Raw genomic sequence first — 288,358 nt, 5'->3', positions numbered from 1 at the left:
AAATCTGCCGCCGGGGCAGAGCCCCAGTGCTTGTGGATACGCAGATTTCTCAAAGCCAGTCCAGCCCTACAGGATCACAAATGCTATCTCGCAGCACCCAGGACTCTACACTGTAAACAAACGCCGGGGCTGCTCTGGCCCAGGGAAATTTGAAAACAATCGCTTCACGTCTGCCATTCAACTCAGCCTCCTTGCGCTCACGATTCCAGACTGCCAGCGGCGACGGCAGCTGGGCAACGCCTCAACCGAGCTTGGTCCTTTCCCTTGGTCCCACCCCCCTGCTCAGCGCGGATTGGTGGCGGGGAGAAACTCCGGCGCTGATTGGGCAGCGGCGGAGTCGCTCAAGGAGACAGTAAGTTCGGGTGCCCCAGAGTGCTAAATTTATCTTCAGACGAGCTACCGCGCCCGCCGCGAATTGGATCTCTATGGAGGTGGCATAGGCGATATCCCTGACCTGAGAGCATCGCCCGGCCCCCCGAATCTTTCTTCCCTCTGTTTTGTTTTTCATTTCTCCCCTTCCTCCCTTCCCTCCTCTCCCCTCCAGTCAGCGACGACTGGCTCTTGACCCCGTTCAGGCCTCGGTGAAGGTGAGGACCAGAGCCGCCGCGGCGGCTGAGTGGTGCGCTCTGAAATGGCCGCTGCCGTGAGCTTCGTAAAATGGCGGCCGCGGGCTCTGCTGGGGACCGCGGCGCTGCTCCGCAGCCCAGCCGCACCCGAGACCCTTCTCTCCATCACTGATGGAGATGAAGGAGAAAGATAGCGGCGGGTGCTGAGACGTTTTCCTGTGGTTGTTAGCTGAGGCGACCGCCCGGGGACGCGAGAGCAGTTCCGTAGGCGAGGGTGGACGCCCACAGGAAGCCAGCCCCCCAGCTGTGGTGGGCAACGCGCTCCTGTGACAAGGGGCAGCCGAGGGATAGGTGGCCGGGCCGCCCATCGAGGTGACCGTTGAAAAAAGCACTTAGGTGCTGGACGGGGTGTCCGTACCCACCTCCTGCCTCGTCTTATGAATGGACTGCACTCCTACCCAGCCCTCCTGCCCCACGGGTATTGTTCAGAGCAGGAACCGCCTGAGGGTGGGGGGTTGAATGGAGGGTGCTACCTGTCACCTTAGCCGAAGAGACAAAAGATGAGGGTTCCCCCCGCCCCTTTTCAGGGAGTCGAATAGAAACTTTACTCTAGGGAGTCCAGTCTCTTTGTCCTCGAGAGATTCGGGGAAGCACCTCTAAAAAGGTGGAACTGAGGCCCTCCGAACAAAGCGTTTTCACTCCGTCGTGTCCTTCTCTGATAGCAGGGGAGAGGGATCCTAAATTTTGAGGTCACCCAGGGGCTCCATGAAGTTCTCGGCAGCTAAAGCGCATTCAGGACTGTGAAAGGACAGTCTACTCTTTGCTCCCAGTAATGAAGATGTAGGGCTTTCTCCTGCTGCCAGTTTGAGACCCTCGACTTTCTGGCAGTTGTAACCCATTGTAATTCATTTCTCTCTGCACCATCCAACTCCTGGTAACAGATTTTTTTAGTGCTTGAGAGATTAACAGTGTTCGGGGACACACAAGCAGTGACTAGGCACGTGGGCTCTGCAGTCGAACTTTCTGAGTTCTGTTCTCAGTTCTTCACAGATGTATTAACTTAGCAGGTGACTTAGCCTCTCTGTATCTATTTGTTCATCCCTAAAGGGGGGTTATTAATAATAGTCCCTGACTCTCAGGTTTGTTTTGAGGATTAAGTGACCTAATCTAGGAAGGATTTAGCAGTTACTGGCACATAGTAAACAGTGATCACTCAATAAACATTAGTAAGTTAAGGAGCTTGGTTATTGAGACAAGAGTGGTTGTAACAAAAAGGCATAGTTCATGTAACCCTTCCATGTATAATTCCATTTTAGATTACTTTCAGTGCTTAGTTTTAGAGACACTAGGTGTGACTGTACTTTAAAAAGTTAGGTTTCGTTTCTGAGAGTTTTTAATGTTTTTCTTTGAAGTCAGTGGATGGGGGAGCATTTCAAAATAATGAAATTACCAGGGTATTAAACAGGACGAAAATATTAACATTTTTACTATGTTAGGCATCTTCTATTTCAGTCTAAGATCTGCATGGCAGTGAAGAATCATTTGCACTGCCTGGCTCTAAAATAAATTGTAAAGAATGGTCATCTTAGAGGTGTATAGTTCGTTCTCCTTTTGTAGTGTCTAATTTTATTTTTTCTCATTCTAGGCTTTTGGTTACTCCCCTTCCACCCTATCCCTTAATTTTATTTTTTTTGAAGCGTCTGCGTTTCAAGCTGCCAAGGTGGAGAGAGTGATTGCAGAAGGGAGTGCTCCTCATTTCAGGTATCTTACCCTCTAGCTGTTACTGAGAAAACCATTTTGATTCAGGATCTAATATGAGAATCCAAAGGTTACTCTGAGCCAAATCATAAAGTTTAAATCAAACTTTAAATCAAACTAGCTATATTTAGCTAGACACTAAATTTGAATGCCTTAACTTATAAGGCTGGTATTCATCAGAGGTCCTAAAGTTTGCATTACCCTTCCATTTAATTATGCTTTTAAAAAACTATTATATGAGGAATAAACCTATTTAAATGAGAGTTTTCTTTAGGTCTTCATTAAGCCTTCATCTAAAGAATAATGGGATGTAGAGTAATCAGTAAAATATATGCATTATTTTGAATGAGTCTTATTTTGGATAATATAAATATTTATGTAATTTAAGTCCAGAGAAATAGTAGCTAACTTTTGGTTTACAGTTTATTTTTCAATGTTAACACACAGTGTTTAGATACAACAGAATTCTGTGTCTTGCAAAACTTTGAACTGTTTGTGTTTTTGACATAGCTGATCAGAATAATTACTAGCCCTGAAAGGAGCCTTAAGATGTATGACGGTGTCAACAATGAATGTATCTAATGGCAGTAGGCATCAGAAAGCTAGAAGAGATTCCAAGATACTGTATATCATGAAAGGGGATGATAAATTATGGCCCCACGCTGTCTGTTTTTATAAATAGAGATTTATTGGAACACAACTTGCCCATTCTTTAACGTTTTGTCTATGGCTGCTGCCATGCTACAACTACAAAGCTGAGTAGTTGCAACAGAGACCATACGGCCCATCAGGTAAAAAACATTTACCGTATGGCACTTTACAGGAGAAATTTGCCAACCCTGCCATGGGACCTCAAGGTCCCTTCCTTAAAAATGCATTTATCAACTCATTATTTCTTAGTCCAATGGTTCCCAAACTGTGTTTTATAGAAGATTAATGTTAAGTTAATAAGCGTTGTGAGAAAAAGATCAATGCTAACAATAGTTTCTTCTTTTAGAATTTATTTTAAAATGTAAGTTTAAGACTACTAAACTCATTTCTATAGCTTTTATTTTTATGTGATAATCTACCTTTAAGAAAAGGTGTGCCATACCTGAGAGCACCAGGAAGTCGAATGAGAGATCACCTGATACACGAACGTGTGATGTTCCATCTGCGCGTTGATGCATAGGCAGCACTTACAAATTAACTGATGTGTTGCTATATATCATCTCTTTGATGGTTGCTCATCTTCTATGTATCCTGTCTTATAATTTCAACACATTTGTGATACTCAATGTTTATTCTAAATTAACCATGTTTTGTACCACAAATTCATTGCCTATGGATCTGTTGCTGAAACAAGGAAGTCTTAAACAAGAAGTAGAATCTTTTTGTTATCAAATTGTGTCTGAATCAAATGATCAAAAGGTTGGAATATTACAGAGTGAAGATGAGCAGTTGCAGCCTGCAGTTTCTAAAAATTCAGAAGGTGAGCTTTCCAGGGTCAAATTTATGTCCAATTCCAACAAAATAACAACATTTAGTAAGAAACCAAAAAGAAGAAAATATGATGAAAGTTATTTATCTTTTGGATTTACTTACTTTGGAAATAGAGATGCACCTCATGCCCAGTGTGTATTATGTAAGAAAATTTTATCAAATAGCTCTTTGGCCCCTAGTAAGCTTCGAAGACATTTGGAAACTAAACATGCTGCATACAAAGACAAAGACATAAGCTTTTTCAAGCAACATCTTGATTCACCTGAAAATAATAAACCGCCAGCACCTAAAATTGTCAATACAGATAATGAAAGTGCTACAGAAGCATCATACAATGTAAGTTACCATATAGCTCTGAGTGGAGAGGCTCATACTATTGGAGAATTGCTTATCAAGCCTTGTGCAAAAGATGTGGTGATGCGGATGTTTGACGAACAGTATAGTAAAAAAATAGATGCAGTACAACTATCAAACAGTACTGTTGCACGTCGAATTAAGGATCTAGCTGCTGACATTGAAGAAGAGCTTGTTTGTAGACTGAAAATTTGTGATGGGTTTTCACTGCAACTAGATGAATCAGCTGATGTTTCAGGACTTGCTGTGCTGCTTGTGTTTGTTCGTTACAGGTTTAATAAGTCTATTGAGGAAGACCTACTCTTATGTGAGTCTTTGCAAAGTAATGCCACTGGTGAAGAAATTTTCAACTGCATTAACAGTTTTATGCAGAAACATGAAATTGAATGGGAAAAATGTGTTGATGTTTGTAGTGATGCTTCCAGGGCAATGGACGGGAAAATTGCTGAGGCTGTCACCTTGATAAAATACGTGGCTCCCGAAAGCTCCAGTAGTCACTGCCTGTTATATAGACATGCACTAGCAGTTAAAACAATGCCTGCATCTCTGAAAAATGTGCTAGATCAGGCCGTACAAATCATCAATTATATTAAAGCTCGACCACATCAATCCAGACTACTAAAAATTTTGTGTGAAGAAATGGGTGCCCAGCACACAGCACTTCTTCTAAATACAGAGGTGAGGTGGCTTTCCCGAGGTAAAGTTCTTGTAAGACTTTTTGAGCTTCGTCGTGAACTGTTGGTTTTCATGGATTCTGCTTTTCGACTGTCTGATTGTTTAACAAATTCATCTTGGCTGCTAAGACTTGCATATCTTGCAGATATTTTTACTAAATTAAATGAGGTTAATCTGTCAATGCAAGGAAAAAATGTGACAGTGTTCACAGTATTTGATAAAATGTCATCATTGTTAAGAAAATTGGAATTTTGGGCCTCATCTGTCGAAGAAGAAAACTTTGATTGTTTTCCTACACTCAGTGACTTTTTGACTGAAATTAATTCTACAGTTGATAAAGATATTTGCAGTGCCATAGTGCAGCACCTAAGGGGTTTGCGCTCTACTCTGTTAAAATATTTTCCTGTAACAAATGACAATAATGCTTGGGTTAGAAATCCATTTACAGTAACTGTTAAACCAGCCTCATTAGTAGCACGGGACTATGAGAGCCTGATTGATTTAACATCTGATTCTCAAGTGAAACAAAATTTCAGTGAACTTTCACTAAATGATTTTTGGAGTAGCCTAATTCAAGAGTACCCAAGTGTTGCAAGGCGTGCAGTTCGTGTACTTCTTCCTTTTGCTACAATGCACCTGTGTGAGACAGGATTTTCATATTATGCTGCAACAAAAACGAAATACAGGAAAAGACTCGATGCTGCACCTCACATGCGGATCCGACTTAGCAACATTACACCTAATATTAAGCGGATATGTGACAAAAAGACACAAAAACACTGTTCTCATTAAAATTGGAGGGTTTTGCATGCCTCTTGATAACCAAATATAAGATGAAAATAAAAGATGATTTACTTCACTGATGATATCTTGGGGTTTAAAAAAAAATGATTCCAATTTTTTATACCTCTTAGATTTTAAGAAAGGTAAAGAATCAAAAATTTAAACCTGTACTACTGTTGGTATTTCTTCACGTAATTTCAAAGGGTTCCATGGTCATGACTGTGGGAAATATTGATTCACAAGGAAAAGTCCCAGTTTCTTAGCATGACATATCTTTTCAGGATCTAATCACTACCAGTGTTTCTAAGCATGCCACCCTGTAACCCTCCAATCACAGGGACCTTCTTGCCTAAACATATCACTGTTTTATGCTTTCAGGTCTCAAAAAACCATTCCTTCTCCTTGCTTCCTGACAGACTCCTATTTGCTTTTCAACCCTTTGACTTAATTTATCTTCAGTACTTTCATTCTCTAAGTCTTTCTATTTGGCCCTATTTTTTGTGTATGTCTCAGCTGTGAACTGCTTGGTGGTCTCATAATTTCCAGTGTTATTGGACTGAGCTGTTGTTATATGATCTTATCCAGCTCTATGTCTCCATTATCTGGCAGAAGACCTTACTAAAGTAGATGCTAAATAAAGGAAAAAATGTTGGTGAAGGTGACCCGACAAAAAATGGAAGAGGGCATGGTAGCTTATATTTGTATGCTATCGTGTATAGAATGCTACTCTTTGTGGTTTGGGCTCAGTTATTCCATTACCTAGAATTTAGTGTGGCCATTAGGCAGAAGTTACTGGGGAATGTCAGAGCTTTGATTGGAGCTGAACTGTTGGGGAGGTGGAGGGAGTGTGAAGAACATTTTCAGATTTTCTTTGTTTCTCAGTTCGTGTACAGATTATTGCCAATTCCGTATACTATAGTCTAAATTAACAAGGCTTTACTGTACTTGAAGATGATAGGACTTGAAACCCCGATCAGTGTATTCTTAGAATACTATGAAAGATTTCCTTTTTTTTTTTTTAAGATGTTGGGGGTAGGAGTTTATTAATTAATTAATTTATTTATGCTGTGTTGGGTCTTCGTTTCTGTGTGAGGGCTTTCTCTAGTTGTGGCAAGCGGGCGCCCCTCTTCATCGCGGTGCACGGGCCTCTCACTATCGCGGCCTCTCTTGTTGCGGAGCACAGGCTCCAGATGCGCAGGCTCAGTAGTTGTGGCTCACGGGCCCAGTTGCTCCGCGGCATGTGGGATCCTCCAAGACCAGGGCTCGAACCCGTGTTCCCTGCATTAGCAGGCAGATTCTCAACCACTGCGCCACCAGGGAAGCCCACTATGAAAGATTTCTGGCTGACATTCCTGCCTCTAGTCTTCTCTTCCATGTCACGTCACCCAACACAGTTCACCAACTCAGGGTTAAATATTTTTTGTGTTATTCCTATAGTCAAGACCTACCATATTACTACTAGATAGACATTATTTATTTAATCTCACTTATTCAAACCCACTCCCCATTTTGGGGAAGAGGAGAACCTCCCCTCCCTAAGTCAGAATGTGATAGAATGATGAGGCTTAGGTACCTGCTCCACTACTTAATTAGCTTTTTTTTTTTTTTTTTGTGGGGGGGCGATGCTGAGCAGCTTGTGGGATTTTAGTTCCCCGACGACCAGGGGTTGAACCCAGGCCCTCGGCAGTGAGTGCTCGGAGTCCTAACCACTGGACCACCAGGGAATTCCCTAACTAGCTCTTTAACTTTGGTCAATTTGAGCCTTTCTGAACCTATTATCTCATTTGTAAAATTGTAATTATGCTTCTTTAAAGAGTTATTAAGATAAAATGAGTATGTATATAAATCTAACAGTGGGTAGTCAGGAATAGATAAGTGACTTACATTAGTTCCTTGCCATATCCAGCCATGTTCCAGTCAAGCTTCACTCCACACTCACACTTCCAGTCTGAGTTTTTATTCTATGTGGAGACCTAACAGGCTATATAGGACCTGACCTAATATGAGGCAGCAAGATTAAGTATTTTTAGCCCAGGCTTTTTCTCCTTTGTCACATTAAGCACCTATTTACCTGTCAGTTACTCTGCTAGATGCTTGTATGTTATCAGTAATCTTAAAACAATCCTATGGGATTAGGTAATTTCTGAATTTACCCAAGGTCACACAAGTAGCAGAACTTAGTTTAAATTGGTCTTTTCTGACAGTACTTTTGCCTTCATTGCATTTCAAACTTTTCTAAGAGCATCAAAAAATGACTTGGGAGTATAGTTAAAACTCCTAACTAAGATATGGGCATTTCTTTGAAATCTGTGCTTTCTTGTCTAAATTCATCCAAAATAGCCATCTACTTCAAAGCATGACTGCTTGTTTTAGTATAAAAATATGTAACATAGGGATTAAATTGCTATCGAGTAAAATTAATTCTCCAAAAAGATTCATGATAATTATACATGCAGTGCTTTTTGTCAGCTGATCCCAGAATTAAAGGTACGCTATTTCGAGAAGTATGTACAATGCCATGATGTGTCCATTTGGCTGGTGCCTCGAATGTGGTAACGAGACTCCCTGTGTGATTGCTGAACCTGAGCCTCTGCTTAGGTCATCTGTCCAGGATGTAAGCCTCTTGAGATATAAGACCTCTCGCTTTCTAGTCCTTTACCCCTAACCACCTTCTCTGAGAGTCTGCTTTTCTGCATTTAAACCCAAATCTATTGACTGAGACACTGCTAACTGCTACTAGTAATGCCAGCACTACTCAACTTGGTTCTTGATATCAACTACTGACCTGTTCTATAACCTATCAGGACTAACCTATGGGTACCACGTGCGGCTAGTGAGAACAGACTTTTGTACCTAAAGGTAGGTCTTGTACCTGCTGGATGATGGGCACGTCTAGTTCCAGACAGCAACTTCTTTATTACCCTAACCCACTGTAGTCACCATGACTGAATCCCAAAAGAGGAGATTCTTTTCTTTTATGTTTAAACTCCACCTACCCTTAAATAAAACCAAAGCAAAGTAAATCTTGAGCACTCAGATTCCCTTTATTTTGTACCTCCAAAAACCTTTGGTTACCATTCTGCCAGTACTCCCTAAGGCTCCAAATACTAGAGGCTCTATCTAGAAGTAGAGGGAAGGCTGACAAACCCCGTCACACAAAAGAGAAAACTCTAAAGGAAGAAATGGGTGGCGTTCTACTTAATATTGCAAGAGATATTTGGGGGCTAAATAACATGGCAACCTCAAGTGACAGCTACCCTTCTTGCCTGCATGAAACGGTGGAGTCCTGTAATGTATCCAATCCAAAAGGGCTCTCCCACTTTTTTTTTTTTTTGCCTGTTTCTGTAATTAATTTAGTTGGCTCCCCATTCTCCTTAAATAAAAATACGAACCACAAATGTTTCTTGTATTATCAAGGCTCTCACATGTAATTTATAGAAACCCAAATCAAACTTACTCAAGTCAGAAAGTTTTACTTATTGGGCAGTGTTTGCAGTAGCCTCAGGGATGATTGGATCTTTGTTTAGATGATATTATCAGGAATCTCTTTTCATCACTTTGGGGTTTTTTTGTTTTATTGAGGTATAACCAATATACAATACTTTATGTACATTATCCCACTTTTACACTTTTAATCCCTATAATTCAAGTACAGTTGATCCTTGAACAACACAGGTTTGAACTGCATGGGTCCACTTATACCCAGATTTTTTTCAGTAGTAAATTATACAATGCTTACATGGCCCATGGTTAGTTAAATCCGCGGATAGGGAGGGGTGACTATAAGTTATGCACAGATTTTCAACTTCGCGTAGGGTTGGCACCCCTGACCCCCATGTTGTTCAAGGGTCAAGTGTAATTGAAATTGCCTTGATTTCTTTTTTTTTGTCTTTTAAAAAAAATTTTATTGAAGTATAGTTGATTCACAGTGTTGTGTTAATTTGTGCTGTACAGCAAAGTGATTCTGTTATATATATTCCTTTTCATATTTTCCAATATGGTTTGTCACCAGATATTGAATATAGTTCCATGTGCTATACAATAGGACCTTGTTGTTTATCCATCCTATATATAATAGTTTGCATCTGCTAATTCCAAACTCTCAGTCCTTCCCTCCCCCAGCCCCCTTCGGCCTGTCTTGATTTCTTAATGAGGATTGTTTCCTATGTAAATCTTGCCCTAGTACCACACATATATAAATACACAAATTGTAATCTCTTGTAGTTTAGACTTCTTTGGGATCATTCATAGATTTAGCAAATTTCTAATAATACTGTAAGTGCTCAGTGAATTGAATTCCCTAACTTAAAAGGTAAGGTATTAAGGTGAAATATAATTCATTCTATAACATTATGAAAATTAGCTTTAAAATTCTTGGCTTCAACTTAAACAGATAAGGCAGTAACTATTCTTTGTCTTTCAAAGACTTCAAAAGCAGCATTTTTTTTTTTTTTTACTCTGTACAAGGTTTTCTTTTTTGTTTTTAATTGTAGGAAAATATACATTACACAAAATTTACCATTTTAACCACTTTTAAGTATACAGTGGCATTAAGGACCATCACCATCATCCGTCCCCAGAACTTTTTCATCTTCCTATACTGAAACTGTCCCCATTAAACATTAACCCCCCATTCTCCTCCCCTAGTCCCTGGCACTTATTATTCGCATTTTCTGTCTCTGAATTTGGCTACTCTAGGGACCTCATAGTGGAATCATACAGTATTTGTCCTTTTCAGTCTGGCTTATTTCACACAGCTATAAATAGGTTCATCTACGCTGTAGCATGTGCCAAAATTTCCTCTTTTTAAGGCTGAATAGTTTTCGTGTGTGTGTGTGTGTGTATGCACATTTTGTTTATCCAGTCATCCATCAATGGACACTTGGGTTATATCTCTCTTTGGCTACTGTGAATAATACTGCTGTGAACATGGGAGCACAAATATCTTTTTGACTCCCCAAAGCAGCATTTATTAATAAGCCCCCCGTTTCCTTAAAAATGCAGTTTTACTCTCCAAAATATAATTCACCTACAACTCTTGAAAGAATCCAACAGCTCTGTAAATCTAGGTGCCTCTGGAGCTTATGCATGTTATTTACTTTCATTTGTTAAAGTTGGTAATAACTGCACTGCTAATTAGTTACAATGGAAAGAATTCTGAAGCAGCTATCAAGAGACTTGTGTTCTTCAACTTATTAATTGCCTTAGATAAGTTCATCCTTCTTTCTTGGCCTTAGTTTCTTCGCTTACCAAATGAAAGGGGTTGAACTAGAATGAGCTCTAACGTTCTTGTCAAATAAGTTAAAAATTTTAACCTAAATAAAGATTAGGGTGATGATGGTAAGATGTGCTCAGTTTTTCAGAATATGTGGATTTTTCCCTTGGAAGCCAAGCCTTTTTTTTTTTCTTTATTGAAATATAGTTGATTTACAATGTATCAATTTTTGCTCTATAGCAAAATGACTCAGTTATACATATATATACATTCTTTTCCAAATTCTTTTCTATTATGGTTTATCACAGGATCTTGAATATAGTTCCCTGTGCTAGACAGTAGGACATGGTTAAGACAAGCTTATTTTTTTTTTTTTTGGCTGTGCCTCGTGGCTTGCAGGATCTTAGTTCCCCAACCAGGGATCGAACCTGTGCCCCCTGTGATGGAAACACGGAGTCCTAACCACAGGACCACCAGGGAATTCCCATAAGCCAAGCTTTTTACATTAGTCTTTTACCATAATATTTTCCAACAACCAAATGATAAAATTTATAAATTGCCCCATCGTGGATACTTACTGGATGAAAGGAATGAAGTGCTTTTTTGGAAGGGAAATGTACATTGGAAAAACTAAAATATGTTTGGTTATGACTATGTTGGAATCTAGTATAGTTGAAGGCATAACTCAAGCGTCAGGCAGGTTACAGTGGAAATTATTGACTAATCCCCAGCATCTATTTTCCTCTCCCAAGTTGTACCCTGATTTTCTTTCAGGTATCTGCTTTCCCCCTACATAATCCATATACTTAAGTAAAAGCTGATCTGTCTCCAGCTTCAGGAGTGGACTTGTTTTGTCTAAGATAGTATTTTGACCCCAATTCACACAGGAAACAGATTTTACAATATAATCTAGGTGTGGGCATGTGTGCGCACCAAAGTTTCATAGAACAGTACTAATCCTTTGTATGTGCAATGTAATCCCAAATATATTTAACTTTTTAAATGATGAAAACTCAAAGATTAATTTCATGACCCATTCTTCGGTCCTCATCCACTGTTTGAAAAACACCAGTGAATGTAATGCCATTGCCCTTACAAAAATTGTTCAAGGAACCTGGCTGTAAGCCTGTTAAGGCATAGTATTGCTCTGGCCACAGTAATTGGCCCAGGAGTAGCATGTGACCCAATACAGGCAAGTGAAAAGCAAGAGCAGTATTACAGGGGCTTTGACAAAAGTTGCTTCCTCACTCTTAATGAAGAGATAAATATCCTGTGTACTTGGGAGGCCTGGAATTGCTGCAACTCTTTAGCTACCAGCATGGGGATAAAGCCAATACATAGGGGTGGGGGGCACAACCAAAAATTAGAAATTAAACCAGAGCCCTGACTGAACCAAACTTGATCAGATTCCTGCCTTTAATTTTTTTGTTGCCTAGGCCAATAAAACTATTGTTTAAGACCCTTTACGTTGGGTTTTCTATTACCATAGACAAAATCACCTTAACTAATACAGTGGTCTAAAGGGAAAGCAATATAAAACTAGAATCTACTGGTAAACTTAGCTGCAATGATGAGTCCCAGCCCAAACTGAGATAGTCTGATCTCTGGTTATTCTGCCATCTACCATAGTGCTAGCACTCAAAACTCTGCCACTGGCAATATTTTATAGACCAGAAACTAAACCAGCACATGTATTGACATTATTAGATATTATCAAAAATGCCATTTCTCTTCGTGGGACAACTTGGTAATAAATGGATTTTACGTATTAGTTTAGGCTGGCCTAGTTATGAATTGGGTGTGTAATTCAAATTAGAAATTAACCTTGAAAACAAATCTGCTATTCATTTTTCCGTTAACTTGTTGAAGACCCTGATAAATGTGATGGGATTTAAAAATTTTTTGACGTTTAATAAGTCATATGCTTTGTAGGGGAAATGATCAGCCAGAAATAATTTGAGTAGTCCTCTATCTTCAAAGCTGTTTTCTGTCAAAGTTGTAAACAAGTTCCCTACAAGATTATTTTAACTTCTCAGAAGAGTTATGTGTTGACAAGGCAAAATCTGTTACATCGCAGTTCACAAGGCTTTCTTGACAAATACCTTTGAGCAAAATAAACCCTTCCCCAAACAAGCTGGGACTTCAGATGTAAGGTGGTGATCTAAATGCCTGCATTTGACTCTTACCTTCCTAAAAGTCCACAGACATGCTGAAAGAAATATCAAAGTTAGACTGAATCCACAGCAACCCTAAGAAAAGGGAGTGAAGGTGTCATTACTCTCAAAGAATTTACATTCTAGTGGGAAAGACAAACTATTGAGTGCTATTAAGTAAATAGGTTAATGAAGGAGAATTAACTGAGTTAATCTGGGATAGTCTCTTTGAGAAAGTGACATTTCAGCCAAAACCTGAGTGATAAGAGGGAGCCAGTCAGATGAAGACTGGGGAAAGAATACTCCAGATGGAGAGAAGGCAAGTGCAAACACCCATATACAGAAAGAGCTTGGTGTGTTTGAGGAATAGGAAGATGAAACGTCTGGAGTGATGCACACACGTCACTGTGCGTGTGGTAAAAATTGTCAAAGAGGTAGGAAGAAACCAAATTATTTAGTGTATTAGAGGCCAGTATAAGGAGTTTGGATTTTATTTCAAGTACAATGGGAAGGCATTGTGGTTCTCAAAGGGGAGAAGGGGGTGGGGATTAGGATACCATCTCCAAGGGATATTTGTAAATGTGTGAGGGCATTGAGGACTATACCTGGGGTATTTTAAATCCATTAGTACATAATAATCCACCCTTTCTTTTGAAGAGCTCAGAGTTTGGATGACACTGGGACCTTCATATACTTCTGAGAAGACCCAGAACCTTAGAGACCCCACTTTGGAAAATGTCCATGTTAATTGAAAGAGTCTCCATCTCCACTCTTAAAAGGAGGGAACATATATTGGGCCTCTTTTTATCCCATAAAGCACCATGCTATACTCCTTATGGCACTGTTTTGTGGCACAAACTTGACAACTATCTAAATTTGAGGGCATGCAAAATATAATGGTGATTATCTTTTGATTATTTTTACTCATAAGGAAATATAGTGCATTAATCAAAGGCTTATGATGTATAAAAATACCCAGATTTGGCTTTCATTATATTTTTATTGAATGAAGGGATGAATGTTGAGTCTCCAAGCCTTATCTGGTAACTCTTCAAGTTGGCTGCTAAATCATGTTCTTGTTGGTGTCGTAACTCTGTCCTATCCTTCCCCTGTCCCTCAAGGAAGAGGATCCCAGAATTCTTAGAGGGCAGAGAAGCAAAAGAGGCTCACTCATCCTTAGGAATTTCACTGTTGGAACTATTTGTTAACTTAATTTTTAATGATTTCAAGAGTTCATATAAAGTAGCCCCTACCTCTCTTCCCAAAATAATGTAAAGAGAACTCTGGTCTGAATGGTACAGCATTGGGGTTGGCCTGGGATGACAGAGTAGGATTTTAGTCCAGGGCTTTTCTCCATGTTACTAAAATAATATTTTAAAAGTCACTCTGGATATCCATTTCTAGAGCACTTCATGGGTCTTAGGCAATTAATTCTGAGGTAGGTTATATAACCATGTTACAGCTATGGAAGAATTAAGTGCCTAACACGTATGAAGTACTTTGGGTTTAGAGAGGGGCTTTAAAATGCAAAATGTTATTTTTACTATTCTACATGTATAAATGAAAAATAAAAAGTCATGGTATATTGTCAATCGTCAAATACTTCTGGAGTCTTTAAAAGGCTCCCAGATACACTCAGAAACATTCATACACCATTTTCTTTCTCAACGAAGCACCTATTTCAAGAGGCAGCAGTGAGAATCGCTCTAGAATACATCCACCTTAACAGCAACTCACTTTTCACGTAGCCTTCCCAGCTTTTAAATATACATATGGTGGATCAAAGCACCATGAATCAATCAGATAGCTGTCATCAGGAACTAAGCCAACATAACATCCCTTTCCAGGAAGGCTTTGGAAACAGTTTTCTTTCTGACAGTCAAACTGGGTACTTGTCCTAGAAAACAAGCTACTCTCAAGGCTTCAGTGTCCAGTCAGATACAATAGAGAGCTCTAGTCTGTTATGGGCTTGAAGTTCTGAGTCTTAACTGATTTCACAGTATATTGACTACCAATTAGGATAGTCTCAGTGTTCCTGCAAGCATCAGATAAGTCTGTCACTCCTTAAATTGTGCAACACCAATAAACTGTACCTATTCTATTTTTGCTTAATTTTGTATTCAAGGAAAAAAGCAGACTTTCATCAACTAAACTTTATGCCAAAACATGAGAAATGAATAGAACTTATGAAACAAAGCCCTGAAGTTCAAGACACAAACTCTTATGAAAATCAATGAAGAATTGTTTGGTGTAGGTATGGAGGATTTATCTGGTACTTAGCCAATCAAATACTGAAACACACAACCATGCCTCTGCTTTGTATTACATCACTGCTAGTGAAATTTACTCAAATCAGGACAAAGTTGATGATAAAGGAAACGTTGCATTTCCAAGTCATAAAATATTAAAAACACTACTCCAAAATAAACATAGGAAAGATTTAACTAATGAAACATTTTAATTTTCATTTCCATTTGCATAAAGAGGAATGTAAACTCCATGGGGGCAGAGACATTGACTTTCTTATCTACCTCTGTATTTTCAGGACCTAGAATAATGTCTGACACCTAATAGTTGTTCGTTAAGTGTTAAATGTTGACATGGTAATGATGGGGAAAGGCTAGGTTTGAATCTCAGCTCTGACACTTTCTAGTTGTAGAACCTTGGACGAGTCACTTAAATTCTCTTGAAGCTCAGTTTCTTCCTCTGTAAAAGAGGAATAATATTTTAGTCTCTGTTTTTCTAATATGTGTTTTTTACAACACCGCCAAGCAGTTTTCCAATTCTCAGCAGACACTGACTGAGGAGTCTTACAATTTAATTCAATTCTGACACTGTTAACCTGGAGATAGTGTCAGATCCTACAGGTTAAGGGCTCAGTCCAACAAGAGTTCCCACCAACCCTCCTTCAGACACCAATAGCAAGTACACGTTAAATTGGAGGTTCCCGTGACCCCCTCTTCCTGTTCAATTTACTAGAGTGGCTGACAGAACTCAGAGAAACCTTTACTCAAATTTACTGGTTTGTTATAAAAGTCTATAACTCAGGAACAGCCAAATGGAAGAGATGCATAGGGTAAGTAAGGTATATAGAGGAGGGAGTGCGGAGTTTCCAAGCTCACCCGCGCACGCTCTCCCCCTAGCAGGCCACTCTCCCCACATGCCCACGTGCTCACCAACCCAGGAGCTCAACTCCTGTGGTTCAAGAGTTTCTATAGAGCTTAATCTGTAGCCCTCCCCGACCTTACCCTTCCCAGATGTCAGTGGGTGGGTGTGAAAGTTCCAACCCTCCAATCACTTAGTCTTTCTGGTGACCAGCCCCATCCCGCAGTTATCTAGGAGCCCCACCCTAAGTCACCTCATTAGCATAAACTCAAGAGTGCTCAAAAGAGACTCCTACTGAAAGACAAAAGGCACTCCGATCACTCATGAAACTCAAGAGTTTTCTTTGGATGGCTCTGTGCCAGAAACCCAGGACTAAGACCACATACATTTCTTATTACACCACAGTTTTACTTATATCCCTGCTCTGAGAGTGAAATAAGATATGTATCAAAAGTCACTGTAAAACTCTATAGCATTATTAAAAACCATTATTCTAATGCTATAACCAACAATGCTATAACAAAACATTGCCTGGTAGAGATCCTTACATCTGGCATCATGTGTGTGTGTATATATATATACACACACACACGATGCCAGATGCTTTTTATTCATTTTTTAATTATATCTCTGTGAGGTATGACATCAGTATTATCTGTTGAATAACAATTTATTGGCTGTAAAAAACGTATTTCCTCACAGTTTCTGTAGGTCAGGAATCCAGGCGCAGTTTAGCTCCATACTCTGCTTCAGCGTCTCCCACGGCTGCAGTGAAGGTATTGGCCAGGGCTACAGTCATTTCAAGGCTCCACTGGGGAAGGAGCCACTTCCAAGCTCACTCCTGTTGCCAAGATTCAGTTTTTCACAGGCTGCTGGGCTGAGTGGGAGGCTGCCCTGAGCTCCATGACGCGTGGACCTCTCTATAGTGCTGCTTACAACATGCCAGCTGGCATCATCGAAGTGAGCAAGTGAGAAAGTGCCAGTAACACAGCAGTCACAGACTTTTATAACCTAATTTTGGAAGTGTTATTCCATCACTTTTCTTGTGTTCTATTCATTAAAGCAAGTCACTAGTGAACCAGGATACAGGCTTTCACCAGCCACCGAATCTGCTGGCACCTTGATCTTGGACTTCCCAGCCTCCAGAAGAACTGTGAGAAATAAATTTCTGTTGATTATTATAAATAAATAAATAAATAATTTTTTAAAAATGCAAGTTACTAGATCCAGCCCATATTCAAGAGGAGAGAATATTACACAAAGGCATGAATACCAGGAGGGAAAGATCACCTTGAGCCATTTTAGAAGGCTGCCTTCTACAGGCTCAGTGTTCAGGTTGCTTATCTAGTTTCACAAAGGTAATAAGTAGCAAACCTGAGATTCCAAATCACATCTGCCTGATTACGAAGCCCACAGGGTTTCCATCTACTACTCTTCTCCCAATGAATACATAGGAATAATTACACGGTTAGCATAAACTTGTATAAAAATGATTCTAAAGTGTTAAAAATCTGTTCTCTAGGATAGAAAAAGTCATCTCCATCCTAATTGTTCTTCCTGGGATTTTTCATCCTAATCATTTTTGTCATAGCTAGGACAAGTTAAACTTTTTTTCATTTGTGCTCCATGGTACCATAAACTCCAAATTAGTGATATAAGAATTTCCATTATTTAAAAAAAACTGCAAAGTGTAAGTTACCTCTCAGCAATACTATCTAAGGAAAATAATCTTGTGGATACGCTAGTGTTACTAATAGACCTTTGGAGAGAGTATCTTTCAATTGTTAATTTATTCAGAGAGTCATGGGAAAGGACATAGACGTTTGTAAATAACAATAAAGGTGTATACAAGGAGCTCTTAAGTTCAGAAAAGAAATATGGTTAAAGAAGTACGATTCAAAGAGGAAAAAACAGTTTGAGTCTTGAAACATGAAAAACATGAATCTGAGTTTGCCAGGTGACCAGGACACAGAGTTATTTGAAAAAAAAAACAAAAAACCATGGCCTAGGATTATAAACAGATTTGGAACTTGGGGGATTCCCTGAAAGTTAGAGGGCGGATGGGATCAGAATGGCAGAGCAAGAGTCAGACTTCAATCTCAGAGGCAAATGATTCCCTGAAAGTCAGAGGGCGGATGGGATCAGAATGGCAGAGCAAGAGTCAGACTTCAATCTCAGAGGCAAATGATACAAGGAGTTGGGGGGTGGGCTGGGGGAAAGGCACAGTGTCCTAGAACAACCATAAAGGGTAACTGGGGAATGGAATTTGAAACCTCTGGTTGGGTTGGCTTCTCAGTCCATTCACTTTTTTAAGCTAAGGTTATCCTGAAATGGTATTTTACACTAAACTGTCACAGTGACTCTGGAAACTTGGGGCAGATAAGTCAGGCAGTACTTCAGGTGGCTACATCCAGGAAAGGAAACCTCATTTCACAAACAGAATATCAGCCACTGGTATGCACCGTCCAAGATTACATTTTATCCCTTCCTCACAATCATCAGAGCAAACTGATAAACTGAAACTACCTCAGGCACAGAGAACAAGGAATACCAAGGTGAGAACAAAATCAAGAACAACCAAATACCCAAGAAAGACTGATACCATGAAAGTGTGACACCAGTCAACAAACAAAAGAACTAACACCCAAGCAAGTAGTTATTAGAATAAACAGAGGATCTTGGAAACAATAATTGTTAATATTTATCTAGTGCATACTAGGTGTGGTATCAAGCATTGTTCTCATGTATTTTTTAAAAAATATTTGTCTGCGCCGGGTCTTAGTTGCAGCACACGGGATCTTCATTGTCAAGTGCGATATCTTCGTTGTGGCATATGGGATCTTTAGTTGTGGCATGTGAACTCTTAGTTGTGGCATGCGAACTCTTAGTTGTGGCATGTGGGATCTAGTTCCCTGACCAGGGATCAAACCCGGGCCCCCTGCATTGGGAGCGTGGAGTCTTAGCCACTGGACCACCAGGGAAGTCCCTCTCATGTATTTTTTTTAATTTAATATTTATATGGAGTATCCCCAGAAGAATGAGAGAGTATTGCACCTAACTTTCATGAAAAAGAGCTAGTTTTAAAGATGGTTGAAAAATTAAAAGACAGTCTAAACAGTAAATAGACTCTGATGAATAGCAAAATGAAAGAATAAGCTGAAGAATTATTTCAAAAGAACAAAGATATAAGGGCTTCCCTGGTGGTGCAGTGGTTGAGAGTCTGCCTGCCGATGCAGGGGACACGGGTTTGTGCCTTGGTCCGGGAAGATCCCACATGCCGCAAAGCGGCTGGGCCCGTGAGCCATGGCCGCTGAGCCTGCGCGTCCGGAGCCTGTGCTCCGCAACGGGAGAGGCCACAACAGTGAGAGGCCTGCGTACCGCAAAAAAAAAAAAAAAAAGAACAAAGATATGGGGGAGAGGTGATTTAAGAAACATGCAAGATAAATACAGAGATTTCAGTATCTCTCTCATAATTCCAAAGAAGAGGTAACAGAAAATTGTAGGGCAGCAATAACTAAAAAAATAATAATGAAAAGTTCCTGGTATGACTGGTGTAGTTTAGAAGAAATGTTTAATGCCATTTAATGTATTAAATAAATCAAACATTATGTAAGTGTGTCTTATTTTTGCCAGGTTGCACCTGAAATTTCATCACTTTATTATATGTATTTCTAAGTTATATATTCTATATGTTTTCTTGATAATTTGATTTAGCTTTTTATTTTGAAATAAATTTAGGCTTACCGAAAAGTTGCAAAAATGGTACAAATGCCTTTCGCCTAGCTTCCTATGTTAACATCTTATATAACCATTGTACAATTATAAAAATTAATAAATTAACATTAGTACAATGCAATTAAACAACAAATGTACTTTATATAAACCAGGAGAGAAAATAAGTCAGTGGGAATGATTAACATAAATAGATACATATAAAACAGAACAAAGGAGGTGGATTACTACTACATTCTCATTTCTACAACTGGTCTTGAGGTTCTGTTTACAACATCCTTCCATCATCATCTATTCCATACTCATTTTGCCAAACCATAGCTGGTTGAAATTTTCATATGATGTGGTGATCTTCATTCCTGAGGAATGAGTCCTTGGTGGTTCTGTTTGAATTGGATTGCTATAGTCTCCTATTGACTTTTACCACTGTATATGGTAATACTAGAAAGCGACCCAAAGCATCCCCTGGGTTTGAGACATTCTCATCCTTGCTCCCATTATGTCGTAGCAATCAGATTTCCCCTTGTTAGCAAGAATAAATCATCCCAGCCTATGCTGTAATCTCTTTCCCCCCCTATTATTTCAATGTCAAGAAGAACCCAAAATAATTAATTAGTAGTATAAAGTTCCAATTAAGTGGAACCATGATTGGGTTTTCTGGGGAGAATGTTCCTTCCCTGGGCCTTTAAATGGGCAAAGCTCAAAGTCGTGGGAATAGAAAACATTTTGTGAGTGGATTAGTAAGTAATAATAGTGGGAGTTGTCAATCTCACTCCTGGGCTCCCCAGCTCGCGTATTGTAGACAAGGGAGAAATAGCACTCTGTTGGTCGCTACTTCACAACACGTAATGCTGTGGGACAAGAGTTGGCAAACTTTTTCCTGTGAAAGGCCAGATAGTAAATATTCCAGGCTTTAGCTTTAAGGGCCACTTATGGGATCTGTCACATATTCTTTGATTTTGTTTACAACACTTAAAAAGTATAAAAGCTATTCTTAAAGGCTGTACAAAAACAGGGTGTGGGCCCGGTTTGGCCCTCCGACTGTAATTTGCTAATCTCTGCTATAGGACAGCAACCTAACTTTGCAAAGTGTCCCCCTCCCTTTTGGTGCTAGAACTGAGTCTTCCAAAGACCACTGAAGAGTTCTAAAGGCCAGCTGCCACTGGATGATGGGGATATACAGCAAAACCAGTGAGTCCTGTGTGCATAGTATTCTGGATCACCAGGGATTAACACCATTGTTCAATAATCCCTTAAGGTCAAGATTGTTCTCTCCTTCCCTCAACCCTCGTGCACAATTTTACTCTAGCAAATAGCCGTATATCCCTTTGGGGGAAGAGTAGGAGAAAGATCTACACATCATACTTTCTTTCTTTTTTTTGCGGTACGAGGGCCTCTCACTGTCGTGGCCTCCCCCGTTGCAAAGCACAGGCTCCTGACGTGCAGGCTCAGCGGCCATGGCTCACGGGCCTAGCCGCTCCACGGCATGTGGGATCTTCCCGGGCGGGGGCACGAACCCGTGTCCCCTGCATCGGCAGGCGGACTCTCAACCACTGCACCACCAGGGAAGCCCTACACATCATACTTTTGATGTTATGACAAAGTCCTTTCTCAGAGGTACCTAGCATACTCTGTATTCAGAGGCCTCTGGGTCTGTGAATTTCCCAGGACTAGGAGATGGGTGAGGGCTATTATTCTTATGGTGTCTCTAGTCAGGCCTCTATTTTCCCAACCTAGAGTTTTTCGATTACACAAATATTTAAGTCCTTAGGGAGCTACTCATCTATTTTGGTACCAGAAATTCTTTGATCAGTTAACCATCACCAAAGATCTCTGTAGATCGATGCTTTCAGTTACCACTCTGTTACTACTTTGTATTGTAAGCGTGCCCACTGTGTTTATGGTGGTTATGTTCTGCTATCTCACCTCTGCTATCTCAGGATCTCTTACCATCATTGAAAATAGAAAGTCCAAATGGCATTTCTCCGTTTTTTTTTTTTTTTTTTTTTTTTTTTTGGCTGCACCGGGTCTTAGATGTGGCACGTGGTATCTTAGTTGTGGCATGCGGGCTCTTAGTTGCGGCATGCATGCGGGATCTAGTTCCCCAGCCAGGGATCGAACCCGGGCCCCCTGCATTGGGAGCACAGAGTCTTACCAACTGGACCACCAGGCAAGTCTCTCAATGGCATTTCAATGGCAACATATGGAACATTTATCCCTAGAGGACAGCCATTACAGTAATATTCAGGGATGCTAATGCTGTTCTCACCAAAGTATTTCTTCACACTTCCAGTGAAGAGAATGTGTGCTCTAAGCTCTTTTGGGGATACAGGGGCTATGATCTAATACAAATAACAACCCTCTTCAACGTTGCTTTCTTCTCAAAACTTTGGAGCTTGTCTTCAACATTATATCAAGAAATTTATGGCAACCCAACTTTATTTAGTTTCAGTCACCGGTCGAGTCTAGTTTTTAATTAACCAACTAAGCATAACTAGAACCACTCCTAGATACCCAAACTAGTACTTTGACTCCAAAATCTCTGATAAGTGTTCTCAGATCAATAAATTCTTCTTTCCTTGGTCCTGAACCCTCATAATCTATTACACTACACATATTCCCCAGCTTTTTGCTAATGCAACTTAGCAAAATCTTGCCATTCTTCTTGCATGTAATCTTTCTCTTCCTAGATTTACTTTGTAATTGGTCCCCTAGAGCATGCTAGGTTCTGACTCCGTTTATAGGTTTGGAGTTAGAAGACACAGGGTAGAAAAGAAGGAGAATTGATATCCCTGTGCAAGATGAGGTCTACATTATCTATTACTGTAAACAAATTTCCTAAAATTTAGCAACTGAAAATTACAAGCATTTCAGACAGTTTCTATAGGTCAGGAAACTGGAAATGGCATAGCTAGATGGTTCTGTCTAAAGTTCTCATGAGGTTGGTGTCAAGATGTCAGATGAGGCCCGAGTTATCCGAAGGATCTTCTCTCAAGATGGCTCACTCACTACCTGGCAAGTTAGTGCTGGTTGTTGGCAGGAGACTTCAGTTCCTCACCATGTGGACTTCTCTGTAGTGCTGCGTGAGTGTCCTCATGACATAGCATCTAGCTTTCCCCATATCTAAGAGAGAACAAAGGGGAAAATGCAATATCTCTTATGACCTAGTCTCAGAAGTCACACACCATCATCTCTGCAATATCCTATAGGTTACAAGGTCAGCCTATTCATTGTAGGAGGAGACTGGTTACCATAAGGTCTCTATTGGGTTTCAAGGAAGGTAAGACCAGCCTCATCAGGGGAAGAAGGGAGCTGCCTCTGCAGGCAAGGGACTCTCAGTGGAGTTTGGCAACACAGGACACCATTTTTGGAATACTACACTTTTCTAGTCAGTACCCTAACTTCCACATCAGAGATCAAGTGAGGTTGTTAATTCTACCTCTGTCATAATTCAGCATTTTACTGAAAAACATTCTGCTTCTAATTTTTGGTGTGTTAGGCCTGTAGCTATAAGAGATAAGAGATGTTTTTAGGACAATCATAGAAAAACCCTGGTTTTCTAAACATGCCCTGAGCTAAAAATTTGAAATCTTGAGCCTATAATTTTCTTTAACTTTTCTAGCACAGTTAGAAGCAGCCTACACTGTCCCTGCCCTTGTATTCCTTGAATCTTCCATAATGGTCTAACGCAGCAGCCAGATGGTCCACCAAAGCCTTGCCTTTAATAGGCACTTCATTCCAGATGACCCAAGATGATAACTTTTTTTAAGCAAAAATGGAATATATTTTCTCATGTAACTGAAAAGTCAATGGATAGACCTGAATCCAGGGACTCAAATCATGTCAGTAAGAATCCATCCCTTGCCGTCTCTTGGCTCTGCCTTCCTCTGTTGTCTTTATTCCCAGAGAGACTCTCCATGCAATGGCAGAGATGGTCTCTGACTTACATTTTAGTAATTTAGCGATCCATAGTTGAATTTTTTTTTTGGCTGCACTGTGCAGCATGTGGGGTCTTAGTTCCTCGACCAGGATCGAACCTGCACCCCCTGCAGTGGAAGCTCGGAGTCTAAACCACCGGACCGCCAGGGTAGTCCCCATAGATGATACTTTAAATAGCTGTTTCTCCATTATGTGTCATGGACTAACAGTGTCCACTAATAGTAACCAGATCCTCACTGCCTTCAGATACATCCAGTTCATATAACTCTTCTCACATTCCCATTTTCTTGAAATTCAATTGTTTACAACTCTTCTTATTACTGCATCAGTCAGTGTTCAGTTGCATAATACAGAATCCAGTCTAGTACAGGCAAAAAGAGGTCTAAACAAGGAAATGAGTGCTTACAAAATCACTGAAAGGACTGGAGGGGCAAGCTCTAGGTCCAGCTCCTTGGAACAACTTCCAGCCCTCACAAGCACTCTGTTTCTGCTGTGGTTAGAAATGTTCCCACTGTCATTGCTGTAGGAGACAGCTGCCATTGATCATCACCACACAACTGTATTACCTTCGCCGTTGCCGCTGCTGCTGTTTTAGGAAATGTGCTAGCTCCAGAATCACACACATCGCCTCTGCCAAATCTGTACAAGCAAATTAGACCCGATGTATTTTTCCTCTCTCCTCACATGGCTCAGTTCTGTATTCATTTCTCACAAGATGCATCGAACAGAATCACATCTGGAGTCCTAACTGAAAAAGAGTCTGGGAAATGTCACATTAGCTGTCCAGCTTCATAGCATATTGTGTACATCAAATATTATTAATCTGTAGAATTGTTACTTGTGTCTACTATATTAGATTGAGAGTTCTTTAAGAATACAGATTAAATGTTATTCATATTTTGGATACCCAGCCTTCATCAGTGCCTCCCTTAAACATAATCTCACAATTAAATACTACTACTTTACAAAGTTTATGAAATATTTGCTAAGAACCTTTGTATGTCTGAGTAAAGACTTGTCCTTACACAATCCCTCTTTCAGGCAGAGTCTACTCATTGCCTCCACCTTTACCCCTTACTGAAACTGAAATTTTCTTCACATCATTTCCTCTCTTATCACACTTGGAATACAGCATGGTAAATGAAAGAGTCAAGGTTTTGGAGATCAGACAAATTTGTGTTTGAATTTTGGTTTGTTAACTTAATAACTCCACTTAAACTTAGCTATACAATGACAATAGTAATACTTACCTCACAGAATTGTCATAAGGATTAAGTGAGATAATGTAGTAAAGTACCTGGCATATAGTACACACTTCAGAAGTAGTATGTAATACTATTAAAATGTTTTCTCTTACCTCTTACATGTAACTCTGGAGTTGGAAGGAACATAAGAGTTATCTAGTCCATCTTCCTTATACCCAAGGATAAGCCCAAAGCTAAAGGAAGTGAAGTTTTATATCTGTCTCTACCTGTCCCACTCTTCACGGCTTGACTGGCTCATCTCTTATGTATTAACATAACTGTGTCTTAGATCCCTCATAGATACTTGTTTGAGTAGATTTTTATCTTCCCTTTGAGTGAGACTTAGTATGGAATTATCTTCCCCGTTCAGTTGGCCCAGAAATAGCTATCTAGTCCTGATCATTGGACATTGAGTCTCAAGGACAACTCACCCCATATGTCTCATTCTGAAAGGGAAGCTTTTATCTGGCATTCTGGAGTCCAAGACCTCCCTTCTAGATACCAGAATGTACAATTTGGATGCCAACTTTTTTTTTTTTTTTTTTTTTTTGGCGGTATGCGGGCCTCTCATTGTTGTGGCCTCTCCCGTTGCAGAGCACAGGCTCCGGACGCACAGGCCCAGTGGCCATGGCTCACGGGCTCAGCCACTCCGCGGCATGTGGGATCCTCCCGGACCAGGGCACGAACCCATGTCCCCTGCATTGGCAGGCGGACTCTCAACCACTATGCCACCAGGGAAGCCCGTGGATGCCAACTTTTTATCTCATCATAACTGTAGATCGGCCCCATTTTTAGATAGTGAATCTCCCCTATATTGCCGAACCTCCCTTTGCCATCAGCCAGGCTCAACGTGGTGGCAGGGTCTAATGCAGTGGTTTTCAACTGGGTGATTTTTTGCCTCCCAGGGGACATTTGGTAATGCCACAAGACATTCTTGGTTGTCATAGCTGGGGGGAATTTTGCTGCTGGATCTAGTGGGTACAGGCCCGGGATGCTGCTAAACATCCTATAATGCACAGGACAGCCTCCTACAACAAAGAATTATCTGACCCAAAATGTCAAGTGTCAAGGTTGATAAATCCTGGTCTGATTTTAGTCCCCAGTCTTATACCCTAAACCTTGTCTTGGAGTGTCATAGCTCACCAGGAAATTCTAAAATAGGACACCTTTATCATGGTGTCATCCCTTATCATTCCTGCCCATAGCAACTTCTATAAAGCTTTATTCATTTATAGTCTCCCAACAGCCTTCTTTTATTTCTTCTGTGTTTGTACATTGTCTCTCCAAACAGGCTATAAGCTCTTCAGGACAATAGTCCGATCTCCCAGTTTTAATTAATCCATTAAAAAAATTAAAGAGCCTGAATTCAGACCAAATTTTTCAGAATAATTCCACTCTCTGGACAAAGGTCCAGAAAGAAGAAGAGGGTCCTTATCTAATTGAAATATTTAACCCACTTAAAGTTAAGCAAATTGGCTTTATGGATCTCCATCTATTCCCACCCATTCATGAGAGTTCTTGGTTTTTATCTTGGCTTTTGATTTCTTTCCTCTGAGAACTTCTCTTCTGCTTATGCGTAATTGTTCCCTTCACTAATACCCATAGCAATTTGTACTTCCTCTTTTATAACATATCACATTTTAATTTTTTAGTGTCTTTCTTCACCAAAAGACTTTTAGATACATGAAGACAGAGACCATTTCTGCCTTCTTCTTATATCCATTGCAGCTTAGCACAATGTCTGACACATAGCAGGTAATTTCCCTTGTTGTTAGTGCATTTGACAATTTTGTTTTCAAAGTGAGTTTTATTAAGACACACTGTATTTCAAAAGGAAGTTCAATAAAGAAACTACAAAAAGGAAAATTCAAATTTAGAAAGTATAGCCTCCTGTTCTAACACAGGTTGATTGATGCCAAGGCTCATGAGATTTATACCACAGCCTACTTGAGGGTACCACTCACCTAGAGTGACTCCTAGGTGCCATTCACTTCTTTTGTCCCCTTCCTTCCTTGAAGTCTTAGACATGTAAGCCCCGGGGAAAATTGTACATGAATTGATAATGGGCTCCTTTTTGGATGAAGTGCTGCCCTTCTTTTTCACCTGATACCTATCAGCAGTTTATCTGTGCATCTACATGTAGATCCTGTGCATCTACATGCAGCAATTGGATCAAGGGTGAGTGGCAGTCCTCTTCAGTCAATGAGGAACAAAAATCATGCACTATTCTTTTTGTTTTGTTTTGTTTTGTTTTGTTTTGTTTTGTTTTGCAGTACGTAGGCCTCTCACTGTTGTGGCCTCTCCCGTTGTGGCCTCTCCCGTTGCGGAGCACAGGCTCCGGATGCACAGGCTCAGCAGCCATGGCTCATGGGCCCAGCCGCTCCGCCGCATGTGGGATCTTCCCGGACCAGGGCACCAACCCATGTCCCCTGCATCGGCAGGCAGACTCTCAACCACTGCGCCACCAGGGGAGCCCCCATGCACTATTCTTGTTTCTGCAGGGCCATTTCTTCCTAATTGTCTCCCTTGGAAAGATTGTTATGCTGCATAAAATTAAAAACTCCAAGTCAAGCTAAATTTCATATATCACCTCCCCTTCTAGTTTTTCCTATCATAAAGGATTGGTTTGAGAGAGAGTATTTTTTTTAAACATGTTCAATGTTACTTGTTAGTATTTATATTGTTCCTCTGATCAAAAGGGACAAGGCTTTTGGGGAGCAGAATTTGAGGGGTGGAGTTAAGGGGAAGCTTTAAAACTCCCTGAATTCAACATGCCGCCATCATGGCATGTAGTGGATTGGATTCATCAATTTCTGAGTCTTGGCCTTCTGGATCCATCTGCCCCTCCAGTTTGACCTGGGCTAGTTTTTGTCCTTGGCTTTTGATTCTCTCTCTCATTTTGCGATTTTGCAATTAGAGAGAGAGAGATTTCATTTTGCAATTTCTGCACAATACAAAGGTGCTCAGACAAGGAGTCAAGATCTTCTGAAGTCCACTGCTCCACTATACACTAACCAAGCTGTTGGTGTGAGTGAGGGTATTTGTCCCACTATATAAGCTAGTAGAAGAGGTCCTTCCTCATTCCCAGGGCTTAGTATCAGCCAACTCCTGATATCTATAGTAATTCCCCAGCCTAGTGGCACACTTCCTCTTCTTGGTTCTTAGGTCAGGAAGGTATCCAGCTCTGGTTTAATTTACCATGGAGTTACCCTGGGGCTCTTTCCTCATTGACCTGAGGCAGTATTTTTTTTTAATATTTATTTATTTATTTGGCTGCGTCGGGTCTTAGTTGTGGAATGCAGGATATTCGTTGCGGAATCTTTCATTGCAGCACTTGGGCTCTTCATTGCAGCATGCAGGCTTCTCTCTAGTTGTGGCACACGGGCTTAGTTGCCCTGTGGCATGTGGGATCTTAGTTCTCCAGCCAGGGATTGAACCCGAGTGCCCTGCATTGGAAGGCGGATTCTTAACCACTGGACCACCAGGGAAGTCCCGACCTGAGGCAGAATTAGGTGGTGGTATAGTTTAGGCTCTAGAACCCATACAGCCTAGTCTCAAATCCCGGTTCTGCCACATATTCATTTCTGTGTGCTTCAGCTTCCTTGTCTGTGAAAGAGAGAATAGTATCAATCACCTCCTAAAGTTGGGTGCACACTTAAAACATTTAGAACATACTTTGCAACACAGTAAGCCCTTAGTATTTGTTAACGATTATTACTTTAAATTGGCCCATGACCTTACTGGGGAGAGGTCCACGTTACTGCTACCAAACTAAAAATTCAGCAAACGTTTCTTGAATGACCACAGTGTGCCAGCCACTGGCCTAGGAAGAACATAGAGATGGAGCAGAAACTAATGCTGGCTTTGTTTCTCATGAGTTGCTTTTGGTCTATAGATGGTAACGATGGCAAAGGAATAGATAGTCATTCACGGTTGTCGCCATTGACTCTTGAATCCAAGAAAGAATGTTTACCCTTTGACTTCTAATATTATCCTACAATCTGTTTTCTCTGAGGAAACATAGATCATGTTCATAGATCATGATCTTCCTTGTCTCTCTCTTAAATTTGCCAGGGACTGTCAAAATTATATCTTTTCCTATTTTCCTATAATTAAATAAATAATACTCTATGTCTTTTCCCAATTCTTGGTTCTCCAAGTTTTCAGAAATCATAACTTTGGACATTGAAATGACTCTGGTCCTTTTTTTCCCCCCTCTGGTTTTGATTTTGTTGTTTGTTAGTATATGTGTGTTTGTCCTTTGGCTCTAGTGAGATGTGGAAAGGTGAGCTGTAATCAGAAAGGTATGAGTGAATTTACCATTGACTACATAGTATATACTTATTTAAGTCTCTTTCTTAGCAGTTGTTTCCCAAATCCAGCTGAATTTTATCTCTGGCTTGCAACCATAGTGAAAGAATGCAGAAAGGAGACAAAACTTTTAAAATGTTCTGTCCAGAAGATAACAAGAACTTTTCTAAAACAAAATATGAAGTTCTCATATAAATGATGCTTGAGAGAAAAAAAAAGATTAAAAAAAGATACAGTGAATTAACTAAAAGTAAAGAACAATCCTTTGTTCTGGTTTATCATTCTTCACCCAAAACCAAGACATTTTGTTGATTTGTATACTCTGATAGAGACTCTCTCTTCTAAGGGAGGCGAGGAGTCATGGACAGGTTCTGAGCTCAGTGGTGGGAATGTGAAATGGAGATGTGCAGTGCTCTGGGACAAAGATTAAAGTCCCTGAGACAGCACTGGGTAACTGTGGATCAGTGTTGGTTCACCATGATATCTTTGCTTTCAGTTTTGAGTTCCTTGGTGATTCACAAATGTTCTCTCTCTCCATCCTTTATCTAATCAGCCACAATAGATTGTAACTGTCAACCAGAGAACAGTGTATTTATAGCCAAGGAAAAGTAAGTATTTGGTGCAATAGCAACCAAAATTCATTTTGTTATGTATAGGTCTACCACACCATCTTCAAATTTCTTTCCCTTTTATTTTTTCTATTTTTTAATGTTTATTTATGTATTTATTTATATTTATTTATTTGGCTGTGCTGGGTCTTAGTTGTGGCACGCAGGATCTTCACTGCAGCATGCGGGACCTTTTATTTTATTTTATTATTTTATTTATTTATTTTTTTGCGGTACGCGGGCCTCTCACTGTTGTGGCCTCTCCCGTTGCGGAGCACAGGCTCCGGACGCGCAGGCTCAGCAGCCATGGCTCACGGGCCCAGCCGCTCTGTGGCATGTGGGATCTTCCCGAACCGAGGCACGAACCCGTGTCCCCCGCATCGGGAGGCGGACTCTCACCCACTGCGCCACCAGGGAAGCCCGCAGGACCTTTTAGTCGCGGCATGTGGGACTAGTTTCCTGACCAGGGATCGAACCTGGGCCCCCAGCACTGGGAGCACAGAGTCTTAGCCACTGGACCACTAGGGAAGTCCTTTCTTTCCCTTTTAGAATTGGCTCACTATTTTCTCTCTATAAAGCAAATCATTATTCAACCAATGAGAATATTATTATTTTTAGTAAGTCATTAATATTTCAATAGTTTTTTTTTTTGGCCGCGCCTAGTGGCATGCAGGATCTTATTTCCCCAACCAGGGATTGAACCCGCGCCCCCTACAGGGGAAGCACGGAGTCTTAACCACTGGACCACCAGGGAAGTCTCAATATTTCAATAATCTTTAGAAGCACACAAATCATCCTACCAAAATTACTGATAGAATGGCTACTACACTTTGGGCAATTTTTATGTAAGCCAGAGCAATCACATATAATGAATTTATAGTTTGGTGGGTAAAAATGAACACTCTTCTGTATTTTAATTCCCAGTTCAGGGACCATAGGAGGCAACCAAATTTAAAAGAAGGGAAGGGAAAGTACTTGGGCAGGGAACTGGGTATCCTGGTTTCTAGACCCTGTTTTGTGCAACTCAAGGGCAAGACCCTAAATATAGATCTCAGAGTACCTCAGTCGCATCATCTGTAGAATTGTGATACTACCTACCCTTTACCATCCCCCCTCAAAGATATCATGATCTGAAATGGGAAAGTGCTTTGGACTTCTCAGAAAAACAGTGCTGCAAAGCTTTGAAACATTATTACTCTCATTATGATTATTGTCATCATCCTCATACTTGATTCTTATCATTATTGATCCTTCTTTCATCAGAGAAACTCAAATAAGATTTATAAAGAGAAACATGGGGCTTCCCTGGTGGCCTAGTGGTTAATAATCCGCCTGCCAATGTAGGGGACACACGTTCAAGCCCTGGTCTGGGAAGATCCCACAGGGCGCGGGGCAACTAAGCCCAAGCGCCACAACTGCTGTGCCTGCACTCTAGAGCCTGCAAGCCACAACTACTGAGCCCACGTATCACAACTACTGAAGCCTGTGCGCCTAGAGCCTGTGCTTCACAACAAGAGAAGCCACCGCAATGAAAAGCCCACGCACTGCAACGAAGAGTAGCCCCCGCTTGCCACAACTAGAGAAAGCTCACGCACAGCAACGAAGACCCAACACAGCCAAAAATAAATAAATAAAATAAATTTATTTTAAAAAAGAAACATGTATTCATATAGCACATCTCTAGGAAAATTCAATAATTCCTATACACAAAATAAGTAACTAGCTTAAGTTTTCGAACAAGTTAGTAGATGATCCAGAATCATAATTTCACTCCAGTACATATAAATATATATACCAGTTCTCAGAGCAACAGCATAAATAACCCATCCCCTGGATTTTTAAACTCGCACCCTAGTAACTGAGTGTTTAAATGTCTTGCATACCTATACTTCCAATTTAAAAATTTGACCAGCTTTTAAAATTAATCAACTTTCCAAAGGTAGTGAGAGAATGAGATTAATTTCAGCTTCTCTTAAGAAGACAACTCAGCCTGACCACAATGTTTCCTAATTATAGAGAGAGAGGGAGAGGGAGAGACTCAGGGAAGAGCTGCAGTTTGAGTCCAAAGGCAATCTACTGGCAGAATTTCTTGTTTCAAGGAGATCAGTCTTTGTCCTATTAAGACTTTCAACTGATTGGGTGAGGCGTACCCACATTATGGAGAGTAATCTGCTTTACAAAGTCTACCAATTTAAATGTTAATCTCATCCAAAAAACACCTTCACAGAAACATCCAGAATGTTCAACCATATATCTGGGCGCTGTGGCCTTGGCAAGTTAAAGTAAAAAAATTAATCATCACAGCTGCTTTGATTATATTATTCAGACTCAGGTAAATGGTTTAGTGGCATTAAACAAGTACCATACATTATTTTAATTCTGAAAACTATATATTCTATTAAGAGATGAAGTATAAAGTAAAGAAAAACCACTGGAATAAAAGTTTAAAGAAAGTAGACATGCACAAGTCAGTTAGCTTCTCCAAATCTCAGTTTCCTCATTTGTGAAATGGAAATAAGAATATTTCTCCTGCAATGAAAACATTGTTTAAAGAGTAAACCTGAGCACTTTACAAATTATTATCAAGTGTATATAATCGATGCTCTGGACATGTGTACTTACTGCCCTCCAAAACATGATTAAATACTTGGTTTATGGCACTGAAGTATCTATTTCAGTTCCATAATTTACATTTTCAAGAACAATGATTCTTTAACTGCATTGTTTTAGCACACTCTTTGGTCACATTAGTTGTAAGATGTACTGTAAATAAGTATTGTCACTAATAAAAATTATATAAAGTACCAAAGTTTGCAAATTATTTTCTTATTTAATAAATTAGAGTGGATGCAATATTATCCCTATAATAGCTTTCTTAGTAAGTTGCATTCACATATGCTTTTTTTACTTTGGAAAGAAAGGAATACTAGGAATTGCACATGAAGACTATATCATCTAAGTTGCCACTACTAGTAATCTTTTTTTTTTTTTTTGGCCACGCCTCGAGGCTTGTGGGATCTTAGTTCCCCCACCAGGGATTGAACCCAGGCCACCACAGTGAAAGCACCGGGTCCTAACCACTGGAGAGCCAGGGAATTCCCAACTGCTAGTAATCTTGATCACCTGCCAGCAGTGTTTCTTGCAGATGAACATTACCCATTCCCTAAATTTATTTTTTCTAAAAAAATTATGAAATGCAGTGAACTGAAAGCATCAGTTATCCTCCTCTACTTAAGGCTCAGGTGTGTCTCTGGCCCATCTGATAAAGAAAATTTGCCCTGAAATGGGCCTCCCACTTCCAGCTTACAAGTCCTATACCCAAAGGTAATAAGAGGTATCCATATTGATGAAGTTCAATGAGAGCTATCTATCCATTTAAGAACTTTATAAACACTATGTTTGACTTAGAAAAAAAAACAGCAAAGGGAAAAATACTAACAGGCAGGATCTTGGTTTATTTCATTCTGTTGTCCTAACAATATGCATCATAAGCAAGATGATCACATGTCTTTACCTGGTATAGTCCTGGTTTATGCCCACTGTCCCAATGTAATTATTAATGGCACCCTTTCTTACCCAAAGCATAAAGTGCTTAGAATTGTTTATCGATGTCTACCCAACTTCTAGTACTGTAAAAGCATGCATTGTGTGCTCACTAAATATTCATTAAATGAATGAATGATGATCCAAATAAAGACTGACCTGTGAAATAGAAGTCCAAGAATTTAGCTTTGCACTAATATGTTATGAGCACTGAAGTGGGCTGAATGGTAGCCCCCAAAAGAAATGCCCATGTCCTAATCCCTCAAACTTGTGAATATTATCTTATATGGCAAAAATATAATCAAGGATCTCAAGAGGAGTTCATCCTGAATTATCTGAGTGCAATCACTTGCATCCTCATAAGAGAGAATCAGGGAGTTTTGTGACACACACACAGAGAAGAAGGCAATGCCAAGACAGAGCAGAGAGAAATGTAGTCATAACCCAAGGAATGCCAACAGCCACCAGAAGCTGGAAGAGGCAAGAGATGGATTCTCCTCTAGAGCCTCCATAGGAAGTACAGCCCTTCCAACACATTGATTTTGGACTTCAGACCTACAGAACTGTGAGAAAATTAATTTCTGTTGTTTTAAGCAACCTACTTTGGGACAATTTGTTATGGTAGCCATAAGAAACTAATGCAAGCACCTTTATACATTGCATGCAAAAGTGATAAAAAAAAAAAGGAATATCCCCATTATGGTTACTCATGTTGCTATAGGAGGGATCTTGGTGCACTTGGGAAAGTATGAGATTCTGCCACAAACGAACAATTATTTTGGAAAAGTAATTATTACCTCTTTTAATTTCCCTATCTGTAAAATTGGGGAAATGACACTTCCCTACTTACCCCACATGACTTGTACTGAGACTCAAATGAGAGAATGTATATTCTTGTCTTCAATAAATATTTATTGATGCCTATTATATGTCAGGAACTATTCTGCTATTATATGTCAGGAACAATTCTAAGTACTGTATCTAAAGTACAGTGAACATGACAGACAAGTTACCTGCTGTCATTGAGCTTACATCCTAATGCGGTAAGCAGATAATACACAAGAAAGAATGGAAAAAATCATTTCAGATAGTGATAAGGACTATGAAAAAAATAAGTGGAGTAATGTGATAGAGTGCCTGGAAGAGGAAACATTACATAGGGTGATCAGGGAAGGCTTTTCTACAAAGGTGACCATAAGCTCATAAACCTGAGACCCAAATTTTGAAAAAGAGCCAGCCATGTAAAAGACTAGAATAAGAAATTTGGGAGCAGTGAAAGTTGAAAAATAAGTAGTCATAGCCTTTGCATGTTTGAGGAGTAGAAAGCTTTGCATGAACTGGATATGTCTGAAGAATAGAAGAAAAAAGGCCAGTGTGACTAAAGCAGAGAGGTCAAGGAGGAATATGGTAGGAGACAAGGTCAGAGTGATAGTCAAGGGCTGGATCATGTAAGGCTTTGCAGGCCACAATGAGAGTTTGGATTTTACTGTGGATGTAATGTATATCCATGATCAAGGGCTTTAAGCATGAGTGGTGTTATCTGATTGACATTTTAAAAAGATGACAGCCTTGTGAGTAGAAAACGTAGTGGAGAGCGAGAGATGAAGTTGAGAGACCAGTTAGGGGGCTATTGAAGTAACCCAGACTAGAGATAAAGGTGGTTAGATTCAAGTGACAGCAAGGTAGATCAAGAGAAGTGGACCAACTTAAGATATATTTTGGAGATATAGCCAATAGAATTTCTGATGAATTAGATACAGGAGATGAGAGACAGAGGAATTAAGAATGATTCATAGGTTTTGGGCCTTAGCAACTGGCAGATGGTGATCAATGGAGGAAAAACTATTCTGAACATGTTAAATTTGAAATGCCTATTATATATCCAAGGGGAAATTTCAGTAGGCAATTTGATATATATCTATAGCTTGCATGGGGGGGGAATGAATCAGAGATGAAGATATGAATTTGGAAATCATCATCATATAAATGGTATTTACAGTCATAGGACAGATGACTTACCTAGGGAAAAAGTACTCAGAGGGAAGAGAAAGCCCAGAATAAATCCTTGGATACTTTAATATTTAGAGGTCAAGCAGAGGAGGAGAAGCCAGCAGAGACAGCTGAATTGGTGAAGGAGCCAATGAAGTAGGAGGAAATCCTGGAAAGTGTAAAGTCATGGAAGCCAAGAGAAAAAGGAATGAATAAATGTCAAAAAGATAATATGCACAAATATTTTCTCAGCTCCTGCTGTGTGCAAAGAACTCTATTTGAAGTCAAGAGAAGTGTTCCCCATTTCAATGGCCTTACAATTTTGGAAGGGAGATAAAAGTAAGCCCCATAAAAATACTGCAGTACATAGCCTTCTAACTGACCTCCCTATCTCCAGATTTGCCTTTCAGTCCATTCTACATAAGCCACAAGGTTAATTTCCCTAAAACGGCACTCTGATCATGTAAAACTGATCAACTTTTCTGGTTTAAACTAGAGGTCTGATCAGCTCAAGAACTTTCTTTGCCCATATAGTCAGTCCTAAATCATCATTCTGGCATTCAAGGAAGGATGGCCCCAGCCTCATCCCCTATTATTCCCTTTATGAAACCTTACAGCATTTTTTCTTGGTTGTTCAGTTTAGCATTGATTCTACCCTTTCCTGCCCTTGTATGTAATTGGTGTATATATTTTTTCTTCATCTAGATTGTGAGCTCTTTGAAAACAGAGATTAAGCCCAAGCTCCTTGCCTAGCTATTAGTAGATTAACTCATTAGCCTTATTTTTTTCTGCCAAGTAGAAAAAGACCACCAAATTTTGGTCATATGTTATAGAACATGGGTGTTATAATGGAGCAAAATTTGAGTACTGTAGAACTAGATTATGAATAACAAAAAATGGAGGAGGGATGTGTCCAGAAACAGGGAAGTAGTCTGAAACCAGATTACAAAGGGCCTTTTATGCCAAACTAAGGGGTCCTGATGTTATTCTCTTAGGGGAGACCTACTGAGGTTTTTGAGCAGGGTACTTAAATACTCATATTGGTGCTTCAGAAATGAAACAGTAAAGGGGATAAATAAGGATGGCCTCAAAATTGCAAGCAATGGAGCACTAGTGGGAATGAATTTTTGGAGGCAGCAATACCAGCCTAACTGGCTCTATGAGAGACCACTGGGTGTCTGGGAGTGGTGAAAAACAAGGCCAATAGAAGAGGTAGGGTAGGGCCAGCAGATGAAGGGTCTGAAAGCCAGGCAAAGGCATATGAAGTGGGATCCCTGGGTTCTAATGCCTGTTTCCCTACTTGGGCAAAGTCTTTTACTGTTTCCAGAGTCCAGTTTTCTTTTCCGAGGTTTTTTTCAGCTGTAAATGTCATCATTTCTATAATACTCTGAACTGCTACAGTGTTTCTCAAAACTTCACTGCACATTAGAGTTACTTGGAGAGCTTTAAAAGCTGTTGATGCTGGATCCGACTCTGAGAGATTCGGATTTATCTGGTCTTGGATGCAGCCAAGACATGGAGTTTTAAAAGGTTCCCCCAGGTGATTCTACTGTGCAGCCGAAGTTGAGATCAAACTGATGTAGAAAATAGTGAAGCACTAAGATTCTTTTAAGCATGGTAGTAATATGCTGGGGGGAAAAAAGTGTTTTAAGGAAGACTAATATGAGTATACAGCATAGAGGGGAAACACTATAGGAGAACAACCAGAATTTTTCAATAATTCAGGAGGAACAATTACTAAGACCTACATTAGCATGCAAGCAGTGACACTGTAGGAAAGCAGATGTATGTAGGAAGAAGATGATTTAGAGGGAAGTAACACTGGGACTCAATAATGAATTGAATGTTATACCTGATCAAAGTTTCTAGTATAGAAGAATAGTGCAATAGTCAAGTTTCTAGTATAGAAGAATAGTGGAATCCTTGGCAAAACTAAAATAGTTGTGAAGCAGTTGGATAATCAATATTATTGACAACAAAGTAACTGACATTAAGTAATTACTACATCAGGGACTATGCTATGGGCTTTACATATATTATCTCATTTAATCTTTACAACAACTCTGTAAATACAGTTATTCCCATTTTATAGATTCAGAAACTAAGAAGAGAGAGCAGTTAAACTTGCCCAAAGTCACACAGTAAGTGGTAGAGAAGATATTTGAACTAGCTGGTCTGCTCCTTTTCCTTGTAATAGGAAGATGGTCAGTTAATACTGAGTCTGTTTAATTTGAATAAATAACAAAAAAAAAAGAAAAATGGCTATAGAGGCCACACAGGAACATAAATGAGTGAATCAAGTCAGATTTCACTGTGGTGGAATGAAGAGAAAACATCTAGATGAGGCAGTCACTACTCAGCTATACTTGAATGTTGCCCTTTTGGAATTTCAGGCCCAGTATTGCCATATTTTAAGATTTTTCATGAAAAGATGGAAATCTAGATTTGTATGTAAAATCTCCTAAATTTTCAATGTCAACTAATTCAAATGTTTAAAACTACTGTATGGCCTAGACTAAATATGGCTGCAAGTTTGCATCTCTGATAAATAGGCTGTTAGAAACTCAGAATTGAAGACAGTAAGAGATCTGGGCTGGAGATGTATGATTGGGGGACCCTTAAGCACAGAGAAGATAATAACTAGCATTTGACATTATTAATTAAAATAATGCAAATTATAAGTTAACAAGTCAGTCAGTACTGTAAGAGCTTCACAATCTTTAGAAAACTGACATAAAATGTAAGTGTTAAAATGAGCAGATTGAAGTGGGTGTATTTAAAATTCAATTTTCTATAAACTAAAAGCTAAATTCCAGATGACTTGAATTTTCATACAACCATGATGTGATGGAAATATTTCAAAATGTGAATATCTGCGCCGCCCACTGATTGGAAGGTAATTGAAAGATTGTGTTTTATCCGTATTTCTACTTTATTGCTCTTAGCCCAATTTCTCACATACACTCATACCTGCAAAGCCCATAGCAGAGGGGGTTCACAATTAGCAAAAATTAAATAAAGCCTCTTTTATTTTTAATTATTGAGTTTCAAGTTCCTCAATTAAAAGACCATCCAGGTTTTAGGATTCAGTAAATACTCTCTTTGAAGTCTAACCTAGAGTAGTTTTTGAACACTATTCTTTCTATCATATTAATGTATTATCAATCATGAAGAATGTGAGCCAGTTATGTAAAAATATCACATATATATGAAAGCTTTTTTGCAAACTGTAAAGCCCTACAGAAATTATTTTAAAATATTATTCTGGTGTTATTTTTGAAGCTAAAAGGGTCCTAAAATTACAAAGTTGAACTTCTTGTATTTGAAACACAATTTTTACCTTTCCTAAAAATATAGTTTCCTTTAAAAAAAATTTTTTTTTACATGTAACTAACTCCAAGGGTGAAAATATCTTTTCCAGTTGTTAAAGTTCAAGTGAAATTGACTTGATAGCAATAATTTTAGAAAAATATAATAATGAGGGGGAATGATCAGCCTAATATACGGCAAAGAGCTAAAGATGCTGGAATTGTGTTAGAAACCTTCAGGGCCCACCACACCCTTCCACAATCAGGTGTAAATGTCCTAGGAAAAACTGGCACCTCGGTTGAAAATCGTATTGAGGACTAGGTACTTTCAACCCCAAAGCTGTTGACATGTCAAACAGGTTTGAATCCTTGGATATCCTGCCCTTTGTTGGACACTTTCTTTAAACGTCATCCACGTTAAAACACCCCCCCCCCCACACACACACAGTTTCTTCCTTTAGATTACACATTATATCAAGAACTATATTCAAGATGAAGATGGAGACATTTCTGTTAAGTATATGGAAATATGACTTCATTTTTGTATAGCTAAAATGTCGCATACGATGGAACACTTCATTTTACTGCAACTCTCCCTTAAAATATTAGCCAAGAAGTATAAATAGTTCAACCTGCCGGCTTTGAAAAGCCTAATCCTATTTGTTAGGATGGACCTTCTGTAAAATGGAAATATACGGCTGTCAGTCTTCAATGTGCTAAAAAAACAAACAAATCAGGAGCTGGCAATTAAAATCCTCCAGACTCCTGCTCTCCGCAAACACTTCTTCCAAAGAATTCTGGTATATTCTAGGTCTTCCTCCGTGACCGCTGGCAGGACATTCCTTTGGGAAAAGCTGCTTCTCTAGTGAGGTACAAAGACAATAAACCCCTTCCTTTCATCCCTTTCTCATTCACTCAGCAGGGGGTGGAATCAATAGGGAACTGAATGAAGCTCTTTTAACGCTTGGAGATGCATCGTCTTTTCTCCTGAACTCTACTCTCCCGGCTCCCCGACCTAAAGGCTGCCGAAGCCGAGCACCTGGAGACCAACGATTCCCGGCGCAGCACCGCGGGGGCGCCAGGCCTTAGCCCTACAGGCCCGTCCCAAGGAGGCCCAGCCTGAGAGGGGCAATCTCGGCTCCTCGGGGGCGCGAGGAAAAGCAGAGCTCGCACACGCCAAGGACAGGGTCGGGTGGAAGGGCGAGCTTCCTTCCCACATTCCCGGTGAGAAAACGAGGTAGAGGGGCTGGAGGCTGTAGATCTCGAGCATGGGATACGGACTCCAGGAACAAAGAGACAGGAGGAAGACAAGGCAGCCACACCAACGCAGACTCAAAGGGCTCTAGGACTTTACGCAAATGGACCGCAACCCGACGGTGCTCAGTTCCCCTTACGCCACTGGCTTGGCCTCAGAGCCTTCGCGAATATGGCTTTGCGCACTGCGGAGGGGCTGCGCCGCAACCGAGCTTGGCCCTGTGGCTCCTCCCCGCCACCCTGCGCTGATTGGCGGCAGGCAGAAGCCGGGCCGCTGATTGGGTGGCAAAGGAGCCATTCGGGGCGGCTCTGGTGGGTTCGGCTGCCCTAGAGTGATAAGTTCGGGTTCAGACACGCCTCAGCGCCAGCAGCGAGTCGGAGCTCTATGGAGGTGGCGGCGAGAACTGGGTGGTGGCTGCAGCAGGGACTCTTTTGAACTGAGAGTTTCAAGCCAGTCCCGACTCCTTCCTCCCCCTTCCCTCCCCCTTTTTTGTTTTCCGTTCCCCTCCCCCTCCCTTCCCCGTCCCCGACGACCGGATCCTGAGGAGGCAGCTGCAGGGGCAGCTGCTGAGTTCTCGGTGAAGGTGAGTGGAGCCGCTGCCGCTGCCGCCGCCGCCGAGTGAAGCGTTCTAAAATGGCCGCCGCCCCTGCCCGCTTCTTCTCGAGCGGTACAAAATGGCGGCCGCAGGCGGAGCCGGGCGGGGCGACCCCTTTCTAGCGTTTCCTCCGCGCTTCGGGCACCTGAAAATTCTTCCCCTTTGTTCTCCCTTCCCGTTGCTGACGGAGTAGAAGGAACCTGGCGGCCCCCGGACGTCTTTGTGGCTGTCGGCGGCCGTCCCCCGCGGAGCCGGAGCCCGGGCGCGGGTGTGCTCCGACGGGGAGAGCGTGGCGGGGCGGTGCGAGCTGGGGGGAGGGATGCGGGCCGGCGGGGAGGGCCCGGCCGTTGGCGCGGGACCAGCCGAGGCGGAGGAGTCCCAGAGCCCGGCCTCCCAGCGGGGAGAAGGTGCATGGGGCCCGGGGCCGGCGGGGAGCGGCCGGGCTGCCCTTGGTGGAGGAGCGAAGGGCCTGCCTGGCGAGCCTCGCCTGCGACGGGAGAGGGGAGGGAAGCGAGGGTTTTTGAGTTTTTGTCGGGTGGGGAGGGAGCAGCGAGGCGGCTGTCAGTTCCTCGGGGATTTATGGGTGGGAGGGGGCCGCTGGAGGCGGCGGGTGGGAAGGAGGCCGCCTTCCTGCCTGAGAACAAAGAGCCGGGCCGCGGGGGCGGCCTCCACTCCTCCCCGAGGCTTGCCCGCGGCGGCTTCGCGAGAGGCTGTCGGAAGCACTTCCCTAACTCGGGCCTGGGTGGGAGGAATCCACTGCTCTTTTGTTCCCAGGAAAGGAAAAAATGGGGCGGAGGTTCCTGCTGCCATGTTGTGGCCCCGGTCTTCTGACGGGCCCTGTGCGCCCAGTTAAGAGTGAACAGTGGGGAAAGCCGTCTTCAGTTACCCCTTATTCAGTGTAGTTCGTTGTTGAGGCAGTAAAAACTTACAACTGTTTTCCCAGGACGTGCCCGTCTTGTTAAGAGTTAGGTTGTCTATTACTGATCTCAGTGCTCAGCTGTAAAGGAGGTAGAATGTGGCTTTCTTAAGGATTGGTTCTTAGCATTTGAGAGGTTCTTACATTTCTATGTAGGCACTTCCTTGCGTCCTTGAACACGAGAATTTCCAGGTGGTAAACAAAATAAAATTTTATTGTCCATTTGTGTTTCGAGTACATTCTATTTTAGTCTTACGAGATCTGCAATGCAGTGTAAGGTCAATCAACTGCAGTGTCAGGCTCTGAAATAAATTGTAATTGAAGCGGGTTTACAGATTTGTATGATAGCGGTGTCTAATTTTGGTACTCTTTCTCATTCTAGGTTTTTCATTTCTCCCATCCCCTTCCCTCCCCACCCTATCCATTAATATTATTCTTTTGAAGATTCTTCGTTGTCAAGCCGCCAAAGTGGAGAGTGCGATTGCAGAAGGGGGTGCTTCTCGTTTCAGGTATGTGTAGATTTATTTTGGCAATTATTGTGACAAGTCTAATCACAAAACCAAAGGAATAACCACACCAAGTAATTCTGATTTAATTGTGATGCAGGTTTAATTTATAATGTGCCGTGTACATTTTTTTAAAACCCTAAAATTGTCATTGTTTTCTATTTGCTATCTGAAGAATAAATGTAATTAATTACTTGGGTTTCCATTGGGCCTAAGTTCAGTCTTCATCTGTGGTGTACTTAATGAAATGCAGAATAATTAAAGAGATCCTTTATCTGTTTTGAGTGAAATATACTTGGGGTATACTTTTTTTAAAAAAAAAAAATTTTCTGTTAAATAGTGCTTCTTCGGGCGGAGGAGGAAGTAGGGGTGCACCTCAGCACTATCCCAAGACTGCTGGCAACAGGTATAGTAAACATGTGAAAAGAATGACTTCTGTAAATAACAGATTTAGGTTAATGGTGTTTCTAATGCATTACAGCATAGTTAATAAGGCATCAGGAATCCTATCTTAATGGGTATGATTTCTGTTACATATCCTAAATTTAGAATATCAGTTCTTAATTATTTTTTAGCCAAACCATCTAATGTGAGTTGACGTTCTCAACTGCTATTTTATCCTGTTACACCCTGGATTATTTTCACTGATGTTGTTTCTGAAGCCAGCCATTATTGTCCATACTAAATTGTGGTAGTAAATCTGTATGGGTATAACATGGTCATGAGACATTAGAAGATGTTGGTTCTTGTGGTGTGTCTCCTGGACCAGCAACACTGGCATCACCTGGGAGCTTAGAAATGCAAATTATCGGGCCTTACCCCAGACCCACTAAAGCAGAAACTGGGGTGGGCCTAGGAATCGTTTAACAAGCCCTTCAGGTGATTCTGATATACAGTATTGTTTGAGAACCACTGGTTGTGAGTTGCTTAGTTGTAAGGGAAGTTGAGAAAAACCTAAACTTTTTTCTGTTTAGAAGGATTTCTGATCTGTATGACATTTGATATGTGAGTGGATGCTGTGTTTCAAGTTGTCTTAATCTTTATTTTCTTAATTTTTTACTAGCGAGTTCCTGGGGAAAACCCCAGGGCAAAACGCTCAGAAATGGATTCCTGCACGAAGCACTAGACGAGATGACAACTCCGCAGCAAACAACTCCGCAAATGAAAAAGAACGACATGATGCGATCTTCAGGAAAGTAAGAGGGTAAGTTTATCAGGGCTGTTTTGTCCTTTAAATAAAAGGAGGGAGGAAATGGATTAACTGTGTTTCTTTTGTGTGTATGCCGTATTACTTAGAAGGCAATGTTCATGCCCTAAGTCTATTTTAATGAATGCCAGTGTTGACAGTTTTAAGCTGAAAATTGGCACATCCATGTTTTGGGGCTCAGAGTTAGTTGCTTTCAGTCTTTGGGTTAAAATGCACAAGCGCGTTGTGCTGACATTTCCTATGCCTGCTGTGTACCCAGTGATGCACAGAACATAACGGTTTTAGCTCCTGGATCTAGCCTTGATATTAAGGAGGCTCTTGATCTAGGTTTTGAGGATGTGAGTTTCTTGTCCAACAGCTGGGGACCCCACAATTAGGTAGATATATTTTAAATAACAGGTTTATTTCAATTTTGGTTAGATAGGTTAAGAAGACTATGTCTTGATATTAAAGGGGAAAGTGATGGGGAAAAAATGAACATAATTTAAAGGCGATTTTTCAACTAAATAATTCCTTGTGTGTTGGCTGATACCTAGTCTGAATCCTCTTTTCCTAGCATACTAAATAAGCTTACTCCTGAGAAGTTTGACAAGCTATGCCTTGAGCTCCTCAATGTGGGTGTAGAGTCTAAACTCATCCTTAAAGGGGTCATACTGCTGGTAAGTTAAATGTTGGCTTAACCGAAAGGGAGAGGAAAAGATTTAACCCAGGTTGGGGTGTGTGTGTGTGGTGTTGTTGTTGTTTTTTACATTTGCATTATTGCTTAAAACTGAGGTGTGAGCTACACATTAGATGTATGTATCTCTGAACACTGGTGGTGTTTTTTTGTTTTTGGGGGGGTTTTTTGTTTTAGAAAATCACTAACTTTTTTTTTTTTTTTTTGAAAAGCACTAACTTTTAATGGTATCAGACTTAAGAAGTCATTTTAAATTGTATGTGTTGTGTTGCAGGGTTAATTGGGTTATTAGGCTATTAAGGGGGGGGTTTGCTTTGTTTTTCCTTATGTGAAAAATGCCATATTTTGGTTTTGGAAATGAGTTTTATGATAGTTGATGTGATTGTAGCATCTGTTTATAGTTTTTCCAAGATAATTTCAACTCCTGAGGGGGGAGGGTTTTGCTAGTATGAGATCTGTGTAATTAGACTTCTTTGGTACACTGCAACAGCTTACAAAATTTAAGTGCTTATATTTTTCCAGGCTGTGTACTAAAGCACTTTACATGCCTCACCTGATTTAGTGTACACAATAAGCCTTACAAAAGAGATGTTCTTATTCCCAGGTTATGGATGAGGCATAGAGAATTTGTCAGAAATTTGTGAGATTCAAGATCCTTAAGACTACAAGGAAGTATTAAGTTATAAAGAAAGGTTTTTTCAAAAGTTGTCATATTTAGTTTTAAAAAGTCATTTATTTTAGATTGTGGACAAAGCCCTAGAAGAGCCAAAGTATAGCTCACTGTATGCTCAGCTATGTCTGCGATTGGCAGAAGATGCACCAAACTTTGATGGCCCAGCAGCAGAGGGTCAGCCAGGACAGAAGCAAAGCACAGTAAGTGGTAGTGTTTGCTTGCTTATTTAAAGTTGATTGGAAAGTTTTCATTAGCAAGCCCTGACAAAAGCGTCTTTTGTTTCCAATAGACATTCAGACGCCTCCTAATTTCCAAATTACAAGATGAATTTGAAAACCGAACCAGAAATGTTGATGGTGAGGATTTGTTTGGTACTATGTAGTACTGTATATGTTCAACTTAATTCTGAATGTTGACTTTATTCTTAACTTATTTCAGTCTATGATAAGCGTGAAAATCCCCTCCTCCCCGAGGAGGAGGAACAGAGAGCCATTGCTAAGATCAAGATGTTGGGGAACATCAAATTCATTGGAGAACTTGGAAAGCTTGATCTTATTCATGAATCTATCCTTCATAAGTGCATCAAAACAGTAAGTATGAGCGGGAATGTAAGCTTACATTAATCACTGGGTACATCGTTATTTGGGGGAAATGGGTCAATTATAATTTATAACTTTGCCATGTGAGAGTGTTGGTAGGCTAGTTAAATATTTTAGATTGCCAGCAAAATTGTTATTTAAATGTTGTAAATATGGAAATACGCAGTATGTTTTGCAAGGTAGGGGTAGAACTGATTGCCTACCTATGTGTAAGTTGCTCAGTTTGGAGGGATGTCTTCAACAGAAACCAGATAAAGAGTTCTATACTAGACACTGTAGGAACTGTAGGAACTATGAGTTAATGCAGACTTAAGGGAAAGTGCTACATCTAAACAAAGAAAGATTTATTTTTATTTTTAAAATTATTTTATTTATTTATTTTTGGCTGTGTCGGGTCTTTGTTGCTGTGTGCGGGCTTTCTCTAGTTGGGGTGAGCAGGGGGCTACTCTTCATTGAGGTGCGCAGGCTTTTCATCGTGGTGGCTTCTCTTGTTGCGGAGCACAGGCTCTAGACACTTGGGCTTCAGTAGTTGTGGCTTTAGGGTTCTAGAGCGCAGGCTTGGTAGTTGTGGCGCACAGGCTTAGTTGCTCCGCGGCATATGGGATCTTCCCGGACCAGGGCTCGAACCCGTGTCCCCGGCATTGGCAGGCGGATTCTTAACCACTGCACCACCAAGGAAGCCCCCCAAGAAGGATTTATAAACATGTGACATTTGTTTCTTTTGGTAGCTTTTGGAAAAAAAGAAGAGAGTCCAACTCAAAGATATGGGAGAGGATTTGGAGTGCCTCTGTCAGATAATGAGGACAGTGGGACCTAGGTTAGACCATGAACGAGCCAAGGTATGTGTGTTGCTGACAGAAACAGTGTAAGCTTGTCTTGATATTTATTCAAATCAAACCTATTTTTGTGATACAGAGGATTGCCATTAGTCATTAACCTTGATAATACTTAGAAGCCTTAAATAGTATACATTTGCCTTCAGCGTTTTCTTCTGAGAGTACATATATTTTTTCTTTCAGTCCTTAATGGATCAGTACTTTGCCCGAATGTGCTCCTTGATGTTAAGTAAGGAATTGCCGGCGAGGATTCGTTTCCTGCTGCAGGTAAAACTGGTTTCTTTAGGTATGCTGACTTTCTGTTTAGGAATATTAAAATAATGCTTATTAAAACTCTTTATATTAAAGGATACCGTAGAGTTGAGAGAACACCATTGGGTTCCTCGCAAGGCTTTTCTTGACAATGGACCAAAGACGATCAATCAAATCCGTCAGGATGCAGTAAAAGTAAGTTTTGCTTTGTTTTTAATCAAGTGGGTTTTAAGTTTATAATAGCACTAAGACCTTCTTAAACTTTTTGAGACTGTCTCATCTTACCAGTAGAGCTTAATGTTTATGGTGTCTTATATGCCCTTTTAAGAGAAGAAGTTGTTTATAGAAATTATATAAATAGCACTCTTAATAGTCCAGGGAAGTATTTCTAGTTTTCCAATATAAGAAGTTTAGTTTTATGTAGAACAGTGTTCAGAAATAAGTGTTTATTCACTTTATTTCTGAAGGATCTAGGAGTGTTTATTCCTGCTCCTATGGCTCAAGGGATGAGAAGTGACTTCTTTCTGGAGGGACCGTTCATGCCACCCAGGATGAAAATGGATAGGGACCCACTTGGAGGACTTGCTGATATGTTTGGACAAATGCCAGGTGATTTTGAACAAAATAGTGGTTTGGTTACATTAAAAACTGAGTTTTAACATTTTAATAGTAAAGAGTTCTTCATGTCTATATTTTAAGGTAGCGGAATTGGTACTGGTCCAGGAGTTATCCAGGATAGATTTTCACCCACCATGGGGCGTCATCGTTCAAATCAACTCTTCAACGGCCATGGGGGACACATCCTGCCTCCCACACAATCGCAGTTTGGGGAGATGGGAGGCAAGTTTATGAAAAGCCAGGTAAGAAAACATTTAAGGATGTTTAGGCAACAGGTATTAAATCTTGGAATGTATATGAATAGATTTGCTTTTTTAAAAGGACAGATACTTCAGGTTTAGGAAACCTAAAAACACTGTTTTTCTAAACCAAGTTTTGACAGTTATTTCAAACTGGATAAAATGCTTACCCTTAAGATTAGTAAAGTATTAGTAAAGTCACATCGCTTTACGTAAGTTAGGTTAGATATTTATTCTTCCTGTTTCACCTTTTACTTTCTCTGGGCAAATTCAGTTAAGCTTTCCTATGGCTTGGCCTCATCCCTTTGGTACTTGATTACCATAATTTGTGGACCCCTTTTTATCTAGACTTTCTTTCTCTCTTTCTGAAATAGGGGCTAAGCCAGCTCTACCATAACCAGAGTCAGGGACTCTTATCCCAGCTGCAAGGACAGTCGAAGGATATGCCACCTCGGTTTTCTAAGAAAGGACAGCTTAATGCAGATGAGGTACATTTGCCTATGTTACTTATATACCATAGTTTGTCAATTCAGAAATCTATTGCCCGATGATTATAAAAAGACGCGTTATTAAGAGGACTTAATGCTGGAATTCTTTACCTTCTTTCTTTTCTGTACTACTTTTTCTTTTCTTTGGATGTCCAGCGTCCTGTGAGCGAAGATTATGAGATATGAGGGCAAATGTCTTAAAAGTCTTCAGTTAGAGCAAGAAAAATGGTTGCTGAGATTTTTATTGTGACTTCCCTACAAATAGAATGACTTAGAATAAAGTAAAATGTTTTCTAAACTCTTAATTAAATTTTTTGGTTTTTAATATTTTAGTGATGCTAATCCTTGGAGAATTCTGGTATAAGATTTATAACAGTATTTTATTTTTGTGTGCATCAGATCTTTAGTTTTCTTGCCAGAAATTAAACCTAATAACATGGAGTACCTGTTTAGTTATTTAAGATACTTAAATTTATGCCATAGATTCTATCATGCTTGTGTATGCTGAATTAACTTCAGGATGTTGGAGTGTTGCATTTAATATGTTAGCTAACTGCTTGTTAACTTGGATATCTGTTCTGATTTGTTTGCAATTCTAGATTAGCCTGAGGCCTGCTCAGTCTTTCCTAATGAATAAAAATCAAGTGCCAAAGCTTCAGCCCCAGATAACTATGATTCCTCCTAGTGCACAGCCACCGCGCACTCAGACACCACCTCTGGGACAGGTATGCACTGTAGCATGACAGTGTTTTCTGTCATTCCAGTACTTTCTGAAGACGTCTGAAGGCTGCTTTTTAATGTCTTCTCTCTTAACTTCATAAGCTCCTTTTTAATAGTAAAAAATATTAAACATTCATATCTACCATTTTGCTGTTTTTTAGACACCTCAGCTTGGTCTCAAAACTAATCCACCACTTATTCAGGAAAAGCCTGCGAAGACCAGTAAAAAGCCACCACCATCAAAGGAAGAACTGCTTAAATTAACCGTAAGTCTCAAATAATCCCATAGTCTGGTTCATGGAGTGTATTTGAGATAGGAAAACTCTAAAGATATTTGGACTTTGTTCTTTTCAGGAAACTGTTGTAACCGAATATCTGAATAGTGGAAATGCAAACGAAGCTGTCAATGGTGTAAGAGAGATGAGGGCTCCTAAACACTTTCTCCCGGAGATGTTAAGCAAAGTAATCATCCTGTCACTAGACAGAAGTGATGAAGATAAAGAAAAAGCAAGTTCTTTGATCAGTTTACTCAAACAGGAAGGGATAGCCACAAGTGACAACTTCATGCAGGTAGAATACTTTCCGGATTCCATAAGAACTCTTGCCTTTCAAATTTGGAAACTAATAAAACTGACTGTGTTATATATTCCTTCTAAGGCTTTCCTGAATGTATTGGACCAGTGCCCCAAACTGGAGGTTGACATCCCCTTGGTGAAATCATATTTAGCACAGTTTGCAGCTCGTGCTATCATTTCGGAGCTGGTGAGCATTTCAGAACTAGCTCAACCACTGGAAAGTGGCACCCATTTTCCTCTCTTCTTACTTTGTCTTCAGCAATTAGCTAAATTACAAGATCGAGAATGGTTAACAGAGCTTTTCCAACAAAGCAAGGTCAATATGCAGAAAATGCTCCCAGGTAAGAGAATGCTGGGGATTTTTTTGTTTATTTTTAATACTAAATCTGGGGATTCCTTAATACCCTGAGTGAATTTATATAGGTCAGTGTGATTATCCTGTCCAGATAACAATAAACATTCCCACAGGTAGACTTCATCTTTATAAAAAGAAGAGGTTATTATGATTTAACTATTTTCATTTGGTCCAAATACTGAGTTTCCTTTGCTAGGTTAGTTCCTTATTATTTTACATGAATCTTGTGCATTTGGAAAATCATCTGTAGAGCAGTTTTCTAGACCAACATAGGTAAAATGAACTACCTGATGATGGGAATGGCTTTGTCTCTTCAGAAATTGATCAGAATAAGGACCGCATGTTGGAGATTTTGGAAGGAAAGGGACTGAGTTTCTTATTCCCACTCCTCAAATTGGAGAAGGAACTGTTAAAGCAAATAAAGTTGGATCCATCTCCTCAAACCATATATAAGTGGATTAAAGATAACATCTCTCCCAAACTTCATGTAGATAAAGGATTTGTGAACATCTTAATGACTAGGTAAGATAACAGAGTTGTGGTTTTCTACATTTAGTAGAGAGTTAACCTGTGTTTTGTTTCCTAGAAAAAAGTCTACAAGGCAAGGGACTAAGAATTGTCTGTTTCTTGAGCTAGAAAATTCACTTTGAGGTTCTAACAAGACCTCTTTCTGTGCAGCTTCTTACAGTACATTTCTAGTGAAGTAAACCCGCCCAGTGATGAAACAGATTCTTCCTCTGCTCCTTCCAAAGAACAGTTAGAGCAGGAAAAACAACTGCTTCTTTCCTTCAAGCCAGTAATGCAGAAGTTCCTTCATGATCACGTTGATCTACAAGTCAGTGCCCTCTATGCTCTTCAGGTGCACTGCTACAATAGCAACTTCCCGAAAGGTGAGAGGACCAACATCAGAAGAGTGATGAGTGAAGGGCAATTCTTAAACAGCACACTAAATAATGGGGTTACATTTTGTCTTTTAGGCATGTTACTCCGTTTTTTTGTTCACTTCTATGACATGGAGATTATTGAAGAAGAAGCTTTCTTGGCTTGGAAAGAAGATATAACCCAAGAGTTTCCAGGGAAAGGCAAGGCTTTGTTCCAGGTAAATCTTGAGAGAAATTTGGTGTGTGCTCTTTCCAGTTGGTATTGTTTTATAATTAGCCTTTTAAAGTTGAAATACAAGCAAAATAGCCCTGGTAATTTGTACATACATGTCATTCTTCACAATTAAAAGTTGTAGTAAAGTAGGCAGTTAGCAAAATGAAGTAAAGCTATGAAATAAAAGGCTTCAATCCTAGTAGTGTCTAAGCTGTTAGATTAGAGGTGGCTAACATTTTTTTAGAAGTAAAGCTACTTACAGAGATAGGGTGATTGTACACGATTGGATTGTGACTTTTTTTTAACTGTCAGTAAACATGAGATTGTTTCTGATTTCTCATACTGATTTCTGATTTTTTATCTTATTTAGTGGAGTAGAATTCTAGCCATGGGGAAGAACTTGTATGTCAGGGGATTCCACAGCATACGTTAATCATCTGGAAAGTAATTTAAAGGGAAGTTCCAGGTCTGATCCTAGACATTCTGATTTAGTAGGCTTGTGTGTGTTACACAACCCAGGTGATTCTCATACTACTTTTCCAGGGGCCAGGCTTTGAGAAATGCTGGTCTATTGTGTCTTTATTCCTAAGGTTCAGGAACTATCTTCATGAGGATTACCCTCACAGCATTAGTCTTGTCTTGGGGAATCTGATCCTACAGTTCCGGGGTGGGGCTGGAGATCTACTTCTCAGAATCTTTGTTGTCCTGTGTGCCTTTCCACCACCACCCCACCCCTGCCTCATTGCTAATGTATTTAAGTTTGGGAGGAGCCACTGTCCCATATTAAAGCAGTCCTGAAGTGTAATGGGAGTGGTGTCAAAGAAGACACCCAAGTTGACATTTCCTAAACAGCTTGTAATCCCAAATCCAAATAATAAGCCATTTTTTTAAACATCTTTATTGGAGTATAATTGCTTTACAGTGTTGTGTTAATTTCTGCTGTATAACAGTGAATCAGCTATATGTATACGTATATCCCCATATCCCCTCCCTCTTGTGTCTCCCTCCCACCCTCCCTATCCAACCCCTCTAGGTGGACACAGCACCAAGCCGATCTCCCTGTGCTATGCGGCTGCTTCCCACTAGCTATCTGTTTTACATTTGGTAGTGTATATATATATGTCAGTGCTACTCTCTCACTTCGTCCCTGCTTACCCTTCCCCCTCCCCATGTCCTCAAGTCCATTCTCTACGTCTGGGTCTTTATTCCTGTCCTTAAGCCATTCTTTAACTTACAGCTAATACACAAATGTAGGTTCTGAAGACTGTTTGCAGTTACAAAATGTGTGGTACTATCTAAAACTTTTGTCCTTAGGTAGGTTGTTTGTTCGATCTGGAATAAAAAATTCTGCTATTCTGTCTTCTGTAAGAACTACTTATTTCGTTAAATTACAAATTTACAGGTGAATCAGTGGCTAACCTGGCTAGAAACTGCTGAAGAAGAAGAATCAGAGGAAGAAGCTGACTAAAAGAACCAGCCAAAGCCTTAAATTGTGCAAAACATACTGTTGCTATGATGTAACTGCATTTGACCTAACCACTGCGAAAATTCATTCCGCTGTAATGTTTTCACAATATTTAAAGCAGAAGCACGTCAGTTAGGATTTCCTTCTGCATAAGGTTTTTCTGTAGTGTAATGTCTTAATCATAGTCTACCATCAAATATTTTAGGAGTATCTTTAATGTTTAGATAGTATATTAGCAGCATGCAATAATTACATCATAAGTTCTCAAGCAGAGGCAGTCTATTGCAAGGACCTTCTTTGCTGCCAGTTATCATAGGCTGTTTTAAGTTAGAAAACTGAATAGCAACACTGAATACTGTAGAAATGCACTTTGCTCAGTAATACTTGAGTTGTTGCAATATTTGATTATCCATTTGGTTGTTACAGAAAAATTCTTAACTGTAATTGATGGTTGTTGCCGTAATAGTATATTGCCTGTATTTCTACCTCTAGTAATGGGCTTTATGTGCTAGATTTTAATATCCTTGAGCCTGGGCAAGTGCACAAGTCTTTTTAAAAGAAACATGGTTTACTTGCACAAAACTGATCAGTTTTGAGAGATCGTAAATGCCCTTGAAGTGGTCTTTGTGGGTGTGAAACAAATGGTGAGAATTTGAATTGGTCCCTCTTATTATAGTATTGAAATTAAGTCTACTTAATTTATCAAGTCATGTTCATGCCCTGATTTTATATACTTGTATCTATCAATAAACATTGTGATACTTGATATAGTTGTGTGACTTTAAGTAGCACCTACAAATTTATGAAGAATTGATAGGTTTTGTTTTGAGATAGGTCTGAGGAACTTCTAATTCATAATCAGAAATTCACAATTTTGTGATTAGACAGAAAATTCAAGTTGGTTGGTTATTCCTGTTTAGGTCATGTTACTGGAAGTAACCAATATACAATTCCTGTAATCGGGCAGTGCTGAGAATCACAAGTCTTATGAATTCAGAGGGACGTTGCTAATGCATAACAACAAACTTGGTGGCACTTATCTTTTTGTCACCATACTGAACTATGTGGTGAACTGAGAGGTTCATCACCCTCATGGTCAAGAAAAGTGTAACGATCCTATCATCATTCTCAGTAATTGTAATTGTTCCTGTTTCAAGGAAGGTTCCCCCTTGAAACCCCAGAGTAGCCCAGTAAAACTGGCTCCTTAATCCAACTGAAGCCCTGCATGGAGGTTTAAAATATATTTTCAGAAACCACTTAATAAGCATTTGCTCAAATCCCCAACCCCTTGTTAACCAGCCCTAGGAATGTGACAATCCTAGGCAGGCTTTGGCTTGGGTAGGGGCTCCTGAAAGTGTCACTGGAGTCCTGGTTGCTCGTCTTATCTTCTGAGAGCAACCTGTACTTGGTTTGGGGGGACCCTCTAGGCAGACAGTAATACACCGTACTGCTAAGTCTGATAGAACCTTTGTCTTCAGTGTTGCACCTGCTTATTCTCTGAGAGGGGTGGTGGGTAGAACCAGTATTTGTGTGTCCTCTTGGCATCAGAAGCTAGCTCTCCCTGTGCCCTAGCAGACCTCTTCATTGAAGTTCTAACAGACGATTCAGAGCTTTTGGTGGATATTGTAAATACCATGAAATCAAAGCTAAGTGGAGACTTGTGTAAATTGACTTCAGATAGAATATCAAGAAGCTGACTTTACGAGGCATTCCTGGTGCTCTGCCCAACCCTCCCCAAGGGGGAAACTGATTTTTAACCCAGCAAATGTGGCCTCTTTTGTTAGAGAGGTGGGCCTTGGCTTCAGTTTACAGCCAGAATTCTCCCAACTCAGCTAGAGAATTGGGCCAAAGGAAGTCCCAGACTTCAAATGTGGTGTGTGGCGGCTTGTCAGAAGTCACACCTGTGTCCCCCCAACCAGTGCTTCAAGAACAACTCAGATGCCCCTTAAAGAGCAACACCTCCCCACTCCCATCTTGTTCAAAAAACACTGAACAGGGTGTTTTACAACCTACCATACTATGGAATGACAATATTTGGGTGTACTGGGCATGTACCTTGTATGAAGGACATAATGTTTTTAGTATCAGCACACTAAGTCTACACTAATTCTACAGTGACGTATCTTTGGGCTTCCCTGGTGGCGCAGTGTTTGAGAATCTGCCTGCCAATGCAGGGGACACGGGTTCAAGCCCTGGTCTGGGAAGATCCCACATGCCCCGGAGCAACTAAGCCTGTGCGCCACAACTACTGAGCCTGCGCGTCTGGAGCCTGTGCTCCGCAACGAGAGGCCCGTGCACCGCGGTTAAGAGTGACCCCTCGCTTGCTGCAACAAGAGAAAGTCCTCGCGCAGAAACAAAGACCCAACACAGCCCAAAAAAAAAAAAAAAAAGATTCCACATCTTCCGCCAACGTTGGCTTTCCTTTAAATACAGCAAAACAGGTTGCCTTCATTTTGCCAGCTCTTCCCCCGCCCACCCCAAACAGGCTGCACTTCACTCCTACACCAAAACTTAAGATCACCAGTAACTCCAGTGCTGCCTGTTATCCAGTAGGTTTTGATCATGTAGGCAGCATTTGACAGTAAATCACTCCTTGAGGCTTCACGTCTTTTCAGGACACCTCTTAGTTTTCCTTCTTCCTCACTCTGTTCCTTCTTAAGTCTCTAATGGCAAATGCCTGATGTCAAACCCAATGTCCAGTTATCAAATGTTGTTAATTCTTCCTTCAAAACATTAGAAATTGGACAACTCACCTCTTCAGCTGTGGCTCTCATTTCTCACCTAGATACCACACCACCCCTAACTGGATTCTCTGCTTTACCCTTGCTCTCCTTTTTGTCTCCAACACAGCAGCCAGAGGAAGAGGAATCCTTCAAAACTCGCTTAGGACAAAATGCACCAAAACGACTTTCAACCTAGATTTTTAAGTGGAGATACTTAAAATTGATCTACACAGCCCTAGGTCTGATCTAGTCTCCCCTCCTCCCTGCCTCTACCCGCACCGTTTCTCTGGTTGTTTCCCGCCACTGGCTCTTGCTCATTCTGTTCCCACCACCCTGGCCGCCTCTGAGGTTCCTGGGACATGCCGAGCACTGGAAGTTTTCTGTTCCTGCTGCCCTCTGGAAAACTGGATGACTGGCTCTCTTCCCCTGTCAAGTCTTGGCTCAAATACCACTTTTATTAGTAAGGGCCACAGCTGTCTACCATATCTTAAATGTAATGCTGAGCACATCCTTCATCTCTTTTCCTGCTGTAGGTATCTCCACGTCTACCGTTGTTATGTGATGTGCTGCGTATTTGCAGTTGACTCCCTCCAGAATGTGAGGAGCATGACTTTTTTTTTTTTTTTTTTTTTTTTTTTTTGGTACGTGGGCCTCTCGCTGCTGTGGCCTCTCCCATTGCGGAGCACAGGCTCCGGACGCGCAGGCTCAGCAGCCATGGCTCATGGGCCCAGCCGCTCCGCGGCATGTGGGATCCTCCCGGACCGGGGCTCGAACCCGCGTCCCCTGCATCGGCAGGCGGACTCCCAACCACTGCGCCACCAGGGAAGCCCAAGCATGACATTTTTGACTGTCTCGTTCACTGCTGGATCCCCAGAACTTGGTGCCTAGCATGCATAAGCGCTCAAGTATTTGTTGAACCAAATCGCAAATTAACAAATGATCCTACATGGCAGGATCTGGACATACAAGAAAGGAGGAATGGAAAGAACTTGGACTTAAGTTATAGATCTAGGGTTCATTCCTGTCACTTATTAGCAATGTGATCTTAGGCAAGATATTTCTGAGTTGATTTCTTTTGAAAACGGGGCTAATGCTTAAGGGTTGCCATGAGAACTAAATAAGGTGGTACGTGGAAAGTTACTAGCAGAGAGGCTCACACAGTAGTCCTCCGATGTATATGTGAATGACCTTAGCAGATTTTCCAAGACTTCTCGCCATGAGAACTGCTTCCAGCCTGAGCTTCCAATCGCCAGCTCAGTCCAGTGGGCATTTCTCAGTCTTCTTATTTGACCTATTTGACTGCTCTCTCTCCTATTTTGTTTGTTTTCCTCTCAGGCTCCTCCTTGGTCTCCTTTTACAGCTCTCTTTTGTTGCCTGGTTCATGAATGTTACTGTTCTGCTTTCCTCTCTCAACACTGTCACTCCTGTAGCTCCACCTGTGTGCTGATGACATCTGTATCTTGAGTTCACACCTCTTTCCAAAACGTCAAACTTGTGCATCCCACCAGCTTCTGGACGTTTTATCTGAGTGTAACACAAGCACTTCAAACTCAACATGTCCATCACTGAAATCTTTCCCTCAAACCAACATTTCCTCTTCTGGCTCTGAATGATACCCCATCCAAGCCAAAAACCCAAGTCATTCTTTACCCCCTTTTTAGCCAATCACCATGTGTTATCCATCTTCCATTATAGCTCTTGAAGCCATTTACTTCCTATTTCTTCACTGCAGTGCTGTAAAACCACCCACATCAGACTCCAGAGCGTTCCCTGCCAGTATCTGAACAAATTGCCCAGTGACACCAGGTCCAGGTCAGAGGCCTGGGCAGAAGCCCACAGTTGACAGCTTGAATCATGTGTCCACCCCTTGTTGCCTTGGTTTCCTTTAGTGGATCGAGAGTCTGGGTTTGGGGGCCCCTCTTGTGTCAAGCAGGCCCTGACTCCCAGCTATATAGTGTAGGGGGGAAAAAGGGAACTTTGGGAGGGATTTGGGTGGACAGCTAGGGAAAAAAAACGATCATTGTCCACTGTGAGTCCACTCTGTACCCCACTTCCCCACCTAGCACTTACTACACTGCATTGTGACCAACTGCTTAATGCTTGTCTTGCCACTTTCTACTCCTCCAAGAGGAGGGTGGGGACTGTCTCATTCATTGCTGTATTCCCAGTGCCTAGCACAGTGCTGGGCACATATTAGGGATCAGTAAATAGGTATTGAATGCAACATGAATCTAGGTTTTGAGAAACCCGAATTTTATGCAGTTGGGGGTGGGGGAGAAGTTGTGGCTCTTAAAGGAAGACAAAATTGTGTTCCAGGCCCAGAGGAGTCCTATGTAAGAAAATGGCCTTGAAACATAAGCTTCGTTGACTTCATGGTAACTCTGAGAGACTAGAGTTTATACACTACATTATAATAATTTTCATACCTATCTGTACCCACTAGACAGAAACTAAAAACGGTATTTATCAAAAAATCCTTGTTGAAGGGACTTGACTTTTTCTCATTAGTGGCTGCCCAGCCTTACCATTTCCCAATGCTTCCAGCCCAATTACAAAGCACCCAGTTCCCCACATTACATTAATTTATTCATTTGTACATGCAAAAGTGAGTTCCTCATCTGTGCCAGCCTGGCGCTAGGGGCTGGGACACAGCATGAGTTAAGACGCCATCTCTCTCCCTAGGGAGCCCACTGTCCAGAGGGGGAGCAGACAGGAGCAGACCCTTGTGGCCATAGGGCAGGCAGTGGACACACTGAGATGGGAGAAAGGGGCCACCTGAGGGGAGAGGAGGAAACATCCTGGAGAAGCTGAGACTTCAAGGAAGACTTGCTTTCCCAGCAAACGTTTGAGGGAGGGCTTTCCAGGCACAGGCGGGGAACCCACCTCCGCCTTTCTCCTGGCTCTGCAGAGCTCCCATCTCCCTTCCACTCTACACCAGGACAGAGTCCACTTCCAAATGAGGGGGCATGTTTCATCTTCTGCTGGAGGATAGCAGCGGTGCAGTGGGGCCAGGGGGCCAGGGAATCACGAAGCTGTTTCCCACTTACCTCAATAGATTCTGAGACTTCCAAGGAGCATCCTCCAAGGAAAGCCAGGGCTCTCGCCAAGGGAACTTCTCAACGCAGAGCAGAGAGGAGCAGAAGCAGGACACCGAAGTCACACAGGCTGTCCAGACCCACAGGCTGTCCTCCGAGCCTACACCACCTGGAGTGAGTCCAGGAGGATGGAATAGAGCAAGGCCACCCATCAGGATGCTGTCTCTATAGCGCCCTCTGCTGGGCTCCCAGGAGAAAGACCCCCTTGGCAGGATATTGTATCCTCGTTCCACAGGAAAGGCCAAGACCTATTGGGCACGCTCATCAATGGGAGAAAAGGCAGTGAGAATTTTGGCCTCAACGATGCAACGCTGTGACTGATAAGCAGTGAATCCTTGAGAGCTGTTCACGTCTGCCCGGGACTTACAGAGTCACAGACCAGAGCCTGCATCCCAGCTCCTCCATTAATTAGTTCCATGAGCTTAGGTCAATCAGTTTACCTCTCTGGGCTTCATTTGCCTTATCTGTGAAATAATCCTTGGTTTGTCCACCTTCTAGGGTTGCTGTGAGGAGACAGATAGGTAATGAAAAACAGCATTGGACAGGTGTGGGATTGCTCTCCAAGTCCATTTGTCTCATAAATATTTATTGAGTCCAAGCTATGTGCCAGGCACTATTCCAGTGCTGGGGATATAACAGTGAATGAGACAATGTCTTCTTATGGAGCAAACATTCCAGGTGATTGGAGAGAAAGAGAACAAACACATATATAATGTCAGTAGTAAAAAGTGCTCTACATAGAGAAATAAACAGAACAAGAGTGATGCAAATGCTACTTGAAATAGGGTATTATGAGGAAGTGACCTCGGAGCAAAGATCTAAATAAAGCGAGGGAGTGAACTATGCAGATATCTGCAGGAAGAGGGGGAGCAAAACCAATGGCCCTGAGGTGGGAACACAGGTGGAGTGCCTGAGGGTCAATGCAGGGGTCAGTGTGACTGAGTAGAGTAGGGGCCTGAGGCTGGAAAGGGGCAGGGGCGACACGTGGAACTAGTAGGACATGGTAATAACTTCGGTATTTTTTCTAAGTGGAATGGACTGTCTTTGGAGGATTACTATTATCATTTATTAATGATATTAATAATGCATTAATACTATCCAGTGCTATGCTGTGGCTTATATTCTAGCTAACATTTCTTGGGCATTTAGTATATGCCAGGCTGGACCAGGTACAGTAATCATTCCATTTCATCTTCCCAACCTCCTTGAGGCAGGTACTTTACCATCTCTATTTCATTGATGAAGAAACTGAGGCTCAGAGAAGTTAAGCACCTCACCCAAGATCTTTCATTTATTCAGCCAGTGGTTAGGAGCACCTTTCTTCATGCTCTTTCGAAAGTTTTAAGTCACAGCGTTGTGATTCGGACCCTGCACTTCATCTCGAGAGCCAGCCCTCACCACCACGTGCACAACTGCATGTTGAGGGGACAGAGAGGGGGAAAGACAGGAAGAGCCCCGTTCCAGCGACAGTGAGCCCCTCCTTCCTGGGGGTGCGCAGAGCTAGTGAGTATGTGAGGGTCACAGGACCTGAAGTGAGGAGCAGTCAGCCTCCAGATCCCCCTGTAATAGGTTGTTGTGTCCCCCTCAAAAGATATGCTGACTTCCTAACTCTCGGTAGCTGCCAATGTGACCTTATTTGGAAATCAGGTCTTTGCAGATGTCATCAAGCTGTGCCAGAAAGCACAAAGAAATTTAACACAGACTTAATCATTATTCCTGGGGACACTATCACACAATCTAAAGAGTTAGCAAAAGTTGTAAACAAGCCATTTTAAGGATCACTTGAAAACTCTGTATGCTAGGGACTTCCCAGTCCAGTGGTTAAGACACCGCGCTTCCACTGCAGGGAGCACAGTTTCGATCCCTTGTCGGGGAACGAAGATCCCGCAATCCGTATGTTAAATGGAGATGGAAAATACCCCACCTACTGGACAAATGGAAAGGCCATATGTCCTAATGTGATGCAGTTGGGCACCTGTAACTCAGGTGCCAGGAGCAACGTTGCTCCTGTAGTTCTTATGTGCTGCCCCCAGAAGGACCTGTTACAAGAGCGGCCGGAGCCGCTACCCCCTCGGCCCCACTCCCTGCAGCCTGAACTGGTTACATATCTTCCCACTGGGCCTCCCTCCCTCCTCAGGCCAGCAGAAGGCTAAGTGCCCCCTGTCATCCACCCTGGACCCCCCACCCCCGAACATCTCCATACACCTGTTAATCTATGCCAATTCCCCACCCCTGCTCTCTCAAGCCCTTCCTCCATACCCTCTGGGTCCCACAGTCCATCACCAGCAAATGTCCCTGTATCCCCAATCTCTCTATGAACATTCCTGCCACCTTGTTCTGAAGGAAACCCAGCTGTCCCCTGATGCCATCACTTCCCCTGCTGTCCTTCCTTTCATGCCAATGGCCTCAGGTTGGCCAGTGTCCACCTTGCTTCCCACCAACGCTTTCCAGCCACGTCTGCCCTTTCTTCCAAACACCCAGATCCTCTGAAATTTGTGCCATCAGACGTCACTACCTCCCCGGTATGTTGACTTCCCTGTTCTTCAAGATAACCATCTCACATCTTCTCCTCCTTCCCTAAGCCTTCTCTGACTCTCCCCTCCCTGTCTCTCCACACCCCAGCCCTAACTGGTGAAATTGCCTTGCCAGGCTTTTCAGCCCCAATGAAAAAAAACTGTGGGTGTTCCCCCAGTGAGGGCACATTTGTAATGATATACAATCTTGCTACTCCAAGTATAGTCTTTGGACTAGTATCACCTGGGAACTTGTTAGAATTGCAGAATAACTGGTCTTACTCCAGACCTACTGGATCAGAATCCGATTAAAGTGATGAGCCTTGATATACAACCTAATACAGCCCCCCTTGCTGACCACCAAGGATTGTACTGTGTCCCCAGCTATGGTGGCCTGGGACTCAGCTTCTACTTCATTGAGAAGCAATTCTATTCCCCCATCTCTTCCTACCATTGAAACTACCGACTCGCCAACAATTGTCCCCACGTGACTCTCCTCCTTTTACTATGGATCAAAGGTCCTAGCTCTTTCCGGGACTTCCCTGGTGGCACGGTGGTTAAGAATCCGCCTTCCAATGCAGGGTGCCTGGGTTTGATCCCTGGTTAGGGAACTAGATCCCACACGCATGCCGTAAGTAAGAGTTCACATGCCATAACTGAGGAGCCCATGAGCCTCAACTAAGGAGCCCGCCTGCCACAACTAAGACCTGGCGCAACCAAAATAAATAATAAATTAAATAAAATAATAGTTAAAAAAATGTCCCAGCTCTTTCCAAAAGCCAAACCCTCTCTCCATTCTCAGACCCCATTCCCTGAGGCTAAATAACTATAAGGCACTTGCTGTCTGCACCACAGGAAACAGAGGGCCACTGGCCATAGCACAACTGTCCCTGGGATTACACTGTCAGCTCATATGACAACTGAGAGCTTCAAAGCTGCTTTGAATAGGGGTTTTGCACAAGATCAGCTGTATGCAATGTGAGATTGCAGCATGAAGAGTCCCTGAGTCTTCTTGGAATCAGAAGAGTGGAAATCTGACTTCTGCAATTTCTGCGAACCATGAAAAAGAAGGATGCTCGTAGCTCCAATGCCAGAAAGTTCAGACTAGACCGATAAGAGGGTTGCAGGTGCTGAAGCAAGGTTTGAACATCCATTAAGCCAGCCCCAGCATCTGTCCCTCCTTTAAGTGCTCACGGCCAAGGAATATGGTGGTGCTGCCTTTTCCCTCCTCCTTGGCCCAAGAATGCTCCTTTGCATTGCTTTGCTGCCACAGAACGCTGGGGGCAGCAGGAAGAGAGAGAAGCGAGGAACGTGTCTGCAGGCAGGCACGGCGCATACATGCAGGTCAGGACAGCCTGGCAGTGGTCTGTGGCAGGAAATGAAGTCTCCACTTCTTTCCAGTCAAGGAAATTGGAGCACTGGCTCCCACTGGAGAAATCAAAGCAGCATTGTTTCAAAGAACAAAACAGTCCAGGAGAGAACAAAGGTTTTGGCATTGAGCTCTCTTGGGAGAAGATGCTGTCAAAGACACTCCACCCCACTTAGAGGAATCCAGTCTGTTTGGGGCTAAAAACCAACCCACAGTTTCATTTATTAGGCTCACGCTCAGAGGGGTCATCTTTCGGTAGTTTGACTAATATTTGGTGCCTTCACAATTGTCAAAATGAGACCAAAATCTGGTGAGCCGTATTAAAGGTTTCTAAGAAACTGCAATGTTACAATTTACAACCATGTGGTGAGTCTGACAGTGCACTTGCTGATGGCTGCCATGTCTGGGAAAGGGCATCTGGGCTCGGACCAAATGGCTGCCATTGACAGTCCAAGTGTAAACATGGCTCCAACAAAACAAATTTGCCAAAATCCATTGTAGGAGAGAAGGATGGAGGCACCAGATACCTCAGAGCAGAGAGTCCAATCTTCTCCTGCAACCTCCATTTTTAGATAAGAAATTTGATTTTTTTTTTTTTTTTTTTTTTTTTGCGGTACGCGGGCCTCTCACTGTTGTGGCCTCTCCTGTTGTGGAGCACAGGCTCCGGACGTGCAGGCTCAGCGGCCATGGCTCACGGGCCCAGCCGGACCGGGGCACGAACCCGTGTCCCCTGCATCGGCAGGCGGACTCTCAACCACTGCGCCACCAGGGAAGCCCAAGAAATTTGATTTTAAGAACAAAATATAAATGAGCACCTACTTCTTGTTGTCTTATGCTGGGCCCTTGGAAAAGAGATGAAAAAGATATAATCCTGGTCCTTGAGTTCACTGTCTGGTGGGGACATATGAATAGATCATTTCAATCAATAGTCTGGGGTCATTCAGGGCAGAGCTAAGGAGCCTGACACAACTCACTTTCTATAGGAACACGCAACAATAACCAGTGTTCAGATTATGACCCTGAATCATCACAAGAGGGTTAATACCTCACTCAAAAGTATCGTATGTGGGAATGGAGAGGGCAGCAACAGAGAAAGGGCACACAGGAGGCCTGTGGTAGGGGTATAGGTCTTGTATTGTTTTCATATTTTATTACATCACATATTCTTCTGTGTTCATGATAAAAGTAATGAATGAAGCTGAGTCTTTGACAATACTGAGTCTTCTGATTGAACTGTACCTTCCTTTCCCCAAATCCCAGATGTCCGGCACAGGATACAATAAATTTTCCTTACTGTTAAATCGGTTTGAAACAGTGTTTTCTGTGACTTGTCACTAAAAGCATCCTAATTGCAATAGGACACAGCATTTTCCTAACCTATCTGGCTATGGAATTTATTTTTCAAAGAATATCTTTTGGGACTGATGTTTCATGGAAAACATTCTGGGGAACACACTGGATTAGAGTTCTACTTAGGAGATAGAATTGACAAGAAGGTGAATTCACAAATTTAGTGACCTCTGGATAAGAGGCTTGAAAATCCAACCCTGACGTCTTTTACCTAAAATTGTCCTCTTTGCTACTTAGCTGTGGACTACATAAAAAAAAAAAAAAACAGGGCTTCCCTGGTGGCGCAGTGGTTGAGAGTCCGCCTGCCGATGCAGGGGACGCGGGTTTGTGCCCCGGTCCGGGAGGATCCCACATGCTGCGGAGCGGCTGGGCCCGTGAGCCATGGCCGCTGGGCCTGCGCGTCCGGAGCCTGTGCTCCTCAACGGGAGAGGCCACGACAGTGAGAAGCCCGCGTACCGCAAAAAAAAAAACACACACAAAAAAAGCAAATACAGATTTGCCCCGGGAGTGTTGCCACAGGCAATCTAGAATTGATCATCTATGTCAAGGGAGATGAATAAAAAGTTAAGATATTTTCCAAAACTCAATATTTTCAAAATGAAAAATGTTACAAAAACATTTTTTTGCTGTAGTAAGCAGAATAACTAAGCAAAAAGAGCAAATACATATATTTCGTAAGCAAAATATATAATCTGTATTGATGAAAAAATAAGTTTCCAGTCACTTGACACAGAAAGACCTCAAATTACTAATGCAGTTGACACATAGACTAGACAGTCTGTTTAAAATTCTCTGCAATGACCCTGAAACATATAACTTAGAAGGATCTCAATCTTATTTTATAGGTAGGGATACGGAGGCTGAAAAGTGAAGGATTTTGTCACACCAGTGGGGGTGACAGTCGGGCTAGAGGCCAGGGCAGCCTTCCTATTGCCTGCGCTTGGTGCAAAGTAAGACTCTGAGGACGGGCTGCAATCTGTTGATCTAATCCACCCAAATCAGTGGGTGCACTGAGATCTAGATGAACTGGATTAGCCTGTAACATAAACCCTTTCCTGTGCTCCTGATGTTATACAGCGAACATCACAACTGACCTGCACTGCTCTAACTTACCCAAATGACCAGAGCATCAAAACTACCTTTAGGAAAAGGTTGTGCTGCCCTACGCTCCAAATTCTAGTTTTAGGAGTTGATTCTTATCTCTTTTAAATGGTCTTTCTTGCCTCTATTGGCTACTTACTCTCCCAGGGAAGAAATTATTCATTAGTGGAATCAAAATAAAGGATACTTTAAAATATTTTTCTCAACAGGAACTAGGAAGAAGCAAGCATTTTTGAAAGGATGACCTATGAAAGGGTAACTGACCCAGCCCCCCTTGGTCTGAACAAGGATCCGTAAGTTTGACGAATATTGTCAGACATTCGGAACTAATTTGATCATAGGGAGGACATCACTGGGAATTGATCACAGGCTCATCACTGAATCTGCCTTCATAATCCTCCCAACAATCCTACGAGTTAGGTATAGTCTTCTGCTATATTAGAATAGTTGTCCAATTAGGAAACTTCATGTTATAAACATAGTAACTCCAGTGGAGGAAGTGAGTTTCAAGTCAGAATAACAAAGTGGTTTTTCTTGCCACAATTTAAGCAAAATTTATTTTAAAGCTTAATAGCTAGAATTATGGTTGTGGAACTTGGTCTGATTCTGAATTAACATCAAAGCCAGAGCAAATAGCATTCTCTAATTGTGACAGATCCAACTGAGGCTTTCAAAACATACAGGGTAGGAGAAATGGCTCATGTTAGAAAGTGGCCTAACTAGGTAAGTAGCTTGCCTCAGGCCCCACGGCTTGTTAGTGGCAAAAAGCGAGATTCCAGGACTCCTGGACTCCAGTATCTCTGCTCTTCACCAGCTATTCCCTGCTGCCTTCTGCTAACACCAAGTCCACTAAGAAATGGAAGGCGAAGGTTCCAGTTCAAGGAGGGGACACAGAAGGATCCTGAATTCACCTCGTCCCACGAACATGCTGAATCTACAGCTACATAGGGAACAATTTTCTCTGAAAAAAACCCCCTAAAAACTAGCAGAACAACTCCTTCCTACTGGGCACATGAGAAAAAAACCACATTAAAGTGGGTAGGAAAGGCTGAAACACCATTTTGTTATGAAGCCCCTAACCCACAATGGGCACAATGGGAACGGACCCCAAAGCCAGAGCTTCTCCCTGAGGAGCAAACGGCTTGAATCCCACGTTGTGCACTCCACCTTTCAAGACCTGCTCCTGAGACGAGCCCCCGAAACATCTAGTTTTGAAAACCACCGGCTCACGCTCCAAAGACCCGTGGGGCCCTGGCAAACCGAGAAACGTCTCCAGAAGAGCTCACACGGACTCGCGCACCCAGGACCCAGGGCAGGGCAGCCTTTGCAAAGTGCCCAGCCTTGAGGTGAAAGAGGTTCATCTGCTAATTTTTTTTTTTTTTTTGCGGTACGCAGGCCTTTCACTGTTGTGGCCTCTCCCGTTGTGGAGCACAGGCTCCGGACGCGCAGGCTCAGCTCAGCGGCCATGGCTCACGGGCCCAGCTGCTCCGCGGCATGTGGGATCCTCCCAGACTGGGGCACGAACCCGTGTCCCCTGCATCGGCAGGTGGACTCCCAACCACTGTGCCACCAGGGAAGCCCTCATCTGCTAATTAAAGCATCGGACTGAGGGGCCCTGGCCTGCTGGCCCGGACGGAGGCCTGTGGTTTCCTTCTGTGCTCCTTCTGCCTTGCTAAAGCCAGCAGGCACTATCTTTTTTTCTTTTTCTTTTTTTTTTAATCTCCTTTATCTTTAAAAAAATCAAAAAAAATTTTTCAGTGGGCACCATCCTTGCACCTCCCCCCAACCTGGCTCCAGCTGGGAGCCATCTTTCCTCCCCTGCTGCCTTCCAGAGCTGGGATCTCCTGGAGGGGAGCTGCTACAGTCGCCCGGTGCCCTGGGTTTTACATCTGGTGACCAAGTTTTTAAAGCTGTAGCCCAGGGGATGCCCCTCCATTGCCGGGCTCTGGAGGCCGGGGGGCCTTGAGTTCCCTGGGCCCACGGAATTGTAACAATCAGAGAAACAGTTGTTGGCAGACATCCACCCCCAGGCAGCACAGACAGCAGATTGAAACTTACCCTGTCTTTCTGTTGAAAGAGGCCTATTTGCTTGTCCAGCAGCTGTGGTCTGAGGGGCAGGCACACTTCAAGGACCGGCTCAGGGAACAGAGGCCGGTGGACGCCATCTTTGTGTTTTCCCTCTGCCTTGGCCCAGCTTACCTGAATCTGAAATACCCCCCACCCTCACGGCCAACAGACCCAGGAATTCAGCCTTTTTGTGAAAGAGGCCTATTAGTGTATCATCATTGCTGCTGCCTGAGAGTCTGGTTTCCAATCAGCCTTAATCTAGGTGTTGATTGAAATCCTCTCCTCTGGGACACTGACAGGTGTCAGCACACCCTCAGCTACTAGGAGCTATTAAAAATAAAATAGGCTGCTTGGACAAGCACAAAGGTTTGAGAGACAACCAAGAGCTAGGGCAGGGTTAAGCAATAAAGTTTGTCTGTCACCATACATCATTACAAAAACGTTTTTTTTCTTGTGATGAGAACTTTTAAGATCTCCTCTTTCAGCAGCTTTCAAATACGCATTACAGTATTAACTATAGTCACCATGCTGTACATTACATCCCATGTCTTATTTATTTTATAACTGCAAGTTTGTACCTTTTGACCCCCTTTACCCTTTCACCCACACTCCACCACCCCCTGCCTCTGACAACCACCAATCTGTTCTCTGTGTCTATGAGCTTAGGTTTGTTTGGTTTTGTTTTTTAGATTCTACATATAAATGATCATATGGTATTTTTCTCTGACTTATTTCACTTAGCATAATGCCGTCAAGGTCCATCCAAGTCATTGCAAACAGCAAGATTTTCTTCTTTTTTATGGCTGAGTAGTATTCCAGTGTGTGTGTGTGTGCGTGTGCGTGTGTGTGTAATCACATCTTCTTTATCCATTCACCTATTGATGAACACTTAGGTTGTTTTCATATTTTGGTTATTGTAAATAATGCTGCACATTTACAATATACAACATAGGGGGGGACATATATCTTTCTGAATTAGTGTTTTCATTTTCTTCTGATAAATACCCAGAAGTGGAATTCTTGGATCACACGGAAGTTCTATTTTTAATTATTTGAGGAACGTCCATACTGTTTCCATTTTTGTAAATAAGATGACAGACGTTAATTAATGTGGCGATCATTTTGCAATATATACAAATTTCAAATCATTGTGCTGTACACCTGAAACTAGTATCATGTTATATATCAATTACACCTCCAAAAAATCAACAACAAAAAAAGGAAGGCCGATTCTGACACACAGTCTCCAGGTAATGGAAATGCTCTGAGTCCCCGAGGGCAGCATCAGCACAGCAAAGGCAACAGGTCAGTCAAGTGTCCTTTGTCAGAAGGGCCTTTCCCATCCTCAGAGGCATTCCCTGCTCCTCGGTCCTTTCTGTCATATCCAGGCTCCAAAATGTGGCCAGAAGGAGCTGCACCTGAAGAAACCGCACTGTGGCTTCTGACATCAGCAAAGCAGCTGGCAGAGAATATTCCTGTTCTGCTGATCTGAGGGCTCGCCTGGGAGAAATATCCATATTAAGATGGAAATGATTCAAAAGTGCAAATGAGGATGTGTACGCAAAAGCACCAGTATAGCAAAACCTGAAGCAGGCAGTGAAACATTAGAGAAATCACTATCCTCATTAGGTTAAATCCCTCCATAAATAGCTCTCCAATGGACCTTCTACCAAAGGACTTGGGTTTAGTTATTGCTTGAAGTGAGTCATCATTTGGGAAATGATTACTAATGTGGTTGGATTTGTCATTTGGGGATTAACTAAATCACCCCAAGTTACATGTGACATATTGGAAAAAGTAGGGAGAGAGGAGACAAAAGACCTGGATTCTAGTTTGAACCTCACCCTTACTAGATTCTGAATCTCATGCTCTTCACCTTTCCCGGGGGGATATCTGCCCTGCCTTCCTTAGTTATTCGAGTTCCTGGAGCTGCACATACAGCTCTCCCCTCCGAGAACACCCTCCTTTAACTTTCCACTTGGTGGGTCCTTTGAGTCACCTCAAGTCTCCCATCCTTCAGGAAACCTTGCCTTGACTTTGTTCTCCCTTTGCTCCCACAACCTGTGCAAACATCACTCCATTTGAGGACAGGAAAGACATTTCACCGCTGTGTTCTCAACGTCTAATATAATGCATTTCATACTTGTTGACTAAACTAATTGCAGTTCTTTTACAAACAGTACAGTGCTACATAAAATAATTACCCTTAAGCTGTTAATCACAGTTATTAAAAATAAAAATAGATAGTAGTGCCTTAGATTTTTTCATTTTTAAACATTATTTTTTTCTTTTTAATTGAAGTACAGTTGACTTACAATACTGTGTTAGTTTCAGGTATACAGCAAAGTGATTCAGTTATGTATATATGTGTGTATATATATATATATATATATATATATATATATATGTATTCTTTTCCACTATAGGTTATTACAAGATATTGAATATAGTTCTCCATGCTATACAGTAAATCCTGGTTGTTTATTTTATACATAGTAGTGTGTATCTGTTAATCCCATACTCTTAATTTATCCCTCCCTGCCTTTCCCCTTTGGTAACCATAAGTTTGTTTTCTATGTCTGTGAGTCTGTTTCTGTTTTGTAAATAAATTCATTTGTATTATTTTCTAGATTCCACACATAAGTGGTGTCATATGATATTTGTCTTTCTCTGTCTCTGACTTACTTCACTTAGTATGCTAACCTCTAGGTCTATCAGTGTTGCTGCAAATGGCAATATTTCATTCTTTTTTATGGCTGACTAGTATTCCGTGGAATATACATACCACATCTTCTTTATCTATTCATCTGTTTATGGATACTCAGGTTGCTTCCATGTCTTGGCTATTGTAAATAGTTTCTTGCATCCTTAAAAACACTCCACAAAACTACAAAGAATTACAAAACTTGAGAGGGGACTTCAAGATGGTGGAGGAGTAAGACGTGGAGATCACCTTCCTCCCCACAGATACATCAGAAACACATCTACACGTGGAACAACTCCTACAGAACACCTACTGAACGCTGGCAGAAGACCTCAGACCTCCCAAAAGGCAAGAAACTCCCCACATACCTGGGTAGGGCAAAGAAAAAAGAAAAAACAGAGACAAAAGAATAGGGACGGGACCTGCACCTCTGGGAGGGAGCTGTGAAGGAGAAAAATTTTCCACACACTAGGAAAGGCCTTCACTGGCGGAGACGCGGGTGGCAGAGGGGAAGCTTCAGAGCCACGGAGGAGAGCTCAGCAGCAGGGGTGTGGAGGGCAAAGCGGAGAGATTCCCACACAGAGGATCGGTGCCGACCAGCACTCACCAGCCCGAGAGGCTTGTCTGCTCACCCGCCGGGGTGGGCGTGGCTGGGAGCTGAGGCTCGGCCTTCGGAGGTCACATCCCAGGGAGAAGACTGGGGTTGGTGTCGTGAACACAGCCTGAAGGGGGTTAGTGCGCCACAGCTAGTCGGGAGGGAGTCTGGGAAAAGGTCTGGACCTGCCTAAGAGGCAAGAGACCATTGTTTCGGGGTGCACGAGGAGAGAGGATTCAGAGCGCCGCGTAAAGGAGCTCCAGAGACGGGCGCGAGCCGCGGCTAACAGCACGGACCCCAGAGACGAGCGTGGGACGCTGGGGCTGCTGCTGCCGCCACCAAGAAGCCTGTGTGCGAGCACAGGTCACTCTCCACACCTCCCCTCCAGGGAGCCTGTGCAGCCCGCCACTGCCAGGGTCCCGTGGTCCAGGGACAACTTACCTGGGAGAACGCACAGTGCGCCTCAGGCTGGTGCAACGTCATGCCAGCCTCTGTCGCCACAGGCTCGCCCCGCCTCCGTACCCCTCCCTCCCCCTGGCCTGAGTGAGCCAGAGCCCCCCGAATCAGCTGCTCCTTTAACTGCGTCCTCTCTGAGCGAAGAACAGACGCCCTCCAGCGACCTACACGCAGAGGCAGGGCCAAATCCAAAGCTGAATCCCGGGAGCTATGCGAACAAAGAAGATAAAGGGAAATTTCTCCCAGCAGCCTCAGGAGCAGCGGATTAAATCTCCACAATCAACGTGATGTACCCTGCATCTGTGGAATACCTGAACAGAAAACAAATCATCCCAAATTGAGGAGGTGGACTTTGGGAGCAACTGTAGACTTGGGGTTTGCGTTCTGCATCTAATTTGTTTCTGGTTTTATGTTTATCTTAGTTTAGTATTTAGAGTTTATTATCATTGATAGATTTGTTTATTAATTTGGTTGCTCTCTTCCTTTCTTTATATATATATATATATATATATATATATATATATATATATATTTCCTTTTTCTCTTTTTGTGAGTGTGTATGTGTTTGCTTCTTTGTGTGATTTTGTCTGTATAGCTTTGCTTTTACCATTTGTCCTAGGGTTCTGTCTTTTTTTTTTTGTATAGTTTTTAGCACTTGTTATCATTGGTGGATTTGATTTTTGGTTTGGTTGTTCTCTTCTTTCTTTCTCTTCTTAATTACTTTTTAATTTTTAATAATTAAAAAGTTTTTTATTTTAATAACTTTATTATATTTTTTCTTCCTCCCTGCCTCCCTCCCTCTCTCTCTCTCTCACTTTTTCTTTTCTTCTCCCTTTTCTTCTGAGCTGTGTGGCTAACAGGGTCTTGGTGCTCCAGCTGGGTGTCAGGCCTGTGCCTCTGAGGTGGGAGAGCCGAGTTCAAGACACTGGTCCACCAGAGACCTCCCAGCTTCATGTAATATCAAACGGTGAAAGCTCTCCCAGAGATCTCCATCTCAACACTAAGACCCAACTCCACTCAATGACCAGCAAGCTACAGTGCTGGACAACATATGCCAAACAACTAGCAAGACAGAAACACAGCCCCACCCATCAGCAGAGGCTGCCTAAAATCATAAAGAGGTCACAGACACCCCAAAACACACCACCGGACATGGTCCTGCCCACCAGAAAGACAAGATCCAGCCTCATCCACCAGAACACAGGCACCAGTCCCCTCCAACAGGAAGCCTACACAACCCACTGAACCAACCTTAGCCACTGGGGGCAGACACCAAAAACAATGGTAACTATGAACCTGCAGCCTGTAAAAAGGAGACCCCCAACTGCAGTAAGTTAAGCAAAATGAGAAGACAGAGAAACACAGGGCAGATGAAGGAGCAAGATAAAAAAAACCGACCAGACCAAACAAATGAAGAGGAAATAGGCAGTCTACCTAAAAAAGAATTCAGAGTAATGATAGTAAAGATGATCTAAAGTCTTGGAGATAGAAGGGAGAAAATACAAGAAACATTTAACAAGGAACTAGAAGAGCTAAAGAGCAAACAAACGATGAACAACATAATAATGAAATTAAAAATTCTCTAGAAGGAATCAATAGCAGAATAATTGAGGCAGAAGAATGGATACGTGACCTGGAAGATAAAATAGTGGAAATAACTACTGCAGAGCAGAATAAAGAATGAAAAGAATTGAGGACAGTCTCCGAGACCTCTGGGACAACAATAAATGCACCAACATTTGAATTATAGGGGTCCCAGAAGAAGAAGAGAAAAAGAAAGGGACTGAGAAAATATTTGAAGAGATTATAGTTGAAAACTTCCTTAATATGGGGAAGGAAATAGTCAATCAAGTCCAGGAAGCACAGAGAGTCCCATATAGGATAAACCCAAGGAGAAACATGCCAAGACACATATTAATCAAACTATCAAAAATTAAATACAAAGAACAAATATTAAAAGCAGCAAGGGAAAAACAACAAATAACACATAAGGGAATCCCCATAAGGTTAACAGCTGATCTTTCAGCAGAAACTCTGCAAGCCAGAAGGGTGTGGCAGGACATATTTAAAGTGATGAAAGGGAAAAACCTACAACCAAGGTTACTCTACCCAGCAAGGATCTCATTCAGATTCGACAGAGAAATTAAAACCTTTACAGACAAGCAAAAGCTAAGAGAATTCAGCACCACCAAACCAGCTCCATAACAAATGCTAAAGGAATTCCTCTAGGCAGGAAACACAAGAGAAGGAAAAGACCTACACAACAAACCCAAAACAATTAAGAAAATGGTAATAGGAACATATATATCGATAACTGTCTTGAATGTAAATGGATTAAATGCTCCAACCAAAAGACATAGACTGGCTGAATGGATACAAAAAGAAGACCTGTATATGTGCTGTCTACAAGAGACCTACTTCAGATCTAGGGACACATACAGACTGAAAGTGAGGGGATGGAAAAAGATATTCCATGCAAATGGAAATCAAAAGAAAGCTGGAGTAGCAATTCTCATATCAGACAAAATAGACTTTAAAATAAAGACTACTAGAAGAGACAAAGACACTACATAATGATCAAAGGATCAATCCAGGAAGAAGATATAACAATTGTAAATATTTATGCACCCAACATAGGTGCACCTCAATACATAAGGCAAATACTAACAGCCATAAAAGGGGAAATCGACAGTAACACATTCATAGTAGGGGACTTTAACACCCCACTTTCACCAATGGACAGATCATCCAAAATGAAAATAAATAAGGAAACACAAGCTTTAAATGATACATTAAACAAGATGGATGTAATTGATATTTATAGGACATTCCATCCAAAAACAACAGAATACACTTTCTTCTCAAGTGCTCATGGAACATTCTCCAGGATAGATCATATCTTGGGTCACAAATCAAGCAAGCCTTGGTAAATTTAAGAAAATTGAAATCATATCAAGTATCTTTTCCAACCATAATGCTATGAGAGTAAATATCAATTACAGGAAAAAATCTTACAAACACATGGAGGCTAAACAATACAATACTAAATAAGAGATCACTGAAGAAATCAAAGAGGAAATCAAAAAAATACCTAGACACATATGACAATGAAAACAGGATGATCCAAAACCAATGGGATGCAGCAAAAGCAGTTCTAAGAGGAAAGTTTATAGCAATACAATCCTACCTCAAGAAACAAGAAAAATCTCAAAAAAAAAACACAACCTAACCTTACACCTAAAGCAATTAGAGAAAGAAGAACAAAAAAAACTCCAAAGTTAGCAGAAGGAAAGAAATCATAAAAATCAGATCAGAAATAAATGAAAAAGAAATGAAAGAAACGATAGCAAAGATCAATAAAACTAAAAGCTGGTTCTTTGAGAAGATAAACAAAATTGATAAACCATTAGCCAGACTCATCAAGAAAAAAAGGGAGAGGACTCAAATCAATAGAATTAGAAATGAAAAAGGAGAAGTAACAACTGACACGGCAGAAATACAAAGGATCACGAGAGATTACTACAAGCAACTCTATGCCAATAAAATGGACAACCTGGAAGAAATGGACAAATTCTTAGAAAAGCACAACCTTCTGAGACTGAACCAGGAAGAAATAGAAAATATAAACAGACCAATCACAAGCACTGAAATTGAAACCGTGATTAAAAATCTTCCAACAAACAAAAGCCCAGGACCAGATGGCTTCACAAGTGAATTCTACCAAACATTTAGAGAAGAGCTAACACCTATCCTTCTCAAACTCTTCCAAAATATAGCAGAGGGAGGAACACTCCCAAACTCATTCTACGAGGCCACCATCACCCTGATACCAAAGCCAGACAAAGATGTCACAAAAAAAGAAAATTACAGACCAATATCACTGATGAACATGGATGCAAAAATCCTCAACAAAATACTAGCAAACAGAATCCAGCAGCGCATTAAAAGTACGATACACTATGATCAAGTGGGGTTCATCCCAGGAATGCAAGGATTCTTCAATATACACAAATCAATCAATGTGATACACCATATTAACAAACTGAAGGAGAAAAACCATATGATCATCTCAATAGATGCAGAGAAAGCTTTCAACAAAATTCAACACCATTTATGATAAAAACCCTTCAGAAAGTAGGCATAAAGGGAACTTACCTCAGCATAATAAAGGCCATATATGACAAACCCACAGCCAACAATGTTCTCAATGGTGGAAAACTGAAACCATTTCCTCTAAGATCAGGAACAACACAAGGTTGTCCACTCTCACCATTATTATTCAATATAGTTTTGGAAGTTTTAGCCACAGCAATCAGAGAAGAAAAGGAAATAAAAGGAATCCAAATCGGAAAAGAAGAAGTAAAGCTGTCACTGTTTGCAGGTGACATGATACTATACAGAGAGAATCCTAAAGATGCTACCAGAAAACTACTGGAGCTAATCATTGAATTTGGTAGAGTAGCATGACACAAAATTAATGCACAGAAATCTCTTGCATTCCTATACACTAATGGTGAAAAATCTGAAAGAGAAATTCAGGAAACACTCCCGTTTACCATTGCAACAAAAAGAATAAAATACCTAGGAATAAACCTACCAAAGGAGAGAAAAGACCTGTATGCAGAAAACTATAAGACATTGATGAAAGAAATTAAAGATGATACCAACAGATGGAGAGAAATAACATGTTTTTGGATCGAAAGAATCAACATTGTGAAAATGACTCTACTACCCAAAGCAATCTACAGATTCAATGCAATCCCCATCAAACTACCAATGGCATTTTTTACAGAACCACAACAAAAAATTTCACAAATTGTATGGAAACACAAAAGACCCTGAATAGCCAAAGCAATATTGAGAAAGAAAAATGGAGCTGGAGGAATCAGGCTCCCTGACTTCAGACTATACTACAAAGGTACACTAATCAAGACAGTATGGTATTGGCACAAAAACAGAAATATAGATCAATGGAACAGGAGAGAAAGCCCAGATATAAACCCATGCACATATGGTTACCTTATCTTGGATAAAGGAGGCAAGAACATACAATGGAGAAAAGATAGCCTCTTCAATAAGTGGTGCTGGGAAAACTGGACAGCTACATGTTAAAGAATGAAATTAGAACACTCCGTAACACCATACACAAAGATAAACTCAAAATGGATTAAAGACCTAAATGTAAGGCCGGACACTATCAAACTCTTAGAGGAAAACATAGGCAGAACACTCTATGACATAAATCACAGCAAGATCCTTTTTGACCCACCTCCTAGAGAAATGGAAATAAAGACAAAAATAAACACATGGGACCTAATGAAACTTAAAAGCTTTTGCACAGCAAAGGAAAACATAAACAAGACGAAAAGACAATCCTCAGAATGGGAGAAAATATTTGCAAATGAAGCAACTGACAAAGGATTAATCTCCAAAATTTATAAGCAGCTCATGCAGCTCAATATCAAAAAAAGAAAAACCCAATCCAAAAACGGGCAGAAGACCTAAATAGACATTTCTTCAAAGAAGATATACAGATTGCCAACAAACACATGAAAGGATGCTCAACATCACAAATCATTAGAGAAATGCAAATCAAAAGTACAATGAGGTATCACCTGACACCCGTCAGAATGGCCATCATCAAAAAATACACAAACAACAAATGCTGGAGAGGGTGTGGAGAAAAGGGAACCCTCTTATACTGTTGGTAGGAATGTAAACTGATACAGTCACTATGGAGAAGAGTATGGAGGTTCCTTAAAAAACTAAAAATAGAACTACCATATGACCCAGCTACCCCACTACCTGGCATATATCCTGAGAAAAGTATAATTCAAACAGTCATGTATCACAATGTTCATTGCAGCTCTATTTACAATAGCCAGGACATGGAAGCCACCTAAGTGTCAATCGACAGAAGAATGGATAAAGAAGATGTGGCACATATATACAATGGCATATTACTCAGCCATAGAAAGAAACGAAATTGAGTTATTTGTAGTGAGGTGGATGGACCTAGAGTCTGTCATACAGAGTGAAGTAAGTCAGAAAGAGAAAAGCAAATACCGTATGCTAACACATGTATATGGAATCTAAAAGAAAAAAGGTTCTGAAGAACCTAAGGGCAGGACAGGAAACAGGAATAAAGATGCAAACGTAGAGAATGGACTTGAGGACACGGGGAGGGGGATGGGTAAACTGGGACGAAGTGAGAGAGTAGCATGGACATATATACACTACCAAATGTAAAATAGATAGCTAGTGGGAAGCAGCTGCATAGCACAGGGAGATCAGCTTGGTGCTTTGTGACCACCTAGAGGGGTGGGATAGGGAGGGTGGGAGGGAGACGTAAGAGGGAGGGGATATGGGGATATACATATACATATAACTGATTCACTTTGTTATAAAGCAGAAACACAACATTGTAAAGCAATTATAATCCAATAAAGATGTTTAAAAAATGACAAAACTTTTGAGTACACAACCTCCAGCTTAGCTCAGCTTCTTCCAAATATTTGCATATTTTTATAGATGCTAAATTTTCATATACCAATGTACTGAGCAAAAAAAAAATGACACAAAGTTACACATAAAAGTTGGTAAAAGAATTTTATTATGTGGCTTAGGTAGGTCTTTGCATACTACTAACAGAAAAGCATCTTCCCACATCTTATTCAACCTAACAAATGATATATTTGTCGTTTTATCTACATGGCTGCAGTATTACACTACTGAAGAAAACCTTCCTTTCATTTGTACTTTGGTGCAATTATACAGTAGATACCTCTTCCTCCAGAAAATAAAAATATTCTTCATCTAAACTTGAAATGGAACAAAGACATTAATACCGAGTTCCTCACACCACTTGGTAAAAGATTGCAATAGAAGTCCTAATAATATGCTGCTTAACATACAAAGAAGATGAAACATCTGCCACAGTTTCAGTCAAACCTCGGGAGGAATGGTTCAGCATGTAGGTTTATCTTCCTGGGGTTTTCACATATGATAGGTGGAACTGTACCACAATAAAGAATAGTCACCTTTTGCTCAAGAGACTCAAATATTGGACTCTCGCAAGGGAAACGTCTTCTGGGACATAGTAACGTACAAATGGATAGGAGAAAAAAATTGCCTTAGGAAAAATCCACCACTGTTTGACCAAACACCTGAAATGTTTTTATCACAGCTTTCATATATTAAAAAAGTTTCCTGCGGAGATGAAGTTTATTCATGAAATAAAGACTAGTCGCTATCATCTGAACCACGTTCTGAGCCCTGATCCGAGGCCTCGTTGTTGGATCCCTCGGGTTCGGATTCATTGCCGGAGCCTCTGCCGGAGCCTTGGCCGGACCCCTCGTTGTCAGATGCTCTCTCGGAGTAGCGGTCCGACTCGGCGCTGGGGGACACGGGCCGAGAGTCCATCTCAGAGCCCCCCGAGCGGCTCCGCCCGGACTGCAGGGATTCGTTGTCAGACTGTTCGGAGCCCGAGGGCCTGCGCTTTCTGGCCGGCTGGTCACTGTCTGAGTCCTCATCCGAGTGCTGCCTCCGGGGCCGCCGGGGGCTGCCGGCCTCGCTGCCGGACTTGTTCTGGTTCTCGTCGGAGTCACTCTCCTCCGAGGAGGCGCCCGTCTTCCGCCGCTGGCCCTCGTCGGAGTCGCTGTCGCTGTTGTGGGGATGTCTGGCAAAGACAAACGCTCGTTAGACCAGGGTTCTGGCCAAGGGAGCCTTGACAAACCGGGATGCGCTTGAAAAAAGAAGGGCATTTAATGTCTTGACCGGATCGCTGTTGACACAGGTGTTCGTTTTGTGATATTCCTTTGGTGTGCTTTTTTGTAAATGTGAAAGGGTTATTAAGAAAGAGAGGATTAAAAAGTTAAAAAGAATAAGGCACTTTAGCTCTGAGACAGAACATAGACAGTGTAGGGTGACTGCACTGGTCATCCCAGGCACCCTTCATCAGAATGAAGCATTTCTCTGGCTTCCCTGGTGGTACAGTGGTTGAGAGTCCGCCTGCCGATGCAGGGGACACGGGTTTGTGCCCTGGTCCAGGAGGATCCCACATACCGCGGAGCGGCTGGGCCCGTGAGCCATGGCCGCTGAGCCTGCGCGTCCGGAGCCTGTGCTCCGCGACGGGAGAGGCCACAACAGTGAGAGGCCCGCGTACCGCAAAAAAAAAAAAAAGAATGAAGCATTTCTCAATTTCATACATAAAATTATGAAAAGGAAGGGATACATTTATTTATCTTTATAAACCAATACACAGCGGCAGAGGTGCAACCCGGGACCTCACTAGGCTGCAGAGACTCTGAAGAATGCACTCTGTCCCAAGGCTGGCTGGGAGGGAAGCTTCTCTGTGCCACTGCCATCTGTGCTAGAAGATCGCTGAGGAGCGAAGTCACCCTTTCTGTCCCAGGATCTGCTTCTGCTCCGGTGCCCTCCGCCACGACTAGACCTGCTCAACACAGGAAGCCGGGGCTAAATAAAAGGGTTCTGTAGCTTGTTTGTGTACTTTTGCCAGAGGTCCCCCTCTATTATCAGATGTTAAGGGCAGGGGACCTGTGCTAATGCTTGGGGGTGCAGTGGCACCCAGGGAATCTTGGCTTCTTGGAGGAAAGAACATTCCCTTCCCCACTGTCACAGCTGCTCCCCCACCAGAGCTGTGGAGAGGAGGACATGCTTCTCCTCGTGCATATTCCTTGGTTTTGGTTTCCATGACAGATATTCCAAGAAAGGAATATTAAATCCTACAGGGTCAGTCTAAGAAGGGTGAGGGAGGTGAAACATACTACTCTCCCTAGAAATGAAAACATCCCTGCAGACCGAAGAAAGGCTCTTTGTGCTTACATCTGAAAGAAGAAACCTAGACACACATCACATAACTCATTCTGTATACACACTAAGGGCCAGTGGGCCCCAGGATCTAATTCACTCCATTCCATCTGGCCAAATAAGCAAACACTTCATGAAGGTCTAACCATCACGTCTGTAATCAGTGGACCAGGGTAACACTGTGGGCAAGAGTGAAACAGTGTTTTAGGGAAAAGCAATCCAAATCTGTGTCAACCAGCATCTTCAGAGAAAAAGGGAACTGCAGATCTTTACAGATGCTTTACCCTACCAGACCAGCCCTGCACCAGGACCCTTAGCTCCTTCGACATGCTAACCTCTCACCCCTGCCTCACCTCTAACCAATGAGGACTCTCTCTTCCTTTTATTTTTTTAAAAATTCTTATTATTTTTTATTGAAGTACAGTTGATTAGGACTCTCTATTCTTCTTCTAAGACTTAAACAGCCTTTCTTCCACAAAAAAACACCTCAATAATTCCCCCCACTACCTCAACTCCAGATAACATGTGGTCACTGAAGAGCAATAAATGCAAAATATAAGTGATAACCCTTTTCCCACTATAATGTAGCTTTGGTTTATTTGTCATTCTCTACTGTCTCTAAAGTACAAACTCCCTGGGGGCAGGGTTGATGTCTTTATCCTCTGCATTCCCAGCACTCAGCTTGCTATCTCATAGCATGGATGTTCAAATGTCTGTTGAATGAATGAATGAAATGATGGCCATCAGAAGAACCCAGCATAGTATATATAGTATTAAGAGTCTTAGTCTAGGAATCCAAATGCAGAGCTTGAGGGGCAAGTTCAGCACAAGTAAAACAGAATATTGTTTCACCAAGTAGGCTGTGAGCTAGAGGAGTCTACGATAAGCCCTCCATGGAGCAGGCAGTGCTGAGTCATCCCTGCCTGACAAGGGAGGAAATGGTCAAGAAAGTCCCTTTCTCCCTGTGACCAAGATCAGGCTACTACTCTTAATTAAACTTTTTTTGTTTGTTTGTTTGATCCTCCCGGACCGGGGCACGAACCCGTGTCCCCTGCATCAGCAGGCGGACTCTCAACCACTGTGCCACCAGGGAAGCCCCAGGCTACTACTCTTAATACTTTAAGCCAGTCAATGGCAGTGTAGCAAAATGATAGAAAATTTCAGCTAATATCCACGAACAAATGAGATTTCAAAATAGGTTTCCTTCTTTAAGGGACAAACATTTAGTAGGACAAAATGACAAGACTGGAATGAGATGTGTGCTCAGGCTTCTTCCCGCTCTAAGATTCTAAGAAGCTGCAGAAATGATGCTTTGGCACAGTGACCACTCTTGGTTATCCTTCACTAGGAGAACAGAAGTGAAAAATTCCTACCCTTCATCAGCAATTTTCAGTTTATCTTCATCGGATGAATCGTCACTTGATGATATTATGGCTTTGGATTTTATTTTTCCCTTCATTGAAGGAGGCAGACGTTCTGGCTTGGGCTGAAGAAAGAAGATCAAACATAATAGATTAGTCAAGACTCTTTACGTTAGGATGTCTTGTTAAACTGGGTTTGCACTGCAGTGATACTGATACAATCAAACAGCAACCAACAAACTTCAAAAACAAGTGTCTGTGCTTGAAGACACTGCAGGGGAAGAATGTATTCTACCGTACCGCAGTCTTCGATGCCTACTGGGGATGAAAACCACAGTGCCGGACACTTACAGCCTTCTTCTTCTCTGCTTTTGGTAGACGGCGCTTTTTCGGTTTGGGGCCATTTTCTGTTTCATCATCATCAGATCCTTCATCTCCCTTCGGAGGTCTAAAATAGTGAACACCAAGAGAAAGTTTGTCAAGATTCACTCATGCCTATAAAACTCAAGACTTCTGTGCCATTCAAATAGTATTAGTCATTTTGAACACCCTTCTCTACAGGTGCTGGCCTCGACCAGACTGTACATCCCTTAAGGGCAGAGACTACAACTTACTCTTGCTGCACATGGCTCGGGAGTCTGCAAAAACTGTATTTATGCCATGTCTGCTGACTAACTGAGTCACTTTTAAGCCCTCTTATTAATCTAAGATGAGCTTGAATCTTGCCCTTGGTGAGTGATAGAAGATGTGAGAAAAGACCCAGGCTCCAGACTCAACCTCCTTCCCCTCCTCTTTCTTCCCTTCCAACTACTCATCCCAGGCCTGCTAATATCCAGCCACAGCTTCAATTCCACAGGTCTGAATGAATTCCACAAGCAGAGTCAGACATGGGTTGGAAAGAACAGGTCTAGCTAACACTGGAGGTTCCCGGACACGGAAGCACCAAGAGAGGAACAGACAGCTTAGGGGCACTTCCAGGTGAGAGGGGGGCAGGGCACCACTTACCCTGACAGCAGATGGCACGAGGAGGATTTAAAGGCCCTTCTTTCACATAAATTCACATTTTATACGTCCTGTAAAACCAGGAGGTGGGCCATTGCTGTTTTACAGAGAGGAAACTGAGGCTCAGTGGCTTTTCTAAGATTTCAAAGATGGACAGACAGTGTGGACACACTAACGTTTCTCATCCTAAACTGCATAGATTTTCCAATAAATATTGTAATTTTCAGTCATAAGAAAGGCAATTATTGACTGACTCGGAGCTCTCAGAAGGAAAGCTGCGGACAGCTTTCCTTGTGTGGGGACCCCAAGCACGCCGGGAATTTGGTAGTGGGGCCCATTTTAGGATTAAAGTAGGAAGTGGGGGAACGAAAGGCTTCCCTGTCTGGGGGGATCAAGTGATAAAAAGGTGTTCACAGATTCTAAACCTAAGACTCAGAAGGTGAAAGGTCTTTTGCCACTTTCATGAGGTGGTTTAAAACCCAGGTGATTTAAAAGGTTATTCCATGACACTACCTTCTCCTCTTCTTCTTCTTTCTCTCGCCACCCTCCTCCTCCTCGCCTTCTTGCTCACTACCACTGCCCTTCCTTCTCTTCTTCTTTTTGGATATAGGCAGGTCATCATCGGTGTCATCGTTGACAAACTCATCAAACTCTCCTCCCTTCTTGGACCGCTGAAACCCAAACAAGACCACAGTCATTGCTTTCCTGGCTGGTGGAATGTGGGTGGAATGCTAAGGTATGAAAGAGGCCACTTCCCATCAGTCCTTTAAGTCAGAGGTCTCCGACCCCCGGGCCGTGGCCTGGTACTGGTCCGTGGCCTGTTAGGAACCGGGCCACAGAGCAGGAGGTGAGCGGCGGGCGGGCGAGCAAAGCTTCATCTGCCGCTCCCCTTCGCTCCCTATTGCTCGCATTGCTCGCATTACCGCCTGAACCAACACCTCCCCGCCGACCCCTCCCCACTACCACCATCCATGGAAACATTGTCTTCCACGAAACTGGTCCCTGGTGCCAAAAAGGTTGGGGACTGCTACGCTAAGTCACGTGGAAGAAGTGCATGGTGAGGCCCACACTTTAAAAACTTCTAATTGGGATGAATGCCTCAAATAGCAAAAATCATCAACTACAAAGTTGCTACAAGGTAAACTGTACTCTGCTAACAGTGAAATGCATTTCTAAATACTGGATACCATTTAAAGCAGTCTCTGTTGGAAAACTAACTTTTAGCAAAGGAGGAAGCCAAAGCTCAGGACTAAGTACTGAGTGAATTTAACCAATTACCTTCGTTTCTAACTGGAGTCATATCTTACCCGTCCACCACTGCCACCTCTTTTCTTTTCTTTTGTTCCTTCAGTCTCTCCAGTAAACATAAGAATATTTTTGGTCTTCTCTACGTACTGGGCCCGCTGTTCCAAAAGTTTCTTTTGCTCTTCTTTTTCTCTGAGACGTTTCTCTTCCTATGAGGAAAAAGAGTAGGAAAAAACCTCATCAAAATGTTCTTATGACCAAAAAAAATCATGGCTACCATCAGAAGAACTTCTTTTTTAACATACAAAGTGTATGTATGTACACCTTTAATTCTAGTATAACCGCAAACACAATACATACCTGTTCTTTGAGAAGTTTCTGCCTTAACAGTTCTTTCTCTTGTTCTTGTTTGGCCCGCAATTCCCTTTCTTCTTCATCCTGTTTGCGCGCCCTGGCCACGTGGTACTGGGCCTGGCTCAGTAAGTCAGAGCATTGCCTAGAACATTCCAAATTTAGAGAAATATGTATGTAGCTAGTATACTTTTTATTAAAAAACTCATAGAGCATCTGTATTCCTTAAACACATTTAAAAGTTTGAAGCAGGATCATTAGGTGATACCTATGGGAAGTCCTTTTTTTTGTTTTTTAATTCTTCAGCCCTTTTCTTTTTTTTAATTTTTATTTTATCTTATTTTTTTGGCTGCTTTGGGTCTTCGTTGCTGTGCGCAGTATTTCTCTAGTTGTGGTGAGTGGGGGCTACTATTCATTGCGGTGCACGTGTTTCTCATTGCAGTGGTTTCTCTTGTTGTGGAACATGGGCTCTAGGCACGTGGGCTTCAGTAGCTGTGGCACGTGGGCTCAGTAGTTGTGGCTCACGGGCTCAGTAGTTGTGGCACATGGGCTTAGTTGCTCCGCGGCATGTGGGATCTTCCCAGACCAGGCATCGAACCTGTGTCCCCTGCACTGGCAGGCGGATCCTTAACTGCTGCACCACCAGGGAGTCTTAATTAGGAAAATTAACTTAGATTCTCAGAAGCCAATACTGTCAACTATGTTAAGTTTGCAAATTATAACCGTCCTCCCAAAGCACAGCTAAAAAGATTCCCAACACTATCTTTACATGTGACAGATTCAGGAATCGTGTCTTGATTCTGACTACATAGCTGACATTAGTGAAATAGAAAAGTATTTTCCCATACAACTTAAGTACTTGAACTTTGCCATATTCCCTGAAAGGACCCTTAGGAAAAAGCCTTGGTCCAGGTTGGAGTGTCCCAGAGAGGAGTGTGAAAGACTGACCTCTGGAAGGTCAGAAACCCGTTCACTACTGTGTCACTCTCCCAGTCCACACTGCTATCGCTGCCTCACCCAGAGTCACCTTCCATAAATAGTACATTACCTGGCTTCTGTAGCAGCGAGGGCCAAATCAAATCTCATTTTATCCCCAACTTTACTCAAGTAACTGAAATATCTAAATAGAATGAGAAAATAAAATACTTTACTTAAAAAAAATTAATGAAACAGACCCTTTAGATTTTTAATCTGTTCTAAAAAAAACAGTCTGAGAGGAGGCTTACATACTGACTGAAACTTAATGAATACTTAATACTTAAATGAATGTATTCAGGAAGGGCTGTTATCCCAATAGGAAAAATATATATACAACTCACTTAAAAAAGGACTCTCATCAATATACCACTCAATATTAGTAAGTTCATGATGATAAAGTTACAGTTAATGGTATCAGTAAATTCACAACCAAAAATCAATTCCAGCAATGAATATTTACTAAACACCAAATTTACTAAATATGTCAGCATGGAAGTTAGGAGGCTTAAGCCATGAAAGCACTTACAATCTACTAGGCAAGGCAAGGAATACTTAAACAAGAATTCAAATAAGGCTGGACAAAACCTGAAGAGATGTCAGGTTTTAATATTACCATACACTGAATTACCAAATAAGTACTGTAAGGTTACATAAATTTTGAGCTGAGCTGAATAAATTTATTCAATATTTAAGAGGAAAGGTCTTAATCTCAGCTTAAGTAAAACTAATATCACATAAAAAGACACTAGTATAACAAGTAAAACCGGCGTAAGTGGAGTCTAAAAATTTCTAGTGTGTAAAATGCTGGGTCATATTATTGACAGGTCAATGAAAAATCTAGGGCAAGCTTGCAAAGCCAGCCTGCCAGTTCTAGGGGTCGGACTACATGATCCAATTCTAGCAGGATCCTGGTTACGGTTGGGTGCCACCTGGCGGAAGCTGTCTGCTTTGGCTTAAAAATCGCTGGAATGATTCTAATAGAGAATGATTCTCTTTTGAGCCATGTGGGTTTGAAGAAACAAAGCATTTCAAAGGTTGTTCCTACAAAATCTTACCTGTGTGCAAGCTCCAGTTCTTTCACAGCATTGAGTACTTCCTTCAGATTACTCTTTTCATCTTTCAGGACAGAGGTAGCTAATCTTTGCAGGACCAAGGCCACATTAAACATAAGAACTGTATCACTGGGTGCCACGTGTCTAGCCTATAAACAAAAACAAAGCAAATCTTTCATATGGTATAATGACATGAAAAGGATTTTAGTCAAATAGAGTGTTAGGTGTGTAAGCATGCGTAAAACAGGATAAAAAATACAATGCAGCATACAATTGAGTTCTCTTTTTTACCTTCAGCAGAGTCTGTTTGCATTCCTGTAACTTGCCACACTTGAAGAGGGCCCGGGCCAAATAGAGCACAACTTCAGTGTTCTGGTGCTTATAGAACTTTCTGAGGCAGTTTTCATACTACAATAAAAGAAAAAGTTAATTAAAACACAACAAGGATTAAATGATATTGTCATTTTGTGACAAAATTTCAAGCGATTTTAAAGCTATGTGAAAAGGTGTTTTGTCTTTTGAATGGTTAATTTCAAAGACTAATTTGAGAACGATATTTTACACTCACCAGCATACATTTTTCACAACATAAAAACCTGACAAGAAAAATTACATACTAGAAATAGTTCTTCCATTTGAAATTCCAACCAACACTGAAAGGTTAAACAGATTGGAAGGTCCTTTTTTGTATCTTCAGCAATACTATCTAGAACAGGCTCACTGACAACTTATTAGAAGTCACACACCTGGCTCCTAAGGTGCTCTACCACCTTTCTTTAGGACTGGTGGAACCTACTGGCAACGAGAATGATAAGTCTCACTGTTCTTGCTGTTAATTTCTTAGTAAAACCAATATAGCAATACTGGTATTAATTTTGCTGTGAACAAATCACTTTCTGACCATGGAACATATCTTGTCATAGGTTAAGTTCTTTTTTGTGGAAGAGATGGTTAGATGGTTTTTCCCTGAATATCCCTAAAAATTAATTTGCAGATCAAGAAGGCCCACCTCCAAAAACACAACCTCTGAGACTACCATATGCAATCTGGGTTCTGCAAGTCCCTGTGACCAGGACCTTTCCAATATTCTGAATACAATAATAATACCCATCCTTTTTAGAAAAATGGTTAACCACTTCCCAGAGCCTATCTTCTTTTTTTAAAAAATAAATTTATTTATTTATTTATTTTTGGCTGCGTTGGGTCTCCCTTGCTGCATGCGGGCTTTCTCTAGTTGTATGTAGCAAGAGGGGGCTACTCTTGGTTGCGGTGCGTGGGCTTCTCATTGTGGTGGCTTCTCTTGTTGCGGAGCGTGGGCTCTAGGCGTGCAGGCTTCAGTAGTTGTGGCTCGTGGGCTCTAGGGTGCAGGCTCAGTAGTTGTGGCTCACAGGCTTAGTTGCTCCACAGCATGTGGGATCTTCTCAGACCAGGGCTCGAACCAGTGTCCCCTGCATTGGCAGGCAGGTTCTTAACCACTGCGCCACCAGGGAAGCCCAGAGCCTGTCTTCTAACTTTGGTCAGAAACCTGTTTTTTCTGACCATAATAATTCCCCCATAAGAGCATTTTTACTTTTTACTATGCAAAAGATGCTAAGTATGACTCTTTTACTTCAAGTTCAAGTAATCAACAAATATGAAAAGCATAATAAAATTCTATAGCCATGGGCTTTCCTGGTGGTGCAGTGGTTAAGAATCCACCTGCCAATGCAGGGGACACGGGTTCAAGCCCTGATCCGGGAAGATTCCACATGCCGTGGAGCAACTGAGCCCGTGCACCACAACTACTGAGCCCACATGCCACAGCTACTGAAGCCCACATGCCTAGAGCCCGTGTTCTGCAACAAGAGAAGCCACCGCAACGAGAAGCCTGCGCACTGCAATGAAGAGTAGCCCCCGCTCGCCGCAACTAGAGAAAGCCTGCGCACAGCAACAAAGACCCGATGCAGCCAAAAATAAATAAATTAAGAAAAAATAATTCTATAACCATGAAAACTTATCCCCATGGAGTTTCATTTTAAATGTCATTTAACCTTCCTGAAACTCAGTTCTCTCATCTGAGAAGTAAGAGGGTAAAACAAGCAAACGGATATTAAATCCCACTAACTTCTGGGTACTTACTGCTATGCGAGGCAAACTAGTGCCAAGTATGGTGCCAAGTATTTTTCATTCTGGATGCTCAAAAAATTCTATGAGATTAAGGTACAATTATTTCTGTTTTATAGATATGAAAACCGGCTCAGAGAACATGTCCTTTGTCCAAGACATGCAATTAAAGGTGGAACCAGGACTCACATCTCTGTCTGGACACCAAAGACTGGCCTTAACCATATATAATTATAAGCCTCTGAATAGACACAGTATCATAAGAGATAGCACCCAGCTCCAAGGCAGGACCAGAATGGTTAAAGAAACAAGTGCTCAACAATGAACACAAAATAAAAATATCTTGAAAAATAAGACATTACCATCTGAACGGCACTGATATATTGCTTTTGTTCCACGTAGATGTGTGCTAGGTTCAACCACACATCACTGATATCTGCCGTTGCTTCTCTTACTTGGGCAAATACATCACGAGCTTCACGGAAATATCCTTTGTGGGCCAAAACAGCTCCTAAAGTTATAAAAAGGTTCACAGAATTAGAATTTTCTAATTGTAGCCAGAAAAACAACTAGAGAGAAATTCTGATCTACAAACATCCCTCCAAAAGCATTCATTTCACAAATTATTATGGATATCCGAACTGTATAATTACCTATGCCATTAGCAGCATACAGATTCTTTGCATCATTTCTGAGTACTTGTTTGTAGATGGCCAGAGCACGATCTTGATGACGCTTTTCCTATAAAAAGATACAAACATTATAAAAAAATTCAAACAATAATCAAATAAGTATCAATTTTGTTTTAAAGAGATGAAAAAAGATTACCTTTTCTCTATCTCGCGTGGGCTGATGCAAAGTTTGGAGCCAGACGTTGCCAAGGGCCAGCATAGAATAAGTGTCACTCTGAGTGGCTGGTTGTTTTAATATCCTCTCGAATTTCTTCTGGCCTGGACCCCATTCTTGTTTTGCCAAATGAAGATTACCAATCAAAGACCAAGCATCCGGATGGTCCTAAAAACACACATATAAAAAGAAGCAAAATCTGTAATTTGGATTCAGAGAGATCAATCATCTTTCCAAAACAGCTGATTACTGGAGAGGTTTACAAGCTACATTTACAACAGTGTTTTTCAAACTGAGAGTTGAGATGGATCAGTGACTTGTAACATCAATTTAGTGTTTCGTTATCACCATAAGAAATGCAACAGAATGGAAAACAGTAAAAATGTCAATGTACTGCCTATGGAAAGAGCACAAAATGATTTGTAAAACTTTGATTTCAGTTGTCTGTATACACACATGTGTATGTACTAGGCTGTGGTGTGAAATCTATTTCTTACCGTGGGCCACGATCCAATCGTTTAGATGACTTCTATACCCTTTAGTATCTTTAACAAGTAAATGAAAAAAACAGGGAGATGCCAAGTCTAGAAATATGATAGCCATTAAAAGGAAAAATTGATTTACTGGGGGGAAATGGTGAAATAATTATTTTTCAAAGCTAAGAGTTAATATTACCAACCTGATTAATCTGAAGAGCTTCCTTAAACCAATCTGAAGCCTCATAAAAATTTCCTTTATCTCTAGCCATGGCTCCTAGGCGCAGATAGCCTGAAAATATACAAGTTTTCATGTTTAAAATATTAGCTATAAAGTAGAATCATAATTTTAAAGTCATACTTTTGAAACAATTGTTTTTCATTAACACATTAATACAATGAACAGAAAAGTCCCACAGGTGAAAATATATCAAGCATCAATATAACTAATTAATAACCTAATATATTCAAGAGCAACTCTGCCACAGTCAAGTCTTCCTGTTTGAAATCTCAGATTCTCTCTTCCACTCCATTCCCCAGGCTAGCACCCTGGACCAAGTCATCATCTCAAGTTAAGTTATTTTAAAAGTTTAGCATTGTTCTGTTTCCAATTTCTCTCTGATGCACAGCACTGTGCTTGGTATACGGCACTACAGTGAAAGCACAGACCATTCTTTCTCACTATTATAAACATTGCAAAATGTTTATATGAATTCAAAGCAGGACCCATCATAAAGATACACCCATCACCAAATATGCCAAGGAGTTGTCAAAAGCCTAATAAAGGTAGCTGACCCACTGAAGATGGCCTAGTCTATAAAATATGGTCCAACTGGTTTTTAGTTGTTTCTTTTTGTTTCTAGCATAAATTTAACTGAAGCTGCATTTTTTTTTTTCAGGCCACAAATTTGCCTTGAAGAAAAGGGGGCATATAACCTTCAAAACTGTTTAACTTTTTTTTTTTTTGGTCGCACCGCAGCTGCACTGCAGGGCTTACAGGATCTTAGTTCCCTGACCAGGGATCGAATCCAGGCTCCCTGCAGTGGAAGCATGGAGTTCTAACCACCGGACCGCAAGGGAATTTCCTAAAACTGTTTACTACTGGTTCTAAGAAAGATTTTTTTCAGGCTAAATTTTTTGCTGCTGTTGTGGACATTTTAATACACACAAAAAAAGTTTAAAATTCCTACAGTCAACATAATTAGGATGTTCCCGTAAGATGTTTTTGTATAGTTTTTCTGCTTCATGGAATTCACACATTGCCTCATACAGCCTGGCTAAATTGTATGATGTTGTAACAGAAATGGCATTGTAATAATGTTCATCATGCTCAGCTTCTGCCTTTGCACGATCCAATGATGCCAGAAAGTATTTCTAGGAGAAAGAAAAGAAAATTACATTGTTAAAAGACTTGGCTGATACATAGGAAAAAGTGTGCATTGAACTTGATAGTATAAAAGAAGGGAATATTTCTACGTTCCTACCTTTGCCTCTCCCAGATTTCCAAGCCTGAAATGGAGGGCACCCACGTTATTCAGAATCTCTGGGGGGACATCGGCCTGCACTTTCTCCTGAAGGATCCGTGTCGCTGTTCCGTAGGCTGACAGGGCACCCTGTATTTTCATGGTGGACAGAATAAAGTGTAAGTGAAAATGAGAGGAAGAGAAACACTGCATCAGGCTTACCAAAAACACATCAGGTAGCAGATGGAAAACATGGTTAAATACCTGTATATCGGTCTGTTCTAAGATTTGTGCCAACTCAATCCAAGCTTCAACGTCATCAGGATACTGTTCTGTGACCTTCTTCAAATGGCCCTGGGATGAAAGAGATCATTAAGCTAAAGCATTCCAACTATAGGGTATGACATTGAAATGTGGTGGCTACTCTACCCTGTTTGCTAAGTCAAATGTTAGTTCAACTACAACAAACTCAGCTAACAAAACTGCGTCCATCATATTTCTACTGGCAATAACAAGAAATGAGGAATGTGCATCTAGAGATAGCTAACAGAAAATAAAATTTTTAGATTTTTAAAACATACCTTGGCGATATCTCGTTTTTCTTGGTCTTCTGAGGCGGCATATAGAGAGCCAAGAATTTTCATAGTTTCATAATTATTAGGATAAGCTTTCAAAACTTTCTCAAAGCACTGAGATGCATTCTCTTTGTCACCTCGATAAATGTACATTTGTCCCAAACCAAAAAAAGGCAGCACAAAAGAGGATGAGGCAAACTGTGTGGCTTGATAGTAGTACTGGAAAGCTTGGTCATAATCTTCCTAAAAAACGAAATAAAACAAGGCCAACAATATGTACAAAAGTTTTTAAATGATTTGGAAAACCATTGAAGAATTAGGTATTTAGAGAGGGTGTAAAGTTAACTTACCTGGACGTGGAATGATCTAGCCAACTGATAGCAACTTTCTGCTTGCATGGCCTCCACTTCTGTATTATGGAATGCATGGAGAGCCAAGTGCTGGACTTTACTGTAATCCTGAACAAGGAAGATCCAAAACTCAACTGAGTGAACCCAAACAACTCTACCAGTCTCAGTCATAAGGCTTCCCCAAGTTTCACTTTTAAAATTTGTTCATTGAATGAACAATAACAGCACTGTATCCAGAATTACAAATCATTTTCCTCATTCCCCTTGCTGATAAATTCAGGGAAGATGGGAACTAACAGTTGTACAGTACTTAACATTTCCCCAGTACGTCTGTTACTTCATTTAATCCCCACAACAACCCTTTGAGGCATTAGTCCCTATTTTTGTGATGAGAAAACCCAAGAGAGGTTAAGTCCTTTATTAACAGTAATGGAAGCAGTTACAATTTATTGAGAACTATTATATCCAAAGCCCTCTGCTAGGTATAATACTTAATATTAGTTCTAAGCTTAATCAACCTCCCTGCAAAGTGTGTCATTATTACCATTTTATTTTATTTTATTTTTTTATTTATGGCTGTGTTGGGTCTTCGTTTCTGTGCGAGGGCTTTCTCTAGTTGTGGCAAGTGGGGGCCACTCCTCATCGCGGTGTGCGGGCCTCTCACTATCGCGGCCTCTCTTGTTGCGGAGCACAGGCTCCAGATGCGCAGGCTCAGTAGTTGTGGCTCATGGGGCCAGCTGCTCCGCGGCATGTGGGATCTTCCCAGACCAGGGCTCGAACCCGTGTGTCCTGCATTGGCAGGCGGATTCTCAACCACTGCGCCACCAGGGAAGCCCCATTACCATTTTATTGATGGAAAAATAGACAGTTAAAGAAGTAAAGTTTATTATCTAAGGTGAAAAGCTAGAATCTCAATTTAGTGGGTTTTTTTTTTTTTTTCTGACTCCAAGGCTATGTTCTATCACATGAGAGTAGCAAGTGCCAGCACTTGGACTTGTACTCAGCTCTATTTGAATGCATGGGTCATGACCTTTCTATTAGGCCTGACTTTCCTTTGGATTAATCTCCCAAGTGTCTCAAAGTCAGAGTTCATACATCAGGGGTAGAAACAACCTTCCAGTTTTAATAGGAATGTGTTTTATTCATTTGACTAGAAATCTGGTCTGAAGTAGAGTTTTTGTTTGGTCAATGACCACTTTTGACATTTTTTTTTTTTTACATTAGAAATAATAATGGGGTTGCAGCTTTTATCAGGAATTGAGTGTTTCACATTAGATAAGTATTTAATATGCATAGTACATTTAATCCTAACTACCACCCCTCACATCCTATACAGTAGGTATTATTACTATTTTACAAGAGAGGCAATTAAAGTTTAGGGAAATTATTAGTTTATTTGCCCAAAGCCACAGAACTATATACAATGGTGATGCCAGAATTTGAACCAAGTGATTCAAACTCCACACTTTTAATTACATGACACAGCCTTTTGGCTTAATTTATATACTGTTCACTGGAATGAGTGTATGGAAATACCCTGCCTACCTTCTAGGGCTGTTGTAATGCCAAACTGAGAAAACATATGTAAACATGCTCTGTAAACCTTAAAGACATATATCCAGTGCAAGATGACCTCATGACACCTGGCACAGTGCTGATCACAGATCAGGTGTTCAGTTACACTCAAATATACTGGCTTGATTTACATATTCCACCTATGTAATCTTTAAGGTTCTGAATATACTGATTGTTCTCAGTAGAAGCAAGTCTTTATCTTCTGCAGTGGAAGGGTGACTAGCATTGAAAATTAAAAACTGAATTATTCTCATTTGGTTCAAGGAAGCTGTCCCAACCACTGTGAGCACTGACTACTAGATATGCCCTCAAATATTTAGAATCATCCATCCTCTGTTTTTGTGCTGTTGCTGTTTTTCCAGTAAAAACCAAACTAACTTGTGTAACTGTTTTATCTTAAACAGTAACACTTCATTTACATATGAGATACATTTCCATCCTCTCCCTAAGTAGTTGCCTTTTAGTACTAAAACAGCTATAGCATAAAGCTTAATTAATAATTCATTATGAAAGGGGAGTATGCTTCTACAGCCAGAGAGAGTAAAGCATCATGGTGAATAGCTGTGCGACCTCAGGCTATTAACTCTTGCTTCCATTACATCCACAAAATGAGGAAAATATTACCTACCTCATAGGATTATTTTGAATATCATATAAATTCATAGCATGCACTTTTAATAGTACTTGGCATTTTATAAGCATACGATGCATATTAATAGCAACAATAACAGCAACACAGCATCTATTACTAATAAGGATTGATGCAGTTTTGTGAACTTTTACCTAAACTGCTATTTAATTAAAGTTCTTGGTATAATTTAGTACCTGGTTTCAAAATGACTGATTAAACTCATGCTTACTAACTATATAAAAACTTTTTTAGTATTTGAGAAACCTAGAATGCCACTGCTTCTACAGAGTTAGTGGCAACTTAAAAAATTACATCATGATCAACATGTGAAAATAAAGCAAAAATTTCACCATATGCTACAGTCTTACTAAACTACTAAGACCATTTCATAGATCTGTGCCTGTCTTCTTTCAGCTACCTAGTGACCTTCTTCTAAAAACATAGTTCAAGAGCTTTCTCATTCTTGGTGATGAAAACTCTCCTTAATCACTTCCTCTATCATTTCTTCACCACAGCAGGGCAGATACCTTTATTTTTACATTTACATTTGTTCCCATATCTGTGTTTTCTATGAAACAACTCCTTGAGTGCAGAAACCACATCTTACTGAACTCCACATCCCTATCGCAATGTTGGGTACAGTATACAGGGTCAATAATTATTAAATGAATGAATGAATGAATGAACAAACATACCCAGATACTAATTAGTATCCCCAGATACTAATACAAACTCTAACTTGAAAAAAACCTCTTGATTCAAATTTCTTTCCAAGTTAAAAAGATAAAGTATCACCTGCAGTACAGAAAAACAAAAATCAGGATTTAAAATTAAACAACTTTAATAAATGATTTCTCCTACCTTTTTGAAGAAAAAGTGATTTGCCAAGTGGTTCAATACCATAGGGTTGCTAGGATCAATAGTATAGGCTCTGGAAAGAAGTTGGACACCATTTTTGATGGAATCAGCCTAAAAGAAAAACAGTGATGGCAGGGTTGAGTGAAATATTACTTAAATAGCACTTTTTCAAAGTTTCCTTTATAGTTGAAGAAATAAGATTATACAAATCTAAGTTCAGATAGCAAAATACAGCTCTTGTTTTAGTTAACTTTCATCAGGGATAAAAAATTTCCAACAGTGATGGTGAGAATGAAAATTGGCATAGCCACTGTGGGAAACAGTATGAAGGTTTCTCAAAAAACTAAAAACAGAACTACCATATGACCCAGCAATTCCACTCCTGGGTATATATCTGAAAAAAACAAAAACACTAATTCGAAATGATACATGCACCCCAAAGTTCATAGCAAGACATGGAAACTGCCAAGATAATGGAAACAACCTAAGTATCCATTAACAGATGAATGGATAAAGAAGATATGGTATATATATATATATATATATAATGGAATACTACTCAGCCATAAAAAAGAATGAAATTTTGCCATTTGCAGCAACATGGATGGACCTGGAAGGCATTATGCTAACTGAAGTAAGTCAGAGAAAGATATATAATGTATGATATCACTTATATGTGGAATCTAAAAAATACCACAAACTAGTGAATATAACAAAAAAGAAGCAGCCTCACAGATATAGAGAACAAACTAGTGGTTACCAGTGGGGGGGAAGGGGGGAGGGGCAACATAGGGGTGGGAAAGTGGGAGGTACAAACTGTTGGGTGTACGATAGGCTCAAGGATGTACTGTACAACATGGGGAATATAGGTAAGATTTTGTAATAACTGCAAATGGAAAGTAATCTTTAAAAATTAAAGAAAAAATAATAAAAATAAATTCAAATAGTGAGGTAAACTTTTAGAATTTAGCTTTCTTAACGAACTTAACTGCAGAAACACTGCCACTGGAAAGCATTTCCTGCCCTTTGAAATTGGGTGCATGTAGTAAATATACTTGATATCACTGTCCTAAATAATTTACTGCTAAGGTAAATAATAGAAAAGACTCCAAAAGACTGCATTTTTTAACAGCTCTGTTGAGATATAATTCAATATATAATTCAATACTATTCACCTGACAAATCAGTCAGGAACTAGACAGTTTTTTCACTCACATACCTCTTTATTGTTGAGTTCTAGAACAGCCAGTCCCACCAATGCTCCCACACATTTGGAATTGAGTTCCAGGGCTCTGCTGAATGCCAGACGAGCCTTCTCCAATTTGTTAAGTTTCACAAAGCAATGGCCCATTCCTAAACGAACTTCCGCTACAAAAATAAAATCAAGTCATTCAGTCTGTCAAACTAGGGCATTTTTAGGATTCAAAATTTTTTAAATGCTTAAACATTCTCTATTTATGAGTTGCAAAATCGCAGAATTAACCTCAGTATAAACTACACTATAAAATCTTCGGGTGTATCACAAACTTGGTTTCACTGGAGGTCAGAGCATACCACTCTCCCCTCACACCCCCCAACCCTTACCCCCTCATCAGGGATACCTTTCTCACCATAGAACAGAACACCTATAATAGTGGTATTTTTCTTGTCTTCCAACGCTCCTGGCTACACTGTACCTTCATTATCTAATTTTTAAAGAGCAATTTTTAAACAGAGAACAAAAAGCTTCATTAAGGCCTTAAATATAGTGGCTGACTACATGCACATCTGCAGAGCTGTGCTTATAAATGCTTCCCAATTTCAAAGCCATGCCAAAACACAACCATGTTTCTAAGGATAACCTCTCCACTGCTCACTAGATCCTACCCCTTCTCATCTAAGGACACTGCTCCTGCAACCCTGCCCTATTTTTCCCACATCATCAAATTTTCCCTCTCAACTAGATCATTCTCATCCATATACATTCTCACGTCTTAAAAAAATCCCCTCTTGATTCCATTTCCCTTTCCAGTTGTCAATTCATTCCTACTCTTCCCTAGATAGCAAAACTCCTTGAGAGATCTACATTTGCTGCCTCCCAATTCCCTTCCTTCCCTTTTCTCTCTTGACTCCACCCCAATGAGTATCTCACCTCCACCATTCCAGTAAAACTGCTTTATCAAGGTCACTAATGATTTGTATGCTGCCAAATCCAATGATCAACTTTCATTCCCTATTTTACTTGGCCTAACAACAGAATTTGACACTGACACCCTCTCCTTCTGGAGATATTTTACATTTGACTTCAAAATTTGCTAAATGAATGAGATTTTGGAAAGAAAAATAGTATAGGGCAAAAAGATTATATTATGATCTACTATGCAGCTTTTGAATCAAATATCAATATTTTAAGTTGGATCATACACAGCCTAGACTTACAGTTTTTCTCTTACCTGGACATCCTGGGTTAGTTCGCAAGGCTTTCTTATAGTAAGCGAGAGCTCCTCTGTAATCCTTCTTGTTGAATGAAATGCAAGCTTTACCTGTAATGATTTTTAAAAATAAACATGCACTTATTAAAGAACACAAGTCTCATATGCTCTCTACTAACTCACCTAAATCAAATATATCTCTCAGTAAGAAATACTTGAAAATAGTAAAAATGATTTCATATCTAAACTTGTTTTCCATGAGGGTATATTAATCTATGCCTATAAATAGAATGGTACTATATTATGTTAAATGTTATAAAATAATTAAAGTAGCTTAGAGTTGTCCAAATAGATTGTTTATTGACGCTTTAGAAGTGTATAACAAATTATGCTTAACTGGTATATATCTTATTTCTCTAATTTCAACAGAAACAATGATCTATTGTAATAGTTTTATTTTTAATAAGGTAAAGCTATCCTACTTTGTTGCCCAGCCCAGTTACTAAGGAGTCATCAACAAAGAAATACATTCTAGGCACAGCTGAAAAATATAGATTCCTAAGATGGTTGCCAAAAATGACTTACCAAGAAGGGCTGGAATATTATTTGGAGACTGGTTGAGTACAAAATGAAATTGTGCATCAGCTTGATCCATTTTGTCACCTTCAAGTAGGCAGAAGCAGGCTCTTCCCAACAAATGGTTCTGAAAAAGTAATCATCATCTTAGACTTGACTTTATCCAGGACTAACCACAATTTAACACAAATGTGTAACATGAAAATGAAAACCATATAGGAAGGAAGCGGATCATCACACAAATTCCTCTATCACTGTAATGTGTTTAAACTACCAGTAAGCAATTCTTAATTGCAAATTGAGGGACTATCCCAAAATGCAAGTTGTCTGTGCCAGGAACGATGACAAAAAGAAAAGTTGAAACTCCTTAAAATATGCTTGAAGCTCACCTGAGGATGTTGGAATTACCAACTCAACATGTGGATAAGGGGTAGTAATATTTAAATATTATTTATATTTATATTATATTTATAATATTAATAAATAATATAAATATAAATAAATATATAATATTTATAAAATATATTTATATGTAGTAAAAAATATTTTACTTCAACAGTACAAGGACCAAAGAAATTTCTATTTTATTAAGGAACCCTTCTTTTTGACTATTCTTATCAACTATGTTATTTTAAGAAAAACTGAAAGGAAACCTGTTGCCTATTATACACATTTTACTTTCATGTGGTATTTTTTTCCCTTTTATAAGTTCAAAGATATCTGATTTAATTTACCTGATCATACATAATAATTTTATCTGCCATCGTATACAGTAGGGTTGCCTGTGTAATAAGATCTTTCTTGTTGTCCTTATTCTTCTCCTTCCGAGCCTGTTGTACATAATAGGCTGCCAATGTATCCAAGCAAGTCATCTGGTCTTTTTCATGGTCTCTATAGTCCAAATTGCCATCTATACGCGCTGCTTCCAACAACTTTACAAACTCTTCTGTTTTTCCTTGCTTGTAGTATTCCAGCTATAAGGTAAAGAACCAAACTACAATTACTGGAGGATATGTCAATACAAAAAGTTGTACACAAATGTTTATAGCAGCTTTATGTGCAATAGCCCCAAACTGGAAACAATTAAATTGTTGAGCAAAAGCTGAATGGACAAACTGTGGTCTATCTGTATAATGGCTACTGCTCGTCAGTATAAAGGAGCTATTGCGTACACGCTACAACATGGATAAATCTCAAATTAATCTTTAGTGACAAAAAGCAGATCAGGGGTTGCCTGGGTACTGTGGAGGGGCAAGGGAGAGGTGGGAGGAAAGTTTTAGGGGTGATGGATATATTTGTTACCTTGATTGTGGTGATGATTTCACAGGTGTACATATATGCTAAAAATTCTCAAATGGTACATGTGAAATATGTGCAGTTTACTATAGATGAATTATACCTAATAAAGCTGTTTAAAAAATTATCATCACTACAAATGCTTCCATCTTCTTACCTAGCAATAGTTGATTTCAAACTAAATCAGAGCCCAAGAGAGAAAGCAATAGTGAGAGGGTATAAAGAATTCCAAACAGAAAACTTGGGTTCTAGTTATAGATCCATCAAATATTGTCTATGACTTTGGGTCTGCTGAATAACTTCCCTGGGTATCTGTTTCATTTATTAATAATAAAAGGAATAGCCACCATTTATTAACCCCTTACTGTGGGCCACAAACAATGCCAGGAGCTTCATATACATTATCTCTAATCTGTACAACCACCCTTAAAGTGAGTGCTAACAACCCCCTATTTTAGATGGGGAAATAGGCTCAGAAGGTAGATCATTTGTCTAGTTAGTAGCCGAGTTGGAATTTGAACAAAGGACTCTCTATTCCCAAAGCCTACATTCTTTCTAGTGTAACAACCTACAGCCCACAATGCTTCATGAATTAATTTTACTACAGGTTCCATGCTAACCCTCCAAGACTTCAATTTTCATGTAAGTGCTGTTAAAGGAGGCATTTGTACTAAAAAATAGTAAGTTCCCTTCTGGTTTTAAAAAATATGTGACAACCATTAATGTCTTGTTCTCCAAAGACTAGGAAAACTTAGCACTTCAAGTCAGGAGGGCACTGCTTGTCACTGAAAGTACCTCTCTGTAAATCCATTCCTAAGAAACTCTTTAAGAGTTAGGCTTGAGCACTGGACACAAGCCCGATTCCAGATCTACTTCTCTGACCCTTCAAGATCAGAGGCCTCCTGTGTATCTTTACATGAAAGGGACCTGTGACAAACTTGCTTAGGAATAATGATCAAAGTATTTACTATATTTTATTCATAATCATTTACTATAATGTTCCCACAAAAAAGAAACATCATTATGCAGCTGGTGCTGGGGAGGGTAGAGGGTGTTAGATTGTTTAAATTGTGGCACCTCGTTTTTTTCTGTTTATCTACAAACCATAAGCCAGTCTTCACTGAGTAATCACTAAATAATCAAACGCTCAATATACAGTACTCTTTAACTTAAATGAATTCTGCTTTTACCAACATATACTAATTTACCAGAGGCCAACACATCACTTACTAAACTTGCCTTTAAGACAATTAACTTCCATATACATGGTACTATCTATCATTCACCCAAGCTGGCTATTACTGTATCTGAAAACAGAACCACGTATTTTTTCCAGTCAACATATAAAAAATATTTGTTACATGAATACTCACTGCCAAAGCAATCCATATGTGCAGTTGTGTGTGTTCCTGTTTCAGAATACTGATAACTTCATCTCCCTCCGGTAACTGATCGAAGTCAAGTTCAATGACCTAAAATACAAAATGTAGGTTTTAACTCACATTTTTCTTTTTTAAATTCACATTTCTTCTTTGACTGCTGCTTTCCTAAAGATACATCAGTATGGTTATACATAGGATTTGTGTTCACTTTCAATAGGGCTGAACAAACATACATTAAGAAACGTTTAAGGAGCATATGACAAATACGTTATATGGTAATATTAAAGCATAGCAAACAAACCCTGCTAGTTGTCCTCAAATCACTAGAACTATAAAATGCTATGAAAGCTTTGCTTACTGAAAAAACTAAAAGGAAACCCTGCGTAACGTATAACGCAGGTAAAGTACAGATAAGCACCCCAGGGACTCATGCCACAGACTCTGAGACTCGGTCTGACAACTTTTTTTTTTTAATTTATTTTTATTTTTGGCTGCATTGGGTCTTTTGTTGCTGCACGCTGGCTTTCTCTAGCCGTGGGGAGCGGGGTCTACTCTTCATTGCAGTGTGCGTGGGCTTCTCCTTGTGGAGGCTTCTCTTGTGCCTAGAGCACAGGCTCTAGGCATGCGGGCTTCAGCAGCTGTGGCTCGCAGTCTCTAGAGCGCAGGCTCAGTAGTTGTGGCGCACGGGCTTAGTTGCTCCGTGGCATGTGGGATCTTCCCGGACCAGGGCTTGAACCCGTGTCCCCTGCATTGGCAGACGGATTCTTAACCACTGTGCCACCAGGGAAGTCCCGGTCTGACAATTTGAGAAGCACAGTCCTAGAGGCAATGCAAAGTTGAGTGCCACCGTACACACTAATCATGGAGGCATCACTTGTGTCACACACACTCCTGAATATGGCACAAAAATAACAGTAGGAAAATGTTCTGGAATTAGATAGTGGTGATGGTTACACTACTAAAAAAACACTGGATTTTATGGTAAGTGAAACATATCTCAATATTGTACCTCAATCAAAAGTAAGAGTATGAGATATCCAATAAGACAACATCAATTCTGAGGGCTTTACTCAGACAAGCCATAGGCCACCCATAAGAGAGGCGACAGGAAGGGAAATGGGGTTAATTCTATCAGCACACTGCAGCGGCTATTATCTTGGGGTCTCTATTTCGTTGATGGAGCCTTGTGTGGCAGATGTGGTGCACCATGACACTCGAGTTTCTAAGGGAGGAAGGGCGACATCCTATATATTCCCAGGGAGAGACACTTAGTTTGAGTAGCAGAGAGAACACAGTGACATCTGCGCCCACCTCTGTGATCTATGAGGTGCCTTACATTTTATCAGGCACTGTCACACCCCTGTGCTCCTGAATTAGGAAAAGAGCAGAGTACTGTCAAATACGGACAGGCTGGTGGGGAACTTTCAAGAACTCCTTCTCGGGGTGGCTTCGAGGTTACGGGGATCTGATGTTCCCAGCCTGGGAAGGCGTTGGGGCTGGGGAAAGACGTGATCGGAGCTTCGGCCGGGTATTTGGATCTGGGGAGAGGGTGCTCTCGCTTCGGAAACGAAGTCGAGAGAAAGGGGGAGGGGGAGATCGTCCAAGTTCAAGGTCCCCACCCTCCCCCATTCTCAACACTTACCTCGTCAGTGTCCCGGAGGGGAATCTCAATGGAGCCCCGCGACATGGCGAGATCAGAAGGCGAGCGGGCGTTCGGCCCCGCCGCTCCGCAGCTGGTGCTCCTGGCTTCTGGCTCGTCCAGAGGCTAGCGGCGGCTCGGGCTCCGGTCGTAACTGCTGCTCCGCGGCGCCGCTGAAGCTCTGGCTTCTCCTTCCCGTCAGCAGCTCAAACAACGAACAGCAGACGGCGACCAGCGACTTCCGGCAGCCCCGCCCCCTGCCCCGGAAACTTTCCCCGCGGGAGAGCCTGTCCGATGGTAGGGCTCCTCCTGTGGCTCAGGTTCTCCGACTTTAGGAGGAGCGCTCGGAGGCTTCCGTTGGCTTGCCCACCTTTCCGAGGTTCTGAGGTTACTGAACCTGAAACCTCACTGGCGCCGGAATAAATACGCCGAGGGCGTATCCTCCCCGCCCTACGGTGGGCGGGGCCACGAATGAGGCGCGGATTCGGGGCCTGGCCACTGACTGACATGGGAATTCTGGCCAATTATAGCCATCCTTTCCTGATCCTTACTCTGCCCCCGAACCCCGGACTTGGCCCCTGCCCGGTGGCCCTGGCCAGTCTCATTTTCCAATCTGTTGTAGATTTCCATGAATAATCCAATCATTAATTCCTTAACCGCAGCTACTATTCTTTTGTCATACATGTGCTACCTTTGTGACTAGTTTAAATATGAACGTTACAATGAATTCTGTAATCATTGTGATAGTTCATGTATTTTGTGTGGGTTTTGTTTTGGGGTTTTTGTTTTTGGTTCTTTGAAGCATATGAGAATCTGCTAGATTTGGGATTTTAATAAAATTGTTGAAGAATTGGATTAAATTTGTAATCAATGTTTTGATTATAGTATTTGACTAAATGCATCTTAATTACTGTTTTCATTAAATTATAGAATGTGATTAAATTAGATTGCAATCAATGTTTTGATTGAACCAGAGAGGAATCTGATAAAATAGATTTGTAAACACTGTCAGTTTTACCAAGTGCCTCTTATATGTATCGGCTTCATCTCCACCACCTCCATTCTAGCCCAAACCAATCTCATCACTTTCCTGCAAGTCTCCTGTTTTACCCAATACTTCATCCACTCTTGGTCCCAAACTCCAATCCAGTTTCAGCATGTTACACAACTATCTTTAAAAAAATACCAGTTTGATGTTTGTGTTTCCTCCCACCTCCCTCAAAACCTTGAAGTGGAAACTTTGTTAAATTTAAGTTTTGATATGGGGAGGGGGAAGGGTAAACTGTGACAAAGTGAGAGAGTGGCATGGACATATATACACTACCAAAAGTAAAATAGATAGCTAGTGGGAAGCAGCCGCATAGCACAGGGAGATCAGCTCGGTGCTTTGTGACCACCTAGAGGGGTGGGATAGGGAGGGTGGGAGGGAGGGAGACGCAAGAGGGAAGAGATATGGGAACATATGTATATGTATAACTGATTCACTTTGTCATAAAGCAGAAACTAACACACCATTGTAAAGCAATTATACTCCAATAAAGATGTAAGATAAATAAATAAATAAAAACTTTAGGCACACACAAAAAAGTCCTTTCTTTTGAACAGTAACAAATAAAAATTATGTAGTCAATGTGTTTTTAAATTGTTTAAATATGTATTTACATGCTAAACTGAGGGATTTTTGGAGTTGTTTGTATAGGAAGTGGAGTTTTAAAATTTCCAAATATCTGTTCATCATAATAAAATAACTTTAAATGAGAAAAAAAAAGAATACGTATGTGTATTTGCATGAAACATTTCTGGAAAGAAAGGAGAAAAACTTGATACCAGTTACCTATAGGATGGAGTTGCTAACATATCACTGTGTGCTCTTTTGTGCTCTTCATATTCTTTAGCATGTGTCTGTTTTCCTCTTGTTTAAGTAAATGGCCAAAAGAACAAAAAAAATTTAAGTTTTGATTAGTTGTCCAATACAAACATAATACTAACTATGTAGGTATATAGGTAATTATAAATTTTCTGGAGCCACGTTAGATAAAAAGAAGTAGATGAAACTAGTTTTAGTAAAATATTTTGTTTTACCCGATATATCCAAAATATAACTTCAACATGTAATAAATATGAAAATTGAGATAGCTTACATTTTTTTCATATTGTCTTGGAAATCCAGTTTGTACTTTACATTTATATACTTAATTCAGTTGCTTAATTTTAATTGGAACTACTGGACCTGTACTTAGATTTCATAAAATTTGCAGCTGAAAAAAATAGATCCACATACTTGAGTTTGCCAAGCATACTCAAAAGTTTTCCAATAACTGAATCAATTATCAGGTTAAAATTAAAATTTTCAGTTAATTAAAAACAAACAAAATTTAAAAGTCAGTTCCTTAGTTGCATTAGCCATATTTCAAGTGTTCAATAACCATATGTGGTTAGTGTATACTGTATTGGACAGCACAGCACAGTATTTCCAGGAAATATCATTTAATACATTTCAAGGTTTATAAAATGAGCATTAAACAAGAGTACACCTAGTGATGAGTGTTACTCTTCTTGCCCAAAACATCCCTGGCCTTAAAGACCCTAGCAACACATTTGAAATGGTGTTTCAGTTACCGTCAATCAAAGGCATCCTAACTGATAGTGCAGTTGTTCTGCACTATCAGTTACTATGATTGAATAATATGAGAGCTCAGTTTAGACTGGGATTCGGAAGAAGTGACATTTAGGTTGCCAAAAGAAAGACAAGTAAAATTTGGCTAAGTAAAGGCAATAGAGGATGTGTACCAGATAGAGGGGACAGCATGCTGGGGAAGAGCATTGTGAACTGGAAAGAAGGCCATAGCCCTGGAACGTATCACTGGATACGAACCGGAAAGAAGGCCATATCACAGGAACGTTGGGGAGAGTAGCATGAGCTGAGGCTGAAGACATAAGAAGTAGTCAGATCATGTCCAGATTTATCCATGTAAAGCAAAATTTGTGCATTGCCTTGCTTCCAATGTAAGTGCAGACGTCACAGTTAGGAAAAATAAAACATTTGCACTCTGAGGTATACCGAAAAAAAAAAAAGGCAGTGTCACACTATCCATAAGTCTCCAAAGTGAATGAAACCTTCAGCATTTCCCACATGTTACTGACTTCCTAAAAAAACGATTCAATCACTAACTTTTGGGACTTCCTGGTGGCACAGTGGTTAAGAATCCACCTGCCAATGCAGGGGACACAGGTTTGAGCCCTGGTCTGGGAAGGTTCCAGATGACTCGGAGCAACTAAGCCCGTGTGCCACAACTACTGAGCCTGCGCTCTAGAGCCTGTGAGCCACAACCACTGAAGCCCGCACACCTAGAGCTCATGCTCCGCAACAAGAGGAGCCACTACAATGAGAAGCTCGCCCACGGCATGGAAGAGTAGCCCCTACTCACTGCAACTAGAGAAAGTCCGTGAGCAGCAACGAAGACCCAACGCAGCCAAAAATAAATAAATGAATAAATAAATAAAATTTTAAAAGAGAATCGTTGACTTTTACAATGTTGACTTTTGCAAGTCTAAAGATATGCAAAAATTTGGACAAATATGGCAATCATATGAAAGAATTGCTCTTTTTCAGTCATGAATCAGCTAACTATAAACCTTATAACCTTGGGTGGGGGAGGGGTGTCTGATGAACCAGTCCTTCTAAAGCTTTAACTCACTTGTAAATTTTTGCAAGCAGTTTTTCTAAGGAAACATTTTTTTCTAATGCTTTTGTCTCTGAGACTTCTTTTGACATAAGGTATGTTAAGGAGTTTGGATTTTATCTTCGGTGCAATGTAACTGAAAAGTTTGAAGTGATGTGTTGCAATATATGTATCAATGAATATGTGTGTACAAAAGAGAGAATTGGTTTTGTGGTTTTAAAAGATTGTCCTGGCTACATTGTGGAGAATGGATTGGAGAGTATTCGAGAGGATGTGGACAGAATACTTAGGAAACTACTGAGTGACACATGATAAATAGCTAGGAATAGGTTTAAGGTGGTAGAAGTGGAGAGAGATATATATCTCCATTTCTCTCCACTTCCACTACCTGAAATATATATAAATCCTGAAATATATATATATGTATATATATATGTGTATATATGTATTTATATAGCGAATCACCAGGACTTGCTTAACTGGATACAAGGGTCATTGAAAAAGTAGTGTCAGGAAGGACGTCCCGGTTTCTGGCGTGGACGACTGGGTGAATGAAATGTCGTTTTCCAAGATAGAAATGATTAGCGGAGGAGTACATTTGGGCAAGGGTAGATCACTGGTTGGGTTTCAGGTATGTTGCTTGCCCTGCCTCTGACATCTCTGAGACAGATATCAGACAGGCAGTTGAATATACAGCTTTGGAGCCTAGTAGACAGGTCCTGAGCTGGAGAAATAAGTCCGAAAGCTGCTAGTATATAGATGAAATTTAAAATTATGGGGTAGGATGAGGTAAACTCAAGAAAGAATGTAGAATGACAAGAGAAGGGCCCAGGACAATGCTCTGAGGAATTCTAGCATACAGCAGGCAGGTAGGGGAAGAGGTTCTGTAAGGGATCAAAAGACTAGAAGGAGAGAAAATCTTGTGGCAACAGTTGGGACTTAAACTGTAACTTGACACAGATAGCTACAGGCAGCTTTTTGTTTTTCCCTAACTGTAGCAGACATGGGTGAAATTAGATGTTTTTAAGCTGCAGATCTAGTTTTGGAGTGAGTACAGAGATTTTCCTTCAGCTGACATGATTGTGCAATGTCCGTTCACAAATGCTGTGCTCCATGTTGGGCCTGAGTGCACCAGATCAAGGTAAAGCAATTAGTGTACTTGGTCAGTGTGGGTTTTGTTGAGTACATATTCCAACTAGATTGCTAAGATTCTTCAGCTTTCTGTTGTTGATTCTGTGGTTGGTTGTAGTATTGGTAAATACATATATTTAGCCAGTCTGAAGAATGAGCTATTTTACATGTTGATCAAATATGCTAACTATTAAAATATTTGATCTTAACAAAGAATATTTGAGATCTTAAATTAGATATCTTTTAAATAGTGGGAAACAAGGGCATATATTTTAAGTAGTTCATATACATTATTAAGAAAGAATAGGAATTGTATTTGTTTGCTAGGGTTGCCACAAGAAAGTACCACAGACTGGGTGACTGAAACAACAGAAATTTATTTTCTCATAATTCTGGAGGCTGAAAGTCCAAGATCAAGGTGTCAGCAGACTTGGTTTCTTCTGAGGATTCTTCTCTCCTTGGTTTGTATATGTTGTCTTCTCCCTCTGTCTTCACGTGGTCTTCCCTTGGGTGTGTCTGTGTCCTAATTTCTAATTCTTATAAGGATGCAGTCGTATTGGATTAAGACTCACCCTAATGACCTCGTTTTAACTTAATTACCTCTTTTAAGATCTATCTCCAAATAAAGTCAAATTCTGAGGCACTGGGGGTCAGGATTACAACATCTGAATTTTGGGAGGACACAGTTCAGCCCTTAACAGAGCCTATCAATAGGATAAGTCTTTGCAGGTGAATTTTTAAATTGTGCTTTTTCTTGTCGTTTATTAAAATAAGGCTTGTTTCTGAAGTAGTAGGACATCTGATCATTAGTAAAACATTTTAGGCTTATAATTTGTCATTATATTTTTCTGGGCAGTTGTTTTATTATCTATGTCACAGTTTCTTCTAGATTTTTTTTTCCTTATCCCTTTCCCACCTCTAGGTTTTTAATAAACTTTCATCTTTAAAATATGAGCTTATTTTCAGGAATTTAAAACTATATAAAATGCTCCCTTAGGTAAGAACTGGGAAAGTAATGATTAACAGAACTAATTTGATTGTCAGTAAAAAAAAAACTATGATAGAAATCTTAGTTCTGGCAAATTAGAATAACCAGAAAATCCACCTGCTATAGACACCTAGATATGCTGAATTAAAAAACAACAAGAACAGCATAGCACAGCATGTCCTTGTAAACACATAACTGAGAGATCTACTAATCTGAATAACAGAAATTGAAGCCTGTACTAAGACTACCCAGATAGTGGTGGGTACAAGTAGGATTCTGTTTTCTATTACTTCAGGGCTTTGAGTATTAATGCTCACACAGAGATAGAGTTAGAGGCTTTGGGTTCATGCTAGAAGCCTTAAAAGGCTATTCCCTACATAAAAGGGGGTAAGGGAAAAAATCCCTAAAGAAAAAATATCCCACCAATACAAGTAACAGTCTGGCCTCAGGATATAAAAGTTGCAGCTGGTGGGGTGCTTCCCTGGTGGCGCAGTGGTTGAGAATCTGCCTGCTAATGCAGGGGACACGGGTTCGAGCCCTGGGCTGGGAGGATCCCACATGCCGCGGAGCAACTAGGCCCGTGAGCCACAACTACTGAGCCTGCACGTCTGGAGCCTGTGCTCCGCAACAAGAGAGGCCGCGATAGTAAGAGGCCCGCGCACTGCGATGAAGAGTGGCCCCCACTTACCACAAGTAGAGAAAGCCCTCGCACAGAAACGAAGACCCAACACAATTTATTTTTATTTTAAAAATAAATTAATTAATTAATTTAAAAAAAAGTTGCAGCTGGTGATGGGAGATGAGTTGGGTGGGAGAGGGGTGGGAGAACTTCCCTGGTGGTCAAGTGGTTAAAACTCCACGCTTACAAGGGAGGGGGCACGGGTTCGATCCCTGGTCGGGGGACTAGCATCCCACATGCCACCCTTCTCGGCCAAAAAAAAGAGAGAGAGAAGTTGCAACCATGGGTCTGTATATCAGGCACGTTGGGTGTTGGACATTTCCCACTTGGTCTGGGAATACCCAAGACAAGAAATTAGCACAGGAATTATCCCTAAGTGTGTGGTGTCTCTGGCATGTTTGGGCAAGTTACTTAATACTTTTGATTTATTGGTCCTTACTTCCCCTAGTGGGAATTAAATAATGGTAACTAAGAGGTATTGAATGTTTACTTGTGTCAGCACTTTACCTGCCAAAACTCATTTAATCTTCAGAACAGCCCTATGACATGGGTACAGTAATCTGCCAATGGTGCGAGGCCATGGGGGGGGTGGTCATATCTGTCTCCTGGGATCGTTATGGAAATAAGATGAGGTGTAAAGTGATAGGCCAATACTCATGTGACTTTACTTTGGAAACTGCAACCAACTCTCTATCCCTTGGAGTTTGCTCACTTCAGATAGGACACATACTCTCAAACTCTTCACTTCCTCTCTTTCTTGTTGTCCCCAAAGGTAGGAAGCACAAGAGCCCTTCTTATTTTAAGGATTTTATTATTGATCCTTGTTGAAGGAAGGAAAGAAGATGGACTTTGAAGTGGCTTTGAAAGATGGGTAGGATTTGAGTAGGCAGAATGTGGGAAGCGTTTCAAGCAAAATCTTTTTTTTTTTTTTTTTTTTTTTTTTTTTTTTGCATTACGTGGGCTTCTCACTGCTGTGGCCTCTCCCGTTGCGGAGCACAGGCTCTGGACGCGCAGGCCCAGTAGCCATGGCTCACGGGCCTAGCCGCTCCGCGGCATGTGGGATCCTCCCAGACCGGGGCACGAACCCGCGTCCCCTGCATCGGCAGGAGGACTCTCAACCACTGCGCCACCAGGGAAGCCCTAAGCAAAATCTTAATGGCAAGAATTACACTCTTTAAAGGCCAGTGACAAATGAATACATCCCAGCATTAAAACTTACCAATTCTTCGACATCCATCATGTGTCTGTTGACAAATATTCAATTAGCAATCAAGTTAAGAAGAAGAAAGAGAATTTTATTTAAGCCAAAATGAGGATTGTAACCCATGAGACAGACTCTCAGAAGCTCTGAGAACTGTTCCACCTGTTAGAAGTCGAAGGCACAGTCATATAGCAATACGTTTTCAAGACAAATACATCAAAATGATACACTGATATTTTACCTAAAGTTCACCAAAGATACATAGTCCAGATAAACATGTACAAAGTGAGCTGTTAAGTCACTATGACCACCTACAGAGTTGGGAAGAAATGTGAATCTTCTGAGAAGTTATGTTGCTAGCATCACAAGAAAGAAAATAAATTGATGTTTAGTGTCGAGTAGGCATTCCCATCTTTGAGGAGCTCTGGTTAACGTGTAATGCAGATGCACACCGCACATTAGGGAGGGAGGGAGGAGGCCCAAACGGACAGAAAGTATTTTATGTTTAAATATTCTCATCCTGTCTTAAAATATAAATTTTATTTTATCGCGTCCCATCTCCTCCAGGAAACCTTCCTTGTTAATATCATTCAAGAATCTGTTGCCTGTTCGTCTTATTGTCTCCAAAAATAGCTTGGCATTGAACTATATTCAGTTTGGAAGACAGTATATATCACAGTATACTTATTTATTTATTTTTTTTACATTTTAAAAAATTGAAGTATAGTTGATTTACAATGTTGTGCTAATTTCTGCCGTACACCTAGAGGGGTGGGATAGGGAGGGTGGGAGGGAGGCACAAGAGGGAGGGAATATGGGGATATATGTATACATATAGCTGATTCACTTTGTTCTACAGCAGAAGCTAACACAACATTGTAAAGCAATTATACTCCAATAAAGATGTAAAAAAAAATTCTTCTGTACAGCAAAGTGATTCAGTTACACATATATATACATTTTTTAAAATATTCTTTTCCATTATGGTTTATCACAGGATATTGAATATAGTTCCCTGTGCTGCACAGTAGGACCTTGTTGCTTATCCATTCCATATATACTAGCTTACATCTGCTAACCCCAGCCTCCCACTCCATCCCTCCCCCGACCCCCTCCCCCTTGGCAACCACAAGTCTGTTCTCTAAGTCCGTATATCACAGTATATTTAAAATACCTATTTTTTTAAAGTAAACAATCTCAAATTTTTATTGTCTTCATAATAAAACAAAATAAACTCAGAACTGGGTCACTTGGCCCTTTCTTTTTTTATCTCCTCCCAGCACAAAGTGCTTATTACACCTCTTGATAGCCAACATTCTCTTAGATCTGCAGTTGGGCTCAACACATTCAAGCCTCAGCACAATCGTCTTTGTAGTTTCAGCCTTTCTCTGGAAAATCGACTTAGTCTGGCCACCAGAGCCACTCTGCTTCCTGTCATAATGCCGCTTTCCCTAGGCATACAGAGAATCCTTGATCTTCTTATACTGTGTGACTTTGTGGGGTTGGTGCCTGCTGCACTTCTTTCAGAAAGTCCGGCCGGTTTTACGAACGTTCACCATGTTTGCAAGACTGCTATCAGCACGGAAACAAGCTAAAATACCTTCTCTTTTTTTTAAGATTTTTAAAAATATATTTATTTTATTTATTATTATTTATTTTTGGCTGCGTTGGGACTTTGTTGCTGCACGCGGGCTTTCTCTAGATGTGGCGAACAGGGGTTACTCTTCGTTGTGGTGTGCAGGCTTCAGTAGTTGTGGCACGAGTGCTCAGTAGTTGTGACTCGCGGGCTCTAGAGTGCAGGCTCAGTAGTTGTGGCACACGGGCTTAGTTGCTCTGTGGCATGTGGGATCTTCCTGGACCAGGGCTTGAACCTGTGTCCCCTGCATTGACAGGTGGATTCTTAACCACTGCACCACAAGGGAAGCCCTAAAATGCCTATTTAAAAAAATATATTTTATTTATTTATTTGGTTGTGCTGGGTCTCACTTGTGGCAGGCAGACTCCTTAGTTGAGGCTCGCCTGCTCCTTAGTTGTGGCATGCATCGGGGATCTAGTTCCCTGACCAAAGATTGAACCTGGGCCCCCTGCATTGGGAGCTCGGAGTCTTAACCACTGCACCACCAGGGAAGTCCCTAAAATACCTGTTTTGAATGCAGTCTTTTCTCCCCTCTGACTTTCTTCAAGGCCAAAATATTTTTCGAATATTCCCCTCTCACAGTGTAAGGAGCCTAGAATTCTCAATACATAAATAGATTTTGAATTGCTTGATAAAAGCCACAGTTGGAAGCACAGCAAAGGATATTGCTTCCAAAAGCAAACGTACACAAGGAATTTGCATACTATTGCTTTGTGTAGATGAAGCCTTCTGCTTGAGTGTTTAAATAAATATTTTGAAGATATTCTCAGAACTTTGAAAAGTGAAGATTGTTCTTCTCATTCATCCCTAAAAGTCATGAGAACCATTTCAAATTCAAGGAAAGATGGATTATTTTGACTGAGTTATCTTAGATTTTGTATATTAAAAGATGTCTGTTTATAAAATGAGTTTAGAACAGTTTAAAAATACTTTTACCTGATTCTTTGTCCAGATTTATGTATGTGATAAACATACCACTATATTCTGGGACTTGTTAGGGCAGAGAAAAAATTAATGTGCACTCCAGTGAGAATTCTTTTTACTTACCCTCAGGGTGACCTTCTGCCTAAAGAAGTATGTTATAACAACTTAAGAAATTCTCTTCCAGCTACACTACCGACTTACCCCCTCTGTGAGTGTGGGAAATCAACTCAACTGTGTAGTTTATGATTGGTCAAGTTAGTGGTTTACACAGTGTAACCAAAGTAAGCCAATTTATCGGTGCTTTTTGGCTGAGGGCATGCCAAGGCCCGGTCATACTGACATATTAATATTTACCCCAGAGTGTAGATGACTCCTGCTGGTGAAGCCTGTTTACAAAGCCTGTTTACATGTATATGTAATTTTAAAAGGCATTTGGATCAACATTTCAGCACTATTCTTATTTTAAAATAATTTTATATTATGGTGGGATAAAGGGAAAACTTTTCAAGTTTTGGAAAGATTTCCCATTCTTCTGTTTCAGAGACAGGACTGCTGCTTACAGCAGTGCTTTTCAAACTCTTTAATGCAACAAGCATCACCTGGAGAGCTAGTTAAAACTCAGATTTCTGGGTCCCAATCCCAGTTTCTGATTCAGTAGGTGTGGGGTGAGATGGAGAATTTGCATTTCTAATGAGTTCCTGGTGATGCTGGTGTTCTTGGTCCAGGGACCACACTTTGAGAACCGCTGCTGAGAAACCCTGGGCTTAGAGAATCCTAGAGTTGGACCTCCAAATACTTACATTACGTCAGACACTGTGCAAATCACTTTACATCCATTATATCTAATCCAGATGACAACCTTGCAAGTTAGGGACGATTACTCCTATTTTATAGATCGAGGAACTGAGGCTCACGAAGTTAATTAAGTTATCCAAGGTCACACAGCTTGTAAGTGGCAGAGCCAGAATTTGAACTAGGGTTTTCCTGTCTCCAGGTGCGTGTTACTTCTCTGTTAAAATATGCTTTTTTATCTGGGTTAAAGTTCTTCTAGTCCCAGTTTCTTCCTCACATGGGAATAATTTCTCTAACATCCCTGATTTGCATTTCTTTAAGTATACATGAGTTAGAGCATCTTTCTGCATGTTTATCATCCTTTGAATTTGCTTTTCTATGATCTCTTTCTATCCTTTGTATACTTTTCTGTTGGGCTTTTAAATATATATATATATATATTCATTTATATCAGTTCTATTTAAGTTAAGGAAAAGAGCTCTTCGACAAATATGTTTTAAATTTGTTTTCCCTGTTTTGGAACATAGCCTTTCATTTAAGTTTCAGTTTTTGTTGTTGTTTTCCCTTTTTTCATACTAAAGTTACATTGCTACCTAGACAAGTTGACTACCTTTTCCCTTTCTAGCTTCTGGATTTCATAGCCTTCTCAGAAAATCCTCTTTCTTAGATTAGTATTTAGTTAACCCCCTTTTTAAAGATATTTTATGATTTATTTTTTACAGTTCATATTTGATCTATCTGGAATTGACTTGGGTGTAAGGAGTGAGATAAGAACCCAGCTTTGTTCTTATCTCAGTAGGTACTGACTAGTTGTGCTACCACTACTTACTTTTATTTTATTTACTAACCTCTTTTCCCCAATGATTTGAAATCTCACCTTTCCACCTTTACAGTAAATTCCCTTGTGCGTTAGAGTCTATTTCTTATTTTTCTTTGGTTTCATTAATTTCTTCTCATATCAAACTGCTTTATTAATTGAAGTTTCAAAATATGTTTTGATATCAGATAGAACTAGAAGTGGACATGTTTTGGATGGGTGACATTTAGGCTGACATTTGAAGAATAAGAAGTAACCAGTTTCATGGAGACAAAGGTAGGAGCATTCGAGGTAGAGGGAGCTGCATATCCAAAGGTTTGGAGGCAGAAAATAGCTTGGCTTATTTGCAGAAGCTAAAAAAAAAAGACCAGTGTGGTGAGCACAGCAAACACAGGAGAGAAGGACACAAGATGGAGTTGGAAAGATAGGCCAGATTTTGTAGGGACAGCTTGGTTTTGTCCTAACTACAAATGGAAGCACTTAATGGATTTGAAGTGGGAAAGTGACATGCTCCAACTTCTCGGTGTATAACATTGTCACTCTGGCTGTTATGTGGAGATGGGCAGGAGGAGAACAAAAGTTGCAGTGAGGAAGAGTTGCTTCCTCCTCATCCAAGTAGCTTCTCCTTGTTATATTTTATCCCAGCATCTTCTTTATTCCTTTTTGGGACAGTTTCTTTCTTATTCCTTTTTGTGTCCTTAGTGCCAGCACGGAGTCTAGCAAACAGCCTGCAATAAACATTTGAATCATGAATGAATGAAAAAGTAAGTTCTTTCAATTCTCACCCTGGCCCTGGGGAATGAGAGTTTTAAATCCCTTAGAGCTTTAAAAAGATTAATTAAGCATCTGAGAAGCGATGGGTAGGTTAAAATATTGGTGAGTTATGTTCCAGCGGCCAGACCAAAGGGGGACTCTGAAAGAGTTGGGGAAGAGAGTCCTGTAGTCCCGGGGTGCTGGTGAACTCCAAGGCTGTGTAAGCAAAACCCCAGTGGAGGGCAGTAGAGGGCTGCACAGGACTGGTTCCGCCCGATTGGCCAGGGCCCGAGCGAGGGCAGGGAAGGGGACAGGGACGGGGAAGGGGAGGGGGAGGGGTTGGACAGCAGGCCAGGCAGCTAGAACCCGCACCAGACTAGGGCTTGGGGAGAAGGTGAGCTTCTGGTCTCTCGTCGGAGTCTAAAGTGCGCTGATGGAGAGCATGAGGCCACCTTTCTGTGTTTAGATCGTGCTGCTTCTTCGCTTGCAGAGTATAATGAAGCTGTTTTACTGTGGGCCCCTTGCTGCTGGGAAAGGCAGTCTCCTGGAACAGTGATGGGAGGAGGGGGAGAAGAGGGGGTGGGGAGGAAGGGCCCTGAGGTGAAATGGTGAGCACAGATGGGAGTTTTGGCCTTGGCTGCAAGGGAACAGGTTTCTTGGAGACTGTTCTGCAAAGCAGGGAGTGAGACGGTGTCCCTCAGTCACAGCCAGGAGCTGGGAAGACTCAAAGGCAGACAGCGCTTTGCGGAAAACAGGAGGTAATTATTGACTCCAAAATGTACGTTGTAAGAAACAACTTTGAATGTTTCTTATGCTCTCTGAATTGATTTCCTTTCTGTTCGTTTTTGTTAGTATAGTTGTTTTCAAAATTTCCAACCTCTCATCTGTGCTTAGGGGAAAAGGATTTTGTACACACATTGGCCAGAGGGTTAAAAGGGGAGCACAGTGCCCCCTAGTGGCCATAAAGGTGGTAGCCGCAGAGATCAGAGTGAAAGGCCCCAAACAGAAGCGACACTTAATTTGGACACTTGTTCTTCTCAGCACACACACACATTTCACATACACACATATACACACAATCACATAGCATACGTACGGTTTTTAAATTTTTCCAGTTTTATTGAGATATGATTGACATCCAGCACTGTATAAGTTTAAGGTGCACAGCATAATGATTTGACCTGTGTACATTGCAAAATGATTACCAAGCACACCTACACTTATATACACACATCTCACACACATTCTCACACAGACACATCACATACACATAGCACACTCATACTTTACACACACTGGCATATCACACATACAGGATGACACACACCCACACGGATAAAGGGTTTTGTAGCAGATAAAATGGTTGCCCCACCAGTAGCTATCCCACCGTGTATAACTACAATGTGGTTTAAGTCAAGGATCAAGTCAACTTTTGGTTTTGGGGTAGGTTCCAACTGACCTAAGTCATCAACATAATACCAACCCCCTTGGCATAGGAGTGGGCATGTGAACACATCGATCCATTAGCTGTGAATGAGGAAGCATGTCGCCCTCGAAGCTGCCAGGAGCCATCCGGCTACCCCCAGAGGCCAGTTTGGAAAGAGCTGATGGGGCTGAGAGGGGGAGGGGAGAGACTCAGGCAAACAGAGGTGTAGCCTGCTAAACGTTGGGAGCCTCTGAACAACCCAGTGCTAGAAGCTCACCCTGCCTCTGAACTTCAGACTTTGGGAACAAATAAGTTGCCTGGTATTTAAGGCCTTCAGGTTGGGTTTTCTGTTTCTTAGATCAGAAAACCTCAGAACAGATCAACTCCTCCCGGAAGTCATCTGTGGAGGGGTCCAGCCTCTGCTTTAAGAAGGAGGACTGTTCCTTTCTACCCCGCCTTTGACCTCTTGGTCCTCAAAGTGATTATGATGGACCTGGCACAGTTCTTGGAAATTTTCATGGATAACAGAGAAGAAAATAGTATTTAAAACCAAGCCTCTTTGCCTTCGAAGGAAAGTGACACGATTCCAATTTGTGCAGGAATAAATCTCTAGATGGATCTTGTCCCTGGCAGAGGCTGAAAGAAGATTCAAGCCAGTGTTTTTGAATTTCAAAGGACAGGGAACCTTGGCTGACAACACAGATTTTGTATACACAGTTGGCCTTCTGAATCTGCTGGGTTTCGCAGCTTCTTTTTTTTTTTTTAATTAATTTTTTATTGGAGTATAGTTGCTTTACAATGTTGTGTTAGTTTCTGCTGTACAGCAAAGTGAATCAGCTATATGTATACATATATCCCCTCTTTTTTGAATTTCCTTCCCGTTTAGGTCACCACAGAGCACTGAGTAGAGTTCCCTGTGCTATACAGTCGGTTCTCATTAGTTAGCTATTTTATACATAGTATCAATAGTGTATACATGTCAATCCCAATCTCCCAATCCATCCCACCCCTTCCCCCTTCCTTCCATACATTTGTTCTCTACGTCTGTGTCTCTATTTCTGCTTTGCAAATAAGATCACCTACCATTTTTCTAGATTCCACATATATGCGTTAATGTACGATATTTGTTTTTCTCTTTCTGACGTACTTCACTCTGTATGATAGTCTCTAGGTCCATCCACATCTCTGCACATGACCCAATTTCGTTCCTTTTTATGGCTAATATTCCACTGTATATATGTACCACATCTTCCTTCTCCACTCTTCTGTTGATGGACATTTAGGTTGCTTCCACGTCCTGGCTATTGTAAATAGAGCTGCAATGAACATTGTGGTACATGACTCTTTCTGAATTATGGTTTTCTCAGGGTATATGCCTAGTAGTGGGATTGCTGGGTTGAATGGTAGTTCTATTTTTAGTTTTTTAAGGAACCTCTGTACAGTTCTCCATAGTGGCTGTATCAATTCACATTCCCACCAACAGTGCAAGAGTGTTCCCTTTTCTCCACACCCTCTCCAGGATTTATTGTTTCTAGATTTTTAGATGATGGCCATTCTGACTGGTGTGAGATGATATCTCATCGTAGCTTTGATTTGCATCAAAAATTTTTTTTACGCGGGCCTCTCACTATTGTGGCCTCTCCCGTTGTGGAGCACAGGCTCCGGACGCGCAGGCTCAGCGGCCATGGCTCACGGGCCCAGCCGCTCCGCGGCATGTGGGATCTTCCTAGACCGGGGCACGAACCCGCATCCGCTGCATCGGCAGGCGGACTCTCAACCACTGCACCACCAGGGAAGCCCCATTTTAACTCTTTTTAAGTGTACAGTTCAGCAGTGGTAAGTTCATTCACATTGTTGTATAAAAAAATCTACAGAATTCTTTTCATCTTGCAAAACTGAAACTCTATACCCATTAAATGTCCCATTCTCCCCATCCCCTAGCCGCTGAACCACCATTCTACTTCCTGTCTTTATGAATTTCATTACTCTAGGTAAGTGGAATCAAAAGAATTTGTCTTTTTGTGACCGGCATATGTCACTTAGCCTAGTGTTCTCAAGGTTCATCCATGTTGCAGCATGTTCAGAATTTCCTACCTTTTAAAGGCTGAATAATATTCTACTGTATGTATATATTTTGTTTATCCATCAATGGGTACTTGGGTTGCTTCCACCTTTGGGCTATTGTGAGTAATGCTGCTATGAACATGGCAGTATAAATATCTCCTCAAGACCCTGCTTTCAATTCTTTTGTGTATATACTCAGAAATGGAATTACTGGCTCATACGGTAACTCTATTTGTAATTTTTTGAGGAACCATGATACTGTTTTCCATAGTGGCTGCAGCATTTCACCTTCCTACCAGCAGTGCACAAGGCTTCCAATTTCTCTACATCCTTGCCAACATGTGTTATTTTCTGGTGGCTTTTTTGTTATTTATTTGTTTAAAATTTTTTTTACATCTTTATTGGAGTATAATTGCTTTACAATGGTGTGTTAGTTTCTGCTTTATAACAAAGTGAATCAGTTATACATATACATATGTTCCCATATCTCTTCCCTCTTGCGTCTCCCTCCCTCCCACCCTCCCTATCCCACCCCTCTAGGTGGTCACAAAGCACTGAGCTGATCTCCCTGTGCTATGCGGCTGCTTCTCACTAGCTATCTATTTTACGTTTGGTAGTGTATATATGCCCATGCCACTCTCTCACTTTGTCACAGCTTACCCTTCCCCCTCCCCATATCCTCAAGTCCATTCTCTAGTAGGTCTGTGTCTTTATTCCCATCTTACCCCTAGGTTCTTCATGACATTTTTTTTTCTTAGATTCCATATATATGTGTTAGCATATGGTATTTGTCTTTCTCTTTCTGACTTACTTCACTCTGTATGACAGACTCTAGGTCCATCCACCTCACTGCAAATAACTCAATTTCGTTTCTTTTTATGGCTAATATTCCATTGTATATATGTGCCACATCTTCTTTATCCATTCATCCGATGATGGACACTTAGGCTGTTTCCATCTCCTGGCTATTGTAAATAGAGCTGCAATGAACATTTTGGTACATGACTCTTTTTTTTTTTTTTTTTTTTTTGCTGTACGCGGGCCTCTCACTGTTGTGGTCTCTCCCGTTGCGGACCACAGGCTCTGGACGCGCAGGCTCAGCGGCCACGGCTCACGGGCCCAGCTGCTCTGCGGCATGTGGGATCTTCCCAGACCGGGGCACAAACCCGTGTCTCCTGCATCGGCAGGCGGACTCTCAACCACTGCGCCACCAGGGAAGCCCACATGACTCTTTTTGAATTATGGTTTTCTCAGGGTATATGCCCAGTAGTGGGATTGCTGGGTCATATTGTAGTTCTATTTGTAGTTTTTTAAGGAACCTCCATACTGTTCTCCATAGTGGCTGTACCAATTCACATTCCCACCAACAGTGCAAGGGTGTTCCCTTTTCTCCACACCCTCTCCAGGATTTATTGTTTCTAGATTTTTAGATGATGGCCATTCTGACCGGTGTGAGATGATATCTCATCGTAGCTTTGATTTGCATTTCTCTAATGATTAATGATGTTGAGCATTCTTTCATGTGTTTGTTGTCACTCTGTATATCTTCTTTGGAGAAATGTCTATTTAGGTCTTCTGCCCATTTTTGTATTGGGTTGCTTGTTTTATTGTTATTGAGCTACATGAGCTGCTTGTAAATTTTGGAGATTAATCCTTTGTCAGTTGCTTCATTTGCAAATATTTTCTCCCATTCTGAGGGTTGTCTTTTTGTCTTATTTATGGCTTCCTTTGCTGTGCAAAAGCTTTGCAGTTTCATTAGGTCCCATTTGTTTATTTTTGTTTTTATTTCCATTTCTCTAGGAGGCAGGTCAAAAAGGATCTTGCTGTGATTTATGTCATAGAGTGTTCTGCCTATGTTTTCCTCTAAGAGTTTGATAGCTTCTGGCCTTACATTTAGGTATTTAATCTATTTTGAGATTATTTTTGTGTATGGTGTTAGGGACTGTTCTAAACTCATACTTTTACATGTACCTGTCCACTTTTCCCAGCACCACTTATTGAAGAGGCTGTCCTTTCTCCACTGTACATTCCTGCCTCCTTTATCAAAGATAAGGTGACCATATGTGCGTGGGTATATCTCTGGGCTTTCTATCCTGTTCCATTGATCTGTATTTCTGTTTTTTTTTTTCTTTTTTTTGCGGTACGCGGGCCTCTCACTGTTGCGGCCTCTCCCGTTGCGGAGCACAGGCTCCAGACACGCAGGCTCAGCGGCCATGGCTCACGGGCCCAGCCGCTCCGCGGCATGTTGGATCCTCCCGGACCGGGGCACGAACCCGCGTCCCCTGCATCAGCAGGCGGACTCTCAACCACTGTGCCACCAGGGAAGCCCTATATTTCTGTTTTTATGCCAGTACCATACTGTCTTGATTACTGTAGCTTTGTAGTATAGTCTGAAGTCAGGGAGCCTGATTCCTCCAGCTCCATTTTTCGTTCTCAAGATTGCTTTGGTTATTCGGGGTCTTTTGTGTTTCCATACAAATTGTGAAATTTTTTGTTCTAGTTCTGTGAAAAATGACAGTGGTAGTTTGATAGGGATTGCATTGAATCTGTAGATTGCTTTGGGTAGTAGAGTCATTTTCACCATGTTGATTCTTCCAGTCCAAGAACATGGTACATCTCTCCATCTATTTGTATCATCTTTAATTTCTTTCATCAGTGTCTTATAATTTTATACAGGTCTTTTGTCTCCTTAGGTAGGTTTATTCCTAGATATTTTATTCTTTTTGTTGCAATGGTAAATGGGAGTGTTTCCTTGATTTCACTTTCAGATTTTTCATCATTAGTATATAGGAATGCCAGAGATTTCTGTGCATTAATTTTGTATCCTGCAACTTTACCAAATTCATTGATTAGCTCTAGTAGTTTTCTGGTAACATCTTTAGGATTCTCTATGTATAGTATCATGTCATCTGCAAACAGTGACAGTTTTACTTCTTCTTTTCCGATTTGGATTCCTTTTATTTCCTTTTCTTCTCTGATTGCTGTGGCTAAAACTTCCAAAACTATGTTGAATAAGAGCTGTGAGAGTGGGCAGCCGTGTCTTGTTCCTGACCTTAGTGGAAATGGTTTCAGTTTTTCACCATTGAGGACAATGTTGGCTGTGGGTTTGTCATATATGGCCTTTATTATGTTGATGAAATTTCCGTCTATGCCTACTTTCTGCAGGGTTTTTATCATAAATGAGTGTTGAATTTTGTCGAAAGCTTTCTCTGCATCTATTGAGATGATCATATGGTTTTTCTCCTTCAATTTGTTAATATGGTGTATCACATTGATTGATTTGCGTATTTTTTTTTTTTTTTTTTTTTTTTTTTTTTTGCGGTAGGCGGGCCTCTCACTGTTGTGGCCTCTCCCCCTGCGGAGCACAGGCTCCGGAGCACAGGCTCAGCGGCCACGGCTCACGGGCCCAGCCGCTCCGCGGCATGTGGGATCCTCCCAGACCGGGGCACGAACCCGCGTCCCCTGCATCGGCAGGTGGACTCTCAACCACTGCGCCACCAGGGAAGCCCTGATTTGCGTATATTGAAGAATCCTTGCATTCCTGGAATAAACCCCACTTGATCATGGTGTATGGTCCTTTTAATGTGCTGTTGGATTCTGTTTGCTAGTATTTTGTTGAGGATTTTTGCATCTATGTTCATCAGTGATATTGGCCTGTAGTTTTCTTTCTTTGTGACATCCTTGTCTGGTTTTGGTATCTGGGTGATGGTGGCCTCATAGAATGAGTTTGGGAGTGTTCCTCCCTCTGCTACATTTTGGAAGAGTTTGAGAAGGATAGGTGTTAGCTCTTCTCTAAATGTTTGATAGAATTCGCCTGTGAAGTCATCTGGTCCTGGGCTTTGGTTTGTTGGAAGATTTTTAATCCCAGTTTCAATTTCAGTGCTTGTAATTGGTCTGTTTATATTTTCTATTTCTTCCTGATTCAGTCTTGGCAGGTTGTGCATTTCTAAGAATTTGTCCATTTCTTCCAGGTTGTCCATTTTATTGGCATAGAGTTGCTTGTAGTAATCTCTCATGATCTTTTGTATTTCTGCAGTGTCAGTTGTTACTTCTCCTTTTTCATTTCTAAATCTATTGATTTGAGTCTTCTCCCTTTTTTTCTTGATGAGTCTGGCTAATGGTTTATCAATTTTGTTTATCTTCTCAAAGAACCAGCTTTTAGTTTTATTGATCTTTGCTATCATTTCCTTCATTTCTTTTTCATTTATTTCTGATCTGATCTTTATGATTTCTTTCCTTCTGCTAACTTTGGGGTTTCTTTTTGTTCTTTTTTCTCTAATTGCTTTAGGTGCAAGGTTAGGTTGTTTATTCGAGATGTTTCGTGTTTCTTAAGGTAGGATTGTGTTGCTATAAACTTCCCTCTTAGAGCTGATTTTGCTGCATCCCATAGGTTTTGGGTCATCGTGTCTCCATTGTCATTTCTTTCTAGTTTTTTTTTTTTTTTTTTTTTTTGCTGTATGCGGACCTCTCACTGCTGTGGCCTCTCCCGTTGTGGAGCACAGGCTCCGGACGCACAGGCTCAGAGGCCATGGCTCACGGGCCCAGCTGCTCCACGGCATTTGGGATCTTCCCGGACCAGGTCACGAACCCATGTCCCCTGAATTGGCAGGCAGACTCTCAACCACTGCACCACCAGGGAAGCCCTGTTTCTAGGTATTTTTTGATTTCCTCTTTGATTTCTTCAGTGATCACTTCTTCGTTATTAAGTTGTGTATTGTTTAGCCTCTATGTGTTTGTATTTTTTACAGATCTTTTCCTGTAATTGATATCTAGTTTCATAGCGTTGTGGTCAGAAAACATACTTGATACAATTTAAATTTTCTTAAATTTACCAAGGCTTGATTTGTGACCCAAGATATGATCTATCCTGGAGAGTGTTCCATGAACACTTGAGAAAAATGTGTATTCTGTTGTTTTTGGATGGAATGTCCTATAAATATCAATTAAGTCCATCTTGTTTAATGTATCATCTAAAGCTTGTGTTTCCTTATTTTTTTCATTTTGGATGATGTGTCCATTGGTGAAAGTGGGGTGTTAAAGTCCCCTACTTTGAATGTGTTACTGTCAATTTCCCCTTTTATGGCTGTTAGTATTTGCCTTATGTATTGACGTGCTCCTATGTTGGGTGCATAAATATTTACAATTGTTATATCTTCTTCTTGGATGGATCCCTTGATCATTATGTAGTGTCCTCCTTTGTCTCTTCTAATAGTCTTTATTTTAAAGTCTATTTTGTCTGATATGAGAATTGCTACTCCAGCTTCCTTTTGATTTCCATTTGCATGGAATATCTTTTTCCATCCCCTCACTTTCAGTCTGTATGTGTCTCTAGGTCTGAAGTGGGTCTCTTGTAGACAGCATATATATGGGTCTTGTTTTTGTATCCATTCAGCCAGTCTGTGTCTTTTGGTGGGAGCATTTAATCCATTTACATTTAAGGTAATTATTGATATGTATGTTCCCATTCCCATTTTCTTAATTGTTTTGGGTTTGTCATTGTAGGTCTTTTCCTTCTCTTGTGTTTCTTGCCTAGAGAAGATCCTTTAGCATTTGTTGTAAAGCTGGTTTGGTGGTGCTGAACTCTCTCAGCTTTTGCTTGTCTGTAAAGGTTTTAATTTCTCCATCAAATCTGAATGAGATCCTTGCTGGGTAGAGTAATCTTGGTTGTAGGTTTTTCTTCATCACTTTAAATATGTCCTGCCACTCCTTTCTGGCTTGCTGGGTTTCTGCTGAAAGATCAGCTGTTAACCTTATGGGGATTCCCTTGTGTGTTATTTGTTGTTTTTCCCTTGCTGCTTTTAATATGTTTTCTTTGTATTTACTTTTTGACAGTTTGATTAATATGTGTCTTGGCGTGTTTCTCCTTGGATTTATCCTGTATGGGACTCTCTGTGCTTTCTGGACTTGATTAACTATTTCCTTTCCCATATTAGGGAAGTTTTCAACTATAATCTCTTCAAATATTTTCTCAGTCCCTTTCTTTTTCTCTTTTTCTTCTGGAACCCCTATAATTCGAATGTTGGTGCATTTAATGTTGTCCCAGAGGTCTCTGAGACTGTCCTCAGTTCTTTTCATTCTTTTTTCTTTATTCTGCTCTTCAGTAGTTATTTCCACTATTTTATCTTCCAGGTCACTTATCCATTCTTCTGCCTCAGTTATTCTGCTATTAATCCCATCTAGAGTATTTTTAATTTCATTTATTGTGTTGTTCATCATTGCTTGTTTCATCTTTAGTTCTTCTAGTTCCTTGTTAAATGTTTCTTGCATTTTGTCTATTCTATTTCCAAGATTTTGGATCATCTTTACTATCATTATTCTGAATTCTTTTTCAGGTAGACTGCCCATTTCCTCTTCATTTGTTAGGTCTGGTGGGTTTTTATCTTGCTCCTTCATCTGCTGTGTGTTTTTCTGTCTTCTCATTTTGCTTATCTTACTGTGTTTGGGGTCTCCTTTTTGCAGGCTGCAGGTTCGTAGTTCCCATTGTCTTTGGTGTCTGTCCCCAGTGGCTAAAGTTGGTTCAGTGGGTTGTGTAGGCTTCCTGGTGGAGGGGACTAGTGCCTGTGTTCTGGTGGATGAGGCTGGATCTTGTCTTTCTGGTGGGCAGGTCCACGTCTGGTGGTGTGTTTTGAGGTGTCTGTGGACTTATTATGATTTTAGGCAGCCTCTCTGCTAATGGGTGGGGTTGTGTTCCTGTCTTACTAGTTGTTTGGCATAGGGTGTCCAGCACTGTAGCTTGCTGGTCGTTGAGTGAAGCTGGGTGTTGGTGTTGAGATGGAGATCTCTGGGAGATTTTCGCCATTTGATATTACGTGGAGCTGGGAGGTCTCTTGTGGACCAGTGTCCTGAAGTTGGCTCTCCCACCTCAGAGGCACAGCAGTGATTCCTGGCTCCAGCACCAAGAGCCTTTCATTCACACAGCTCAGGATAAAAGGGAGAAAAGGTAGAAAGAAAGAAAGAGGATAAAAGAAAATAAAATAAAGATAAAGTCATTAAAATAAAAAATAATTATTAAGAAAAAAAATTTTTTTAAAGTAAAAAAAAAAAGGACGGATAGAACCCTAGGACAAATGGTGAAAGCAAGGCTATACAGACAAAATCTCACACAGAAGCATACACATACACACTCACAAAAAGAGGAAAAGGGGAAAAAATAATAAATCTTGCTCTCAAAGTCCACCTCCTCAATTTGGGATGATTCGTTCTCTATTCAATATTCCACAGATGCGGGTACATCAAGTTGATTGTGGAGATTTAATCCGCTACTCCTGAGGCTGCTAGGAGAGATTTCCCTTTCTCTTCTTTGTTCGCACAGCTCCCGGGGCTCAGCTTTGGATTTGGCCCCGCCTCTGCGTGTAGTTCGCCGGAGGGCGTCTGTTCTTCCCTCAGACAGGACGGGGTTAAAGGAGCCGCTGATTCGGGGGCTCTGGCTCACTCAGGCTGGGGTCAGAGGGAGGGGCACGGAGGCGGGGCGAGATTGCAGCGTCAGAGGCCAGCATGACGTTGCACCAGCCTGAGGCACGCCGTGCGTTCTCCCGGGTAAGTTGTCCCTGGACCATGGGACCCTGGCAGTGGCAGGCTGCACAGGCTCCCCGGAAGGGAAGTGTGGAGAGTGACCTGTGCTTGCACACAGGCTTCTTGGTGGCGGCAGCAGCAGCCTTAGCGTCTCATGCCCGTCTCTGGGGTCTGCGCTGTTAGCCGCGTCTCGAGCCCGTCTCTGGAGCTCCTTTAAGCGGCTCTCTTAATCCCCTCTCCTCGTGCACCAGGAAACAAAGAGGGAAGAAAAAGTCTCTTGCCTCTTCGGCAGGTCCAGACTTTTCCCTGGACTCCCTCCCGGCTAGCCGTGGTGCACTAACCCCCTCAGGCTGCGTTCACGCCGCCAGTCCTCTCCCTGTGCTCCGACGGAAGCCCGAGCCTCAGCTCTCAGCCCCGCCCGCCCCGGCGGGTGAGCAGACAAGCCTCTCGGGCTGGTGAGTGCCGGTCGGCACCGATCCTCTGTGAGGGAATCTCTCCGCTTTGCCCTCCGCACCCCTGTTGCTGCGCTCTCCTCCGCGGCTCTGAAGCTTCCCCGCTCCGCCACCCGCAGTCTCCGCCCGCGAAGGGGCTTCCTCGTGTGTGGAAACCTTTCCTCCTTCACGGCTCCCTCCCACTGGTCCAGGTCCCGTCCCTATCCTTTTGTCTCTGTTTATTCTTTTGCCCTACCCAGGTACGTGGGGGAGTCTCTTGCCTTTTAGGAGGTCTGAGGTCTTCTGCCAGCGTTCAATAGGTGTTCTGTAGTTGTTCCACGTGTAGATGTATTTCTGATGTATCTGTGGGGAGGAAGGTGATCTTCGCATCTTACTCTTCTGTCATCTTCCCCCTCTGTTATTTGTTTTTTTTAAGGTAACCATCCTAATGGGGGTGAGGTGGTGTCTCATTGTGGTTTTGATTTGCATTTCCCTAATGATTAGTGATATGGAGCCTCTTTCCATGTGATTGTTGGCCATTTATGTATCTTCTTTGCATAAATATCTACTCAAGTCCTTTGCCCATTTTAAAATCAGGTTGTTTATTTTTTGTCATTGAGTTGTATGAGTTCTTTATATTCTGGTTTTTAACTCTTTATCAGATAGTATATGATTTATAAATATTTTCTCACATTCTGTGGGTTGCTTTTTCACTCTGTTGATTGTGTCCTTTGATGCACAGAAGTTAATTTTTTTTTTTTTTTTTTTTTTTTTTTTTTTGCGGTATGCGGGCCTCTCACTGTTGTGGCCTCTCCCGTTGCGGAGCACAGGCTCCGGACACGCAGGCTCAGCGGCCATGGCTCACGGGCTCAGCCGCTCTGCGGCATGTGGGATCTTCCTGGACCGGGGCACGAACCCCTATCCCCTGCATCGTCAGGCGGACTCTCAACCACTGCGCCACCAGGGAAGCCCAGAAGTTTTAAATTTTAATGTAGTCTAATTTATTTATTTTTACCACAATGCTTTTCTTCCTTTTTCTCCCTTTGGGAGTAAGTTGGTGGAAAGTGGGGTGAGCTTAGCCATATTCTACCTCTTTCATTGCCTATTGGTATGAAAAAGGAGAAGGAACTCCTTACTCTATAAGACAAAAGAGCAGCATCCTTCATGAGACATCAGCACAGAGGGATTTAAATACAGCTGTTACTTTCTACTTAGTTTTTTAAAAATTGAGGTATAGTTTTTTTTAATACATTTACTTATTTATGTATTTTTGGCTGTGTTGGGTCTTCGTTGCTGTGCGCAGGCTTTCTCTAGTTGCGGTGAGCAGGGGCTACTCTTTGTTGTGGTGCACGGCCTTCTCATTGCTGTGGCTTCTGTTGTTGTGGAGCTCCTGCTCTTTCTGCTGGCATTACAGTTGAGGAACTGACTGAGCTCTCTCTGGTGGCGTGAGCAGGCATCCCGGTGTCCTGTCTCTAGCCTCATGGATGTTGGGAGGCCAGGATCATGCATTTTGCTGGTGACCTTGTGGCAGGAGCAGGGGTGATTTTGGAGCGAGCAGCTTCATTGGTGGCCCAGATCTTCTTTGGGAGGCTTTTCTGAAAGCTCAACCTAAAGTCTTTTCTACATTTCTCCTAGTAGTTCTGTAAGACACTTAATATCCTGTCATAAATCCCTTCTTGCCTAATCTAGCCAGAGTGGATTTTGTTCTCTTCAACTCACCAATACAAATGGGATGGAGAGACTTTTATTGCTGAATTCCTCTTAGAGAAGTCACTGCATGTGTGCTTTGGAAGGATGCCTTGATCCGTCCTTGGAGAGAGGGTTCTTCTCCTTCCCCACCAACCCTCACCGCACCCTCACCCTGGGCCTAGGTGTCAGCAGGCACTAAGGCTCAGGAACTCTTTGAGCTGCTTCTGAAAAAAAGGGGGAAAGAGACAAAAGTGTGAAGAGAAGGCAGAGGGACTCAGTGATGGCAGAAGTCCAGGTGCTGTATAATATGACCCTTTCCCAGGACCCATTCTCCCATATTTTGTAAAACCTGTGTGTATAAATGCTTGGTGGGATTGAATTTTTCTATTGTGGAAGCCAAAGGAGTGGCTGAATTTTGTGTTGGGGGGGGGATGTCATATGGGGACAGAAGTGGTGTGTGAGGAAGCTAGAATTTCAAAAGGTAGAAGGGCCAGGAGACTGAGGTCCCTACAGGGAGCCAGCAGAAATGCTGGAGAGCACGTGGAACTCTCTGGTTCATGGGATTCAGAAGTCCAGGCCATCTCACTTGGACATCAAGGTACAGAAGCCCTCGGTGGATGTCTGGAGGATGTGGGAATGCATTTAGGATTGGTTCCTTCATGTTGTGCTTGGCTCTTTACCTTACAACTTGACCTCTCTCCCCCATGAACTCTCAAAATACTTTAGCGCCACAATCCTCAGAGTGCCCGTCACATTGTCCTCTATATTCATATGCATTTTTGTTTGTTTGTTTACCTTCTCTGTGAGACTCTTAGCTTCTGGAAGGCCTGTCTCTGAAGTTATTACATGTACAGTGTTGTGTGTATGTGCCTGTGTGTATTTTTCTGGGGAGAATACCCAGAACTTTAATCACATTCTGAAACGGATCCAGGATCTAGAAAATGTTTAGAAGCTGCATAAGGAGGTCTTTGGGGGACATCTGGACACTGACTCTTTACTGCAATTCAAAAAAGAGTCATCTTTCAGAAGTCAAATCCATCTCGTCCTCATGCTTGTTTCCCATCTAAGGCTCACGGGCTATGCAGGAACCCTAGACTCGGTTTCTGGTTTCAAGATTCTGTCAATTAGGGGCTCAACCAAGCAGTGTGTATTTATTGCCTCTTGCCCAGGACGCCTTGCCCTGAACTCAGAGAGGTTTACAAGCCAAGCTGACACCAGGCAAGTCCCACTGTGGGTGGGATTGATGGCTGTTGTGGGCTTTCCAGCCTGTTGTTTCTTAAGCTATAAATATTTATCAAATGAATGTGGGAAGGTCAGTCTCCCGAGTATCTGAAGCACTGTATATATGTATGTGTATGTGGGCGCAGGGATGGGGAGCCTGCTGGAGAATGAGAGCCCTGTGGAAGCTGGCATGTGATGTTGGTACATTAATGATTGAAAACAAGAGCAATAAAAACCCCATCACAAGTCAGTGTCTCTGCAGCCCGGGACTGGGGGGAGGTGAGCTCTGTTCCAACCTGCATATCCCAGGTACACAGCCCAGAAACCACAGGCAAACATCAGTTGCTGGCTTCCTGACATCTGCTGGGCTTATAGACTTTCTAAAGTTCCCACATTTATCCCTTAAATGAATCCGGCGACACTTCCATTTGGCTGACAACTTTGCATGTGTGGATGGGTTCAGTGGGGGAGACAGTAAAAGACTGGAGAGGGCCAGCTTAAGTTTCTGTTGGCATTTTATGGTTTTTAACTTGGAGCGACTGGTTGTTAAAATGAAATGGCTTCACTCCCAGTTGTAGTTAAGGCTCCAAGATCCTGGCACTTGCCAAAGTAAGATCACCTCTGAGTCCCTGCAAAGGGGTGGCCTCTCACTCATTTAAGGATATGAAAGAGTTGAAGTCAAGGGGACCAGGAGGAGTAGACATAGGAGGGAGAGTTTGAGGCAAGCTGTCCCTGTGCTCTGAGCCCTTCCACTCCAACTCTAGAAGAGGTCCTGGAAGGCCTGAGCATTTTCTACCCTCAGGAAGCACATAGCTGCCACTCCAGAGCCATGCCACACTAGCCACAGTCTCAACAGCAAAAGGATATCCCCGTGAGCCAGTGTCTGGGGCTGCTGCCACCTGTGCCATAGGAAAAGCAAACACCTCCATGGCAGACTCATCAGAAGAAATAGCAGAAGGGATGGGAGCTTGGCTTACACCTGATTCCTGCCCTCCAAATCTTGGTTTTGTGTGTCTTACTGAGTGGAACCTAAATCCTTTCCAGAGCGTTGCCTGCAAAGAAGTCTGGGAAATGTAGTTTTATCTTAGCAGCTCCTGCAGAGCAGGGAACACCAGAAGGAGGTTGGAATGGGGGCTGAGCATCAGTTCACCTGATCTAACACATTCCTAGTCACACTCTGAGGCCCACATCAGATTCTACCTCCTTTCAGAGACTCCTCTCCCACTGTCCTCCCTCCCCCAGGAGAAAACTTTGTCCTCTGTGTTCCCACAGTTTATATAATCCAGTATGACTTGTCAGTCTCCTTTGTTAAGCCAAAAGGTTTTTCTTTCTTTTTTAAAAAAAAATATTTATTTATTTTGGCTTCTCTGGATCTTCGTTGTGGCACGTGGGATCTTTAGTTGCAGCATGCATGTGGGATCTAGTTCCCCAACTAGGGATTGAACCCGGGCCCCCTGCATTGGGAGCACAGAGTCTTACCCACTGGACCACCAGGGAAGTCAAGCTGAAAAGTTTTTTGAGGGCAGAGAATTTTTTTTAAAATTGTGGTATAGTTGATTTACAATCTTATATTAGTTTCAGATGTACAACATAGTGATTCAAAATTTTTATAGATTATACTCCATTTAAAGTTATTGTAAAATATTGGCTATATTACTTGTGCTGTACAATATATCCTTGTAACATTTATTTTATACAGAGTGGTTTGTACCTCTTAATCCACTACCCCTGTCTTGCCCCTCCCTCTGCTCTTGGCATTTGTAATCACTAGTTTGTTCTCTATATCTGTGAGTCAGCTTCTGTTTTGTTATATTCATTTTATTTTCTAGATTCCATGTATAAGAGATAAAATAGAGTATTTGTCTTTCTCTGTGTGACTTATTTCACTTAGCATAGACTCCAGCTCCACCCATGTTGTGGCAAATGTCAAAATTTTATTCTTTGTTATGGCTGCGTAATATTCCATTGTATGTATATTTATACCACATCTTCTCTATCCAGTCATCTGTTGATGGGCAAGATGCTTCCACATCTTGGCTGCTGTAGATAATGCTGCTATGAACATTGGGGGGCATGCATCTTTTCGAATTAGTGTTTTCGTTTTCTTCAGAGATATACCCAGGAGTAGAATTGCTGGATGATATGGTAGTTCTATTTTTAATTTTTTGAGGAACCTCCATACCTCCATACTGTTTTGCACAGTGGCTGTACCAATTTACATCCCTACCAACAGTGTACAAGGGGTCCCTTTTCACCACATCCTGGCCAACATTTGTCATTTGTGGTCTTTTTGCTGATGGCCATTCTGACAGGTGTGAGGTGATATCTCATTGTGGTTTTGATTTGCATTTCCCTGATGATTAGCAGTGTTGAGCTGGAGGGATATCTCCAGCTCTGTTCTTCTTTCTCAAGATTGTTTTGGCTGCTCTTGCTCTTTTGTGTTTTCATTCAAATTTTAAAGTAATTTATTCTAGTTCTGTGAAAAATGCCATTGGCATTTTGATAGGTATTGCATTGAATCTGTAGATTGCCTAGGGTAGTATGGTCATTTTAACACTATTAATTCTGTCAATCCATGAACACAGTATATCTTTCTATCTGTTTTTGTTAGTCTTCAATTTCTTTCATCAGTGTCTTATAGTTTTCTGAGTACAGGTCTTTTACCTCCTTAGTTAGATCTATTCCTAGGTATTTAATTCTTTTTAATGAAATTGTAAATGGAATTGTTTCCTTAATTTCTCCTTCTGATAGTTCATTGTTAATGTATGTAAATGTGGCAGATTTCTGTACATTAACTTTGTATCCTCCAGCTTACTGAATTCATTGATGAGCTCTAGTAGTTTTTTGGTGTCAACTTTAGGATTTTCTATATATAGTATGTCATCTGAAAACAATGACACTTTTACTTCTTCCTTTCCAATTTGGATTTTTAAATTTCTTTTTCTTGTCTGATTGCTGTGGCTAGGACTTCCAATACTTTGTTGAATAAAAGTGGCAAGGGCTTCCCTGGTGGCACAGTGGTTGAGAGTCTGCCTGCCAATGCAGGGGACACAGGTTTGAGCCCTGGTGTGGGAGGGTCCCACATGCTGCGGAGCAACCAGGCCCGTGAGCCACAACTACTGAGCCTGTGCGTCTGGAGCCTGTGCTCCACAACAAGAGAGGCCGCGACAGTGAGAGGCCTGTGCACCGTGATGAAGAGTGGCCCCCTCTTGCTGCAACTAGAGAAAGCCCTTGCACAGAAACGAAGACCCAACACAGCCAAAAATAAATAAAAAAATAAATAGATTTATTAAAAAAAAAAAAGAAAGCGGTGAGACTGGGCATCCTTGTCTGGTTCCTGATCTTAGTGGAAATGCTTTCAGCTTTTCACCATTGAATATGATGTTAACTGTGGGCTGATCATATGTGACCTTTGTTATGTTGAGGTCTGTTCTGTCTACACCCACTTTGTGGAGAGTTTTTATCATAACTGGATATTGCGTTTTGTCAAAACCTTTTCTGAATCTATTGCAATGATCATATGGTTTTTATTCTTCAATTTGTTAATGTGGTGTATCACACTGATTGATTTGCGGTTGACGGCGGGGATTTTGTGTGACTCATTTTTGTGTCTCTTGAAGCTATACAAGGGCTGATAGGTTATGACTGTGGTGGTTTTAGAATATGCCCACAAATTCTTCTTGCTTCAAAAAGTGGAGCCTCATTCCCCTCCTCTTAAGTCTGGGCTAGGCTTACTAATTTGCTTCTAATGAATAGAATGTGGCAGAAATGATGTGTGACTTCTGAGTCTAGGTCATAAAAGATGTGACCTGATCACCCCTGGATCACCGGCTCTTGGGGAATCCAGCTGCCATGTTGTGAGGACACTCAAGCAGCCCTATGGAGAGGGCCACAAGGCAAGGACCTGAGGTGGCCTGCCAACAACCAGCAGTAACTTGCCAGGAATTTTCTTCTTCCAGGAGGGAAGCTTCCATCTGACCTGGGAGGACATTCAAGGCTCTTACTTCCCCTGATCCATTAAAGTGGTTACAAACCACAGCTTGTTGACTTACCTTTGTTTCCTATGAGTTGAGGCACAGTGGACAAGATAGAACTGAGGCTCTCTGTCTCCTCTGTTTTCATTCAGTGTTACTGGTTGGTTTTGGCCAAGCGTGATTAATCAAGCCGAGAAAGGTGAGAAGGGATATCAACAACTCAGAATCCCCTCACCTCTCCTTGTCGAAGAGGAGTTTGTGGTCCTGGTGAACCCCAGGTTTTTTGGCATGGCTCTCACAAGAGGAAGGAGAACCTATCAAGGAGTGGTCTTCCGGGCCCCATACAACCCTGGTGCACTGCGTGCGGGTGAGTGCTCTGGAAAGGCTGAGGGAGAAGGGTTGTTAGCCAGCAGTAATGGAAGAGCATTAAGCCTGGCTTTCTGAGCAGTGCCTCCAACAGGAGAGCCCACTCTCTCTCAGCTTCCTGAGGCAGTTGGGGAAAAATGAGCAAACTAGCTGAGGTAAAAATTTGGTTCTCCAAGAGGGCAGGGCCTTGGCAATCCTTGGCCTGCTTTCCCCATGCTGAAATCCTACATCTTCTTTTCTTTCTTACTTGCACAATCAATACATTTTCATTGTAAAATAAACAAAGTTCAAATAATATATTTATATGGAGTTAAAAAGCGAATGCTCTCCATTATAACCTCAATCCCATTTCCTCCCCACAGGAAAGAAACTACAACTAACAGATTGACACAGAGCCTGCTAGACCTCATGGATACATAGGTATCACACTGTATATATGGCCCTGTAACTTGTCTGTTGGTTTCATTTGATGATAAATCATCAACATCTTTTGTTCATTTCAGCACCTACAGAGCTAACCCTCTCTCTTTTCTAATAGCGTTCTAATTTCCATAGTATATGTGAGAGGAAGAGGAAAACTATGCTAAGAATAACCACTTTTCACTGCCTTCTCTGGAGTGGGGAGTGAGAGTGTTGAATGGAGCATTTGGGGGCTTTGGGTGGGGGAGTGTTGGGGAAGGTGTTATGGAGAGCTGAGTTGCTCTTTATAATGGGGGGGGGCGGGATTTGGAGCCTCAGAGGACATCTGGTTGGACAAATGAAAAGGGGTGAGGGGAATGCAGGAAGTCAGAGGTTGCTGGCAAGATGGAATCGAGTGCCCTGCATAGTGATACCTCCACACAGCCCTCACATCTTTAGCAAGCTTACTAAATTCATGAATGAGTATATTCCTCATCTCTTGAATGTTTCCTTAGAATGACATTGCAAGGGTGCTATTACTGGGTCAAAAAGCAGAATTTCTCTACGGTTCTTGTGACATTGTTTGTTAAACTTATCCCAAAGCGCTGTAAGAATTATGCTGCTACTTATAAAATTTTGCCTTTTCAAACTGTACATTAGATTAGAATATACAAATAATGACATTTAAAATGCTTATCCATGTCCCACAGAAGGTAGGGTGAGGAAGTCCTGCAATGGTGTGAAGATGGGTAAGTAGAGCTCAGAGGGAAGCAAGTCCCCTGCCACCAACTTCCTGAAGGCTGGCCTTGGTCCCAACTGGCGAAGCCCATAAGCTCGTATCTGAGACCCCAGACACTCAGGGAAGCAATGGTGGCTTGCTGATAGTGGCTAGGAAACACTTGGGAAGTGGCTGGGGCACATCTGCTGGGAGTGTTAGGACCCTATCTGGTAGGAAGTCAGGGCTCAGAATCAGGAGAGAAATGAGGAAGGTGTGTTCTGTCCAGAGCTGTTAAAGGCCTTTCATGACCCTTGGACTTGAACCAGGCAGAGTAGGGCAGAGAAACCTCAAATGAAAGCTAGGATGGCTCTAAGCCTGCAGTTGGGGCAACTGCCTTACACGGGATTTCCCCCATTTGCTTCATTTGCACAAGATAAGTTATTTCTCCAGTAGTTAGACAAGAGGCCTCTTCTCAACTCTACCTTGTTCCCACCAAAGTCAAACCCACGGGCATCAGCCTCAGAGACCAGTTACTTCTGACCATGGGCAGCATCTTCCTTGAGGGGCTCCTGTGGTCTCTCCCCACCTTCTGGCCTTGAATTTCAGCCTCTTTGGTCTCTGTGGGTCCCAGATCCTGCATTTCTGCCCCTGTCCTGTCCTTATTCCTTTTCAGGCTCAATTCCTAATAACTGCCCGTCTGTTTCCTGCCTTCACAGAATTCTCATTGGCTTTTCTTAGTGCCCAGTGCCACCCACCCTGTAGAACCATGACTGAACCTGTCAGGTCCATGAATACTGGCCTCACCCTCTTGCCAAATCCTGTCAGCTGGGCCTCACCTGTTGGCCCTTGCTGGCCTGTCATCCACCCTGGCTCCTGTGTGGCCATCTGGGAGCTGCCAGGTGTTTACCCCGGTGGCATGTCCAGAACCCCATTGCGTTGACAACAATGAATTGAGTGTGTCCACATGGGGAGCACGACTACCAGGCAGAGCTCACGTGGGCCTGGTTCCCACGACAGAATTATGCATCAGGACTTCCCTTCTTTCTGAGGCAGTGGTGGGTGGTGTGGAAAAGAACACGGATTTCAGAGTCAGAGGGCAGAGTTCAAATCTTGGCTCCACAACTTAATACTTTGGGCAAATTTCTTAACCTTTCATAGCCTCAGAGCCCTCGTTTGGAAAAATGAGGATAAGTAAAAGTACCTGACTCATTGGGTTGTTTTAGGGCTAACTGAAATAAGTGATGATGATTTATAGTGAGAATTTTTCAATGGTAAGAGTGTTCATTTGTTAGGGATGTCATAACAAAGTACCATGAACTGAGTGGGTTAAACAACAGAAATATGTTGTCTCACACATCTGGAGGCTAGAAGTCTGAATCAAGATGTCTGCAGTGTTGGTTCCTACTGAGTGCTGTTCGGCAAGAATCTATTCCAGGCCTCTCTCCTTGGTTGTAGATGGCCATCTTCTGTATCTATTCACATGGTGCTCTCCTTGTGTGTGTGTGTGTGTGTGTGTGTGTGTGTGTGTGTATCTGTACCTGTCCAAATTTCCCTCATTATAAGACACCAGTCATTGAATCTGGCCCACCCTAGTGACCTCATCTTAAGTAATTACATCTGCAACGATCCTATTTCTAATATGGTCACATTATGAGGTACTGGGGGTGAGGACTTCAACCCATGACAGTAAGTTGTCATTATTTGTCAGGAGCTCTTATAAAGCCCTGATGACTGATGGGATTTTAGTGGAATTCAATGGTAACCATTCAACCTTCTAAGTGAACTGCGTCCTACTGAGATACCTATTGTATCAGTCACTCACTGGTAGTGGCAGGTTTGTGGGGCCCCATAAGCCTCCAGGTTTGTGTGTAGGAGCTCATCTTACAGAGGTTTTTATTTTTCCCTTTTCCCTGAGCAGCGGCGGCAGTGGTGGTCGGGTGGTGGACTCCCAGTGGTCACACAGGCTATATCCCTGAGCCTGCTGTGCATGCTGGAACCCTAGGGCTAGGGCCAAGGCCAGATCCTCTGTTCACCTCCTTTTCCTCCTACCTCCAACCCAAGTCACTAGGAAGAAGCTTCCTGCCTCACGGCAAATGCCCACATCTCCGGGAATTCATTCCCTGAGAAGTGCAGGGGATGACAGCTCACCCTGTTCTGTAGGAAACCTGGGTTCCTATGGGAGGGCAGGAGTGCAAGCAGTGCCCAGAGCTGACAACCAGGCCTTCTTTATGCCAGACCAGAGGAAGTGGGGAAGCTGAAGCCAAAGACGTCAGGGTGTGTGCAGAGTGAAACAAGCCTTTTCATGACCTCTATCACTTCTGCACACCTCAAGCCATCTTGATGCTGTTCATGGGAGTGCAATGTCATGGCTGACTCTCCCTGCTCCTCCTCCAAGAGAGCCATATTCTGCCCTGAGAAGGACACACGAACGAGGGTGCTTGAGTCTGGGCTGCATGCTTCTGGCATTCACGTCTCAGCATCTTAACACCCAGGTGACCTGGGTTCGCACAGTTGTGTCTGCTTCTCACTAGGTCAAGGCTCTGTCTCTCAACACTGCAGCAGGATTTATGTGGCTGGAGACAGTAGTGAGCCCTTGGGATGTGGCTGTGCCTAGGGACACTGCGACTTCCTCCCCAGCCTCATCCTTGAGGGCGTGCTGGCTTTGTGAGGGCACAGGGCCAGAATCTCTATTCTTTCTTTCTTCTATTAACTGCCCCAGAACTCCCTGTCTAATTTCATCCTCTAGATCAGTTCAGCTTCAGCAAATATTTATTGAATATACACACCATGCTAGCAATTTAATACACGGCACTGCCCTCAAAGAGTTTACATTCAAATAAGGGTTAAACTGAAACACAGGCAGAGAGTGACAAGGATGGCTACTTAGATGATGACAAGTACTTAGAGGCAGAGAGAAATGAGAAGTTACTTCCAACTAGGAAGGCTTCATGGAGGAAGTGGAATCTAAAGAAAAAACAAATGTGGTTATGAGGAACCTAGGGACAGGACAGGAGTGAAGACACAGAATGGACTTGAGGACACGGGGAGGGGGAAGGGTAAGCTGGGGCAAAGTGAAAGAGTGGCATGGACTTATATATACTACCAAGTGTAAAATGGATAGCTAGTGGGAAGCAGCCACATAGCACAGGGATATCAGCTCAGTGCTTTGTGACCACCTAGAGGGGTGGGATAGGGAGGGTGGGAGGGAGACGCAAGAGGGAGGAGATATGGGGATATATGTATATGTATAGCTGATTCACTTTGTTATACAGCAGAAACTTACACACCATTGTAAAGCAATCATACTCCAATAAAGATGTTAAAAAAAAAGAATAAGTTGTAAAGAATGGCTAGGATTTCAATAAGTGCAGAGACAAAGGAGGGCTTCAGAGGGGAAAGAATAGACTGAAAAGAGAGGACTGTTGGAACATGCAGAGCGTTATAGGAGAACAAGAATTTAAATATGGCTCAAGCACAGGGTGGGGATCCGTGTGAGACTAGAATGGGAAATGAAATGAGAAGGGAAAGTTGTGCCTCTTGATGTCCCATTGAGGGATTTAGACTTATTCTCTAAGCAGTGAGGATGACACTGAAGAGGTTCAGACCAGCTCGAGCACCTGATCCTGACTGCACCTTAAGAAAACTGATGGGGTAGCTTTCTGTGCAGTGGATTTTTGTGGTAGGAGTTGGGGTAGGGAGGGCAAACTGCAGGCTGCTGCAATAGTCTAGGAGAGGGGTGAGGTGGGGCCTCAGATGTCTGGGTGCGTCAGGAGTCAGAGTGGATGAATGATTACTTACAGCAGTATAAGCAGGAGGGCTGGAGGCCAGGATTACCTGTTTTCTTCCCCAAAGCCCCCAGCTGGGCAGGTGCTAGAGGAAGTGACCCAATGGCAGGTGCACACTGTGGATTCTGATTGGCATGTGTGGTGACCAAGGGGTAAGCAGCAATTGTTTCACTGTCCCTCAACAGCATGGATCTAAAGTAAGTTGGTGATGCATCTCTGACGGTGAACCTGAGGACAGGGAAGCCCAAGTCAGCAACAGCTGGAATTCCAGATAAGTAGCCTGGAGCCAGGAGTTCTGTTATGGATCCTGCCTAGTTGTGCATTTTGACTGGGCACTTTCTTCATTCTCTTCCATACTCAGGCCCCTTGGTCAGATCAGCAAGTGTCTGGGCTAGCTTGTCTTTCAGGTTTGTCCTTATTCAGGTGCCAGAGTCCAAGAGTCATGAATTCCATCCTCGGGCCTGATCCCTGTAACCTGAGCTTCTTCCCCAAAGTCTCCCAGGTTTTCCAAAACCCAAGCTTCAGTTGTAAAAAATATATAAAAATACCAGCTGGTCCTGTGCCCTTTGGGCATCTTTTCATGTGTCTGTTGGCCACTTGTATGTCTTCTTTGGAAAAATATCTATTCAAATCTTCTGCCCATTTTTAAAAATTTTATTTTATTTTATTTTTTTATACAGCAGGTTCTTATTAGTTATCTATTTTATACATATTAGTGTATATATGTCAATCCCAATCTCCCAATTCATCCCACCACCACCCGCCCCTCCCTGCTTTCCCCGCTTGGTGTCCATACATTTGTTCTCTACATCTGCATCTCTATTTCTGCCTTGCAAACCAGTTTATCTGTACCATTTTTCTAGATTCCACATATATGCATCAATGTACGATATTTGTTTTTCTCTTTCTGACTTACTTCACTCTGTATGACAGTCTCTAGGTCCCTTCACATCTCTACAAACAACCCAATTTCGTTTCTTTTTATGGCTGAGTAATATTCCATTGTGTATATGTACCACATCTTCTTTATCCATTCATCTGTCTATGGGCATTTACGTTGCTTCCATGTCCTGGCTACTGTAAATAGTGCTGCAATAAACATTGGGGTGCATGTGTCTTTTTGAAACATGGTTGTTGTTGTTTTTTTGACAGTTAGACCTGAGTCTTTTTATGCTAGGTTTGATCAAGAGTACACAGTCATGGAGGAATATGATAGGTCAAGGAGTAAGAGGTAATTATAGTAAACTTGAGGAAATCTAACAAGGCCTGCTTGTTCAGGTTCTTCCAGGTGTCACTTTGTCTTTGGAGACAAGGATGTTCCTCTCACTTGAGGGTTTTAATGCTTCTTTCAAGGGAGAAGGACAGAGGAAGGTCAGAGTGACCTTCTTGCTTCTGTCATTTTCTCGAATTCTTCTTAAAATATACAGTACACCAAGATGCCATATTTTGGGGTAGTGTGTCCTGAACCCCATCAATGTGTACTATTTGAATGCTCAGTTTATAGACTTTGGCTCTCACTCATTTATTCCAAAGCATGAAGCACTTGTGAGAAACTTTTTTGTTTCTTGGGGCATATTTTCCTTCAAACTGGATTTTTCATGTATCCTTTCCTTGATATGTTTTTTCCTTTCTTTTTCTTTAAATTTAATATAATTTTTTAATAGAGCAGATTCTTATTAGTTATCTATTTTATGCATATTAGTGCATATATCCCAATCCCAATCTCCCAGTTCATCCCCCCCACACACACTGCTTTCCCCCCTTGGTGTCCATACGTTTGTTCTCTACATCTGTGTCTCTATTTCTGCCTTGCAAACCGGTTCATCTGTACCATTTTTCTAGATTCCATATACATGGGTTAATATACGATATTTGTTTTTCTATTTCTGACTTACTTCACTCTGTATGACAGACTCTAGGTCCATCCACATCTCTACAAATGACCCAATTTCAGTCCTCTGTATGGCTGAGTAATTCCATTGTATATAAGTACCACATCTTCTCTATCCATTCATCTGTTGATGGACACTTAGGTTGTTTCCATGTCCTGGTTATTGTAAATAGTGCTGCAGTGAACATTGTGGTACATGACTCTTTTTGAATTATGGTTTACTCAGGGTATATGCCCAGTAGTGGGATTGCTGGGTCGTATGGTAGTTCTATTTTTAGTTTTTTAAGGAACCTCCATACTGTTCTCCATAGTGGCTGTATTAATTTACATTCCCATCAACAGTGCAAGAGGGTTCCCTTTTCTCCACACCCTCTCCAGCATCTGTTGTTTGTAGATTTTCTGATGATGCCCATTCTAACCAGTGTGAGGTGATACCTCATTGTAGTTTTTTTTTTTAATTTTATTTATTTATTTATTTATTTTTGGCTGCGTGGGGTCTTCGTTGCTGCGTGTGGGCTTTTTCTAGTTGTGGCGAGCAGGGGCTACTCTTCGTTGTGGTGCGTGGGCTTCTCATTGTGGTTGCTTCTCTTGTTGCAGAGCATGGGCTATAGGCGCACTGGCTTCGGTAGTTGTGGCTCGCGGGCTCTAGCGCGCAGGCTCAGTAGTTGTGGCACACGGGCTTAGTTGCTCTGCTGCATGTGGGGTCTTCCCGGACCAGGGCTCGTACCCATGTCCCTTGCATTGGCAGGCAGACTCTTAACCACTGCACCACCAGGGAAGTCCCCTCATTGTAGTTTTGATTTGCATTTGTCTAATAATTAGTGATGTTGAGGAGCATTTCATGTGCCTCTTGGCCATCTGTATGTCTTCTTTGGAGAAATGTCTATTTATGTCTTCTGCCCATTTTTTTTTATTGAGTTGTTTGTTTTTTTAATATTGAGCTGCGTGAGCTGTTTATATATTTTGGAGATTAAGCCTTTGTCTGTTGATTCGTTGGCAAATACTTTCTCCCATTCTGAGGGTTGTCTTTTTGTCTTGTTTATAGTTTCCTTCACTATGAAAAGGCATTTAAGATTCATTGGGTCCCATTTGTTTATTATTATTTTTTATTTCCATTACTCTAGGAGGTGAGTCAAAAAAGATCTTGCTGTGATTTATGTCAAAGTGTGTTCTGCCTATGTTTTCCTCTAAGAGTTTTATAGTGTTTGGTCTTACATTTAGGTCTTTAATCCATTTTGAGTTTATTTTTGTGTATGGTGTTAGGGAGTGTTCTAATTTCATTCTTTTACATGTAGCTGTCCAGTTTTCCCAGCACCACTTATTGAAGAGACTGTCTTTTCTCCATTGTATATCCTTGCATCCTTTGTCATAGATTAGTTGACCATAGGTGCATAGGTTTATGTCTGGGCTTTTTATCCTGTTCCATTGATCTCTATTTCTGTTTTTGTGCCAGTACCATATTGTCTTGATTAGTGTAGCTTTGTAGTATAGTCTGAAGTCTGGGAGTCTGATTCCTCCAGCTCCATTTCTTCCCTCAAGATTGCTTCGGCTATTCAGGGCCTTTTGTGTCTCCATACAAATTTAAAGATTTTTTGTTTTAGTTCTGTAAAAAATGCCTTTGGTAATTTGATAGGGATTGCATTGAATCTGTGGATTGCTTTGGGTAGTACAGTCATTTTCACAATACTGATTCTTCCAATCTAAGAACATGGTATATCTCTCCATCTGTTTGTGTCATCTTTGATTTCTTTCATCAGTGTCTTATAGTTTTCTAAGTACAGGTCTTTTACCTCCTTAAGTAAGTTTATTCCTAGGTATTTTATTTTCTTTTGTGGCAAAGGTGAATGGGATTGTTTCCTTAATTTATCTTTCTTATCGTTCATTGTTAGTGGGTGGGAATGCAAGAGATTTCTGTGCATTAATTTTGTGTCCTGCAACTTTACCAAATTCATTGGTTAGCTCTAGTAGTTTTCTGGTGGCATCTTTAGGATTCTCTATGTATAGTATCATGTCATCTGCAAACAGTGACAGTTTTACTTCTTGTTTTCCCAATTTGTATTCCTTTTATTTCTTTTCCTTCTCTGATTACCGTGGCTAGGACTTCCAACACTATGTTGAATAATAGTGGTGAGGGTGGACAACCTTGTCTTGTTCCTGATCTTAGAGGAAACGGTTTCAGTTTTTCACCATTGAGAATGATGTTGGCTGTGGATTTGTCATATATGGCCTTTATTATGTTGAGGTAAGTTCCCTCTATGCCCACTTTCTGGAGAGTTTTTATCATAAATGGGTGTTGAATTTTGTCAAGAGCTTTTTCTGTATCCATTGAGATGATCATACGGTTTTTATTCTTCAATTTGTTAATATGGTGTATCACATTGATTGATTTGCGTATATTGAAGAATCCTTGCATCCCTGGGATAAATCTCACTTGATCATGGCGTATGATCCTTTTAATGTGTTGTTGGATTCTGTTTGCTAGTATTTTGTTGAGGATTTTTGCATCTATATTCATGAGTAATATTAGTCTGTAATTTTCTTTTTTTGTTGTATCTTTGTCTGGTTTTGGTATCAGGGTGATGGCGGCCTCGTGGAATGAGTTTGGGAGTGTTCCTCCCTCTGCCATTTTTTTGAATAGTTTGAGAATAATGGGTGTTACCGCTTCTCTAAATGTTTGATAGAATTCACCTGTGAAGCCATCTGGTCCTGGACTCTTGTTTGTTAGAAGATTTTAAATCACAGTTTCAATTTCCTTACTTGTGATTGGTCTGTCCATATTTTCTGTTTCTTCCTGGTTCAGTCTTTCAGGGTTATACCTTTCTAAGAATTTGTCCATTTCTTCCAGCTTGTCCATTTTATTGGCATAGAGTTACTTGTAGTAGTCTCTTAGGATGCTTTGTATTTCAGCAGTGTCTGTTGTAACTTCTCCTTTTTCATTTCTAATTTTATTGATTTGAGTCCTCTCCCTCTTTTTCTTGATGAGTCTGGCTAAGGTTTATCAATTTTGTTTATCTTCTCAAAGAACCAGCTTTTAGTTTCATTGATCTTTGCTATTGTTTTCTTTGTTTCTGTTTCATTAATTTCTGCTCTGATCTTTATGATTTCTTTCCTTCTACTAACTTTGGGGTTTTGTTTGTTCTTCTTTCTCCAGTTCCTTTAGGTGTAAGGTTAGACTATTTATTTGAGATTTTTCTTGTTTCTTGAGCTAGGATTTTATTGCTATATACTTCCCTGTTAGAACTGCTTTTGCTGCATCCCATAGGTTTTGGATCATCGTGGTTTCATTGTCATTTGTCTGTAGGTAATTTTTGATTTCCTCTTTGATTTCTTCAGTGATCTCTTGGTTATTTAGTAGTATATTGTTTAGCCTCCATGTGTTTGTGTTTTTTACGGTTTTTTCCCTGTATTGATTTCTAATCTCATAGTGTTTTGGTCAGAAAAGATACTGGATGTGATTTCAATTTTCCTAAATTTACTGAGGCTTGATTTGTGACCCAAGGTGTGATCTATCCTGTAGAATGTTCCATGTGCACTTGAGAAGAAAGTGTAATCTGCTGTTTTTGGATGGAATGTTCTATGAATATCAATTAAATCTATCTGGTCTATTGTGTCTTTTAAAGCTTGTGTTTCCTTATTAATTTTCTCTCTGGATGATCTGTCCATTGGTGTAACTGAGGTGTTAAAGTCCCCCACTATTATTGTGTTACTGTTGATTTCCTCTTTTATAGCTGTTAGCATTTAGCCTTATGTATTGAGGTCCTCCTATGTTGGGTGCATAAATATTTACCATAGTTATATCTTCTTCTTGGATTGATCCCTTGATCATTATGTAGTGTCCTTCCTTGTCTCTTGTAACATTCTTTATTTTAAAGTCTATTTTATCTGATATGAGTATTGCTACTCCAGCTTTCTTTTGATTTCCATTTGCATGGAATATCTTTTTCCATCCCCTCACTTTCAGTCTGAATGTGTCCCTAGGTCTGAAGTGGGTCTCTTGTAGACAGCATATATATGAGTCTTGTTTTTTTTTATCCATTCAGCGAGGCTGTGTCTTTTGGTTAGAACATTTAATCCATTCACATTTAAGGTAATTATCAATATGTATGTTCCTATTGCCATTTTCTTAATTGTTATATGTTTGTTTTTGTAGGTCATTTTCTCCTCTTGTGCTTCCCACCTGGAGAAGTTCCTTTAGCATTTGTTGTAGAGCTGGTTTGTTGGTGCTGAATTCTCTTAGCTTTTGCTTCTCTGTAAAGCTTTGGATTTCTCTGTCAAATCTGAATGAGATCTTTGCTAGGTAGAGTAATCTTGGTTGTAGTTTCTTCCCTTTCATCACTTTAAATATATCATGCCACTCCCTTCTGGCTTGTAGAGTTTCTTCTGAGAAATCAGCTGTTAACCTTATGGGAGTTCCCCTGTATGTTATTTGTTGTTTTCCCTTGTTGCTTTTAATAATTTTTTTTTTGTCTTTAATTTTTGTTAGTTTGATTACTATGTGTCTCAGCATGTTTCTCCTTGGGTTTATCCTGCCTGGGACTCTCTGCACTTCCTGGACTTGAGTGGCTATTTCCTTTCCCATGTTAGGGAAGTTTTTGACTATAATCTCTTCAAATATTTTATCGAGTCCTTTCTCTCTCTCTTATCCTTCTGGTACACCTATAATGCAAATGTTGGTGCATTTAATGTTGTCCCAGAGGTCTCTTAAGCTGTCTTCATTTCTTTTCATTCTTTTTTCTTTATTCTGTTCTGTGGTAGTGAATTCCACCATTCTGTCTTCCAGGTCACTTATCCATTTTTCCACCTCAGTTATTCTGCTATTGATTCCTTCTAGTGTATTTTTCATTTCAGTTATTGTATTGTTCATCTCTGTTCTTTAATTCTTCTAGGTGTTTGTTCTTTAATTCTTCCAGGTCTTTGTTAAACATTTCTTGCATCTTCTCGATCTTGCCTCCATTCTTTTTCCAAAGTCCTGGATCATCTTCATTATCATTATTCTGAATTCTTTTCTGGAAGGTTGCCTATCTCCACTTCCTTTAGTTGTTTTTTGGGGGTTTTATCTTGTTCCTTCATCTGGTATATAGTCCTCTGCCTTTTCATTTTGTCTATCTTTCTGTGAATGTGGTTTTCGTTCCACAGGCTGCAGGATTATAGTTCTTCTTGCTTCTGCTGTCTGCCCTCTGGTGGATGAGGCTATCTAAGAGGCTTGTGCAAGCTTCCTGATGGGAGGGCCTGGTGGTGGGTAGAGCTGGCTGTTGCTCTGGTGGGCATAGCTCAGTAAAACTTTAATTCGCCTGTCTGCTGGTAGTGGGGCTTAGTTTCCTCCCTGTTGGTTGTTTGGCCTGAGGCGACCCAGCACTGGAGGCTACATGCTCTTTGGTGGGGCTAATAGCGGACTCCAGGAGGGCTCATGCCAAGGAGTACTTCCCAGAACTTCTGCTGCCAGGTTCCTTGTCCCCGCAGTGAGCCACAGCCACCTCCTACCTCTGCAAAAGACCCTCCAACAATAGCAGGTAGGTCTGGTTCGGTCTCTTATGGGTCACTGCTCCTTCCCTCCAGGTGCTGATGTGCACACTACTTTGTGTGTACCCTCCAAGCATGGAGACTCTGTTTCCCCCAGTCCTGTTGAAGTCCTGAAATCAAATCCCACTAGCCTTTGAAGTCTGATTCTTTGGGAATTCCTCCTCCCGTTGCCAGACCCCCAGGTTGGGAAGCCTGACATGGGGCTCAGAATCTTCACTCCAGTGGGTGGACTTCTGAGGTATAATTGTTCTCCAGTTTGTGAGTCACCCACCCAGTGGTTATGGGATTTGATTTTATTGTGATTGTGCTCCTCTTACCAACTCACTGCAGCTTCTCCTTTTTCTTTGGATGTGGGGTCTCTTTTTTGGTGAGTTCCAGTGTCTTCCTGTTGATGATTGTTCAGCAGTTAGTTGTGATTCCAGTGCTCTCGCAAGAGGGAGTGAGTGCATGTCCTTCTACTCCACCATCTTGAACCAATCTCTCTCTTCTGCCCATTTTTTAATTGGGTTATTTGTCTGTTTGATGTTGAGTTGTGTGAGTTCCCTTCTGTAAGTAGTTGTGATTGTGGTGTGCCTTTGGGAGGAGGTGGGCTCAGGTTCTTCCTACTCCACCATCTTGGCCACATACCAGCCATCTTTTGCAAGTAATGGCAGGGACTGGTTTTTGAGAGAAGTTATAGGCATTTGGGGGATTCCAAAACTTCTGTTTCACATGAACTCATTAGTCTTTTTTTGGGAGGGGGGGCTTTCATTATTTAAGGCAGTGGTTCTCAAATTTCAGTGGGAATTTCTTAGAAACCTTGTTAGAAATGACAGATTTCCCTGCACTACCACCTCCAATCTGGGGTAGAATCCAGGAACATCAATTTAAAGCATGCACAGAAGGTGATCACATGTTGAGAAACACTACTTTAGGAGAAGACTTCCAGATGTAAGCCTGCCTTGACAGAGTAACTAGGGGAGGATATACAATTCCAATTTCATAGAATTGTATTTTTATTTATACAGGGGATTTCGTTGAATGCAAAACCAAATGCAATAGGATTTTTAGGTTATCAGGAGACTTTTCTTTTAAATACATTCACAAATCAGAAAAGAAATCTCTCACTGAGTGTTTTCCTAGTTTTGGTTCAAAGCATATGGTCACCCTTCTAAGGGTAAACTTTAGCATGCCATTTGTTCGGGTGAAATGGTAATTGCTGACTCTCCAAATGCCAAGTGTGGGACTGCTTAAGGCCTTGAACGGTCTGGGCCTCCCGCAGAAAGACTCTGGCACTTGGAGTATTTTCAGTGTTTTAAAATTCCTGAGTTGTTCTTCGCTGGATAGGTTTGTTTCTAGAAATGGGAACCTCTCCTTGTGAATTAGGACAAGTTAGCCTTCTGCTTGCTGTACATTTGCTGCAGGGGGTGCTTTGGGGCTCTGCCCCTCTTGCCTCTTTTCTAGCAGAGCTGGACGCTCCCAGTGTGGGAATGGTGGCAGAGAGTTGCAGCCAGAAATGGACTCGAGGAGGGGAGGTGACCATTCTTGGCAGATGAGGGAGAGGTATGGAATCCAGGACACTGCAGAGCAACCTTGACCTTTAGGGCTGGACCTGAGGAGGTTAAATTTTGACTTTCAAGATGTGGAGACAGAGAATGGGAATCTTTCTTTGGAGAGGCTCCTGGCGCTACAGCAGCAGAGGGAGTGTCCAAGAGAAAAACAGGCAGAGACAGAAAAAAAGAAATGGGGTCAAATTAGAGGAGGAAAAGGGACTGAAGAGGTGAGTATCAGAGGGAGGTAATCAAATGTGGTTTAGGGAGAAAATTCTGGAGTTAGAGAGGTTTGGGTTTGAATCAGAACTCTACAGCTGCTAACTCTGTACACTTGGAAAGGATACTTCACCTTTATAAATCTTAATTTCTGTAAAATAGGGGTAATAATACTACCTACTTATAAATTCTTTTGTGGATTAAAGTAATTCATATGAAGTGCTTAACAGAGCTTATCTGGCATATGGTTGCCATTGATTGCTAACTGTTACAACCATAAGCCACCTTCTTGATTTTGCATATAATTGTTATGAACTGCCTTCCCAGCTTGGAGTACAACTAAAATCATCTTCCTTAAAAATTTTAAGCACCCACATGCCTGTCTTTTAGCAGGAAGTCCAGTATCTTCCACTGGAGGTATTTTTTTTTTCCCTTGAATTTTCTAATAACCTCAGAGGCTTACTCAGTCTAAAGGGACAGTCCTGCCTCCAAATGCTAGGCAGAGAGAAGACCCTAGAGTCTCATTGGTCCAATGATGATTTTACTGCCCCTGTTTTTGTTGCCATCATATGGTGTCATAGTTGAAAACATGTCTCAAGTAGTTGTGGATTGTTGCCATAACAATGCCCTCACTAGTCTAGAATTCTCTGTGGTAAATTGTCTCTACCCTCCTTGTGAAAGGATTATATTTCTCACTCCACTGCTGTCCAGCTTGGCCCTATGACTTGCTTTGGCCAGTGAGATGGAAGTAACATGTACTGCTTCTAATCAGAAACTTCAAGAGCCATCACTCTCTCTCTTTTTCTTCTGCCACAAAAGTGGCTATGTGGGGTTGCTCCTTCACCTTGAGTCCTGGAGTGAAGAGTTTATGGAGCAGAGCTACAGCCAAACCATAGCCAGCATGTGATATGACTAAGACATAAACCTTTACTGTTGTAAGCCACTGAGACTTTGGAGATTTTTGTTACTGTAGTGTAACCTTCTCTAGCTGACTGATATAACCTCTTGGGTCACAGGAGTGTCTCTTATTTAGGTTCTAAAGTTACAGCTCTTTTAGTTCATACATTTGACTCAGGCATTACACCCAAAGCACACCACCACGTCAGGATGGCTTGGTTGAGAGGGACCTGCAGCCTCAGCTACATGCTCCACCAAACCCCCCACCTCCCTCCTCCGTGACCACTTAGGCTCTTATCACTAGCTAGATCACCCTCATGATGTCTTCCCCTCTGGGGCCCTTGGTATCCCTTTCTGCTCACAGATTCCAATTGGTGCCCTCCCAATATGTCAGTGAGATTGTAATAATGTTCCTGCAAAAGGAAAGGGTCAGGGGCTCAATGCCCTTGTCTCCTATACAGATTTACCATAGTAGATATATCACAGATGTTTGGGAGAGGTAGTCTTTGTCAGGCTACAAGAGTTTGTTACATCTCTTTCCTGTGCACGAGTATTTATTTGCCTTATATTTGTTAGGGGAGGTCACTCAGCTGATTTTTTTCCCCACAGTAGATACAATCTACCCCAGTGTAGTTTGCTATTCCCACTTCTAACCATAGCAAAAACTATAGGGTTTTTTGACATTTACATTAGCAGTCCCTCTGCTATATGTAGATGTTATATGGAGGTCTTATTGAGAGGACCTGGGGGCAGAGGGAAGACGTAAATGAGTCACAATGAGGCAGCATCATTTCTCCTACCCCATTCTCCTTTTTCTCCTTCTAAAAACTCCAAAAAATAAGATTAAACTCTGAGAGTTCAAAGAATTACTCTAATGCAAGATGAAAGGAGAGATCACTCAGGTCTTCATATTAACACAACTAGTGAAGGTATGTGAAGGGTCCAAGGTCAGAAGTGGATCTTTTAAGCAGGAAGGAGGAGGGCAGACTTAGCCAGACTCAGGGAGAGGAGCTCTTGATACAGGGAGTGGGGTCCTTTCAGTCACTGGTGTCTGTTCTCCCTCTGCCAGAGGGTGTAAGCAACCAAATAGCATTTTAGAAGTGTGTCTCTGGCTGCTCTGGGGGGACTGGACTGGATTAGACAAAGGCAAGAATAAAGACAAGGAGACTCATTAGTAGGAAGTAGAAAATAAACAAGTTTATTGAATGAATAAATGAATATTGAGATGTGGATTTTAAGCTATGGCTTGAGTCCCTACGCTAGCCAAAGGACATTCTCTGCAGTGTGTGTCATGTTCCCTAAGGACTGTGGTGGGTCTTCAGACTTCTGGAAGAGTAAAACCCTTCCCTACTGCTCTCTTCCACTGACCCTACGGATCCCCACTCTCTCCCTTCCTGGCAGGTCCCTTTGGCTGTAGTCCCTGAGGTTCTATCCTGTTTTTCTTTGAGCAAATTGGCGTTTCTGGAGCTTGATCACCAGCTGGTATTAAGTCTGGTTCTGTGCTTTGGCACACTCCCCTTCTTCATCTCTCGTAGTTCTGAGATGTGTCTTGCTTAATAGCAGACAATACCTTTTTTCAGAGCCTTTCTGGTTCACATGATATTTTTAGCCCATCAGAATCCCCACCCCACCCCCTATATCCACATTTGAAGCACAAGCAGATTCCTGTGGGTCATGGGTGACAGTCTCCATGCAGAGCCAAGGTTGCTGCCCAAAGCTATGCATCTTCCAGGGGGTAACTTCTCCGCTCAGTCCCTTACTGCTCTTAGGGAGCCCGTCACCCAGGTGCCCTGCCCTCAGGGTCCTGCCGTACAGTTTTCCATTCCCAGAATGCTTTCAACATTCAGGAAAAGAAACAAAAACAAAAACTGAGCAGCATCCTCATCCAAGAAAAATGAGGGCGGTCCCTAGCACCCCTCAAAACTAGCTTTTGAAGAATCCAAAACATGCAGATGTCTTTTGCTTTTAATCTAGAAGAAGGAAGGATGATCACAAAGGAAGGCTCAGATCCAAAGTGAATTCTTTTGTCTAGTACATGGTTTATTTTAAATGTGAAAGTTCAAGCTTACAAAAACAAATGGATTGGATTGGGCATTTGTGAATTCTGAAGCATAGACATTTCTCCATGTTTGGAGGATGTGCTCAGATATTTGTTTGTGCAATTTTTGTCATTGTTGAAATAAAAGAGGTACTGAGCCTGAGGAACATTGCACCCAGAATGATGTGAAAAATAAATAAATGATGCTACAGGGCCCAGAATCCCAAGGAGGAGAAGGAGAGTAAATATGGCCCTGGTTGGTATTATCTTCATATGGCCCCAGGGTACCTGGTTGAAAAACCTCTTTCTGATATATCACACCATAAGTTGGGTAGATTTACTGATTGAATGGAATAAATTGGGCAGGTAAACTGCCGTCAAGAGGACTGACCTACAGAAATGTTCTTCCTGCTTTTCTTCCATTTTTACCTACCTGATTTTGTTAAAATCTCTTTTTATGAACTTGACTTTAAATTGCACTGACTTCATCAGGCAGCTTTGAGAAAGAGATTTCCTGGGGATGAAAATCAAATTCATTGTCAGCAACTGGATTGAAGGAAAGAGCCAGGGCCTTGAGGTGTTCAGGTCCAGCTCTTTCAAAGAATGGCTGTGTGGTTCTGGATAAGGTATTTCATTTCACTCCCTTAACTGGAAAATGCAGACTGAACATTTTTGGGGAATACATTTTGAGAATAAGCGATGAATATAAATTGCCGTGTATAGTACCTGGTACAAAGTAAGTCTTGTAAGTCATGATATAACTCATGATGGAGAAGAAACACTCTGCCTGCTTTGTGGGGGCAAAAGAACAATTAGGAGGCAATTGCATTGATGACATGGCAAGAAATCATGGAGGCCTAGACGAGAGTAGCAGCGGTAGAAGTAGCAAGAAATGGTCAGATTCTGGACATATTTTGAAGATAGAGCCAACAGGATTTTCTGATCGATTCCCGGTAAGGTGTGTGGGGAGCAAGAAGGGAAATCATGAATGAGTTATGTTTTTTGTTTGAGCAGCTCGAAGGATGGACTTGCATTTTACTGAGATGGAGAAAGCTGAGGGCAAAGCAGGTCCTGCAGGTTGCGTGGGTTAAGTTGGAGCTGACTATGAGACACCCAAGAGGAGTGTTGAGTGGGCAGTTGGATATATGACTTTGGAGTTGGGGGCGAGGTCCAGACTGGACACGAGCATTTGAGAGTCTTCAGAGAGTTTAAATAGGCGCTATTTAAAATCACGAGCTCGAATAAGATCCTCTTGGGAGTGAGTGCAGTTAGAAAAGAATCTAGGTCTGAGAACCAAGCCCTGGAGCCGCCCAGCGTTCCCTATCAGGGAGATGAGGAAGAACAAAAGAACCCCCCCTTCTCCTCTTCCTCTTTCTTCTTTTGTTGTTATGAAAGGGGACTGTTCTATTTAATTCAGTTAGCCTTCACTTGAACAAAACTACTTGCAAGAGTTCTTTTGGGTTTGCTCTTAAAAAGTGATATATGCTCCTCGTAACTTCAAAGTCTTTTAAAAAGGAAAAACACCCAACTCTGGGCTGTGGAAGAGGCCTCGTGGTGCAGGCACCCAACCAGTAAGTCAGTACATCTGGAGATCAAGTTCCTCTCAGGATTAGTGAAATCGAGCTTTTGTTAGAATTAATTTAATGGTGCAATGTCAACTTGCAAACCTCAAAAATCCTTTTATGCTTCACATCTCTTTCCCTTTTTCATAAAAAAAAAACACCAAAACCCATACCTATGTGAAGCCAGAAAGGACAGTCTGAGAAAGTTTGGCTTTTCCTTTGGTGAGATAAACAATCTTTTGTATCATGGCACCAGCACAGAAATCCTGTGTTTGAAGAACACGCTGAGACTGCAGAGTTACTCAGGATAGTTTAGCGGAGGGCAAGGTAGGGATAGCTCAATTTTTGTGATAAAGATCTGGGTGCCTTAGTGGACAATGGGTTTTCGATGACTTGGTTGTTACAAGAGCCAACACAATTGTAGGTTGAATTCAAAGAGGTCCTGGCCATAGGAAATGAGAATCCCCTGAATAAAGAGGCTGCTGGTTGGTTGACGCCAGTATCTGGCTCTAAAAAGGGCCACTGTATTTAACGCATGGCCCCAGCTCTGACTCTTAGACCAGAGAGAGATACCTCCTCCAAAGGTAGCTAATGACTTAAGAGACTTGGCTTAAACAGACAAGCTAGGCCAGTCAGATGTTCTTGAAAATCTGAAACAAGACACTTGTCAGGTGGTTGGGGGAAGGAAACAGCTGGAGCTGAGAGACCATGTGAGCCACAGCAAGGGAAAAGTCCAGAAAAAGCAAGACTAGAGAGAGGAGAAGGAGGAGGGAGCAGATGCACAGAGAGAAGGAGAGAGAAGGAGAGGGGGAGTGAGAGGGAGAGAGAGACAGGCAGAGAGAGGGGGTTACATGGCCTGAGGGAGACAGAAGGATAGAGACATTAAGACAGACAGACAGAGTAGGGGCCTCAGGTCCCGACAGCTTTCTGCTCCCTTGAGGTCTGGGTATGCTTTCTTAGGTTTGGGGGAGATTCAGTTATCACTGGCACAGCCCCCTTTACACTTGAGCCAGCCGGAGTGGGTTTCTGTTCTTTGCCACTTAGAGAGTCCTACACTAGGGCCCCTGTCTTTGAGGACCTCAAAATTAGGTAGGGGAGGCAGAAAAGTTCCAACGACAAGTGAGAGATGTCTAATATCGAGTTTCTCTTCGGTGTGCTCCAGCATTCCCGTGGGCTATGAATGGGAAAGAGTAAGGCTGAGATACTGATTCCTCTCAGCTCTTTGAGTATGTTGGTGGGGTCTGGGGCCACCATAATCCCCAAATGACCACCGGCAGCCATGAACAGCTTTGTCCATTTACACCCGAGTACAGGTATGTAAGCCATGAAAGCTCTGCTCTGATGGATGTGTGTGAGCACAGGGTCCAGGGGAGCCCAGAGGAGGAGACAGACTCATCCAGACTTCTCCAAAGAGCAGTACCATCTTCTCTGAAATCCTCCCCAGTCCTCTACCCCGTTTTGGGATATCTAAGATCACTCTGGTATCGTAGTCCATTCTTATCCACATCCTCCTTCCCTTTTCCACCCACCCATGTCAGCACATAGTTGCTGAGCGCATGATGAAATGAGCCTCATTGCCATCACATCCAAGACCTCACCAAACCCCATAATTAACCCCTGCAAATTGACTTCTCATTCCACTTATTGACATGGCCCTCCCAAGTGTCCAGTAGCTTGTTCATGATCTTCACCTTTGACTTAAAGGTCTCCTAGAGATCCATATTTCTAAAATCTATGCCACCCGTCTGGACCTCTCTCAAGCAACAATACTTGCAATCCCGTATTTCTAACCATCTTCTGGGCATCTCCACTTGGGCATCTCCATTTGATTGTCTGCATCCAGGCATCCCACCAGCACCTCACACTGAACTCATCTTTCTTAACCAGTGAGCGCCTGCTCCTCGCTGCCCTTTGGCATTAGCCTTTCTCTACCTGTCCAGGGGCAAAACTCTGGAGTCACCCGACCTCTTCTTTCAACCCCCCACATGCAGTTAGGTCACAAATTTATTGAGTCTATGTCTTTCTGCCCACCCTCATCACTGCTGTTACCACTTCTGTGCAGAGCTTCATATGTCCAGCTGTCCGTGTGTCATCTCCACTGGGATGTTGCATAGTCATCTAAAACTTAACATGTCCAAAATGGGACTCTTGAGTCTATTACTCCTGTCCCCCAGTTCACTTTCCCATCTCTATAAATGACTCTATTATATATCCATTTGCTCAACCTGGTCATCCTAGACATCTTCTTCTCTCTTGAGAGCCACTTCTTTATGGGGTGTTTTAGGAGCACCCAGGCTAATTAATGTTTACCCCAGCCACCCCACCATAGCCATGTGTTGTTCAAATATTGGGGTACTTCCCTGTCAGTTGGTAAACAGCTCCTGCCCCGAGACCCCTGACTGCTCCCCAACCACCCCAGTTTCCCTGGACTCCCCCCCCAGAATTCCCTGGATCTCCCCATGATCTAGCAAGAGAAAAGTTCATGCCTGGAACTGCAGGGGACCTCTAGGACCCAGCAACTCCAGCAAGACAGCCATTGGTACCTATTTTAATTGGCCAGCCTGTGGGCCATAACAGGTCTTTTGAAGATAATCCCCAGTGTTACCCATTTTGAAGAAGAGGAAACGACACTGGAGAGATTAATTTATCTCCCCACAGTTCCTTGGAATCCATATGGCTCCAAAGGACATTTATCACTAATCTCCTGACTGGTCCCCCTGTCCTAGAAGAATCTTCCCAAAGCATCGCTCTCATCACGCACTGGTCCTGCTTAGAAACCTCCTGGGGCTCCCAACCCACATGGAGTTAAGTCCAAACTCAAGCCTAGGGTTCAAGGTTCCCTCGTAGTCTGACCATCTCAGCCCAGACCCATGACAGAACCCCTGCCACGGCAGCCCTGAGCACTTTCCCGCTGCCACACTTAGGCCCACACCACTTACTTCTCTAGGGACACCATCCCAGACCCACTCTCCACATCTTGGAACCTTGACCTGTGTGGGTGCATGACTGCCTCAAATGCCCACTCCTCTAGAATCGAACCTTCCTTAATGCCCCCACATCTTCTTCCTTGGAATGCCTGCAGCCCTTAGTTCAAGTTCAATGAGCCCAGTCCAGCCCATCCATGGTACTCACCACGTTCTTCCTTATAGAAGAGTTTTACTCTAACGCCTTCTGTAAGCATACCGACAGACAGTTTGCAAGCCACTTTTACACACCCTATAGTCATAGATGTTACTTACTTTCTTGACTCATATACCATAAGCTCCTGGAGGTCAGGAGTCACGTTCTGCTCGCCTCTGCAACCTCACTGCCTAGCAGAGGCCCAGGCCCAGGGTATGTGCACAGTGCACGTCCTTGAAGCAAATGGGTAAGTCGTGCTCTGGAGGCAGAGTGGAGAAAGTGGAGCACAATTTTTCCAGTGGTTGTTCCCTCCGGGGCTGGCCTAATGCAGTCAGGATGCCAAGATCTTTTCTCTCCCCAGCGCACCCTGGGACCACTTGTGAATTCTTACTTTATTCATGGGTTATAATCCTTTATTATCATTAGTTACTTTGATGCTCATGTTGCCTCCGATTTCGCCAGTGAGAGCCCCTTCAAGTGGTCCTCTGTACTTTGGACATGTCACCATCATTCTTGAAGCAGTTCCTTACTTTTGGGCACAGTAAGATGTTCCAGGCTCATCTTGAACTTTCCCATCCCAGCCCTAGAATTGCCCACTTCTCCAAGGAGCCCTGGATCCTTTTACTGGCGAATGGTATTTATAAACCAAAATTTGTGTGCAAAGTGTGTTCATTGCTACTGGAGCATCGTTATTTCCAGTGGACAGTTCAGTGGACAGAGCTAGGAAACAGATATATGTCGTGAACACACACATCTGTATATATGTATATAAATGTAAATAAATATGTTTACATGTACATGCCCATATACATATCTACCCATCCATTCATCCATCCATCCATCCATCCAGTTTATTCCAATACTATAATTCCAACACAGCACTGCATGGTTTATTCTATTTTCTCTCCTTTCCATATTTGTCATTCCCTCCTTTGACAGTGAGAAACTTGACTCTCCTTATTTACAATGTATTTACTAATTTAGTTAATCCTAGAAGGCACAGAAAGCATTTTGAGAATTGCTAATCCGTATGTCTATGAAAAAGAAGTCTACTCAGTGTTTGTTTACAGCTCTTCTTTCCCTTTAGCCGGAAGAAGGCATTTAGTCCAAATGCTGTGTACAAAAGTTACTTGAGGTAGTTCCTTGCCAGCCCTTTCTGCCCACAGATTTTAATCACCCCTTTGACTCTACATCTCATTTCTGTCCTTGTCACACCTGGCTTTTGAAGTCCAGAGCCTCTCAGGGGCACCAGAGAGGCTGAGCCCCCTTCTCTGGGGGTTGTCCTGGGTCCCAGCTTCATTAGGCAGCCCTCCTCCATCCTCTTGCCTGTTCCAGAAGTGTGTGCACTCATGCCCTGCCCCATCCCCTTTATGGCTAAGGATTTGTTCCTTTTTAAGGCTTCCTTTGCTATTATTTTAATGGGATCCTGGGAGGGAGAGGAGACACCTTATGTTCCCAGTCTGCACTCTTGAACTTGACATCCAGGGACTCTAGAGTCACAAAGATCTGGGTTCACAGATTGTGAGGCACCAGCAGGCTACTTGACCTCTCCATGTCCTAGATTCCTCATCTAGGACTTGGGGATGAGAAGCCCTACATCACGTGGATTTGGTGAGGACTGACTAGACCTTATATGTAAAGTAGCCAACATAGTTCCTGGCATCATGTTCAGTAAATAACCCCTGTCATTGTCACCTTCATTGACACCTGGATGCCATTCCTGCCGATTTGGCCACTCATCTGTTCGCTTACTCATCTGGGGCCTCCTAAGTGCTGGGTATTGCGCAGAGTCCCTAAGTATAAAAGGGGTGAGGAGGCCAGCACTGCCAGTGCGGTTATCCCAACAGCCAGTCCCTGAGCTGGCAGTGTTCTTGGCAAGCTGCTGCTTCTCCTGGCTCGGTCTCCCTCAGCCCCAGGACGTGCTTTTGGTCTGGGATTTTTAAACTTTTTTCCTGGCCTTGAGTCAGAGGGCCTGTGGGGAGAGCTTCCCCCAGCTGTGTGCCAGTTCGCCTCAGCTGGCGCACCTCTTTGATGCTGAGGACACATGATTGTCTCTGATGGGATTGAGTGATGAGCTGGAGATTTTGGTAGAGTGAGGCCAAATCCCTGTGTGGCTCCAGGAACGAGGATAAATATAGCCCGAGTAATTGCTCATGCTCTTTTAAGGATTAAAAGTCAGCTTTCAGGCAAGCTGTGAAGCTCCATGACCAGGACAGCAAGGGACTCAGTGCCTTTTTTAGAGCTGTGGTCAGCACTCCTTGTGCACTGCTGGGTCCCAGGCCTCCAAACGCTGTTTCCATTTAAGTAAGGGGTCACCTCCACTGGTCTACACCCCATGAGGGCAGGGATGGCTCTGAAATGTCCCTACCACAGCTCATCAGCCAACTCTAGTGTGGCACACTCAATAAGCATTTTAAATGAATATACGAGCTATGAGAAGGCTTTATTTTTAAAATAAACTTTAGAATAAGATCTGTAGTCCAGTTAACAATAACGTACCAATGCCCACTTCCTGGTTTTCGTATCAAACAACAGCCATATACAATCTCACCACTGGGGGAAGCTGGGGGAAGGTACATGAGACTCTTTGTACTATTCTTGCAACTTCCTGTGTGTCTGTAAGTATTCCAAAATAAAAAGTAAAAAAACAAAAATAACCTTTAATCAGGCTCATGCCAATACTCTGACATTTGGGGGAAGCAGTGCTGGAAGATTAATTGATTAAATCCCTGTTTCCAGCAATGCTTGTTTTTCATTACTATTTTTGAATGCAAACACATGACTTATTCATATGATTCAAAACTTTCAATGTATAAGGAAGATATACAGTGGATACTCTTTGCCCCAGCCACTTAGATTCCCTCCCCATAGGCAACTAATGTTAATGTTATTTGTTTCTTGTGCTAATTTTAGCAAGATTGTGTGCACACACACACACATATGTACTTGTGAGTATGTGTGACTATGAGCATATTTGTGTGCATGTATATATATCTATACTGTCCCGTTATCTTACTTTTTCCACTTAACCATGTGATCTTGGGGACTTTTCATGTCACTACACAAAGAGCTTTCTCATCCTTTGTTGTGGCTATACCCATCACCTTTTATGACCCCCAATTGGTGGACATTTATGTTGTTTCCAATCCTTTTGCTTTTATAGACAAAGCTGCAATGAATAATCGTGTTCATTTGTCATTTCCCAAGTGTGGGAGTGTGTTTGTACAATAAATTCCTAGATGTGGAATTGGGTCAAAGGATACGAGCCTTATAATTTTGATCATGCTAAATTGTCTTCTATAGAGCGTGCTCCATTTCACACGCCCATCAGTAATGTGTTTTATGAAATGCTTGTGTTACTGCAAAGATTTTAAAAGTTATTTGGTGACCCCTTTGTGAAAGCTATGGGCCTGTACCCAAGAAAAACAGAAACCACACAGTGTGGGGTTTTTTTTTTTTGTTTTTTTAAAATTTTTTGGCTGCGTTGGATCTTTGTTGCTGTGCGCGGGCTTTCTCTGGTTGAGGTGACCAGGGGCTACTCTTCATTGCTGTGCACGGGCTTTTCATTGTGGTGGCTTTTCTTGCTGTGGAGCATGGGCTCTAGGCGCACGTGCTCCCGTAGTTGTGGCTCGCGGGCTCTAGAGCGCAGGCTCAGTAGTTGTGGCGCACGGACTTAGTTGCTCCACGGCGTGTGGGATCTTCCTGGACCAGGGATCGAACTCGTGTCCCCTGCATTGGCAGGCGGATTCTTAACCACTGTGCCACCAGGGAAGTCCCCACACAGTATTTTGCATACAATTTCAGTTGGCTCAGAAACCCCTGAAGGCTATCTATAAACTCCAATTTAAGAAGCCCTGGCTGAAGAGGAGGAAGTATGGTACAGAGGGGAGAGCTTTAGGGCCAAACCACGTAAGTTCACCTCTTAGCTCTACCACTTACTGGCTGTGGAACAACAGAGAAGTCTTTTCGCCTCTTCAAGTCTCAGTTTCCTTTCCAAAAGAATGGTATAATAATTCTATTTCATAGGACATTTATGAGGGTACATGCTTTTATGTAGAACATCTAATATAGTGGTTGGAATATAGTAGGTGCTCAACATACAGTCTGTATACACATATACAGACACATAGAAACACACACACAGACACAGACACAGACACACGCCCTCCCTCACATGCACACGAAGCCTTCAGTTCCATTTCTTTGGTTTTTTTGGGGTTTTTTTGGCTGTGTTGGGTCTTCGTTGCTGTGCACGGGCTTTCTCCAGTTGCGGCGAGCAGGGGCTACTCTTCCTTGCGGTGTGCGGGCTTCTCATTGCAGTGGCTTCTTTTGTTGTGGAGCATGGGGTCTAGGCACACGGGCTTCAGTAGTTGTGGTGCACGGGCTTAGTTGCTCTGCGGCATGTGGGATCTTCCCAGGCCAGGGATCAAACCTGTGTCCCCTGCATTGTCAGGCAGATTCTTAACCACTGTGCCACCAGCAAAGTCCCTTCAGTTCCATTTCAACCTGTTTCTAGTTGTCTTTGTAGTATTTGCTGCTAGAGTCACAAAATCAACTTTTGGAGCATCATTCCCTAAAGTGAGGTCTTTGGACTAACTACATAAGAATCACCTGAGGGCCTTAATTAAAATATAGATTCCTGGGTCCCACTTTAGATTCACAGGATTAGAATTTCTGGAAGAGGTGTCCAGAGAACTTCACACTTGGGGGTTCTGTTGCACAATGAAGTTGGAGACACAGCACTAAAGAGTTTGGTAAATTCCTTCTGTTCCCTATACCTGCAATTCTAGTAGTTACCACCATGTGGCTTTACCAGGGGGGCCTGTTCCCAACAGGTGTATAGGGGTGGACACCTGAGAGAAAGCATGACTAGTAACCAGGAGAGTCGCCTCTGGTTCCATCTGCAAAAATACAGTTATTTATGGGTGTGACAGACGGCATGCACTGCAGTCTCATCAGGAATCTCTCTCATAACAAGCAGGGAGGAGAGATAGTCCAGGACTGGATGCCCATGGAAGGGGCTGGGATGGAAGCCCAGTGGGCCAGGTTTGGCGGAGAAAGCCTGCCATGGCTGGGGTGACTGACCCATGGCCAGGAGCTGGGGATAAGGACTGTGTACAGCCAGGCAGCTGTCACCAGGAGGCCTTGAGGCTACAAGCCTTGAAGCACCAACCCCTAGAGCTCTCAGCATGACAGGTGAATGCTTTCTGAAGTGGCAAGTGATGGCCCACGGCTAGAATTGCCAGATTTAGCAAATAAAAATACAGGATGAGCAGATAAATTAGAATTTCAGATTAAAAAACATATTTTCTTTTAGATATACAGATTGCCAACAAACACATGAAAGGATGTTCCACATCACTAATCTTAGAAAAGGCAAATCAAAACTACAATGAGGTATCACCTCACACCGGTCAGAATGGCCATCATCAAAAAATCTACAAACAATAAATGCTGGAATGGGTGTGGAGAAAAGGGAACCCTCTTGCACTGTTGGTGGGAATGTAAGTTGCTACAGCCACTGTGGAGAACAGTATGGAGGTTCCTTAAAAAACTAAAAATAGAACTACCATATGACCCAGCAATCCCACTACTGGGCATATACCCTGAGAAAACTGTAATTCAAAAAGAGTCATGTACCACAATGTTCATTGCAGCTCTATTTACAATAGCCAGGACCTGGAAGCAACCTAAGTGTCCAACGACAGATGAATGGATAAAGAAGATGTGGCATATATATACAATGGCATATTACTCAGCCATAAAAAGAAATGAAATTGAGTATTTTGTAGTGAGGTGGATGGACCTAGAGACTGTCATACAGAGTGAAGTAAGTCAGAAAGAGAAAAACAAATACCGTAGGCTAACACATATATATGGAATCTAAAAAAAAAAGGGTTCTGAAGAAACTAGGTCAGGACAGGAATAAAGATGCAGACGTACAGAATGGACTTGAGGACACGGGGAGAGGGAAGGGTAAGCTGGGACAAAATTAGAGAGTGGCATGGACATATATACACTACCAAATGTAAAATAGATAGCTAGTGGGAAGCAGCCGCACAGCACAGGGAGATCAGTTCGGTGCTTTGTGACCACCTAGAAGGGTGGGATAGGGAGTGTGGGAGGGAGACGCAAGAGGGAGGAGATATGGGGATATATGTATACATATAGCTGATACACTTTGTTATAAAGCAGAAACTAACACACCATTGTAAAGCAATTATACTCCAATAAAGATGTTAAAAAAATAATAAAAATAAAAAACATATTTTTTAATATAAGTATGTCTCGTGGACTTCCCTGGTGGCGCAGTGGTTGGGAATCCACCTTCCAATGCAGGGGATACGGGTTCAAGCCCTGGTCCGGGAAGATCCCACATGCCACAGAGCAATTGAGCCCATGTACCACAACTACTGAGCCTGCGCTCTAGAGCCCGCGAGCCACAACTACTGAAGCCCGCACGCCTAGAGCCCGTGCTCCGCAACAAGAGAAGCCACTGGAATGAGAAGCCGGCGCCCTGCAATGAAGAGTAGCCCCTGCTTGCCACGACTAGAGAAAGCCCATGCGCAGCAACGAAGACCCAACGCAGCCAAAAATAAATAAATAAATAAAAATAAGTATGTCTTGTGCAATATTTGGGACATACTTATAGTAAAAGATAAGTGTTGTTTATCTGAAATTCAGATTTAAGTGAGTGTCCTGTATTTTATCTGACAACCCTACTCAGGGCTTCTCTGAGCTGCCTCTAACTGCAGAAGAGGGCTGGAGCCCATATGTGACTGGCTCAGGGCCCGCAGGGTGTGCTGCACCCAAGGTGATGAGGAGTGAGTCAGGGCAGGGTGTGGACTTCCAGGAGAGAGGCAGCCCTTCCTCACCTGTGTCCAGGCAGGAAACTAATTTCTGTTGATCAGCAAGTTTGAGGTGCTGGCAGTCTGCTCAGCCCTTCAATATTATCTCATTGAATCCTCCTGCAACCCTAGGATTTAGGCACATGTGATCACTATGATTCCCACTTTAGAGATGAGGAGACTGCTGAGTCTCCCTGAGGTTAAGAGCACAGGACTGTGAAGTGGAAGAGAAGGAATTGAAGCCCCGGGGCTGGTGCCAGGTCTGGGATTAGCTCATCTTCCAGGCCCTTCTCTCTGTTAATCCCAAGGGCTTAAGGTGGGGAGCAGCCTCCACCTCTGAATCCCTGGGACAGGAAATGTTCCCAGTTTCCCTGGCACTGGGCCAGGGTCTTGTCCAGGCTCACATGCTTGCTGGAGACTCCAGGCTGGGAGACAGATCTGCCGAGTTCCCCTGCTCCCCGTCTGGCCGGGACATGCCCAGCGGCATGAGCTGCCCGTGGGCACTGCCCTCCGCTGTGCCGGTGCCCGTGGGAGGGGCCCAGGGCCAGCTGCTGCCTCTCAGGCCCAGCCTGCGCTGAGCCCCGGGGTGGCCTGGCCAGCTTCCCTGCCGTTAGCCCCCTGAGCCAGGCCAGAGGGGTCCCTGAGGAGCTCTGGGCTCTAAGTCCCAGCCCCTCTCTGAGGAGGCGGGCAGCGGGGCTCGGCAGCCAGAGGCTTCTCAGCTCTGAGCTCTGGAGCCAGATGTAACATTGACCTTAAATGGTAAAAGCTCCCCAGAGTGAAGAGAGGCTGGCCGGAGGAGGAAAGGGGAATAACTCAGTTTTAGGTAAGTCGTTGCTATCTCCAAGAATAACCTGCCTCTTCAGCTGGGAGCAAGGGAACACTTCTCCTCCTTAAAGGTACAGGGTGCTGGGATGGGGGCGCCTGACTTTAACTTTCCAGGGGAGTTGGCTTGGTTGGATGGCATTTCAGCCGAGTATTTTTATTGTTGCTGTCATAATTTTCAAATAAGAAGTGAATCTTGCCCGTCCTAACTTAACTAAATTGTGCTGCTTTTGCTTGCTGTTAGAAAGCATGCACAGGTTAGGGTGAAAATGTGGGTTCTGGCTGGGGATCCACAACCCCAGATTTCCTGTGGGCCCCTTTGGAGCAATAGAGGGTCCCCAGATTACATAAGCCAGCTGGTCAGGGCTTCCCCCACACCGCCTGCTACCCCTTCCCCAGCCCTGCTCTGTGCTTACTTATGCCTCTCTCTGCCCCCACTCTCACCCTGTGCCACCCGCCCCCTGTCCCCCTTGGACCTGGTGCTGGCCCAGCCCTGTCTCCCTCCCTGACCTGCCCCTGCTTCTGTCCCTGCACTTCCCATCCTGTGTTCTGGTCACAGCCCCTGTTTTATATCCCTGTCCCCATCTCTCCTGTCTCCAGCTTTGCCCCCGTGCTCCTTCCCTGCACCCTCAAGGGGTTGCCTGTGCCTTGTCTGTGCCCCTAGCCTGCATACCTCCAGGAGCTCGGAGTCAGAGCTATTCCTAGAGTGAGCGGCACTCGGGCTGCCTTTCTCCAAAGAAAAGGCCAGCGGAAGCCAGAGGCCAGAGAGGGGCCCAGCCGTCTGCTCCCTCCTGCCCAGTAAACGGCTGTAAAAGCCTGGAGATGCTCTGTAGATTGAGTAAATACAGTGCGGGATCTGGGACCCCTGGCTGGCGCTCCCACCTCCCAGAGCTTGGCAGCTGCTGCTTTTTTAACACTCACTCTTCAGGCTGCTCTTTGAGGGTCTCGGGGGAAGTAACGCAGCCCATGGGTCTCCTACAGGAAAAGGGAAGCAGCTTCCCAGGGCTGTTAGGCTGGGAGCACTAGGGAGCCAGACCTGCCAAGGGTTCTGTTGTCCCCACCAGGGGGCAGTGACGTGCTGGTGAGACAGGTGGACTCTGGACTGCCCCTCAGCCGTCCTCTCTGTGGCTTGGCAGTCAGCAGAGGGACTGTTTGATGAGGAGGAACAGAGGCCCTGATGGGTGGGGAGGAGAGATTTAGGAGCCCCCAGACTCTGCTCTGAGCTCTTTGAGGCAGGCGGATGGAGATAGAGGACTCAGTTCTCTTGTAGTAAAAGCAAAAGGAAGCAGGAGAGAAAATGGATATGAATTGACTTTGTGCCAGGGTCTGTGCTAGAACTGTTATTTAATTTAATCCCTGTGGTAGAGATGAGGACATTGTGGTTGAAAGAGGTAAAGCAATATGCTGAAGGGAACACAGTCTGTAGGTGATGAGCAGGGATTCCAGCTCAGGCCAGCTTGGTCCAAAGTGGGCACTTCCAGTGTTAGATGCCACCCTGCCTCTAGTTAGTAACCAGGGTCTCGGGCAGTTATTGAGCATCACAGTCCAAATGATGGGAAGATCAAGGGGACTGCATTTGCCCCATGAACCTTGGAGGCCAGACCCTGAATTCAGGTGACAGCCCAGGGCAGCCTCACTGGTTGAGATGCAGAGGCAACACGACTCCGTGACCTTGGACACACCCTGCCTTCTCTGCGAGGGCCTTCGCCATGGGAGAAGGAAAACAGGTCAGCCAGACAGACAGAAAACCTCTCTGCTAATCGGCTACAGATGTAAAAAAGGAGTTAGAGAAAGCTGGGCTTAATCACCTCTCATTACTTTCTTCCCAGTACTTTTAAATTTATAATTCTTATTCAGAGTTTTTCCCTGGTAATAAAAGTAATGTGTATTCTTTGCTAAACTTTCTTGGAAAATATAGAAATAAGTATAAGTAAGAAATTCAGAAATAAACATAAAGAAATAAAAGTTCCCTCTGGAATCCTATCACTCAGAGATAAATATTGTTAATATTATGGTGTGTTTCTTTCTTTATATTTCTCTATATTTTATAAAACTAGGGCCTTACCATGTGTGGTTTGGTAGTCTGATTAAAAAAAATTTTTTTAAGGGAATTCCCTGGCAGTCCAGTGGTTAGGACTCGGCACTCTCACTGTGGTGGCCTGGGTTCAATCCCTGGTAGGGGAACTAAGATCCTGCAAGCCGTGAGGTGCAGCCAAAAAAAAAAAAAAAAATTCTTTTTAAAGACTTTATTTTTTTAGAGCAGTTTTAAGTCACAGCAAAGTTGAGAGGAAGGTCCGCATAGAGATTTCCCAGATCCCCCTGGCTCCCACACACGCAGAGCCTCCCGCAACATAACAGCCCGACTGGGGTGGCACATTTGTTACAACTGCAGCTGATGAGCCTACACTGACACATCATAATCACCCAAAGTCCGTGGTTTACCTTAGGGTTCACTCTTGGTGTTGTACATTCCATGGGTTTGGACAAATTGTATAATGACATGTATCCACCATTATAGTATCATACAGAGTATTTTCACTTCCCTAAAAAATCTTCTGTGCTCCATCTATTCATCCTTCCCCACCAACCCCTAACAATCACAGATCTTTTTACTGTCTCCATAGTTTTGCCTTTTCCAGAATGTCATACAGTTGCAGACAAACACTATGTAGCCTTTTCAGACTGGCTTCTTTCACTTAGTAATATGCATTTAAGATTCTTCCATGTCTTTTCATGGGTTGATAGCTCATTTCTTTTTAGTGCTGAATAATATTCCATTATCTAGATGCACCACAGTTTATTTATCCATTCACCCACTGGAGGACATCTTAGTTAGTCTTTTTTTTCAATTTTTTAAACACCGAAGTATAGTTGATGTGCAATATTATGTAAGTTACAGGTATACAACATAGTGATTCACAATTTTTCAAGGTTGTACTCCATGTGTAGTTATAAAATATTGCTATATTCCCTATGTTGTACATTATATCCTCGTAGCGTATTTATTTTATACATAATAGTTTGTACCTCTTAATCTCCTACTCTTATCTTGCTCCTCCCCCTTCCCTCTCTCCACTGGTAACCACTAGTTTGTTTTCTATATCTGTGAGTCTGTTTCTTTTTTGTTATATTCACTAGTTCGTTTTATTTTTTAGATTTCACATATATGTGATATCATGCAGTATTTGTCTTTCTCTGTCTGACTTATTTCACTTAGCATAATGCTCTCCAAGTCCATCCATGTTGCTGCAAATGGCAAAATTTTTTTCTTTTTTATGGCTGAGTAGTAGTCTGCTTTTTTTTTTTTTTTTTTTTTGCGGTATGCAGGCCGCTCACTGTTGTGGCCTCTCCCGTTGCGGAACACAGGCTCCGGACGCGCAGGCCCAGCAGCCATGGCTCATGGGCCCAGCCCCTCTGCAGCATGTGGGATCTTCCCGGACCGGGGCATGAACCCATGTCCCCTGCATCGGCAGGCAGACTCTCAACCACTGCGCCACCAGGGAAGCCCTAGTCTGCTTTTTTTTAACTGAACATTCTATCATGATTATTTTCTCATGTCATCAAAGATACTTCAAAACATGATTTTTAAGGGGTTGTATCCTACCAAATAATTTTAGCTGTGCAAAATTTAATCATCATTCCTCTCGTTGGGCATTTACAAATGTGGTTTTTCTTTGGGGCCTGTCTCAGTGGCACATACATGATGGCTTTTCTGTCCCTTTTGTGGAGTTTGGAAACTCTGCGCTCCCAGGTTGTCTTATGCAGTACGCCCTAGGGTGTGGGCTTGTTCTGCAAGACGATATTAAGTGAGATACTGACTCAACTCAAAACACATGGACTCACATCGGAATTGCCTTTTAAGTTCTTTTCTGTCCATCTGAGTTAGCCCAGCAGTGCGGGTGCTGCAGGACTTTCAGTACTGAAACCAGACGTCGGGCAAAACCAGGCAAATCAGGGCAAGTTGTTGTCCTGGGTTTGAACCTAGTGTGCCTTCAACATCTTTCACATGCTTGTTTTTCTCTCTTCTTGACAAAATGAGAGCAAGTCGTGGGCTTGGAGGCTTCATCAGGAATAGCTAGAATTTAATAACCATTTTCACTAAATGTATCTTTACAACTAACCCCTCTCTATTTGTGGTATAAGTGGTACTGACTTTTCCACAGATGGTAGGGGTATAAAGTTTCCTTTTAAAATAAATGTGATGACAGGGGAAGCTAACACTTGCTGAGCGCTTATTGTGTGCTAGGTGCTGTTTCTAATGCTTTCCTTGCAGTTCCTCATTTCATCCTCCCAGCAGCCTCTGAAGTAGTTACTACTGTTATCCCTATTGTACAGATGAGGAAACTGACACACAGAGAATGTCAAGAACTTGGCCAACAACAGAGAGCTGGTAAATGACCCAGGGAGGACTGCAACCCTGGCTTTCTGGCTCATTGCCAGTCAAATGAAAGAAGATTAAACCAATAACTATATAGGTGGCAAACAGACATGGGAGAAAATGTGAGGGTGGTGTGCAGATGACTCAAGTTTAGGAAACATTGGCTTGGAGGAAACTGGGGTTCTGTGAGCAGGGGTATCAGTGGGTACAGGATGGGGTGGGGGGAAACTGAGCCACCCCAGCAAAACCAAGGGAAAGTTAGGAACCTGTGGGCCTGTGGGAGAGGCTGAAAGGGATGGGGCCATCCAATGATCACAGCAGGGCTGCATGGCTGGGACGTGGTGCAGAGGGCATGGTGGTCACCCCACGAAGGGACACACAGAGGCTACAGGACATTCTGCCACTGACAGGCTAACCTGGAGGGTGTTTCCAGAGAGCCCAAGGTTCCCAGTTCATCAGGAGAAGAAAGTTTGAAGATACCCTTGCCTTTACTCATACAGGTGTGGTCAAAAGAGCACTGGCTCCAAGTTGGGAGGAGGGCTTGGCCTTGACCAACTCTTCCCTTGTGATCACAGTGGGAGCTGGTGCCTGGAGCTTGAGGCAGCATCTTGCCCTGCTGGAGAGCGCAGGCCCTGGAGTGACCATGCGACTCCACCACTGACCAGCTATATACCTTGAGCCACATCTAACCTCTCCAAGCCTCAGTTTCCTCTCCTGTGAAACAGAGATAATGATGGTGCCCACTTTGTAGGGTTAAATCCCTCAGCCTGGTGTCTGCTCTTAGCACCCAGTAAACATTAGGTATTATTATTTCTAGCCTCTGTCCGTCCCCCTCCAGAGATTCCATCAAGGACACTTCTGGACTGGTTGTGAGGCTCTGACTGACCATAATTCTGGGTCCCAGTCTCACCTCCATTAATACGCCAAGGGCAGTAGCAGACTTACGCTCTGGATGACTGGCCATTGGTATCTGGTGGGGTCTTTAAGGAGGCTCAGTAAAAACACCTTCTTCCTCCACTTAAGTTCTAATGCTCGTCGAGAAGTCAGCCTAATATCACTCTTATGACTGATAAAGTTAATAGGAGAATGTGGTTTCCATTCCATTCCAAAGGCAAGCAGGCTTTCTAATATTGAATTGAGCAGACTTACCTCCCAGCCCTATGCAGTGCCCTCCAGGGGAGGCAGGCCCCTTTAAATCTTAGAGCCTGGAGGAGCAGAGCAGAACGTGTGTCCCAAGAGGAAGGGAAGAGGAAAGGGCTGACTCTTCAGGTTAACACTTCTTGAACTCACCATCAGACAGCCATTCCCCTGGGGCAGAGCCAGGAGTCTTACATTTTTGAGGCTCCTTCCACACGGAAAGAACAGTCACGTATGGAGAAGAAGCATTATGCTTCTAACAGAACTGCAGTGATGGTCTGGCCCAAGTCATGTTGCTAAGCTGCAGGGCTGCCATGTGGTCCCAGGAGGGCAGGCACCCTCCTGGGACCCTGCTTTCTGCCTGATGGAATGTCACCCTTTCTCCTCCTGAGATGCCTGGGAGGCACCTGTTTGAGGACAAGTGCTTCCCTGGACAAGATAAGCATCCAACTAGAAGTATCTGGTGTGATCCTTTTCTTTTTTTTTAATGGAAGTTCCGCTTAGGCAGCTCCAGCCGAGGGAACAAATGACCATTCTCTCCTCTGGGATACTTCATATAGACAAGAGAAGAGAGGGAAGGAAACTACCTTTGTTTGGACATGCTGTACATGCCAGGCATCTTGTGTATAATAGCTCATTAAGTCTGTACTGTGGCCATATAAGGGAGATATTTATGAGCAACTGATTCAAGGAGGTTAGGCCACTTATCTAAGACCGTTAACTAGTAACCAGTAAGTGAAGAATGGGATGTCAAATCCAAAACTATCAGACCCCCAATCTGTAGCAATTCCCATCACTCTGTGGCTTATACACCAGGCCACAGTGCAGAGTGAGAATGTCCAGCCCTCGTCCCTGCTCCTATAGTTTGAGCCCAGGAGGCCCCCGCACTGCTGCTCAGAGCAGAGGCCCTGAGCTTTGGGAGCAGGAGTCTGGGGCAGCTGTTCCACTAGGCCAGCTCTACTTTGCATCTCTCTTTTGTCTCCTTTTAGCCCATGACTGTCTTTATCGGGTCTCATAACCTTGTCCATGAACAAGGCCCTTCTTCTGTTTAGTTGGAAAATACAAGTCTAGAACCATGAGCTTTTTATTGGCAGGAAATGCCATGTCCTACATTGTAAGTCTTGAGTCACTCTCTCTGACTCACCAAGGCTTGTGTTGGAAAAGTTCATAGATAGGCCAAGGTCACCCAATCTGCCACAGAGGCAGCATGGAGTAGGTTGGGACCTCAGGTTCTCAAATCAAATGACCTGAATTCAAGTCCCAGCTCTGCAACTTACCATGTGACGTTGGGGGAAATGATCTAACTTCTGTCTTACTTTTCTTAACCGTAAAATGAGGCTGATGGTGATAATGATATAACTTGATCAAAGAGTTGTTGTGAAGATGAATGGATTGATGTATCTACAGTACTTGTATGTGTATAAGTACTCAATAAATAATAACCGTTATTTAAGCTCCGATTAACATCAAGCACAGGTAACTCCTCTATTTTGTGTCTCCAAATGGTCAGGTTTCCCTAAGGGCTATCTTGCCATGATATTTTCAATTTGTTTGGGGATTAGTTCCCTGGTAAAAAGACTGTAATGTCCTTCTGGACTTACTAGCTCAGACATATTTCCTGTTTCCCGGCTGAAACAGGAAACTGGTCCCTGATGGAAGGTGATGCTGATGAGGTTGAGTATTGTTAGGAGGAATCTAGATGGTGGATGCCAAAAGGACTCCTTAAGGATCATGATCTTGGGGATATTCAGGGTCCTGGACCTATCTCTAAGCCTGGTCTTTGGTCTGGAGTTGATTATGTACATGGAGACTGACTCATGATAATCAAACTCACAAGAGACTGAAGTATGTAATTCTGAATGTCTGTGTGCTAATGTATGGGGAGGAATTACCCTTTCCAGTGACCACAGTGCCTGGGAGGTGGAGGTTTTGCTCAGAAGGTGGAAAGTTCTGAGGGGTATTTCATGTAGCCCATAAAGTGGCCTGATAGCCATCTCTGCCTACAACAGAGAGACTCCCCCAGAACACAGGAGAGGTCTCTCCCCTGGGAACTTTAGATAAGCATTTCTCTTTGGAGTTCGCTTTGTCTTCTGTAGAAAGATGGGATTTGTTGGAAGGTAGTTCAGAGAATCAAAGGAAGGAGTAGACCGTTAGGCTCCAGGAAGATAGCCCCCAGGGCAGTGCTAGGAACTTGCCAGTGTTTTCTCTAGAGCAGAGGGGTTCTCTAAGGCAAAGGGTTTTTGACGGTTCATCTCATCAATTAAAAAAAATTTTTAGTATGCATTTATGTGTAATTTAATTTATCTCTAACTTATGTGTATTTATTTTAAATTAGATTCATGAGCTACTGTATTAATGTGAGTTATTTTATAAAACATGTAAAATTAGAAATTTTAAAGGCTGAGAAAGAGAAAATACTATTTGAAAATCTTGCTTTATGTGTTTAACAGTGCCAGCAGCTTTTTTTTTTTTTTTTTGCTTTCCTTAAACGAGTATTCTTTTTTTTTTTTTTTTTTTTTTGCTGTACGCGGGCCTCTCACTGTTGTGACCTCTCCGGTTACGGAGCACAGGCTCTGGACGCGCAGGCTCAGCGGCTGGCTCACGGGCCTAGCTGCTCCACGGCATGTGGGATCTTCCCAGACCGGGGCACAAACCCGTGTCCCCTGCATCGGCAGGCGGACTCTCAACCACTGCGCCACCAGGGAAGCCCTAAAAGAGTATTCTTTAGTAAGAGAAATGTGATTAATTATGCCTCATTATATTTTAAGATCTCAGCACTTTGGAGAACCCCTGGCTTTAATGACTGTCATGGTTAAACCATCCACTGTACCAATCAGTCTCCCAGTAAGGAACCAAATCCAACTCAATTGGCTCAAGAGACTTTAACAAAAGGACTATTTATAGAGGTTTGGAAACCACAAGGGATGAGGCCCAGGTACGCCCCAAAACTAGCAGCAGCAGGGAGCCGTTACCAGCCCTAGCCAGGAGGGGCGAGAGAAGAAAATAATGTGATTGGAAGCCAGTGAAGAGCCGGGGAAGAGGGACCATCCAGGATGAGCTGTAATTAGGGAGGGATACAACCACTGCCACAGATGTAGCATAGAAGAAAGGAGGGGGCAGGGAAGGAAATGCCCAACCTGTCTCTCCCCCCACCTCCTGCTGGCCCATTGGCCAAACTCAGCCAGCAACCATGGAAGCCCAAGTGATGCATCCCATAGTTGTCATCTGGGAGCAGAGAATGGATCCTGGGGCAGGGCAGGGAGAGGGAGGGCAGGCAGAGGATAGCCAGCTCAGATAGCTGATGTGGAAGAAGGTATCCTTACTTACTGAATTCTAAGTGAAATTTTCAATTTGATCCACCAGTTTGTAAAAACTTTTTTGAGAGTTGCTTGTGGTGTTAGTGGTAGTAATATCTTCACTCCACATTTTTTGCAGGAGGCTTGTAAGGGACTTGCCCATTTTATGGTGGTTGGCTTGGTTAAAACTAGATAAATATATTTCATCAATCCACTTGGGCACATTCAAGATGTATCATACTTCGCTGAAAGCAAATGACTACATGAGTGTGATGTCAGTCCCTTAGCATTGGAGAATTTCCCCTGTTTCCTCAGGACATTTTGCAAACTGGTTGTGACAGTGACCTTTCAACATTGAATGAAGGCACCATTGCCAGTCTGCTTATTTAATACTAAGGAAGTAAGAATAAATAACAGTTTCCAACTGTCTTCCCATATTCCACTGGATCATCTTACATAGTCCCTGGGCATGCATACCCCACCCTGAAGACCACTGCATTAGCACTCAGCTCCTGTCTTGACCAGGTTCCAGTGGTTCCTAGTCTCTGTCCAAGGTCTTGGGGGAGAGACCCCGATGGGCCCAGCTTGGTTGGGTCTGTACCAATCAGCCATGGTCAGGTGACAGGAACATGGGGTATCGATGTGGCCATGGGGAGCCATCCCTTGTATATAGGGGTTCCTTTTAGAGAAGGGGAAATTGCTGAAAGCAAAAGTCTCTCCAAAAGATCTCGTCACATGCTTATAATTGTCTTCCTGTCCTGCCTTCTGGAGAACCTGGTCAAGCCTCCCATCTCTTCAGCCACATTTACAGACAATTTCTTGGGTTACTTCCATAGATGACTAATCATATCCCTTGCATGTGGTTTTTCACATGGCTGTACATCAGATGGCAGCCTTGTTTTCCTGCTGTTATCTCCATGTAGAGCCAACATTCCCAACAATTCTGGGGTTCACAGGACCTTACACTGGCTGGGGCAGACTATTTCTCTGGTTAGCTGGGTTCAGCAGAGAAAGATGGGTGTGGTGATTACATCAAGGATCTGGCACATTTAGATCCAGAAACACTTGCAAGTTGTCCCTCTATCATGACTCCTACAGACTGTAAACCACAGAAGTTGTATAGGCACGGGAACAAAGAAAGCCTGACTTCAGAGTCCTGGACGGGGAGGTTCAACTTGCTGAAATCCCCAGGAGCTTGTTTCACTTGACAATAACAAGAGTAATAATAATGTACTTATTTCTATCACAGCTATCATTGATTGAGCACCGGCTACATAGTGTGTTAAATGCTCATATACATTATCGCATATTTCTGCAACGCCTTGTAAGATTGGTAATAATAATATCTATATTTTACTGATGAGAAATCGAGGCTTTCTGAGGTTCACTCGGGTTTACACAGTGGAAAGTGGCAAGGTCAAGGCTAGGTTGCCCTTGATGCAAAACACACACAGCCCATCAACAGATAGAATCTCACACTTGGAACTATCAGGCCAGGAGGAGATAGACGCTGGGCCAGTAAGGTTTTTCAAAAGGTTAGATCATTATGGGTTTATTGAGAAGTATTAAGGGAAGCTAGAACCATGGCAGGTTTAAGGTGGTTCTTGGTAGATAGTGAGTGAATAAAAGAATGAACCCTCCCAGGTCTGAAAACAGTAAAAGCTTTCCAATATCCACCCCTGGTGCTGAAATGAAGACAGCATATAAGCAGTGGTCCCAGGTCCTAGGCTTGGCTCTGCTTCCAACTCATTTTGTGCCCTTCAGCAGATCACTTCTCCCTTCTGAGACCTTGGTTTCCTCATCTGTGAACAGTTCACCCTCCAAGGCCCAATGGAATCACCCCAGTGATTGCATGATTGAGGCCAACCCAGAGCAATAATTGTGTCAGACGCTGCATCTGTGACAAAGGATCGCAGATGTGTTAGAAGGGTCAGCTGTTATTGTGCGTTCTCTAAAAGCCCATGCAGTGCTTTTGGGGACAGTCAGAACTGGTATCAGGTCCAAAGTAAATGGACAGCTGTGTTTTTAAGAAAACATTTACTGCTGAAGGGACTGCTTACTCATTCTCTTTTTGTTAACAAGGCATTTGACTCATGCTTTGGACAGTTGCTGCTCCGATCATTGTCACTAACAAAAGCAGCCTCTGGAGCCTGGTCCCTCTTCCCTTACACTATGGGGCCAGCTGCTCCCAGCCCTCCAGCTCTAGGAGCACATGAGTGTGTCCTATGGGGTGGGGATCGGGGACAAAAAGACTGGAAGTCCCTTGGAAGGGATTTGGGGCACCAGAATTTGGGGGCCTCCAAGAGGCATTGGGTACCCCTCAGAGCTCCCTACGTGGAGATCTGGAGAACTGAGGAGACTCAGAAAAATGGTATAAGCAGCTAACTACATCTTGGGGACTAAGTCTAATGCAAGTTGAAATGCCCATCTCCATCCTATAGCCAGAAATTCTAGAAGAGACCATCCTATATGGAATACACAGCCAGCACTAAGTGAGTATATGAATGCCAAGAGCTCCTGGATGGCCTTGGCTGCCAAAACTGTTCTCTGTTGCCCAGTAGCACATTCTCATTCTGTATCTCATGTGATCCTCCCAGAGGACCATGGAGCCACATGATCTGTGTCACCTTTCATGAATCTTCAGATTTCACAGTCTTATGCACTATAGATAGCATAGCTCCTTCCATTGCCCCCACCCCTGCCCCCAGGGCCACAGTAGGATTTTGGTGGGCTCTAGGCTTTTTTTTTTTTTTTTTTTTACTTTTTGGTTGTGCCACACGGCATGTGGGATCTTAGTTCCCTGACTAGGGATTGAACCCACACCCCCTGCAGTGGAAGCGCGGAGTCTCAACCGCTGGACTGCCAGGGAAGTCCCTGGCCCCTAGGCATTTTTGCCTTCATGAGCCCCTTCTTGCTTATAAAATTTATAACTCTGTTGGTATAAAGATAAATATATTAATGTTATCTATTAAAATATTTTTTTACCTAAAAGTTCATTTTTTTTCCTTCTGACTCTTAAACGCAATTAAAACATTTTAATGGGCACTAGGCGCTGTTCCTACCAGATATAATGGATGAGTCAGCCCTGCCCCCTCACCTTACTGTTCAGAGCGTGGTCTAGGGACGAGCAGCATCAGCGTCAGCCGGGAGCTTGTTAGAAATGCAGACTCTCAAGTGCCACCTCAGAACTACTGAACCAGAATCTGCAGCTTAACAAGACCCGCAGGTAATTTGTGTGTGTGTGTTATAGCCTGAGACATGCTGTCTACCACACTGTCCCGTGGTACCACTGGGGATATCTGAATCATAGGTCACACTGTTACCCCAAATTATAGCAAGAAGTTCAGTAACAGAAAATCCTATGTGGAAGGTAACATCTAGTGTTAAATGGCTGTGTAAATGCCAAGAATTCCCGGATGGCCCTGTGTGCCAAAGGTGTTCTCTGTTACCCAACTGATGTTCTCCCTCCTCTTCCCCTCCCCCGCCCCCATACACACACACACACACACACACACACACACACACACACACTCTCTCTCTCTCTCTCTCTCTCTCTCTCTCTCACACTCAGTGGAGAAGTCAGTCCCAGGCGGAGGGGTCTGACCTCTTTTGCTTCTGAGTTGGTCCTTCCAGTTTTTCTGTGAAGCACCTGGCCTCCAGAGCCATCTCAACAGAGGCAGAGGCAGATGCAGGAGGCACAGCCCTAAGTTCCTCTACTCGGAGGTGACACCCAGTCTCTTGGGCAGAGCTAGTTATACGGCCCCAGCCAACTGCAAGGGAGGCTGGGAAATGCAGGGGAACACAGGAGTATTCAGGGAGCACTAACCATCTCTGCCCCAAGTGGAGAATCAGTGAGATAAGTAACAGCTACTGCAGGGCCTGAGGCCTCCCAGAGGCAAGACATTAAGAAACTGAGATGTGAACAACTAGAGACTCAGAGCTTGCAGAGAAGTCTTTTAAGAGCTGAGAGAGTTAACTCAGGGACAAATGCCTGCCCTCCCCCAAGGTCTTACTCTTCCAGTAAGGGGGAGGGAAGAATCAACTGGGCAACAGAGAATGGTTTTGGCAGCCAAGGTCATCCAGGAGTTCTTGGCATCCATATACCCACTTACTGTAGGCTATATATTCCATATAGGATGGTCTCTCCTAGAACTTGTTGCTACAAGATGGAGACTTAGTCCCCAAGATGCACACTTAAAGCCGCTAAGATTTTAGGTCGGTTGCAGCAGCTACTGTAAATTATCCTAATTCACTACCCAAGCACCCTTGTCATAGACCCCTCTCCCACTTCCCCAGAAGGAATGTGACAACCTGTCACTCATGCTGTGCTCTCTTTGCGGCTTGACCATCCAGCCTCTGCCTGCTTAGTGCTCTAACCTCATCTGCTCTGTGCCTTGCCCCTGGATTAGAGGCTTACTACGTTCTATGTTATAAGGAAGGAAACTTGAGATCCCACTGGAAAATAAGTAAGGAGAGTGCAGAATCTTGGTCTTCTGACTATTACGGGCCTGTCTGTGAGGGAGAAAAAATGAAGTAGAAATAAAAGGAGGTTTTCACAGGCATCAAGGATAGGAAGGGTTATTCCTAGGGAGCCACAGCTGTCTTTTAATTGGCTTTGCACCATCTTCATTAAGAGGTCTTATAGGGCTTCCCTGGTGGCGCAGTGGTTGAGAGTCCGCCTGCCGATGCAGGGGACATGGGTTCGTGTCCCGGTCTGGGAAGATCCCACATGCCGTGGAGCGACTGGGCCCGTGAGCCATGGCCGCTGAGCCTGCGAGTCCGGAGCCTGTGCTCCGCAACGGGAGAGGCCACAACAGTGAGAGGCCCGCGTACTGCAAAAAAAAAAAAAAAAAAAAAGAGGTTTTATGATATCAGAGGCCACTGTTGGCCTGGGGGCGAGGCTCGAGAAGGATTGAAAATGCCAGCTGACATCTAGTGAACACTGACTATGTGCTGAACATTGTTCTAAGAAGCTTATGTGTAGAATATAATTTACATCGTTATCATCATCCATGTTTTACAAATGAGGAAACTGAGGCACAGATAGAGAAAATAACTTGCCAGTGGTCACGCAGCTACTATGCAGCAGGGCTGAGATGTGATCCCAGGCAGCTTGGCTCCAGAGCCCACGTCACAACCACCATGCTTCCTGAGCTCTGGATACCCACTAATTAGAGGGCTTGGGGGCATCTCTGACCAGTACTTTGAGGAGGACACATTGAGCTACTCCTTGAAAAAGGAGTCATTCCATAGTCATTCCATTTGACATTCCATAGTCGAATAAGTCTGGGAAACTCTCTATACTTTCTCTCCCTCTCGGAGATTTATCCTGCATCTTTGCTTCTTAAGGGCTGAGAAAGCCTACAGGACCTGCCTCATGCTGTCATCCACAAGTGTATCAAAATGTGGAACCTTATTTTCAGAGCTCATAGCATCACCCAGAATGAGGGTTGCAGAGGACATACTTTGGGAGAAGCTGGCTAGGGACATGTGTGCTTGAGTGGATGCGGCATCTAGAAAGCCCTCACCCCTTGCAGGACTGCCAAGGCAGGCTTTAAGGGGGCCAGGTCAGCTCCAAAACCTGGGAGGCAGACGGTGGCCAGAGTGGGGACAGCACGGGCTCTACTGGTTTCCAGTCCTGCCTGGTCACCCTCAGCTCTGTTGCTCTGGAGGAGTCGCCACAAGACACTGAATCTCAGTCTGCTCATCTGCAAAATAACATCTTCCTTCTAGTGCAGTCGGTGGATTGAGTGAGCAGATGTTCCTAAAGCGTCAGGGACAGTGGTATGCTCTGATGAATGGTGAATGTTGTCATTCTGTTGTCTATCTTGCTTGCCTTATTTTTTACATTCTTCTAGGTGGTTCCACGTGGAACTAGGATATGAGGGTTGGAAGCTTCCAAGGAGCAGGCTGGGCCAGTTCCACCCCGTCAGGCTGGAGGTTGTTGTGCCTCTTTTCTGCTCCAAAGCAGGTCAGGGGACTCCCCAGTCCAAGAGAGAGTTTCCTCCTGAGAAGGGGAAGGAGATGCTCTCGGGTTGGACGAAAGAATAAGGAGGAAATGTCAAGAGCTGAGGTGGAGCTGTGGGACACACTCAGATTTAGCTCCAGATCAACATCAAAAGGGAGCATTAACCCAGGACTCCAGCAGGTCCCAGGAGATCCAGAAAAGGCAAAAGTTGATCTCCCTGCTACAGGCAGAATCCGCCCCAGGAAAAACGTTCTGATTCTGAATGAGATGCCAACTGGCAGAGGGTGTGAATCTGTGCCAGCACTGACAAGTCACCTAGCAAGGCGCATTTCTAGACAATGAGGGACCTGAGAATACATTTCAGAAGGCGATTATTTTTAAAAAGGCCTTGGACAGAGAGGGCCACTGTGGTTGTGTGGAAAGGGCGCTGGGCTGGGAGTCACCTCAGCTGGGCCCCGGATGGCTGTGACCTTGTCAAGTCACGCCACCCCACGGGAACTCAGCCTCTTCATCTGTAAAACAAACATAATAGTATCTACCCTGTAGTATTTCTGTGAGGGACAAATTAAATAGTGGATCTTAAGTAGCTTAGACAATAGAAAGCTCCAAATAGCAAGAGGTTAATATTAAAAACTAGGAACACCCTTTAAGGATTGCCATCAGGAGACAGCCATCAAGATGAAATAGCTTCCTTCTAAAAAGCTGATGGGGATTCCCTGGTGGCGCAGTGGTTGAGAGTCCGCCTGCCGATGCGGGGGGCGCAGGTTCCTGCCACGGTCCAGGAGGATCCCACGTGCCGCGGAGCGGCTGGGCCCGTGAGCCATGGCTGCTGAGCCTGTGTGTCCGGAGCCTGTGCTCTGCAACGGGAGAGGCCACAGCGGTGAGAGGCCCGCGTACCACAAAAAAAAAAAAAAAAAAGAAAAAGTTGATGGACTCTCCCAAGGTGAAGTCAGCCAAGCTGACCTAGGATGTTGGTGAAGATTAAAGACGACAAGCATAAGAGACTTCCCAGTAGATGCAGAATTACTATCTGACCCAGCAGTTTCACTCCTAGGTATATACCTAAGAGACTTGAAAACAGGTGTTCAAACAAAAACTTGTGCAATAATGTTTATAGCAGTACTGTTCACAATAGCCAAAAGGTGGAAACAACCTAATATCCATCAACTGATGAATAGATAAACAAAATGTGATATATCCATGCAATGGAGTATTATTCAGTCATTAGAAAGAATGAAGTACTAATACATGCTACAACCTGGATGAATCTTGAAGACATGAGGCTAAGTGAAAGAAGCCAGACAGAAAGGCCACATACTTTATGACTCCATTTATATAAGATACCCAGAATAGGCAAATCTGTACAGATAGAAAGCAGATTAGTGCTTGACAGGGCCTGGGAGGAGGAAAGGAATGGGAAGTGAGTGCCTAACGGGTATGTTTCCATTAGGAGTGGTGAAAAAGTTCTGGAACTAGGTCGTGATGATAGGCGCACAGCATTGTGAAGGCACTTAATGCCACTGAACTGTACACTTTAAAATGCTTTAAACTGTACAATTTATGCTATGTGTATTTTACCACAATTAAAAAAAAGTTCCTGGTGAAGAGGAAATGTGATCCCAAGGCTAGATTCCCCTCTCCTAGAGTTCAGTTGAGGGGAGGGGGAGGGGCTTCAGAGCTTGTCGGCTGGAAGCTGAGGTCTCGAGTCAGCAAATTTACCAAGGGCCTGCGGCAGGCAATCCTTGTGTGAGGGCCCCAGGGGGCTCCAGAATCGAGGACGGCATGCTTCCTGCTCTCAAAATGTATATACATTATTCTCACTAAGGACGGACTGACAAGTACTATAGATGACAAGGGATTAAGTGCAGGGCAGTGGGCCATTCATTCCGCCCTGGCCATCTGTGCAGGCTTCTCGGAAGAGCAGATAGTTGAGGAGGTGGAGGCTTGGCAGGTTGGTAAGGAGGGGAAGGGCTTCCAGGGAAAGGCACGTGGTGGTACGGGGTGGGGGGATGTTTCTGAGTGGGGAACGCGTTGCGGTGAATCAGGCGCGGTATCTGCGGAGTCGGGGGATGGAGGAGAGGGTCCCGAGAGAGATGCGCTCCAAAGGCAATTAGGTCAGCTTGTGGAGGGCTTTGAAGGTGGAGCTGGGGAAGTGGGGACTTGCTCTCCAGGCCGGGGGGAGCCAAGGAGTCCTCTAAGTGAGGAGTAACATGACTAAGCCCGTGTTCGAGAATGATCAGCGTGGAGGAAGATGGCCTGAAGACAAGGAGGCTGAGGACGGGAAGGTGGGCTGTGACCTCATCTCTGCAGGGCTCAAGGAGGCCCCCTTCCTCCCCTCAACATCCCCGCCCCAAGAAATGACAGCGGGAAGGGTAAACCAAACCTGGTGAGCTTTGCATTAGCCAAGATTCTTGTTTGCATGGAACAGAAACTCATTCAAATTAGATTAGGCAAGAACCAGAATTTTCTGGGTCTCATAACTGAGAGGCCTAGGGCAGTTCCAGAAATAGCTGGATCCATGGGGCTTGTTCCCTCTATCTCTCAACTGTCCTTGGGTTCAGATCTCTCCTTAGGCAGCCTTTGCCTCTCGGCAGCACTGTGGCACACACAGGTCCTGGCTTACAGCCTCCTCTCAGAACCCCCAGCAGCAAGAACTCCCCCAGTCATTCCAATGAAAGTCGCCAAATTGAATTTATTGGCCCATTCTTAGTCTCGTGTTCATCCCTTGGTGAATCACCAGGGCCAGGGGTTTTCTGATTGGCCAGGCTGACCCCACCCACCCCAAGCACGGGGATGAGGAGATGCTGCTGTTACCAGAAGAGGGGGGACTTTCTGCTAAAGGGGCATAAATTGTAGCTGTCTCCCCAAAGCATCAACCCTGTGCCAAGCCATTTACACATCTCATTTCATCCTCTCAGCCATCCTGAGGTGGAATCGGTTACCTCCCTTTTACAGAGGAGGAAACTGACTCGTAAGCTAACTTGTCCTCCCTCCCCACCCCAGCCCCAGCTCTTTCTCTGTTCTGTGCTGCATAGCATCTCTTAGGGACGCCAAGTACAGCCACTAAGGAGGGTGACAGCTAAGGAAATGAGAACTAAAGCGCATGATCTTTAAGCTGAGAGACACTCAAACTGCATTCAGTCAGACAGCTCATGCAGGGGTTGGAGATCCTGACCACTTAGCTGTTGGAAGATCAGAGGTCAGTCCAGTTGTTGGAGATGCTCCTTCTCTGCCTCACTTCTGTCCCATGAGCCAGGCAGCTGGGAATCACTGTTGATCAGGAGGTGGGAGAGTGGGGGTGTGTGCATCTCTAGACATGGAGTACAACTCAGTGGTGATGCAAAAGCATTCACTGCAGACAACTTCACGAACACCATAGCTTCCCTGCCCTTAGCAAGACATCGCAGAAGAGGGTGATGGGGCATTTGTCAGGGAAGAGGGAGTAAAGGGCATTCACGCATAGAGCACAGGATGTACAAAGGCACTGAGGCATGCTTGGCGTGACAAGTCTTCATGATGATAAAATTCCCTGGGAACCCAGAATAATTTTATCAGGGAGAGACAGGCTGCCATGGAAATGGCTTCCTGTGGCATCAGCACCAAGCTAGAAGCTCAGGCTTCCCCAGGTGATTCTGCTTCCCTAGTCTTCATTTTTAGGAATTAATTTACAACTAATGACAGAGAGTCACCCAGGTCACTCTCTGCCCTTCCAAGCCATGTGCTAGGTTAAAGGCCTTTGACTTGGTAACAGCAAGCAGCATAAATCTAGAGCATTTCCTGTGTGGGAAGCAGGGCAAGTGATGCAGTGTCAAGAGGGCCTGGGCAGGAGTGAACACAACCAGCAGAGCTTAACAGTTGCCCAGATCCCCACTGGGGTCTGACACAAGGCACTCTGGGTGAATGGGGACGTTCTAGAAATACTGACATCCTCAGGGGACTGGCCTGGCCCAGGGTGGAAGGCAATTTTATATGCTCGACTACTATTTTTGGATTCACTACTGCTCCAAATGGTGGGCAGCCATGGAGGCCTTCAGGGAACCCGAGCACTGTTTCCCAGCACAGCTCTGATTCAGCCTGCCCAGAGCCTGCAGGCCAATGCCCACTCCCCCCATGCTCTGGGTTTTGTGCATTTCCTAGTTATATGCTGGTAGACAGCACCCAAAGCACCCAATACTAACTCCTGCAAAGAGAATTCATCACACACTAATACAAAGGGATCAACCACCATCTTAGGATATGACTCAAGACTATGTCAGGGATACTGTGTAGCTTGGACTCTGGCTAACTTAGGAGAAAAGGGATCAGAGCCAGAGATATCCAGAAACTTCCCTGGCTTTCCCTTCTCAGAGTTGGCTGAATCAGGCAGGGAGCAGATTCTGTGCAGGGAACAGAGTCACTTTTCCTGTTGAGCTGAGATTTCCTCTCATGTGCTTGTCAGCAGTAGAGGGGCCACAAGACAGGGGAACAGGCAACACAGGATGCCTTTATTGGGCTAGCTCTGGATGGATGAAAGGAATATATAAGAATGTGTTCTGGGAACTTTCCAGCTGAAAGCCCAGAGGAGCAGTGCTGGTGTGCTTGTCACAGGTCACATTCCTTTCTGTTTCCAAAGCTAGTCCTTACTGATGAAGGGGAAGAGTGCAGGGGATCTCCAGACTGCGATGAATCCTGTCCTTGAGCCTCGTTTCATAGAGACTTCAGGGTGAGAATAAAAGACGTCATTCCTGTTTGTGCCCATACCTGGAAAAACAATATATATTTGAAGGTCTTTGCTAGCAGAATTCTAAATGCCTCAGGTGAGAAATGATGTACCCTGCAAAGATGATTTGACTTTTGGGAATGTTGCATGTGTTGAGTGTGGTCTGGAGTGAGTGTGTGGATGTGGATGTGCAGTGTGCATACGTGGGCACACGTGCTGCAACCCAGCTCTCACCATCCGTGCCTTGAGTGCCTGATGAGGGCTCTGTCTCTTACTGTGGAGCTCAGTGGCTTGCTCTACCTGGTTTACTGCTATACACAGAGCTTGGCTTTGAAGATGATCAGTAAATATCTGCTAAATGGAAGAACAGACGAGCGATCTGCACGTGCATCTTGGCAAGTTTCTCTTTCTTTTGGGCGTAGTCTTGTCTCCACGTCTCTATGTGTCTGTCTCTCTGAGCTCATGTCCCTGGTCCCTTCATCTCTTCCTGTTTCTTTTCGTCTTTCTGTTGTCTCTTTCTCCTTCATTTCTCCTCTCATAACCCCATACACACACATATACTCCATCTCTTTTCCGCAACCTGTCTCCCTAAATTTCTTGTTTTTCTTTTCTCTTTTTTGGGGGCAAAAGTTTCATTTTTTAACAGCTTTGTTAAGATATGATCCATATACCATATAATTCACCCAATTAAAATATACAATTTAAAAATATACAATTCAGTGGTTTTTAGTACAGAGAATTGTGCAGCCATCACCACTATTTAATTCCAGAACATTTTCATCACCCAAAAAGAAACCTGTATCTATTAACAGTTACTCCCCATTGCCCCACATTCCTCTAGCCCTAAGCAACCACTAATCTACTTTCTGTCTCTATAGACCTCTCTATTCTTGACATTTTGTATGAGTGCAGTTATACAATACATGGTCATTTGTGACTGGCTTCTTTCACTGAGCATAGAGTTTTCAGGGTTCAACCATATTTCAGCATGTGTCAGCACTTCATTCTTCTTTATAGCTGAATAATATTCCATTGTATGGATATACCATATTTTATTAATCTATTAATTAGTTGGACATATGGCTTGTGTCCACTTTTTGGCTATTATTAATAATGCTGCTATGAACATTGTGTACATGTGTTTGTGTGGACACATGTTTTCATTTCTCTTGGGTATATACCTAGGAGTGGAATTGGCAGATCATATGGCAAATCTGTGTTTAACCTTCTGAGGAACTGCTAATGTGTTTTCCAAAGTGGCTGTATCATTTTACATTTCCACCAGCAATGTATAAGGGTTCCAATTTCTCCATATCCTTGCCAATTCTTGTTCTTATCTGTCATTTTTCTTTTAGCCGTCCTAATGGGTGTGAAGTGGTGTCTCATTTTGATTTGTACTTCCTGATGGCTAATGATGTTGACCATCTTTTCACATGTTTATTGGCCATTTGTATATCTTCTTTGGAGAAAGGTCTTTTCAAATCTTTTGTCCATTTTAAAATTGTTTTTTGTCTTTTTATTACTGATTTGTTAGAGTTTTTATACATTCTGGATACAAGTGCCTTATTAGATATATTATTTGCAAATATTTTTTCCTCTCCTATTGGTTGTGTTTTCACTTTCTCAATTGTACCATTTGCAGTTCAAAAGTTTTTAATTTTGATGATGTCCAATTTACTTATTTTTTCTTTTGTTGCCTGTGCTTTTGGTATTGTATCTAAGAAGGTACTGCCTAACCCAAGGACACAAAGGTTTACTCCAGTGTTTTCATCTAAGAGTTTTATAGTTTTAGCTCTTCCATTTAGGTATGTGATCTATTTGGAGTTAATTTTTGTATATGGTATAAGGAAGGGGTCCTACTTTATTCTTTTGAATGTGGGTATCCAGTTGTTTCAGAACTATTTGTTGAAAAGACTATTCTTTCCTCCATTGAATTATCTTGGCACCCTTGTTGAAATCAACTGACTATAAATGTAAGGGTTTATTTATGGACTCTCAGTTCTGTTCCATTGATCTATATGTCTATCTTCACATACTACCCAGCATCATGTTATCTTACTGTAGTTTTATCTATTAAGTTTTGAAATTGAGAGTTGTGAATTACCCTTTTTTTCCCTTTCTTTCTTAAGGTTTGTTTTGGTTATTCTTGGTCCCTTGCATTTCCGTATAAAATTTAGGATCTGCTTGTCAGTTTTTGAAAAATGGCTACTAGAATTTTGATAGGGATTGTGTTGGATATATAGATCAATTTGGGGAATATATAATCTTAATATTAAGTTTTCTGATCTATGAACATGGGACGGCATTCTATCTATTTAGGTCTTTAATTTCCTTCAACAATGTTTTGTTATTTTGAGAGTGTAAGTTTTTCATTTCTCTTATTAAGTGTATTCCTAATTATTTTATGCTTTTTGATGCTATTGTTAATGGAACTGTTTTCTTTTTTTTTTAATATTTATTTATTGAGTTAGGCTGTGCCAGGTCTTAGTTGCGTCACACGGGATCTTCGTTGCAGCATGCGGGATCTTTAGTTGTGCCATGCAGACTTCTTAGTTGCAGCATGCAGACTCTTAGTTGTGACATGTGAACTTTTAGTTGCAGCATGCATGCGGGGTCTAGTTCCCCGACCAGGTATCGAATCCAGGCCCCCTGCATTGGGAGTGCGGAGTCTTACCCACTGGACCACAAGGGAAGTCCCTGGAACTGTTTTCTTAATTTCATTTTTGGATTTTTCACTGATAGTGTATAGAAATATAGTTGATTTTTGTATATCAGTCTTGTATCCTGCAACCTTGCTGAACTTGTGTATTAGTTCTAATAGATTTTCGGTGGATTCCTCAGGATTTTCTCTGTATACGATTATGTCATCTGCAAATAGTGATAGTTTTACTTCTTCAAAACCAGAATTCTTGGGGCCTACTCCAGAGCATTTTTATTTCATTAGAGGGTCCTGAAAGGAGCTTTGTGGCTGGCCTAGAGAAATACTAAAGCAGTTATTCCCCCAAATTCATTGATACCAATTCCAAAGATTAGCTGTTTGAAAAAGAATTGAATTTAAACCCGATATGGCTAAGAAATTCTGTCAGTAGCTGTATTCGTTTGCTAGGGTTCCCATAACAAAATACCACAGACTGGGTGGCTTAAATAACAGAAATTTATTTTCTCACATGTCTGGGAAAGTCCAAGATCAAAGTATCAGTAAGTTTGTTTTCTCCTGTGGTCTCTCTCCTTGGCTTGCAGATGGCCACTTTCTTGCTGTGTCCTTACATGGTCTTTCCCTGTGCACACACATCCCTGGTGTCTTTCTGTGTGTTCAAATTTCCTCTTCTTATAAGGACATGTGTCAGACTGAATTAAGGCCTAGTGGCTTCATTTCAGTGCAATCACCTCTTTTAAGACCCCATCTCCAGATACAGTCGCATTCTGAGGTGCTGGGGGCTAGGGCTTTGTCAATATGTGAATTCTTGGAGAACACAGTTCAGCCCATAGCAATAGCCTTACTGGTTTTCCTCTGAGAGATCGGATTTCTGGTTAGTTGCAACTAGTGAAGCCAGAATTTATTTAAATAACCCATTCACAAGACTACCAAATGACAGTGACCTGCAGCCAGAATTAAAAGGCACTGCCTCTAGTCCTGAGCTAAAGGATCCTCACTTGTGATCTTGCATGTTCCTTGAGCTCACTTTTGTCAACCTGCCCTAGAGCCACATCAAAGAGGGTCTAGCCATCAGACTCAGACATGCATATAACACCTAGAACCTCTATTTATACTGCCTGCTTGAAAGAAAGTAATTCCAGATTCTGCTGGGTAAACAGTATGGTGACATACTTGCATGAGGAGTCCTTCTGTGAAGTGAAATGTGAAGTTCTTAAATGGAAAGATTCCCGTGAAATGAACTTTAAAGTTCTGAAATGCAAAAGCTCACTAATTTTGTTCTTTTTTGAGCAAAGAGTCAGCTGTGGAAGTTCAAGATGCTAACTATTCATTGCTCTTTAATTCTTACAATAGCCAAAAGCAAAATTAGTTACGTCTATAGAAACCAAAAATCAAGCTTTCTCTCCAGGTATTCTGAGCTGAGGATACATCTCACTTCAGCTGGTGAAATTATCTCCCTCTTTCCTCTGCACAGTCTCTGCTCCCTTTTTCAGTCTTTTATTTTTAACTTTCTTGCCTTCTGAGTGTTTTTATTGACATCTGGCCACAAACCCTTTTAGCAGGCGTTGTAAATCACCCATAGGGAAATCAATAAAAACCAGTTCAATTCATAGTTAATACTGATTTGCTCCCAGATAACCAGGATCCTGCAGCCTCAGAAGTTATGCCCATGGGGGGATCTGCAAGGAGGGTGAAAGGTAAGGGGGGCATTGTGTTCTGAAACAGGAGGTGGGCAGCCAGCTCCCAGAAGCTCAAGGAAGGGATGGACTTTGGCCTATGTCCATGCTTTTCTCATCTGGCCTCCAGGGAAAGCTCTGTGTTTCCATTTCATCCAGCTCAGATTTTTCCAACCACATCAGTGGCATTTTCTTATCTTCTAAGAATCTGCTTCAGAGTTAAAGTATCTTCTTTAAGCCTCTAGAAGGGGCAGCAGGAATGAACTGCTGGATTTGTTGGGGAGGGAGAAGATGGCAGAGTAAGTTACTGTAGCACAGAGGCTGGAAGAGGAAAGAAGCTCTGTCAAGCTGTCTGTTGTCAGGCCACTGCTTTCCGTCCCCTCCAGGGGTCAAATGTCAGAACTTTATTGTACAGAAGGTGAAAGCTAGGCCCAGAGAAAGGCATGACTGGCCCAAGGTCTCAGAGTGGTTTCATAATGAGGTCACAAAGAAATGGCCTCACTGCTTTGAAATCCTAGTTTTCTTCCCAAAAGGAACTTTTCTCAGGAAGTGCAAATTCATGGGTAGTCAGAACTAAAAAAAAGTAAGGCTCCAGAGGAAAAAAAAAATCCATCAGCTAGTTCATTTATTAAAGAGGAGTACATCAAATTGCCTACTGTAAGGGGCATCTAACAGTTTGGACCAACCATTTATGCCCTCTTGGCTAAGGGGAGCATACTCATCTTTGAAAAGAGAATTTCCTAGAAGGGGGTTTTCCTCTCCTCTCCGTCAAGGAGAATATTCTTTTTTTTTTTTTTTGAAAACATCTTTACTGGAGTATAATTGCTTTACAATGTTGTGTTTCTGCTGTATAACAAAGTGAATCAGCTATACGTATACATATATCCCCATATCCCCTCCCTCTTGCGTCTCCCTCCCACCTTTCCTATCCCACCCCACGGAGAATATTCTAACTGCAAGGCCCAAGGTGCTGGAGTTGGTGGGAGTCAGTGAGATCCTCTGTGGTGCCCTGAGAGCAGGGCCTCCCCTGCCCCAGGAGGGAGAATCAGGCTCACAAGCAGGACTGCAAGGTAACACTCAGAATGCCTGGTTTTACTCCCCAGGTAGCCCTGGTTTCCTCAAGTTGAACATCTCTGACCCTCCAGGAAGTCTTGTCCCCTCTCCCCTTAGGTGTTTTCAGAAGACGTATGCATGTAATCTGGGTTAAAGAATTATTTGATTCAGTTCAACATTTGCCAAACCCTAATTCTGTATCTGGTGCTGGGGATACAAAGATGAAAAGACTGGGTTTTGAAGGATGAATAGGAGTCTGCCTTGAAGCCCACTGAGTTGCTGTCAGCCAAGTGGGGAAGACCAACCTGAAAACAAATAATTGGAATTGTGTTAGAGCAGGTTTGGCCAACTTTTTATGTAAAAAGCCAAATAGTAAACATTTTAGGCTTCGTAAGTCAGATAGTGTATGCCTCACCTACTCTACTCTGCCCTCGGAGTGTAAAAGCAGCCATAAACAATGCATAAATGAATGGTTGTGGCTGTGTTTCAATAAAATTTTATTTACAAATAGAGTCAGTGGGTCATATTTGGCCCAGAGGCCAAATAATTTGCTGAACCCTTTGTCTGAGGAATGTCATCATAATATGGGAACCAACCCTCCCAAGCGTCCATTTTCTGGTTTGTTATCAGCCTCTCTCACCTGGAAGTGCAAGTGAGAAATTTCCAGAAGCTTCAGCATTTCCAGAAGCTTCTTAAGAATGACTCAGCTTAAACCTTGGATTAAACTCTGCTGTTTACCAAACAGTTAACATAAAGACAGGTACTATACATATAACAAACTGCAATTTAACAGATAGAATATACGGGAATCTGATGTTAAGAATAATAACTTCGCTATGATGACTTGGTGAATCCTTAGCCAGAAAAACCTCTTCTGGTCCTGTGCTGGTGTTTTTTTTGTGCCACCTCTGCTGCCGGGTTCTGTATTGCCCTCATCATGGTGTGCTGAACTGAACCCTGGGCTTGGAGACAGACTACCCTGAGCTCAAACCCTGTTTACAGTGCTTGGTAACTGTAATGCCTGGAGCAAATTACTTAGCCTTTCTGAGCTTCTCATCTGTAAAATGGGAATAATAATATCATGCAGGGCTGTTGTAAGGACTGAATATGATAAAAGGATGTAAAGAGCCAGGTAGAGCACCTAGTGCAATAAGTATGGCTTTTCTTCTGCTAATGCCTCGGAATTGTTTCCATGCACTCACCGTCTTCATTGTGGGAAGATGACAACTCTCCTGGAGAGAAATCCTCTATGGTTCCTTCCTGTCTCAGATCATTAAGCAGCCGCAGTTTCTCATGCCTGTTCAAGTAGCAGCGTACTGAAATTCATGTGCCTCAGGCCACCAAAATTTGCTGTTGGGACAGTCATTCCCAGGCTCCTGCCTTTACCTCCCCGCCCCCAGCCTCCCAGGCCATTGCACATCACTGTTTACCATAGCCTGCTCTCAAGCTGTGCTTAAAGACTCAAATCCTGCAGCTATTTGCATAAATCTGGACACCAAGGGAATTGCTCCATTTTACTTAAGCACTTGGTTTCTTGTGGCCACAGCCTCCATCCAAGGAGCATCTTTTGAACTGACCAAACTGCAAATGCAGTTCAATTCAGATTCTCTTGGTGAAGAAAAGACCCCGGCCGAGATCCACAACTGCTCCTGTCCCCTCCACAGGCCTCGCTGGGTGAGGTGTGAGCTTCCTTCTTGTCCTGCAAACTGAGGTCCTCACCCCAAACTGTGGGGCTGGGGTCCAGGGCAGAGGGCAGCGGTCATGTTCACACAGCCTCCCGTTGCTGGGGTCTCAGGGTCTGCTCTCCTGGGGAGGGTTAACAGGTGCCATCTGACTCTGAGCCGAGGGGTAGATGGCATGAGTTCCTGGTGGTCATCTTCAAGAGGCATCGACATTTGAAAATCATTTAAAGGTTGAAATTTGACTCAACAAACACATCTTTGTGTTCACCATCCTATCTTTTAGGCAGGAACATGCAGGCTGCTCAAACCTAGTTCCGCCTCTGGAGACTGAGTTTAAACGAGTGTGTGTGTGGGCTTCTCTGGTGGTGCAGTGGTTGAGAGTCCGCCTGCCGATGTAGGGGACATGGGTTCGTGCCCCGGTCTGGGAAGATCCCACATGCCGCGCAGCGGCTGGGCCCGTGAGCCACGGCCGCTGAGCCTGCGCGTCCGGAGCCTGTGCTCCGCAACGGGAGAGGCCACGGCAGTGAGAGGCCCGCGTACCGCAAAAAAAGAAAAAGAAAAAGAAAAAAAAAAAGAGTGTGTGTGTAGTAGGGGGAAGGGTGAGAGACAGGCATCGTTGTGGGGGTGGGTTTGGGCGGGGCTTCTGGGAGGATGCTGAGCCCATCAAGAGGTGCAAGGGATGCAGAATGAGGAGCAGGTTCTGAGGACAGGGACATGGTGATAAGTTAGTCAGGGGATAACTTAGGGCAAGAGCATTTGCTCCAGATCTGAGTTTTTCAGATCAAACTCTCATGTAGGCAGCAGAGTGATGAGGGAAGCGAAGCCTTTGGTGTTGAGAAAGACCCTGTAAAGCCCGTTTTACAAAGGATAAGCTGTTTGTCCCAGTTGGAAATCTTTATTGCAAGAGCCAAAAAGCCAACATAAGCCAGTTTAAGCAGAAAGGGGTATTCATTGGTTCTTGAAACATAAAAGGCCAGGGATATCAGGCATGGCTTGATCAGGGCCTTAGATGATAGCCTCAGAACCTGGTTTCTTTTGGCTCTTTGCTGTGTTCTCTTTCACACTGATTACATTCTTAGACAAATTCTTTATCATGACAACAAGGATTCTGTTTTCACCTTCTTAGATTCAAGGTCTGCAGTTAGGAGTAAGAATCTCATTCCCAGGGATTTCCCTGGTGGTCCCAATGCGGGGGGCCTGGGTTTGATCCCTGGTCAGGAAGCTAGATCCCGCATGCCACAACTAAAGACCCAGTGCAGCCAAATAAATAAATAAATATTAAAAAGAAGAAGAAGAAGAATCTCATTCCCAGGATGCCCAGCAAAGTCTTACTGTATCTCATTGGCTCTGGCTGGTCACATGCTCACCCTTGAACCAATCACTGTAATGGGGAAAGTGATACAAAGATGGCCTCAGACTGCCTCCAGCACTGGTGTTGCCAGTTAGACCCCTGGCCACTGATTATATGACTGCTCTCAATAGGCTCCATGGACCTCAAACTCATGGGGCAGGAAGTGGGGCACAGTCTGGCAACTTAGCCAACCCTGTACTGAGATGGGGAGACTGAGGGCAGAGTGGTGAAAGAACTCATCCCCACACAGGCCGCTGATGTCAGTCTGCTCTTCACTCCCCCAGAAGGCTCCTGTCACCAACCCGTTATAATCCTTCCTTTGGCCTCCTGAAGCACGTATTGGGCCTGACTCTGCCCTGCAGCCCAGCCCAGGTTATCGGGCTTATTTCCACAGCTTCCGAGAACTAGGATTCCCAGCGTGGAGATAAATAGGGGGTGGGACTTGAGCTGGGTGCTCCATCCCAGCAGGGAAGACCTATCTACTCTGTTTGCCTTAGATGGAGCAGCTGCTTCCTATCTGCCCCGGGGGATGCTGTGAGAAGGACTTTCAGTTCTGTGCCTCAGCTAGGGTTGCCCTTGCTGGCCCTGAGGTAGGACTGTGATGTGGAACAATCCAGACCCCCTGTCCGGAAACCTCTGCCAATAACTCTTGTTCTGTCTCTTCGGAGGTTAGATAGGAACAGGAGTGACTCTGCTCTTGAGAAAGAACAAAGATCCCATTTTAGGCACAGAAGACCCAGATCTTAGTCCTGACTCTGTCACCTGACTGTGTGACCCGGCACAAGTCACTTTACCCTCTGAGACTCGATTTCCTCATCCGTGGAATGGAAATATAATACCTCCCTCACAGAGCTGAGAGGGTTCAAAAGCTAATAAATAATATCATACATACTGTGCTGTGTGTGGAGTAGGCCAGATGAAAGGTGTGGTTTGATTCCTAGAGTCCTTTCTTTCAAAAGGAGGATCCACCAGGTACTGAGCTCTGGACCCGCACTACGTTTCCACAGCTGGGAAACGTGATGAAAGCTCTCTGCCTTCAGGCTTGGCAGATGTGGTTTTGTACAGGAAACCACTGCGTGGCAGATGGGGGCAGCTGTAAGGTGCTATCATGGACCAGAGAGCACACAGCATCCCGGAGAGGTCAGGGAAGGCTTCCTGGGGAGGCAGCCTTGAAGGACACTCTTGGAGCCCCAGTGCCCAGCACGACACTGACACTGAGAGCCACTCACATGTGTTTCTTGAATGAATGAATGATTTAGGCAGGCACTGTGCAGACCATCTTTTCCTTCTGACTTTCCCAAACCAGTTCCTGCATGTAGACCCTGATGGTTACTCCCCAGAGCAAAACTGGGAAGGGAGAGGGAGAAGGAGGGGTCATGGAGGGAAGAATGGCAAAGAAAGGCATGCTGGGAATTGGACATTCATTGGTTATTTTTGTTTGTTTGTTTGGGGATGGGGTGTTGCCAAATCAAGGAAGAAATTTTATTTTATTTTACTTTATTATTACCATTTTTTTGGCTGTGCTATGTGGCTTGTGGAATCTTAGTTCCCCCACCAGGGATCGAACCTGGGCCCTCGGTAGTGAAAGCGCAGAGTCCTAACCACTGGACCGCCAGGGAATTCCCAAGAAATTTTCTTTTTGTTTGGAACAAAGTTCCCAAGGTGGTAGGGCGCTGTTCCTGGCTTTTTTCAGATTGGCCGCTCCTGGTGGCTCCCTTTAATTTCTCAGGACACCAAAGAGACTATCTTTTTTTTTTCTTTTAACAATGCCATTATTTACTATGCAAGTAAGTCAGGCTCATTGTAGAAAAAAAAGGGAAAATAGAGACATAAATATTCAAAAGATATTAGATTGAATTTATTCATAATTCCATTTGAAGATAACCATTTTTAACATTTGGGGTTCAAGATGGTTATCTTGACTTCTTCCCCCACCCTCATGAATAGATAGAGCCATATATCAATCTACATATATTTCACATAAGATATATATATATATAGATAGATGATTTTTAAATGAAAGTAGAATCATGCCAGCTGTTTTTCTTCCCCCTCAACCAATATATTGTGAACAAAAATGACTATGTCTAAAGCATCAAACCTTTACACCTTTGAAGCATTTTGGATGGAGATGTTCTAAAATGGAACTCGCTCTCCAGTCTTTCCCAAGGAGCCAGCATGGGAACTCTGCTTCATTCATGCTCACCGTAGACATGCTGTCTGTACGGCAGGGATGAATGCAGGGCCTGGGAGGCTGTCTAAGATTGGCCCGGACCCAATGGCCCCAGGGTCTGGGCCACACAGAGTGCTTGTGTCTGCTCTTCAGAGTGTGGCTGCTTCCTTCCTTGTGGTCAGTTGTGTTTTCTCACTGTTTTTAATCTGCTGTGGGCTGGAAAACCAGAAAACCAAGCCCAGAGAGGAGCATTATCTAGGTTTTAAGTCAAGTCCTCTGTTGCATCAGGCACAGGTGATTTGTGTTATCAGTATTTTGTTTCTCAGATGTGAGTAAAGGAACACTTCTTAAGTATTTACTATGTTCTGGATACTTTCCATGCCTATTTTATTTAAATCTCACAACAACACTTTGAGAGAAGTAGCTTAACCCCTGTCTTACAAACAGCAGACTGGTCCCATAGAAGTTCATTGCTTTGTCAAGGGCCACTGAGCTGTAAGTGCCAGAGCTGTGATGGGACCTGGTCTGTTTCACTCCCAAATCCCTGCTTTTCTCCTTGTACCACGTCTCATGCTTGCTGCCAATTCTGGGCTGGGTTTGGTTTGATATCATTGCCAGGGGCAGGGCCACTGGACTGGGGATATGCTTCTGCATGGAGCAGGGCTTGGCTCCCACGAAGGTCTGAGGCCAGGCAAAGATCTGTCTCCTCAGGCAGCAGCTCCAGGGCCTGGACAGCAAGGAGAGGCCTGTAGAATCACACATCACCCAGAGATCCCATGGGAGGGGGCCTCATCAGTCTGTAGAGAAGGCCAATCTCTGCTTAGCTGACTGGCCTTCTCAGATAGTGCTCACAGTTGGCACTGCTTATTGGCCTTGATTTGAATTAGATTAATTAGCAGGAGAAGCCCAGGAGAACATTTTCTCATGGTATAAATCAGAGGGGGCAATTGGTGGCTGCAGACTGAATCTTGACCAGGGATGTGTTTGTCTGGCCCGCCTGGTGTTTCTCTTAACTTTTTGAATTACATTTAGCATTTATAAATTGGGAGATTTCATATTTAAACATCTGGGATTTGGGCTTTTCTTGAAAAATTGGGAGATCTAGCCAACAAAGATGGGTATTTTTTTCATGACTCCCCCCGCCAGTTGAATAGTAACTGCCCCGGTTAGATGGCACCTGTGCTCTGTGGTCAGCCACACCCCATAATGGCTGTCATTCATCTCACCTGCCTGGCCCCTGAAGGATCTGAATTTCTCGCCTTTACATGAATCCTAGTTTTACAGAAGCTAGTTGCCAATTAAAGCAAAGCCTTCTTAATCTGTTTATTAGTGATATGGTTTCATTCATTAATTAATTCAACCAACATCTAGTGAGTGGCCATTATGTGTTTTACCCTGTACTGGATGTGGGTCATAAAAATATGAATATTTATTCAAACAGTCATAAAAATGTGAATAAGGTATAGTCTCTGCTGTTGAGGTGCTCAAATTCTAGCTGAGATGAAGTCTGTGCAAATTGCTCTGGGAGAACAGAGAAGTGTGGTAAACTGAATAATCCTCCCCTGCACCCCGCCAAGATGTCTGTGTCCTAATCCCTGGAACCTGTGAATATGTTACCTTAAATGGAAAAAGGACCTTTGCAGATATGATTAGATTAAGGTTCCTTAGATTTGGAGATCATCCTGCATTAGCTGTGTGGGCCCAGTGTAATCCCAAGGGTCCTTATAAGAAGGAGGCATGACAAAGTCAGACAAAAAGGAAATATGAGGATGGAAGCAGAGGTCATAGAAGAGAAAAGATGCTACACTGCTGGCTTTGAAGATGGAGAAAGGGCCACCAGCCAAGGAATGTAGGCAGCCTCTAGAAACTGGAAAAGCAAGGAGATGGATTCTCCCCTAGACCCTGCAGAAGGAACACAGCCTACTGATACTGATTTTAGCTCACTGAGACTGATTTTGAACTTCTGACCCCCAGAACAGTAAGATAATAAATCTGTGTTGTTTTCAGAGACCAAGTTTGTGGTAATTTGTCACAGCAGCCATAGGAAACTAATACAGGAAGGGAGAAATTTTTTCTGGGGTGAATGAAGGAAAAAATATTTGAATTAGATGAATAGGAGTTCATCAGGTATAGAAAGGGGATGGAAGGCAACCCAGGCATAAGGAAGAGGATTATGCAAAAGGTATAAAAAAGCAGGGCATGTTTGAAGGTTGGCTATTGGTTCATCATGGCTGGACCATAAGGTGTATGATGGCTGAAATAAGAGATGAGGCCAGGGAGAGGGGCTGGAATCTTGACTTAGAACTGGTTACATGGGAAAAAAGACCAGTTCTAAGTCAGGATTTCTTATAATCTCAAAGATTATAATAAAGGGAAGGGTGGTCCAATTTATGTTTTAGAGAGACTGCTCTGGCATCTTATGGATGGTGTTTGGAAGGGACCAGACCAGAGGTAAGGAGACCAATGAGACTGTTGCAGTGACCCAGGTCACACAGAGCCATGGCTGGGATGGTGGCTACAAGAAAAAGGGAAGTGATCAAAGACACCTGAACTAGGATTGACAAGACTTAGAATCGAGCTGAATGTGGGGAGTGATGACTGCTGGGTTTTTAGCTTGAGTGCGTTCACTAGCACACAGGAGTGGGCTTGTGGGAGAGCAGGGCTGGGGGCAGGAAGAAATGATGGGTTCTGTTTGAGACATGGTGAGTGTGAGGGGACCATAGTGCACATGGGAAGAGTTGCCTGAGGGGCTCAGTAGTGTGCTGGTAAATGGTCAACAGCCGGCTCTCTGGGGAAAAAAAGACTTTGATATATAGCATTTGCTGACTCCTGCGATATAAATACTCCCATCATGACCAATTTTAAGTTACTAACTCAACATCACTAAATGTGGAGTTGGGAAGAGGTACACGGTCAGGCACCAGCATACCACTGGAGAAGTTCCCACAAAGTACAAGAAGGAAGGGCCTAAAAATCCACCTCCTTCCCAAGACAGGCTCAGTGACTCACTGAGACCACACACCTGGGGAAGGTAGAACCAGGCCCAGAATCTAGGAGGCAGCTTCTGGTCCTCCACTGATTAGAGGCAGCCTCAAGCCCTGCTGATGGCCCCTTGGTGCCCTGGTCAGTTTTGCAGGCCCGGGAATACAGTGTGGTCCTTGACCCCAGGACAATGACTCATGTCACTCTGGAGTGAGTGACTCAGGGAAGAGGCTGCTGGGTGGCCTGGAACAAAGAGAACTGGGAGGGATTTATTTCTCCTGGAAGCTCAAAGGGGGGCTCAGATACTTTTCTGCTGTTCCCTGTGCCTTTGAACTGCCTCCGATTAAGCAATTGCACATATTTCCAAGAAGAAAGAAAATTTTTTTCAAGTGGACTTAGTTTTTAAAAAAAGAATTGCTAAAGTGAACAAGCTGGAGAGGAAAGCTGGGGAGATGTTCTGGCTTACTTCCTGTCCTGGCTGAGGCCAGGGCTGGGGGTGGATAGAGGTCTCGCTGTGACTTGACCACTTTTCAGGGGGTGTAGAACATGGATCCCAGGCATTTCAGGGTTTCTCCAACCCTTCCCTGCTTCTAGAGTGGCATCTAAGGTCCAAGGGGCTTCCTGAGTGCCAGAGAGTCGGGGTGAGGAGGGCGCCCATCATTTGACAAGGTGATCCTCCTGTTTCTGTCAGTCCTTGCTTAGTAGGTAACTTCTGAACCTGCCTTTTCAAGGCACCTTCAGGTCTAGCAACTGTCTGCTCCTAGGTGCACAGAAATGATTGTGTTCTCCGCCCCGTGTCCCCCACCCTACCCCCTATGAGGATGTCTAAAGGCCTCATCTATCAAGTCATATCAAATAGCCATTTCCTCTCTCTGGGGTCTTCTCCTCTGGGTTCTGTCTGGGAAATGGGGCCCAAGACCTCTCTGCTCTCAGATTTGGGGATCTTTTCCCACTTCCCCAGGGAAGCAGGGCACAGGCCCTGTTCTCAGGGACTCACCAGAGTCTACCCTCTCACTGCTTCCACTCCACTTTTCCTGTCTTTCCTTTGTCCCATAATCTTTACTAGTCTTGGGTTGGGGGGAGATTTACCATTACGTAGGATGTTTTTGCCCAAATCCTTTTTTCTGTGCACTGAGCCCTTCCTGTTTCCCTAAGGGCTAGCTCTTTGTGATATATAAGGCAGAGATAGACTCCCTTTCCTCTATCTCCTGCTGCTACAACTGCCCCAGCCCCCCTCCTGGGCAGTGAGCACAGAATGGCCTCCCTGTTTGCCCGAGGGGAAGGGCAGTGGGGGAAAGGAGATGTGAGGGGAAGCAAGGAATCTGTTAGGATTCCAGACATGCCACCTATCTTGAGTAGCCCCTGCACGTCCCCCACCAGCCGAGCATCGTGCACACTCATGTACTCTTCCTCTGGGGGCTGACCCGGCCTCCCCTCTTGGATATGGCCCTGGCACAGGTCTCAGCAGATGCTGGCTCACCCTCAGGGCTAGAATGGGTTCTGAATCAGGGGAGGAAGGCATCCCCAGCCAAAAGAGCCCATGAGAGACCCTTGGGACTGGAGAGCATGGCCAGAGTGTGCAGACTCCAGGCCAGAGTGTCGGGAGTGCTCAGGGACTCCTTGCCAAAGCACCGCTGGGCCGCAGCCCCTGTACTCCCAGCCCCTGGACCAGAAGGATTGTGCTGATGGGGAGAGGTCATTGAGGGGGTCCCTTCCGGTCCCTCATCCTCCCCTCTCTGTTGCCCCCGAGGCCCCTTCCTTCTACCCTTCTACACCCCACCCTTGCTCTCCACTCCTCCTTTCAATCCAAATCTGCTTTCAGGATGGAAACTTGGGGCTCCCACTGACATGTCGAGGACTGTGCCCCCTTCAGTCATCCATTCTCCCATTTATCCTGTGCAGCCTGAGCACTTGCACCAGATCTCAAGCTAGGTTTCATCTCTCCCTTGCAGAATAACAGCCTCTGTGCTTTGGGAGTCAGCACAGGGGTGGCAGAAAGGTCAGGGTCTTTGGAACCAGATAGACTCAGGACTGACCACAGCACAGAGCTTGGATGACCACAGTGCAGACCTGGGGCTGACCACAGTACTGCATGCTGTTTCTGTAAACCCACTGCAGACACTGGTTGCCCCATAGCAGAGTGAATGGCCCCTGGTGGGTTTAATTCCAATTATGTCTGATGGTCTTTTATCTGACTGTCAGTACAGAGGAGAAGCCCTCTGTCTCCTTAACTTGCCAGAAACAAAGCCAAGAACTCTGCCACCCAGGATGAACACCAAACTCTCTGGGCCTTGGTTGGGTTTTGGTGATGCCGTGGCTCAGAGGACTCCGCTGCCCGATTCAGAGAATGGGAAAGGAACTCATTGAGGGTATAGTCTGTGCGGCACCCTGTGTGTATTTCCTAATTTAATCCTTACAACAACTTTAAAATGTATGTACTATTGCCTCCATTTTACAGATGAGGAAACTGAGGCCAACAGGAGACTAATCCAGCAAGAAAGAGGCAGAGGGAGAATTAGAACCCAGTCTGCCAAGGTCCAGAGCCCTCTCACAGCATCTCAAGGTGAGGAAGCAAGATAGGGCTATTGTGAGGGAGACCCCAACTTGGACTCACTTGTGGGGTACAGGACTCAGCTCCACAGTTGGCCAGGTCTAGGAACCCACAGAGGCACCTCTTAGCACTTTGAGTTGATCTCTGATGCCCAGGGAGATTTTCCAAGTGTATCCAGTGCTGCCTGGGGCGAGCACAGGGAGTTGGGAACATCTTCACTCACCCAAGATCAGAGGCACTGCCAAGGGATGCCTGCTTTCACAGCATGGACACATCAGCTTATTATTTACTAAAAGCAAACCTTTCAAAATAAGAGGCCAGAAGACTGACATGTGTAGTGGGGCTGGGGGGCAGGGTTCTGGGACCTTCTCTGGCTGCTCCTCACTCAGGTGTGGCTTTGGTCAAGTCCCTGCCCCTGTCTGGGCTTGTCGGATGGGAGCAGGGGTAGGACTGGCCCTTCTCCAGTGGCCTCCTTGTCATCCTCTGAGTTTGCAGAGGGACTGAGAGGGATGTGTGTGCAGCCACCCCAAACAATTCCCTCCATCGAATTCTTCATCTAGAGATAGACCAGTGGTATTAATAGCAACTTAATCTCTTTCAAATTCTTTGTGCTGCTAAAATGAAAGCAAAAATTCAAAGCTGGAAGAACAAAAAAAACCCTCCCTTCTGAGAATTCTGAGTCACTCCAGAAAGGTCAGTGGAGTCTAGGTTAACTCATTATTTCCCAGAAGGGCCTCTGGCTCTTCCGACACCCAAAGCTTAACAGAGGGAATATGAGAGCCACTCAGTTTGCAGGCTGTGCTCCTGGGACACTGTGGTTTCAGAGCGGGGTTTGGTCTCTTCTGGACTGGTCACAAGGCTCTGGGAGAGGCATCCCAGGGGCCACTGTAAGAGGCCACTGCTTACCAAGAATGCCACCCATGAGCTAGTGGACTTGGCCCTGCAGGGAGCTGGGGAGTCAGACCAACCTGTGGTTGACTTCCAGCACTGCCACTCATGGGTGATGCGACTTAGGGCAAGTCCTTGAGCCTCTGTTTCCTCATCCGTAAAATGAGACTAATCATAATGTTAATGATAATAGTACTTACGCTATCCACCTCAAGGGTTGCTGAGAGCACCAAAGGGGATGTAAAGGCCCTTGAGAAATCATGACTCTTAATGTTGGCCCCTGTGCCTGCTGGCACATAGGCAGCCCCACAGGAAGCCACCCCCCTCCCATGACTGAGATGCGCAGGATGGAGGTGTTCTGCCAGTTGTGGATGGGCATGCCTGTGCTTTATGGCTGCTCTGTCAGAACAGCCCCCTCCTGCCCTCTCCCCACAGCCCACAGGGTCCTACAGCAGCTATTCCCAGGGGCAGAGTCTCTGCTATTCACCTAACAAGTGTGGGCCTTTCTGGGGTGAAAGGTTGGATGGACAAACTAATGGACAGTTGTACAAATAGAAGATTAAGAAGTTGAGTGGTTGAACACATAGACCCACAAACCGATGGATGGATGAGTGGGTGCGCTTGCCACCCTACATAGTGGGGATCATGCAGCCTCTGACAGTGGGCCCATTCTTTTTTTTTTTTTTTTTTTTTGAGGTACGCGGGCCTCTCACCGTTGTGGCCTCTCCCGTTGCGGAGCACAGGCTCCGGACGCGCAGGCTCAGCGGCCATGGCTCACGGGCCCAGCCGCTCCATGGCATGTGGGATCTTCCTGGACTGGGGCACGAACCCGTGTCCCCTGCATCGGCAGGCGGACTCTCAACCACTGCGCCACCAGGGAAGCCCTGGGCCCGCTCTTTTGTCCCTGTAAATCCCCTAGCCTCACAACCTGCTGCTTCCTCTCCCCTGCCCCACCACTATCTTATCCCCTCTGGGAATGCACACTCCCACTCTCCCCTGCAGGACAGCGAGAACCCATGTGGCGTTCAGCTGCTACACACTAGCCGAACTCCTGGTGGAGGGGCCGGAGTAGAAGAGGGGAGAGACGAGGGGCCTTGAATCAAACTAGCCTGGGTTATAATCCTTGGCCTGCCACTTATTAGCTGTGTGATCTTGAGCAAGTTGTTGCAGCTCTCTGATCCTTAGTTCCTTAATATATAAAATGGGAATAATAAACAAGATAGCATCTGAAATGCACCTCGCATAGTGTCCGATATTCAGTAGGCGACCTAGAAATATCTGATGAATAAAAGTATATTAGTTTGCTTTCTTTAATGAATAACCAGGGGCAGATAAAAATATTTAAATGCGGTTTAGAGGCTTTTGGCTTTTTCGGTGACACAAATCATTGGATAGTTATTCCAGCAGAGGCTTAGATAATTTGTGCCAGGAACAAAGGTAGCTGGAGCAGTCAAGTTGCTTCACTTCTCTGCACCTCAGTTTTCCTTCCTGTAAAATAGGCCGAGCTGTATAGTTAAGCACTGGCTGGGGGCAGAAAGAGTAGAGTCCAAAGGGCTGATGGCTCTTGGCAATGACCCACCTAACCCTTTGCTGACCAAGCTGGAGAGGCAACAAGAAGGGCCCTGAAAATGGGTTAAAGAAGGAGCGGCTCAGAGACCAAACATCACTAAATATTTTCTCCTTTTTTGGGTCGTTGCTCTAGATCACCACTTCCTGGAGACTATATTCTAAACTTTGCTGTGATGGATGCAAGGTCCACGTGCCCACGAGCTCCAGAGGAGCCCAGATGTCACCCTGGGGGAGGGACTCTGCTTTTACCTTGCTATTTTAAGCAGCGAGTTTACAATAATGGATGGGAGAGAAAGCGATGGGGCAGGAACAGCGTGGGAATGGCCTGGGAGGGTGGGGCTGCTGGGGCTCCCCCTGAGGAGCTCGGGGTTCCATCCTGTCAAGGGTGGGACCTCAGCCAGCCTCCACTCTGCTTTATCCTGCAGCAGCTGACACCTCTTAGTGCTTGTCTGACTTAATTCGCTTTTGTTGTACTTTGCTTTCTGACCCAGGGACTGACTTAAGGTGTTTCTTGAGGAGCAGGAGGTGAAGGAAAGGAAGTAGAGGTATTTCTGATGCGACTTTGGAATTAGTAGAGGTATTTCTGATGCGACTTTGGAATTCCACGGTCCTAGAATCCTATGGGATGGGGCCCTCAGATCTGTGGTTTGTTGTGATTAGGAGGAGATCAGGATTTCAGGGACTCCCAGGGCTGGAAAAGGCCCCTGAAGTGGGTTAGGAATCCTATGACCCTTGCCCCAGCCTTTGATGAAACTCTCCCAGGAATGGGGAGCTCATTACCTTAAAGAGCAGCCCACTTCATTTTCCGATGGTTCCAACCACTAGAAAGTTTTCCCTTGCCTTGATCTCACCTTTCAGTCATTGGCCATGCATCTACCCTTCGGGGACAATAGAATTACATGAATGGCTTTCAAATATCTCCAAAGAGATTTTATTTCTTCCTGTACCTTCTCTTTTCCAGGCTAAAGGTCTTTAGTTCTTTAAACACAGATTCTTGTCCTGCTTCCCCTTTTTTGAACATGCCCCAGAGCGTCTGAATCCCTCATAGCATGCAGAGCACAATATACTTCATGTAGATTAAGACATAAAAGAAAAGCAGAACTGTCAGCTTCCCTGTTTTGGAAACCATACTCCTATTAAGACAGCCTGGATGGACTTCCCTGATGGTGCAGAGGTTAAGAATCCACCTGCCAATGCAGGGGACACAGGTTTGAGCCCTGGTCCGGGAAGATCCCACATGCCGTGGAGCAACTAAGCCCGTGTGCCACAACTACTGAGCCTGCGCTCTAGAGCCTGCGAGCCACAACTACTGAGCCCTCGTGCCACAACTACTGAAGCCTGCACACCTAAAGCCCATGCTCTGCAACAGGAGAAGCCACCACAATAAGAAGCACACACACTGCAATGAAGAGTAGTCCCCATTTGCCGCAACTGGAGAAAGCCCACGTGCAGCAACGAAAACCCAATGCAGCCAAAAGTAAATAAATAAAATAAATAAATTAAAACAGTATTTAAAAAAAAAAAGACAGCCTGGAGACCTGCACACACATTACACATCATTTTAAGAGTTTTCTTGGGATGTGTAGTGCACTTTTCTGGTAGAATTGGGGTTTGTGGGTATTCTTTTGCTAACCTCAAACTCTGTTACCATATGCTTTGCCCAGCACCACTATTGTCACTGCGGCTGAAATCCAAGTCAAGGTGATAGTAATCAGTCACAGAGCTTACCTTTGGGCAAACCTGATGCTGAGTTTACTCACACAGAAACAACCTGAGCTGGGAGGCACAGCATGCCCTGGCCCCAGAGCTCTCATTCCCAAGAGCCAGGTTAAATCTGTCCTCTTGGCCATGACCCATCTTCCTGTCTCACCTCTTCCACTAGACCTCCAGCTATTCTGTTCAGAGAAATTCAGTCAGCATTTCAGTGTTCATGATTCAGTCTAAACACCATTCTAGCGTGGACTCTTCCCTAAAACTGTATTCCACTCGTCCCAATTTCTGGAGTTAGGGACCCTTTTCTGGGATCCTGCAGCTTCTCACTTCCAAAGTGTTTACCTCCTTATCTTGTTTTCCAACCTCCTCCCACCATTGGACTCCGTGTTCCTTGAGGGCCAAGACCACATTTTCATGATCCTTATGGTAGAGTAGGTGTGAGTGTTGGTGGCGAAGGAATGAATGACTCTGCTCACGGATCATCTTCTTGAGATGAGATTTCTTGAGCCGACCAGCAGGGGTCACCCCAACTGTTTCAGAGCCGAATAGGGCTCCCTGTCCACCGCAGAGAGTGACAAAAGCCAAGATGGTGGTCACAATGACTAAAACTCCAGGGCTAAAGTTCTCCAGTTCTTTAAATACAAGTCAACAAGCATTTCTGGATGAACCTCCTGGGTATCCGTGATCAATCAGACCCCTTGCCTGCCTCAGGGAGCTCAGTCAAGAGGTGTGTGTTAGCTGGGGGTGTCTGTCAGAGCTGTGACTGATGCCACATCTGAGCTGCACCAGAGCATTCTGGCTCTAGGGCCTTCGCAAGCCATTTCTGTGGTACAGGAAGAACACCTGGTGTCCTGGGCGAAGGCAGGGCTTCCTGGCTTCTCCTCCTGCAGCCTCCAGCAGACAGCATCTTGCATAGGACCCAGGGTATAGTGGATACTCAGTAAATGGCAGTGTCCTCCGTTTGCCCTGTGTGTGTCCCAGCAGCCCCCTGACTGCAGCCGAGGACAGGGTCTGAGGACGACATCTGCCTCTGGTGCCTTTCATCTGCTGTCTCCCAGAGCAGCTCCTTCAAGGAACCTCGGAAGTTGCAGAACCAGGCCGGTTGTTGGTTTTTCGGGTCCCTGGAGGTGTCGTCCATCCCCCTAGGGCAGGGGACCTAAAGGAGTTTAGGGGTGGGAAGAACCCAGGCAGAGCCCTCTGGACCTTCTGGGCTGCAGAACAGCATGCAGGTAGCCTCTGTGAGTACCTACTCCATGCTGGGTGCTCTCTTTTCATCCTAGGGACAGTCCCACATGGGAGGCATTCTTATCTCTGTTCCCCTGACGAGGAAACCAAGGCTCAGAGGTGAAGCAAAGGTTCAAGGCTACACAGCCAGTGAGTGGCAGAGTGAAGACTCAGATCTAGGTACCTGGTTCCAAAGCCTGTGTTCTGTCTACTCTTTCTGCTCTCCTGCCTCTCCAGATGGAGACCTGACATGACTGGTCCCCTTTTCTTAGAGGAAGCAGAGGAGCCAGACCCATTGGCTCAGGTTTATTGGAGAGATTTTGGTCCTACACCTCTTGACTGGCAAGAAACATGAAAGTGTGAAAGCGCAGTTAGTACTTACAAGTAACAGTCGTTAGTAGTTACAAGTTAGTACAAGGAGTTACAGGTTAGTAGTTACAAGTAAACCCAGTTCAAACTGACTTAAACACTAAGAGACTTAATTGTTTCTGTAACTGGCTAGTTCAGAAAGAGTTTCAGCTGCAGGTGAGCTTTGATCAGGGCTCCAGCTCCGTTTTTCTGCAGATCTCCGGGGTCTGCTCTCCTCTGGGTGTGTCAGATTTCTCCTCAGTCTGACCTTCCTCATGGAAGCAAAATGGCGTCTGCAGCACCAGGTCTCACATCTGCACACTCCACCACCCGGAGCAAGAGAAAGCATCTGGGTCCCAGAGCATTGCCACATGCTCATTGGCTTAGGCTGGATCCATTGTCTATCCGTGAGCCAATCACTGTGGCAAGATGGATGAGATTATGCTGACTGGAGTCAACCCCAGCCAGGCCTTACCCCATGGGGAGGGTTAAGTGTAGCTTTGGGGAAGCAACCCAAGGTTGCTGAGGGCAAGCCCTGCACAAGGCACAGGAGATCCACCCTGGCTGAGCCTCCAGACTCATGACTTTAGCAGGCCTGACAGGCCCAATGAGAGCTGTCCTCAAGTGAGAGAGCCCCTGTACTGAGGGTTAGAAGAGCTGCTGAAGGGCATGAGGTGAGCCATGGGGCAGGAAGTGGGGAGACACCATCCTTTCCTCCTCCCCCACCTGGCCAAGCAAGGCTGTGTGGTGTAGTGGCCTCCAAATCAGGAAGATCTGGATTCAAATGCTTCGTTCTTTGTATGATTTGGGCAAGTGACTTCTACTCTCTGAAGCAGTTCTCTCATCTATAAAATGTGAATAGTAATGCCTGCATCAGAGGTCATCATGAGGATTAATTCAGGTGATGTCGGTAATGCTCCTAGGATAGTGCCTGGCGCCCAGTAGCTGCTCAACACATGTGTGACAAATACAAGTCTGGCTCCCAATGGAGTGTCCTCCATCGGCTATGGCTTTGAGGAGTTCGAAGCACTCTTCTCCCTCCTGGGATGGCTGTGTTTACTGTATGGCCCAAATTAGATGCAAAATCTCTGGGTCACCTCTGACTTTGTAAACAGAGCCAGGGAGCAGGAGGAAATGCAATTCCAAATGCCCTCTGCTCGCCTATTTTAGCCCTTGTTGATGCAAACTCAAGCAGGCTCTCTCCGCGGCTTGTGGCACCTGGAAACAGGACCCAGCATGGGTCAGGGATGGGAGTGGATTTGACTTGTCCTTTTGGCGTCTCCTCAGCCTGTGGAGCCCAGGCCTCCTGGAGCATCTTTGGGGCTGACGCAGCGGAGGTACCGGGCACGTGCAGCCACTCCCACCAGGAGGCTGCCATGCCCCACATTCCCGAGGACGAGGAGCCCCCCGGAGAGCCGCAGGCAGCCCAGAGCCCGGCCGGCCAAGTAAGTGCCTCCCCCTCTGCCTGCAGCCCGCCCGGCCCGGGCCACGCCAAGCGCCCTGGGCTGAGGCCACATGGTTTGCTGACAGCCTGTGAAGGCTGCAGTGGGCCTGGGGAAGGTGTGCGGCTTCCACGCTGAGGAATAAATACCTAAAGGTCGTTTGAATTGACCAGGGTCCCCACACATCCTGAGAGTGCTACCTTGTAGGCTGTGTCTGACTGAGGCCCCCTGGGAAGTCACACCACCCTCCTAGGATGGAGAGAGGCTCGGAGGAGGACCGTCGGCACGGAAGGCCTCGTATATCAGGGTCGTGGGCACAAGCGCAAGGTCACTTAAAGTGAATCCACTTGAAATGAAGGTCAAAATTGCTCAGTAAATAGTGAAAAAGGGTTTCAGTGAGATTTTATTATAAAAAAGGAAATGATGAAAGTGAATTAAAGGGGCTCATTGAGATTGTATTGTACAAATGAAATGGTGAAGACAAGTTATTTTTAGCTGTACATATTCCAAAATATAGCTTATACGCTAATTTTTAGAATGAACAAAGAATCTTAATCAAGTGCGTTGACTTTGGTATTGGTATATTTTTTATGCCAACAAAATGAGCTTTTCACAACCTTCACATTTTACTTTATAGCACCTTCATTAAGAGATTCTGTTTGTTTAATATTTAAGGGGTTCATTCATTTTCCTAAGGACCTCTTTCAATCCCTCAATATTCAAATCGTTCCCTCATGAAGAACCTATCTTGCCATCATCCTCATAATTCTGACTCCATTTGTTAACTGGTCCGGCTCCGTCTGCTGCCCGTTGGTCTAAGACCTTGTACGTGAAGTTCTCAGACATGGTTTTGTGAACTTCGTGAACTTTGCAGTTGGTTTGCACTGAAACTTATATCATCCTGTTGTATCTGATACTTCTCCAAACTGCCCTGAGCCAGAGGGATAGACACTTGTTAAGTGAGGGAAGCTTGTACGAGTGAGCATTAATGTGACAAGTGGGCAGATTCTTAGTGAACAGTCTCATGTTATGATGACATTTGTTTTCTTTACACATCATAACTGTGGGAACTAAGATAATAAACACTTAGAAAAGAATGGCCTCTTGTATCCCCACATCCCAAGCTCATGGGATTGAGATGTTGCAGAACTTGGCAGCCTTGGAGAGCCCTTGAATTTCTAAATGACAGTGAGCCAGGCCCCCATGCCTTGGCTGCAGGCACCAGCTCAGGTCTTTACCGCTCCCAGAAATGTCCTGGGCTAGGGTAGGCTCTTCCTCTGCTCCTCCACGGGTGACATGTAGTCTTCCCCAAACTGTGTGCTCTGCTATTACCCCCTCCTGCAGCTGCTGCTTTCCTTACCACGTTGGGACAAGTCCCCCCAAAGACTTGCCAACAGTGGACTGTAAGGCAACAAAAAATTTCCTAGTCTACTGAAAGCTTGGAGTTTAAAGAAGGGAAGGACCACAGAGTAAAATACATCCGGATTCAAATGTCACGGCGTCCTATCCTCAGGTCACAACTTCCAGGTTCGTCCCCCTTAGCATCCCCACCTCCTGGCCCTGGACCCACAATCTTGCTGTGTCATCCCCTGACCCCCTTCCACCAACACACCCCCCCCCCCCCCCCCCCCCACCCCCCCCCCCGCCCGACTCTGATGCAAAATCTAGCTCCCGAATCCTGGGCAACTCCCCCAAACAGCTGCCATGCCTTGCTCCCCAAGAATAGAAGTGTTCCTAAAAAATAAATAAATGAAAGATGGGCAGAGATGCAGCTCCACCCTCAGTGAAGAGATCCTTTTACAGTGAGTTCAGTTCCTCTTGGTTCTAAACCTCTCTAATTAAAAGACACTTCAAACCTTCTCCTCAAGAGACACAAAACCAGACAGCACGAAAGCCCGCTGGCCTTTCTGACCATCATGGCTTCAAACCACACGTAGGTGTAGCTTCACTGGGTCAGAGGTGAGGGTGAATTTCTAGGGCCGGCCAAGCAGGGGGAGGGCCCCATGAGCTCACCACACAGCTGAGGGTTAGAGACCCCTAGCTGAGCAGCAGAAACTCCAGATTCTGGGCCCCCACAAGCTCACTTTCCCTGTGACCTTGAAGCAGGACCAGACTTCTATACTATAGACCATGGGCCCTCGTGGTCTCTGAAGGTCCTTCAAATGCTCAAGGAAGACAAGACAATAAAGAGACTGTTTGCAGGTCCCAATAGCCTCTGCATTGCCAGCATCCAGTGGGAGAAGGACCCACGAGGAACTCAGTTGAGCTGGAGCCAGGATGCCCAGATCCTATGAGGGAGGACCATCAGCACAGGATTTAAGAACGTGGACTCTGGAGTGAGACCAAGCTGGGCTCAAGTCACAGCTCCTCCACATCCTGGTCAAGAGACGTGATGCTGAGTCTGTTAACTTTACTGTGCCTCTGGTTCCTCGTCTTGTCCCCGGGCAGGTGTTAGTGGCTGCCTCCTGGACTCTTGTCTGTTCAGCCCAACTCTTGAGGACCTTCTTTGGCCTGAGGGACCATGGAGCTGGGACAGGTTAGACCCCAGACTGAAGGCCACATCAGATTCAGTATTATTTTATTCTCTGCCCCGACTGACAGGCACTGGGCCTCCCTGAGTTCTCCAGAAGCCCACGGGCGTCATCAGTGAAGAGGATCTCCCTCTACTGCACCTATCAGATGACCCACATTGGGCTTCTCAGGCAGCCACAGCCTCAGGGGAGGGTCAGGCCTTGTGAGTTGGGCCAGAGCCTCCAGGGGCCGAAGCCTGAGTCCCTGGGAGCAGCAGAGGCCATGGAAGCAGGGTTGGCCAGGAGGGCTGGGCTGGAACTCCCAGTACTGTGTGAATTCCCACTCTGTGAAGCAGGCAAAGAACAGAGCATCCTTCTGACTTTACAGCTCCCCGGGGTCCAGCCCTACTTCTGGTTCCTCAGGCCCCAGCCCTCATTTCCCATCACTGACATGAGCACTAGCTGAGGCCTTCTCACACAAAAACACAAAAGCCGTAGGCCTAGATCCTGTTTTTCTTTCTGCACGTACACATGTATACACACATGCACACACACATGGATGCTAAACACACTTTCACACACACACAGACTCACACAGACAGATGCAGACAGAAAGGCAGACCCTTTAGGACCCTAATCAGAAGCTGTAATCAAAACCCACAAAGAAATAAAGCCTCCTGACAAAGCACTGTGTGAGACTGCATCCTGAGCAGTGTTTCCTGGGTTGGCCCTTGAACAGGGAGGAGCTTAACGGGATGAGCTTGTAGCCAAGAGGTTCTTGCAGGAATAGAAGCTGTCAGGACAGAAGCCTAGGACCTTAGGGGACCCCAGAATGACAGGCCATCAGACCTAGAAGGGATCTCAGGTCACAGGAAGTCCCTTCCTCCAAAGGCAGGCAAAATTCTGCATAGTGTAAGTCACCTGGGAGCTTGTTAACCCCAGATGCCTCTGCCGACCTAGACCGGCTGAACCAGAGTCCCCTGGGGTGGGTCTGTGCCGTGGTTGGCAGCTCTGTTTCCTGGTCAAGCTGGAGCCTGACTCTCCCTCAGTTCTGCCCTCACAATGGCCTGTCGTGGGGTGAAGACCCACAGATGCAGGACAGCAGTTTTTGCATCTTTCCAGAGCCTCTCTGCCTCTGGTTCCTCCAGACTTTGCTGCCATGACAGCCTTCAGAGCGTCCTCCCACCCCTCCCCTGCACACATACCAGCCTGCATCTGCCTCACCGTGGGGCACCAAACTTGGCCCCAGGCCCCAGAGGCAGTGTGACCAGGACACCAGCTCTTTCCAGGCCTGTGGCCAGCAGCCATATCAGAAACTCCACTCACTGGGACCACATGGCCTCCTCAGAGGGGCCTTACAAACCTGAAGGTGTGGGGAAGTTCATATTAGCTATAAGAACCCAATTTTCCACCTGGAAAACCCCCCATCCTCCTCCAAGGGTTTCAGGAAGCCCCCAGGGACAGGTCAGTGCTAGCTCATAAGCTGACCTCACATCTTTCACATCATCTGCTCCAGCATCCCTCTGACCACTCCCTGACCATCCCCTCACCCTGTTCTCCATTATCCGCAAAACCACGAATAACAGCTAACCTCGTGCCAACAGGTACTACACTGTTAACTCATATAACTTCTAAGCCACCTTATGAGGTAGATATCATCAGCCCCATTTCATAGCTGAGGAGACTGACACACAGAGAAGTTAATACCTTTCTCCAATGTCACACAGCTCGTAAGTGACAGGCCCAGGATTTGAACCCGGGCAGCCTGGCCCCAGAGCCCACACTCTTAGTCTCTGCCCTGCTCTGGGGCCTCTGTGAGAGGTGCCTGGACCAAGGGAATACTGTCCTCTGCTCCTAAAACCACTTGTCTGAGAGGGCCGACCTGGGCCCTGCAGAACTCACCACCACATAAACCCCGAAGCACCGCAGCTTGTGGCACTGGTTCTCACCAAATGCCTTCTGCCTGCCATCCTCTCAGGTGTGTGAGCCCGTGCAGCCAGGGGATGAAGCTCCATGTCACACATCTTGCCCAAAACCCAAGCTGCCCCTGCCCCATCCTGTGTAACCCCCTTCTTCATTCTCCTTCAGTTGGATGATGAAACAGCCCAGTTGGATGGGTACTGACCCCTAGAAACCCAGGCCACTGTGCTGTTCCTGCTTCAGGCCACATACACCCGTTACTCTCACCCCAGGCCTCCCTGAGCACCTACTTGGTACTGCACTTTCAGATCCTCTAGACAGAAATGGATGCTTAACCCTCATATACAGCAGCGTCTGGTTGACAAGATCACTGCAGCGCTCAACTAACCAGTGGCATCCCTACTCTCAACCCAACCCCTATCCCTAAATGTTAGTTAACTAAAAATGAGGTTGGAGTGTTTTTTTGGAGAAGCAGCCCTCTGCATGCGGCCCTAACAGGAAGGGATCTCTTTGTGGAGCTCTTAGAAGCTCTGACCACGAAGCTGCGGGGTCTCCCCTTGTTTTGGCCCAGAACTGGAGAGCATGGTAGCTGCCACCATAACAAACCTGGAACTCTCTTCCTGCTTAGCATAGTAAGAGACCCATTCAGGCTTACCACCATCATCCCGCACAGCTGTCCTTTAAGAAGGGTTCCAAGCAGTGTTCCCCAAGCAACCAGGGAGTTACGGAAGGTGCAGCAAATGCTTCCGTTCCATAGGAACATGAGATATAAGCTATGTGGCAGAGTGGAAATGGCCTGGGCTTCACACCCCTGTGTTACAGTAATAGCCTGCACCCTCCCGACTAACCCAGTGGCAGTGAGAGCCCTCATACCGTGCTTCCTATGTGACGGGCACTGCTCTCAGCACTTTACATACAACAACACTAAGAGGTTGGTATGATTATTATCCCATTTTCCAGGTGAGAAAACCGAGGCAGGGAAGTACACTCTAATCCTTAGAAACTGGGCAGTACCTTGAGTACTCCACTTGAGGATTTTTAATTCATACTTATCTCATCCCACCCTTTGCAAAAACAGCCTCCATTCAGATGTGCAATGAAATATCTTCAAGTAAATTATCAGTAAAGCATTAGAGTCTGATGTACAAGATATTGGAGACATCTACTGGGCACCTGCTATGTGGTCTCATCTCCCAAGGTAGATATTATTATTATCTCTATTTTATAGAAGAAACTGAGTCTTTGGGAGGTTGTGTGATTGTCGAAGGTCATATGGTTGTGTTGTGGTTGAGTGGAGATCCAAACCCATTTCTGCTGAGCTGTTCCCGCCACCTTTGTCTCCTTCCCTGGCTCCAACCAGCAGTAAAACCAGTGTCCTGGACACCAGAAGCCCCAGGTATGGGAGGCAGGTGATTGATGCCCCATCCTCTATGGAAAAGAAGCTTGGAAAGGGTCAAGAGGACTGTTCCACCAGGATGGCTTTTAGTGGTTCTGGTCAGAGAGTAAGAGCTATGAGATTGTAGCTGTAGACGTGCCTAGGACAGAGCAGAAAGTGCTTTAGAAATGTTGGTTGTTATTACAGATGGTCAGGAATGTACATTACAATTATTTGTCCTTGGTTCCTATTGTGAGCAATGGAGTAGCTTGTCATTTTTTGTCTCTCTGAGTCCCCTGTCAGATTGCATGCCAGCTACTTAGGGTCAGGGGCTATGTGTGTGTCTCCAACCCTTAGCATAAGCTCTAGCGTGTGGTAGGAGGTTAGCGAGGGAGGGAGAGATGGATGGATGGATGGTTGTGTGGATAACTGGCTGTATGGATGATTAAATGCCTAGACTTAAAGGAGGAGGAGCTGGACAGGAGGGAGGATAGAAGATGACAGATGCTGGCTGAGTGATACCCCCCTACCCCACAGAGTAAGGCTATAATAGACACTGTGTGCACTGTTATACTCCTGAAGTCTGTGACATGAGAGTAAAAACAGTGATGAAGAAGGCAGGATAATCTGGGGGGTGTTGACCCCTGACTGCTAGGAATAGACTGGACAATGGCAGGAAAGAGGGTCCACGGAGGCAGGGCAGGCCATGGGTGCATGGGGAGATCCACACAGTGGGCATTGGGAGCCTTCAGGAAACCGGGATCTGGTCCTCAGTGCTTGGCAGGGAGGAGCCCCAGGTCCAGCCGAGCTCAGCAGAGGCACTTCTGCTCTCTCCCATGCTCTTAGCACTCGCTGCTGGAATAATCATTTTTTTCGCAAGTCCGCAGAGGGTCCTTTTATCCTGTCACGAGAGTGCTAAGTCCCCTTTGCGGCCAGGGCCCCCTATCCAGAGGCAATCCCTGTTTGCCCTCCAGGCTGTGAGAGAGGGACCTGGGGATACAGCTGCAAAAGTGCCTACCCTCTATCACCATCCTCACTGTCACTGTCACCCTTAAAACAAGCCTGGAAAAGGGGGATTATTAGCTCCACATAATGTTTGAGAATTTGAAACTCAGAGAAGTTAAGTGACTTGCCTGAGGTCACCCAGGTGAGATTCCGGTGTAGACCTCCCAACTTCACCACCCCACACTGCCTTCCTGCACAGTCCTCTTCCAGGCTGTCTGCCAGCGTCCAAGCGCAGGAGCTAAACTCCCCACTCCTGCCTGGACTGGGGCTGGTCTGTTGCCCAGAGCTTCCGAGCCAGGCCTAGTCACGTGACATTGGGGAAAGGAAGCTCATATTCCCGTCTGTACCACTGGCCTATATTTATCCCTGCACCCAGGCAGTTAGGAAACTGTTGTGCATTCCTGGGAATTTATGAGCGAAATAAACATTTAAATGTTTCTATAAGGTTTATTTAAGGAGAACAAAATGTGACCTGCTGGCTTATTAAAGGGTGAGCTTTCCGGGAGATGGCCCAGCTCCCGCAGTGCTCGGCTGACTCCAGGGAAGGGGAATGGATCCCTGGGAAGGCTGGGCCCCTGGAAGGTGAGAAGGGTACCCCTGCTGTCTTTCCTCTAGTTGTGTGTTCAGCCTGGAGGGCTTCCTGGAGGAAGGGCCTCGTGAGGGAGGGTGCAGCTGGGAAGAATAAGAGAGGCATGTCAGAGGCCTGCAGAGCACCGGGAACCAGGGGAAGTGAGACCCAAGACCTGGAGACGACTTGTAAGGGCAGTGTGTGTACCGGGAAGGCCAACAGGCCTGGTGTTGGTCTCTTCCCCTATTTACCAGCTGTGCGGCCCTGGACATAACATGTCTGTTTTTTTTTTTGTTGTTGGTAAAGTGGGGATTGAAGTGGGAAAAGAGGGGAGAGAAAAGAAATGTATTAATTCCCTAATTCCATGCTCAGGGCTTTTGCTTTCATCTTCTCATTTCCTCTGCACAATTCTGTGAGGTCAGGAGGTATTATCACCCCAAGTGGTTCATGGGTGTCCTGAGGTTCATTTGCAGAGTTGCTAGGAGGATTATGAGAAAACACACGGAAAGTGTCTGGGACAGAGCCCCACATGCAGTAGGTCTGAGTAAATGTCACTTCCCTCGATCCACGTTTGTGTCTTTGCCCCTGCTCTATGTAAAAGGCATCTCTACTTTGTCTGAGATGCAGATGGTGAGAGAGGGAGTGGAGCCAGGTGAAGGTGGCCTTGGAGGTGGGCTTCCCTGGGTCATTGATTACTTAGGCTTGTGTGGCCAGATGCCCTAGGGAAGATGCTCTGTGGCTCTGTGACCAGAAGGGTGAGGCCCTCCTAATTTAACTCCAAAAGGTTGTTCAGACACAAAACGAAGAACGACAATCTCCTCAAAACCAAATTCCAAAGTCATTAATTTAGCCCCAAAGTTACCAATAACAGAATATAACATCTGACACTCATTGAGCATTTACTAGCTGCCAGGTACCCTTCCGCGAGCTTTCCATCTGGAGCTGCCAGATTTAGCAAATGAAAATACAGTTATGTCCATGCACTATTTGGGATATACTTACACTAAAAAAATTATTTGTTGTTTATTTGAAGCTCAGATATAACTGGATATCCTGTATTTTGTCTGGCAATCCTATTTCTACACCAATCTGTGGAATTCTTGTAACTACCCTGTGAGATAGTTATTTTACAGACGAGGTAACTGAGGCACAGAGAAGCGAGGTCACTTGCCCAAGGTCACACAGCTAATGTGAAAAGCTGTATGATGAATTAGTGTGGCTCTGGAGCCTGAGGCCCTTGAAGTCCGGAAGCCAGGAACTTGCCTGGCGAACTCTGTTTGAACCTGCTGACCCACATGCTTGCTTGAGGCCCTGCCTTCTGTTTCAGCCATTCAGAGTGGGAGCAGGGATTGGTATTTACACTGCATTAAAACCTGGCAGAGTTCACCCAGAGGGCCGCTGGAATCTTCCCACACTCTCCTGATTACTGTCTCTCTAGTACCTGCTAAAGTGAAACCCAGCCAGCACAAGACTGAATGGTCCCCACAAAATCAGTTTTGCAGAAAATTAGAAGTTGCCCAGAGCTTTCTGTGAGCTGATTAGGGAGAGAACAATTTGATTTTATTACCATGTAGTTTGCACATATTGGAAGGAGAGAGTGAGGATATTCCAGGACATTCCATCAGTGTATTAGAAGATTTCTCCCTGATTGCTTTGTGTCTCCTGATTTTTAAGCAGCTTCAGACTGGGTGCGTCCATGGTTACATGCTTGGCGCTTGCCACCATGGCTTGTGTCTGCCTTTCTGTGTGGGGACCTCTGCTCCTGACCTTCCTCTGACCGAGGGTGCCTGCAGCCCCATGTGTGACAGTCACCTCAGGAGAGCTTTGCTGCAAGTGGCCTTTCACCAGGAGGCAGAGAAAACTACCAGAAAGTAGCTCCTCCAGTGCCTTGCAGACCATTACCTCACAGTGTCAGCATTAAGGGCATCCGGCCTGGGCGCCACCTGGGATGGGGTAGGGGTGAGGAGGAGTGTACTTCCACCCCACTCCCCATCCCACTGTGCTAACTGGGATGCATTTCAGAGGCTGCCTAGTTCACCTTTGCCTCCAGGCCCTGGCATAGACCACAGCAAGCGCTAGGCATTCAAGAAACGTTCGCTGTATGAATGGACAGAACAAAGCATAATAATGTGCAAATGTTTACAGGCTGGCCCCCTCCCTTAGACTCTAAGACTTTTGAAAACCTTTGTGGAAAGAATTTAATGGAGCTGGAGGAATAAGCCGAGGGGTGAGGGAAGGAAGAAGGTGGGGAGGGAAGGAGAGAGGGAGAGAGGGAGGAAGAAAGAGAGAGAGAGAGGAGACTGGGGCGGGGGGTAAGCAAGTGAAGAGTCAAAGGGGAGAGGAGAGGTGAGGGTGGGAGTTAAGGTTTGTTCTCCTTTGAGGTGAGAATGAAGAGTGGACTTCTCTCTCTCTCTCTCTCTTTTTTTAAAAATAATTTTTATTGGAGTATAGTTGACTTACAATGTTGTGTTAGTTTCAGGTGTACAGCAAAGTGAATCAGTTGTACATATACATATATCCACTCTTTTTTAGATTCTTTTCCCGTATAGGCCATTACAGAGTACTGAGTAGAGTTCCCTGTGCTATACAGTAGGTCTTTATTCGTTAACTTTTATATTTAGTAGTGTATATATGTCAATCCCAATCTCCCAGTTTATCCCAGAAAACATTTGCTTTTTATCTGCTGAATGATTCTCTAAGGCAGACTCTCTCAGAGACTCGCCCACCTGGATCACAGCTTCATTGGCTTTCAGATCGAATAGTTTAACTTCCGGGTCAAACCATGGATGCTAGAAGAAGCATATATTTCTCTTTATCTGCTAGGGATGTCTGTATTTATCAAATTGTTCCCTCCTTTTTATAGTTTCGTCTTTTTATGTCTTATAGTTTATTGTTGGTGACTTCAGATTGCTTTGGGAAATAGGTAGTGTGTCAACAAAATTAAATAAATAAACTGCATTCTACTTACTTAGCAGCTGGAATATATGAGACTCTTGGAAATGGGTATATAGTATAACCCGAGCACTACCACCACAATTTTATTTCTGGAACAGAACATGCAGAAATTAATGTTTGACCCCTTCTGCCCCCTTATGTAGACCTAGCCCATCATCACCAGTGCATGCTGGGAATTTGTAAAAGCCCCTCCAAGGGATGTCAGAAACCATATGATATAACAAACGTGAAAATGATATTTTAGCCAAAGTGCATTTCTTCTTGTTTACCAGAGGATTCATACAAGAAAGAAATTCTCTAAATGTGATAAACATGGAAAAGGTGATTTTCAGAGGCCAAATTTTCACTGTAGAAATAAATTCCACCGAGGGAAGGAACCTCACACATACTATAGGCATAGACAGTGTTTTGATTGGCATTGCCATGGCAACAGTCGCCCATGAGGCCATACGGAAAGAAGCTCCATCAGGATGTTGTGGAAGTTACACGGCCACGAATAACTTCTAGAGATCTATTGTACAGCAGAGTGCCCAGAATTAACGCTACTGTATTGTGTACCCAAAAATTTGCTAAAAGGGTAGATCTTATAAGTGTTCTTATCCTCATCATCATCATTATAAAAAAAGAAGGCAGGAGGAAATTTTGGAAGTGATGGATAGGGATTGTGGTGAGGGTTTCACAGTATATACTTATCTCTAAACTCATCAAGTTGTATACATGAAATATGTATAGCTTTTCATATGTCAATCACACCTTAATAAAGTGGATTGAATAAAAAAAGGTGATGTGGGTGGAGGAGGCTTTAAGCACAAACCTCCTGCGCTCCAAAAAACCAAGACAGGCTAAGAATCATGGGTCACAGGAGCAGTAACTCAGATGCTTTTGGGGCCAAGCAGGGAGTGTGAATGACTGAAACAAGCCAGAGTGAGCTGACTCCAACCAAGGGTTACTCGGCAGAACTGTGGAACCAAGATGGCTTGATCTCCTGTTTTTTTAGGAAAAGTAGGAAATCCAGACCTTTATGGGAATTCTTCTAATTATGAAATGTTGGTAACTAATATAAAAACTTGTAAATGCTACTCACAACAAACAGGCTCCCAGGTCTCCAATTTTCACCTCTGAGCTCAGAAGATAGGATTCAGAGGATGCTAATTCTCTAACAGATCCAAGAGGCCATGTTAGCAAGAAACCCTTTTAGTGATGTGAACAGAAGCCTCTGGGAAAACTTCAGCCCTTTCTGCTCCCCAGAGAACCTACCCAGGAGAAACACCTGACCCCTGCCCCACATTCCTTCCACTTCACTGGCTCTCCCATTTAGCTTGGCACTGCCTGGGCACTGCCTGCCCCAGCTCCATCATCACCTGCCATTTTGACACTCTGCTTCCCCTTCCTGACCTCAGCAGCTCCCGTGGGTGCTGTTCCACTGTGTGTCCTCCGGCCCCACACCATGACCCAAGATCCTCTGCTTCCCTCCTGGCCCCTTGGAAGGAGCCAGCCCCTCTGCTGCTTGCTGGTCTCCCACCAGTGAAGCCTGGTGGACAAAAGTTGGGGAGAACTGAGTGGAACTGCTGTTCATCTGAGTGATAACCATGATTAACGGGTATTTGTAGATCAGATGACAGTTATAAAAGGGCATACACATTCATCACTTCATTTTATTCACACAAACATCTTCTGAGACCGCAGGCCATTGACCACTTTATAGTTATGGGAACTGAGGGACAGTACAACAAGAGGACGAAGCAGGTGACTAGCTCATCACCAGCCCATCAGGGTGAAACTATCCACAGAAGGGAGTTGTTGCTTTTGGGGAACCTTCCTGAGTGTCTCTTCCAGGAGGAGTCTTTGACAGAAGGATGTATATCTGCGTTCTTGGAGGGACTGGAGCTCTGGGGTCATGAGGACAGGTTGGCCAGTCCTGGCTTCAGCCACAAGCATCATGCTGACTCCCTGTCACGCTGCCTTGGCCAAACGTGCATATCCAACTGGAGAGTGACACGGCTCCAATTTACTAGGGAGCTCCTCAAAACTCCTATGGGGCAGAAGGCTGCTTCAGTAACAGGGCCTCTTCCAGCAACTCAACCAGTGGGAATCACGGGGATCCATGGATGGATCTGCTGTCAACATTTCTGTTTTCTCTTTGGGCCGTCAAGTTCTTCCCAGGCCTAATCCTCAGTGTTCCCCATCTCCAAAACCACAAAGACCAAACTCACTGGAGTAGCACCCAAGGTCCTTCAGAAGCTGGCTCAACCTCTTATTCTGGTTTCATATTTTGCCCCAACATTAGGTTCTTGGACCTCATTATAACATGTCAAGCAATTCTCTAAAGCATTTTCAGGAACTGAGGACAAGAGACCAAATATTATAACAAAAGACGTTTCCCCAAGCTTTTATCACTCAGGAAGTTCCAAGTGTTTGGGGAGGGGTAAGCCAGGAACTGTGGATGAAGACCAAATATATATGAGGGATATATTTTTGTCATCTGATTGACCAAATATATACATTTCTTATAAATCACAATATGGCAGCCCCCATCCCTGGGCCCTCCTATTTCACATACTCTATAGTCTATGCTCTAGCTACATTGTGAATCCCTAATGCCCAGTTATGCCTTTTACTTATGCTGTTCCCTTTGCCCCAAAACCTCTCCCCTAATATCTTTGTCTTGCAAACTCCTATTCATCCCTCAAGACCTAGCTCAAATGTCCCCTCCTCTTGAGAGTCTTCTCCAGCTCCCCCCCTGAGAGAGTTTTCTTTCCTTTTCTTTGAGCTTTCACAGAATGGGCTTCATCCCTTATCACCTTATACTTATTATAAGTGTTAAGTACTTCTCTGTATCCCTTGCTTGGCTGTGAGCTCTTGAGGGTCTTTGTATCTCAAACTGCCCCTGGCACATGATGGATAACTAAACTGTGTTTGTCGAATGAGAGAGAAAAGTAATCTGACGGTAACATTACCATTTATTGAAAACATCAGTCATGTGCTAGGTGCTGTGTCAACATTATTTTTAATCCTCACATCAACCCTGTGAGTTAGATTTTATGATCATGGGGCACAGAGTGGTTAGATAACTTGCCCAAGGACACACAGCTAGCAGATAATGAGCAGAAATTTGAGTGCAGTGTGATTCTTCCAAAAGGCAGTGCTACTTCCTGCTCCTCCTACCCAGCCAAAGTCCCTGCCCAAACTTCCCTTCCATGTGCTCGAGGATTCTGAGGGCTTCCCCCTCCTCCCATCACTGCAGCTCCCTCCTGCTGAAAGGTCCTGGAACACAGGGGTCCAGCGTTCCCTGGCTAGACACAGAGACTCTTCTCCAGCTCACCCGGCCTCATGTTTGAGGCCAAGGGAGGGAAGAGATGCAAATAAAAATGGGAAGAGCTGGTTTCACTAAAAGTTGTGGGATTTGAGAAGTCCAGATGGTACTGTACAGTACCCACTTGACAATAAAGAATGATGTGAAAAGGAGAGAGAGCCTCCTCCTCACCTTGCAAGGAGCCAACACCTGCATACCAAGGGCTCAAGAACACAGCTCAGCCTGGCTCTGCGAGAGCAGCCCCCGGGCCATGGCTTCAGTGGGGCAGGTAGGGGTAAGAGCAGTTAATGCGCAGGGACTCCAGAAGGACACGACCTCCAGAGACAGTGGCCATGGGCACCTGCTGCTCTGAAGATTCAGGAGGCCACACCAATAGTGCAGGTGGTGTGACATGCTCAGGAGCCCAGGGAGACAGGACTTTGGCAGGGAGAGTAGGGCATTCACAGAGGGCCTGGGCTGTACCCACCAGTAAGGGGGCAGGGCAGAGGAGAAGGCAAGTGATAAAGGGTCATATGACAGGACCTCTGGAGAGTCTCCCAGACATAGCTGGGAACAATTCTGAGATGGAAATACCGCCATAGCACGTGGCAGAAGAACCAGAGAGATACTGTGTGTTACTGTTAACTGGTCCTATTTTTACCCCCAGTACACTTAGGTGTAGGAAAACACAGGTTGATATGCATCTTCATGGATCTTATTGTATATCCTATACAGTATTGCTTTTATTTCATTCATTCATTTACTCACTCAACAAGTATTTTTTCTACTCCAGATAGGGTTTTACAACTCACACAGCCACTAGCAACATAACAGTATACCAATTTCACTACAACTTCTCCAACCTAGGATGTAATAACTCTTTCGTTTTGATGGTTAGTAGTTTTGTTCTATTTTGTTTAGTGGTTGCAAACTATCTCAAAAATCTAAGGATTGTTCCCAACTTTTGTTATTTCAGAAATGTGTATTTATGTAGATAAACATTTTTACAAAGTTACAAAAGTTAAAGCGTGTTCCATTATCCATGGAACAAATCACCTTTATTGAAAGGTCACAATTAGCCAAATGTAGGGCGTCACTGAGTATTGGGAATGTGTGGTGTCACTGCCTTTTCTGCTGGTCTCCATCCTTCCCCAACCAGGCTGGTTGCAGCCTGAGGACCCTGCACCATTCTTTTTCTACATTGTTAGTGAGAATTAACCAGGGATGGCTTAGAAGTTCCTTAATCTTAGTGCATGAAAATAGACCAAGTTAAGCTCGGTAAATGAAGGAGAAACTGCCTTTCCCCCCCCACCCCGAATAATACAAATCAACAGCATTTGACCCTTGTCAAGAAGTCTCTAAGTGTCATGATACTTGAATAAGGGCTCCAGCTCCTGGGAGCTTAACTCCATCTGTGTTTTTGTTCTAAACAACCAGGGCCCTCCCACCGCAGGAATATCTTGCAGTCCACCCACCATCATCCTGACTGGGGATGCCAGTTCACCGGAAGAAGAAACTGACAAAAACCTTGTCAACAGGTAACCTCCTATTTGCCTAATCTGTGCTGTAAAGAGCAATATTTCCTAGCATGTGCGGATTGGACAGCTCTATTTTTTAAAAATCTTTTCTTCGTTCTTGATCATTTCATTGATGAAATACAATCAAGCAGTTTTTCAAAATGGGAGAGAGAGCTTGGGATTTTTCCATTATCTTTTCCCCACAAATTATTTCTTCTCTCATAGATTTGGCTCTTTGCACTTTGTTAACCTTTAAGAAAAGCACAGCTCATAGCAGGGGAGTTTTCTACAATAACTGTCCAGATATTTTCAAACAGACCTAAAAGATGTGAATTTTTTACTAGAATCCTGCTTCTGGCCAAAGTGGGTCCTGTGTGGAAGATGATCTCTTGGAAGGGACACTGACTCATATGCACAGGGATGTCCCTGCCTCGGTTTTACACAGCACTAGCCCATGCACTGGTCTAGCTGGAATGAGATTTTCTAAGTTTAATTTCCAAAAAGTTACAAAGATAATTCTAATACAGATATATAGTGAGCATGTGTCAAAGATTTACTTAACTCATTAACGAGGGGACCATCAGGATAACAAAGCCAGTTCAAAGGAGGATATGAGAAATGGATATATGTAGTATAATCAGTGAGGAGGAAAAGAAAGCTGGAATAAGATTGCTGTTAGAGACTTCCCTGGTGGTGCAGTGGTTAAGAATCCGCCTGCCAATGCAGGGGACATGGGTTCAATCCCTGGTCCGGGAAGATCCCACATGCCGTGGAGCAACTAAGCCCGTGTGCCACAACTACTGAGCTTGTGCTCTAGAGCCCGCGAGCCCCAACTACTGAGCCCTCGTGCCACAACTACTGAAGCCCGCGCACCTAAAGCCCGTGCTCTGCAACAAGAGAAGCCACCGCAATGAGAAGCCCGTGCAAGGCAACAAAGAGTAGCCCCCGCTCGCTGTAACTAGAGAAAGCCTGTGCACAGCAATGAAGACCCAACGCAGCCCCCCAAAATAAATAAATAAATACATCTTTAAAAAGAGAAAAAAAAAAGATTGCTAAGTTAGATACAAGATAGGTTAATGTTTCACGGGGCAATGAAACCTTATTTTTTATCTTTTCTACCCAACAGAAATCATCTGCATCTCTACCAGGCAATTTTTCACAGTTTATGAGTTTTCTGCAAGTTAGATATTCACTCAGAGTCTGAGCCCTAATAAATACTAAATCGTCAAAGTTACAAAGGGCAGTGGTTCGAAAACTTTAGAGAGCATCAGGATCACCTGGGGTTGGGGCCGGGGCTTGTTCAGTCACAGATAGTTGGGCCCCATCCCCAGAGCTTCTGATCCTGTCGGTCGGTGAAGCCTGAGAATTTGCATTTCTAACACACTCCCATATTTTTTCGCCCTTGAAAAAATAACAAGCTTGTGAGATGATGCTCTAGGATGACTTTGAAAGAATATGCAAGCATCTGGTTACCTATTTACCAGCTGTGGACACATTTTCCTAACAAGATGACTCTGTTTGGTCTTTCAGAGCTCACAGTCCGCACAGGAGGCTTTCTCACCGACACCTGAAGGTTTCCACTGCTCCCCTGACCTCTGTGGGTAAGGGCTAGGCCGATTTGTCTTATTTCTGCCGCCGGAGATAGGGGTCCAACTGAAGGTGTGTTTGAGTAGGAAGACTGAGGTCTGGCAGCTTGGCCGGGCTTGGCCCCTTCCCCTCTTCTGCTTCTCAGATTAGTAGTCCAGAGGGGAGAGTATCTGAGTTGTGACTTAGAGAGTCGGACAGATAGACAAGAGGGAGGAAAGGTCATTTCGGTGGAGGAAGCAATTGTGCTGCTGAGCAGGAGCCATAACAGAGCAATTGCATGCTTGGCTGTGTGTCAGGACTCTTGCAAATGACAGAAACTCAATTTAAACTAGCTTATGCCAAAACACATTAAAAATAAATAAAAGCCAGGGTCTGTGTTTTCAGGGAGTGCTGAGCCCAGATGCTCATGTTGGGTCATTAGCAATCATCCCATCCCATCTCCCAAGTTTCCTCTCTTGTGTGCTGGCTTCCTTCTGGGCAAATGGCTACCAGTAACTTACATCCCTTCAGTGAAAAGAGAGCTCCTCTTCCCCATATACCCACCACCACTCTCAGAGCTGCCTCTCATTGGCCTCCATGGCCATCCCTGAACCAGTCACCCAGGGGGACTGAATTCATTGGCTGGCTGAGGATGGCACTTGGGCTGAGATGGGTAGTATTGTTTAGCTCCTTCCTAACATGACTGAGACTCAGATGAGTTTCACCCGGTGCAAACAGGGGAGCTATGACCAGAAGGAGGAGGAATGGAGGCTGGAGAGGCACAACGGGAGCCATTCACTACCAAGGGGCTGGAGGAGAGGAGTATGTGAGATCAGGAAAAGTGGCTGGGCGCAGTTTGGCATCTGGACGTCACACTGGGGACCAGGAGGAATCCTGATGAGCTGAGGCAGGAGAATTGCATGGTCAGATATGGCCCTTAGGAAGGTCACTGTGATAGGCAATGGAGGATGGGATGGAGCAGATAGCCTGGAGGTGGAGGACCTGTGAGGTGGCTGATATAATTGTGCAGGTAAGTTACAGCTGATGAGCAAGAGTGGCGATGAGGCACAGGTTCCAGAGATACTTACTTGATGCTGAGTTGGTTGGACCTGGGGGCAGCTGAGGAAGAGGGAAGAGTGTGGAGTGACTCCTATGTTTCTGAGCAGCTGGGTGAGAGGTGGTGTCACTCACCCGGGGAATGCGTCCTGGAGAAGGGGCAGTTATGGAGAAGGATGGGGGTAAACAACGTGAGTAGAGGGAGAAAGGAGGGAAGGTGGCCATGGGATTGTGTCTTTGGCCCATGATCTTTGGAGTGCTTCCTTTATCCACATATGTTAAGCTCACTATCTTGTTAAAGAAACAGAGACCAAAGGAAGAACACTAGGGGAGCAGATAGAACAGGTGGGGCTCCTGATGGCCTTCCCTTATGGCAGAGTTGAGGACAGTACTGGGAACCTAGGTGGCTTCATGGCCATTTGTGATAGAGGACCTGCCACATCCACCAGCTACAAGCTGGAGGAGTCAGGCCTGCTGGGGGAGCCCTGTCTGTCCCCACGCAGCCCTCTCCAGGACCCGGCATCGGGCCAAGGTTTGGCTGGCCAAGTCCCCTCTGGGCAGTGTCCCTGGGCTGAGGGGTAGGAGCTGGGGACAGGGCTGAGGTTGGGGACCAAGGATTCCGTGGCTCTCACGCCGTGCTCACCCCCCCTCTGCAGACCCTGCGGGGCACATCATTGACCTGGTAAACGGCCAGCTGCCAGACATCAGCATCTCAGAGGAGGACAAGAAGAAAAACCTGGCGCTGCTAGAGGAAGCCAAGTCGGTGAGTGAGCGGTTCCTGACCCGCCGCGGGAGGAAGTCCAGGAGCAGCCCCGGCGACTGCCCATCAGGTAGGACGACAGGTGGCCACCCTGAGCCCCTCCGATGGGGGCGGGCGTTGGGGAGGGCCCAGCCCCAGCTGCAGCAGGAGCCCTGCTTCCCAGGGGCGGCCCTTGACGCGCCTGCCTCCAGGCCTCTTGGGCCCAGGAGGACTGAGCCTCCTGGAGAGGATCCTGTGAGGAGAGGGCATCTCGCCCCGTATCAGAAGCTCTGAAATACCGACCCAACTCTAGCCCAGAAAACTCTGCTTTCCATTTTTGGGGGTCTATGTGTGACCATTGTGTTTTCCTGCTTTGCCAAGAAGTGCTAGCCCATATGACACCCGTGAACTTGACCTAGGCTCCCCAGTCCCTGAACCCTGCCTGGAGAGAAACCCTCTGTGTGATGCCTGAGTGCACAGACTCCCGGGCCACCCTGCAGGGTTGGAGTCTGTGTGGTCTCCCACCATCCCCAGGAGGCCCTGCTCTGTGGGCACCTCCTCTGCAAAGGTCAGGAGAGGCCAGCCCTGGCTTCCTCTCCCTGACCTCCAGCTGTGCCCCGGGAAGGATCCTAGGGAAGGGAAGTGTGGTCTTTGGTGTCTCTCTGGAATTTCTGGATTAAAAGAAAGGTTTTCTGAAATTCTCCTGCTATGCCTTTGGCTAAAGTCACTCTTTTTCTTGAGCAAACATTTGGGGCAGTTAAACAAGTCTGTACTTAGGAGGGAAGGGGCACATTTGAAATCAGAGCCATCCTGGCAAGTGTAGGAGGTATAGCCTTTGGAGCCGTACCTGCCAAGCAACGCCAGGTCCTCTATTTCTAGAAGGTGCTTTGGGGTGAGGCCAGGTAGACTGAGAAGTGTGACCCCAATCACCCTCCCTCTCCCCCAAGTGACCCCAGCGCCCCCCCTGTTGGGCTGGCAGCAGGGAGGCATTGGGCTGTGGTAGGAGCCTTATATGGAGTCCAGAATCAGCCCCTGAATCTGACGAGCCAGACCCAGTCCCCAGAGGCGAGAAATACCTGAAAGGATGTCTTTGTTAGGCTGAAGTCCTGAACCTTCATGAATGCTGGCCAATTTGTGTCTGTCTCCACAGCTGTTCCCCCAAACGTCAGCCCCGGAGCTTCTCCTGGGTCCTCTCAGAGCAACTGCCTCACCGTCCCCAAGCGGCCTGGTGAGGTCCACCTCCCCCCCAAACCCCACGGCATTGCCCACTCTGGCTCCCCGCCTTGGGTGGCGGCTCAGTCCCTCCCCTGGGCCCCAGGACTCCTGTCCTGCAGCCTTCCCAGTCAGGACCCCCGTTTGGCCCCCTCCCGAGGGGCCTGGCTGGGCTGCCTCAGAGGAGGAAGATGTGCTTTCTTTGGGGTTTCAAGCTAGCGTGGGGAGGTAGGCCTAGCCCCGGATGAGGATGGAGGGAAGGGGGCTATGGCTGGGGCCCTCTGCCCAGAGAGGACCTGGAGAGAGGTCACCTCAGAGCTTATTTGCAAAGGCCTCTATTTGGGCCACTCTCTGTGTTTTGACTGCTTCCCTTTCATTAGGCTGCGTTCAGGGCCACACCCTCAGCTCAGCCAGGGTAGGGGTGGGGTGCCAGGGAGAGCAGCCTACCCTTGTCAGAGCTGCAGGGCAAGCTCAGGCTCGGGCCAGGCAGCCCGGGTTCGGATCCCAGCGCTGACACTCCGGCTGTGTGGCCTTGATTTCCCTCTGCCCCGGCCTCCTCATGTGGTTTCTTTGATGATTAGATGGGGGCTCCCCACAGAGCCTGGCATTGTGAGAGGTACTCAGCAAGCACCGGCATTACTGGCTCCTGGGCCCGAGGGACCCAAGGGAGGACACTCTGGGGAGGTAGATGCGTTTTTGCTAAAGGGACAGCTGAGGGTCTGGGGTGCTGGACATCACTCGCCAGTGTCTGGACCATTTTAGGTTTGGATGCGTGCAGTGGCCCAGGGTCCCCTCTGCCCGGAGCACCACCACAGGTAACAGGGCACCGTTTGGGGTTTCTATGTCAACTAGTCTCTCCTCTAACCCCTTAACACCTGAGAGGCCCCTCCATGACCCGCTGAAGGCGAGGGTGCTGGGTGGGGGAGACATCGACACCACTGTAGGGGTCTGCTTGAGGGCATTTCAAGAGGAGATTCGGTCTCTTCACATTGCTGACTGACTCGTGTTTACTTTCTCCAGCAGAAGGGGGATGAGGCCGAAGTCTCTTCACCTCCCCTTGGCGAGCCTGTGAGTTTGAGGTCTGCCCAGTTTGGATGATTTGAGTGTGGGAGACACGGTGTCCCAGAAGCCTAGGCTGGCCCTGGGCAGCCTGCCAGTGGGTGTGCGTGAGTGGAAGGTCAAGGCTGAGGAAGCCAGAAGGTTCCTCTGCCCTACAGTGACTGGAAGTCTGAGGTGGAGGGGGTGAGGCTGTGGGATTCAGTGGGGATGACCTCCATGGTGGTCCTGCCCATAGTCCTACATTCCTAGTCAGGCTGCTGCCAGAGGCCAGGGGGACCACTGGGCCCAGCAACAGCCAGGCAAGACTGCTGCCCCCGTCAGCTCTAGTGAAAATTGCAGGAAAGCTCCAGCCCCTAGCTGGGATTCTTCCTGGGGGCAGCCTGGAAAACCTCATCTTTGCTGATGAGCAAACGAAGAGCCCCACACCTGCTTAGAACCACCTGCTCAAGGTGGTGTCAAGGGCACCATAGAATATAATCTCATCTAGAACTGGGTCTGGGATAGAGTCCTCTGGTAGAGTTTCAGCACACACACAAGGCAGCCACACAGACAGACCCACGAACCTGCACCTCACAAAGCAGGTTTCCCTTGGGAAATGAAAGAAGAGTACAGAATCTTGGAACTTCTGAACAGCAAGCTATCAGCTTTGCAAGAACCCCCTTATTCAGTGATCTGTAACCTCTTTTGGATCATAGAATGCTCTGAGAGATTGCTGAAAGCTATGGACTCTCTTCCCAGAAAAATACATACAACACACAAACACACATATACACTTGTATATAATTTCAGGGAGTTCACAAACCTGATGGGAAATCTGAATCCCTAAGAGTTAAGGGCCTTGCCAGGCAGAGCCAGGACTAGAATCTGGGGCAACAGAGTCAAAGCCAAAACTTGTGGCTGCCCTCCATTCCACTGTCCTCTGCAGCGCCTAGCCCTTGGCAAGTTCTTGGCAGGTTTTGAATGGTAGGTCCCCTTATCCTGTCTGTTTTACAAACCTCAGGCTTGTTTGTAGGTCCCCTTTACCGGCTCAGATGTGACTGAGAGGTCCTCCCTTTCTACCTAGCCCATACCTCTCCAACACCTCCCCACCCCTACACACACACACACACACACACACATACACATGTGCGCACACGCGTGCACACGTGCGGGTCCCTTAGCAGGGTCCATGGGGATAGAGACCCCACAGCAGAGGTGAATCCACCCTTCTCCCCTCCAGCCTGCCCCCGGGGTCCCAGCTCTACCTTGTCTCTTTCAGAATGTCCTCAAAGGGCTAGCTGACCGCAAGCAGAATGACCAGAGGAAAGTGTCTCAGGGCAGGCTGACTCCTCGCTCTCCCACAGTTGAGAAGTCCAAAGAAATTGCAATAGAACAAAAGGAAAACTTTGATCCCCTCCATCGCCCAGAGGCCATACCCAAGGGCCCAGCTTCTGGCACAGGCAGTGGTGGGAAAATGGCCCTGAACAGCCCCCAGCCTGGCCCTGTTGAGAGTGAGCTAGGGAAGCCGCTTCTGAAGACAGCCAAGGAGGGCAACCCTCTGCCCAGAAGCCCAACCCAGGGCTCTGGAGGGGTGGCTCCCCAGTCCCCCCAGGGGAAAAGTACAGTCGGAGAGCCCACAGGGTCCAAGGTTGGCTCCAAAGCTGAGCTGTGGCCTCCTGCGTCCCGGCCGCCTCTGCTGCGGGGTGTCTCCTGGGACAGCAGTCCCGAAGAACCCGGCCCCCAGCTGCAGAAAGTGCTTGCCAAGGTGCCGCTGGCAGAGGAAGAGAAGCGTCTTTCAGGCAAAGCTGGCAGCAAGCTGGCCAAGGCTCCTGGACTTAAAGACTTTCAGATACAAGTGCAGCCAGTGCGGATGCAGAAACTGACCAAACTCCGTGAGGTGGGTTCCCGGGGGCCTGCTGGGCAGGGTGTGTGTCCAGGTCCCCAACCTGGGCTGAGGGCCTCTGGGCCGGGCTGACCTGGGCCTGGGGTGGAGCAGCTATGGCCCAGACGTGGGCCTTGTGGAAACCTGAGCTTACCCACCCCGAAAACCAGCCCACTGGGCAGCATGTCCTTCACAAATATCACCTTTCGTGCCTTTACCCTGCTCACTTGGGTGAGGTCAGCTGTCGTAGAGCTGCCACACAAAGCCACATTTCAAGGGGAAGGTGGGTATATGGAAGGACACATGGGCCCTGAGTCCTGGGCTGTGTTTTCCTCTCTAACTGGAGCTGGTGGCTCATGAACAAGAAGCCTTTGACGGAGCACCTTGTCACGCCTAGGATGGGGCAAGGATGGAATGGCTTCTCCCTCTGTCTTGCCCTCCAAGCTTTCCTTCCTGATACCTGTTAACAAAGGGCCTCAAATCCATCCAGACATGGCCGTGAGGGGCTGCTCCCCCTGTGGTGAATTTCTTCTAACACCCCTGATGTCCCTAACTGTCACTGGCCATCAAACCAGGCACAGCTGTCTCTCATGGGGCTACTGCCCTATTCATGGAATGACTGGGGGGCATCCAGAGATGCAGGGGGAGAGAGCTCAGGGTGTGAGGAAGAGAAGAGTTTAACAGGACAAAGAAATCCTTACCCAAGCCCCACTTCCCCAGAGGGCCAACCCAGGCCACACGCCAAGGCAGCCGGGACTCCCTGGGGTGGGGCCTGGCACCCGCACAGCTGGAGTTGGATGAGGCCCTCCTGGCTCCCCTACAGAGGGGCCATGGGACAGGGAAGGAAAAGAGGCACTTGACAGCTGTCCAAGAGCAAGTGTGGGGTTGGGGGTCTGCACTAGCAGGAACGCGTTCCAACCGTGGCCACTATCCTGCACAGAAGCCTTCAGCGTTGGAGGCTCCGGGGGAGCTGGGGCCTGGCTGCTGAGGTTAAAAACATTATACACGGAAAAGCCCACCCAGCCAGGAAGACCTCACTAACTAGCGGGTCAACACAGGCGTGCAAGGGCCGCCCCTGGTGGGCCGCGGCCCCAGACCCCTGGGGAAGGTGACGCCAAGGAGGTCAGACGGGCATTTGCCTTCACGTGCCTCTGGGCAGCAGAGGCCAGGCCCAGGGGACAGGCCACCCCCAGACCCCTGCCAGTTCCTCTCTGCAGCAAAGAAAACCACAGAGAACCTGGAGGCCCCATCCCACCAACCACTGCCCTGCGTCTGACCGCACCTCCAGCCCAAGCCAGGGTGCTGAGAGCCGCTTGGTTGTGGGCCTCTGGTTAAGGAAACAGGTCAAGGGCCCTGGCCCATGACTTCCATCTGGGCCAGAGCTCCCTCTGCTGGCCCCTTCCTCTCCTTCACCCAGGAGGAAAACCGTCCAAGTGGCCTTTGCTACCGGGACACTGAAAATACCCTTAGAAGCACAAGTCGCAGGCCCAAGGAGCTCTGTGTGGCATTTCCACTTGGGAGCGCCGGTCTTGGACTTGGAACAGGTGTGAGCCTACCTGTGCCACATACCTGCCGTCAGCATCCCCATCTCTTCTCTGCTCTGCTGGCCGAAGCCCCAGGCAGCAGTGGCTATTGGCCTGCTGCCTTGGGACCGCAATCTGCAGGCCTCATTCGTCTGGAGAGTTTAACAACTCAAGAGGTGCCATCACAGGCCACTGAGGAACTGGGGGCAGGGGAGGTCACAAGTCCTGAAAGTGGGCACTCACTGCCCAGAATAACAAGGCAGGAAGCTCCAGGCAGCTCAGAGCACAGCCATGAGATCACAAACATTGTTTCCATCTTTGGCAGCTCCATATACACCCAGGGGACCCTCCAATCCCCAGAGCCCTGGGCTCTGCTTCTGTTTGTCCTCCAGCCTTCAGCCACCATGTGGCTGGCAGCTCCCTTGCCCTGAGGCTCACAGGCTTATTTAAAAAGCCAGCCATGCGAAGGACCATTCCTGACCCAAGGAATGGGGCACTGATGGTGGAGTTTCCAGCACCTTTACAGGCTGGGAGAGGAGCAGTCTTCCTGGTGCCCCTCAGATGTCGTGACTGTCCCCACCCCGAGTGCTGCCCCGTGAGACTGAGGGGTCACAGAGCCATAGAACTGAGGGAAGAGTCCACCCTGAGGTCACCGTCTGAAACGTTGTCTTTCTTTTCCTAAAAAGGAGCACATCCTGCTAAGAAATCAGAACTTAGTGGGGCTCAAGCTTCCAGACCTTAGTGAAGCGGCTGAGCAGGAAAAAGGTAGGTGGGATTGGGGAGATACTCTCCTCAGGCTGGGGCTAGCTTCATTTTCTCCAGATCAAAGAAGGTGAACGTGTAAACACTGCACATCCTGTCAGGGCCCTTGTCCATCCCAGTGGCAAGTGTGGAACAGACGCAGAGCAGGCCCTCAGTAAATATTTGCAAATAAGTGAATCAGATGGCGTTTCCTGCCCACTCAGAAAACCTCTAAACTTGTCTTCTTCCAACCAGCCCCCCTTCTGGACCCCTCCAGCCCTCCCTGAGCCTTGTTAGCACCTAGTGGGTCTGGAAGGGTGACCCAGGCCTGAACTTCTGATGCTTCCATTTCCTTTTCCTTTTCCTCTCACACCCAGGAAGCCACCCAGATAGAACAGTTCCTCTTTCTGAGACATCAGAGTCATCTCTTGCTTTCTAATCTGCTGTCACTACAAAGTCCAGACCCCAGCCCTTCCCTCCTGGTGGCTGCAAGGCCCCACCCACCCACTTGCCAGACTCGCCTTCAGAAAGTAAAACTTGGGGTCTCTTGCCTCACCTCCACCCCAGCTCCCATCTCCTGACTCACTTCTCCCGATGGCTCACACTACTCGTGGTCATTCTCAGCATAGAAACCTTCTGCTTAAGGATTGTTCTGTGGCTGTGTCCAGGGTGCCACCAACCATGTTAGAAGCCCCTAGTCTGAAATATAGTAACTAACACCTACCTATTCAACATTGACAAGAAGATTCCCAGAAGTAAAACGTCCAACAATTTTTTTTTTTTTTGGCAATCCAAATTTATTGAACTACTGATGCTAAGCTATGTAAAATTTCACCACTTTAATTAAGGCTTTTAGTTTATGTTTGGCCATCTCAAAAGGAGTTGTAACATTAGGTTGTTCAATTTAAATACTGTGGCTCCCTGTTGGATAGACACACAATGTTTACACTCAAATGTTAATGCATACAAAGCAACAAGGCATTGTTAAATAAAACAGCAATAGTTATGCAACTTAGGCCTTGTGACCAATTACACATAATTAAAATTACTTCCCACGTTCACATCCACGGTACTCATCCACCATTTAACATCTCAACCAAAACGTTACACATTTGAAACAATCACTAACAGGCAAAAATACTAAACCTGTATATTTGGTATTGCAAATACACTTATGCATGAGCAAGCAGGGGATTCACAGTGAGAATCTACAGCTGCAGAAGACTGAAAATGATTTACAAAAATTGTTAAATCATTAAAAGATTGTTTGAAAATATACACTTCTTGTTGTAGACCCCCACTGAACACACAACTATAAACATTGTTCCCTATGTAAACAAAACAGGAAACATAATAAAAGATTTGAAAAGTCTGGATATTTCCTTCCCAACAGATATTAAAGGCAACGTCTTTAAGACATTATACTGAAAGGACTATCATATCTTAAAGACAAGATCACTGTCTCCACAGGTTTTTAAAAATTAAGAAACTATATAGCTGTGTTAAAGCACTTATTTGTACAATACAATGATAATGACCTTGAATTTATTTTTTTTAAATTACAATAAGTTACAAGTATCAAAGAAGTGAAGTTATCTGGAGTAGTCTATATAGGAGCTCTTTGGACTTTCTTCTATTATGCTAAAATAGTGGTGCTTTTAGGATTTACATTATTGTACTCTCCAATACAAAGTATGGGGCGTGTTAAAGTATACAGTACACCATTTTCATACATGTACAACATTGGTGGATGAAAAATGTCTCTTAACAGTAATACTGGATTGTAGCCTCTGGTTTTACCAGCTGCATACTCTAGGGCTATTATATAAGTAAAAATCTCTCTTGTGATACTGGAAAGTGATTAGAATGTGCAAACTGATGTAGTAGCTTTCATTTGCTCCTTAAAGGGTACCACCACAGAAAGTCCGTTTAAGATGTTGGTAGGTTTAACAAAGTTGGAATGCTGGCACTGTTGAATTGGGCAACAGTTCTTCAGACCTGGCTCAGAGCTACAATGCATTTAGTATATTAAAGCAGGTAACATGACAACTTTTTGCGGGCCTTCCCAGGCACTGGAGTTTTTCTGTTAATTTGCCACACTAGGTCATGAAAGATCTCATTAACATTTATTTTTGATATTACAGAGGATTCTAAGAATGCACAGTTGTTCCATTGTCTTGCTAAATTTTGACCTTGTTCCTTTCCTACAACTCTTTCATCTTCCAAGTCATACTTATTTACCAACCAGAATCATTGGAGCATCATCAGTGTCTTTAACTCTAAGAATCTGTTCTCTCAGATCTTGTAAATCGTTAAATATGGACTGTGCTGTGATGGAATAAACTAACGCAAAGCCTTGTCCGTTTTTCACGTACAAATCCCTCATTGCTGTAAATTGTTCCGTTCCTGCAGTATCCAAGATGTCAAGCATACACTGCTGTGCATTACTTCAACTTGCTTTCTATAAGAATCTTCTATCATAGGATCATATTTTTCAACAAAAATTCCTTGAACAAATTGTACAGTCAGAGCAGATTTTCCAGCTCCTCCTGAGCCAAGAACAACTAGCTTATACTCACGCATGGTGCAAACTTGTAAAATCTAGTACTTCTCACACTGTCATCGAGTCCCCGCAGCCAGCGTCGCCTCGCGCTCCCTCCGGGTCGCTGCTACCGGCACTGCCGCTCCGGCTGGCTTACACGCCTGACTCTCCAACAATTTTTTAAAGTACTAATTTTAAAAAATTAATCATCTTTAGATGAAATCTTTGGAAAAATATGATATACTTCTCTACTTTGAATTTCGAACTTGTTTATTAAAGCAGATTTAAAACCCTAGGAAAAGATTTATCTTAAAATTTCACCCGCAACCCCATAAATTCTGAAAAAGCAACCGTTTTTATTCTCTCCAGTATTTACCCTTATTTATAATTTTTTCACAATTGATTTGGTGGTATAGATGTAACTCCCTGTTTCTACCTTTTTTTTTTAAGGTTTAATTTTATTTATTTTTGGCTACGTTGGGTTTTTGTTTGCTGTGAGTGGGCTTTTTCTAGTTGTGGCGAGCGGGGGCTACTCTTTGTTGTGGTGCACGGGCTTCTCACTGCGGTGGCTGTGGAGCACAGGCTCTGGGCGCGCGGGCTTCAGTAGTTGTGGCGCGCGGGCTTCAGTAGTTGTGTCTCGCAGGCTCAGTAGTTGTGGCACACAGGCTTAGTTGCTCTGCGACGTGTGGGGTCTTCCCAGTCCAAGGATCGAACTTGTGTCCCTTCCATTGGCAGGCGGATTCTTATCCACTGTGCCACCAGGGAAGTCCCCTGTTTCTACTTTTAAAATACTTATTTCGCGACTAATTCCATTATAGTTTGACTTGTCCTCATAGTTATCATTTAATGGGTGCGTAGTTTCCTTTTGTATTGATGTATCTATTGTCGGGTATTTCAGATGTTTACAGTTCTTTTAACTATGATTAACAACACTACTGTAAACAACTTTGTACTTGTAGGTTTTTTTTCTTTCTTCCTTTAAGTTACTCTCTTGGGATACATTCTCAGGCTTGAGAGTCACGGGGTCAAAGTGTAGGAATATTTGTAGGAATATTTGCATTTACCATATTACCTCCAATGGGTGATGCTCCCTGTAGACTGAGTGAGGGGGTCTTCTCACTAAACACTACCTGCTCTAGACTTTGCTTTGCTTTGCTTTGCTCTTGCTCCTTATTGGCCAGAATGTAATGAGAACAAGATGATCCAAAATAACAATTACTACTAGTAGTAGTAGTAGTAGTGCGAAATACCATTCCATTATTACTTCAATTAATTTGCTTAAACTTAAAATTTTAAAATATTTTTTTCTTAATGGGTGAATTAACTATTCATTTCTTTACTCATGTGTTGATTTGGGTCTTGGGTTTTTTGTTGGTCATACATGTAGATGTTATAGATAGTAACCGTTCTTTGGCTGTATTTTTTGTCAATACTTTTTCATTTTTCATTTTTTTTGCCTTTGAACAAAATTTGTATTATTTTAGAGAGATCATAAAGTTTTTATACAGTAATTTTAGCCTATCTTTTCCTTTGAAAGTCTTCTATTATTTAAATCATTATAAAAATATTACTTCTCCTTAATTGGGATAGCAAATCTATTTTCTGGTAATTTATCTACAGTTTGATTTATTTATATTTATTTTGCTAATACCTCTGAAATTTGTTTTGAGATATAGGTATTTGAAGACTTAAGATTCTGTTACCTCAATAATATTTTAATAGTGTTTATATTTCTTATTACATTGTGGCTTAGATAATCATACACTGCATCTTTTTTTAATGTATAGCAAAGACTGGTTCTGGGCCCTTGATTCTGTTTTATTCTGATCAGTATTGTACCATTTTAATTACTGCTGCCTTATAATATGTTCCAGTGTACAGTGGGTTACTTCTCCCCCATTGCTCTTCTTTTTCAGAGTATTCATTATATTCTAGATACAAAGATTCAGTGCAAATTAATAGAGCAACTGGACAAGAATTCAGGAGATTGGAGTTCATGGCCAGATACCACTTAACGGTGTCTGGTGTTATGTTCCTCAGCCTCTGTGGGCCTCTGTTCCCTATTGGACTAGGACACTTCAGAAAGCTCTTAACTCTAACCTAAGATTTATGGATTCTGGGTCTTTTCCAGTTTTGCCTCTCACCTACCTATTCTCTAAGTGAAATTTATGTCATCTTATACAACATTTTAATTGTGATTGCTTTAAGGCTACACACTGGATTCAGAACTGTCCTAGTTTTGTTTGTTTTACAGTTCATAGATTTTTCAGTTATTTAGTTTGCAAACATTTAGTTTTCATTCAGGCACGTGGTTTGTCCCTCTATTAATTTAAGTATTCCTTTCTTTTTCCTGTACTAGATTTAAGGATCTTTGTAAAGGTCTTCCATATCTCTTATTGAGACAAATTCTACATGATTTATATTTTTGCTTATTTATGAAGAAGACTTTTTTCATTAGATTTTCCTAACTGATAATTAGTGTCATAGATGAATGCTGCTTGGTATTATACATGTTTCTTGTATAATAAATATTACTGTTAACAAATGGTAGAGTGGTTATAATTGTGGTTAACTAGCATGATTATTATAACTAGGGTTATTACTATGTACCAGGACCCATGCTAAGCATTTGACAATATTTCGCTTAATGCTTACAGCAACCCTGAGGGATGGGTCTTATTATACCCATTTTGCAGATGAGGAAATTGATTCAGGGAGATTAAGTTCACATGGTAATTAACTGCTAAAGCCAGGATTGGAACCCAGATGTGTCTAAATCCAAAAGCTCTTGACCACTTTGCAAAATACCTCATTTTTTCACATTCACAATCTGTTATTTTATTTGATCAAATTCACTGTTTGTCTTAGTTGTGTGCTTGTGCATGTGTATGTGTCTTTCTCTTGTATATCTGTATATATTTTATTATTTTGGCAACATTCTCTAATATGACAATGGTGATAAGGAGAAATCTTGCCTTTTTTCTGTTTTTAATTGAATTTTTTGTGTGTTTTTCTTTCAAGGACCATGTTGTACCTAATTATTAAATAGATGCACTATTTTAACTTTTTATTATTATTTCATATTTATATTATCACTAAATAGGAGAACATATAATATGTAGAAAGATAAAGTATATAAAATATAAGAATATATTATTTCATGTATTATTTTATATTTTTATTTTTCATTATTTTAAGGAAATATATTCTTCTCTTCTGAGTTTTAAGATCCATGTTGAATTTTGTCGATTTGTTTTGCATATCTATTGAAAGAATCATATAAATTATATCATTTAATATATTAACTAATAATTTTCCATATATAGAAATAAACCCTTATGGTCCTGCAATAAAATGCATGTGGCCATGGTGTACTTTCTTTTATATTTACTACCAAATTTTCTATGTAAGTAACTCTTTTAAAGTATTCTGCAACCTTCCTGCTTTAATTAAGATAAAATCTAAGTTGCTTTGACATGAGGCCCCAAAGTATGCTAACCTATAGGAGAGAGAAGATTGTTTCATGCTCAAGTAACAAATCTAAGGTGAGCTGTCGGGTTACAGGTGGCTCTGCTCCATGTGATCATTCGGAGATCCTGGTTTCTTCTCTGTTGTCATTTTGCCATCCCCTGAGGTATTACACTTGTCTACATGGTTGAAGCTGGATCATGGGTAAATCTGTGTTCCAGTTTGTAGGAAGGGGAAACAATGGAAGTTCAGAGCAGGCTTTTTTTTTTTTTTTTTTTTTAAGTAAACTGGGAGTTGCATATCTCTTTTTAGCTCCCAGTTCATTGGTGATGATGTGGCATGGCAATGCCTAGCAGCAAGAGATACTGGGGAATGTTGTCACTAGCTGGGCTGCTGGCCATATGTCCATATTAAACTCCTTTCACATGGAAGCAGAGGAGGGCAGATTTTGGTGGACGACCAGTTGTCTCTGTCACATTGTCTTTTTTACGTAACAATATTAGAAAGTTTCTCATTTAGTGCATATGGAGCTTTTAGTTTTTTAATAAAATTTAATACTGCTTTGTAGCATTCTGTGGTATGAGGAACTATATAAATTGTTTGACCTTTGTCTTATTGATTACTATTTAGGTTGTTTGTATTCTTTCTCTACTATAAACAATGTTATAATGAACATTCTCCATGATGTAACTTTATAGAAATGCATGAGTTTTTCCATGGGATAGTATCTTAGAAGTAGAATTGCTTGATCAAAAGGTATTTATATTTAAATATATATGCATACTGCCAAGTTAACTTACAAAAAATTATAACAATGTAGACATCCACTACTACAACAACACCTCACTATGTAATACCAACAGGGAACAAGATAGATCTTAGAAATAAAATTACCAGGTAAATGAGTTTGATTCCTATAAACACTAAATTGTAAAAAATTAACCATGGAAGGTGTTCAGTAAAGGTACCCTCCCTCCCACTTTTCTCTCATTTCTAGAATCTGAGTGGTTAAAAGCTCAAGCTTCCCCACTTACCACCTGCATAGCCTCAGGCAGGTTTCTTATGCTCTAGATGCCTTGTTTGCTCATCTATAAAATGGGGGTAAGGGGCTTCCCTGGTGGCGCAGTGGTTGAGAGTCCGCCTGCCGATGCAGGGGACGCGGGTTCGTGCCCCGGTCCGGGAAGATCCCACATGCCATTGAGCGGCTGGGCCCGTGAGCCATGGCCGCTGAGCCTGCGCGTCTGGAGCCTGTGCTCCGCAACGGGAGAGGCCACAACAGTGAGAGGCCCGCGTACCGCAAAAAAATAAATAAATAAAATAAAATGGGGGTAAGAATAGTACCTACTTCACTGAGCTGATGTAATGTTTTTATGTGATACTGGTCTTTATTCCAGCAGGAACCTGTCATACATTTTAATTCCTGTCATCAAGTTTGTAGAATTCTTTCTTGCCAGCTAAGTGGGACATTGTACTCCGTGCTCCACAGTATATAGGGCAGTCTGGAGATGTGGCGGGCAACCACATGTGCTTGATCAGCAGAGTTGTGACTTCCTTTTCCTACATTCTGAAAGCTCCATCAAAGAGCCTCATCCCCGCCTGTACCTGGGACCAAAGGTATTGTAAACCCCCCCTGGGAGCTGGAGAGTCTGGCCCCCTTAACAGGTTCTAAATACAACAGTGCCTATGAGCTCATTGGGAAAAACTCAAATCTCCTGATGATTGTTGGCTGTTCCTTTGGGAGATGGGGGAAATCTAGAACATTCTGGAGTCTTAAGAACTTTGGCTTCCTTTGGTTTCTGAGGACTTGGAGCCTCTCTTCCCTGTTGCATCTGGTCTTTCCAACAAGCCAACCAGTTCTCTTCACAAGGACCCTTTGAAGGATGTTTGGGTCTTGATCATCTGCAGGTCATTTCAAGCCAAAGACATGAGGCTGACTGTGGACCAGTTCCTGGGCTGCATGTTGGGGGTGCAGAGGTGAAGGAGGCTCAGGCCCTGCCGTCATTACCAGTCCCTTGGCTCCCTCAACAACCTCCTATCCCATCCCTTTGCTTGCACTCCTGACCTCCTCATCCAGTTCAATCCACCATCCACAGGCAGCGAGAGGAATCTCTGAAATGCAAATCTGGTTCAGCCTCTTCAGAGGCTTCATTCTGATCTCAAAATGAGCACTATAATCCTTAGTAGAGCTTAAGAGGCCCTGTGCGATTAACCCTGCTCACCTCCCCAGCATCTTCTAGGACCACTCTCCTCCTCCCTCTCAACGTCTTGGCCTTCCTTCAGCAACTCGTTCCTCCTCCTTCTTAGGCTTGGCACATGCTGTTCCCTCTACCTGCAATGTTCCTCCTCTCTTCCTCTTTGCCTAATGAACTCCCATTCAGTCTCTAGATATCTGCTCAAATGTCACCTTCCTAGGGAAGACTTTTCCAGCATGCTCCAGATGCTTCTCCCTTATAAAATCTATCATAGCATGAAAAGTAACATTTGGGTATTTCTCTAATTAATCTGTCCTGCCAGGTAACAAGCTCCCAGAGGACAGTGACACATCTGTTTTGCTCAGCATTATATGCCTAGCTCCATGCTCATTGCCTGGAGCGTAGTAAGCACTAAATAAATATTGAATAAATTAATGAGCTCACCCTCACCTTGTAGGAGAGGAAATACAAGGGTAGACAATGTCATTACAATACATTGTGTTAAGACTTTAAGACCATAAAGTACCTAGGAACACAGAGGAAGAAGCAGCCAGCTCAGTAGGGGTGAATGAGTCAGGGCAGGATCCTTGGAGGAGCAGCTTGGAGCTGAGGAAGAGAAGGGCATCCCAGGCAGAGGGAATAGCAGGAGCAAAGGCACTCAGGCATCTTCTAGCACTTGGTATGCTCCAGGAACATAAGGAATCCCAGGTGAACCAAGTGTGAGCCATGTGTCCCAAAGAGATGGGCAGCAAGGGTGGAGTGGAGGTGGGAATCAGAGAAGGTAAAGTCTTTGAGGTCTAATTAATGAGTTTGAACTTCCTTTAGCACCCCTTGCAAAGCCAGAGAAGCCTGTAGGTAAGGAAGCATGAGGATCAAAGCTGAGTCTGAGAATAATTCTTCTGGACAGTTTATGAAAGCTGAGGCTAGAGGTGGGGAGACTAGGTAAGAGGGTATGGAAGCAGCCTGGTGAGAGGTGATGGGACTGTAGACTGAGATGGACAGGAGGGAACGTGGGGAGGATAGGTTTGAGAGCCATTTGGAGATCAGCTTGGCAGGACTTGATGAGGGGATGGGGTGGAGGGAGAGACCAGAAAGACCAACAGGTGTGCGTCTGCACGGCCAAGGGGGTGATGGTGCTATTAATCAGGGTGGGAGCACAGGAGAAGGAGCTCCCTTAAGGAGAAAGACAACGCATTTGGGTTTGGACATCTGAATGCCTGTGGGAAGAAGCCTGGATGTCGCAGTCTGACAGAACTGGCTTTGCATCCTGGCACTACCAGTATCTAGGTGGGATCCTGGGGAATCTACTTAACCTTGCTGAGCTTCAGTTTCCTAGTTCGCAGCGTCCCCAGAAAATGAGCTTAGCAATATTTGCTCTGCAAGGCTATTCTAAGGAGTAAATGAGAAAGTGCATCTAATGCAAGCTTATGTTTGATCAATGGTGGCTGTTGAAGTGGTTTTTGTTATCCTGATCCAGCGGGTAACGTCTAGGAGGTGGCTGGATATCTGGACCTGGACGTTGGGAGAGGTGTGGGCTTAGGCAGTCCTTCCAGACACCCCAGTCTGGGCTCAGGGCCCTCAGGTCTCAGGCAAGGAGAAGGCCTCCCTGAGAAAACAGATCAGAAGAGAGTTGATCCCCAGGTCAAATATCTTTGACCTTTTGGGGGATCATCCTGGACCTTAGCACATATTTAACCAGAAGCCCCCAAAGTTACTTTTCCAAGTCCTGGAGATTGCCAGAAACAAAAGCTTTCATTGGAATGAGGTGGTATAGGCAGATATTTTAAAAATAATTTTACTGTTTTTATTAAAAATAGCTCATCGATTATCAAAAAATTCAACTAATAGTGAAAAACACAAAGAAGAAAGTAAAAATCGCTTACATCAAACATCCCCTTTCCCACAAATACAGAAGGAGTGAGGGAAATTATAGATTGCTCCATATACTTTTTTTAATAAAAAGTATGAAAATTTAATTGAACTTGAATTAAAGTGAAGTGAAACTGTAGGGCTTGCTGAATTTTGGTAATTGCTTCCTCCAAAAAAAACAAAAGGTTAGTTTTAAAAGGTTTTAAAATAGATATTATGAAATGCATTAAGGGTTTGGAGTCATTGAGGTTTGTTTTTATATTACATATTTCAAGTTTGGATTATTGCAGGGAAAGATGAGAACGGCAGTATTTCTTCCCACTTTCATATTTCTTCCTAACCTTTCCATCTCCACCTATACAAATGATAAGTTATTCTTTTTATACTCTCAAGGTTGTAACATTTACATTCCATTCTGTAACCATAATTTCCATAGTTGTTTAGCTTTAAGCTTATATGTAAATGAATTTAATGTTCACCACCAGTCCCTTTACTGTGGCTCACAATTCCCAAGCTTTTGATTTTGATTTATGTCTTGTTTAGCTGGATTTCATCATCTAATAGTTTTCCTAGAAGGGCTTAGAGGTTCCTTGAATTCTAGCATGTTTGAAAATGTTGTTCTTATTCTTGAAGGACAGCTTAGATGGTTATAAATTCTGGATCACTGTTTTCCCCAGAGCCTTGTAGATGCTATGCTGTATTCAGTGTTGTAGAGAAGTCTGAGACCAGCTTATTTCCAGCACCTCTCAACCCTTACCTTTCCCTGTAGGTTACTTACTCTTTCTATGAGGGTAGTTGGAGAAGCATTTTTATGTTCATATATAGCTATGGATCTATATAAGATATATATACATGCATAGAAAAGAGTAAGGTTTTATATATATGTATATATATATAATTTTTTTTTCTTGGTGTGCTTTTTCAGTCTGCAAGTTCAGCTTTTCTCTCAGTGGAGGAAATTTTTTCTTCTCTTATGTCTTTGAATGTGTTCTTTGTTCCTTTTGTTTTTTCACTACTTCAGAGCCACCATAATCTGTAAATTTCTCATCAGTGTCTCCACTGTAGGTCCATTACTCTACCTCTCAATACTTTAATCTTTCTTTACTTCCTTGTGCTCATCTCAATCTCCCCCACTAATTCAGCTTGAGGCTCTATCTGTTTTATTCCTTCATATTTCCAACATATTGGTTAGTTCTATATTTTTAGAATTTTTTGCTTCATTTTGTTATTTTGGTCTTCAGTTTATTTCCTTAAATTGTAATCTTCTTCCATTTTGTGCGATCCTGTCATCTCACCTCTGATTCCTATTTTCATTTTTTCAGGTTCTAATTTCTCCTTGAGTCAAAACATTTGTGGTATACATTTTGCACAGAAATGCATTTTATGCGTTTCTTGCATCTATGTTTCTATTCTGACATCTGTCTCCAGCATGTTTCTTTTCTTCTTTCCTTTATACCTTCCTCTCCTCTTTCCTTCCTCTTTTGATGATACTATTTTTGTGTAGTTGCCATGCCATTTGTTTTCATTTAATTTTTTTTTTTTTTGATATGGACATTTCTACCTGGATGTTCTCTTGACCTAGATATATTGTGTAGGTCAATTTTCACTGATTTTTTCCTACCTTTTCTGAGAACTCTGTCCTCCTGGCAGCTCTTAGTTGAGGACTGGGTATTTTGTGTGTGCTTTGTCACTGCTTGGGTGGTGGGGAAAAGAGGAAGTTCAGCTGGCGCTGTGGGTAGTGGTGGCTGTGGGCTGGTTTCTGCTCTTTTTCTGTAACTTTGTTAATAGTCTAACACTTGAATTTATTCCATTGAAGTGGGGGCATATCTTATTCCCTTGGGTGGGCAGTAGTGGGCATGGATTATTTCACCAGTTCAGGGTAGAATTATAGGGACAATCTGCCCAGGTGTTTATTTTCCACACTTAACCCAACTATTCCCAGCAGCCACTCTCACTCCCCTGCCAGATAAAGGAAGGAAAAGATAGACAAAATCCAAAGAGTTTGGCCACTCTGCTATTTCTCAGAAGTGCAGGATGGGGGTAGGGGTTGTGACAGCTTCAGTTGGGGCTTTCTATGTGTCTCCTGTCACTCACTCTATCAGAAGGGATTGTTTTATTTATTTTCTCTTACTTTCCTTTCTGGTAAGTCCCTCTGTGTTGTTTGAGATCATCAGCTCTGGTAGAATACTATGCTGTCATTCTGCTTTTCCTCTCCCCTCCTCAGTACGAAAAACAAATAGCAGCACAGGCAGTTTTTGTCTTGTTGGAGTGTTCTTATGATGGGATGGATATCCTTCTACTCTAGAGAAACTTTCTGAATCACCTCTGCAGCTTGCCTGCCCATCCCTCGGTCCACTTCTCTTCTGGCTCTGTAGTCACAAAAGTGACTACAAAAGTTTGTCACAACTTTTCTTCTCACATCTTCCTCTCAGTACTGATTCTGTGAGGGAGGAAGAAAGGGTTATCAAGGGTGGGAGCCCTACATTTATTTCTAGTAAGTTCTGTTTTTCTCTGGCCATTATTTTTAAAGATTATTGCCTTTTCCTGTACTTGAGAGTTGCTGATCTATTTTTAGTTGACTTTAAATTTTTTGTTGTTGTTATTGTTGTTAATTTGGTTGAGATCAGGAGGGTGGCAGGTTCTGGGATCACTCTATTTATTTATTTATCTATTTATTTATTTATTTATACTTTTTATTTACTTATTTATTTTTGGCTGTGTTGGGCCTTCATTGCTGCGCGCGGGCTTTCTCTAGTTGCGGCAAGCAGGGGCTACTCTTCGTTGCGGTGCGCGGGCTTCTCATTGCAGTGGCTTCTCTTGTTGCAGAGCATGGGCTGTAGGTGCATGGGCTTCAGTAGTTGTGGCATGAGGGCTCAGTAGTTGTGGCTCACTGGCTCTAGAGAGCAGGCTCAGTAGTTGTGGCACATGGGCTTAGTTGCTCTGTGGCATGTGGGATCTTCCCGGACCAGGGATTGAACCAATGTCGCCTGCATTGGCAGGCGGATTCTTAACCACTGCACCACCAGAGAAATCCTGGGATCACTCTTAAGACAGCCATTTTAGCAGGGCTAGAAACCCATCCCTTTTTGGGGAGTGGGGTTCTACCTAGGTGACTTTTCTAGGCAAAAGCCCCTCGTATGACTTCCCTGTGATTATTAGACCTCATACAGTCCTGTCAATCATAGATTTCTCAGGAGCCCACTGCTTCATTATCTCTCTGCTGGGTGCAGTGGGGAATACATAAAGGTAGAGTGTGACCAGAGGCACCACAAGGTTTGCCATCTGTCACATGGAAACGTCAGACAGCAGTAAGTGCCAGGACAGAACCCAAGAGGTGACAGGTAACTAAGAGAACTAGCTACCTGATATGAGTCGAATCTCATATCCAAAGAAGAATCGCTGACTGCCCTGGCTCTGACAGATGGTCCTCCGGACTTTTCTGGATTCCTTGAGTACCAGGAAACTCATGAACACTGTTCAGTTATCGGGAAGCTCAAAGTATTTAAACACTGTTTACCTGGAGCCAAACTATACCTCCTCTTTTCTCTGCATGGTCTCCCTTGGTGAGGCTTCTAATTCACATGACTCCCAATCTTAGCTCTATTTATATGGCTACCACAACCTTGCCCATAGTCCTGATCTCTGGCCTGGACTGCAGTTCTGGAAATCTGTTGGGTCAAACCCATGAAAGACGGCAAAACATGGAAACTAAAAGTCCTGCGTGCAAATGGAAAATAACCATTGTATGGGACAAAGATACCTGATTTGGTTCAAGTAAAAGAGATTCAAGGCTTTTAATCCTAAATGTGCTGTGAGCCCATAGTGTAGGGCACAGCAAGTGTGTGCTAAATGAATAACTAATGTCAATGCCAAGACCATTTGCCACTGTGCTCCTGAGCTAAGAGCTTGTTAGAGCACATCTGGGCTTCTGGGACAGCAACAGCCAGAATGTGTGCAGTCAGGGGATGGTATCTAGAGGCCACAGTGAACAGTTGGGAAAATTGGGCTACAACCTGGAGAAGGGAAGCTTTGGAGAGGTATAAGAGCTGTCTTCAAGCAGGAGAAAAATTTGTGGGGAAGAGAATACTTGGTTTGTTCTTTCTGCCTTCAGAGCACAAACCCAGGACAGGTTTAGGAGATTAAAGAAAAAAGGCTATTTATTGGTTCTCTTGAAGAGGAGGCATCTATTTCTGAGATCTGTAAAAGATCTAATGACCTTAGCTTTACTCTGGAAAAACCCTGTTTCTACTCCTATCTATGGGGATATGGAACCAGATGCTGACTTCTAAGTAAGACACAGATGATAGAACTGCCGAATTCATCTGAGGAAGAATAGTTGGGCAGCAGGCCTCTTGAGAAGCCTGCCAAAGAGAGGGGACTTTTCCAAACTTTATAGCCAAAGAGCCAACAAACCAACCTCAGACCCCAGACACAAGAGCCTGCTTGGTACTATGGAGAACAATGGGAAGAACATAGAACTTAGAGCAGATAGAATTATTTGAAGCCTATGCCATTTACCAGTTCTGTGACCTTAAGCAAGTTATTAATCTTGCTGAGTCTTAGTTTACCCACCTAAAAAATGGGATGATTAAGGTCTAGCTCGTTGGGTCATTGTGAGGATAAAATAACAATTATAAAGCCCCTGGCATATAACCAGGTTCCAATAAATGTTAAAGCTATTCCTTGCCCCCGAAGCAAATTGCCAAGAGTATTACATTTTATAAATTAAACACTTTTTTCTTCAGGGCCCCCTTCTGAACTCTCCCCAGCTATTGAGGAAGAAGAGTCAAAGAGTGGCCTGGATGTCATGCCCAATATTTCTGATGTGCTGCTTCGCAAACTGCGGGTCCACAAGTCTCTCCCTGGAAGGTAAAACTGGGGCATGGGTTGCACAAGACCCCACGTTGGGTGGCCCCTGTATTCAATTGTAGATAGGACACAGGAGCACCAGACTTGATTTTTGACCCCAGAAGGGTCAAAGTCCAATAGTTCAGACAGGACTAATGCACCCAAAACAAAAAGAATAATAAAGGGCCAGGAGAGGTGGTTCGAACTCAAAGAGGAACAGGTGGGGTTCATAGGTGAACAATGCCATCAAGAAGGTGAAAAGACAACCCCCAGAATGGGAGGAAATATTTGCAAAGCATGTATATGATAAGGGACTTGTTTCTATAATATATCTTCGAAGAACTCTTATAACTCAATAAAAAAACAACTAATTTTTAAATTTTTTAATTGAAGTGTAGTTGATGTACAGTATTATATGTTACAGGTATATAACAGAGTGATTCACAATTTTTAAAGATTATACCCCATTTATAGTTATCATAAAATATTGGCTATATTCCCTGTGTTGTACCATATATCCTTATAGGTTATTTTATACATAATAGTTTGTACCTCTTAATCCCCTACTCCTATCTTGCCCCTCCCTACCTCCCCCCAACTGGTAACCACTAGTTTCTTCTCTATATCTGTGAGTCGGCTTCTTCTTTTGTTATATTCACTAGTTTGTTGTATTTTTTTAGATTCCACATAAGTGGTATCATACAGTATTTTTCTTTCTCTGTCTGACTTATTTCACTTAGCATAATACCCTCCACGTCCATCCATGTTGCTGCAAATGGCAAAATTTCAATTCTTTTTTATGGCTGAGTAGTATTGACAACTAATTTTTTTAAGTGGGCAAAAGATTTAAATAGACATTTCCTCAAAGAATATATATGGGGGTCAATGAACACATGAAAGGATGCTCAGCATCAGTAGTAATTAGGGAAATGCAAATTCAAATGGTTTATCATGAATAATAAATGATAAATTCATTAAATGAATGATTTATCATTTATCATAAATGATTAAAATGAGATATAGTTTTATATCCCTAGAATGGTTTTAATAAAAAAGATGGGCAATAACAAATGTTGGTGAGGATGTGGAGGAATTGAAATTCTCAGTAAAATGGTGCAGCCACTTTGGAATAACAGTTCATCAAAAAGTTAAACATACAGTTATTGTATGGCCCAGCAATTCCACTCCTAGGTATATAACAAAGAGAAATGAAAATATATGTCCACACAAAAACTTGTATATGAATGTTCAATAACAAGCATTTTTCATAATAGCTAAAACTGGAGACAAACCAAATGTCCATCAGCTAATAAATAAATAAAATATGATATATCCATAGAATGGAATACTATTCAGCCATAAAAATGAAATGCTTATATATGCTACCAGATGGATGAACTTCAAAAACATTATGCTAAGTGAAAGAAATCAGTCATGTGTTGTATGATTCCATTTATATGAAATACCCAGAATAGAGAAATCCACAGAGACAAAGTAGATTAGTCATTGTATAGGGCTGGGGATTGGGGGAGTGACCACTAATTGGTATAGGGTTCCTTTTTGGGAGGATTAAAAAGTTCTAAGATTGACTGTAATGACGGTTGTACAATTCTATGAATACACTAAAAACTGCTGAATTGCAAATGTAAGAGCATGAAAAAAAGGAAAGAACAGTAAATGCAAAGGCCCTGGGGCCACAACGACGTAAGTGTGTTTGAAGAGCAGAATGGCGAATGTGGCTGAAGAGTGGGAAGAGTCCAGTAGGGGCCAGTTCACAAAGGCCTTTGATTTTATTCTAAGGCCTATTAAGGCAGTTTGAATTCTGAGGCACATCCAGAGTGGTCTCCTTGTACGTCACCTGCTAGGCCTCCACCTTTTTGGAGGGTAATGGTTCTGCCCCTCCCTGCCTCTGCCAGTTCATGAGGCATAGCTCTCTGCTTCAGGAGCTGACCTTGTCATGTGGTTTCTTTACCTAAACCACACCTCCCTGGGTCCTCAGGGCCTTGTACATTTTTCAAAAATGTGTTCTATAGCAAAAAAGCAGAACGTGAGTAATCAAGGTAGAAAAGTAAGTTTGGTTAATAATTGATGAAAACATAATTTTCACATAATATCCAAACAAAGCCAGGAATCAAACTCAAGCTCAGTGAGTTTGATAACCCATTTAAGCAAGATGTGCGTGTCCTATATGACAGCTGAGATTGTGTTGGCCGGCCCCCAGAGGAAAGGGCCTGACGGGTGGGCCTGTGGCCAGAACTGCAAGCCTCAAACAGCTTTGCACTTGTTTATCTCGTGCTCTGTACTCTGCTGACTTGATGGCCATGGGGTCTTGTTGCCTCATCCTGACAGGAAGGTTCTCATAGTCCCTTGTCAGGGGTGAGAACCAACCCCTTGCAGAGATTGCTGACCCCTACCTTTGCTCTCGGGGTCCCTCCACACCCGTCAAAGGGAGGAAGCTGTGTTTCCTGAGAACCTTATCGATGGCGTGCTGTGTTGCCAAGTCCTGTGACGCCAGTAGGACTCCTCCCCGTTCTCCCACCCCAGCACAGGAAAGGGCCCGTGCATTATTTACGTCGTCCGGGTTTCAGAGCACGGCTAGTTTTAGTCACCAGCCAGAGCAGCAGCCGAGCAAGGGTGCAGAGTGAAGGATGCTTGCTGTGGGAACCGCACCCTCTGCACCAGCTGGGACTCTCTTGTCCAGTCTCTGATTCCAGCCATCAGAAGAGGCTCTTGCTGTGGAGAAGAGCTCTGGCCACTCTTTCCTACCGTCTATTCTCTGGCTCACATGCATCCTTGTCACACCCCTCGAAGGCAAGAGGAGGGTCAGGCTTTGCAGACGTGGGCAGCCCCAGAAAAATTATAATGGCTGTTCAGACGTATACAACTTATGAAGTATATAGCTTGTATAGTCTTTTATTAAGTCTTCACAGCATGCCTGTGAGTTAGTCATAATAATAAACATCTCCTGAGTGCCCGCTGAGTGTGGATGTCATATGAATATACACATATGTACATATATATACACATACATACATGTGTGGACGTCATATATAGGTGAATATAGACGCATATATAAACACATTTATACATACATATATATATTCCTTATAAGACTCCTGCAAGGTAGATATTATTCCCAATTTACAGATGAGCAAACTTAGATTAAATAACTCATCCAAAGTCACACTTAGTAGAGGCACTGGTGGAGCACTGACCCCAGGATCTAATAGTTTCCACCATACTTCCTCTGCAGGAGTCACTATCTTGGCGAATATCTCACGGGTTACAGAACTCACACAAAGGGTACCCTGCATCTTTTCCATCTCTCCAGCCCTGCTTACTCTAATTCCTGGAAACACCTGGTCTGATTGCTCTTCAAAGGTGCCTTTTGGTTTATTTCAAAGGTTGGATAAAGTTCATTTGCATGTCTTTTCTTTTTCACAGTGCCCCTCCACTCACTGAAAAGGAAGTTGAGGTAAGTAACTCCAGTGTTTTATGAAATTGAGTACTTGAGCTTGAGTGGGTTCATTCAAAACATTTCCTTCTCCAGCCTCTGCTCCTGACATTTTTATACAAACGTGAGAATGAGTGGCCATGGGGGGAATATGGGCATCGTGATCAGCCCTACTGAGCCACCAAGCCCCCGACCACCACTCCAGTTAATGGAAGATTTTGACAAATTTCGTCAGGGATGAGAAGGTAGCTGGAAGTTCCACATTTCTTCAACGGTTGTTTGTTTTCTTTAAAAACATGACTTAGATACACAAAGCAGCTGGGAGGCTGCAGAACTGAATCAAATTTATTTCAAAATTGTTAAAAGATGGTCAGATTTCACATTTCAGACTTTGGTCTGGAGGAAGAAGGTGCTTTCCTTCTGAGGGTTTCAGACGTAAGGAAGCCAGCTCAGCCAAGGTGGTGGCTATGCTGTCAGCTCTCCCACCTTCCCTGATTCTCCCATGATTCTCCTCGGGGCCTCCTTGTCTCTGTAGAGAAGCTGTCCCAGTGGGGCTGGTGAGTGAGCTGAGAGGAATTTGCATTTCATTCTGGCAAAGGGGTAGATGGTCACAGAGAATGCATCGGAGGTGAGACAGTGAGGACCTCCGACACCAGCAGTAGTTTGTTTCCATGACAATTACATTGGAATTGACAGAAGGAAGGGAGCAAGAACATGGATGATTCCAGAATACTTCACTCCAGGTTGGGAGGATGGAAGATTTTACAGTCTTAAACATGGTTTACCCTTGATAACAAGAAAACGAACATACACTTACTGAGACCCAGAGGACCACATAAGCAAAGAGAGATGGACTGTGTAAAATATCTGGCACAGATAGTAAAAATTACCTGGCACACAGACATAGAACTTACAGTCTGTGGCACACACATATCCATCCTTTCAGCTGACCACCACCCCCCCATCAGCTCTGAGAAACAGGTAGAGCAGGAAGCAGAACAAAGGAGGAAACTGAGGGATTAAATAAGTTATCTGAGATCCCAGACCCAGTGCTTAGCAGAATCAGCATTTGGAGCCAAGTGTTCTGACTGACTTCAGGGCTCTTTATATCACACTGCCATTAAGGGGATAACCCGGTTATAGAGAACTAAATATTGAGCATTATTGATAAACTTGACTGAGGCTTACGCAAGACAGAGAGTCCCCATCCACTGACGCTGGTGGTGATGGCTGTGGGCACTTTGGTTAAGGGTGCGCTCCTGTCCTCAGGTGTGTGCTGACACAATCTGTGCTCAGCATGGTGAGAGGAGCGCAAGCTTTGGAATAAGATAGTCTGAGGCTGAATTCTGGCTCTGCTACTCCCTTGGGACACCTTGAACAAGTTAATGACCTCTCTGCTCTCGGTCTCTTTACCCCATAAAGTGGACATAACAGTTCCTATGGCAGAGGATTGTTGAGGGATTAAACAAGCTAAGGTGTGTAAAACTCCTGCCAGTGCTGGCGTATAGCAGATACTCAATAGGGAGTAGCCTTCAATGTGGCCCTCATCATCGTCATCATCGAGCAGTTCAGGGTCTTCAGTTCTCCGTCTGGAGATGTCTGCCCACCGTGGGCCATGTTACATAAACTTCAGATGCTCAGGCAGAATCTACTCACCCTAAGGGTGTAAATCTTCTACCACTTGACACAGGCAACGTAAATGAAGGCTGTGAAAATGAAGGCCATTGCTTCCTTCCTGTGTAGAGTCCATCTGTCTATTTCTCCTCCCCAGTAGTTTCCTATTAGACCAGGAATTCCATGTCTGATCAACACCACCTTTCAAAGTTCATTCATGCAGGCTGCATTTTTGGCATGGAATATTTGTTCCAGAAAGCTTCTCCTAACAGAATCATACTTGGCTTTGTTTAATCTCCTGGCAGCTTGTGAAAGCTGCTTTCAGCGTAGGGTTTGGAATATTCAGATAAGATGCTGGTTGAAGTTTGCTTTGAGTCAACAGGCTTACATCTCAAGTGGGATTTCTTTAAATACAGTGGTTGCATGTGAAATCTCCAAAACCCGCATGCCATAAATCCTAGCATGAATCCAAACTGCTTACACAATCAGCTGTGTTGGCCTGAGTTTATCTAAACCCATATACAGGATGTTATTTTCTTGACATTCAGGAAAAAGCAAAGTGTTATTCTCTATTCTTTTTCAGTAAAATGTGTTTGGTCTTCTGGTCCTGGGAAGGACCTAGCATGGACCTCAGGTTACTATTTCACCATCTTTTGTGCAGTTTGCTTCATTAAGGGAGAGTTTCACTTGTTCTTGACTGCTTTGGGGGCTGGTTCCAGGAGCTGATTTAAAATCCTTGAGCAAAAAATCCACCGGCAGCCTTGCTCCCTGCAGTAACTCCTCCTAGCACCTCTCCAACGCTCTTGTTCCCAACAGAACGTGTTTGTACAACTGTCCTTGGCCTTTAGAAATGACAGCTACACCCTAGAATCTAGAATTAACCAGGCGGAAAGGGAACGCAACCTGACAGAGGAGAACACAGAGAAGGAACTGGAACACTTCAAAGCTTCCATTACGGTAATTGTGGAGCCTGATTGGGGAATCCTTGCAGGAGACACTGTCCCCAAGGGCTGTGCCGGGTCTCCTGCTTTTCTCAGTCACCAAGTAGAGTCTCCTGAGGTGAGAAATGGGGCCAAGGCCCTGAGCCAGGCAGTCTTCCTCAGAGCTGGGAGGAGCTGAGGCAGAGATCCCGAAGGTTTGGTTACCTCAGGGCTGTAGTTAAGGCCTCTGAGCCCTTGGCAGCTTCTCAGGAGGGGGCTGGATGACCTGGGATGGCAAAGGGAGCACCCTGGAGACCAGAGACCCGGATGTGATTCCCTTCCTTCAGGCCAGCCAGCTATAGAGTGTCCACATTGGGCTTCTCCAATCCCAGAAGTAGCCATCGCCTGGGCCCTGCCGAGGCCCCTCCTCTCGGCCAGGATGGGGCCAGGGCTCGTCTTGTGACAGCCCTGGTCAAGTCTTGGTCTGTGAGGACCCCATGTGCTGTTCCTTCTCCCTCCTCAGTCCTCAGCTTCACTCTGGCACCACTGTGAGCACCGGGAGACCTACCAGAAGCTGCTGGAGGACATCGCTGTCCTGCACCGTCTGGCTGCCCGCCTCTCCAGCCGAGCCGAGATGGTGGGAGCCGTCCGCCAGGTGAGCTCTGCTCCGTCCACAGTAACTGGAGCAGTGATGTAAGCAGTGGCAACTACAGATACTGCTTATTGATGGCTTCCTCTGTGCCAGACATCCTACGTCCATAATTGTGGTCATCTCAGTGTATTTTTGATGGACCACTAAATTCTTGAGGTGCTCCCCAGAAAAAGTTCTAACACTTGAGAACTGCTGCATACTACCTTCCTTTCTTGGAGATTTCTAATGCATGTTGGCATAAGCAAGGCTTTGAGAAGTCCTGTAATGAAAAAGTCTGTTTAACATTACCGACGTATTTCTCAAATGTATTTGAGTAAAGAATCACTTCCCCCTTCTTGTTCCCACAAAATACCTATTCAACTCCCAGGGAACTAGTATTTGGCAAAATGTGCTTTAGGAAAAACTGCTTTGTTTCATTAATCCTCCCAGCAACTCTGTAAAGTAAATAATCTTATCCCCTGATGAAAACGTGAAGTCTCAGAAAGGTAATAGCAGTAGCACGGGGCAAAGCTGGGGTGCAGGCCCAAGTCTGGCTCCCTTGCAGCCACTTTGAAGTCGTGAGGCACTCAGGGTGCCACCCTGATCCAGCATGGTGTTGTGGGGTCAGACTGCCTGAGTTCTCATCCTGGCTCCACAAGGATTCACTGTGTGGCCTCGGGCCTCTGTGCTCCAGCTTCTCCAACCATAAAATGCAGATGCTGACAGTACCTGCCATACAGGGCACTGTGACACTTGTAAAGCACCTGGATGTCGTTATCACTGTTGGTGTTACTGTGGACCCGTGTCCTGCTGCGTGGTTTGCATGACAGGGGTGTTCCTGGGGCCCAGCCCTGGGCAGTTCTCATAGAATGAAGGAAGGACAAGCCACGGGGCTGTCCCACCCGTGTGCTTCTGGGGAAAGGGCACCCAACTCAGCAGCAGCACCCAGGAAGCCACTCCAGCTGGGAGCAGCAACAAAGGGAGGGCTTTAGGGAAGTGACTGGTCTCAGCTCAGGGCTGTGGGGACTTTGTCCAGGGGACAGTCACTGAGCGTGTCCCTCTGTGGACAGGCAGTCCGCGGGCAAGGATCTCTGAAGGATCCATGGGGTGTCAGTAGAGAAGACTCCTCCTCATTTTGCACAGCCCTCGTGAAAGTGTTTCTCAGCCCACGCACGGCTCACTCCAGCCTTCGCCCTTCTCCAAGTGGCTTCCGTGTCTCTGTCCTCACTGTCTTCTCCGGTTCCACTGGACTGGTTCAGGCACTCATCCTCTCTCCTCTTGTTTCTCTTGCTGCCACCAGTCTCACACCCTTCAGTCCAGTCTCCACTGGCGACCTGATTATGATACTCCCTTACTTTAAGACATTCGATGGCTCCCCTCTTCCTTCAGAATAAGTCCAAATTCCTTAGTCTAGCATTCAAGGTCCTTCACAACCCAGCCCTAACTCACCTTTTCTTCTTGTGAACAAACTCAACCATTTGCTGTTTCCTACATGAGTAGGATGACCTGTGCTTTTCTGGCTTTCCAGACAATTCTGGTATATGCCTATTGTCCCAGCATAATTCTTGATGGCACTCCCTTTCTCTCTCCAAAGGATCCTGTCTGGAGGGGAAATCCTCACCTCGATAGAAGCCTTGTGATGTCCTGCCTCTGGACCTTGGTTCTCGGAGTGCCCTGGCTAATGCTCTTTGTCTCTCCTGCCCATAGCTATGTGCCCAGGCCCTACAGCACTTCACTCCCTCTCAAGAAGCCTCCCCTGACCTATTCTCTGCAAGCAGAGATGACTCTGCTCCCTCTCATCTCCTGAGGCTTTGTGGCTGTGCTCATCCTTGTTATCCCTGAGTGCAGGTGCCTGAGCCCCGTCTCAACTCGCATCCCAGACAGCAAACTCTTAGAGGGCAGAGTCACGTCTGATTGGTCCTTGTATCCTTTCGAGTCCCCCAGCCCAGAGCGTGGCTCAGAGCAAACAGTGCTGATGAGCTTTTCATCCAAATGCCCTGTGTGTTCACACTCTTCTTCCCTGCAGGAAAAGCGCATGTCAAAAGCAACAGAAGTGATGATGCAGTATGTGGAGAACCTGAAGAGGACGTATGAGAAGGACCATGCAGAGCTCATGGAGTTTAAAAAACTTGCAAATCAGAATTCAAGCCGCAGCTGTGGCCCCTCTGGTAAGGAACTGGGTTCCTGCCCACCCCCGACCTTGGCCCTGTGATATTGGGTCCCTGATGGACCCAGCCTAGGATCATACCTATGGGACAGCCCCAGGGCCTGTGTTAGGGTGAGCAAAGCTTGCTGCCTGGCCCAATGCTGCCCACAGGGGCCTCACAGTCACTGTTCCTGTGAGCTTGGGGGCCTGGAACCAGAAAGCATGAATGGCCCCCAAGCAACTCCTGATAAAAGTAACCAGAGAAGCTGATCACTGATGCAAAGCCCATAGGCTGCAAGAATTCAAAACCTCCTTTGTGAGAGTGGCACACCCCAAACCTTACAACCTTTGTGCTTTGGGGTCCCCACTTTGGGCAGCACATGCTAAGGAAATTGCACTTTATCCTGGAAAGCATTAGGGATCCAACCAAAGATTTTAATCAGGGAAATGACATGATCATATATAGTTTAGAAGATTCCCTCCGGCAATGATGTGGCAATTACATTACTGGGGTAAAGCCAGAGACAAGGAAACCCACAAAGCGACTATTACAGTAGTGCAGGTGAGAGATGGAGTCTGGGCAGAGGGGTGGAGTGAGAGCCTGGGCAAAGGAGGTACTGCTGAGATAACTATTAGACTCGTGGGCAAGACAAATGCTTTAAAGAAATACTCTTTTTTAAAGAAGTTCTATACAGATTGCTATAGAAGCACAGAGGAAGGGCCATCTGATTCCACTTGATATTGAGTTGCTGTGTTTTTGTTTTGTTTTGTTTTGTTTTTTATTTTTTACTGAAGTATAGTTGATTTACAATGTTGTGTTAATTACTGCTGTACAGCAAAGTGACTCAGTTATACATATATATACATTCCTTTTCATATTCTTTTCTGTTATGGTCTATCACAGACTTTTTTTTTTCAGGAGAATATCATTGTTATTTATTTATTTATTTATTTATTTATTTATTTTAACATCTTTATTGGAGTATAATTGCTTTACAATGGTATGTTAGTTTCTGCTGTATAACAAAGTAAATCAGCTATACGTATACATATATCCCCATATCCCCTCCCTCTTGCGTCTCCCTCCCTCCCACCCTCCCTATCCCACCCCTCTAGGTGGTCACAAAGCACCAAGCTGATCTCCCTGTGCTATGTGGCTGCTTCCCACTAGCTATCAGTTTTACATTTGGTAGTGCATATATGTCCATGCCACTCTCTCACTTCTTCCCAGCTTACCCTTCCCCCTATCCGTGTCCTCAAGTCCATTCTCTACGTCTGTGTCTTTATTCCTGTCCTGCCCCTAGGTTCTTCCTGACCTTTTTTTTTTTTTAGATTCCATATATATGTGTTAGCATACGGTATTTGTTTTTCTCTTTCTGACTTACCTCACTCAGTATGACAGACTCTAGGTCCATCCACCTCACTACAAATAACTCAACTTCATTCCTTTTTATGGCCGAGTAATATTCCATTGTATATATGTGCCACATCTTCTTCATCTATTCATCTGTCGATGGACACTTAGGTTGCTTCCATGTCCTGGCTACTGTAAATAGTGCTGCAGTGAACATTGTATCACAGACTATTGAATATAGTTCCCTGTGCTATACAGTAGGAGAGTTGCAGTGTTTTAAAGTAAAAGTAGGAGTTCTCCAGGCTAAAGGGAGAAATACACCCCGAGTGGAGGAAACAGCACGTGCAAAGGCGTGGAGGTTGGGCTGAGAAGACTACGAAACAAACAGTCTGCTGTGGTTTGGGGTGTTGGAGTGTGACAATGACATGTTGAAGGTAAGACTTGTTAGACCAGGGCCACATGCCAGGCCCTGTGAACAATCTGGGTCTTTGTCCTCCAGGCAGTGAGGAGACACTGGTGGGTTTACACCAGCCGACATAGTCAGATTTTATTTCTAGAGGATTGCTGACTTCAGAGTGGACGATGCATTAGGAGAGTGTGGACATTGAGGGATGGAGAGACAAGTTAGGAGGCTTTGCCTCAGTCCAGGAGAAGGAGGACGGTGCTGTGGACCTGTATCTTTCCTTGGGAGCTTGCCAGGGTTTGGGCTCTGGCTGATGAGGTGTGGTGTTAGCAGGAGAAAACAGACCTTTTAGCAACAGGAATCCCTGTTGGAATGCAAACATCCGTGTTACCAAAAGCAGAAGGAGGGAAAGTACACAAAGTATAACAGATGGAGAAACCTTTATAAACAGGAGATTTCACAAGTTTCCTGGGGAATATCAGTGATGCTTCCCAGGGTCCAAAGGCAGCGTACACATGCTCCAAACCGTCTACTTCGGTCTTGGCAGCAAGGCTCCTGACCCACATGCATCTGGGCCTCTAAGAAACCTCTCTCTGTGAGTGTTGGAAGTTGGAGAAGCTACCACCAAAGAAATCCTAACATGTGTACTCTTACAATATTGTCCTGCAAGGTGCAGGGTCTCCTGTGAACCACCTTACCCACGATTTATGGAATGAGCACAGTTGCCCGTGAGTCTCATGCATTCATTCTACAGACATTTATTGAGCATCTCTGGTGTGCCCACGTGATACTGGAATACAGAGGTGAAGTGTACCCAGCCCCTGACCCAAAGAAGTTCCCAACCTGTGGTGAGGGCAGGGCAGTGTAAGCAGTGCTGTGACGGATGTAAGCAGATTTTATGGGCGCACATGGCAGAGTCCCACATTCAGTCTGGGGGCCTGAGAAAGTGCTTATAATCAGACGGGAGCCAGTAGTTGAGTGTTGAACGGTGAATGGGTAGTTTTCACACATCTGTTCCCACTCCACTGTTTTTCCAAGCTACACCTCAGCTTGGGCTGGTGCAGAGGGGTCAGATGTGCCCATCAGATACTCTGTGACCATTCCCTGATGGTGGTTGTTATTTAAGCTTTTATATGTCTTCTTTGTCATATATGCAATCTTTGTCTGTGCCTGAAGACTACAGTGAAAGAAAAATATCTCTGATTTCAAGAAAGGTGATACACATTCAGAAGAAAAAAAAACATCTGTTTTTTTTTTCTGAATATGAAACATGCTGATTGCCTGCATTTTGGATTATTTCCTTAAGGTAGATTTCCAGAAGTGTAAATACTAGCTCAGGGGAAAGGAATATTTCGAAGGCTCTTTTTTTTCCATATAAATAAGATCTTTATTAAACAAACTGAAACAGAGAATTGAATAGTCACTAGGGAGCTTCAGGGGAAAAGTCACTTTTACCAAATATCCAGAGAGGGAAAAAAACACAAACTTCAATTGACAGGAGTTGTGACCAGAATCATCAATAAAGTAGTGTCATTGCAATGCCTAGCTTTTAGACGAAATTAATCAAGAGTCAATATAAATATCTCATAGATTCTCTCTAGTCATAGTACTCCAGGTTTACCTTTAAAAAATGGGAAACAAGTGAGGTTTGTTCTCAAGGCATCTTTTCCCACTTAGAGACCTTCATGTTGTCCCTTGACTCAAATATATCCCTGAAATCTTACCTTTGTCCATTCTACTGTAAAAAATGCCCCAGTTTTGTGTTCAATTCCTTGTATATTTGCTCTCTATATTTAATGGTGACAAACATATATGCTCAGTTTTCTGTGATTAATAAAGAACATTCATTCCCTCTGTCAGGTGGATTTGCATTTTAACAGGGAATTCTGATGACAGACAGATTCAGAGTTTATGTCACTAATCTTTTTTTTTCTTTATATAGCACGTTCTTATTAGTTATCTATTTTATACATATTAGTGTATATATGTCATATAAGGCTCTTAAAGCAAATTATTTCCAAATAACCCATTGATATTTCCATTTAATGGGTAACAGTGATGTTCAATTCATTGTGCCATGGACATTCTTGGCTTTTCTTTTTGAAAATATTTTTGACTTTGATGGGCCAATATCGTATCTCTTCCCATAGTTTTAATTTGTATTTCTTGACCTTTTCAAATATTTATTGGGCATTTGTATTTCTACTTGTGTAAATTCTCTAATTCTTTGCCCACTTGTGAGATTGGTATTTTATTAACTGTATGAACTCTTCATACACAAAGAATATTTTCTGGTTCTGCTGTTTTGGCTGACTGGAAAACTTGAAAATCCTTTGACTACAAATACTTAGAAATTTCTGCTGGATAAAGTGAAGCAAACATTAGTCTAAAAGAATAGCTGAATCCACAGGAAAAGAAATTGAAATACTCAGATACAAGAAAAGAAAAGAGAACTGAAACCAAGCTGACCCTGCAGCTTTCCTTGAGGATAGAGTCAGCCTCAGCTATCTGGGCTCTGGGCTTTTGCACTCACATGCAATCTGAGATGAGGCCTCGGACACCCAAGGCAGAGAGTTGACTCTGAGCCTCCCATAGAAAGTTAAGACTTTCCGAGGACTGCATCTGTGGAACACTCACCAACTCACAATGAAACAAATCAAGGAAGTTTGTCTGTTTCACCCTGGGCTCTAGTAAGAAAAAAACACTTTCTCCTTCCTCATAGGAAAAGTGCATGCCCACAAAGTACATGCCATAACAAAAGTGATGATGCAATATGCAGAGATTCTGAAAAGAACATCACAATGGTGCTGCTAGGAACACTGCTGGAAACAAACATAAATCACTCTGGAGAGACACACCCTGTGCCCAGGAGACACAGGATCCTCTAAGTAAAGCTTCACAGAAGATGAGTTTACAGTATAGAATTATAAACTAGGAAAACAATGTACCACAAGCAGGAATCATCAGACACCCAAACCACAGGATTATATGATAAAGATAGCAGATAATAAAACAATCTGATACATTTTTTAACGATATGTGTAAAATTATTAAAGGCATAAAAGAACAAATCAGAAATATGAGAATAGAAGAATACAACTATCAAAAAAAGAATAAAATAGAATCCTAGAAATGAGGAATAGAGGCGTGGAAATTAAAAACTCAGTTGTTTAGGAGTGGTAGTTATTAGAATTGAAGCTGTTCCTCAATATTCAGATCTCCTCCTCCTGAATGTGCCCATTCAGATGGGCACACTTCTTCTCCATCCCCTTGAAGTTAGGTGAGGCCATGTGATTTGGCATTAAATGTCAGTGGAGGGACATGTGTCGCACTTGAGCTGAGGTCTGTAAGAACTAGTGTGCCATTTGCCCTATGTTTCTTTGTCCAGACATGACAACCATCACTGCTCTAAAATAGTAGAAGCTCCATCAGCCTGAGTCTTGAGTGAGGGGATGCAGGGCAGAGCCTGCTGCCAACTCATAAGCAAATGGACATGTAGCAAAAGCAAGAAATAAATCTTAGTTGTTATAACCCACTAAGGCTTTGGGGTTGTTTATTATTGTAGCATAGCCTAGCTTATCCTGATTGGCACAACATTTACATCAGATTAGGAACAGTTGAGGAAAAAATTTGTCAACCAGAAAACAGATTTGAAGAAGTCACCCAAAATTCAGTTCAGAGGGATAAATTAATTTAAATATGAAAGAAATGTGATATGAGATATAGAATGAGAAACTTCAAAATACTTTTATTAGGAGATCCATAATGAGAGAATAAGGGAGAGAAAATATTCAAAGGAATTTCCCAGGATCTGAGAATTTTCCAAAACTAAAGAAAGACATGATTCCTTGCATTTAGGAAGTACAGAGACTCCCAAGCAAAAGAAATAAAAACACATCAGAGAGAAACTTTAGAACCTCAAGGACAGAGTGCAGTTCTTAAAAATAACCAGAGAGAGAAGACGGATTATTCACAAAGAAATGGCAATTTCCAAGACCAATAATAGTACCAGGAGACAATGAAGTAGTGTCCAAAGAGCTGAGAGAAAATAACTGTCAACCTGGAGATAATACTACCAAGTAAACTATCATGCAAGCTTGCGGGCTTTGTAAAAACATTTTATGGCAACAACTGAGAAAGGTTACCTCTCACAGATCCTTGCTAAGAGAACAACTAAAGGATGTACCTAGGGAAAAATAAAATTGAGATCAAAAGAAAGTCAGAAGCAAGAAGGGATGGTGATCAAAGACATTTGTAAACATGTGGGTAAATCTAAATAAGCATTCACTGTGTAAAACAACAATCATCATAATTTGGGATTTCAAAAACAAAGTGAAATAAAAATACTGAAAAACAGGGACTTCCCTTGTGGCACAGTGGTTAAGAATCCACCTGCCAATGCAGGGGACATTGGTTTGAGCCCTGGTCAAGGAAGATCCCACATGCTGTGGAGCAACTAAGCCTGTGCGCCACAACTACTGAGCCTGTGCTCTAGAGCCTGTGAGCCAAAACTACTGAGCCCGTGTGCCACAACTACTGAGCCCACGTGCCACAGCTACTGAAGCCCGTGCACCTAGAGCCCATGCTCCGCAACAAGAGAAGCCACTGCAATGAGAAGCCCACTCGCTGCAATGAAGAATAGCCCCCCACTCGCCTCTACTAGAGAAAGCCCGTGCGCAGCAACGAAGACCCAAGGCAGCCAAAAATAAATTTTAATTAATTAATTAATTTTAAAAATACTGAAAAACAATATAATTTAAGTTCAAAGGCATGATCATTTTTTTAAGGTTGATTCAAGAAAAGGATAGAGATCTTGATTCATTTAAAATCTAATGTCATGTAACATGTTAAAAGTTTAAGGGGGCACACTAAAGATTACAACTAAAATATATAAATTCCAAACCAATTTGGGGGGAGAGAAGGTTAGAAAAAATTCAATTAATGAAGCAAATATAAACTACAAAATGAGATGGTAGAAATATATCAATCACAAGAAATATAAACAACTTAGACTTGTTGGTTAATAGAAAACCTCAGATTAGATTAAGAAAAAGTGTTAGTTATGTGCTTTTCAAGAGAAACACCTAAAATACATGAATATGAGGAATAGACAGCTATACAGACTAGATGGTATTGGTCAAACTGAATCAAACTGAATTGAGCTGTCAAAAACCTTTCTCTACACATACTGGTGTTTTCTAGTGGTAGTATTATCCAGGTGTGGTGCTAAATATTTTACATGAACTTTACATATTTTACATATCACTTAATATATGTACTAAGGAGAAGAAAATCCAGGGGTGCTAGTTTCTTTTGTTCTGAATTATTTTGTAGATGACATATTGAAATTACTGTTGTCAACAAATTTCCATTTTTTATTGACACCACACCTTCCTTGCTCATAATTTCTGTGACTGTACATTCCTTGAATGAGCAAGAAATGACCCAATAAGCCCTGGTATTGCTATGAGGAATCTTCACATACTCTCCACGGCATAACCCAGAGACCGTGTGGTGGTGTGAGGTGGAGACCAGAGGTGCAAGACTAGGGATTCTCATAGTGCCCAGAGGAGTTAGGATGAAGGCTGTGTCCCAAAAAAAACCCACTCTGCAGATGATTGTCTCAAAAGGTCAAGTGTCAAATTCAGTGACCTCTGCACCTAGGCCCTTGGGACATCCCTTGAGGGTCAGTTCTGGCCCATAGATACCTTGGCTTAGTTTCTGCTATCTGCTTCCTGCTGGAGCCTACTCTGAAAACTAACCTGGGTTCTTCTCTGTTCCCTCCTGCTGCAGAAGATGGGGTCCCTCGCACAGCGCGGTCCATGTCCCTCTCGCTGGGAAAGGTATGCATGTTCAAGGAATACTGGGGAAAGAAAGACAGAAGTTTCCACAGTCAGCCAGGAAATCAGTCATTCTTGGATCCACAGGTTCTCACTCAGCTTCCGAACCTTGCTAGCTCATCCTCCAACCTTCCCTTGCTCGTGGCTTCCAGGACTGCACCATCTCTTTAATGAACATGAAATGATGCACAAACTTTGGTATTGCCATAGATCATTTTCATACACTATCCAGGGTTTCATACACTGTCCAATGACTGGGCGTCATTTCTGTTCCATCTCTTCAGGATCTGAGAAATTAAAATCAGAACATGTTGAGAAATCACTCATCACTAATAAAAAAACTTGTTAATTTTGGCCACTCTCTCTACACCAACCCCCAGCACCATCACTACCCTAAAACCAGGATATCCATTGAACACAGCATTTGGAATTAGTAGGCATTTCCCAGGCCTTTCTGAACTTTGGGTGCTGCCCCCTCCATGACAGTAGGCCTGATCCTTTCTCTTCCCACAGAACATGCCCCGCCGGAGGGTCAGCGTTGCCGTGGTGCCCAAGTTTAATATCCTGAACCTGCCTGGCCAGTCACCCAGCTCATCTCCCATCCCCTCCTTACCAGCCCTGGTGAGTATGATAATGCTTGCCTCCTGGGCCTCAGGCTCACAACTATGGGGGTGACCTGGATGGGGTAGGGTCAACAAAGTGAGGAAATTCCCAGCACAGATTCTGGGCTATGGGTTCAGAAGCCTCAGTATAGACCAGGCCCCAGGTCTTGTACTGCCCTGAGAAGACTCAGTGTCCTTGAGCAAGGTGCTGGCAGCTCAGAGAGTGTTCCTTGCAAAGCGTGTGTCTTTTCATGCTTAAACCAGAACCCTCCACTCTGCAGTGGGTTTAAGCAGCTGAAGATTGCATTATGGAGTACTTGGTAAGCTGAGCTTTGAACCCTAGGCCCTCTGATTCCAGAGCCTGAGTTCTTAAACTCAATGTTACCCTGCTTTGATTCATTACAGCATTGTTTACAACATTGAAAAATTGGAAATAACCAGAATTCCCATTAATAAGAGATTGGTTTAATAAATTATGAAAAGCTCAATAAGGGGTTTCTATGCAGTTGCTAAATATATGATTAAAATATAAAATTTTATTTATTGACATGAAAAAAGTCCATAATTTATTATTAACAAAAAGCAAAACCCCAGTATATACAGCATAACTCTGTTTTGTAGTTTAAGAGTGTTTTTCTGTGTGTAAGCAGAAAATTCTGGAAGAATGTAAGTAAAACTACTAATAATGGTTATCTCTGGGCAATGGTAAAATCACAGGTGATTTTAATTTTCTTGATGCCTCTTTATACTTCTAGAGTAAGAATGTATTACTTATAATCAGAAAAAAAAATCCGCTTCAATTTTTTTTAAAAACAAAGGCTATTCCTATAAACAAAATATTTTCTAGATTCCAGAACTTTGTGAATCTGGTTAATCTTACCTAAAACTCTTAGGAGAACTAGTTAGTGGTTTTAACAGGGACTATTTCCCATTCTATACTAAATGTATAATGTGGCTTCCAAATATATATATATTCCTTTAGACTAGGGGTTAGCAATCAGGGCTATCCATTAAAATCACATAGGGTACTTCTAAAACATTCAATGCCTAGGCCCCAACCTAAGATTGTGGATTGGATCAGTACTTTAAGAAAATATCCCCCAGGCGATTCTAACATACAGGCAGAGTTGAAAGCCATTGCTTAAACCAAATCCATTGCAGCAAAACAACGTGGTATTCCTGCGGAATTTATTATAAAGAAATTTCTGATGCCTTGAGCTTTTAGTAATGGCAGGTATCTCCTGAGCGTTGTGCTTGGAACTGCATCTCGAGGGCAGTGATGGGCTTGTGTGAATCCATCCCAGGGGCCTTGGGACCTGCATTTGGTAGGAGCCTCCCTGGTATTTAGTCCAAGTCAGTAAACAGGGAATAGAGAGAAACCGATGGCTCCCCTCCAGAATGGAGCCTCAAGATATAAACTCTTTCCCTTATTCAAGGAAACTTGGAAGAGAGAAGGAAAATGTGCACATTGCCTGTGCTCCAGAGGGAAAGAACACCCAGGAAAGGAGGGCAGAGAAGGCCTGAGGAAGGGCCAGTGCCTGGGCTCAGATACAGATTAGAAAGCTTGGGGAGGGGGAAGGGGAAAGAGGAGCAGCAGCACCCCCTCCCCAGCATCATCGGAGACCTGTCGGCCCTGGCTTCTTCCTTCCTAGCTGATCCTCAATTCTCTGTCTCCTGTTTTCCATTCAGTCAGAATCACCCAATGGGAAAGGCAACCCACCTGTCACCTCAGCACTGCCTGCACTTTTGGAAAAGTAAGTATGTCCCTTTTCCTCTTAACTTTGGGGATCTCTGAGGAAAATTTCCCCAACTCACCTTTCCTCCCAACCTCACCCCAAAATGCGATGGAAAGCGAATTCAGTTCTAGGGGAAATGAATGGGACTCTGGGACCCACAAAGATTTCAGACCGAGTTTGTGAAATTCCTGGACCAGGAAGATGCTGCAGCTGAGTCCAAGTGTGCCTCAGTCCCAGAAGAGCCCAGAGGGGACAGAAGCCTTCTTTATTCAATGGGATCCTTTGGGCTACAGATACAAGAAAGCCCCAACTCAAAGGGGTTTAAATAGTAGGTCCACAGATGAGGCTTTTCCAGATGTGGTACAGCAAGGCCCCAGCTCAACCTCTACAATTTCCTTTTCTCTGCCCACTTTGTATGTTGACTTCATCAGCAGGTTTATGGCAAATGGCTACTACTTCCAGGTATTTCATCCAGACATGACAACATCTAGAGGAAGAAAGGGACTATCTCTTTCCATGTTTCTTTCTTAGGAATGAACTCAGAAATCTTTTTTCAGTCTTCCTTCTTATCTTGTTAGCAAATTTGGAACACGCTCCCTTTCTGAACCAATCACAGGCTCTAGGAATGAGATTGTCGTCATGGGCTTAAACTATGCCCTAGAGATGGGAAGAGCGTGTCAGCTTCCCATTGACCAAAATGGCTCCATGAAGAAGAGTAAATTCATGAGCAAAATCACGTTGCTTTTAGGAAGTAGGAGGGAGAGTGAGTATTGAATTCGCAACAAACAGTGTCTGCTACGCCTGACTTTTCTAGGCACCTATGCAATTTGCAGGTCTTTTTATCCTCAGCCAAAGCAAGGCAGGCTATTTCTACATACTCAGAGGAGTTTATAACTTGCTTTTCCAGTTCTTTCATTTGCTTGCTGGAAAACATCTGGATCACAGCTGCCACCTCTCAGAACTTTCCCCATGTGTCTTTCCTCATTTGGTAAAACATACACCTCTATTCTTCCTTCTTCCTTGCCTCGAGACAACTTTAGTCCTTCATTTTTCATTGATGTTAGAATAGTTTTGCTTGACCTGGCAAGGAATGTCTGTGTTGGGCCCCTTTTTTAGTACAGACAAACTCCCAGCTCCCCACCCCCAGACTCAGCCTGTTTTCCTCACCTCTCAGAATATGCAACCACCAACCTATCGTTCAGTGACTCTCCCCCCATTAATCTTGACGTTTGCGAGGCAATTCCTCACTTTGCCACCTCACCCCGAGAAAGCTAACAAGTTCTTCATGTTGTGTAGGGTGCTTTTGTTTGTTTCTTTGTTTCCTTGTTTTCTCGATCACTACAGGGACATTGTACAGGGGTGACAAACTGACAACCACGTGGAAGTAACCGAGGCTACAGAATTTTTCCAAGTCCCTAAAGTCATAGTGTCTAGTCCATGGTCTCTGAATTTCTCCAGAAATGGTCATCTGATGCCCTGCGTGAGAAGCACACTGAAATTCTCCCTTCCAGTCCTGCCTTTGGACACACCAACCCCTTTTTCCCAACAACGCTCCATTCCTAACTGTCGACCTGCAGAGCAGGTCAGGGCAGAAAATCTATGTCCCCTCTCTCCCCAACAGACTCTCATGATGGGGCAGGACCTGGACTCTGTAGAACGAATGCTCAGGCCTGCTGAGAGCTTCCATCTGAGGCAGTGGAGGTCATCAAGTACCTGAACTATCCTTGGTAGGAGCAAGTGAGGTGCAAAATTGGGGACAGCAGGCAGCAGCCCTGAATCAGGAGTGGCAATGAATGAGGATCAATGGTGGCAGCACCATTCCAGGGGTTTAGAACCAGGAGAGATAGGGACAGAGTGAGGATTCAGGCAAATCAAGCAAGAAGCTGTCTGCTGCTCATTCTTATGGGCTATTCAGAGAGACCACCATGATACATTACCCATGCTGTAGTTGACTCGCCTGTTGGGAATATACCCAGCCTATAAAGATGGCTGCAAAAAGGGGAGGGGATGTTCAAAGGAGGAGGGATTCAGACTAACAACAGCTTCCCCCTCTGGATTTCTAAAAGATGCTAAGTAATTTTCATCTAAATTTATAGAACTGGAAATATCGATTGCCAAGGGGCTGACAATGAGACAATCTGTGAGTGAAAATGAATTCGTATCTTCCATTCTAACAGAAATACAGTTGATTCTAGCCACCTTTTCCACACTGTTAAAGAGAAATAATGCATTATGTGTTAATATACATTGCTTTCTAGATTGCTGTATTTAAATGATCTCACATTTCCCTAAGCATACAGTGACTAAGCAGGTAGGGAATTGGCTAAGCACATGAAAGATGATGAGAAGATCATACTGCCTGTGGATACTTCACAAGCAAATACCTAACCGCAGACTGCACTCCCAATATGACTTGAGAGAATTCTGAACCTTGTTCTTGCAGGTCACTTCATAGTAACCTGTTCTTCACCTCAACAAGGGTCTAGGAACCTGTAGATTCAGAGAAAAATATAGAGAGTGATATTTAAAATTAGTATTAAAGATTAAAACAGAACAAGGCTCAAGAACAGTTTCATAAGTAGAAAAAGCTATTTATTCATAGTCTTTCATTTTTCATTACTTCAACAATTAATAACCAAGAGCCAGGCACCTAGAATGCACCCAAGGAGCTCACAGTATAATGGGAAAGACAGATGGGAAACAGCCTATTGTAATACAATGTGATGGGTGATATCAGAAGGAAGTACAGGTTACCAAGGGAATAAGACACAAGAAAATGATCACTCAGCCCAGTTTTGGTATGGGGGTGGGGGGACGGAGGCTTAGAAAATGTTTCCTCGAGGAATTTACTTTAAAAGTGAAACATGAAGGTTATATAGTTAACCAGGTGAATAGGAGGTTAACAACATTCCATGCTCTAAGGCAAGAAAGTATGGAGTAGTCAAGGAACACTACTGATGATTTATCACATGCTTACAATACTTATTATTTATTACATGCTTACTTTTTGCCAAATGCTGTTCTAATTGCTTTACATTAATGATCTCATTTAATCCTTACAATAATACCATGAGGCAGGTATACTATTAATATCTTTATTTTATAGATGAGGAATCTGAAACTCAGTGAAATCATCACTTGCCTGAAGTTACACAGCTAGTAGATAGCAGAATTCATGTGCTTAACCTCTTAATAGACCCTCAACTGGAAGAACAGAAAGAAGTTCAGTGTGACTGGTGAGAAGAGAGTGGATTTAAGAGCAATTTCTGAAAAAGCTCCTGTGAGCTATTGTGAAAGAACCTGGTGACTGCCTGGGTGTGGAGTGGAGGGCAGAGTGGGTGGGAGCAGAGGGTGTACACAGAGCCATTCAGTGAGGGATCAGCACCATCGTAGATGTGGATGGTGCACAGGGCTGGTTTCATAAGGGGGGCCATTATACTGCTATATCACAGAGCAAATTTTCACTATAATTTGTAAAATAACCATTTGGTACACTTTTGGAGCCCTCAAGATAAATTGCTTAAATTTATCTTGACATTATATGACATTAAATATATACAGTAAACAACTCCCTTCTGCTGATAGTATTCTGGAATGGATTAGCCCTCAATCAACTAGTAGTGGACCCCAGAAACCCGGGATTGAGTAACAGAGATTAAGGAAGTTATTGTAGCTCAGGTCCCCTGGGCTGGGCTTGTCTGAGGGAGCCTTGGCAGTGGGGGTGGCTTAGAGACCTAGATGAGCCCGAGAAGGTAAGATCTGTCCATTGGAAAGGATTGGAGACACTTTCAAATATTGAAGAAATAGACTCTATGTGGAAAAAATAGACTCTACTATATCTGCAGGTCACACAACACATTTTGATTAAACAGCCCCTCATGTTACTGAGAGCTGAGCACAATGACAAATGTTTTTGACCCAGTGGACATGAGAGAACAATGAGTCTCATTCTAATTAATCATCCCCAAAAGAAAGCATGCAAGATTATGGGCTAGGAATAGATGCCAAGATCCATGAGTGTCTGGCCCAGAAGTCCTTAGGTGGGCACAAGCTGTGCTCAGCTCCACGTTTATAGGCATGCATAGGGATTCCTTCAGCTCAGCCCAAGCACTGAGTTCTCAGGAAATAGTCATTTACATAGAGGACCTGCCCATTTTGTAAGATTAATGGGCAGGGATGAGATGAGCCACGGTGAAGTCAATACAACTCAGCAAACAATTAAAGGCACTTACTATGTACCAAGCACCATTCAAACTGAAACACAGTCTGTCTCCCTGCAATCACAGTCATATGGAGGGATGGACATGTGTATAAAACATAAAAGTGCCCTAGCTCCAAGTTATGCTATAAAAGAGGTGCAATGAGGGTATAAAGGGAGAGAGAGATCAACTTTAACCGGAGAGTGTGAGACAGAGGAAAACATTAACAACAGTTCCACAAAGGAAAAGGTATTTGAACAGAGTCTTTAAAATGCATAGGGAGAAAATTCCAGATAGTTCGAGAAGATATTTAAGAAACTATAAACTCAGTCTAAGGGTCAGGAAATAACAGTAAACATTTTACACCCTACCATATTTCATAAAATAATTGCTTTCCCTACCCTTGGCTGTAGCTGTATTTTTCTGCTCTTGTTCTAGTCATTAGGACAAATAGGAAACTGCACATTAGGCAAAGATCGCATGGAAGGGAGTGGATAATGTAATTTTAAAAAGGAGAAATGTTATGAATAGCTGATATTTTTAGAGCGTTATCTTTCTTGTTCACAATGGGTTTTGGTTTCCAGCCTGATGAAATGTAAATTTTACAAGGTCTGAGGGAAACTAAGACATGGGTAACTGATGCCAAGAATGAGGAGACTCACTCATAAAGCCTGTCTGAGAGGTCAGGGAGGGTGACAGCTGTGATCTTTCAGAGTCCTGGCTGAAAAGCTCTGCTCGCTGTTCTGCCTTGTTCGAGGGCTCCTCCATGACAAGACTCCCATTGGGATTCCAGACACCTAGGTAAGCTGCAGGATTTATAGGGAAGGCATGGCCATTAGGATACTTCCTTTAAACTCATGATTTCATACCTCAAATAAGCTCCCAGCACCGTCAGCCATCCAACTATGATCTTCTAGCACGTTTGTCCCCCCACCTCCACCCCATGATTCTTACACCTTCTCTTCCCTCTTCAAGCCTTCCTAGACCTCCCTACCTCTCACTTTTAGCAGATGACCTTGTCTTCCATTTTATAGAGAAAATTTAAGCTATCAGATAGGAGGATCCCTCTCATCTTCCTTTGCCAAACTCCGAGCTCACCATCTTCATTTCCTTCCTGCCTTTGTTATGACCAAGGAGAAGTTTCTCCACCTTTCTAAGGTCTGTCCCTACTTTCTTTTTTCAAAGAATTTATTCCTTTGGTCCTCCCCTTTCTCTCATCCCCTCTACTGGATCATTTCTATCCACATTCAAATGTGCTTTCATCCCTTGACCCACTTTTTCAGCTACGTGTTCCCCTGACACAGTCTTCTATTCCCTGTCCTTGTCAAATTTCTGTCTACGTCTTCCCCTTTCTCACCTCCCATTCTTCCCTCAGCCCGTTCCAATCTGTCTTTGCTTCTACCATGTAACCAAAGCTCCTCTTGACCTCCATGTTATCCAATCCAATAGTTGCCTTTTCTGTACTCATCTGACTCGGGCTCTCAAAAGTGTGTGCGTGACACACTTAATGCTCCCTCCTTGACATGCTCTCCTTTTGTTATCAAATGGGGGTCCCACTGCGCGCTGCTTATAAAATCACTACTCACAAATAGTAGAAAGGAAAGGTGCCTTTAATCAGAATGCTGGCAATCTGGGGAGATGGTGGACTCAGTGTCCCCAAAAACCACCTCCAAAGATTCTGCTCAGCCATGAAACTTTTAAAGGGAAGGAGGGAAGTAATCTCAGTTAGTCATTGGGATGGGGATCAGAGTGGTCACCATCCCCCCACTGCATGCAGGCTCATTCACTCTAGATGTTATCTTGTTCACACAGTTTGATCACACTGTTTGTTTGGGAGATTACTGAAGGGGAAGCTAGGGAAGAGATCTGGTCATCTGTTAATTACTTATTCTTCACTTCTACCTCTTTGATCTACGGAAAGAACCAACAGGTTAGTCAAGGTATCGTGTAATTAAAAGATTTGAAAGGTGTGTGTGAGCTGGAGATGAGTAGAGCATGGGGGTGCCTGACTTAAAAGGGGTAAGAGACCTGTACTCAGAAAACTATAAGTTACTGATGAAAGAAATCAAAGATGACACAAACAGATGGAGAGATATACCATGTCCTTGGATTGGAAGAATCAATATTGTGAAAATAACTATACTACCCAAAGCAATCTACAGATTCAATGCAATCCCTATCAAATTACCAAGGATATTTTTCACAGAATTAGAACAAAAAAATTTACCTTTTGTATGGAAACACAAAAGACCCTGAATAGTGAAAACAATCTTGAGAAAGAAAAACGAAGCTGGAGGAATCAGGTTCCCTGACTTCAGACTATACTCCAAAGCTACAGTAATCAAGACAGTATGGTACTGGCACAAAAACAGAAATATAGATCAATGGAACAGGATAGAAAGTCCAGAGATAAACCCATGCACCTATGGTCACCTAATCAATGACAAAGGAGGCAAGAATAAACAATGGAGAAAAGACAGTCCCTTCAATAAGTGGCACTGGGAAAACTGGACAGCTACATGTAAAAGAATGAAATTAGAACACTCCCTAACAGCATACACAAAAATAAACTCAAAATGGATTAAAGACCTAAATGTAAGGCTGGACACTATCAAACTCTTAGAGGAAAACATAGGCAAAACACTCTTTGACATAAATCGCAGCAAGATCTTTTTTGACCCACCTCCTAGAGTAATGAAAATAAAAATAAACAAATGGGACCTAATGAAACTTAAAATCTTTTGCACAGCAAAGGAAACCACAAACAAGACGAAAAGACAATCCTCAGAATGGGAGAAAATATTTGCAAAGGAAGCAACTGGCAAAGGATTAATCTCCAAAATATACCAGCAGCTCATGCAGCTCAATATCAAAAAACAAACAACCCAATCAAAAAATGGGCAGAAGACCTAAATAGACATTTCTCCAAAGAAGACACACAGATGGCCAAGAGGCACATGAGAAGATGCTCGACATCACTAATTATTAGAGAAATGCAAATCAAAACTACAATGAGGTATCACCTCAGACCAGTCAGGATGGCCATCATCAAAAAGTCTACAAACAATAAATGCTGGAGAGGATGTGAAGAAAAGGGAACCCTCCTACATCCTAGGTGAGAATGTAAATTGATACAGCCACTATGGAGAACAATATGGAGGTTCCTTAAAAAACTAAAAATAGAACTACCATATGACCCAGCAATCCCACTCCTGGGCATATACTCAGAGAAAACCATAATTCCAAGAGATACATGCACCCCAGTGTTCATTGCAGCACTATTTGCAATAGACAGGATATGGAAGCAGCCTAAATGTCCATCAACAGAGGAATGGATAAAGAAGATGTGGTACATATATACAATGGAACATTACTCAGCCATAAGAAGGAATGAAACTGTGCCATATGCAGAGACATGGATGGACCTAGAGACTGTCATACAGAGTGAAGTAAGTCTGAAAGAGAAAAACAAATATCATATATTAATGCACATATGTGGAATCTAGAAAAATGGTACAGATGAACCTATCTGAGAGAACAAACGTATGGACACCAAGGGGGGAAGGTGGGGTGGTGGGATGAACTGGGAGATTGGGATTGACGTATATACACTACTATGTATAAAATAGATAACTAATGAGAACCTACTGTATAGCACAAGGAACTCTACTCAGTGCTCTGTGGTGACCTAAATGGGAAGGAAATCCAAAAAGGAGGGGATATATGTATACATATAGCTGATTCACTTTGCTCTACAGCGGAAATGAACACAACATTGTAAAAAATGTTATTCCAAAAAAAAAATCGTCACAGGAAAAAAAGGTTAGTTACAATATAGCTTTGCTAAAGTGACAAGAAAATGGGCTTCCTGCTGAGGGTGGTTTCCTGCAAAGAGCTGCTTACAGTCTCTCAGCTCCCAGGACTCCATGCTCTCTGGGTTCTCCTCTTACCTCTGTGGCTGCTACTTCTCAGCTCCTCCACAGGCTCCTCCTTCTCCGCCTGAGCTAAGGACAGAGATGCCTGTGGCTTGGTCCTGGGTCCACTTCTCATCTTTCTTCATACTATGTCTCCAGACAGTCTTATCCATTCCCCTGGCTTTAAATACCATCTATATTCTGAATATCTCCAGCCTAGAGCTCTTCTCTCACTCACTTTGGTATATCCAACTACCAACTTGACATCTCCACCTGGATACCTCACAGGCATCAAAAATCTTGTGCAGAAGTTAACCCTTACCTCATTGCTCCTCTTCAGTTCCTCAAACATCTCCACATCTTTTGTATCCCGAGGTGTTCACACATCCTGCATCCTCTACCTGGGAGGATCTTCCCTCTGCTATAGATGTGGCTGACTTCTCATCTTTCAGGTCTGTGCTTCAGTTACTCCATCTCTGAGAGGCCTTTTCTGGTCACTCAGTCTAAGCAGATTCTCTCCTCATTATTTTCTGTCATTGCACAGAGTTTGTTTCTCTCATAAAAGTTATCACAGTTTATAATTAATTTCATATTTTTTCTTTCCTTTTTTGGGCATTGTCTCCTGCTGTGCTCCATGTTGGCAAAGACCTTTCTTCTGTTTTCTAATGTATCCCCAGCACATTACAAGGTGCCTGTGACTTAGCACTGGGTAGATATTTACATGAATGAAGCATAAGATGGACTACAGGGATGGGATGACTCTGAATGTTTGGTCCACCTCCATCTTCCTCCTCTTAGTGCCCTGGAGCTCCCAATATCTGTCCACTCAGAACATCTCCTGCAATAAGAATAAAAGTGGATTTGAGAGCAGGAGGAAAAAGGCAAGCTGGTGCAGTACTTGATGTCTGGGGGCCTAAGGAGGATTCATGGACTAAGGCCTTTATAAAATCTTAAGGTAGAAAGATTGAAATAAATTCAATCCAGAATGAGTTTCCTCACTTCCGGCCAGGAACAGACCAAAGACATGGTTTGGTTTTCAGAAGTTCCATCTGTCCCTGAAAGGACGCCCTGTACTTCCTTCTTCTTGCTAGTGGGAAGACAAACGGGGACCTGGATTGTGAGGCCTCTGCTTCCGTGCCGACTCCAAGCTGCCTGGAGGGGTTTAGCCAGGAGACCAAGGCCAGGATGGAGGAAGAAGCATACAAGAAGGGGTGAGTCAGCCTTCAGCAGCCCTGAGGTCACCTGGCATTGCTCAAAAGATACCTTCCCACGGGCCTTTCCTGTCTCTTAGAGGATTTAGGGAAGCAACCCGTGGCCCTGGGACCTCCTTGCCTGAGTAAGGAACTACATAGGAAAGAGCAGTACTGTTCCACAGGAAAGACAGGAGGAAACGAGGCAAGAGGGTGTGGTAGATAATAACTAGGCTGCCCTCTTTTTTAGGCAGAAAGCCACCAGAATGATCTGGAAATCAGGGGCCCTGGGTGGGTTCCTCTTGGTGGTGCCTGAGGCTTCCTGACACATGCCCAGAGCAGTCACGCCACTGCCAGCAGTGCCCAGGAGCAGCTGCAGCCCCACTTCCTGGACCTGCCTCAGCCATCCCTTCTTCCTGTCAAAGGAGTCCCCTCAACTTCCAGCTGCCCCCTTCTCTAATTGAGCTTCAATAGCACTTTTGGCTCGTTGTCAGTCACTGATGAGGCAGAATACTGAGCAAGGCCCCAGCTGAGCCAGGTAGGGAAGTACCTCTGACCAGGTACCACATCCTGAGCTTCTTTCCCAGTAGCTCCTGAGGGAGATACAGCTTCCCTCTGATGTGGGACCTGTGGGCTTCGGTGTGGTGGCCACCTGCACCGTGGTGGGGTTGCCCCAACCCAACTGTGCTAGCCTTAAACACTCAGCTGTAGGACAAGCAAAAAGTATGTTCAGGGTAACATTAAACCTGGGAGAAGGAAGTCAGAGGGTTTCTCTTGGAAAGCCTGTCTTTTCACCCACACCTGTCCTCTGTACTTAGAATGCTTCCATCAGCTTTGTGAACATTTACTGTGAACCTGTGTGCCTTTCACTTTCACAAAGCTTCCCAATAAGCCTGTGTGACAGGTGTCACCTTCCCTAGGTCAAGCCGTATGCCTGGCACTTCCTCAAAATGTTCCAACATCCGTGCAATGAGTGCCAGCCTCTCCTTTTTACAGGGGAGGAGCTGAGGCTCCAAGGCCACACAGTCCTTAGCATGCAGTCCTTAGCCCTCCCAAATGGTTTGTAGAAGAATCCAGCCAGGAGACTCTGCACCCGTATTTTTTCCCTGTCTCTTTTGTCACACTTTCACATAAACAGGAAGAATGGCCGAGGGGTGAGGGGAAATCATCCTGACAGGAGCCACCATAGGATGCGGTGGAGCTTCCCAGCTTTTTCCTATTGTGTGGAACCACAGGAAGTGAGTGTGTAATCATCAGAGATGCTCAGTGCCTCCTCTAGCAACTCAGGAAAGGATGCTCCGCCCCTGGCCTTTCCAGACTCAATTGTTTGTTGTTGCCTCCCAGATACCAGGAAGGTCTAAAGAAGACCAAGGAGCTTCAAGACCTGAAGGAGGAAGAAGAACAGAAGACCGAGAGCCCTGAGGAAGCTGAAGAGGCAGAAGAAGCCGAGGAAGAGGAAAAGGAGCAGAGAAGCAGGTTGGAGCCCTCGCCATTGCTGAAATGGGTCCCAATTCATTTCATTGCACAACATCCCTGGAGGTGCCAGTCCAGGGCAGTTGTGGGTCTAGGGCCCAAGTGAGCAGCCAACAGAAACCAAGAGGGCACTCATGTTGGAGGAGGAGGCAAAGGAAATCCCAAAGAGCTCAAATAGTTAATAAGAGGACGTTTGCAAGAGCTGAGGGGTCAGAGGTTGTCAAGGGCTGGGCCGGCAGCAACCAGCAGTTCTCAGGAGCTGAGAAAATGCAAGGGGCCACAGTTAGCTCATTGCCCAACCATTCCCATGAAAGAGCCAAGTTCAAGGAAGTTGGCCTGAAGCCCTAGAGGGGAGCTGGGACAGAGAGAACACAGGGAGGTAGGGGATGAACTCAACTTTGTGGCAAAGGAAGTGTACAACAGGTTCCTTCCATGGTGATCAAACAAGTTTGGTCGCCTGGACATTGTCTCCACTTTGGTTTGGAAATACTTGGATTTTTCCTTTTTAATATACTTTATATTTCAAGTGCATTTTCCACTAAATCATGAAAGATATATGTAACAGTAGATAAAGGTAATGTAGATCCTGCATCTTGCCCTACCTGTGCCCTATGGATTTAGCGACATATCGACGTCCTGGATTTTAACAGAAGGCCCCAATTTCTTATATCTGGCCCTATTATCTCTGTTAGTACATTCAAACCAGAAGTCTTGAATTTTGATTTTTTAAAATGTAGTTACCGCAAACTTGGAACACTTCACCAAAATCATTGTTCTTAGACTCCCAGGTTACCTTGGGGTCCAGGATGGCTTCAGCCAACAATGATCAATTAATCAAATCAGCTGCTACCTTTGGGACAGGGTATGTGTCTGTGGCTCATTGCTGGCAGACTCTGGAAATCACATGCACCCAATGAATAAGGTAATAAAATGCGGATTAGAAGTGAGATGGACATGCTTCAAAACACATAGGAATGACCAGGAGAGCCTGGTTGGTGGAAGATTCAACCAGAGTGAGAGGTGTCAACCTGCATGAGTCAACCCCAGTGTTCAAGGGGAGAGCTGGAGAAAGGGCTTCACTGTTGGAAACAAACCTGTGCAAGGGCACACCACCTCCCCTAAGGAGAGAAGCCCAGTTTTCACAGTGAAAGCACAGTCCCTACTCCAAGTGGCTGGTTCCCATCCTTCTTGGTCTTCTGTCCCTCCTGGGTGTCCTCTGCTCTTGTTTTCCAGGCCACCAGACTGTCATCTCTCCTTTAATGCCGTCAAGCCCAGGCCTGGACTTCAAGCCCTTTCTTTGTCTCCCTTCAAAACAGAAACACAGGCTGGGACTTCTAACCCTTCCAAACACTGAGAAAGAACAAAAGAGAACTAAACAGAGAGAGTAGAGTACATGGAATATAAACAGTCTGGTTTACAAAGCACAGGGCTGGAATCCTTATCTAACTAATTTGATCTTGGGAGATTGTCCCTCCCATTTCATGAAATCCCAGAGGAAGTGAGCCTGTGCCTGGCTTCCCCTCTGTCCAGCTCCTGGTCAGTAGCACATGGCAATGGCCGCCCTTTGCATCCATCGTCCAAGAGTATCCTCTTGGTCCTGCTGATCCTGAAAGGCCTCGTTCTCTTTCTTTCCCAACTTCTGCTCCCTCTCAGATTCACTTCTTGGTCTTATGAACATGCCTGTACCTCAGGTGGTGGATACCAGGCATCAGCACAGCCCTGAGATGGGTCCTCGGCCTTCAGCACATGGTGTAGCTTCACCTGTTCAGGCCCAGCAGTGTGGCATCATCTTCTCTATAATGATAGACACTGCTATCCTAGAAACTGCCCACCCACAGTTACAGGGTCCCTTCCTCACCTGTCACCAAAAGCAGACTAGCCCTGAGAGCTGTTGTGTTCAGTGCCAGGCAATCCATTCATTCTCAAATCCCTTACATACACAGTTGCCTATAGGCACCTGTACTCAAGCATGATTCCCCCCATGAAATTTTGGCATCTTATTAACAAGCAAGGTCTAAGGTTATTAAAAGTTCCATGTCCTACTTAGTGCATTTTAAAAACACTGGACTAACCCCAGCGGCTGACCCCTTATTTAAGAGATTCAACATCAAACACTAGAGTCTTTTTATCTGAATCTCTCCTCTATTATAATAATATGTAATAATATAATCTGTTGTCAATATTACTTTATGGAGGATCAGCTTAAGTGAACTTTGGGTGAATCAACCCAATATCTTAACCATATTAAAACACAGAACACAGTCTTCTGACGTTTAGGTAATGCATGGAACAAGTGAGACTCATAAGATGCAACAGGGAACTGTTGTCTTTTCTCCCACTGTCTGTTCACACTGGCTTTTGGGGGTTAAGATGATACTAGGCAGACTCCTTTACTCTTCCAATAACTCTCAGAAAATAGAAGTCCTCTGGTCAAGTTTAAGTCCCAAGAATAACCTCATTTCAGTAATGAAAATGGCCAGTTCCCTGAAATAGTCAAAAGCCTGAACTTCTCCCCATACCTCCTGGCCTCCAGCTCCACTCTGCTTCAGGAAGGAAGCCTATAGTGGAGACGGAGCTGACTTCTTGCTCTCTGTCACTCCTGCCCTCCACCCCAGCTTTGCTAATGCAGCGCCTGACCTCTCCAGAGCTAACGTTGGGAAAGGGGATGGAGATTAAGGGTAGGAAAGGTATTACCTGACTGGTCTTCTTGTGAGCGGGTTCCAGGCCTTAGCAGGCATTTAAGGTTGACCTTCTCATTTTGTTCAGTGTGGTGTTTTATGGGACCTTCAGAGAAAAGCACCCCTCCTATCCCCCAGCTCACACATGTTCATACCATTTCTGAGGATCTCTCAACTGCAGGTCCCCTTGTGAGGTCGAATGCAGCTCTTCTGGCCAGCTACTTAAAATCCTTCTCTCAGTCCTTGGGCAGCTGGAAGTATACCTTCCACGCTCGGCTTCTAGGTAGCATTTCCGGGCAGGGTCTATGACATCCCATGCCAGCCTTCCTTCTCCTGACTACATCCAATTAAGGTGAAATATACACTTTTGATCCACTAGTGGTGGGAGGATGGTTTTCCGTATCGTGGCCCTCTGCTCTGATGCCACCAAGCAGTTCAGCAAGATTCTCACTCTTCACATCTCTCAGGTGAGAGTACACACAGTCTACTCAATGTGCCCCCAGATTGCAACATATCAAGCTCACCAAGCAGCATCTCCGAAGCCCCTCTCTCCAGGCCCAGGTGAAGGGGCAGCAACCTCACCCTTCCCAATGGAGGAGTAGGTAGACCTCAGAACAACCAAAAATTCATTTCCAAAGGAATTCTATTTCTAATCTAATTCCATTTCTAACAGCTTTTGTAGGCTGGAAGTGGGTAACCAGCTAAGGGTCACGAAGCCAGATCTTGCCCTCCTCCTTTGCCAGCCCACTTCAGGATGGGGTGAGAGTGGGATTCTCCCTGCTCCAACAGCTTGTTTTGGAGCACAGGAATACAGCCCAAAAGAAAGACTGTGTCTTAGCATCCAGTTGTATCTGAATAGAAATTAAAGAAACTAAATGGGGCTGAAAGAAACTAAGCTTCCATTTCCAAATTCTCTCTCCCCAACAGTTGTGAAAGTAACCAATGATTTTCACCTCAGCTCATGTACTCACTGTTTTGCTTTGCTTAATTGTTCCTGAAACAATCATCAGTGGGTCCCACATGGAAGAGAAACCAACCAGTGCTTTAGCATCCAAGGCAGGCACTCTGAGCATCTGATCCCTTTCTACGGAGAGTATGTGTTGAGTCTCTACCACTGTCAGGCACCTAGCTCTCTGCTATTAGAGACAATAGCTAATCTGCTATTAACTCTCTGAATTAGAGCTCTCTGCTTCTCAGCAAATGGTCTGCATATTTCAGTGTCTGTGTGAGCCTCAGGATCTTCAGAAAGACCTCATGTCCCTTTTCTCACCTCTTCCATTTGGTGATCCTCAGTATTCTCATTGTTATTTTTAAAAATAGATCCGGGATTAGAAACAGGAAGAAATTCTAGCTTAATGAATGTGTCCAAGGCTTCTCCAGAGAGCTCTAAGAATGGACTCTTCAAAGCAGACCATCTGACCAAATGTCTTTTCAAGGGGCCACAAAAAGGAGTGGAAAAATTGAAAGGCAGTTGGGAAAAGAGGAAGAGAGAAAAGTGGAGTGAAGCAGGCAAAGAACAGAGGGGGAGGGATGAAAGGGAAGGAGGGAAGAGAGAAAAGAGAGAGTTGAGAGGGAAGAGAAAAGTGTGGAGAGAGCAGAGAAAGTGGAGGAGGGGTTATTTGGGAATGAAGATGAATAGGGCTGAGAAAACATCTGGAATAAGTCACCCAGAGGTTGCTGGAGGCTACGGATCCTCTGGAGGGCCCTGGGACAGTTTGAAGTGAGCTCTTGAGGTTGATCTGGTTCTTTGAATTACTTGTCGAGTAATTTATTACTCGACATTGAGAGTCCTCTAGGAGTTTATCACAGTCCTTCCACTCTAGATACAGTCAGGTGTGGAACTGAGGACAACAAATTATGCATCTGAACATGGAGGCGGGGGACAGGTTAGAACTCGGAACTGATCGCTGATACCACTAAGTGCAGAAAAGCTGTTGGTCCTGTCTGGATGCATGGGAGAATGGGTCAGCCAACCTGGTATCTTGGGGCTTGGGAGAGTTCAGATATCAATGACCATCTCATGAGTAGATGAGGCCATGTGCGAATGGATGAATGATCACACAAATAAGTAGAGTGTTCTAGCCTAGACTCTCCCAATATACAGGCTATAGACTGGTGGCATCAAAATCACCTGGGGAAAAAATTTAAACTATAGTTTCTTAGACCATACCTTTGGAGATTCTTATTCAGTAGACCTGGGGTATTTTGAATAATTGTTGCCAAACAACTCTATGCACAGCTGAGTTTGAGAACCACGGCTCAAGACAACATGGAGAGTATTCCAGTTGGAAGTTCTGGGCATCGTATATGTGCCCAATATACTAAACCCTCCACCTATGTTTTTCATTTGACAGCAAACTTGAAGAATTGGTTCATTTCCTACAAGTCACGTATCCCAAACTCTGTCGGCACTGGCAAGTCGTCTGGATGATGGCCGCAGCAATGCTGGTCTTGACTGTTGTGCTGGGGCTCTACGGTTCCTATAACTCTTGTGTGGAGCAGGCCGACGGGCCCCTTGGGAAATCCACTTGCTCGGCAGCCCAAAGGGACTCATGGTGGAGCTCAGGACTCCAGCATGAGCAGCCTACAGAGCAGTAGGAAACCCGACAGCCAGCCAGTGCCCTGCTCCAGCACACAGCCTGCTGCCCTTTCCCCAAGCATGATGTGTCAGGCCTGGGCGTGGGCACACCACTGCTGCCGTCAGGGGAACAAGCAGGGGTTCTTTCACACTCGGCATCCCTATGGGAGCTACTCACACACAGTAACTGATGTTCTTGGAGGATCAACAAAAAGCATCAGTGGACAAGGAAGTGGCCTTCACCAGGGAACTCCAACGGAAGGGACAGTTGCCTGCGTCAGCTCAGATGGCTGGGGAGAAACAAAACACCTTCCTTATAGGCTACAGTGCGAAGCCCCCTCCCCCTCCCCATTTTCCTCTCTGCCATTGATCCGAAATCAGGAAGGATTGTGTCTAAAGGCTAACTCTGCCCCCAAGGATCAGACCTGGAATTTGGAGTCTCACATGAATATCTTCCCATTTCCCATCTCATTCTTACTGGCTCTCCTTCAGCCTTCCCTTCTCCCCTTTGCAATCAGAGTTTCTCTTTAGGGAAGTCAGAAAGGTTTCTCAGAAAAACGTTTAGGCTGATTTTTAGCTCAGTGCTTGAAATGAAATGGGAAGATGTAAATGAACATATATTCCTCTGTACACATACACAGAGCACACTCACACACAGAACACGCATGCATGAAGCCAACTACCCTCCAAACGTGTGCTCTGGGTATGTGTTAGTGTTAAAGCCAACCCACAGATTTTCACTAGGTGTGGGGCAGCCACCAGGCACCTGTTCAGTGAGCTTTCTACGTGGACTTAAGATGTTTGAGAAACACTGAAAACTCATGGCTTCCATGGCGAACTTGCTGGTCTCCATTTCCAGGGCTAATTCTGAGCTGCTGTAGAGCACAGTCTATCCCCTCTTTGTTCTCTCTGGTTGAGAGCAGTTAACCCGCCTCTCAGGGGGAAAAAGGAGACACGATGCACTTTCAGCTTCGCTGTGCCCACATGCGAGTGTGCATCTCCACTGCAGTGTTCCAGTTTTAATGGCATTTCCAACCAAAGTGTAGGTCTCAGAGCATTCCCATTGTTTAGCAGAAAACTGAGAGTGCATCCCACCTCCAGCTGGACTTCTCGCTCCACCTTGAGAGCTGCCGCCTGCCTTCTTGCCTCGTCAGTTCTGGGGGGTGCTGGTTTCTGTGTGGGTTTTATGGTGGTGGCTTTGCTGTTGTTTTTGTTTTGCTGTTGACATGTGTTTTTGTTTCTGACACTCATATAGAACTTCCTATGAGCCAAACACTGTATTAGGTATTCTATAGGGATTCATTCATTGAGTCCTCAAGAAAAAGAAAACACTGTGACTCTTCCCATTTTCAGATAAGGAAACTGAAGCACAAAACATGCAAAGTAACTTGCCAAGGATACCCAGTTAGTAAATCATGGGGCTGGAAGTCAAACCCAGCCAGGCTGGCCCCAGGGGCTGTGCTCTCCACCCCTGCACTAAGTTGCTTCTTCCAAAGGTCTCCTAACTGGACATCTTACATTCCAGTCCCACTCCCCTGAGTGGCCCTTCAGCCACTCCAAGCCATTTCTGGTTCCCAGACTAAACTGTTTTCTCTCACTAGTTTTTCTTCTGCCACTCTCCTCTTTTCTTCTGGTCACTCCTCAGGACCAAGTGCAAAAATCATCCCCGCCATACACCTTTAATGGCCGCCCTCCAACTCCCCACCATACCCCACATAATAGGTCACACCCTTCTCTGTGCTTTCTGGAACTTTCTAAACATTTTCATTACTACTACTAATGACCATTACTATAGTGTATCAGAATAACTTATTTATGTGTCTGCCTTTCCTAGCATTTTTCCTCAAAGACAAGAACCATGTCTTACCCATTCTCTGGGTAAGTGCCTAGCATGGTGGCCGATGCTTGGGAGGGTATCATTAAATGTTGGTCAAAAGAACAAGTGAGCATTCAAGGGGGTGGAGAGCAGTCTGGGAACAGCTGACGTTTTGCATACTTCCCAACACCAGCATCATCACCACCAACAACTCAATGAAAAAAATAACATCTTTATTAGCCTCGACTTATTCCAATATTTTTCAGTCTACTCTGTGACCTGATTAGCAACAACGTTTCCAAGCTCAAGGGCTAGGCTTGATGCAACCACTCCTTTCAGAAAGACCCACCTAGGTTAGGCCCCACTGTAAAAACAACCTGTTGTTCTAAGGGGAGCACTGTGAGAGAAGCCCAAGCCAGGGTTGACCAAGGATGTGCCATTAAGGTAAAGAGGTGCAGATCATGGCAGACGGACTTTGGCTGCATGCATGGATGGTTTGCCCTGCCTCTTCCAGGGGGACTGGATACACTGGAGGACGTTTAGGCCCTCAAAGCCAAAGAGAGGATACAAATGGAGCTCCAGAGAGGCTGGCTGTGGGCTGGCAACATCCAGTCTCAGCCTCCGGTGAAGAAGGACCAGGCTGAGCTGGCCCATCGCCCACTTGGTCACAGGGTTCCCACCTCTGCTTCCTGTTGAGACAAAGGCCAGGAGAGGAGCTGCAGTGAGCTCTTGACCCTCCAGCTGCTCCACAGAAAGGCCTGCAAGAATGCTTCCAGACCAGGCCCTCAGCCAAACGACTCTGTGAGTAAAGGGAGGTTGAGGATGAGAAGGAACAAAAGAGTAACCACGTTTCTAAGGGCATTCCTGAAACAGGACTTGCGGTAATTCTTCAGGAAAAGCAAAGATGACCTGAGGCAATTGGAACTGTTGCCAAAGCAGCAGTGAAATGGACAGAAACAGGCCCTGTATTTCCAACAGTGATATTGATCTGAAATAAAAGTTCCCTTCAAAATGCCTCTGAGGTCTGACATTTCTGCTTGGCTCTAGGACTCTCTGTAATTACTCCCTGTGTACAGCCTGGCAGCCTAAGTGGAGAGGGAGATGCTGGATTTGTGTATCACTAAACCTCACACAGGTGTGCTAGCCTTGAAATATAGAGTGTCACATACCTGAGTTTGAAAATAAAAGCACATTTCCAAACCTTTGGTAGCAGCTGAATGCCTCCTCATTTTGTGGAGCTGGGCCACAACCTTGCCCAGCCCTGAATTAGAATCTACTTTCGGATAACAGTGCCTCCCAGAAGTCCCCAGCCCTCGGGTCACTATGGGCTCCCTCCCAGGGGCTGGATCAGTTCCTCTCCTCATCCTCATTCCTGATCCTAGTTTCCTGTATCTTCCTGGCCTACGTTTTTTTTTGTTTGTTTGTTCCTTGTTTTTTGTTTTAATTCAGACATTTTGCTGTGATAGAGACTGTTAAGTTTTCACCAGTCTGATTTCCACATCTAGATTTTATTTTTTTTTAAGATTTTTTCAGTGTGGACCATTTTTAAAGTCTTTTGTTGAATTTGTTACAATATTGCTTCTGTTTCATTATTTGGTTTTTTGGCTACGAGGCACGTGGGATCCTAGCTCCCCGACCAGGGATCGAACCTGCAACCCCTGCATTGGAAGGTGAAGTCTTAACCACTGGGCCACCAGGGAAGTCCCTAGTTATATTTTTTAGTCTTTTCTTGCAGCTAGGGGCAAGGGAATGTGGACCTTCCAGATCCAATTTCCTACATAGACTCTCCTGCCCAGTACTTTCTATTCTCTATATTCCCCCTTCTGCCTGTCGAATTCAGAGCATTCAGTTGAGGACCTGAGGCCCGAGAAGTTGGTGGGACCACCAGGTGGAAGCTAAGTCTTTGAATGGGCGCTCACAGAATTCAACTGTGACATGAGCAAGAAATAAAATTTTAATATATTAAGCCACTGAAATTCAGGAATGTTTGTTATAGCCATTAGCCTACCCCGACTAATGCATACAGAACCAGAAACAGGGTACTTCAACAACAAATTTTCAAAGTATGAGACCCTGGCTTAGCAGTCAAGTGGCAGGAAACCAGAACACTGATATCAAGGACTAGAAATACGGTGACCTATGTTGTGAAGAAAACAAAAATACTTGGTAAAATTGTACCCATGGTAACTTGAAAGACAGTCCATGGGCAGCCTATAGCTCTAGGAGAAGTGACTGGAAAGAATCAGAGTGTTGGAGTGTGTGAACCTTTATTGGCTGCCTTTTGAGAGGCATTGCAAGAAAAAGAAGTACTTGGGAAAGAAATGGCTATTTGGAAACAGAAAGGAAAGAGGATATAGAGTTCTTAGACTGAGGCTTAGAAAACCTGACTCCTTCTAAACCCCAATCAGACTGAAAAGAGCTTGAGTGAAAAAGAAGCAATAAAACTTTTCAGCTGAATTAAGATCAGAGCAGCCCTATGGTAAAGGCCAGATTAAGAATATGGCCCTTTCATCTGTGGTTTCTAATGAACTCAGGGTAGCCACCACTAAATTAGAGAGGGGGGAGCATAGGGCTGAGAAAAATAAATACATCTTGAGAATTGTGACTGGGAAAGGATTGGGGGTGTGATTGTTGCACATGGAATCAAATGGAAGCAAATAGATCAGAAACCTAAGTTTGTGAGGGAATTGTATTTATTGTACAGAGATACAAGCCAGGACTAAAAACTCCTTTGATTGTTAAGTTAGAAAACAACTTTTGGGATCCTAAGCTTATATCAGCAGAAATCAGATTGTACAAGCTGTGCTACCCCCAAGGAGCCCGTACTCCCTAATTCCCACTACAAATGTGGCCAAGGAAGATTCTATCCAATGAAGGTGGACATGGGACGTGAGAGTTTCTCCTAGAAAGCAGAATCGGGATCTAATCAAAGGTAGGTAACTCTGGTTGGCAAAATTTCTAAAATGCCTCCCCTCAAGATGTACCCCCTACCCCAATCCCTGGAACTTTTGAACATGAGACATCACTCCTGTTATGTTACATGGTGTGGCTGACTTTCAGTAGGGAGACCCTTTCTGGTTCTTTTTTTCCCTTCCTGTCTTCCTTCCTTCTTCCTTTTTGTAATACTTTAGCAAATGCTTGAAGGCTAACTGTCTTTCAGGTGTGATGCTAGCTTTAAGGATAATGATGAAGAGAACACAATTTCTGCTTTCCTGTCTCTCTGGCTCCATGGTGATAGAGGGGTCATGTATATTTCTGAGGTCCCTGTAGCCTAGGTCTTGTGCTCACCCAAGTAATGAGGTCTAAACTACAGCTATTTAAGGGATATTCCCCTGGTCCCTTAGAAGCTCTCTATGTTTGTGCAGAGAAGATTCTCCTTTCATTATTGGTATCTTCCACACCAATATCTAACTTTATGACCAATAACTTTTGTACGGGAAAGAACTAGTTATCCATACACCGTTCCTATAAATGACATTCCTTTTGGAGAAAACTAATAACCCTTTTCCCAAGGCATTACTCTCAAGCCAGAATTCCGTAATTGCCATGGAAGATAAACCACTGAAACTCTAGCAGGGGAAACAGAGAGTGCAGACTGCTTGTGCACAGTGCAGATAAATCTCACATTCATCAAACAAAAAAGAGGAAGTCTAAATTGAATTTTCACCTACCAGAATATGAGAAGTTTATCAAAGAGAGAGTTACTATATAAAGGACCCCTGTGGTGACCACTATTGTAAAGTATTAAATGACTGATTTTGTAAATTGCCCCCCTAGTCATGTTTTGCATGAATTTTAATGTGTCTGGTTTCTTTGAAGCAGGAATCACCTGTAGCAGGGTAGAAATTTCAAACATATAAAGAAATCCTGAAGGGAAGCATGAGGACTCTGTCCTTGGTATTTAAATAATCATTCATTTTCATGAGCCTCAGCCTCATTCCCCCACAGATCACAAGGATATGCAGTCGGAAAAAGAAAAAAAAAAAAAAAACCCACTGATAGTGGGAGGAAAAGCAGCACAATCCATGCTCAGTCTCCTTTAGAGACAGAGGCATTCCTAAGAGTATATAACTGAGTGGGCTCCACAGTCAACAACGAACCGCGTAAGAACCGAGCTGGCGGGGGAGGTAGGTGGTGGCAGGGAATATGGGAATTGGGGAAACCTTCAGCAGTTCACCCTGTGCTATCTGCCTTCCTCGTTTGTGTGTTTTCTGAGTCAGCATTAGCTAAATTTTCCAGAAAGCCATCCACAAAGTACAGCCTGGGCATTCAAGGGACGTCACTCATTTCCCCTAGTGACCTTGACAAGTCAGAAGCTTGAAAGCAGGGAAATCCGGATGTCTCAGTTATGAAGTGGAGCCGTGTGGGCCCCCACTTACTTCCAGAAGTCTCCATCCAGACTGGTGATCGTCTGCCTCTGATACTGCTGGTGCCCATCTGAGGTGCTCCTCTGGCTCTGAAGGGGCTGGCACAATGGCCAAGTACTTCAGCCTGGTGTTGTTTCTTGCCTCCATCTGGACCACAAGGCTCCTGGTCCAAGGCTCTCTCCGCACAGAAGGTAGGTTTCTTACCAGATTGCCAACCTGAGGCAAGGCAAGATCTTGCAAATTGTCCTAAGACTACTAAGTTCTTGACTGAATTTCTGGGGTGGGATGGTGCTCAGTGTCAACAGAAGATCTCATTGGTAGTATTGCTCTGCCAGAAATGTTTTCACCATGTTGTCAACTTCACCAAAATGATTCTCATTTACCTTTATGTTATCTTGACTTTTATTTTTGGTTATGGGATATTTTTAATGAGGATATTTTGAAACAGGAGAAATCACTTGTTTTAAAAAGTGTTTCATTGAAGAAGAAAAGCATGATTGTGAAAAATTTTAAGCAATCACCTAGCCTGGGGAAAATGGTTAACTTTCACAGAATATTGGCCTGTTTTATATTTTTGGAAGTATCAGTATCATTATTTTTAGTTTTACTATACTATCATGGAATGCTTACGTTTTTAATACACAGTAAATAGCAAATTAACTGAAAAAAATCTGTGAAAATGTAGGTTTGAAAATTAGTCATCAGCTCCCTACCAAAGGAATGACTTGAAATGATTCCTGGGCTTTTGAGTTGCCTTAATGGTAACCTCATTCTGCACTGTAGGCAAAACAAAATTGTAACCACAAATCACTCATTGCAGCTCTGGGCAAATGAAAATATGAGCACTTTAAAAGGAAAATTATGTGTTCCTCTGTTGGAAGATGCCCTGAGGTATAAAATATGTCAGGAACAGGCATCCAGAGTTGATTCCGATATTGTCATACTCCATTTTATGAGGGAGGTTAGAGTTAATATGGTTGATTTTTTTTCAAATACCAGAACTGTTACTTTCAAATAAGTTTGGCCCTCTTTGACATCTCCCTGGGGAGACTATTCACTTTTCCCCCAAATACAGCCATTAATCCTCAAACTATTATGGAAATTGTTCTTTGACATTGACTCAGCACAGTCTTTGGACCATCCTCAATAATGGCAAAATTTTCCTAAGGGAACTGAAATTTTGGAAACAACTGAAGGTTATACAGAGCCATGATTAGGAAAAAGGTGGTTGATGAAGGTGAGTGGATGAGGATGGGCGCTAGTATTTTTGAGGGCCTATTTTTATGTACTATATATAGTATATAAAATATATATAAGAAATATATATATATATATATATTTCTTAAGGAGACACTTTATAGATGAAGGAACAGGCTCAGTGAGGCCAAGCAACTTGCCTAATGTCATGAAGGCAGTAAATAATAAGGCTTGGGTTTGAATTCAGCTCTGATTCCTAGGTATATACTGTTTCTACTATGCTTTTTGTTTCCTAAGAAAGCTTGAGGAAGGGGTTACTCGAATATCACTTGGATTCCAGCTCCCCGTTTTTGTCCTTAAATAGGAAAGCATAAAATCTATGAATATTTGTTGACTGTCTACTGTGGACCCAGCCTCCACTAGGTACAAGTTATATAATTTTAAAATTCTGACAAAAATTCTGTAAAGAAGATATAACCATCCCCCTTTTACAGCTGAGAATGCTAACTTGCCCAAGGTCCCACAGCCAATTAACAATAGAAGAAATATTCAAAGCTAGTTCTATTGCCAAGAATAGGTCTATCATTACTCATAACAATAATATTTAGAGTAAAAATGATGTATGATGAGAGTATCAAGACCACATTACAGTGTAATTAATATACCTTCTCTACCGGTATTCCCAAAGAAGCAGCCATAAGCAAGCTTATGAGTGAAATGGGCCAAATTCCAGGACAAATGGTGTGTTCCGAGAGTTCAGCTCTAGTGGTGTGTGTGTGTATATGTGTGTTTGTGTGTGTGTTCATCTTCCCCCTCATTGCACAGGGGGAAGCAGAACAGTGTCCTAGTTAAGAACTGAGGTTTTAGTATCAATCATAATTGGGTTTGTGCCCCCAAAGTGCCACCTAGTTGCTGTATATCCTTGGGCTCAGGAAAGTTACTTAATCTCCCTGAACCTCAATTTTCTGTCAAAACAGACAGGGTTTGGCACAGAGTGGCATCTACAGGTGACAGAAGTTGGAATTAACATTGACATTGGTATTAATATTAATATTAATATAGTATTAATATCAGTGTTGGTGTAGGTATTAGTGTTAGTGCACACAGTCATAAGAGGCTGTTCTGTCACAAACACTCATATTGGGTGTTGGCTCTCTGGTCTCTCTTTTGGTGAGAGCAGCGTCTGGAAGCAAACAAGGCTATCCACAAATACCATACATCATGTTCATTTCCCTTCCCCCAACCCTCTGCTCCACACCAAGGTCACATGGGGGACTTAGAAATGCTCCTTCCATGTTTGCAAGAAGAAACTTGCTTTAAATTTAAATACCACCTTAGACAGTGGTCAAAGCATTTGACTAGGAATCCAGTGCACAGATCTGTGTTGAAGCAATTACTTGGGAGATTGAAATGCCCTGTTACGGACTTTTGTGGATGAAGCCCAATTAGAACAAAGGACCAAAATGCAATGCAACTTTGCAATTTCATACAGGTCTATAAATCCCAGAACCCAGAGAGAAGGGATCAAAGGAACTCTCAGATTTGTTAGATTTTGAGTAAGATATTATTCACATCTTAACTGTTCAACTGCCTCAGCTTCCCTAGGGAGGTCAGTCATTAGCAGACTAAAACCAAAGTTCTTTGAAGGTAACATAATGATACTATGTTATGATTTATTGAGTGCCTACTATGTGGCAGGCACTATGCTAAGCATTTTTATTTGAATTAACTCATTTCCCTTTCACCACCCTATACAATAGATACTGTTATTCTTTCAATTTTCTAAATATGGAAACTGAGGCTCGAAGAGATGAAGTTAACCAGCCTAAATTCACAGAGCCAGCAAGCGACACAGGCTAGATTCAAATCCAGGTCTGACTTTAAAAGTCTACTTCCTTTATTTAGTTTCTCTGCCATGCAAGCTTTACGATCTGACTCCTCTAGGAACTTCTGAGTAAGCCTGCCCCGCAATGGTCAGAGAAGGTTCACTTTCTATTATACCAAGTGCAACATTTTTCAGCCCATCTCAGAAATAGTGCTGTCCCCAACAGACTCTGGAGTATTGTTCACTATTCTGTTAACCAGAGCCCTGGATTCTATCTTTCTCAAAGTCTCAGACCCTTCATTTTATAGACTCCAAAAAGGTTTGCAGAAGCTGCATCCCCTAGACCGCACCCCAGGAACTGGTAGCCAAAGCCTC

General features: G+C 43.6%; 5 protein-coding genes and 2 pseudogenes across 11 annotated transcripts in view; 4 read left to right on the top strand and 3 right to left on the bottom strand.

The window, feature by feature from the left end:
- Nucleotides 1–3,647: 3,647 nt before the first annotated feature.
- ZBED5 (zinc finger BED-type containing 5) lies at nt 3,648–5,627 on the top strand (the record flags this gene model as incomplete). Its single annotated transcript, XM_079707817.1, has 1 exon — nt 3,648–5,627. The coding sequence occupies one exon, from the start codon at nt 3,648–3,650 to the stop codon at nt 5,625–5,627; it is 1,980 nt and encodes a 659-aa protein (XP_079563943.1).
- A 35,399-nt stretch (nt 5,628–41,026) lies between these two features.
- On the top strand, nt 41,027–52,601 carry EIF4G2 (eukaryotic translation initiation factor 4 gamma 2; the record flags this gene model as incomplete). The annotated part of the gene is made up of 22 exons (XM_079707816.1): nt 41,027–41,357; nt 41,914–42,040; nt 42,378–42,443; nt 43,101–43,241; nt 43,801–43,903; nt 44,662–44,793; nt 44,883–44,949; nt 45,032–45,183; nt 45,921–46,031; nt 46,212–46,295; nt 46,377–46,475; nt 46,748–46,889; nt 46,980–47,140; nt 47,512–47,625; nt 48,225–48,350; nt 48,507–48,611; nt 48,700–48,915; nt 49,003–49,261; nt 49,593–49,797; nt 49,954–50,165; nt 50,253–50,374; nt 51,773–52,601. 22 exons carry the CDS (start codon nt 41,027–41,029, stop codon nt 51,836–51,838), a joined length of 3,141 nt encoding a protein of 1,046 aa, XP_079563942.1. The 3' UTR covers nt 51,839–52,601.
- Nucleotides 52,602–76,404: 23,803 nt separating this feature from the next.
- On the bottom strand, nt 76,405–100,855 carry CTR9 (CTR9 homolog, Paf1/RNA polymerase II complex component; the record flags this gene model as incomplete). Of its 2 annotated transcripts, XM_079707711.1 has the most annotated exons (25): nt 76,405–77,486; nt 80,011–80,123; nt 80,350–80,446; nt 81,514–81,671; nt 82,308–82,454; nt 82,606–82,741; nt 83,645–83,716; nt 84,630–84,775; nt 84,918–85,034; nt 87,092–87,240; nt 87,383–87,470; nt 87,558–87,743; nt 88,255–88,343; nt 89,242–89,425; nt 89,536–89,664; nt 89,779–89,868; nt 90,096–90,332; nt 90,440–90,547; nt 93,507–93,614; nt 94,723–94,871; nt 95,936–96,025; nt 96,500–96,617; nt 97,225–97,464; nt 99,160–99,258; nt 100,811–100,855. In XM_079707711.1, the coding sequence occupies 25 exons, from the start codon at nt 100,853–100,855 to the stop codon at nt 77,051–77,053; spliced, it is 3,531 nt and encodes a 1,176-aa protein (XP_079563837.1). In that variant the 3' UTR covers nt 76,405–77,050. The 2 variants fall into 2 exon arrangements, with proteins under 2 accessions (XP_079563837.1, XP_079563838.1); XM_079707712.1 differs by lacking the exon at nt 83,645–83,716.
- Nucleotides 100,856–109,724: 8,869 nt separating this feature from the next.
- LOC307055349 (large ribosomal subunit protein eL42-like) lies at nt 109,725–110,048 on the bottom strand (annotated as a pseudogene). Its single transcript has one exon. The product of its transcript is annotated as a large ribosomal subunit protein eL42-like (transcript).
- Nucleotides 110,049–161,376: 51,328 nt separating this feature from the next.
- On the top strand, nt 161,377–278,798 carry IRAG1 (inositol 1,4,5-triphosphate receptor associated 1; the record flags this gene model as incomplete). Of its 4 annotated transcripts, none has more annotated exons than XM_079708492.1 (21): nt 161,377–161,443; nt 204,074–204,231; nt 219,291–219,391; nt 220,901–220,971; nt 222,649–222,822; nt 223,882–223,959; nt 224,706–224,758; nt 224,967–225,011; nt 226,261–226,878; nt 229,073–229,151; nt 243,944–244,067; nt 247,491–247,521; nt 249,931–250,071; nt 250,558–250,689; nt 252,692–252,833; nt 260,362–260,411; nt 260,922–261,029; nt 262,700–262,764; nt 271,951–272,070; nt 273,394–273,525; nt 278,555–278,798. In XM_079708492.1, the coding sequence occupies 21 exons, from the start codon at nt 161,377–161,379 to the stop codon at nt 278,796–278,798; spliced, it is 2,733 nt and encodes a 910-aa protein (XP_079564618.1). The 4 variants fall into 4 exon arrangements, with proteins under 4 accessions (XP_079564618.1, XP_079564617.1, XP_079564619.1 ...); XM_079708491.1 differs by having other exon boundaries at nt 224,964–225,011; XM_079708494.1 differs by lacking the exon at nt 161,377–161,443 and adding an exon at nt 196,900–196,924 and having other exon boundaries at nt 224,964–225,011.
- Nucleotides 231,156–231,710, bottom strand: LOC307055908 (ras-related protein Rap-1b-like; annotated as a pseudogene). The gene is made up of 2 exons: nt 231,651–231,710; nt 231,156–231,525 (listed from the first exon to the last, which is right to left on the bottom strand). The product of its transcript is annotated as a ras-related protein Rap-1b-like (transcript).
- Nucleotides 278,799–284,973: 6,175 nt separating the features above from the next.
- LYVE1 (lymphatic vessel endothelial hyaluronan receptor 1) overlaps nt 284,974–288,358 on the top strand; it is a gene marked incomplete at its 3' end in the record, with an annotated part of 12,089 nt that continues 8,704 nt past the window's right edge. Inside the window, exon 1 of the mRNA XM_079708777.1 lies at nt 284,974–285,152. Within this exon, the coding sequence (XP_079564903.1) occupies nt 285,068–285,152 (85 nt within the window). The 5' untranslated portion in view covers nt 284,974–285,067. The remainder of the gene's footprint in view (nt 285,153–288,358) is intronic.

Source organism: Hyperoodon ampullatus, assembly GCF_949752795.1.
Source record: "Hyperoodon ampullatus genome assembly, chromosome: 7".
Taxonomy (NCBI): Eukaryota; Metazoa; Chordata; class Mammalia; order Artiodactyla; family Ziphiidae; genus Hyperoodon; species Hyperoodon ampullatus.
This window is presented reverse-complemented; position numbering and strand designations above follow the sequence as displayed.